This window comes from Tiliqua scincoides, chromosome 3 (genome assembly GCF_035046505.1).
Source record: "Tiliqua scincoides isolate rTilSci1 chromosome 3, rTilSci1.hap2, whole genome shotgun sequence".
In the NCBI taxonomy this organism is placed as follows: domain Eukaryota; kingdom Metazoa; phylum Chordata; class Lepidosauria; order Squamata; family Scincidae; genus Tiliqua; species Tiliqua scincoides.
Genome location: NC_089823.1, coordinates 62111251 through 62352199, shown reverse-complemented (window position 1 = coordinate 62352199; position 240949 = coordinate 62111251). Strand labels below are relative to the sequence as shown.

Sequence of the window (240949 nt, the reverse complement as noted above, 5' to 3'; positions counted from 1 at the left end):
TTAATGCTATTGATTTTAAGTGATAAAACTAAACCAAGCTTAGAGATCAAAGCATAGACAGGGTTTGACTTGTTCTTTTTACCCAAACATTACTTAAAAGAGCAGGTGACATGGGATCAAATATCCCATCCTTCAAGAGACAAGTTTAACTGAACCTACTTCTTAGTTTTGCCCTCATTTTCACCTCCTTATCAGTGGCATCTTGGCACCAAGGTGTGGATGTCAGAGTGTTGCTGCAAAATACCAGTATAGGTGCAGCTTCTGTTTTTGTGGGTGCTTTTACAAGATAGAGTTGTGCGTTTTGTTAAAAGTTCCACAGCATTTTTTGACCCTTTGCCACAGTTGAGAGCCAGTGTGGTATAGTGGATGCAGTTAGTCTCTGCTTAGTCATGAAGTTCACCTGATTTTCTGTTTTGCAAGCAGTACTGTTTGCAATGGATCAGAAATTCAACCCATATTTTTGAAAATTCTGTAATGGTATGGAATTTTGGAATATAGGCTTCCAGTGGGAAAACATGTAGAACAATCATTCCGAGCCACATTCAAATTCATAAGAACAGCCCCGCTGGATCAGGCTATAGGCCCATCTAGTCCAACTTCCTGTATCTCACAGCGGCCCACCAAATGCTCCAGGGAGCACAACAGATAACAAGAGACCTTATCCTGGTGCCTTCCCTTGCATCTGACATTCTGACATAGCCCATTTCTAAAATCAGGAGGTTGCACATACACATCATGGCTTGTAACCCATAATGGATTTTTCCTCCAGAAACTTGTCCAATCCCCTTTTAAAGGTGTCCAGGCCAGATGCCATTACCACATCCTGTGGCAAGGAGTTCCACAGGCCAACCACACGCTGAGTAAATAAATATTTTCTTTTGTCCTAACTCTCCCAACACTCAATTTTAGTGGATGTCCTCTGGTTCTGGTGTTATGTGAGAGTGTAAAGAGCATCTCTCTATCCACTCTGTCTATCCCCTGCATAATTTTGTATGTCTCAATCATGATCCCCCTCAGGCTTCTCTTTTCTAGGCTGAAGAGGCCCAAATGCCTCTTCATTTCCTCATAAGGAAAGGAAATTTCCTCATAAGGAAGGTGCCCCAGCCCAGTAATCATCTTAGTCACTCTTTTTTGCACCTTTTCCATTTAAATTTTTTTTAAATAAAAAAATTCCAGGTTTTCTTTGTTGTTTTTCACAGTACTAATATGATATATAGTACATTAATTTCCAAAATGCTTTAACATCTTACAGTACTTGGCCTAACAACCGCTCCTATTATTCCCAAATGGTAGAACGGAACGTGAGAAATTATGTCTGCCCAAAGCCACATAGCAATTTTATTGCAAAAATAAGACCACATTCTCTTTCAAAAGCAATGATGCTACCAATTCTCCTGCTGAGCAACCATGTGCTGAAAACCTGTATTAGGGCCCAATCCTATCCAATTCTGGTACAGCAGGGCCACTAGGCTTATGCTGTATCCAGTCCTGGATTTGTGAGGTGGAAGGTCTTCTTGGGGTAAAGGAACGTTTGTTCCTTACCCCATGTTGAGCCCCAGTTTGCTCAATGGGACTACTCAGGTCTGCGCCAGTGAAATCAGTGGCACAGAACCATGCAGCCCCATGTAGGGCTTTCAGGCCCAGGACAGGAGTTAGGATGTGGCAGAGGCCTGCTCTAACCATCCCCGCCCCCTCTCGGGCCTGAACCACTCTACCCTCCCCAAAATGCCTCCTCCCTGCCTCTGTTATGCCCTTCCACTGCCCAGCACACCACTTACGTGCCCCAGTGGCCATTGGGCAGGATGTAGTGCCGGAAGGATGGCACAGGCCTTAAAACCTATGCCACTTACTCCCAGGGTTTTGAAAAGTATTTTACAGTGCTTTTACAATACCCAGCGACCAACAACCTTATAATTGTGTTGCCCATTACGTTAAGCAGTCCTATGTTGCTGAAACAGCTGATGTGTGGCAGGAACAGCAAAATTTTATTATATTGCAGTTGTTTTGCAACTTTCTTTCACTTTGGTAATAGAAAGATCAACAAAAGCTTTTTAAAGTGCAAAATACAGGTGTGCGCCACTTAATGATGGGGATCCCTGTTGTTATGCAATTAGGTCATTAAGTGAACATTCAGTCCAATTTGTTATGTAAACAGACACTCCCTGCCAGAGTCTAGCTGGCTGCACAGGCTACTAGACATAGATTGCCTCTTTGCGTTAAGAGCCTCACTGTTGTGTAAACAGACACTGCTCCAGGCTATGGGAGATGCGATTGCCTCATTAATAGCATCTTTATTGTGCTTTGACCACCATCATATATGCAGTCCATCGTTAAGCAAATGGACTTAAGCAGCACACACCTGTACTCAATTGGTTAGCAGAGGATAGCTGAAAGACAATTACAAAAAAGAAAACTTATCACGTATGGTTGTTTTATTTCAAGTTCAAGTTTATTAGGTTGATCAGCACATAAGCCATACACCTATTTATCTAAAATCTTAAAACCAGAGTTTAAAACCACATAGAAACAGAATTTGGCTATACAGGTTGAGCCTCATTATTTGCATGGGTTCTGTTCCATGGACTCACATGGATGGCAAAAAATGCATGATAGTAAATCATTTTAAAAAACAAAGTTTCGTTGCTCCAGTGATTTAAAAACAGCCTTGCTGACCTTTGTGATGTAAGATAAGAGTCCTTAAGAAGACAATCCATCAATCTGTCATCCTCCAAGCGCTTCACTCAGTGTCTCCCTTCACCAGTGCAAATGTGATCAGGGGGAAGGGAGGGGTCTGCTGGAGAGAGGATTGATGGATTGTCACCCAGCTGCCCTCTCTCTCTCATTAATGAGGCTACTGTTAAAGGACTGTTCAGTTTTTTAAACTGATTTTAAAGGGGTGCATTTTTCCCCTTCTCCAGGGATCAGCACATTCCTTCTCATTTGCAGGGGCCATTCGTGTTGAGTCAAATCCGTGTATAAAAAATCAGTGTATAAATAGGCTGGACCTGTATCCACAACACACTCTTTGCAAAGACTACTTAACAGTAATTTCAATCTTAAAGAGTCCAAAAACATAGAAAATTTATGGATCCATTTCTTTAAGAATTGATCTCTCCCTGCTGTATATTTTGGGCATCTGTTCTAATTCAGTTTTACTATTGGCATTCCCAGTATTGCATAGCTTCATTACACTACAGTGACGTTACACAATAAAGTGGCAGCATTTGACCCAGACAGTGAAGTTTTGCTGACCTGTAGCAGTAGATAGGAAGATATCTTACAATTATGGAAACACAGCCTTACATTTCTACATGTAATCTAAATGTAATAGACCATAGCAAAAAATGTTAAATAGTGCTAGTCTTCTGTATGTGAAATGAGACTGCCTAGTACAGTGATTTTCAACCTTTTTTGTCTCAGGGCACACTGACAATGTACTAAAATTGTCAAGGCACGGCATCAGTTTTTTGACAATTGACAAGGCACACCGGGCTGTTGGTGGGGAGCTCACAACCCCACTGGCCCTATTAACAAATGACCCTCCCCCAAACTCTCACAGCACACCTGCAGACCATTTGCTGCACACCAGTGTGCCACGGCACAGTGGCTGAAAATGGCTGGCCTAGTATAACAAGGACTCTGAGCAGTTATAACCTGCAAAGATGGTTATTGGCTTGAAATATATTTCCGAATTGCAAAACCACTTGAGGTTTTGGATGTCATGGATCAAATATTAATAGACCATGAGCTTGTGTGCTTTCAGCAGTTATACTGGGATAAGCAAGATTTATCTCAGAATAGTTTGTATGCCTCCATACTATGCTTCAGTTTCTACCAATTCCCCCTGCCCCCCGCCCCCGCCTGTAGTGGACTATGCCCATTCATTCCTTAAAGCAAATGTTCAACAACTGTTGGCCTTTTGGCCAAATCTGGTCCTTGAGGAGTACCACTTGGCCTTCTGGTTGCCTATCAAATCACTTTCTTTCTCTTGCTTGATCACTGCACCATACCAATAGCACTAGCCAGAAATTATGATCTTGTACAAAGAACTTCCTGTTTGTGCACCTAGCTTAGTCTCACCCTTGTTGATGATGTGCTGATAAAGCTCTGCCTCCTCAAGATCAGTATTTTTTGCAGAGATGAATGCAGAATGCAAGGAGAAATCCTCCATGTGATTACTACCTTGGAATGTTCCAGAGTGCCAATTATGAGGAAGATCTCTCCCTGTCCTCAGCATTTGTTGCTGCATGCAAATACTAATCACAAGGCAGGTGGGGGGGGCAGGACTTTCTCAGCCACATCACTAATAGGAGTGGGGCTTAGCTGGGTACACTATGAAGAAGTTTTCATGTGTAAAGAAAAGTGTGAGGGCATAACTTCTGAACAAGCCTTCTCTCTCTTGCCTTTCCAATGCCCCATTACTACACAGTGTGGGCAGAAGGAGAGAAAACAAGACTATGATTTATACGCTGTAGGGCAACAACAAGAAAGCACACAATGTAGACACTAGACAGCAGCCCAACATATTCTCCTTCTCCTTGCTAGAAACTAGTGTTAACTTCAGGTGAAGATGAAGGGGGAATATACAGGTACAATATGAAGAGAAACAGGATCAACAAAATGGATTGCTTTCATCTTATTGGGGTGAGTTGAGTTCATATTTGCATGTTCATCACTTTATGACTGCAACACTATTGAGGAATTGATGGTATGGCAAAACAGTTATCACTGCTCAAACCCCACAAAGTGAAAAGATACTAAATTTTGAGATACTTGTGATGTGCAATATATGCCTGGAAGCAAAGAAACATTCACTCTACAAATTGTCATGTATTTGCTGAAAAGCTCAGTGAGGGAAAATGCTGCAGCACAACTGACAAACGCATAGCAAGAAGAGGCTATTTTTCAAAACACGTGAAAATTACTTTCTCTTGCTATGTTTAGATATGACTTCAACGTCTAAGCCAGCCGTTTTCAACCACTGTGCTGTGGCACGCTAGTGTGCCATGAATGGTCTGCAGGTGTGCAGCAGGAGCTTGGGGGAGGGTCATTTATTAGTGGGGCCATTGGGGGATGTATGACCCCCACCAACAGCATGGTGTACCTGGTTAATTGTCCAAAACCTGATGGTGTGCCTTGACTATTTTAGTCCACTGGCATTGCTAGGGGGTACGGGCCGCACCAGGTGACACGCTGGGGGGGTGACACATGCTGGAGGAAGATGCGCTAACTTTGGGGCATTAGGAGCTACTGCATCATGCCAGACACCGTTGGATGCAGAATGGCTGGAAGAGTGCAGCACAAAACACAGAATTGCAATTGCTCCTTTCATTCAAAAGTTATGGCCAAAAAACCGGAAGGAAAAAAATGCATGGAGCCCTATGGAAAGTGAAAGTGAGCCGTATCATGCGTTTACTCGTGATTAGGCATATTTGCCATAGTCTATCGGAAAGGGCAGGCTGAGAGGAAGCCAATGACACCTGACTGGTCCCAATCCAATGAATGCAGCCCCCCCAAAACACCTGAGAATCTCCCCCCTCCCAGCTGCGAGTCTGAGCCTGAAACAAAGCCATGTGGCCATGTGGCAGACTTGCCTTAGTCGAGGCAGACTGAGGGGCTCCAAGGGCATCAGAATGGTCCTCATCCAATGAATGCAGCCCCCAAAAACAGGAGAAGAAGGTTCCTCCCTCCCAGCTGCCTCCCTCCCAGTCTATGGAGCCCTATGGAAAGCAAAGCAGCCTCACAGTCACATTTACTTGCGAGTAGGCAGACCTGCCTTGGCTGGTGGTCAGGCCAGGTAAAGGGGAATGTGAGGACACCGAAGGGTCCTAATCCGATGGAGCTGGAGTGCAACAGAAGGTGGCCTCCCCCCCCCAAAAAAAGGACCAAAAAGAGGCTTGAATGGTAAGAGGAAAGTTTTCTATTTTGCACTTTCAAAGCCAGGAGGGTCTTTGTATTGATATGCCTGAAATAGAAGAACTTTAAACTGGGCACTGGAAATCTCACTGATTGTTTTTGGGGGTTGTTATTGCAGGCAGACTACAGAGTAAGCTCCATTGACCACTATGGGGCTTACTTCAGAGTAGACATGCATAGGATTGAGCTCACAGGCTGCAATCCTACCCACACTTTCCAGAAAGCCCCATTGACCACTATGGGACTTACTTCAGAGTAGACATGCAAAGGATTGGGCTCACAGGCTGCAAGCCTACCCACACTTTCCTGAGAGTAAGCCCCATTGACCACAATAGGACTTACTTCAGAGTAGATTCACTTGGTGGAACAGGACTGGCTCCCCCTTATTTAATTATTTTATTTAAATTGAATTATTTATAATTATTTATTTTAATTTGCTTGATGATGTCACTTCTGGCCATGACATCACTTCCAATGGGTCCTGGACAGATTGTCATTCTAAAAAGTTTGAGAACTGCTGCCATAAGGTGTTAGTAACTTGACATGGGTGTGTGTGTGAGAGAGACTCTACAAGTTTTCAAAATCACTAAAATCAGAATTTGGAGGAATAAGACCATCATGTTATATATCAATCAATGGATAATTTCATGCCGAATGCAATGAAACAAACCACATTGAAATATCTGTGTTATAACAAAAGGTACAGCCAAAAAACCGGTGGGGGCGGGGTGATGGTACATCACCACACCCACCTGGAGCATTGCCCTGCCCACTACATGGGGTGACACACAGGCCTCCTGCACCAGGTGACGCGAATCCAAGTGATGCCACTGTTAGTATCTTGTCAGTGTGCCATGAGACAAATAAGGTTGAATATCACTGCTCTAAGCAATTCTCTTAAAGAGAGTACTTCTATCCAGTTGAGAAAAACTCAGTGTACATCTAGAAAGCAAATGTAATGTTACCATCCTGTGAAGTGGTTCACATGATGATCAGTTATGTAAGCACAATCAGTCTGAACCTACTTCAACCATAGATATATAAATATACTTCAAATGAGAAGCAAAAGGTTCACATTGCTTCACAAATGTGAAGCAAAAACCCACAAGCTCTGCCAAGAAATGGGGATTCACTTCTATTTGTGTAAACAGGGGTGTCCAAACTTTTTGGCAAGAGGGCCACATCATCTCTCTGACACTGTGTCAGGGGTTAGGGTTAGGGGGCAAAAAGAATTAATTTACATTTCAAATTTGAATAAATTTACATACACGAATATATTAGAGATGGAACTTATGAATGAATGAAGGTCATGCAATAGGCCTGTAAAAGGCCTTGCACAAATTAAGGCCAGCCTTTCCTTTGCTGCCTTTGCTGCATCAGAGATGTGAAACAGTAAGCAATGGAGGGAGCCCTCATCCCACAGCTCACGCAAGAGGTCGAACAGTTGGCCGTCACTGAGAACAGTTGCATCAGGCCAGCATGGGCTCCAGCATGTCTTCAGAGGGCCAGAGGTTCATTGGAGACTGGGGGCTCCCTGAGGGCCAGATTGGGGCCCCAGGGCTAGGGTTTGGGCACCCCTGGTGTAAACAATAGAGTTGTCACTGATGAAAAGAATTTCCAGTTCCACAGAAAAATGGTGACCTATGAATTTCCCCAAGTAGTCAGCACTAGAATACCAAGTAGTCAGCCGAAATACTCTGGAATATATGTGCACACAAGGGTTGTTATCTCAACAAGAAGCTGAAGGCATAGGCTATGGAATCTTAGGGTGCAATACAGACTTTCCTGAGGGTAAACCCATTGAACTCAATGACACTTACTTTTGAGTAAACATGTGTAGACTTGTCCTGTTAATTGCATAATCAACATTTCAATTAATACCAATTTTCATCTTTGATTAAATGATAAAGTAGCAATCAACACACAGGGGGTGGTCTCTCACATTGAGACATTAGTTTAACTTATCTTCATTATAAAGTTTCATTTCTTTCTTCTTCTTCTTCTTCTTCATCATCTGCAGAATCAGAGTTGTCATTGTAGAAATTAATTGTGGCTTGTACTGGAAAGCTGGCCAAAATCTTTTCCCCAGTGCTGTGCAGGTATTCATGACATTTGGACTTAGGCAAATAAAGCCTAGTTGAAGGCATGCGGGAGGAGGAAAGAAAAGTCTTTTTCAAATAATGTGTATAGTTATTTTATCTTAAACACCTATGCATATGGGCATATAATACCTTTAAAATTCTTTGTATTTTAAATATATCTCCTTTTTTTTTTACTTAATCTTAACTATTAGCTGTAACTGCTTTGGTGAACTCAAGAATCTCAAAACCATGTCATTCAGCATATAAGCATGATTCCTTTGTATAATGAGTATAGTGACAAAATAAGTGGGGGGAAGGAGCAGTAAGCACAACTACAATATCTATAAGCCTGTACAAAAGTTATGTCCAGGGGGGTGTTATTTGTGAGTAGGTGTGCAAGGCACTGTGGGGACTATGTCATCTCAGTTTCAGTTAGGAGAAACCAGGGTTTTCTATAGCAGCTTAATGTCAGAAGCTGGTTTATAATGAGTCAAACCATTGGTTCCTCTAGCTCAGTATTGTCAACACTGACCAGCAATGGCAGCAGTTCTTCAGTCAGGAATTTTTCTCTGCCCTACCTGGAGTTGCCATGGACTGAACCTACAACTTTCTGCCTGCAGAATGAGCTCTCTGCCATTGATCTACAGCTGTACCTGTGCAATCTTATGCACCTTACCTGTGAGTAAGAACTACTGAACTCAGGGAGACTTACAGCCCAATCCTAGGCCTGTCTACTCAGAAGTAAGTCCCATCAGAGTCAATAGGGCTTACTCCCAGGTAAGTGGGGAATAGAATTGGGCTGTTACTTCTAAGTAAACATGCATAGAACTGGGACAGTAAATTCTGTAATTTTGAAGTGGGGGCAGTTTGAGACAAACACATCCTTATGTTAAACTCAAGCAGCACAGGCCAATTTTGCAATTACACGTATGAACTGATCATAAGCTGCAGACATTCTCCACTTATCTTTCAGAAATATTATGTTATCTGTTTATTTCCCAAACACTAATTTGTTTCATCTTGCATGCTAGGGTCACATCTGCCAAAACAATTTGGGCTTTTTAAATATAACTTCCTAATTTTTAGTCATGTACCTTAAGATCCTTTTATCTGTAAATGTCAGACACATCAAGAACAAAATGTGAAGTTTAGGTTTGATTGTCTTTTGTGAGATTCATCTTACCTCACTGGATGTTGAAACCCTGAATTTTCTGTGGACAGAGAACTTCTGTGACCATCAGCTGATCTATTCTGGGGGAAAAAAGATTTTTTTGCAATTACTTGAAATTTGAGTATTATAAAAATTCAATTAATGGTATAGCTCTTTTAGATCATTTTACCAAAATACAATTTAAATGCAGTACATTAAAAATAGTATATAGTATCTACAGTGAAATCATAGGCTTTCTACTGGTACCACAAATAATATGTTTACTTCAACATTCTAATTCTTGTTCAAACAGAAACTTGAGCTCAAGGTATAAGGACAACTGTTGTGTAAAACCTGCTCTCTTTATATGGCTGTGTGAAAGTGGTCATAGAAGTCAGTTAGTGAAGTTGAACAAATGTGAAGATGAGGACAGAGACATGTAGCAAGATCAAAGCATGTTTACTCAAAAGTAAGCCTCTCTGAATCAGTGTGCTTAGTATTGCAGTCTAATAGTATGGCTGTTAAAATACCATTACATCATCTGAGGTTGCTGCAGACTCCCTGAATTAAACCAGCTTCTACAAGAAGCAAGAGGGTGAGGCCATCCTGACTGTTCAAGAGCCAACCATTCTATCTGAGCATGTTAAAGAGTAGTAATATTAATTTACTTTAACTAAGTAAGGGCTTAACCCTATCCAACTTCCCAGCTCTGAGGTAGCCACAATGAGCCCTGATGTAAGGGAACAAATGTCCAAGGGTACTGTGAGTAACATCAGACACAACCTCAAGTACTACTGGTGGTACCTGTGGCACTGGTTGAGAAACACTGCAATATAGTACCTGTTTTCACAAGTGTGTATCTTACCTGTTCTTGATAGCTCTTTTGTATAACATCTCTTGGAGTTAAAATCCAAGGTCTCCAGATATTAGGGCTGCTGAAAGATTAATGAAAAGAAAGACAAAATCCCACTGCATATTTTAAAAGCAGGTAGAATGACTGTGATTCACATCACAAGCTTAGCAGGTTTATTCAGAAGTAAGTTCCTTTCAGCTCATTGGGACTTGTCCCAAATACAGTGTGTGTCTTAGATTGCAACATTAAACACATATTAAAAAAAAAAATTAAAATAATCAATCATGGGATGATATAAATTACAATAACAAAACCAAACTGATGATACCAAAGGAAGATGAGTGATGAGGACTCAGCTACTCTCACGGTATTCTAGCTATTAGTACAACCTGCATTTACTGCTCAGCTTAAAGATAGTCAGTTTTGCTTCAGAAAGCAATACTAGTTTACACCAAGAGTGCCCAAACCCTGGCCCGGGGCCATTTGTGGTCCTCTGGGACCCCCAGTCCAGCCTGTGAGGAGCCCCCAATGAGCCTCTGGCCCTCTGGAGACTTGCTGGAACCCACACAAGCCCAACACAACTACTCTCAGCGTGGGGGCCAACTGTTTGACCTATCATGCGAGCTGTGGGCCAAGGGCTCCCTCCGCTGCTTGCTGTCTCGTGTCTGTGAAGCAGCAGCGACAGCAAAGGCTGGCCTTGCTTTGCCCAAGGACTTTTATAGGCCTTGAGCTATCACGAGACCTTCATTCATTCATATAAGTTCCATCTCTAATATATTCATTTATGAAAATTTATTCAAATTTTAAATGTAAATTAATTCTTTTTTTCCTGGTCCCCAACACAGTGTCAGAGAGATGATGTGGTCCTCCTCCCAAAAAGTTTCGAAACCCCTGGTTTACCCAATCAAAATTAAAAAAAAATAATTTGAATTTTCCTATCTCAACATAGTCATTGGAAGGTTGATTTCAGTGACACTGAAACAATTGGTGTGAATTATAAGAAACTCTTGCTTCATCTTTTCCTGTGAATCAATTAAATATTGAGTATGCTCATTTATTTATTTATTTAGCGTTTATTTAATGGAGGAACACTTTCTCTCTCTCAAGGTGGCTGATAATCTCCATGTAACCCTACCCTCAGCCCATGAGTGCACACTGTCATTCGGAATCCAAAGCACAAGTATTTATTTTGTTACAGTGACTCAGGTTGGGAAACTTGTCAATGTTGTTTATGCAGCATGCAGTGGATTGCATTTTAAGACTACACTGCATGAAGCACAGTTCTGCTATCAAAAGCTTCTACTGCAAGTGAAAGAAACATCTAATGACAGAGCATCTAATGAATCTCACATCTATGAGATTTTAGGATGCAAGCCATTATTGACAAGAAAATAATTAAAAGTTAGTTTTATGTAACCTTTTACTTAAAATGCTTCATTTACGTTATTTCATTTATTCTTACAACAACTGTATAAGATAGATCACTGTTATACCTACATTGGAGATGCAGGATTGAGGCTGCGACAATAGTGGCTCCCCTAAGGCCATATAGCAAACTTGTGGCTGAGGTCAGATTGCATCTGGGTACTACACAGCTTGAGTTCTTATCTATGCTATCCCAAATCCTATGCCCACATTATTAGGAAAAGTAAGACATTTTCAACACAATCTTACACATGTTTATGCATGTTTACCCAAAGTAAATCCCACTAAATTCAGTGGTCTTAATCCCAAACAAGTTCGCTCCGACTGCAGCCTAAATATGCATTCTAGCCAATGTAGATTTTCCTGTCATTTTACAAATCTGGGAAATTCAATACAAATATGGGGGGAAATCTGGGATTTGAGTGTCACTTGTGAGAAAATATCCTGATTAACACAGTTGTGGAGACAGGTGGTTTCTTATTTCCTTCTTACAGATTGCGTCCTCATCACTATGCTAGTCATATGTTTGTTCTTAGGTATACCTCCTAGACAATTCAGTCTGACATTTTTTGTGCTCTTACCTCTCTGCTTGTTCCCTTGGAAGAGCCTGGATCCCCCTGGAGCACTGGCCAATTGGAGTCATGGGAACTTGGCCAATCTTCTTGGTTGCTGGAATATTCATAATGCTTCTGTGCCTGCTCACTGCCTTGCTTTGCTTATCTGCCTGTCCAGCTACCTCTAAAAGCATTTCAGGTCCTCCTTCCGACTTGCAGAGAATACTCACCCAAGCAAACAAGAAAAGAGATGGTCCTGATCACTGATTTGTCTCCTTGAAGTGCTTAAACTATTTGTTTTTTATGTTGTCTGAACCACTGGGAAGAGTATAACAACTGCAGCAATTGAGGAGAAATGGGGTGAGTTTGGATTATTAGAAATAGTGTATATTTTGTGTAAACTATGGATTTTTTTTCAGAGGGTACTATATAGATTTCTTCATTTGCTTGTGAAAGAGAGAGTCTAACTTTTAAAATAAATTGCATACTTACATTGTTACTGCAATAATTATTGCATGTCAAATTTATTTACTGTTTACATATTTTTCTTATGATGAGCAATCATACCACCTGAAGGTCAAACTGGCTTCTTGTTGCTGAAGGATTGCACTCCACACATACCTTTTTTTTGCTCATAGGGACCCATGCCAGAGCAAGCCCTTCCTCCTGTTGGCATTTATTTAACACTCTTTCATCTGAATACTCATTACTATTTTCCCTGCTGAAGAGATGGTTGCAGTTGTCAGTAAGTAAAACTGATGTGAAAACAAATTAAAATATAAGAACAGATCTGTGATTGTACTTTCATCCAAATACCACATGCTTATTTCAGAATCACATCCATTTAAGCTAACTAATAGCCCAATCCTAAACTTTGCTAGCGGGGTCACTAGCTGCTGCAAATGTGCCATAAAACAGTGCCAGCAGGAAGGCCTGTGCTATCCTGCCAGCGCTGAATCTAGGCTGACAGCCACCAGAGCAGATAACACAGGCCAACACACATTTTGCTTCCTTAAACGTTACACCAATTCCTGGGCATATTTGGGGTGCCGATTCAAAAAAATGTCAATTTTTGCCCTATCACATCTAGTTTTAGAGACACCGCATAGCCTCTTTAGTGAATGGTTCAAGCAGCTTCCTCATGAGAAAGCCATGGTGTAGACGTCCTCATGAGGAAGCTGCTTGAACCATTCACTAATGAGGCTATACTATATCTCCAAAACTAGATGTGATAGAGCAAAACGGATGGGAAAAACTTTTCTGACCCTCAATTTTGTAGGCCTGTGTAAGTGCTGTACTGGGTAGGGGAGGGATGGGCAGAATGAAGGCATTTTGGGGTGGGTGGAGATGGCGATTCAGGCCCGGTTGGGGTCGGCAAAGGTGGCCTGCGCCATATCCTAACCCCTTCCCAAGCCTGAGAGGCCTACATGAAGCCCTACAATTTTGCTGACATAGATCTGAGTAGCCCCATTGGACAGGCCAGGGCTTGACACAGGATAAGGGAGCAAACATTCCCTTATACCAAAGAGACCTCTGGCCTGTCCAATTTCAGTGCTGGATACTGTGTGGGCTGTGTGGCCCCACTGCAGCAGTGCTGAATAGGATTGGACTGCCTTCTATAATGAGCATCTTGAGATTTTTAAAATTAATTCTTATAGCATAGTGTGAAATGCTTTATGAGTATTTTCCCCGTGCCCAACCCATGCATTGGTTGCCTCAGGCAGCAGATTGGTGGAGGCACCCATGTATGTCCGCCAGCTTGCCTCCATTGCTAAAGAAATAAAGGAACAGAGAGAAAGAGGAAATGTGGAGGGTAGGAAAGTGCTGCACTAGAGCACTGGGGAGTGGGAGGAGCAAAGGCCAGCACATCATCATGAAAGGGGGACAGCATTAGGCATGCTGCCTCAGGCACCAAGAGGTCTTGGGCTGGCCCTGTTGTTCCCTATACTAATGTGGGCAGCTCTGCATTATAGCGCAAGAATCCTCTTGTAGGAGTTGCATGGACATTGTATGTATCCAGCATTAACTTCCCAGTGATGCAACATGATCAAATTTTACCCGCTGTCATTTTCGGCTTGCCTTTGGTGTAACAGTAATGGATGGATGGTTGAGCAGCATTACACACCACAGCACCACAATATTCTTTACAGCTGCCACTTTATTCTTTGGGGGACATTAAAATCCAAACTGATAGTTATTTTCCACTGCCTTATCAGAATTAATGCCTTTTGTTCCGGAGCAGGTTTTCCAGAGTTCCAGGGACACCTCAGAAATCATCCTCCTGTGTTGAAATAAAAAGAACTCATACTCTATTGCACCATGTTTTTATTTCAATAAAAATCTTCTTTTTAAAGCAATTGCTGTAAAAGATCTACACATAGTATTTGAAGTGGAACTGGAATCTGTAGGAAACTTTAAAAAAAAAAAGTGCCAAAAAGTGAAGAAACCCAGAAAGAATTTTCTGGTGACCGTTATATTTTGTAAGAAAACATTGAGAAAACCCAGTCTCAGCCTTTGTAGGAGAAAAGACAATTGTGCTGGCTATTATGATACTGCTACTTAGATTTTAGTGCTTTGATATGGTTGACTTTGTTTTTGCTATAACTTGTATTTTTATTATGTTAATGTTTTATTTAGTAACTGTCACCCTGCACATGCCGGATCTCGTCTGATCTCGGAAGCTAAGCAGGGTCAGGCCTGGTTAGTACTTGGATGGGAGACCGCCTGGGAATACCAGTTGCTGTAGGCTTATACCATAGTCTTTTGAGACTGAAGGTTGCCAACCAGCAAGTGGCAAGGGATATTGACAGAAGCCAACAGGAGCCGAGGGGCATTCGGTTTGGGACACCTCATCCCTATGGGACGAGGATGGGGAGGTTAGAGAACAACAAGACAAAGGCAGAGTAGGAGAAGAAATTGGGAATGGTAGCATGATGGGATGTGATAGACGGTTTGGCACAATGAGAGGATACAGGGATAAAGGAGCTAATAAGCAACACATCCTGGGGCATTCCATGTACAAATGCTTTTATGCAAATGCCCGAAGTCTCCAAGCAAAGATGGGAGAACTGGAATGTCTGGTGACTAGGGAAAACATTGACATAGTGGGCATAACAGAAACCAGGTGGAATGCGGAAAATCAGTGGGATACCGCAGTCCCGAGCTACAAACTCTACAGGAGGGACAGGGAGGGGTGTGTTGGAAGTGGGGTGGCCATTTATGTTAAGGAAGGGATAGAATCCAGCAAAGTAGAGATTGAAGGTGGGTCCGACTCCACCATAGGGGGGACATGATTGAGACATACAAAATTATGCAGGGGAAGGTTAAAGTGGATAGAGAGATGCTCTTTGCATTCTCGCATAACACCAGAACCAGGGGACATCCACTAAAATTGAGTGTTGGGAGAGTTAGGACAGACAAAAGTAAATATTTCTTTACTCAGTGTGTGGTTGGTCTGTGGAACTCCTTGCCACAGGATGTGGTGACAGTATCTGGCCTGGACACCTTTAAAGGGATTGGACAAGTTTTTGGAGGAAAAATCCATTACGGGTTACAAGCCATGACGTGCATGTGCAACCTCCTGATTTTAAAAATGGGCTATGCCAGATGCAAGGGAGGGCACCAGGATGCAGGTCTCTTGTTATCTGTTGTGCTCCCTGGGGCATTTGGTGGGCCTCTGTGAGATACAGGAAGCTGGACTAGATGGGCCTATGGCCTGATCCAGTGGGGCTGTTCTTATGACATATGCCTTCAAACGTTGACATAACTATGCCAGTGTGCAACAGTCCTGCCATTGTACCTCCAGGTCTTCCAATGTGTGCACAATGGACCCTGGCTCAACACTGTGCTGATTAGCCACTGATGCTGGCAAAATTACGGCCAATGCAAACCTCAAAGTGGAGTGGAGACATGAGAGGGACTTAGGGGGGACATAGGCAAGATGAGAAGTTGGCATAATTCATATCCTAAACCCCTTCCAGATGATGGACACACTCCAAATGCCAGCAAAACACTACCCTAGCAATTTTCAACCACTGAGCTGTGGGAGTTTGGAAAGGGTCATTTAATAATAGGGCCATCGGGAGATGTGAGTCCCTCTGCCAGCAGTGTGGTGTGCCTTGTCAATGATTTAAAAAACTGAGGGTTTGCCTTGACAATTTTTGCGCCTTTTCAGTGTGCTGTGAGATGAAAAAGTTTGGAAATCACTGTACTACACTGATGTTAGAACTAGCAGAAGAATTTAAAAAGCCATAGGAAACAATGGGGAAGAGAAAAACATTAAAAAATATCAAACTGCAATTTGTTGGACAACTTTGTGCTATGTGCCATATCATCACCCCCCCCCCTTTTTGGCACCCATCATTGTAGAGCTATGCAACAGTCATAACAAAGTAAATTCATCACTCTTAATTAAAGAAGCATTGGGCTGCCACCTCAGACCCTGTGAAAGGAAAAGTTTATATGAAAAGTAATATTAACTACTGAAGCAATTGTTTATAGAGGTTTAACTCTCGGGCCTGCCTCAACCATTTCCTACCCATTTAAGTAGGATTCCCCCTTGCTCTACAAGCAAGGCACAAGATTTCATTTCAAATCTCTGCTGTAACATGAGTCAGCGGCTGATGGCATGATTACTCTTTGACTCAGCACCAAAAAAATATTTCCCAGAATTAATTTTGGCAGTTTTCCTTCTGGAGCTGCACTAAGAAATGAGACCCAATAAGGGACCTGCATTAATAACATTCAGAACTATAGATGACATTGAGCACATAGGAGGGAACAGTTCAGCAGCTTTTCTCTCAGAGCAGAACAGCTGTCTTTCTCAACTGAATCAAAGGTAAGCCTCTGGACGCTCACAAGTGGGACTGAAGGCAATAACTTTCCTCTGCTCTGTGTTTGGTGTCTAGAAGTGCATTGCATCTAAAATTGGGACTTTGTTTAGTGAGGATGCAATCCTATGCACACTTTCCTGGGAGTAAGCCCTAGTTAAGACAATGAGACAAGCATAGGATTGTGCTCTGAGAAGAGAGAAAAAAAAACCTCTAAGAGCCCAATCCTAACTAACTTTCCAGCACCAAGGTAAGGGCAAAGCAGCTTTGACGTAAGGGAACAAATATTCCCTTACCTTGAGGAGGTCTTGGTGACTGCCCCCCAATGCAGGATGCAGCACATGCCCCATTGGTACAGCTATGCTAGTGCTGGAAAGTTGGTTAGGATTTGGGTTTCAGTCTCTTAAGGGATGGGTATTTTTTTAATGAGTGATTCTTCATGTGTACTAAAATCATGTTCTTTTCCAGTGGTTTGAGAAGTTTTCTTGTACATATAGGTATATACTCTGTTAAACTTTTATAACATAAAACATGCAATCCTATGCATCATGTCTACTCAGAAGCAAGTCTAATTGAGTTAAAGGGACTTGGGGTGATGCCTGGTGGTACTAGCAGGACCAGTACCGCTAGGCACCAAGACCAGGAAAGCAAACAGTGGTAGGAGGCTTGGCTTGGTGGGCAGAGCTCCAAAGCATGCTTTTCCACACTCGGAAAAAGCCTTTCTGACCACCCTGGGCCTCTTACTAGAGTGTGCAATATAAGATTTTGCAGCTTGATTTATTAAGAGATTGAAACACAACTGCACTTGCTGCACTTGCTCCCAGTGTGGAAGGGATTGTCACTCCCGAATTGGCCTTTTCAGCCACACTAGACGCTGTTCCAGAACCACCATTCAGAGCGCGATACTATAGTCTTTTGAGACTGAAGGATGCCAACATAATGAAACACAACATTGGTTTCTAGCTAGGGAGAGGATAAGAAGATCTTAATACTGCAAGGGTTTAGTTTCTAAAATATGGTTGTTGACTATCTCTAAATACAATTGTGGGTTCCTGGTTTTCTTTCTTTCTTACTTCAAATACTGTATTTACTTTATGAAATCTCTGTTCTGGCCACTCCACTCTGTCCTTTTCACTGTCCTGAGACTAGTGGCCACCTAATTCTGTAGAGCAACATTTCTCAAACTGTGGGTTGGGACCCAATTTCTGGTGGGTCCCAGAAATAAGTGTAAAAGAGTAAAAAGCATAGTGATGGAGCATAATGATGGAGTAAAAGCATAGTGATGGAAAGATCAGATCACCAACAGCCTCAACCCCTGAGGCTGTTCAAAAATCAGATAGCTGCTAACTGCCCTGCAAAGAGCCAAGCTCCTGCAGTTTGCAAGCTTCTGTAAACCTAGGGAGAAAAATGTTGGAGAAAATGTCTTTTCTATGGTGTTTTTTTTCCCCCCACGTCGTCAATGATAGGTAGTGGGGATAGTTGAGGACTAGGTCACAGAGCAAAGCCTAGGTTTGAGGCTATTCATTAGGGTTGCCTCCTTATGAGAAATGGATGAAGGGTTTTTTTGTTTTTTGGTTTTTTTTGCCAATAAATAAATAAATACTATTATTTTTAGATCACCTTTTTTACATCTTGCAAAGCTAGGTGGGTTCCATTTTAAAAAGTGGGTCCTGGTGCTATAAGGTTTGAGAACCACAGCTGTAGAGAACCAGCTAAACTAAAATTTAGAACTAGCTTTAAGCCAACATTGCATATATGCAACAGGGATTAAATGTATACACCTGTAGGCTGGGCAGAAACAGGTTAAATGCAAAGTATTTTGGAACCAGATTTGATGCAATCACCATGAAATTGGGTAAGATTATTTTTTAAAATTTAAATATATTAAATGCACTGATTTAATTTTTAAAATTAAAATTTAATTAAAATTAATTAAAAATTAAATTTTGATTTTTAAAATAAATTTTAAAAGAAAATTTTAAAAAGGCATTTAAAGAAAATCTCCCTTTTTCCGACTAACAGCCCAACCCTATGCATGTCTACTCAGAATTAAGTCCCATGAAAGTCAATGGAAGTGGACAGTCCCTGTAAGTAAGGACAGAACTGGGCTGTTGCACTGCAATCCTGTGCCCTGCTCAGAAGTCAGCCGCACTGCCAGCAGGGCCCGCTCCTGAGTCAGCGTGCACAGCTTTGCGCCTACAAAGGTGCAGACGCGGCAGTAGCAAGGTCTCGCTGCCAGCTACCAACCAGGCAACTTCCGGTCCCCTTGCGCACGCGCTTGTTTTTTGAGACAAGACCCAGAGGAGAGGGCGGGAGTGACAAGGCGCGTGAGCCTTTCAGAAGTGCGGTTCGCTCAGCCAATCGGCGTCCGCGTGGGTTGGGTGGGCAACCAATGGGGAAGCGGCAGAGGCGGGAGCTGGCTGTGTCTGCCGCCGGCTCCCCTCAGCTGCTGTTAGTGCCGGGGCGGCGTTGGGGGCTCGCGGTCGTTGGAGCCTCCCGTCCCTGGCGGCTTCGCCCGCGCGCCATGCTGATCACGCTCTGCTACCTGTACTTCTGGGCGCGCTGGGGAGCCTGTTCGGCGGGCCTGATCCGCCGCACGGTGCGGAGGCTGCACCAAAGCCGCTGCTCCTTCACCTTCTCCTGCTGCCCGGGCCCCCGCTGCCCTCGCCAGGCGCCGCACCGCCAGCCCGCGCTTCGCAGGCAGGGCACTCCCCGCCCCTCCGAGGAGAGAGTCTGCCTCAGGGTGGGGGACAAGGTGTTCTTCACTGACGACACCCAGGTGTGCTGCTGTGGACGGGCCAGGCTTGAGCGGGAGAGGCTGGGCCCGTGTGGCGTTCACACTTGCAGGAGACACGCGTGTGCTTGTGGAAAGGGGGGAGGCTTCTGCTTCACACGAGCCTGGAGTAGGAGGGTCGGTGCTACTTAGCCTCTAATGGAGGAAGCCCCATTAAGTCACTGTTGCCCAATGTTGCATGTGCACAACAGGGATGCACCTGTGGGCTGGGCAGAAATGGGTATTAATCTCTCCCTGCTCACCTCAGACACCCTGGTTTTTCCACCGCATAAGGTTGTAGTGCTGTTAAAGGGTCACCCGCCACTCCGGGGGCACTAACTGTAGCACAGTGCTTCTCACCAGTGGTACGGGTACCACCAGTGGTACTTGGGATGGTGCCTGGTGGTACTCCCAGGACCGCCACTGCTAGGCACTGAGACCAGGAACTCGACACAAACAGTGGCAGGAGGCTTGGCTCGGTGGCAGAGCTCCAAAGCATGCTTTTCCATGCTCAAAAAATCCTTCCCTACCACCCTGGGTGTTAGTGGTGTTTGTCGCATTGCATTTGGCCTCCTAACCTGGAGGTGACTGCCAGTGATGTCATTGCCAGTTACTTCCGGTGGTACTCTGAAGAGGTGGACCATGTGAAGTGGTACAGCGGAAAACAAATGTTGAGAACTACTGCTCTAGCACAGGGATGCCCACACCCCAGCCCTGGGGTAGCTTGCAACCCTTGAGGATTCCCAATCCGGCCCTCAGGGAGCCCCTAGTCTCCAGTGAGCCTCTGGCCTTCTAGAGACTTGCTGGAGCCTGTGCTGGCCTGATGCAACTGCTTTCAGATCTCAGCCAACTGTTCAGCCTCTCATGTGAGCTGTGGGATGAGGGCTTCCTCCACTGCTTGCTGTTTCATGTCTGTGATGCAGCAGCAGCAGCAAAGGAAAGGCCAGCCTTGCTTTGTGCAAGGCCTTTTATAGGCCTTAAGCTATTGCAAGACCTTCATTCATTCACATAAGTTCCATCTCTAATATATTAATTTATGTAAATTTATTCAAATTTAAGTGTAAGTTTAACACCCAGCCCCCAACACAGTTTCAGAGAGATGATGTGACCCTCCTGCCAAAAAGTTTGGACACCCCTGCTCTAGCATATTATAGCTTAAATGAAAGCCATATAAAACAAAAGTCTACAACCATAAAAAAGCAGTCAAGCTGACAGTATATTCCTAAGTAACAGACCAATCCTATGCATTTCTACTCAGAAGTAAGTCCCATTTGTGTCAATGGGGCTTACTCCCAGGAAAGTGTGGATAGAATTGTGCTGTAAGCCCCCAGTCTTATTCAATGAGGCTAATTCTCAAGCAAGTATATTATAGTATTGCAGCTGTTAGGGTTTGCCTATGGATGGAATCCTGGCATTTTCATGGTGTTCCAAAAGTCCCATTACCCACCTCCCCATGGCAAATAATCCTCTGCTATGGAAATGACAGTGTGCATGCAGACACTCTGGAATAAATCTTGCTAACAGCCATGTTGAATTAGATTTTTGTCCTCTCTGTTCATATGAGATTGATACAGTAGTAACTTGCATGCATTTGAACAAGCTATATGGGGGTAATGGGACTTTGGGATCACTCTGTACAGTACACCTGTTTTCATTTGACAGCAGATTTGAACCCTTGGTGTGAGTCTTCATTCATTTAGATAATTAGCTTGTGGAGCTGGTGTGAAGTAACTAAGGCTGTGAGTGTAGACATACTGTTCTTGATTCAAATCTCATCTTGGACAAGAGTTCCCAGGTGGTTTTAGGTAAGCTGCTATTGCCTCACTTCTGATATGGGATAAAAATACTAACTTGCACCTAAAGGTTGCTGTAAGAATTACTAAGATGGCCTGGAAGCATTTTGAAAGCTTGAGAAAAGTATTATGAAAGTGGTAAATATTTTTCATTTCAGAGACATAAAATGTGTCTGGGATACAGAATGTTGGAGTTCAAATCAGTGCAGTAAGGCTGTAGTTCTATGAAAACTTAGTCCTAGGTCAGTGGTTCTTAAACTGATGGGTCGTGACCCACCATTTTGTATAAAGGTTCCCCTGTCCCTTTACGGGGGGTGGGGATTGTGTTGCTGCCCTCTCCCCTTTACTTAGGAAGTTTTAAGATTTACTTAGGGAGTAAATCTCCCTAAAAGTCTGAGAGCCATTGTCCTAGGTAATGCTCATTTAACTCAGTGGTACTTGCTTCTGGGTAAACATGCAAATTATGAACCACAAAACCTACCCTTAAATATATTTATTACTCATGAAGTTCCATATAACTCACATGAGTTACAGTTCTTTAGTGTGACTCCCACATACAATTGGTTACACCAACACAACCACAGCAGCATCTCCTAGTTCAGGGGTGCCCAAACCCCGGCCTGCAGACATTTGCGGCCCAAAGGGACCCCCAATCTGACCCAAAGGAAGCCCCCAGTCTTCAAGAACCTTTGGCCCACCAGAGACTTGCTGGAGCCCATGCTGGTCCATGACTACCCGACGTGAACTGCCTCCATGTGTTTTGTGCTTTTCCCTGGGCGTTATTTTACCCCCCCCCTCCCAATTTCTGACTTGGTCTGTATGTTTGCTGAAAGCACATCCGTGATTGTCCCAAGTGCATCAATTTATGCCTTGATGTGCATTTATGTAAATTTCTTCAAATTTTACATGTAAATTCTTTTTTTCCTGACCTCTGACACAGTGTCAGAGAGATGATTTGGAGCTTCTGCCAAAAAGTTTGGACACCCCTGTCCTAGTTGACGCTATTAGCTGTAGTCATATTATCATTGATAAATCGTCTAAGTCTGTAAGCAAAGGTTGAAATTCCTTTGCTTTGGCTATGTATGATTTGACTCCTATCCCTGCCATATCTCTTACTTCTTTAGACAGTTGTATAAACTTACATGATACTGTTGTTCTTCAACTAAGAAAGTTTGCAGTCTTGGTTTATGTATAGTTGTGCTGGAATGATATAAAGCTTGGTGTTAATGCCAGCGGTGGTGACTTGTATAGTTCAACAATCATTGTGCCCAAGGATAGTGTGAGAGGTCAGGCATTGTCTGAGGGCTCACACTAAACAGAGGCTCCCCTGGTCACTGATCCCTTAACCTTCAATACTAGAAGCCATGACAATGCTCAGTGTCTGAAAGGGGGAGATGGGGGCACCATGAAGAGCCCAATGCAGCACTTTGCCCCGAGCGGCCTCTCACTGACCTGATGCTGGCACTGATTGGACATCATCCTAAACATTTGCAAACAGGCCCCAATCCTATCCAATTTTCCCATGATGGTGCAGCTGTGCCAATGGGGTGTGCGCTGCATCTTGTAATTGGGGGCAGTCACAGAGGCCTCCTCAAGGTATTGGGATGTTTGTACCCTTACTTCAGGGCTGCATTGCGGCTGCACTGGTGCTAGAAAGTTGGGTAGGATTGGGCCCACAGTAGCTGATAGGATGCACTACTATCCATTTGCAAGTTAGTAAAAGTCTACATCAGTACAGTCGGCAGTGGTGTGTTTTAGAAATGTTAGGAGTAGTGGGCCCACTGTACCACAGAACTCATACCTGCAATTTCATCCAACAGTGGATCAAAATGTACTCCTCCCCTCCCCCCCAAAATTCCACATACCCTGCAATAGCAGAATCATTTTTGGAATTGATCTCTCCGAAGCACTTTTGTCCTGTTCACCTCATGCCTGCCATTTCTAGCACTTTTACACAATTTATGTAATTTTTGTAATTTTACACCATTGTTCAAGTGGACTTTAGCATGCCGTTTAGTATCCATGTAGAGTTCCGAAATCAAACTGCCATGGATATGGTGGCCCTACTGTACTAAAAAAATAAATATTAGTATAAAAAAAATCTGTTGACCTGATGTCTTGGTGCAGTAATTTGCAATCCTACATAGATATAAAATGAACAAAATTTTGGTGCCTCTTAAAAGAGGATATAACTTTGAAGAGTTAAGTACTGTAATATGTTTTGGTTGCTATTTTAAGGCTGCAGTTGTTCACTTACCAGGGAGAAAATCCCATTCATTGGAATTTACTACTGAGTAAATTCATAGGTTTGTGCCGAAAGTGCATTTAGGAAGGCAAAATATATTATTTAATTGGACTTCTATAAGTATAAGTCTTTTAAAGGTATAGTAGTTGTTGGCATCCTTCAGTCTCGGAAGACTATGGTGTCACGCTCTGAATGGTGGTTCTGGAACAGAGTGTCCTCTCCAGTGCGCGAAGCCTGGGTAAAGTAGGTATGGAGGATAGGCTGTTACCCATGCAGCAAATCCCCCCTCTCCACATCACTGAAATCGTCCAATGGAAAGGCAGAGGCCAATACGGGTGGTTCCAGCGGCGTCGCAGGAGTTGCCAGAACATGACTGTGTTCAGCCATGAACTTTGTTTTTTAATCTGTGAAACTGGCTATGGTTTTGTTAATTCTAGTTTGTTTGAAATATTACATTACTTTTTTGATGTGTGTAAACTTTGTTCCATTCTTCCTCTACGAAGCTCAAGGCAGTATTCGTGGTTCTTCTCATACCCATTTTATCAGCAAATGGAGAGCTGATATGGTCTTTAAATCAAAGGCTGGCGCAAGATTGTCAGAAGTGTTTAAGAGAAGTGGTTGTAAAGGGAGTGGAAGGAATAGGGAAAAGGGCAAATGATTCATCTCTGCTAAATTGGTTGACAAATTTTATCCTCTAGTACAGGGGTGCCCAAACCCTGGCCTGGGGGCCACTTGCGGCCCTCAGGGGCTTCCAATCTGGCCCTTGGGGAGCCCCCAGTCTCCAATGAGCCTCTGGCCCTCTGGAGACTTGCTGGAGCCCATGCTGGCCCAAGGCAACTGCGCTCAGCATGAGGATGTTTGACCTCTTACCTGAGCTGTGGGATGAGGGCTTCCTCCACTACTTGCTGTTTCATGTATGTGATGCAGCAGTGGCAGTGAAGGAAAGGCTAGCCTTGCTTTGTGCAAGGCCTTTTATAGGCCTTCAGCTACTGCAAGACCTTCATTCATATATATATGTTCCATCTCTAATAAATTCATTTATGTAAATTTATTCAAATTTCCAATGTAAATTAATTCTTTTTTTCCCTGCCCCTGACACAGTGTCAGACAGATGATGTGGCCCTCCTGCCAAAATGTTTGGACACCCCTGCTCTAGTAGGAGGAGGACTACTTTGAATTGGACATGTTTTGAAATGTATAAAGCAGCTTCCCAGTGACCATTATTTGTTTTTGTTAGATTTTTAGACAATCTAACTTGCAGAGGAGTACAGGTGATAAAGGTTTTACTGCCACATAGTGGTTTTCAGTGTCTCATAGGCACCATGGATACTAACTTCAGCCTGCTGTATGAAAAGTGTTTGACATTCCTGCCATAGGGTGTAATGTGACACCTCTCTCTCTCTCTCTCTCTCTCTCTCTCTCTCTGGTATTGTGTGTTAGGATTCTTTTAAGCAGGATCTGGATAAAGGAAGTTTATGTCAAATATAAGGCTTAATAGTGTGATGAAGTTTTCTTTATCTATTATGTTTTTCTAAAGTTAAATCAGAACAAATTTTCAGGGACAAAGGGAAAATAAATTACCCAGCATTTGTTGAAACAAATTTCTTTTTTCTTTTTAGCCCCTTGATGATTTAAAAAAATGGACATTGCTTATTGTGTCACCATTTAGTTATTCCAACAAAATATTTGAAGCAGAACATATTGCATTTGTGACTGAGAGTACTTCAGTTCAATCAGATAGTTCACAGGCTGTTGCTTGTTCAACAGAAAAGGTAGGTTCTTTTTTTTAGGTGCTTTTGGTAAGAAACCCTTGAAATCTATGACAGTAATATAGTTTTAAAGCAACAACTTTGTTGTAAAAAACAACCAATAAATCTATCTTGTATCCAACTATGCAGGACATATTTCCTGATTTGCTGTTGAAATATGTGTTTTGTGGGAGCTATCCAAAAGGTTTGTACTTGCCTTGTACAGTTCTGAATTCTTTGAGTGGCGTTTACATAGGACAGTTTTCCAGTGTACCATGTCAAATCACAGACACTTTATTGCAGACAGATTCTTAGAACCCAATCCTATGCTGGGGCAGCACCAGTAATAACTGTCATGTGAGTGCCGTAAGGCACTTAGCCGCTGGTGGGGAGCACACAGCACCAGTGGAGAGGCCAGCACCCACAGGATGCTAGGCCTTTGCACCCACAGGATACTGAAGAGGAGTGCCAGTCAGTGAGTGCCCCGCTGGGCAGTGGGAAGGCTTTTCAGGGCAGAAGGAGGAGTGAAACTGGGCACAGGGAAGGCCAAAGGGTGGATTGGGCACAGGAGGGGGTGAGGCTGCTGCTGAATCCTATCCCTCTCCCGAGCTGCGGAGCCCGACACAGGTCTCCTGGGTTCTGTGCCAGCTAAGTAGCGGATGCAGATCAGAGTAGAGCCATCGGGACCACCAGAGTTCTACACGGGGTAAGGGAACCAATGTTCCTGACAGCAAAGAGTCCTTAGGCTACTGCTCTGGCCCTGCAGGATGCAGCTGTGGCCAGGGCAGCATAGGACTGGGCTGTTAGTGCCTTCATTTCTCAGATTTAAATTGAATTTGTTAGCCTTTCTGTTTAGCCTTTCATTGGTAGAATCTGTTAACTTTTGTCTTATTGTTGTGGATTTCTTCTGATCTTTGTATGGAGATTCCTAGCTCTGGAGAATGCATTTCTTAATCACCTGGAATTTATAAACTGGGATTGTAAATTCTTCATGATAGGACTGTGAATTTGATTTTGCAGTGTCTTCAATGTTCTGATACTTTAAAAAAAATGGAAAATATACTGTGTATTTTTCCCCAGGTTGTGAAGTGGTCAGATTATTGTTCACCTTTGGCCTTTAAACCTGGAGAACCTTACATATTATTTGCAGAAGCCAGCATAGATAACTTCAGTAGCCTTGGGATAGCATTTATGGAAGATAGACTCCAAATGGATAATGGAATGGTGCCTCACAAAATTGTGTGTAAGTATCTTGAAGAAACTGTGCCATTGTTATAAGTGCTTAACACTTATTCTCCATTGTCTCTAGAAATCAGTATGCCTGCAGTTATGTCTTGGAGTAAAGATTTTGAACTTGAAAAATGCAAATCTGGTAGTTTTTATAGTAGCAATAAGAGAGTCGTTGCCCTCAGTCTGACCTCTTAGACACTTTTGTGAATGTGTTCAGTATAATAGTTTATTTGATTTATTTATTGTGAGTGTGTTCGGTATAATGTCTTATTTATGATTGATTTATTTAAAGAATTTATACCTTGCTTGTCCCTTGGCAAATCAAATGCCCAAGATGGTTTAAAAAATGTTCACAAAATACAACACAACAACTGGATTTAAAGAACACAAGTATTATTTGATAGTGTAGTTGATGTATTTTAATCACTAACAGTCTCATCCCAAAACTTGTATGGTCAGCACATACCTATTTAGGAGGGATGCTGATTCACGGCAATATTTGTACAGCCTGCTGTTGTGTTGTAAGACGTTGCATTGCAAACAGACAGGTAGTAAACTGCAGATATGTTAGCACAATTATTTAGGGTTAGAATATCATGTCAAGCTTATGCTAAAGTCAGAATTATTCAGCATTGCTATTTCTGTCTCTTGTTTTATGTATTTTGCAATTTTAAAATGGGTCAGCTGTGGACCTGCAGAAGTCAGCATTAGAGGCGTTAGAACAACTGACAGTGAGTACTAAAAAGGAGGATTATGTGAAGAAGATACAGCCTCTTGAACTGACTCAAGATTCTACTGTTGAGACTGCTGCTAAACCAGAAGCTGCTGTTTGTGCAGGAAGTGGTGAGCAAGAAGAGCAGACAATGGAGTGCATACTGCAGAAAACCAATGAACATCATAAACAAGTTGAGCATCTGCCTGAAAATGAAATAGGTACTGGTGACCATCATCACCTGCATCTCTCTAGCTGCCACGAATGCTTGCAACTTGAGAGTAGTACAATTGAATCGGTTAAGTTTGCCTCTGCAGAAAACATTCCAGATCTTCCTGATGATTATAGTGGCAGTTTGGAAGATGATAATGATGCATATCTGGCAAGAGACCTGAAAAGAATAAACCTTACTGGAATGCCTCCCAATATCTTAATTTATGTTGGTTCAGATGGTGACAAAGTCAAATTTGAAGAAATAAAATCAGTTGTCATTGAATGTGTTGATATTAATGCTTATGCTATTTACCAACTGTTGGAGGATCAAGTTCTAAGTGTTCCCTGGATTGATAATTCATTGCTGTTGGTTATTGCTACACCAGAGCCCATTTCAGATGCTGTTTCCAAAAAATTTCAGGTTTTTATGTCAAAAGGTGGAAAGATTTTAGGACTTTCTTCCTCTTTTATTTTTGGTGGTATACGTATAAAAAGTAAAAATGAACTGGCGGATACAGTACAGACCTTTGTGTTTTCTAAAACTAAGAACAATGAGATGAAACTAAATGTTCTAGCTAGTGGAAAAATGTTTGAGAATGAGATTACAGAAGAACTCAGTCCTGTGAAGCCACTTGGTTACTTGGACAACGCAGACAAAGATATGGTGATTGTCCACCTGCCATATGGAAATACTGGAGGTGAAGCCATTCTTTGTCAGGTATGGTGTGTGAAATGTCTGTTTTTCCTGTGTATTTTAAGGAAATAATTGCAAGAAAATGACAAGATTTGTAGGCAAATTTATTATGATTATTGCTAACGTACAGCAAACACACGGAAAGGAGAGAGGACTGCGCCCTCCTGGCAGCAACCCTGAAACCTATACGTCCACCAAATCTACCCCAACCCTCTGCATGTTTGGTGCAACATCAGAAAAGGGAGTTTATATGTACCAAGCTGTACACGGGCAGCTGCCTCTCTGATATTATGCTTAATGTGCAGAGGCTTGGGGCAGAGTTGGAGTGGGTGCTGATGTTAGGGATGTGACCAGTGGGCTCGGTCTTTCTTCCCTTTCATTGTGTAAGTATACGTGCTCGGTACTGGAGGACTCCTAAAGAGCCCTTTAGAATGCAAATTTGGATGGCAACTTGCACTACCTGTGTCTTAAATTTTTGTTCTAGAAGATAGCTAAGGCGTTGTTGTCCATGGCTTGAATCCAAAGTATCCCTTGTATGAACAGAAGATGTTTTTGCTTGCATACTGTTTGTGTGCATGCTGATATTTATTCTGTGGTTGCAACTCCCTGTGTTCCATCTCACATAGTTCTCATGCTCCTTGCCTTCAGTAGTAACTTTTAATGGAATGGAAAAGGCTATAGTGGGAAGGCGGGCAGGAAAAGCCCCATTATTACACATATAGTTCTGCAAGTTGGTGGAATTTACTGTAATAAAAGTCCATACTCCAGTCCTTTTTCTTGGTGTAAAAGGCAATGTAATGCAATTCCAGTATTCAGATTACTGTTGCAATCCTATATATGCTTACCTGGGATTTAGAATTTTTTTTGAAACAGACTTTCAATCTGTATGAGATGCTGTCTAGGGCAGCTTTGTGGGGGCGGGGCAATGGCAGCTATGTGATTGCCATGATTGCACTGCTGGTTGGGCACAGAGTGTTTCTTACCCACTTCTGCCCAGTCCACAGGTGTACACATTTGATCCCTGTTGTATATATGCAATGTTGGGCAGAAATGGCTTAAACTTACTGCAGCTTACATGGCCTCCAGGGGTGGGGGAGTTCTGCAAATCTCTTTTCAGGGCTATCAGTGTCTCCAAAAAGGTAAAAATAGTGATTGTGACCTACTTTTGGTTTGTAATTGCAAAACTAGAAGTGAATCACGATCACTGTTTTTACTTTTTCCAAAGGGAGCCCTGCAGAGGGGTCCACGAAGCTCCTCGCACCCCTGGTCTGTGGTATGTTTAAAAACAACAACATTCTGTCCCCATCTGTGTTGTGGTGTGATAGTGGCAATCACATTGCGGTCATTCCTGCCCTGCCCCTTAAGGGAGCAGGGACGGCTTCCTAGGCTGGTGGGTTGCAACCCACTAATTTGAAAACTATTTGTTTAGAGTATTTTCATACAAGATTGACAGTGATTTCAGGTAGTAAGTATTCCTGGTTACTGGATTATTGTTGCTGCCATCTCTGTTGTGTTACTGTGGACTCATTATTAAAGAACTTGGTGATTGAACATTAACCTCTAGTGGTAGGAATACTTAACTCTTTGAATGTAACACAGTAATTGATTAAAGAATTAGATAACAATATAATTAAGATTATATTAACCTCAGATTTATAAAATATCTTAATGAATTTTAAGAGTTCTTTCCATCTGCTATATTTTTATAGACACATTTGGAAGCGAATGTCAAAAATTTGTCTAGTCAAAGGCAGAATGACTTCAGATCACTCAAAATAAGTAATGCCAAAAGATATGAAGTTTTTATTGAAATCCTGACACTACTTGGCTTGAGATGTGGATTGAGTAAAGTTCCTCCATTAACTCCTATTTACCTGCTATCTGCTGATAAGGTAAGCCTGTGTTTAATTTGAGAGTGGCTTTACAAAATGCCATAATTCTTACACCAGTGTGGCCATTAAAAAAAAAGTGTGGTTATTGGACAATGATGTATTGGAGAATATGTTCGTAACTGGCCTTAATTAGTCTGGCATAGTGTTGCTCTTGATGCATTGATTTGTATATTCACCAAAATGTATGGCTAGTTGGCATTTCAGTTAGGAGTGTGTATAGGGGGCCTGTTGCAAAGTGAGTGTCCATTGCTGCACCCCCTCCCACTCAGTTGTCATCATTCCCCCATACATTCAAAGCATGGTAGCATTGAAGTGATGAAAGTTGGGCAATGGTTTATGCTTTTACAGTACTTCACTTAACATTCTATTTTAAGATTTGTGTTTAATAACAATTTTTGACAGCAGAACTAAATTAAATATTTACTGTAATTTTTCATTTATATTAAAACACACACATTGTAGTACTTTACTGTAAGGATGTCTCATAAAGAAATGGGAAAACGACTGTGAAACAAGAAAGAAGTTAAATAAGTAGTAGTAGTAGTTTATTTAAAGGTCTCAGACCAGCATAGAAGTAACAATACAAATTTATAAACATAGCGTAACATAATGGTCAAGAGAAAGAACACATAAGAAGAATATAGTGCTGAACTTGCAGCGCAGATTAAGAATTGGAAATGGATGTGTAAACCAGCAGTTCTCAAACTGTGGGTCAGGTACACACCAGTGGGCTGTAATCCAGTTTTTGGTGGTTCATGAAACTGGCAGAGCAGGTTAGGCTATGTACATCAAGGGTGAAACAAGCTGCTACTGGGGGGGGGGGAGAGCACTGCTTCCAAATCACTATTATAGCTGCACCCCTTGGCATTTATAAATCAGACTTCAGCCTCTAAAGTTTGAAAACCACTACTGTAAACAAACAACTATGCAGTGGAAGATCTGATAGTCTGGTCTGTGAAAGTACAGTCTGTTTGCTATGTGGATCTCTGAATTTTTATATAGCATACATGCATAATTTTTATATAGCATGCATGCATACCTATCTTAGATACTCACCTACAGGACAAGAAATTTCTGCCAATAAACCAAGCTTAGATAATCACCTTGCCTTATGTCCTAGGGCAGAGCTTTTCAACTCTAGAGAAGTTGTTTTTCAAGCAGCAGTGCTTTTCAAGGGGAGAAGCTATGCAGAGATAATTAGAGGGCCATTAATCTAAAAGGCAACCCCTGGAAAGGTCCAGCCAAAGTTAACCTTTTCACTGCTCCTGAAACTTCCAGTGAATTGTAGCCAGCCTTCTTTAAGTTTATAAAACCTGCTGCAGCCATTTGCAAATGCTTGCATTTTGCAGAGGTCTGTTTTTTTTAAACACCAGGCTACAGTTCAGTGCACCATTACTTAAGAATAACATCCATGGAAAGCAATGGGTCTGCTTCTGAGTTGATAGGGTAGCAACTATGTGCAGCTGCACTTACAGTAATTCCTTGTTGCTTGTCTCTCTGGTGGGAATTGAATTGCACATTCCCAGTTATGTGTTATAAATTGTATGTTACATGCTGAGCCTCTGTCTTCACACATCGGACACCTTAAAGAAAGGATTTGATTAATGGTTCTCCTGCATTGGTTCCCAAACTTTGTCACTGGCATACCTCTTGGCAGCCCATTTCCATAAATTGTATCCCTCATATTAGCTAAATGTTTGTAATTAAAAGCCTCTATCTCCTCCATGTGAAAACCCATACTTCATGTATTCATCGCATACTTACTACCCTTGCTGGCCCTGCAAGGCATTCTGGAGCACTGCTTGCCTTTTACTTCCATTATTCAATTCTTTTTCAAGCATCCCTAAAGGTCCTGTTGAGTGCCCCTGGGAGTACATGTACCTCAGGTTGGGAACCACTGTTCTACTGATGTTTACAGTGCATTTACTCTGATAGTGTTTACAAAGAGGTTGTAAAGATCAGAATTAAAAAAGTTAAAGAATAAAAATGTATCTTATGATCTTTTTACTGTATTTTTAATAAATTGCTAAATTTTTAATAAATTAGAGACTGTATAGTTCTTAGGTAACAATTACTAGTAGTTTATTTTTCAGGATCTGGCTTCAGGTAAAATCAAACAAAACTATAGTCAGACACCCCACTAAGTTTCACCCCCAACTTATCCAAGGGTAATAGAAAATTCCATGACTTGGCTCAAAAACCTGCCCTTGACTTATCTCTGAGTCTGCAGTGATTTTGAAGGAGCCTTTCAAATTGCTTTAACTTCTCTTGCAAACAAGCAGAAATTAAAACTTTAGCCTGAAAGATAGGTTTAGATCCTAATTTTGAGAGCAGAGCTGTGCTCATAGAATCAAGTTTCCCTCTCGCTTTTCATCCCCTTTCACCTCTGAAAGTCTGCTCCTGAGGACTGGGGGATCCTTTGCAACCAACTGTAATGGGGGGAGCTGCACCTGTATGTGTTGGGGGGGGGAAATAAGCAAAATTATGTTTTCTATTCAGGCACGAGTACATAAGAACAGCCCCACTGGATCAGGCCATAGGCCCATCTAGTCCAGCTTCCTGTATGTCACAGCAGCCCACCAAATGCCCCAGGGAGCACACCAGATAACAATGAGACCTGCATCCTGGTGCCCTTCCTTGCATCTGGCATTCTGATACATAGCCTATTTCTAAAATCAGGAGGTTACTCATACACATCATGGCTTGTAACCCGTAATGGAGTTTTCCTCCAGAAACTTGTCCAATCCCCTTTTAAAGGCATCCAGGCCAGATGATGTCACCACATCATGTGGCAAGGAGTTTCACAGACCAACCACACGCTGAGTAAAGAAATATTTTCTTTTGTCTGTCCTAACCCTCCCAACACTCAATTTTAGTGAATGTCCCTTGGTTCTGGTGTTATGTGAGAGTGCAAAGAGTATCTCTCTATCCACTTTATCCTTTCCATGCATAACTTTGTATGTCTCAATCATGTCCCCCCTCAGGCTTCTCTTTTCTAGGCTGAAGAGGCCCAAATGCCTAGCCTTTCCTCATTAGGAAGGTGCCCCAGCCCAATAATCATCTTAGTTGCTCTCTTTTGCACCTTTTCCTTCTCTTTTTGCACCTTTTAAGAGTACCTTAGGACAGTGTTATTCAAACTGTGAGATGCGGCTCTTTAGGGAGGTGCCAGGAACTCAAAGGGGAGGCGCAGGATGTCCTCTCACAGTGATACAGTCACACCCCTGGTCAGAATAGGAGCCCATCTTTTGCCTGTCATCTGTGCTTTTTTTTTTAAAGCAGAAGAAACAGGAGTTGAAAGCAGAAGAAACGCCCTGCCCTCTGCTGCCTTCTGTGTTTGATGCATGTTGTCTCCAAAGCTCTTCAACCCCCATCTGGCAAGTACCAGGCATGCTCAGCTTGCAGTCCTTAACCCTCAATGATCCTTGTCTGGTTGGTTCCTAGTTCCCAGCCTGGGATCACTTCTCATCAAAGTGAAATCTCTCTTTTCAACCCTCTCCCTCTTCCACTCCCCCCTTTCAATCTCCAAACCTTCCCGCTTTCCTCCCCTTCCCCAAATAAAACGCTTCCTATTTGACCAGTCATCAGGACTCTTAAAGCTGCTTCCATGCAGTTGGCAAAGGGGGAGGGGAGAGACAAGCACACACTTTATTTGGCCACGAGCAGAAAAAGGGTACTGTTTTTAAAGTGATGTATTATTCTTGTTGTTTGACTGAAGAGGAAAGGCTGTATTTTTAAAGTGATGAATCTTGCTGTTTGAAGGGAATACTTATCAACCATTAATGAAGTGATTGCCAGCCCAGTCCTATCCACACTTTCCTGGGAGTTAGCCCCATTGACTCTAATGGGACTTACTTCTGAGTAGACATGCATAGGCTTGAGCTGTGCATCTCCTAGTATAGGAGACAAATCAGCTTCCTAACCAAACCCTTATCAGTTCTGATATATTTTCATGGTCTATTTTTGTTTTCCCCAGCAGCTGCTGGAAAAATTTAATTTCATTGAATTAATAAAGGGTTCAATCCTATCCAAGCAGAATGGGAGAAATGACTAGTTGGATTGGGGTCCACAGGGGTGTGTGTGTGTGTAATGTTGGTCAGACTGGTTGTTCACAAAGTTCATTCGATAAAACAATTCTATTGGTATGCTTACAAAGTTTAAAAAAATGAGTCCTCCTGGACTAGACAAAATCTACCTGCTCTAGCATCCCGTCTCCAACAGTGATCAGCAGCTGATCATTTACGATAAAGCATGTATATTGCTGTGTATTAATAATATATTTTTAAGATCTGCATTTAGTTAATGATATGATTAATATAATATTAATATAGTTAATATATATTTAATATTTAATATTATATTATATTATTATATTATTATTATATTAAATATAATGTATTTAATATAGTTAATATTTCTGGCCACTTCCTGTTTAATGATGTCACTTCCAGCCCTCAGGAACATGATGGGGAGTCATGGCCAACAGCCACGGGGGTCAAGGGAGCCACTGGCCAGAAAAGTTTGAGTACCACTGCCTTAGGACCTAAACTATAGTTTCTTTGGAGTTCTGTGCAGTGTAAAATAAAATTTAAGCCTTTAATTATATGTATCTCACATAATTTTATTCTGGAGCAAGTTGTTATTATCAAAGACCATACTATGCACAAATGTGTATTTAGGTTCAAATGAGAAATGAGTCAAAGCATATTGTACTCGTAGCTATCGACAAAGGGATTTGTGTCAAATTTCCAACATAATGTGACTTAATGTGACATAATGCTGATAGACATACTGGAATTCTTTTTGATGCCCCTACTGGGTTATCTCATGGGTTAGGCCTGATAATTGACTTCAGTGGGACTTACTGCCAGGTAACCTTGGCTAGAATTGTGGCCATATTTCTCTTCATTGTAAAGAAGGAGCTTGGAAAGCCCAGTTGGTTTGGTTTCTGATCATGAAACCAGCTGTGGTTTCTGACCATTCATTTTAGTTAGTCGGAGGCTTGGGGAGCCCTGTGGAGATGTTCACGGGGCTCCCTACACCCCCTCCCCAAGAGGCCAGCACTGCTGCCAGGTAAGGAGGAAACCCTCACCCCATGTCCTTGGGATTGCATTACTGCCATAGTCCTGCCCCTGCAAGCAGGTGGTTCCTAACTGCCCGGGAGGAGTTTAGGAACCACTGGCATAGGGAATAGCATTGGATGAGAAAAGGTTTATGTCAAATGCAGACTTATGAGAGCCTAGGTTCCCTCTCTGTGTGTTTAAATATTTGTTTCTATTTTTATTTTATTTAAAATATTTCTGCATTACTTTTCATGAAAGAAATCATAGAATAGTGGTTCATACTCTTTTAGCACCGGGACCCACTTTTTAGAATGAGAATCTGTCAGGACCCACCAAAAGTGATGTCATGACCGGAAGTGACATCATTAAGCAGGAAAATTTTTAACTGTCCTATATTGCAATCCTACCCTCAGTTACCCAGGAGTAAGTCCCATTAATTATCATTGTTCAAAGCATCTTCATAGTAGCCTGTTAAATGTACAAGTCTGTGACATTTCCTCAAATGCAGTCACTTACTAGCGTAGTATCAAGTCTAATATATTAAAAATAAGACATTGAAATGAATGGGGACCCACCTGAAATTGGCTCGTTCTGACCCGCAGTTTGAGAAACAGTCATAGAAGCTTACAGAATTAAAAGAATATTAAACATCAGTAAAAGTATACAATAAGAATTAACTAAAAATACCATTTTACTTTAATGGCTTTGTAAATACTGTAAGCCTATAGTATGGCCTAAAATTTTTGTCAAGTAATCAAGCTCTAATTATCACTTTGCCTTATTTCAGGGTCAATCAGAGGGCAGAGCCTTTCAACTAAAAAAATTTCATTTCTCCATTTCTCATCTCAGGCAGGCACCTCAGGCTTAGGCAGAAACCTATTAGTTTCTATAGTAACTTTCTTGGGAAATTCCAACCAAAGTTAACCTTTTATTCTCCAGAGAATTTTGCAAATGTTGCTGCAGCCTGGTTCCCTTTTGCAAAGGCTTTGCATTTGGCAGAGGTCTGTTTTTTGAAAAACCAAGATGTCACCCTCTTTTCCATTTGAAACAAAGTCCCAGGCTACAGTGCACCATTACTTAATAATAGCACCCATGGAAAGAAGTGGGTGTACTTCTGAGTAAAAAGGATTGCAACTATATGCAGCTGATTTCTCTGCTAGAAAGTCAGTTATCAGCAAAGGCTGGCTTCCTGGGGGGGGGGGGACTTACAACATGCAGTAAACCAGGAAGGCCTTTCAAATCTGCATAGGGTACTTAGTGATTGAGTTAAACAATACAAAGAATAGATACACTTAAACAATGATTAGCTATGCCAGACTCCTTGACCCTAGGGAGGAGAATGTCACCATGAGCTTGTGACTTTACCTGAATTTGGTCTGTGTGAGAAGTTTAAATGTGTTTGCATAAACAGTGTTTGCATAAACAGTGATTGGATTAGGAGACACTTTTGCATACAGTTCTTAAAACAATAGGAGACACTTAGACGATGATTTACTTGTTCCTGGAGATGATGACTTGTTCCTGGAGAGATGGATGTTGTAACCATGAGCTTGTGGCTTGACCAGAGTTTTTTTGGAAAATTGGCCTGTGTGAGAGGTTTTTGGCCTGCATGATATTTTAGTCCATAATAACATAACCAGATATAAAATCACAACTAAAAAGGCAAAAGGGAATTTTCACGTAACAGTAGGTTATTTTTCAGGATCTGGCCTGGGGTAAAATCAGACAAAACTATACTCAGACACCCCCCTAAGTTTAACCCCCCTCAATTATCCAAGGTTCATAGAAAATTCCATGATTTTTGGCTCAAAACCTGCCCTCGACTTATCCGTAGGATCAACTTATAGACAAGTATCTGTGGTGGTTTATTTATAGGGTAGTATTCAGTTAACAAATTACCTTTCCTACCCCCTCCTACTGAAGCCCCCAAACTCTCTGAAAAGCTGCTATTTAGAGTAAGGGAACTCAGCAGTGACATGGGATGTGGGGCTGCAGTGGTTGGAGGGAAATAAAAGGAAACGTCAATGGGGCTGTTCTTATGTTCTTAACTATGAGGTTAAGTAAAGTGGTATATGATCATGTAGTTGAATGAAAATAAATTGGGGTGCTATTAATTGTAAATAAGTTATTTGCTTAGAGATGTGCAGATCCAAAGAGGCACACAATCCTGTGTCTTCAATGAGGTTTTGGCCCTATCTCTCGAACAACAGTTGTCCATGCATACAGCAAATGATTTTTTGAAACTGAGGCATGTTTCAAAAATAGATTATGATATGGATGAAAAGTGATGTTCACTACTTAAAGAAGAGAAGCATGTGCAGTATTTTGGGCTAACCTGAAGTAAGTTTTGCTTTACAAACTATCCTTGCTTGTGTGTGGTTTTTATAGACAGAAGAACATTTTAAGCATTATGGTCTCCATAAGCTGCTGTAAAATACAGAGCTTAAATCCCTTTATTGTGTGAAGATCTTATGGTGTGTGTGTGTGCTGTTTGAATTGTTCCTGATTGAATTGTTACTGTTTATCCCATAATCTGTGAGATGCTGGACAGTTTATATGCACATCTGAATTAGCTTTCCTTTAGTGGCAGCCTCTAGAGATCTAGAGCACTGAGCATTTCATATTGCTTTAAAAACAAATCTACTGGTAATATTGTTTCTAAAAAAATAGGGTGTCTAAACGTGGTAAAAAAATTTTTTTACCACAAGGAGGCACTTCTGAGCTGTTGTAGAGCTTATCTTCTGTGAGTTTCTCTAATCATAGTGATTCCTGCCAGTGAAATAGAGATTCCTGTTATAATTATAATGTCAAAAGAAAGTGAATTACTTGATCATTCAGCTTTTTCATACTTCAAATAACCTTAAGCAGCTTAAAAAATTTCAAATTCTAATTACATTAGGCATTTTTGAGTAAATGCAAAAACGCTTACATTTGTAAATGCATATACCTGATAGTCTTTCTTCATTTTTTTCTTTGTTTCTTCTTATAGAGTTTTAAGTTTTGTTGTTTCTCTCTCTGCCCCTCAGATGATAGCAGGGTTAAGGAATAAGATTTAGAGAAAATTGAGAGGCAGTAATTTTTCAGAACAAAGATGCTGAGACACTTTACTTTTAAAAGTCAGAGTTACTACTGTGAGGTGAATGTCTTTTGTAAATATGTAAGCTGCAATTATTCTCTCTTTTAAAAGTTGTATTCTGTGTGGTTGTGGCCATGCAGTGGTCAATTAATTAGGATTCATAGAAGCTAATAAAATAATGCAGTTGAGGGTGTGTGCACATGCACGTTTGTGTATGTGCATTTAGTAGCATGGAGAGCTAATGGTGTGTGTGAGAGTGAGTGATGGTAATGTTTCTGCACCCATATATTAAAGGGGTTGTAACTTGTTAACCATGTATTAGTGTAGTCAAGTAGAACCCAGTGCAATCATAGAGATTTTGCTATCTTTTAAAATGAGGTAGGTTCCCAATGGTTCCACTAACAAGTAGAAACCCACCCAAAAATGTTCATGGTATGTTCAGAAATGTGTAGGTACTTAGCTTCTGCTATTTAAATCTAAGCAGCAAACTTTGATTTTAAATAATCACTTTTCAGCTTCTGTTTCTATTGCTTACTCACTGAATGCAAACTTTCATGCTCAGTTCTTTTGTAAATCATTTAAAACAAGTTGTGCTTGTCAAACATTTGTTTTATTTTTCTAAATTCCTTTCTATGCTTTTATTTATGCAGTTACTTTCACTAAATTTATTTTGTTAACTTCCTAAATTGCTAGCTGCTCCATATTGTCAAGGTAGACACTACTATTAACAGGGATTTTTTTTCCTTGCTGGATTTATGTTTAAGTCATCAGATTTATAGGTGACAGTCACTGTTTTCATTTCTTCATAATGAAGACATTCTCTTCTTATAGTAAGATTCCATGTTCCAGTGTAGAGGAAACTGGATGCCACCCCATGTATTAAATTCTTTTTTATTTTCCTACAATTTATTTTGTTAATTGTGATTCTCTTATTTTAAAGAGACTCTTACTTATCTATCATCTTTGAATTGCCAGTATTTTATTTTCTTAGATATACATTTTCATCTGTTTAAAAATGTTTGCTTCTGCTTTAGTATGTATGTTAGTATGATTTTTTCCATTATTTTCTGTGTTCTACTGTCTCTCTTCTGTTACTCAGCTGTTTTTTTTTCTTCAGTCTCAGAAACTGGTTTCTGGTTCTGCTAATCAATTAGTTTTCTTGCATAATGTCTACATCAACTGTGAAGGATTAGCTATAATTTTGAAAAGGTATCTGTCAAAACGGTCATGTTCCTAATATTTTAATTTTCCCCAAAAATTCCTCCACTTTTCTTTCTGTGCATATTGTCTTATTTCCCGTTGTAGTATAGTATGTACCATCAACTTCATTTACCCTTCCTTCTAGGGTAAGGACATATTTCAGAACATATTTCATGTTCTGAAATATGAATATACCCACTGCTGATATTTTGATAGTTGTCAATTATTCAATACCTCCCCACTTTTAAGATGGTGTCCGATGACAACTCTATACACATTCTGATCAGTTTTTCCTCATCCTCCAAGAACCAACATGCAAGCATATTTGGGGAGGGGGGAGAGAGAGAGACAGACAAAGACAGAGTCAAGACAAACTTTGGCTGGCATTTGGTCTTTTGTTCCAGGGAGACTGAGGGATGATGAAGCCTGTATTTTCTGAATGTCCCAGAGAGGGACACTTTAACAGCAGAAAGGGAGGTAAGGTAGGCTTTAGGTAGACATTTCTTGGGTAAACTAGCCTTTTGGAACTAGCAATGCTTGTGGTGCTCACCTGTCAGAAAAGACAGTACACTGTATTACAGTACACTGCTATTACAAAAGTAGCAAGTTTACTTTACAGAATACCAACTTGTGGAGCAGCCTTGAATTATGTGATGGTGTTATGCTTCTCCTCATAAAACAACCTGTTCCGGCATACTGATTGATGGACAGAAGAGCAGATTGTGGATCATAAAAGTCAGATCCAGCCAGATCTTCAACTTTATTTGGTTTGCAACAGAGCTTCCAGTTCCTTGTCTGCAGTAATGTGTGTAACTCCATTATTATACTATCAGTTTGTTACTGGTCTCTATTCAAAATGTAGATTTTTACTGCAAGGCTCTAAATGGTCTGGGACTGGGATCTTTAAACTCCACCCATGAATTTCTACTTGACCATTTAAGTTAACTTATGAGGCTTTTCTCTATATCTTGACACCATCTCTGATATGTTGGATGGTCATGTGGGATTAGGAACATACTATGTTCAAATAAAGAGAGGCCCATCTGTCTTGATTGTTTATTGCCTCCCAACATGCTATTAAGACCTGTCTTTTTTGTAAACTATTGGCAGGGGCATGTTAGGATGATGAATTGAACTTCTTGACTGATTTTATTTGTGGCTTGAGGTTGATACATTTTGTATTTGTATTTTGAATTGTTGTAATATTGTAGTGCCTTTTATCTGCTAAGGAAATTACTCCTAAGGGAGACCTTTTAGACACAAAAGTAGGATATAATTATTTTTATAAATATATTCTCTTTTACTCTGAAGGGCTTTAGATTAAGATTTTTTGGCTCTATTGGCACTGTAAAATTGGAAATGTGAAAGAACTACACTGTTCTTTTTGCTTGACATTCACATGTTGAAAAACTGCAAACATAATTCAAAGTGGGTCACAAGTGCACAGGATTCCTGCACTTGTTTCTAGTCTACATGTCACCTGCTTCCTTATAAAACCGATGTGGCTCTCCTTGTGTTATCTCCTCTTGATATTTTTTTGCTGTTTTGAAATTCATTTTGACTGTTCATAATGGTTTTATTATTGACTTATTGTGGTGTTTTTTGTTGTAAATCACATTGGGTCCTATGAGATAGGAATATATAAACTTTTAAAAATAACTAATAAAATGTTGTGGAAAGTTCATATGCACAGACCTCAAAATTGTAGACTGCAAAGGTTGAGTGGGACAGGCCATTTCTGTATCAGTCCTGCACTCATTTTTCTGGAATTAAGTTCTGCTGATTTCTCCTTTACTTTAAAAAATAACTGTGTTCACAAGCTTGGCTAAAGTGAAATTATTTTTATATTTTCCATCTTTTAGTACTATGAATGATTTTTATATTTTTAGAATAGGATTTGGAGACTCACAGCCCAGTCCTTTCCAACTTTCTAGCCATGGTGCAACTGCAGTGCAGTCCCAGGGTAAGGGAATAAATGTTCTCAAACCTTAAGGAGGCCTCTGTGACTACATCCCCAACCCAGGAAGCAGTGCATACCCTATAGGCACAGCAGCACTATAGGGTATGCACTATAGGGTATCCACTATAGGCACTGGAATATTGGATAGGATTGGGCCCCCAGTGTCTGAAGTCTGGTAACAATATGACTTCCTTTTCTTTTTTAACATGATGCCTGAACCATCTGAACAGAATAATTAAAGGGAGTGATTTTTCTGGATGCAGTTTCAACTTGGAAAACGACATAGCAGATAGCCTTTTAGGTCCTCCAGTTATAAGGGATTGGTATGAAGCAGGTGGGTTGACTTCTTTTTAAGCATGTAGACTTCATTCTTATAAAGAATGCTCTGGAGAGCCTGTTTGACAGTAGTTTGCCTAAACTATGACATCAGCAGTAAACATTTGGCAAAAATCTGTCAAATCTACGTAGATTGAAACTAGCACAGCTCTCTCAGAACTTTGTGGGAAAAATAGCAGCTTGCTCAACTAGTAATGGATTGAGAGAAGAGCCATATTAAGGTTTAAATATGCTATCCTGATCCTTCTCATTTTCCCATTAAACCTCACTCATGCCTAATTGTAACGTCATTGCTTAGTGCAAATTTGGTAGGGTTTGTTGGTTGGGTGGTGTGCCGTCTCACCTGCTCATTCTTAATAGGGGTAGTTAACACTTTCAAACCAACTGCTTTTTTCTTCCTTTAATCTCTCCTTTGTATGGAATTGTGAAGAAAGCTCACTGTGAAACTGTGAACCTGGCTTAATACGGTAGCAGCTGGGAACCATTTCTGTAATCATAGTTGCTGCCATGCCTATGGCTGTGGGCTATTTCCATGTATACCCCAGTTAACATTGAGTTTGGGCAAAAAATAGTAATTATAAATAGGTGATCCTGAACTTGATTGTAAAAAAAAAAGTGCTAAATGCCTTTTATTATATATCTGGTGTGGATGACCAGCAAATGGAATTATAAGGTGGTCATTTTTGCTTGAATTTTTTTATTAGAGTATGGCAGTACTTCCAAAATCTTTTGGCACTGAGACCCACTTTTTGAAAGAACAATCATTTGGGACCTACCTAGCTTTACTAGATGAAAAAAAGAGATCTAGAAATAAAAAATATATAAAGGTGAAGTTATTTTAATTGCACAGGTGTTGTTGCAAGGTTGCTAGAGACCCTGTATTTTTCAATAAATCTATTGTTGGCACCCCTCCTGAAGACAGAAACATATGAGCGCCATTTACAGTGCTTCCCCATGCACTTTCATTCCAAATTACAGGCATCCTACTCTGTTCAATGGTGTGTACTTCCTAGTAACTGTATTTAGGACTGCATGTGGAAAGGGAAGAGGGGTGGGCACAGGAAAGCCAGAGGAAGCAGCACTGAAGAACTGATGGGAAAGAATGTACCCATTTTCCCAGACTGTGTGACTGGTGCTTGCAGAGGGCAATTTGTTCTTTTCACCCACAGACCCCATTTCAGTTCAAAAGAAGCTGCTCTGGAGCTTGGGCACCTGTTAGTGCAGTAAAACCCTACCAAGGAAGCACCTAGACCTAGTGCTGCCTCCCTCCACTTGTGTGTGTGTGTGTGTGTGTGTGTGTGTCAAAAGGGAAGGGGAATAAGCATGGGAAAGCCAGAGGAAGCAGTGTTGAAGCAGTGACAGGGAAGAATATACCCATTTTCCCAGGCTGCGAAAGTCTGAGAATCACTGGGGTATGGTAATCTAACAAGTGGTAACCTGGTAAAGAAATATAGTGGCCCAGTTCAAATGATACTGCCCCTTATCTTTTCCATAAAGGAAAAGGAGAAGCAAAAGTGTAGCTCTCTACCCCATATAGTGGGTGCCCACTATGATGTATCTGAAAGGCCATAATATGTATGTATGTCCATATCACAGACCAAATTCCCAGTTTTTTTTTGGGGGGGGGGGATCTGTTCAAAAAGAGTTTTCACTTGGAATTTGCAAGCATGCACACGAGTTGGTGTTTCTAGACACAGGAATGTGGTGGGAAGGTGCTATCTTATTCCCCCACTGTGTGGGAATGTAGAGAAGAGTATTCTTCAAATGGGGCTCGTGAGGCTGATGCTGTTTATTACCCAAAGTATAAAGTGTAATGTGGAAATTATAAGCATATTTCCTTTCTGTCCTTCCTTAAGTTTGTAAAAGCTTTATTTGTGCCCTGTGGTAAGTTTTGGGTGGCAGTTAGTATATGTGTTCAGAATTACCAGTTGAAGAAAGATACATTTAAAGCCTCAAGGGAAGAGTCTGGTTTATGGATAAATTAGACTGTAGGCACATAAGGTTCGAATTAAGTGTGAAGTTGAGAGCTACTTTAAATGTCATATGGCATGAAAAATGTGGACTAGGTATTGTGATATTGAAATACTTGGTTCATTTTTTTGTTCAAAAAGTATAACCTTTATTGTTTGGTGATGATTGTTATTGTTTAGCAGTCAACCATTGCTAGTCATATGTGTCAAATTTGTCACCAAGAACAAAACATCCTACTCTTGACTATAAACAGCCAAGCACAAATGAGGCACCTTAAAGGCAACATAGTTCTAACTTCCACATTTGTCTTTTGGTTACAATACTTGGTATAGTAGTGATTATCTCCAGTGTTTGGAGGTAGGTATTTTTCCATTTGTATTTTATGAAGGGTAGCAGTGGTTTAGCAGTCTCTCCATTGTTTACCTAATTCTTGCTTTTTAAATTTTATCTTATTTAGGGCAATATTTCTTAAATCGTATAGCAAGGATCAGTCCACTGGTTTGTATAGACTCATGCTGCCACATTGTCTTGCTTTCCAGTTGTAGTGACAGGAAACCTGGAAGATTTTCAGATGCAAACTTGGTCATTGCTCTTATCCTCTGAAGACACGTTCCAAGCAAACCATATACACAAGTGGGAGATAACCAGTTATATAGCAGGGTTGGGGTTTTTTTAGCTTTTGTTGTAGCTGCGTATACTGTTGAATTACTGCGTATACTGCTGCGCATACTGCTAATAATAATGCTAATAATAATGCTAATAATAATAATTATTGGTAAGTTGTTTTTTATTAAAATCAAAATTTAAGCAGAGAAGTGGGTTGCTTCTTTGGCATATTGGTGGAAACTTCAAAAAAATTAGGTTTGTTCCCTTTTTTTCTTATACGTCGTAGTTTTATTTTGTGTTTTATTTTTAATAATCCTGAATTTGTGCACTAGCACCTGTTCACCCATCTATACCTCAATAAGTCAGATGGTATGTGGTGGGGGAAAATAGAATGACATTCTGATTTGGGATCATGGAGATGATTATGTTTATCTTTAGCACTAATTTTGCTATAATATTGAACTGCCAGTTTTATCTCAAAATTTTCTAAAAGAAAGCATGTTTAATTGCTTGATGTGCTTTACAGAATCATATATGCAAGGTGTTACCTAAATGATGCCTGGTTTGCAAATTCATGAAATTATGCAATTCATGATTTATTTGAAAGCCTAAAAGGGTGTAACTGTAAGGAAGCACTACATATAAATTCTGGTATTCCTTAATATTAATGGATGATACCAAGCTTTAAAAACAGTTCTATTGCATCATTTTTTACTTTGCACATTTGCTGTATGGAAAATATTTGTTGGCATGTTACTACTTAAATGGTATCATGGGCATTTCTTTAAGCAAAATGCTAAAAATGTATTACCACACCGAAATAATCCAAAAACTCTTGCTGGCCATGATGTCATTAAAATTACTGCAGGAAAGGATTCAGTATGGTCAATGACAGATAGCTTTTTTAGTGCTGTGAAATGCTGTCATATTTTGCTGAAGTAGCTGTGGCAAACTTAATCCTGTATGGCAGCAAGTCTGCAGCCTTTGTGAGAGAGACTGAGAAAGACATCACTGACAGAACAACCAAAATGTTTTAATCTTACATAATATCTTAAGAGTTTGTTTAGAGCATAATGCACAGGTTATGTGCTGTATTATGATAGCTGCCTGATAAATATTATGTATTTATGAAATGTTGAAAGGAAATTAGCAATTGCTTTGTATCAAAGTATTGCTCATTCAAATACTGTATAAGAAATCTTTTAAAAAATCCAGGCATTTCTGACAAGAACTTGATTCTCTTCTTATATATGAGGCTGTTTTCTTATGCATGAACGGTATTAATTTTTTATAATGTATGTTTTCAGCTTAGGATGATGTTTAGCCTTTGACCTAAGTACTTTGTTACAATAAACAGTTTGTTGATGAGAGCAGCTGCTAGGAAGATTGCTTCCAGATTGTTCTCACAGAACTGAGTGAGAAAAAGTAAACCAGAGTGCACCTTACAAAGGCCAGGCATTGCAGAACCATCTTTGTTATGCTTCTATTATAATATTTTAACATCTGCATTTGTTTGTGTGTTGAAGTATTCAGTAGCGCAAAATAGAACGGGGTAGTCCTTAATGTTCAAAACCGGGTAGTCCTTAATGTTCCAAACTAACCCCTTAAAAAAACTCTTTATATTTGCAAACAATCTGAAGCAGACCTTATTTGCAAAGGCAGTATAGCTATCCGATGAACTCTGGTTGAGATTTGCTAAATTATGAAATTGTACTAATTAGTACATTAGTGTGCAATTGAAGTCCACGTGCCTGTCTTAGGATCCCCAAGGCCTGGAGTATTCAGTTGACCCCTGTGATCATGTCTGATCCTCAGTGATTTCTAGCGACAGTCCACAGTACTAATGTATGTGTGACTTTTTGAGGCTCGAAGTATGGCTAGTTCACTCTGTAAAAAATTGTCGTATTTTTGTAACTTTTATATTGTGAATCCTTATAAAAGTTATAATGTAACTTTTATATTGTGAATCTTTGGAAGTAAACTTCTTGCACGGTTTGAATTTCAAAACAAATTAGTGCTGGTGTTTGACTTTTTCTAGTCCATCATAATCTTGACTGTTAATCTCGTTTAAAGGTTCATAATAATGTATTATGAAAATACATTATTCAGGCTAGATTCCCAAATATATTTAGGTTTACTATCTCCTTCAGAGGGAAAAATCCCACTATGCTAGTTGATTTGCATATTCAACTTTGTATTTGTGGAGACTTCAAATGGCCATTGCTTATAATTCAGTATGAACTAAAATACACTACCTGAGAGGCAACTTTCCCACATTTAGAGTTGCACAATTTAAAAACACTATTCGGTGCCAGCTCAGAGAATCTTCTTTTTTAGGAAGCTAAGTCTGTAAATTCTAAGGCTATTCATTAATTTACCTGGGCATAAGCACAACTGAACTAAGTTAGTTGAACTCAAGTTAAATGTTATTTTGAGTAAACATAAATAGGATTGTACTGCATAATTCTCTTTGTCTTTTTAACATCAATATTCTTGAGTGGTAGCTGGGATTATACCTATACGTCACTCCTTTAGTCTGTAAAACATTTTCACCAGTGTCAGTTTCAAATATTGCCAGAGTTAGGTACTGGTAGTATTGCCATTTTTTGTTTTCTTTTAGCCAGCTTCAGATTCTTATTGCTACAATATAAAAATTTGTTTCTCTTGGATTGGAAAAATGTCATGGAAAGTCTCCAAAGGTCATTTGACAGTTTTGCTTTTATATGTCTGGGTATAATATAGTGAGTAAAGTATGTATGTAGTATTTTTTTCGTGGTATTCAGCTCAGACTCAGAATGTAATACTTTTTTTAAATCAAAGGCATTATTGATAACTTTTTACTTGTTTATATAAACTAGAAAGATGGTGATTCCTGAACCAAACCTTAAATGTGAAAATAAGCCACAAAAATAACAGTTCAGCTGTATGAAGGTGTGATTTCTATAAAATCAACCATGTTAGAAATAGGGTATTCATAGTCCTCACTAATGTGACTACATAGTCCACACTACTACTACTCTGTCTTTGTATAGTTTTCGGCTGGCATTTAAGAAATTTTAATAAAACAAATGATCTTCCAGAATTTACATTAAGCTCAAGCAATATGTCAGCTAAATTTTATAGATTCTTTCCGATGTCCTGTAAACTTAAAGCTACTGGTTATTGCCAGGATCTCTTATTGGTTATAGAAGCCAGCCATAATCCACTCTATAAAAATCAAAATTGTATGGGCTTTATACCTTTTCCCTAGATGAGAATTTTGCAAATTTTGGAAAACTAACTTCCCTTTAGGAAACAACAATGAAATCTCATAGTTTGTCTTCAATTCTAGAGCCTGTCTATCTTGATGTATATAAAAATTGAAATAGTACCCACACTTAAAAAAACAAAAACTTTCAATAGTTTTCATATGGCAAAAATTGAGCAGAGAATGCATATGCACATGTGTGTACTTGCATGTGCATTCTTATCTCTTTTCCCACTTTCCATTTCTCCACTCCAAATGGTCTTCAACAGCTTCTCCTTTCCTATACAAGGTTTCTATTCCATGTTTTCAAGTGTTGTTAGTTTTGATATAGATGTTAAAACTGGTATCAGTATCGGCTTACAAGGCCTAACCAAAGGTCATTGTTATTTGCCTAAGGACTAAAACAATCGTGAAACTGTCATGCATCCAGCCATTCTAACAAATATTAATGGATGGCATTTAAACTCCGTACCAATTAAAAAGTAGCAACTAAAGCAGCCCTTAAATTGTGTATAAAATGTGTATCCAACTTCAGCCCGGAAACCAGGGTACTTCAGATTTTGCCACGAGTCTTGCATGTCAAATACCTATGGCTTAGTTGTTGGCAAAGAAGCAGGGATGGGAAGAGGGAGGAAACAAGACTGCTTCATTATACTATGTAGTGTAAGATTATTGTGATGTGATAATGTGCTTACTTTTTCTGTAGTGAAACAGTAATGGGAAAATTTTTATACTATCAATTTCATGTAGTAAATACCCTGTGATGCTAGTTGGCATTTACCATTATCATCGAAAATGTTCGTCTTGTAGTTTTTACTCAACCTGTTGAATGCCTGCTACAGTCCTGTAGTGATAGGTTGATGAGAAACATTCACAGTTGAAATGAAGATGAAATAACAGTATCTATTACCTCAGCAATTTACATGAAAGTTGAGCTGTTGTCTCTAGCACTCTCTTTTAATTCAACATGTGCATGTTGCAAGAGAAGAGGGAATTACACACAAAAGCCCATATTATTTATTGCAGACTTAATCAAGATGTGTTCACAAATTGGGCTTGAATATCCATGGCTGCTTATAGAAGCTTGTTTCACAGTTGGGAAAAACCTAGCGTTACAATCTATTTTAAAAGAAGAATTTAATTTATGAACATGAAATACTTGCATAACATTTAAAATTATAAAACAGACCTATAATGTGGCATACAGAAGACCCGGTCGCCGTCACCACTCCGTTGGGGAACCCAAGTCCTTCTGATCACACAGCCTGTGGATGCATGAGAACTATGATAATACAGTTATGATAACTATAGACTCTACTTCTCTTTCATTTAAAAAAGACAAAGGATGGATGTTTGGAACAGTAAAATTAGCAAGGGGGAGTTGAGAAGAAGGCAGTTACTGGAAAATAGAGATCCTGGGTGGTGCTACATATCTTTAGGACATTGGTTTTCAAACTCTCCGGGAGTTTGAAAACCACTGTAAGCCCTTGCAGGGGTGGGGGGGGGAGGAAATGGGGGCTGGGGGAAGGCTGGGGCATGATCCCCAGGATCATGCTGCTCAGGGGTCTGCACGGGCTTGGCTACACTGACCTGAGCGTCCTGCAGCCTCCTAGGGGTGTGGGGAGCCCTGCACAAAGCCAGAAGTGGAGCGTGATCGCTCTGCTTTCACTTTTGAAGCTGCAGGGAGCCCTACAGAAGGTCTCTCCTGGAAGGCTGCAGGAGGCTCAGGTCAGTGTGGCCAAGCCCCTGCAACCCCCTGAGCAGCATGATCCTGGGGATTACGTTGCTTCCTCCTTCCTGCCTCCTGACTGCCCCTGTCCCTTAAGGGGGCAGAAGCCAGGGTCCACAGGCTGGGGCGTTGTGATGCCCCAGTCTAAAAGCCCTGCTTGAGGGCATTGGGCTAGATTCAGGGTTGTCTCCAGTGGTGTACCTATGGGGGTCAACGGTTGCACATCTTTCTGGGCAGCACAGTTGGGGGGTAGCCAGCTGTGCTATCCTGCGGGCTGCGGGCTGCCTCCACTCTCTACCTCCGCTTCCAGAGGCGTTCTGAGATGGCAGAGGCATTCTGTGGTCTTGTCCAAAGGTCTTCTGACAGCCAGAGAGGCCACACATGGCCTCTCTGGATAAGACCAGAGGGTGCCTCCAGTCACATTTGGAGGTCTGGCGGGGACCTGTACTGGAAGTAATTGCAGTGACATCATCATATCACTGCAGTTACTTCTGGTGGAGGGGGGCGGCAGCACAGGGCCCAGGACTGCCACTGGTTGCCTCTGAAAAATGCTTTTGGGAGACTGTCAAAGATTTGATGCACTTTGTGAGCTGTGTTGTACTCTTATTATAATGTACACACATACACCCCTGTATTGTATATAGTACCGGTTGAGTCTCGGTATTCACAAGATATTCTCACTTGAGTTCAGAACTGGATGGCAAAAATCTCATTAAAGCAAATCTATTTAAAAAATAATGGCCCTTGCTAAGAGATTTCAAATCAGCCTTGCTGACCTTTGTAATGCATCAAGCAGACAATCACTCTCTCTCCAGGTGCTTAGAAAGGCTTCACTCAGAGGCAGCAATCCCTCCCTCCTCTTCCGGGGGGGGGGGGGAATGGAGGAGGTGATAATCACTGCCATTTAGCATTCTTTCACATGCTCAGGGGAAAGGGAGGGGTCGCTTGCCTTGGAGTGAAGCTGTTCTAAGTGCTTGGAGAGAATGATTGATGGATTGTCAGCGGCTGTCCTCTCTCGCATTAATAAGGCTATTGTTAAATGACTTTTTTCCTTTAATTTAAAGGGCGCTCCTCATCGCTTTGAGCTAAAACTGTGGATGAAAAATCTGTGGATAATTAGGTTATACCTGTATACAGCTTGAGCCTCATTATTCTCGAGGGTTCCGTTCCAAGCACTCACGTGTATGGCAAAAAAATGAACTACAGCAAATCAAGTTAAAAAACAAAGTTCTTTGCTCTGGTGATTTAAAAACACCAGGCCTTGCTGACCTTTGTGATGTAAGAGAAGAGTCATTAAGAAGACAATCCATCAATCAGTCTTCCTCCAAGGGCTTCACTCAGCCCCTCCCTTTAACAATGCAAAGCGATCACCTTTCTTTCACCTTTCTGCTCAGGGGGAAGGGAGGGGTCACCTGGAGAGAGGAGGATTGATGGATTGTCAACCAGCTGCCCTCTCTCTCTTTCATTAAGGAGGCTATTGTTAAAGGACTGTTCAGTTTTTTAAACTGATTTTAAAGGGACGCATTTTTCCCCTTCTCCAGGGATCAGCACATTCCTTCGCATTTGCAGTGGCCATTCGTGTTGAGTCAAATCTGTGTATAAAAAATCCGTGTATAACAAGGCTGGACCTGCACTACATATACTATAGTTTATACATGGAGGCCCCTATACCTGCGAATCCAGGGTCCATTACTGTGCCCATTACTGTGCCTTTGTTTTATGTAGAAAGCTTGCAGCATGAGTGCTTCTTATTTAACAGTCTTCCTTAACTACAGAGCTGAACATGCAAGCTCTCTGCCTGCATGTTAGAGGGCAACTAACACGAACCAGGAACTTCTGCTTTCTGTTAGTCTGTCTGTAGTGTGCAGACTAGTTACCTCCATGTTTGGGTCTTCTCTTAAGGAAGATTATTAAATAAGAGACACTCACTCTGCAAGCGCTTCTACATAAACAAAAGTATAGTAATTGGTACACAGGGGATGCTATATATACATAGCATATAGTATATGGCTAGTACATCAAATGGCAGGGCATAAACTGTTTCACATTTGCTTCAAAATTGGATGAGATGATAAATTTGTTTGGGCAAATGCCCTTGAAACATCATTTAGAAATGTCCCTGGATATGTTATTCAGGCTGGGAAAGATCAGGGTTTCATACATTGTCCAATTAATTTGTTTTGTATTCAACAGGAAGTCAACCATTATTTTCTGGAGTGGCTTGGAGGAAATGTGAATGAGGAAGGATTCATTGCATCCAGCAAAGTGTCTCTTAAGTTTGTATCCTCTTGCGATACAGGGATTGAAGTAACACCTTCCCACATGCCAGTGGTCACTGAAACAGAAGCTTTCTTATCTGAAAATTTCAGCCTTGAGAGATATAAGCAAAATCTGCACACACAGAACCTTGGAAAAGTAGTTCTTTTTGCTGAAGTTACATCAACCACAATGAGTCTTCTTGATGGGTAAGAGATCATTCTGATGATGACAGTTTTGCTGTGTTGAAATTACTTGGCATAAAGAAAATGAAGTTCAGATATTCTGGTGGACTTCTCATTCTTATGAAAAATAAGCCTAAAATAGGAGAGAATGGACCATTCAAGTTAATTGGTGAAATCTATTAAGAAAAGTTTTAGCAAGCTTTTAAACATATCAACTGTTACTCATAAAAGGACATATTTTAAAAATAAGTTACAATAATAGTATATATGGTCCTCAAACTTTTAGCACTGGAACCCACTTCTTAGAATGAGAATCTGTCAGGACCCACCGGAAGTGATGTCATGACCAGAAATGACATCATCAAGCAGGAAAATTTTTTAGCCGTCCTAGGCTGCAATCCTACAATGCGTACCCAGGAGGAAGCCCCATTGACTGTCATTGTTAAAAGCATATACAGAGTAACCTGTTAAAAGTACAGATCTGTAACATTTTCTCAAATGCAGTCACATACAAGGGTAGCATCAAATCTAATACATTTTAATACATTAAAAATAAAATATTGAAATGAATGGAACTTGCCTGAAATTGGTTCACAACCCACCTAGTGGGTCCCGACCCATATTATTTCCTCCCAAAGTTCCTTGTTCTTCAGCTGTGTGAATGCTTTTCCCTAGCTCCAACCATAGCAGCACAGATAGTTTTCCTCATGCAGAGCATGGTACTAGCATCTCCCCTCTGTTCTTGGAGGAGAATTAGCCAGCACTGTCTGTGTCACTGCTGGTGCATATCACAGATTCATAGCTGTTCTTTGGTGAGGGGAAGTGAGAATTGAATGTTCAAATGTGATATTACTGTAACTGTGATGGATATTTATAGCTTTCAAAGTAACGTTCTCCACATGATGATACTACCCTCAAGTTTGTAAAATATTTTGAAAACATTTTTTGTTGGGCAGATTAATATGTTTTCACATGGCAGCTTTAGTATGCTTCATATTTGTACTGCGTCTGAAATGGTTTGTCCTTAGATATAGTTATAGTTGATTTTGCATCAAACTATTATTCATTTGTGGTTGGTTTTGCAACAGGGTAATGAGCAAAAACTGATTTAGCACTTTTGTAGCTTTTTTTTTTTATTTCAGAAGGAATCCTCAGTGAAATGTAGATGATTTAGTTTTTTAGTTTAAGCGATTGCCTACTAATTTTTTTTTAAATTTAAAGTGAATTAAGCTGAACAAACTCTGCATGATACATTTGTAAATATTTAGGGCTATTCATGGGCTAGATGGAAAACTATTCTTCAATTACTAAACTACTACTTCTGATTGAAAGAAAAAGTAGAATTGCTCTGAAGTAAGGTATCATACATATGTATCACAAAAAGGCATGTGCCTTTTGGTGTCTTATGAGCTAGATAGCTTAAAAACTTAGGGCTCAATCCTAACCAACTTTCCAGCACTGGCATAGCTGAGCTGGTGGGGCATGTGCTGCATCCTGCAGTTGGGGGACAGTCATGGAGGCCTACTCAAGGTAGGGCAATGTTTGTTCCCTTACCTTGGAGTTGCATTGTACTTATGTCAGTGCTGGAAATTTGGTTAGGATTGTGGCCTTAGTTGCTCACTCATTGACAAATGACATTATAAAATCCTTCTAGCAAGTCCAGAGAATCTGATGAATGAGATAAGCAAACATAGAGTATCCTTGAGTTGTATTTCCTTTCCATCATAGAATGAAATTGAAATATTTTTTGTAACAAAGAAACTTGACCTGATGCTGGCTTTGAATTTTAATAGAGTATGTGTAGATGCTACCTACATGAATAGGGTTTACGTGTATATCTCTATGTTTGTTAGAGTGCATGTGAGTAACATGTAGTTATCCCCTGCTAACTGGGCAGAGAGGCACCTTTTAAAATTGAGTCCTCTTATATTAAGCAGGGAGAGAGCAGTTGTCCCTCTTCACTCCATCATGGTGTCTTTTCCAGTGGCTGTTGTTGGTGTCTCTTTCTGTATTTTTATTACATTGGGGGCCCTTTATTTAGTTATGTAAACAGTTTTGTGCACTACTTTTTGATGGGCAGCCATATATAAATATGCTTAATAATAGGAAAAACTTCTGTTTCATACATCACAATAATCTTCAAACATTGAATATTATAGTACACTTATGGTCTGTGATGTTACATTGCTAAAGCCAGACAATTGCCTACATCATTGGTTCCTGAACAGTACACTGTGGCACCTCTGGGTGCCACAGCAAACTCACAATGACATATTTGTCCTGAACTTTCAGCTGTATCTCTAAGATATTTGGCCCTACAGCAATGGAACTAGAGGGGTGTGTGAAAGAATTACTCCAATACTAAGGGTGCTGTGAACAGAGTAAGTTCCCTGGTATAGGAAGTACATTCCTTACATCTGGGGAATGCCCTTATGCCAGCCTAGGTAGTGCCAACAGTTTAACTGCTTCTCCTCAGTACGAGGGCTGACCATTAATTCCAGTTCCAACCCTCCCTAACTGAAGGAAGGCACGCAGGCTGCCGTGCTTTAGCTGTAGCTTCTTTTTTGTTGTTTAAAGTACTTTCTGGTTGATCCTTCCAATGTTGGGTTAGCAGAAAGCTTGGGTGAAAGAGGGAAATGTTTTTCAGCCAGACTGCCTGTGTTTTGGGTGAAATCGAGGCAGAGAAAAGTTGGTGCGCATTTGAAGCGTCTGCTTTGCAAGCAGCAGCAGAAGTCAGTGAGGCTAGTTGAACCTTGCCATTGCTGGCTTCGCTTTTAAGGAGAGGTGTGCTGCACCTTGGAGGCTGAGATTGTTTGCGCCCATTGTGGCAGCAGCGACGGGCCTCGGGAGTTGCAGGCCTCTTTCCTCAAAGCTGTTTCGGCACCCCCATTGCTGTGTTAGAACATAAGAACAGCCCCACTGGATCAGGCCATAGGCCCATCTAGTCCAGCTTCCTGTATCTCACAGCGGCCCAACCAAATGCCCCAGGGAGCATATCTGATAACAAGAGACCTGCATCCTGGTGCCCTCCCTTGCATCTGACATGGCCCATTTCTAAAATGAGGAGGTTTCCCATACACATCATGGCTTGTAACCCATAATGGATTTTTCCTCCAGAAACTTGACCAATCCCATGCACAAGAGTAGTACCTGACTCAAAGCTCTTTTGGCAAATTCCTGTTTTTGGGAACTTCTGGTCTACATCGTCACACTATGTCTGGTGTTTCCATCATTTGTGCTTTCAACTTTTACAAATTAGAATAGTTACAGGAGTCTGGTGGTCAAAATCAGGACTAATGTGTGTGGAGATGAGGTATTTAACTTTTATGCCATGGTCCCAATGAAAATTTTTCCCCTGAAGCAGTTGCTAGCCTTTGGAGGGAAGCGTCCTTTGCTAACTATAGCAGTTTTCCTCCCAGGACTGAGAGCTTCAAGGGGGGATTTTCAAGAATAGGCCCTCAGTTTGGCTGTACTTGTCGTAAGAGGCGACTAAACAGCCACCGGGTAGATGGAACATTAGTCTGGGAAGGCAGCTCATCTGAGAGAAGGAAAACTCTGACCCCAAACTTCCACTGCCTTGTGGCTACATCCAGTTATGGAAAAGGCTTCAGGAGTCAACCTCGATGCAAAATCCAGAGCCGGAGTCCCTGAGGCAGTTCATGGCTGAACACAGCCACGTTCTGGCAACTCCTGTGATGCCGCTGGAACCAACCGTATTGGCTTCTGCCTTTCCATTGGACCATTTCAGCGATGTGAAGATGGGGAATTTGCTGCACGGGTAACAGTCTATCCTCCATATCTACTTTACCCAGGCTTTGCGCACTGGAGAGGACACTCTGTTCCAGAACCACTATTCAGTGCATGATACCATAGTCTTCCGAGACTGAAGGATGCCAACAAGGATAGTGCAGGTGTAAAGGATTAAATACCTCCTTCCTGGCTACCACAGTCGTAATACATGTTTCCTTCTTTGTACATACCTAATCCAGTCTTGAAACAGCCCTTATAGTGAAAATAGATGAATACAACTATTACATTAATTTCAGTGGGGGAAAAAATTATTCCAAAGCCATTCCAAGTTCATCCCAAAATCACCCATAATATTTAATGGCATGAGGGAAAAGCTGAATGAAACAGAAATTAGAATAAATAACATTTAGTAGCAGCATTATACATCATCAATAAAGTATTAGTGATGAAAATGTTTTAGAAGCTCTTGCATCACATAATGGGGTTTAGCACCTTCAGTTGCAAACGTTGATCAACTCTTCTACATTTCATCTGTTTCCATTTTTCCCTTAATTTTTTTCCATCTTCTATTCTTTAGGACTCATATTCACAGTAGTTTGGAAAAACATAGCAGAAAAACAGATCCACTGTAAAAGGGAACATGCAATGCACATGCCTTCAAAGCTTGGGGATGTGCTACTTACTCATCAAGTATTGCTCTTACCTGGAGTGTACCACTTACCTAGCCATGCTCTGTCCTCTGAGGGTCTTGAAGAGCTCTTTTCTTAAAGCCCACAAGAGCATACCCAGTAAAGGGGGCACTTCTGGACCTCTGTCCTGTCAGGAAGAGAAATCCAAAATTCGATCAGATCTCCTGGAAGTCGTTTTTGGGCAAGTGAGGCAAATTCATCCCCTTCTCTGACTCCAAAGCTCAAAGCAGAGGGAGGCGTACCCATTGGATAAAATGGCAGGAAGACCTTGTCTCCAGGAGAGACTTGATCCTTTTATTCCCCCAGCATTCCCAAAGGTTGTATCAAAAATTTTGGTATGGATAAAGAGGGATGGTCTTAATATGTGCAGCATGAATATGTGAAAATCTGTGTAGTGTAACTGTTTTTAAAGAGGGTACAGGGATTGGGCCCTCACTAGTGTTCTCTCTAAGGTGTGTGGTGGTGTGGCCACACATCTCCTAACTGATCTTTGTGCAGCATAGAGCTAGGTAACTTGGAAGTTCAGCAATGATGTGATGACGTCATTGTTTAAACATCCAGAGGCAGTGTCACAAAAAGTTGTGCTGCTGCACGGCTGCTGAAGGGGTCCACACACTGACATGGACCCCTGAGAGGGTACGGTCACCACTACACAGATATTTCAAATTTTTTAAAATAAGACAAACATAAATGGTATGTTTTAGCATCATGTGTGGTTGACCTTTAGTTTCCCAAAGGGAGAGTTTAGGTGTAATAAGTAAGCCTTTGATCAGTACTGCCTGTGCAATGAAGATGAGAAGCCAGCAGTGCAAGAAGGGAGCAGCAAGGCTGATCATTATTCCTCTTTCTTACCCCTATTTCTTTCAGCATACAATCATATCACCTGACAATTCTTCTCCTTCTCAAGTCAATCTGGTGATCCAGGACCACACATAGGGTTAATTGTGCTCTTGGCAACTGCACAAGAGGGCCTGTGTTGCTGAATATATCTAGGAAAAGAGTGTACTTTTCAGGTGCCTTGACAACATCATGAGTGAAAAGAAGGGATTGGCAGAATCCCTGCTTCTTCTTTTTATTGCTCACCCCTTGTTCTACCAATTTCCCATATTTTACCCACAGAGCCTCCGTGCTTAGCTCTTAGTATCCTGAAGTGATGAGTTAGGTGTAAATATAGCATTTTTGTTACATTTAGCCTTTGTGATCTAAGTCTATAGTAATCTGCGTAGTTACACTGTTTTGATAGTCTTTTCATTTTGTATATTGTATAATGTTGTCCTTTTGCTAATAATTGAATTTCTTTTTATTGTGTTCTCTTAATGTGTTAGCTACATAGAGCACCTCCCTTGTCAAAGGTGGAATACAAATATTTTAAACATACACTCATAGGGAGTAACCCCATTAAACACAGGATCCGGTTACACAATAAGTACCTTACGCACTGCTGCCTTTTATTGATGTAGGTAGGTTAAGTGATAAGTACCTACTGACATATTTTAGGTGCACCGGAGGACTTTGAGATGGCTAGTGATGTGTTAAGCTTCTTTAGTTAGCAGACCACTGCGGCTGCCTCCCCCAATTCCATATCACAGTTTGGTTTGAAATGTGTTCTAAGTTTCTAAAACAGCTTGCTATGTGTCGTGGGGATTATTCTTGAGAGATGGAATCACAGGGACCCCTTAGATGCATAGAGCTAGATTGTGTGGATCTGACCTAAAGCTGTAGTAGAACAGCAAAATCCTTTATATGAAATTCTGAGTATAAATTCAGTCAGAGCTGAAAATGTAATCCCAAGCACTTTTGTTTTGAACAAACCTTGATGATTTAATTGAAGCATATATTCATGTAATAGAATTTTCTTATTGTAGAATTTTGAAATAAAGACCTGGAAGTTTGTAATAATATGAAAAATGCAGTGTGAATTAGTAAATGAAATTTCACTTCAGATTGCAGGTGTCACAACATTCTTATTTAATTTCTTTCCAAATCTTTTTACAAGCTGAATACTGATGTTCTATTTCAGACCCCCAAATCTACATATTCCCCTCAAAACTGAGACATAGGAGAAAGTGGGCTGGAACTAATTTAATGGCTGAGTGACCTCACAGTAGAGAAACAGCCGGAGTCTAATAGGGGTCTTTGTCTACATTTCCACCCTTGCTGGTAACTTGCCAGTCAAAAGTCAAGCAGGAGAAACAGGTGGGAACTATTAGACCTGTCATAAAGTTTGAAAAATTGATTCTGGAATCTAAATGAATAGATTGAACTTGACAGTGTTGTCCTAAAGATTCTAAGAAAAATTCTATAGTTTAATTTGGAGTCCCTTGATTATTCATTAGCTCTCCAGATGGTCTGTATTGATGTACTACATATTATTATACAAGTTGTATTTTTGTTGGCCTATATTTGCATGTACAACTAACAAGCAAAGTGTGAACACCTCTATTAGTGCCTTTAAATTAGGGGATATTAGTAAAATTGTTAAGTAAAGATTTGCTTAAATATTAAATAATCTGGAATTATCAATAATGCTTTATGACTTTCCGTAAGACATTTTTTATTCCATCGAGGCTATCGTTCTCTAGTAATTCTGTCAAAATTGTCATTGTCATGGTTTCAGAAATTGGAGTTACATTTATCTCATTATATAGAGTGCCAGTCAGATACAGTATTAGTGGCGAATACAGGTTAATAATGTTAGATTATTTCTATAAATTTGTATGTGCCTGTTCCTTAAAAGATGTAGCTGGAATATTGCAAATTTAATGTAGATTAGGAATGATTGAAGTGTTGCTCAGAAATATATTCAGTGTTAAAGTGGATTGATTAAAGAGACTATTTTAGATCATGGTTAATATAAACAGCTGAGCTAATTTCAACCATTTATTTAAATCAAGTTTCCCATTCTGTAATTCATACGTTTTAAGAATAAATGTGTTCGAATACTTCAAATATATTGCTTTACAAAATTAAATATAACCTTTAATATTGTTTATGAGCACATTCCAAAGCATCTGGTCATGCAGCCCTCATTCTTTTTCCACTAAGGAAATGTGGAGTGGATCCAAAGAACTTCCTAGGTTCATGTGAGACATGTGCGAACCCAGTAAGATTTTTGGATTTTTTGCTTTGATGCCAAGAACCAATTTCATATAATAAACTGTTATACTTCCCTCCGTTTCAAAAACAGACCACTATGTAGAATGGGAGTTTGAGTAATAGAAAGGCTAACGTCATCTTAGACTCACAAAACTAGTTCCGTAGTTCTTTGTATCATAGCCTACGCTTGAAGATAAGGATTGTGGCTTTACAGCACAATCCTATTTGTTTAAAAATCATTCTCACTAAGTTCAGTGAGACTTGTTACCAAGGAAGTGAGTATAAGATTGCAGTTTTAGATAGCAATCCTGTGCACATTTACCAAGGAATAAGTTCTGTTGAAATCAGTGAGGTTTCCTTCTGAATAAACAAGGATAGGACTGCACTTATATCCGTTGGTTCTCTCCATATTTAGAGAAAGCACTAAGAAAATAACTTACACGTAGACTAAAACTAGGATCCAAAAAATCTTGAAACTAGCTTAATGAGCATGGAGAGTGTTTTCTGAAGTAGCAGTCCCCCATGCCCCCTGGCAATCTGCTTCTGAGGGAACTACATAAGCAGTTTCTGAAAGAGAGATTCAAAGAAATAAGGTAACACATTCTGTTGGCTTCATGCAAGCCTCTTGCATGTGCCTAAGCAGCATTTTGGATCTTGAACTGTAATGTATCCATAATTTTCTTAAAACAAAGGCTGACAGAATAGTTTCTTGATGCTATGGAAAGATGACTGAGTCATAAATATTCATAATTTGCCACAATAAGAGGCAGCACGTGGTGTCATATTTATTGTGCTTGACCTCAGATTATATATTTTTCTCTCACAGTTTGGTCTTTTAAATTTAAAACGGTGATAGTCATCTGAGGATCCAACTTTAATTGAGACTTTGGAGGCATTTTTAAAGCTTCTCCTGAAACATTGAAGTTCAATCAATAGTATTAGAGAAATGGGGTGTACCTCTTAACATCCTAGGAATTAGTATCACTTTTTAAGTCTATGAATTGTTTGTCTATGCATATTTGTGTAATATGCCAATAAAGGTTCTGAAACTATTAAAGAAATGCTGAATTTAAAAAGGTTGCTTTTAACTCAGTGGCCTGGTTCACATTCCCAATTTACCAAAAAGTGGTTTGTTGGTTTAGGAACCAGTGACAAAACTTGAATGCTCTCTCCTCCCATTCTGTGAGTGCCATGACTGCTGACCTGGGAAACTGTAGTTTGAGCACTATCTAGTGACATAAGAATATAAAAAGAAAACTGCCGAATGGGATCCAAGTCCCATCCATTCCAACAGCCTGTTCTCCATGATGACTGGCCAGGTGCCTCTGGGAAAGCAGAGTTCAAGCAAAAGTTGAAGGCAATATCCATCACTACTTCCCTCCATCTGGTATTCTGCCCTTGCATATTACCCCTGAAGATAGCATGCAGTCATTATGACTAGTAGTTATGGAAAGACTTGTCCTCCATGAATAATTCCCTTTTAAAACCATCTAAACTAGAGGCAGTTACCACTCTTTTGGTTGTGTACAGATTAATTATGTGCTGTGGAAAGATGTATTTCCTCTGCCTGAAATTGCCTGCCAATCAGTTTTATTCTAGTGTTATGAGAAAGGGAGCTGGTGTATCATGCCAAACTGTGGTTTAAAAAACTGTGGTTATTTCAGTGACAGGATTATGAACAGATATTTAATGTGTAGCTTTTTCAGTCTGTTGTCTTGGTATTATGGAATATGCTTTCCTAATATTAACAGGAAAAAAGTACCTTTGCAGTGCAATCCTATAAATGTTTACTCAGAAGTAAATGTTCAGTAGGGTTTGCTCTTAGGTAAATGTGTAGGATTTGAAACCTTAATAACAGGAGATGATTCACATTTCATTGGCAAAAATGTCTTACATTAGTCAAAACTGATAAAACTATGGTTTCATATGTACACCTACAAATGCAGGTGGTCCTCTTCATCCGGGAGGGCTTGTGATCTGCAGATTTGACTCAGTGTGGATCGCAAGCTTGTATTAGAGGACCTTGGAGGTCTTCTGAGGTGAATGGTATGGTATTTGTAACCATAATATTATGTAATATATAACATGCATAGCCATAATATATAACCAGGTGTATTTGTAACCATAATATTATTTATCATAATCATTTTTATATTACATTATATTACTCATACTTTGTGCCATTTATATATTTTTATTGTTAAGTATTTATGGTAAAAGTATTTTTAGGTTAACAAGATTATCACGTAACAGTACATGCATCTGAGAGAGAGAGAGTATACTCATGAGTTGTTCATAGCCTCACGTGTCCAGGGCCAGAGAAGGGGACAGCAGTGAGCAGGAAATATCTCAATTGTATTTCTGCTTTAAATGAGCCTACCTGTTACCTTGTTTATATTACATGTCATATACTCTCAAACTAAGCTCCGGAATAGGGTTGTAAGGGTATGTGATATTGTGTGTGTGTGGGGGGGGGGGGGCATTTGAAGAAGACTGTTCTAGATGGTGGCAAATTATTAAAAATAGTTTAGGCCTTTTTAGTTTGTCAATGAATTATATTGGAAATGATGTGGAAAGGTGATTCACATTTGCTCTGAGGAAGTTAAAGTGGTTAATGCTTTAAAAACCCAAGAGGAAGTTAAAATGGTGAGTGAATGAATGAAAACGCTTATTACGGGATGACCAAGCTTGATAAGAGTCTCATACGTTTAAAGGGAGCAGCAATATCTAAGAAGTATTTAAATTCTTAAATAATTACTCACCATGAACATTAACTGTGTTTTTTTAATCGTGTGGACTTTCAGTTTATGCTTGGTAAGCAATTATAAAACTTGAAAAATTCTTATTTACCTTTTATATTAAATGGAATGCAGAAAGGAACTCAACCAACATAGTTCCGAAAGCCGCATATTATATGTCAAAGAGCTGTATGTGGTTTGCTAGGTGTGTAATAAGAGCACCTCTGCTGTATTACAATGACTCTTAAATATGATGTAGACCTGGTGGATATTCCTTCTTGAATAAGCTAACTCAGGGCTTGGCGTGCCAGCTCACTGCCAGTGCAAACTGTCACAAACATGCCATAAGGCACATTTGCAGGCCCTAATGCAGGGCGAGCACCGATGGTAGCTCAGTATTGGCTGGTGCCAGGCTTCTGCCAGGCGGGCACACAACCTCTGCTGCTCGGCGGTCACATGGATGCTGAGCAGCAGAGAGGTAAGCTGGGGCATGGGCAGAGATGGGGAGGCGTTCCAGGGAGGGGGAAGGCGTGCGGGAAGGAGGCATTATGGGGAGGCAGGAAGCGGGGAGAGGGCAGGGGGAGGTGTGGTAGGGGGAGGGAGCGGGGAGGGAGGGAGGCATTGCTCCACCAGATCCAAAGCCTCCGTGTTGGGCACTTGATTCATCGCTGGCCTTTTTGTTGGCAGTGAATCGAGTAGCCCTATTGTGGGGCTACTGTTTTTACCCGGGGGAAGGGGAAGAAAGCCCCCTTCTCCCAAGGTGCCGCCTGCAGCTTTTTGAAGCACACAGGATGTGGCAGCAGCCATTTTTGGCGCCACCACAGCCCCGCACCCCAGGCAGCTCAGGATTGGGCTGTCAGCCAGGAAACAGTGTGCCAGTCAGCCTTCACCTTGTTGGATTTTGTAGTGCAGGAGTATCTTGATCTTTGTGTTTGTTTTCATAGGGACTTCTCCCCCCAGGTTTATTTGACTAAAGTCTCTGCCTTTTTATTGAATGTTTTTCCTTTCAGAGAGTGCTACTGATAGCTTCCTTAGACAGTTCTCTCTACTCAAAGAGATCACAGCAAGTTATTTTGACGATTTGTGCTCTGTGCAGAGACGTGACTTCTGCAGAATTTGTTATACGTATATTCATTTGAAAACTGTTAGGGCTGTTTCTGTTTTGTTACCTTTTTATGAGCCTTGTACATAATTTGTACATGGCACAGTTGGAAGAATGACTAAAAGGTATGACTGTGAAAGACTAAAAGGATTTTAATATGTTTACTTATCTCTTTACTGTAGGCTAGTTAAATTGATTGTTGAATAAAATATGAAACTATTTTGTCTCCTAGATTAAAAACCCTTTTCAATAATTGAGTGATAATTTGTAAGTGGCAAAGTGTTAAAGCAGATAAGTGCTTCCCCACTGTGGCAAAAGTGCTGTGCCAGAATGTAATGTGCTGAGGTGTTTATTTTAACACTGGGAAACATATTATTGCAAGCATTCCTGGTTTATACATAGTATCTGTTATGCCAGATGTGCCATGTACAAATTAGACACGGCTCATAAAAGGTAACAATCCTAGGTTTCTTTAAGGCATAATAAAAAGTTATTCTATTTTGTCGCTCACAATTTTCTCTACCTTCTATATGAGGGATTCACACCAATGGATGAGGTCTGCTAAATGCATCTAGGGCATTGGTGCAAAATTTCTAACAATATTTAAGTCTTAATTTCATCACAGAATGACAATTGTTTTTGGAAGTTAATATAATAATCAGTAGATAATGTTAACTAAGCTTTGTGGAGTAGTGTGTTATGTAGGGATATTTGAAAACTTCTGTTTTCTCACAGATGTGTTCAGGTAACATTAAGCTGACAAATACAGTATCAAGGGGGCAAATGGTGTTGTTGTTGTTGTTTATATTCTGCTTTTCAACAAAAAGGTTCACAAAGTGGTTTACAGAGAAAATCAAATAATGAAATGGCTCCCTGTCCAAAAGGGATCACAATCTAGAAGATGCAGAACATCACCAGCCACCCATTAGAAAATTCCTTGTGCTGGAGTGAAAAGGGACAGTTACTCCCCCCTGCTAAATTTAAGAGGGTCACCACTCAGAAAAGGTACCTCTTTGCCCAATTAGCAGGGGATAGTGAACAGTGAAAGCTGGCTAAGATCTTAACAGTTAGCAGGAGGTTGGTTTGGGATCCTTAAGTCTGCTGCATGGCAGAAGATTAGAAGATAATATTTAAAACTGACAGGGCAACAGTCTGCCTCTGGTTTGTGTGAGTTGACAGATCTGTTTAACTTATTTTGCTAATTGTATTCTGTTAGTGTGCAAAACAAGATTGCAGATTAGTTTCACGAAGGGAGGTGACATTTCTGTTCAGTGACTTCCAGTGAGTTGTAGAGTACTTGAGTATATTATATGCTTTTTTATTTTCAGTATGGTCAATTTTCTGTATGGATTTATTTACATATTACCCACAAGTAATTATTTAGAAGGTAAATGAGGCAGAGCAATAAAAGTTCCTGCTAACTTTCTGAGAATCAATTGCTAAAAACGTACAATTATTTTCCTAGTATGTACGTTCAGTTTTATATATTCTAATAAATCTTAGGTGCTCTTTTGGTTTTCATGTTCCAAAATTCAGTAAACACATAACCATCTAATACGCAGACGCATATCCATCTTGTTATATGAAGTGTTGAGATATGATCCCAGGATGTGGTCTCTTCTCCCTCCCCCTGGTGATTATTGTATGAATGTTGCATGCTGATACTGTTCAATAGTGTGCTATATTACCTAAATGTGCTGAGTTTAAGTGTTTAAGCACATGGTCTGACAGTTAAGAAGCATTGGTGTGGATATGTCTAGTCACAGTTAACATCTTGAGTGTTAAGATAATGTAAAAGCAGGTTCAGGTCTAATTTGGCAATTTTTAATATTAAATATGTCCATTTTAGAAGTGTAACTGGCTTTGATAATATCAAGCAATCTTTCAACTATATTATGACTCCTTGTTTCGTATTAAGAATATAGTCCAAAAGCTCCCCTACTTAAGGACAGGTTAGGTTCCAGGGTTGATCTGTAAGTTATTTTGTTTTAAGTCTAACATTACTATTATTGGTTGCAAACTTGTGAAATATGAGAAAAATGTATTTACATATACTCTATGTGATCTTACCTTGAAAAGCAGGTTAATAGAGCTTGCTGGGGTTGACTGGACTAAAATGGGGAATGTTCAGGAATCTTGGGAATGGGTCCCAACACCATCTGTGGACACATGACCAAGCATTCTTGGATCTTGAAATTTTTAAAGTTGGATGTTCTTAAGTGGGAAAGCTTCTGTAGTAATACAGTGGAAATGACTAATTGCTTTATTATCCTGAACAAATTGAAGTCTTTGCTGTCCTCCTTTTCCAGCTTCTTAGTATCACTCTAGTCTCATTGGTGGTGGTGATGGAGTATAATTGTTGAACCCTGACTCTTACCAACCACCATCTGTCATCCAAATAATTGCCTGCTTGTTCTGCATGTTTCTTCCTGACATGGAAGTTTGTTTCATCACTGTCCCAGCTTCATCCACCTGTTGAATTACTTTTCACATAACTTCCTCATGCTGGCCTCTCTCTATTTCTGCTTCTTTCTGACCTTTACAAACACATACAGAGATCTCTAGCTGTGAGTTTGCAAATGACATAGTTCTGAAAGAGATTACTCTTTTTTTGTAGCTGCTTGTTGTTTCATTTATGGGTAGGTAAGAGGCACTTTTTCAAGTGGGTGCTCCTCTTTTTAGCAGGGGAAGAGTAACTGGCCCACCTCACTCCAGCAGTGTCTTTTCTAGTGGCTGTCTGCTGGTGTTCTTTTTGCATCTTTTTGGATTGTGAGCCCTTTTGGGACAGGGAGCCATTAGTTATTTGATTTTTCTCTGTAAACTGCTTTGTGAACTTTTAGTTGAAAAGCGGTATATAAATACTGTTAATAATAATAATAATAGGTCCTCATTCTGGATCCTATACCTCCATGTGGTCATTTTTTCTCATTGTAAAACCTAGTCTAGTTGCTCAGTCAGCAAGTTAGCCCCTCCCCTAGAAAGTGCAAAAGCACCAACACCCTAGTTTTGTTTCCTTTTCTAGGGTTCCCACTGTGGAAGTTCCATAAGCACTATAATTACTGGAATTGTAGGGTGGCCATCTAGGTAGTTGGTACATTTCTTTGCTGACCATTACAAGGACACCACAGCCTCAACCGATGCAGTCTTTAGCGAGCACGTATTGTATTGGGTAGTGGTACCCTGAGTGGTGCCACTTTGCCTGAATTCTGGGGCGACCCTGGGCCAAAGGAGGGAGTTGCAGGCCCTGGCACAACCTGGAAATGGCTCCCGGGAGTGCCAGAGACTGTCCCGAGGTTGGTTCCCTAGCATCTGCAGATCTGCGGATAGTCCAATCCATGCATTCCAATATGTGGATGCCAAAGGACCACTGTACTGTTGTTCTTCCATAGAGGAACTCCATTGCCTCTGGCTCCTTCTCCAGTTTGGGGGATTTTTTTCCAGTTCTCCACTGGGGATGTGGGAAACCCTCACCTAAGGAAGAGCCTTGTTCTACAACAGGCAACTACAGTTCTTCTCTTGGTAGAAGGAGTGGCATTTGTGAAGTACAGGAGAAACTTCTGTATTTGATTATCCCTGATTATCCCCAGGGTTTCATTCCCCAAACTCAGCCCACCCATTTTCTTCATGCTCGCCCCCTGGCTGTCCTTGTTTCACATCCTGGCACCAGGAGAAGCTGAAGCACTGCTTGTGAGGGTGGCTGGGAGGCAGGCGAGCATGAAGAAAAAGGGCAGACTGGGCAGTAGAGCAAGCACATCCCAACTCCAGGTCCAGTTTCCTCCCCGCTCTGGCTTGCCTCTGCCTCACTCTCTTCTCTCTGTGGGTGCATTCCATCCCCGAGTGGTGCTGTTACGTCCACAAGGAGGAAGCTGAAGTCAAACACTTCCGGGCTGTCCTTGCTTCCATAGATCACAGGAAGGTACCTGGTGAAACCGAGGGGGAAGGTGCCTGGAGTTTGTGCCACCAGGAAATGGCTTCCTGGAGCACCATAGACTGCCCTGCAGCGCTCCAGCTTGCTGTGAAACATAAAGGAACCTTTTTTATGTTTCCCCCATTTACTTAAACTGTTTTTAAAGGAATTTCTTTTAGGGATTTAACACAGATGGCCATGGCCATCTGTCTCAAGTCAAATCTGTGGATAAAAAGGTACCACTTGTATCAGGAATGCTGTCCTTCTTTTCCCCAGAACAGGAATTCATAGGAAAGAAATTCAGTGTTTCCTTCCTCCAGTGAGGTCCTTTCCCAAGCTAGCTGTACTTCCCTCAAGAAGAATGGAAAGTCATAGCTAAAAACAGAATTTCTGTTATTCTCCATCCTAAGCCTTTTGGAAGGAAAAACTTTAGAAATACAAGTGTCTCTTCCCATATCTGTGGGGGAATATCTGTGCTTACATAGTGGACATAGTGGAAATGGAAAAGGTGCAAAAGAGAGCAACTAAAATGATTACTGGGCTGGGGCACCTTCCTTATGAGGAAAGGCTATGGCATTTGGGCCTCTTTAGACTAGAAAAGGGGTGCATGAGGGGGGAGACATACAAAATTATGCAGGGGATGGACAGTGGATAAAGTGATGCTCTTTACCCTCTCACACAACATCAGAACCAGGGAACATCCACTAAAATACAGTGTTGGGAGAGTTAGGATAGACAAAAGAAAATATTTCTTTACTCAGCTTGCAGTTGGTCTGTGGAACTCCTTGCCACAGCATGTGGTGATGGCATCTGGCTTAGATACCTTTTAAAGGGGATTGGACAAGTTTCTGGAGGAAAAATCCATTACAGTTTACAAGCCGTAATGGGTATGTGCAACCTCCTGATTTTAGAAATGGGCTATGTCAGAATGCCAGATGCAAGGGAGGGCACCAGGATGCAGATCTCTTGTTATCTGGTGTGCTCCTTGGGGCATTAGGTGGGCCATTGTGAGATACAGGAAGCTGGACTAGATGGGCTTATGGTCTGATCCAACGGGGCTGTTCTTATTATGTTAGGATGCGCTAATGTGTTGCAAGTGTTTCTGTTATTTTCAGCCCTCCAACCCACTTCCTGTTAGTGCTTCCTGTTAACATTTGCAGACAGCACAGAGATAGCCAGACACAGGAGACAGTGACAGGAGGGCTGCAATCAGACACAAGTCATTTGCGCAGTGGGAGGGAGCTGTGAACCACAGATAAGTGAAATCACAGATATGGACCTGCAGCTATGGGGGGGGGGCACTTGTATTTGAGTGGTGGTATTTGATTTCTGTGGCCCAGTATTCACATAATACATTAAAAAAAAAACTGGTTTTAGGATTTGGAAATAGCTTGTGTTCTCTTCTTCCTTCTTGTATGCAGATTCTCTTCATTTTTTTTCCTAGATTCAATGTGTGACCATCGCCAGACTGGGTTAAAGTGTCCCCTAGGATAATCATTAAGAGTTGGTTCTCAAATTGAGTTTAGGAGTGTAAGTGGGAGTCAGGGAAGGAAACTCCAAAGAAAAGGCAGGCTGACCAGAGTAGCCCATAGTGCTCAGCATGCCACACCCCTTCCTGCTTCAGTAGATATGATAATCTATTGAAGTACTGGGAACATGGGCCAGACAGACTAAAGGTCAAAATAAAACTATTAAAAGTGTAAACAAAAAGGATTAAACAAAATGGGAAAAGAAAGGTGAATCAAGAAAATCTATGCAGGAAAGCAAAATGATGCCGTAACCAATTAATGCCCCGAAGATGGAGCTGAGATGCTGTTGGATGTCACATGTCCTGCCTTAAGACATAAGTGGTACTGGGAAAATTGCAAATGGGAATAATAGGAAGGGGGAAAAAACCCTTACCACATTCTTAGCTAGATATTTCCTAGCTTAATCCATTTCTACCCAGACCACAGGTATACACATTTAATCCCTGTTGCATATATGCAACTTTGGGCAGAAATGGCTTAAGCTTCCTTCATGGCAAGGAATCCCCAGTCCTTTTTACTTGCAGTTGAGCAAGTGGGCTCTCCTCTCTGAGCTTCTAAGGAATGGCAACTGGTAGAGAATGAACCCCCATTCCTGTAGGCTTGAAAATTTTATAACTTGGCTTTACCTGAAGGAGTGGGAACTACTTGGTTGTTCTGTCCCACACTTCAGATCAAGCTACTATTCAGTTACTAAGTTCATTCCTATCTCAGCTAGGGGATGGTAACCTCAGACAGGAAGATGAGCTGAATGTACAGCTGGCACGTTGCCAGAGGCATTTGTCAAAGGCTGCCTCTAAAGCAGCGGTGTCCAAACATTTGGGCAGGAGGGCCACATCATCTCTCTGACACTGTGTCAGGGCCGGAGGAAAAAAAGAATTAAGTTACATTTAAAATTTGAATAATTTTACATACATGAATATATTAGAGATGGAATTTATGTGAATGAATGAAGGTTTTGCAGTAGCTCAAGGCCTATAAAAGGCCTTGCACAAAGCAAAGCCGGCCTTTCCTTCACTGACACTGCTGCATCACAGACATGAAATATCAAGTAGTGGAGGGAGCCCTCATCCCACAGCTCAGGTGAGAGGTCGAACAATCATTCTCACGTTGAGAGCAGTTGCTTCAGGCTAGCATGGGCTCCAGCAAGTCTCCGGCGGGCCAGAGGCTCATTGGAGACTGGGGGCTCCCTGCAGGCCGGATTGGGAGCCCCTGAAGGCCGCAAGTGGCCCCCGGGCTGGGGTTTGAGCACCCCTGCTCTACCAGGTGAATGGCACAGAAGCTGCTAGAGCAGCCATTTTCAACCTTTTTCAACTCATGGCACATTGACAAGGCACACTACCAGTTTTTTACTTACATTAAATTACTACATTGCAATTAATCTTGAATTAATAAAATTAATGCAATTAAATCATTACAAGACAACAAAATTCACAAGAAGCTTGAAGGGGGAAGTATATGTGGTTTCTGAAATGGAGGATGTTCAAATTCTTATCAAAAGTGCCAGAAAGTGTTGGCAAAGAGAGGGCAAATTGATCACAATCTGAGAAATGTGGGCTGAGGGGCAGTGAAGAGACATGATTGAAACAAGTGCAGGATTAAACGGGATGGTGGAGAGAGAGAGAGAATGTGAGGCAAGTGATTCTGTATCTTTGGAAGGTTCAGACAAGTGAGGGGAGGGACGGTAAGAGAGTTGCTAATTGTGAGATTTGGAGTGGGGAAATATGCCTGGGGAAGGGGGTGGGGGAGAAGAGATAAGTGTCAATTACCTGCTTGTGTATTTGAGAAAAAAGAGTGTGACCTAAAGCCCAATCCTATGCATACCTACTTAGAAGTAAACCCCATTATAGTCAGTGGGGCTTATTCCCAGGAAAGTGTGAATGGGATTGCAGCCCCAGAGCCCTATCCTATGCATACTTACTCTGAAGTAAGCCCCATTACAGTCAATGGGCTTATTCCCAGGTAAGTGTGGATAGGATTGTGGCCCAGGGCCCTTCCTCTAAAAGCCCCAGAGTACAGGGAGGGTAGTTTTGGGGAGTTGCAGGCAAACTGGCAAGGAAAAGGGACTTTCAGGGATCCTTTTCAGCCAGCCAGTTCTTAGGTTGGGGGCCTCAGTAGACTTGCTAGCTATGTACCTACTTGCCCGATACTGGCTCCCTTTTCTCACTCTCTCCTCCTGGCTCCTCCAGGCTTCTCTGTTTGCCCAATCAGCATGAAGGCTGGCAACAACCGCCTTTGTGGCCAATCCTATGCTTGTCTACTCAGAAGTAAGCCCCATAATAGCCAATGGGGCTTACTCCCAGGAAAGTGAGGGTAAGGTCAGAGGCGTAGCTAGGTCATTTGACACCCAAGGCCCATAAATTTTTGTCACCCCATATGACATAATTAATTAATTATTAATTATATTAATTAATTAATTCACATTTTTATACCACCCTTCCTTTAAGCAGCTCAGGGTGGTGTACCTGCTTCCACCCCTTATTTTGTCTGTGAAAGGTAGGTGAGACAGAGATGGTAATAGTCATGACATGGAATGAATAATAATAATGGACAGAAAAATAAATGCAGTGAATATTTCCCCACAAGCAATGGATGAAATTCTGCATCAAATGGTATGTAACATGATGGTATTGTTCCTAAAAGCCACAATTTCCAGAATTTTGGTCACTAGGGTGTCAAACCCCCCCCCCCCAATGTCTCATTGGCCTGTTTTGAGTTAAGGCAGTGGTTCTCAAGCTTTTAACACTGGGACCCACTTTTTAGCATGACAATCTGTTCAGTACCCACTGGAAGTGATGTCATGACTGGAAGTGACATCATCAAGCAAAATAAAATAACTATAAATAATTAAATTAAAGAAAAACAGATAAATAAGGGGAAGCCAGCCCTGTTTCACCAAGTGAATTTTCTCTGTAGCCTGCCTGCAATAATACCTCCTCCCCACAAATAAATCAGTGAGATTTTCAGCCCTCCCCAGTGCCCACCTTACCAGCTCAAGCCTCTGGTTTATTCTTTGGGGGGAGGGCTGCCTTCTGGAGCATTTGTTGAGCTCCACTTTCATCAGATGGGGACCATGCAGCTAGCCTTGCATTCCCCTTTGCCTGACTTGACCAGGAGCCAAGGTACCTTTGCTTACTCACGAGTAAACACAACCATGTGGCTTACTTTTGCTTTCCATAGGGCTCAATACACTCGTCTGCTTGGAGGGAGGGCGTTCTTGGTTGTTTTTGGGGGGCTGCTTTCATTGGATAGGAACCATTTTGGTGTCATTGGATTCCTCTTGGCCTGCCCTTTCCGACAAACTATGGCAAGTTCGCCTACTCATGAGGAAACGCGTGATATGGCTCGTATTCATTTTCCATAGGGTTCCATGCATTTTTTGTTTCCAGTTTTTTGGCCGTAACTTTTGATGGAAAGGAGATATTTCAATCCGGTCTTTTGCATTGCATTCCGCTCAAAATTCCACATCCAATGGTATATGTATAGCATGATGGGGTTAATCGTAATCTCTGCGATGTTAGCGATGTTGGGGCATTTGTGGTGACACCCCCCACCAGGTGGTACCGGGGGCGGATCGCCCCCCACCTCCCACTAGCTGCATCACTGGATAAGGTTGCAGCCTGAGTCGTGCTCAGTAGCAGGAGCAAGCTCCAAGCTTGACTCTTCAGCTGCTGTGTGGAATGCAAAGCAGCCGCGACCAGCCTCTTCGCTGGCTGCTCCGTTACTTGTGCTGCCTGCCGCTTGAGGCTCAAAGCAGCCGCTTCTCCTGCACGCGGGCGCCCAGCTGCTGCCTGCCTCTTCTGATCCCGCAGCACACCTGAGGCAGCCTCATGGCACACCAGTGTGCCACAGCACAGTGCTTGAAAACCGCTGTGCTAGCTGAAAACTGTCTAGAATACAGAAAAATAGGCAAAAATTAGGGGGAAAACACAAGGGATTAATCATAGTGGGTTCTGGTACCTTTTATTAGTTTGTAAATCACTCCAAGAGCTTATGGGCAAAATGTTAACTTAGGTCAGTAATGGTTGCATGTTATAGTGAACTATAACACAATAGGGGGTTGGGGGGAACAGATATTTTTTTTTCCACCAGAGGCAAGATTTAAAAGAGAGAAGCTCACAATCCTGTGGGCAGTCCCAAAGTCATTGTTTGTTTACATCTGCATTAGGCTTAATTCTCTGATAAATCTACCTTAGTTGGTTTTAATAGCTGCTTTATTTTGCTTTTTCCTTGAAAAAACTTCCAAGGAATGATGTTGAACCAAATCAATTTTTTAGCCAAAGAGCTCTTTCCAAAACAAACTCTGTAGCTATGTTTTTCTTCAAATTAAGGAAACTATTGGCATGTATAATAGCAATGTTTGCCAGTGCTTCTTTACTGAAGCATTTTGTTCAGTTTGCAGTGAACACATGAACACTTAATAGCCTGTAGCTGTAAGTTTTATTACCTTGTCTTCCAAAGGAAATCCTTTCATATAAGAAAATCTGATTCTCCCTCTGCAAAACTGCTGTTCAAATCTGTGCATATCCTATGCGGCCATCTTTTTGATAATTCTGCAGATTTCATGTATGAATTTAGAATTTTTACAGTCTTAAAATAATTGTAAATTACTGAGTATCTAGTGAATTCAGTCACAGATTGTTGGCTATTTGTGGCAGTTCAGTAAATGATTTCTATATTAACACTCATTAGTTTATCTGAATTTCGATAATTCTCAGGTGATCATGAATATTGTATGTGCTGAATCTCTTTTAAATACCACTGATATTTACAGTGTTAGGATCTGCAGTCCCATTTTTGCTGCTTCAATGAACCTCTAGTGGCCAGGAGTTTGGTGTTACTTTTTGATCATGCAAAGCTGTGCTCTTCTGCTGGAACTAACTTGCCTCTCAGCTGTGCATAAAGGATTGCCGCAGCATCACATAGACCAGGATATAGCATACTTGAACACTTGATTTCAGTGTTAGTCCTATCCCCCTCATCTGTTCTGCTTTCTAATTTCAAACCTGCCCATCTCTTGTAAACCAGAAGTGGATCACAATCACTGTTTTTAGTGTTTCTGAGGCTTGGGGAGCCCTGCAGAAGGATCCTGCATGCTCCTTGCACCCTCTGGAGGTCTGGTACTGCTACAGGCAAATTTAAAAAAAACAAAACACCTTTTGTCTCCAGCAGCACTGCAGTCATGGCTGTTGCTACCTTCGCCACCACCCTGCCCCCTAAGGGCTTACCTAGCTGGGGCATCACATTGCTCCAGTTTGGGAACCTCTGCCCTAACCTAAAGTGTGTTGTAGCAATGGTGTTAAGTCTTGTCACTCTTTTTTGGTTGGTTGGTTGAATTTAGAAATGGGGGGAAAAAGGAGGCATGGGTGTATTAGAGAGGGAATGAGGGAAACAGGTGAAGGAACAGGAAAGAGGAAAAAGACATATACTGTGAGCATAGGAAAGCTGCTCCCATGTTGTATGGTGCAGTCATAGCTTGATCTTGGGTCTGTTTCTCTCTCACACACATTCTCTCTCTTTTCTGCAAACTTCAGGGGATATGATTTCTTGTAAAAACATATGTTTAGTAGAAAAATTGGGTGTACTAGCTGAGGTTTAACTGTTGCCAGTCAGAATTTGTCAACATTTCTGCAAAAGCAACACAGTTTACTTCAGTATGGAAGCCAAATTCCAGTTTAGGTGCTTGCATTCTAAATAGCAAATATTTTCTTGGTGGTTTTATATTTATATTATTATAATATAAACTTATGAGTTTGTAAAACATAAGAACATAAGAACATAAGAACAGCCCCACTGGATCAGACCATAGGCCCATCTAGTCCAGCTTCCTGTATCCCACAGCGGCCCACCAAATGCCCCAGGGAGCACACCAGATAACAAGAGACCTCGTCCTGGTGCTCTCCCCTACATCTGGCATTCTGACTTAACCCATTCCTAAAATCAGGAGGTTGCGCATACACATCATGGCTTGTACCCCATAATGGATTTTTCCTCCAGAAACTCGTCCAATCCCCTTTTAAAGGCGTCTAGGCTAGACGCCAGCACCACATCCTGTGGCAAGGAGTTCCACAGACTGACCACGCGCTGAGTAAAGAAATATTTTCTTTTGTCTGTCCTAACCCGCCCAACACTCAATTTTAGTGGATGTCCCCTGGTTCTGGTATTATGTGAGAGTGTAAAGAGCATCTCCCTATCCACTCTGTCCATCCCCTGCATAATTTTGTATGTCTCAATCATGTCCCCCCTCAAGCGTCTCTTTTCTAGGCTGAAGAGGCCCAAACGCCGTAGCCTTTCCTCATAAGGAAGGTGCCCCAGCCCCGTAATCAGCTTAGTCGCTCTCTTTTGCACCTTTTCCATTTCCACTATGTCTTTTTTGAGATGCGGCGACCAGAACTGGACACAATACTCCAGGTGTGGCCTTACCATCGATTTGTACAACGGCATTATAATATTAGCCGTTTTGTTCTCAATACCCTTCCTAATGATCCCAAGCATAGAATTGGCCTTCTTCACTGCTGCCGCACATTGGGTCGACACTTTCATCGACCTGTCCACCACCACCCCAAGATCTCTCTCCTGATCTGTCACAGACAGCTCAGAACCCATCAGCCTATATCTAAAGTTTTGATTTTTTGCCCCAATGTGCATGACTTTACACTTACTGACATTGAAGCGCATCTGCCATTTTGCTGCCCATTCTGCCAGTCTGGAGAGATCCTTCTGGAGCTCCTCACAATCACTTCTGGTCTTTACCACTCGGAAAAGTTTGGTGTCGTCTGCAAACTTAGCCACTTCACTGCTCAACCCTGTCTCCAGGTCATTTATGAAGAGGTTGAAAAGCACCGGTCCCAGGACAGATCCTTGGGGCACACCGCTTTTCACCTCTCTCCATTGTGAAAATTGCCCATTGACACCCACTCTCTGCTTCCTGGCCTCCAACCAGTTCTCAATCCACGAGAGGACCTGTCCTCTAATTCCCTGACTGTGGAGTTTTTTCAGTAGCCTTTGGTGAGGGACCGTGTCAAATGCCTTCTGAAAGTCCAGATATATAATGTCCACGGGTTCTCCCGCATCCACATGCCTGTTGACCTTTTCAAAGAATTCTATAAGGTTCGTGAGGCAAGACTTACCCTTACAGAAGCCATGCTGACTCTCCCTCAGCAAGGGATTTCCACTCAAGATCTAGCCCAGGGGTGTCAAACGCGTTTCGTACCAAGGGCCGAACAGCATTCATGGTGCATGCTGAGGGCCGGAAGTGATGTCATTAGGCAGGAAATGATGTCATTAAACAGGTCATAACCAAAAATAAGGACTTTTTCTCACTGAGGAACTCATTAACTGCAAACGACAGAAGAGAAAATACACAAATCTTGATCATATTTCAAGATATGGGAGAGCCCAATTTTCATGTGGGCTGTCCTTACAGCAATAACACCGCAGCACTGCTCAGCAACTGAGAGCCTGAGGGCCGGATAAAAAGCTTCCTTGGGCCGCATCTGGCCCCAGGGTCTTATGTTTGACACCCCTGATCTAGCCTTATGAAGTGATCTTGTCTAATGCATTGTATAGCCACTTGCAAAGATGAGCCATTAATAAACTAAATGTTATTAATTGGCAGATAGTTTACCAGCAGACCATCTGGTTTATTTTCACTCCTACCCAGTGCTAAATTTATTCCAATACTTAGTTTGGTTTTTCTATATATTTTCAATTTGTTAGAACACTTTGTGACTTCTTTAAAATGCATTTTATTGTGAAGACTATTCTCTGTTTGGCAATATCCTATGCAACTGTGAGCTTGAGGAAAAAATAAGACAAATGCAAGATATCTCTTGTGATAAAAATGCTTTTCTTCTCCAAATCTCTCTGCCAAGTGGTTTTTCCTAAGGAAAAGCATCAGTCAGGTTTATAAAAATGCTTTAGAGAGATAATAGTTTTAGGATTTGCTTGATATCTTCATAAAATAGAAATTTTCAAAGGTGAAACTGAACAAAAGAACTGGTTTCTTTTATGAAATGGCTTGTGTTTTGTTGCAGTTTAATGTTATAGTTCAGTATTTAATGCTTGTTGTGTAGTTCTTCTAGTTAGAGCAACCTAAAATCCTGCACTAGTGGAATAATCACCATTTTACTTGTATCTTATTAAGTTTAAGAGAAAAGACAGGGAGACCAGCTGCACAGGCCTCTAGTATCTTTCATAGTGTTGTAGTAGATTGTAGCTTTTCTCATGATTGCTTGTAGATCTGGACTTGTAGCCTTGTCCTCTTTTGCTTCTAGTGCCTCTAAAGATAAAAGGTCTCACAGGGATGAAGGCTACTGCTTTAGCTGAAGTAAACACTTGAAATTATAAAATGTATGTGTAATGTAAAAGTAAAGTTTAAAATAAGGTGTCTTAACGTCTTTTTTTTTTTTTTTACTGCTCTGCTGTGTTTGGGGGGGGAAGCAGTGTGTATTTAGCTATACAAATTGTACTACTTGGAGGAAATTGGTTTGGAAAAAAATGACATTGTGAATAACCTTGCTGATAAGTTATAGGCAGGATGTATAAAGTGCTAAGTTTTCAGGGTAAGTGACACGGGGCCAAGCTGAACAAAGACAACTTCTAATTGATGGGAATGTCTTCTGATGTTTACATTCAGATTTAACTGTTTGATCAAGGAGGCCTTCTCTTCTTCATTCAGATACTAGTAAATATAGTTTCAAGGATACAAATTACAAGGACTTACAATTATCTTTTAAGATGGTTGAGTATTGTTAATGCTTGTTTCACATGTTAAGAAGTGTATTGGATTTAAGGCCTTTTTTTTATACCACTCACAGTTCATGACTGTATAGTATTAGGTAACATTCAGTTCATTTTCAAATCTGCATTTATTATCTGTTCTTCTAAAAAAGCATCATCATCATAAGATAGAGATTCTCAAACTGGGGTGTCACGATGCCCCAGCTTGAAAAGCTCTGACCCTGCCCGCTTTAGGGGCAGGATGACCCTGCCAGCAGGGCAGCAGGGCTGTCACTTCCACAATTGTGCCAGCGCTGGGGACACTGGGGCTCTTTTTAGACTCACTAAGGCCTGAAGATGCCTCTGGAGCATGGGGGAAGCCTACAGGCCCCTCTGCAAGCCTCTCTGCACCTTAGAATTGCTGGAAAATGCTAATGCAACCCATTTCTGGTTTTCGTCATGAAACCCGAAGAGCATCTGCAGGCCTTGGTGAGTCTAAAAATAGCTCTGATGTCCCCAGAGCCAGCATGATTTTAGGAGTGCTGGTGCCACCCCTTTCCCTCCCTGGCAAGGATTTACAGCGGCCCAAACTCTCCCAGTGAGTTTGGAAACCACTGCCTTAGGCTAATAGAATTTGCTTTGGGAGCTGTTTCTGGCGCTTCCAGTGCACTGGATAAGTGGACATAATCCTTCACATAGTAAAACTAGCCACTTTGGAAGAGATTCATCATAGATCTGTGAGAATACCTGGTACTTAAAGGATGTTTCTTATGTTGTCATTAGTATCTGTGTCTAGTCTTCAGGTTGAATTCTTGGAAAGATTTGTAGCATATGTGAAAAGCAAAATATGTAGCCTTAATAATTCTGAATAAATGAAGTTTGCATCAGGTGTCAAGGGAATTATTCTTGACACCCTGATTATTATTATTATCATTTTATTTATTTTAAAGATTTATATCCTGCTGTTTATACTGAAATCTAGCAAGGCTGATGATTATAAAATTAAAATAATAGCAATAAAGCCATAAAACAATTTGCCCAAAACAGCAATAAAATAGAGCTTAAACAAATTCAGTTAAAACCCTTGTGGAACTGAAAAGGTATCAACAGCTCTTTTAGAAGCAGTCAAAAAGGAGGTTTGATGAACAGTTCTAAGATAATGTGATCCAAAACCATTCAGGGCCCTAAAGGTTCATATCAGTTCTTTAAACTGAGCCCTTAAACTGGAAGCCAATTCTGCTGATACAGAATTGGAGTTAGACATCATGCCACTGTGTCTCCATGATCATTTGAACAGCAACATCCTGCACCGGCTGCTACTTCTAAACTGTCTTTAAGCCATTTCTGCAGCAATGTTGCATATATGCAACAGGGACCAAATGTGTACACCAGTGGGCTGGGCAGAAATAGGTTAAAGACAGATTGGTGTAGAGTGCATTATAGTAGCTTGACTTGTCTGTTACCATTCAGTGATTGAGTGCTCATCTGCCCTTTCCAGATAGGACCACATTTTGACACACCAGTCAAAGCTGGTAGAAGGTGATCTATCAGCTGATATCGCTTGTATGTGAAGGGTAATTCTGGGTCTGAGAGCACTCCCAGACTGTGGACTTGTTTGCTGGAGTGTAATTATGCCTAGAACAGGTTGCACATCTCCTGGATCAATAAATCCTCCTGGATCAATCCAATCCAAAGCACTTATGTCATATCTGAATTAAACAGCAGCTTGTTTGCATTCAGATTAGAACTGCCTCTAGTCACCAGTTTAGGGGTTCTATCAACTCCTTGAGATAACTTGGCAGAAATCAGATATTAGAGCCAGGTATCATGTTTGTGAAAATGAGTGTGTTTGTTTTATTGTGTCTCACGAGGATGAAAATTATCCCCTTACTTTAGGGAGACCTCCAGTCTGCTCCCAACTAGGGCTGGATACAGTGGAGGCAATACGACCTCGTTGCATCAGCGCTTGTTAGGATTGGGCTGCACATGGCATAAGGGCTTTATTTCATATTGCATGTGAAGACATGCAATGAAAACCTGACTGCTGCTTTTCCTTAGGAGAAACCACTTGGCAGAGAGATTTGGAGGAGAAAAGCAATGACATGGGAAAGGGAGTTTCCCTGTCTGCTGTTTCACAACTCTAAATTGTCACTCACAATTGTGAATGTGGCAGTGGCGTTCCTGGGAGTCCCGCACCTGGGGCAACCCCCAGAATTCTGCCCCCCACACCCCGTTTCGCCCCCCTTCTCCGCCCCCGTCACCGCAATTACTTCCATGCAGCTGCCTCCTCCATTCCCCCTTTGAAAACAAGGGGGAACGGAGGAGGCAGCCGAGGCCCCCACAAAGCCTTCCGCACCGTGGGGGTCTCCATGGCAGCGGTCTGGGGCTGCTCCCAGTGGCCCCAGACCACTGCAGTGGAGACCTGCTTGGAAGGCTCCGTCGGGACCAGGAAGCAGAGCGCATCCCCTCCGATGTTGGAGGGGGCACGTGCCGCTTCTGCTCCGCCCCTGAGGGATGCCCTCAGAGGCTGAGCAGGGGCACCCAGGAGCGCTCCTGGGAGGCAGCCAGACGCTGCCTCCCAGGCAGTGTCTCAGCACCGACTGGATTGCCCCCCTCTCCCCTCCTCCTTTATAGGAGGGGTCAAGAGGGCACCCTAGAGCGTAAGTGCCTCTCTAGGGCACCTGTCTCCTATCCTCTTATAAAGGGGGAAGGGAGGGGCAGCTCAGTCAGCACCCAGGCGCTGATGGAGAGGCAGCAAGCTGTCTCTCTGCAGCGCTCCTGGGTGCTCCTCCTGGTGGGGGCGGGGTGAGGCTCCGAGGCACCCCTGGAGGGTTGGCGCCTGGGGCATTTGCCCTGCTTGCCCCCCCTAGGTATGCCAGTGGAATGTGGTGGTTCAAGGATAACTGACTGTCAACTGACCTGAGCTCTTTGAAGGGAAGGAAGAATTTTTTAAAAATTCAAACAGGTCAGGTCTGTAAAATGAAAACCTGAGTGTTTCTTGTGACAGCATATCTGTTGTTTAAATGTTATTAAAGCCCTATTTTAGGAATGCTAGAAATTATGCAAAATTTGTATTTTGCTCCTAGAGTTCCTGATTTGGTTGTTTAAAGCAAAATCAAGCATTTTCAAGCATAATCAACTTGCCTGTAACATGTCTTGCCACTTTTTGCCACATTCTAGTGAACTTAGTGGTGTGTTGTAAGTATGGAGGAAACAGAGGAAGGAACATGGCTTATTTGGTGAAGCATAGGGCATGTGATCAGTGTTTGTTATTGTATAAAATCACAATCAAAATTGACAAAGTTGCTATTAAATACTATTTCCTGTGCTAAAAGAGAATCAGAATAAGCTGAAAAGAAACCTGCAGCAGTAGATTTGCACATAGACCTTAATTGGCCCAATTGACCTTCTGTGCTGTATTTACAATTGCCTTCAAATTGTAAGCAGATGTTGGGAAAACCTTCATTAATAGGTTCCTAACATCTGTTTCACCCACAATATTGCCCACCAAAGCAGTTATAATTACAAAGGTACTTCATGCATCCTCTTTCGGATATTCATGCTTTTCAGAATTTTAAAATAGAATCTTACTGGCCTTTAACAAGATATTGTGTATCATTTCCATCATATCAGCACAGCAGTGTTAGCTGATCTTTTTAAAATGAATTTTTATGTGAAAAATCTTCAGAAACTTACTGTACTGTACCATTACTACCCTTGACACATGACAGAACTAAGAGGGCAAAGTAAATATCTCCGTCCAAAATGATCAGGTATTTTTCCAGTGCTGTTACACATATTAGTCTACCATCTTAAAAGGTGTTTTAAAGAAGCCAATATACTTGTTTCACTATTTTTTTAAATGTGCCACCTTGCATTTGTATGCATCTTCAGTTTAAGAAGTATTTTCAGAAAGCTATGACAGCTTCAGAAGACTGAACGTTGAACTTTATCCATTTTCCAGTATTCTGTGCTTCTAATTTACAGTCAGTTCTCTTTAAATCTAAATTCATTATCTGCTAAATCACTTATATGCAAGGGGCAGAATTGCCATCTGCCTCTCCTTATCTGTGACTCTGTTCTCATTATTTGCACATACTGTGCTGGTGCACTTGGTGGCTCGACTCAGCTATGAGCGGGCAGTTGGAGAGAAGTTGTGGGAGAAGAGACAATTGCTTCCTCATGAGCAGACGGCAGCACTGGCACCATGCAGGAGGGAGAGGAGGAGACCCATATACAGTCAATGGAGGAGGGGGTTGCAGTAATTGTGTCCAGCCAATTGTACTCATTTTTTTTTAGAAAGTTGTCTGGATTAGGTTAATTTTCTGCATCAAACATGCATTGGTATTGGCCCGTGGAGAATCGTTGGACACATCTGAGTTTGCTTCCAGGCTTTCCCTACCATCTTGGGCACCATCTTGAACCTTCACAACCCTGCCAGTGAGGTAGGGCAGAGATTGCAGAGGCCGAGAGGTCTCTGGAAGACTACCTGAGAGCTGACCTGTGACTGGGGCAAGCCCAGAGAAGGAACCATGAAACATGTGGAGGAGGAGGAGTATGGGTGAAGCAGCCCCCCACTACTGAACTCTGATGGCTTGTTGTTGAACCAGCATCCTTCAGTGAGTCAGGGGATAGCCAGCACAGAGACATTGCAGTCACCTCAACCTTCAACACTTTGGGGGATAGCCAGCACAGCACACTCATATGTGCATAAAGTTGACATACAGGGGTGGTGTGGAATCATGCCCCACTCTTGTGGATAGAGCTGCTTCATGTTCCTGGTTTGTTTGGTAAATTTTTGTGCTGCTTTTCTCATATGTGCCCCAAAAGAGCTCACAATAAAATCAGATCTAAAATATAATAAAAACAATTTGTACTCATTAATACAACAGAAACAATTGGAAAAGCACTGTTCACAGTGAGCCCTCCATATTGTTCAATCCCAAATTCTCAGCAGAACACTTTTTAAGTAGTGAAATGTCAGGATGGAAGACGTAATCTGAGCCTTTTGGGGAAAGGAGTTCCAGAATCTATATACAACTGCTGAAGAGTCCATGTTCTGAATGTGTACATGCTGAGCCTCAGAAGGTGTCAGTGTGCAGGCAGATAGTAGATGCATGTAGATTCTGTTCAGCAATGGGGCAGGTACATCAGAGAACTAAGCTGGACAACCAAGATGCCACTTTCTCATTGTGCATCAACTGTATGCATTTTGAAAGGTTGTATAATATATAAACTGTTCTGGAACATTTTTTAAAAACTGTATATAGACTTTCCTTTTCTGCTTGACCTTCTCTTCTTAATTAGCTGCTTTGGGATTTTGTGTTTGTATTTTAATTTTTTATCCTACTATTATTTATGGTTTTTATGATTATTGCGCTTTATTTAATTCTTATTTATCTATTACTGGTTTTTTGTCCTCTATTTTTCTATTTTTTTCTCTTGTATACTGCCTTGAGCTCTCAGTTAATTCAGGGGAAAAGACAGGATATAAATAAATTTATGTGTGGATTGAGGACTGTATAAATGACTTAAAACAGTGGTTCCCAATCTGTGGGTCCTGATCCATCAGTGGGTAACCACCTAATTTTTGGTGGGTTGTGGACGCCTACCCAAGCCAATGGAAATGTGGGCTTTAAACCCCCTGCACAAGCCTCTACACCTTTCTCTGCTGCATGTGACTCTCATAGCAGCAACAGTTGTGCCCAAGTGAGGGAGCATGCACATACCCAGGAAGTTTGAAAGAGGAGGGAGGAGTTGGAGATTAGATGGAGATTAGGAGTTGGATCATTAGATGGTGCAGAACATGGAGGGAAGGGAACGAGAGGTGCCTGGCAAGCTTTCTCATTAATTCAATCCAAAGTGGAGTGGGGTGGCTGGGTGACTGGGAAAGAGGTAACTTGTGCTATCTCTCACTTTCTTGGTAGCTTCCTTGGGACACACTTTCCCTCCCCCCCCTCAGCTGCCAAATCTAATTGCTAGGAGAAGCAAGAACTGGGGATTGACTAGGAGGCCTCTCTGGAGACACATTAAGGACAGCTAAGAGACTTGTGGCTTGGGCTGTGACGAGGAAAGGCCAGGGCTATTTTCCGACTTTACTGCACGGGGCAAGCCCTGCAACATGTCCCAGAAGGGAATGAGACAGACGGATGGACAGAGCCCCTGCACTTCTTTAAGCTACAAAAAGAGGCGATGATCTCCTGAAGTTACCTTATATATTTCTCTCCCACATTTACACATACACAATCCAGGCTCCCCAAATTACCAATAAGTTCCTTCTGGATTTGCTTGATTCTTTAATTCAGCATTTTTGCTTGCTTGATTTATTTAATACTGAAATCGCTCTGGGATTCTCTGCCTGTCCTGATGCATTCTGGGGTGAAGCTTGGGGGGAGTAAAGAACCTCCATGAAACCCAGAAGTGGGTCTAAGTCCTAAAAATAGCTCTAGTGCAGCAGTTGCCAAACTCTCAGGAAGAGTTCGGAACGATGTAAGTGCCTCCAGAGGAGAGGGCAGAAGAGTAGTTGCCATGAACATGCCACTGCCTGGGATAAAAGGAATTTTAAACTTACCTGGGGGTTGCTATGCCTCTGTAGAGGGCCCAGGGAGTTTGTGACCCCCTTTGCAGGCCTTCCTGTGCCTCCAAACTGTTGTAAACCGTGAAAAAAGCCACTTCCGGTTTTCATAGCAAAAACTGGAAGTTCCCATCTGACACTTCCAGAGGCCTTTCTGAGGCCCATAGTGGCTGCATGTGGCCTCCTTGGTCCACAGAAAGCCCTCCAACCACAACCAGAATGAGCTTCTGGTTGCATCTGGGTGATCCTCTGTGGGTACTTGCCCCTCAGGTTCGGAACCCGCAGTGGGTCAAACCTGCAAATAACGAACCTCCAGATAAAAGGGACCCACTGTATTTTAATGTTTAAATTATATATGTATTTTGTAAGGCTAACAATACATAATGAATTTTTGTTAATATCTCCCTTTTAACTAACCAATCACTTGAATTTAAATATACCTGCGTATTACTAAACCTCCACTATAAGTACTTTTTTGAGACACTGAAGGAAGATAGTACTTCTGTAGATTTCATTTCATACTAGAGCGAGATTGCTTCTGAGTACCAAGTCACAGCCCTATAATTTTACTTAACCAATTTAAATTGGCCTTTTAACCCATTTTTGCCTGGCCCACAAGTTGTACACGCTTGGTCCCTGTTTGGCAGAAATTAAATTATCTAGCAGTTAATTAAAAGAGAGAGAGAGAGGCTGTTCCATGCATAGGAAACAACATAGTAAAAGAGTAGATGAAGGAAAAAGGAGATGGAACACTTTAAATAAGAAAAGCTTTAAATAAGGCATTCTTCACATATTGCCTGGCTGTTGCAACTAATAGTGCTGTCAGAGGAAGTAACCATGGTTCCCAATTCCAGATGTTATCACAGCACTAGGGAATCTTGGCCATGCAGAAACAGCATTGACAATGTTGTAGCATATATGAACCAACCCATAGGATCCTGCAGAGGCTTCACATTGCATTCTCTGAGAAGAAAATGTACCTAAACTATTGTGTATGGAGTTAACTTTTAAATAAATGAATCACTTGTGTTAATTTTAGAATAGTTGAATGTCAAAATGTATTTTTCTTTTAAAAAAATTGCTGTATAGGCATCTTAGGGCCCAATCCTATCCAGTTTTCCAGTGCTGATGCTGCTGTGCCAGTGGGGCATGCACTGCTTCCTGTGATGGGGAGGCATTCACAGAGGCCTCCTCAAGGTATGGGACATTTGTTCCCTTACCTCAGGGCTGCATTGAGGTTGCACTGGTTCTGGAAAGTTGGATAGGATTGGGCCCTTACTTGTGTTGGGAAAAAGCCTAAGAATTTTGTGGGTTCACAGTGAGCTGTGTGGAAACAGTAGTAGTCATTATAGCATTTCAAAATGTCCATGATAGCAGATGACTTGCAGATTTCGCTAAAATTGTACTTCAGTAAGGAAAACAGCTCCATCAATGTGTAAAACTGCTGATTTGACCTCTGTTGATCTTTCTAATATTTAGTTACTCTCATGTGTTGCACTGTTGCTGGAAAGAAAAAGCCCTTTTAAAAGCTGTTAGATTCTTGTTAGAGATGTTGAGAGCTTTTTAAAATGCATACTGTGCCAGTTAGTTAAAGTCTGACTTGCTTTTCTGTTTAGAGACATTTTATCATTCTGTCCCTTTAATCCTCACTGAAAGAAATTTATTTTAGAAAACTTTCAGTGTTGTGCTATAAAATGTTTAGAAGTGGACAAGGCATCATAATAGCGTGTGATAAGCTTGCAACCTGAAAGTGTAAATCCACATGTTATTCCAGATGGTGACTGACCTCTTTTACTTTAACAGTGTCTCTGGAGCAAGGACTTCACATTCTGTACTAAAAATCCCAAATAATGCAATCACAAAATCCAAGCTGTTAACTAGAATGAATCTGGCAAATTAGTGGTGAATCTGCAAGCATCTCCTTAATTATTGTTTTATGTACATAACCTGCATAGTACTGGAATTTGGGGGTTTCTCATGCAGAATTTTGAGCATAGGACTCAGAAAAGCATGGTGCACACATTACACAAAGTGAAGTGGTAAGCTGAAGTGATAGAACCCTGGATTGTTCTGCTACAGACTTCAGGTTGGGAGTGATGTTTTTTTAGGCTTCCTCTGTGCAAAAAACATTCTGCATTTTGCTTGTTTGTGAACAAGCAAATCAGGAAGACTTATATGCTAAACCTTTCCTCTAATTGCTTGTTTACTACATGAAAATTTTTTTGTTTGTATGGGTGAGAACTACATAAGACTCCATCTGCAGTCTGAAGTATAACAGTCTGGAGTTCTGTCAGTTCAGTTATCACCTTGTCTGCATGGGTGACTGGGTCTTGGTGTTTGTGGTTTGGCTTTTTTATTTATTGGAACTCATAATTTGAATTGATGAGGAACTTGAAAAGCCAACAACATTGGCTGCACACAGTACTCATTTTTATACCAGCCAAGATGCAGGGATATAGAACTCCTTACGGGTCAAGACAGATGAAATGCTAACAGTGTCCTTTCTGCTTCCACCCAGAGGTGGGAGGTGAGCTTAACCTTTTTTCTGCCAACTCTTTTTCTACCTCTAATCAGTCCCAGTTATTCCTCCCCCAGTTTTTTGGCATGTTACCCACTTCCTAAAGTAGGCTGATGTTAGCGTTTTGAAATGTCTTGTCAACTCATCTTCTGATTTCTTGGAGAAATATAAAATTCCAATGGAGTATTAAGCTTGTAAATTATTGCCTAGTTTGGGAAAGGGCTTGAAATGTAGTTTTGTATGTACGTGTAGGTATACTTTTTTCTTTTTTGTCACATAAGCTAAATTGAAATGTGCCTGTTGTATACTGTAAGATTACGGAGTTCTAGTAAGCTCTTAGTAATTTCATGGATTCATAATACAGATTCAGAGAAAAATATCTAGACTCTAGCTTCTTTCATGTTGATCTAATGCTTCAGTGTTGATAAATCTTGATCTAATGCTTCAAAGTTAACTAATAGTGGGTTATTCTTATTTTTGTAAAATTATGCTTATGCTGTACTATAGTAAACAGGATTTACTCAATCAAATTTACAGATTAGCTCCTTATTGATCACAACTATTTTATGCTGAAGATCAATAGTAATGTACTTTAAATCTTTAATTGCTAATCCTTTTAAAAAAAGTAACATTGATTGGTATAATCCTTGCTAATATGGAATTTAATTCTCCTGTATTTTCTAATCTTGCTGAAGTGTTGTACTTTCTGATCTTTCTTAAATGTGTTTGTAGTAGCTAAGTTAATTTTAAAACAAAATAGTATTCTGTGGCAAAGAAATGTATCATATAAATTCAAGCCAAATACTGGTTTTCTTACATCTGACATACGTATGAATGAAATTGCAGAAATTAGATAGTGCTGTTCAGTTTAATATTTCACATGTAAGTAATTAGAGAATTATCACAGCCTGTAATCTCATGATATTCTCCTTCAGATTCTCTCAAAAGGTGTTGGATAGGACGATACCTGTGTTGCATTCCTCTTTCAGCATGGAGGGGGCTTCACTAAGGCAGCAGTAGAGAAGTCCCCTGCTGCGGTGAACACTAATTTCAGGATTGGGAGTTCCTCTCTGCATATATCAGCTGGGCTAAAACGGGGCTTAAAGGGAATGTGCAAGGAAGAAGTAAGGTGAGCAAAGTGGATCGCTGCTGCCCTTGTGGGTTTTTTTGCCACAGGCAACAGTGACCCACTTCCCTGCCCACTTATCTTGTATCAGCTTTGTGCAGTACCTTTAAGTTTAAATGAACCATGTGAGGAAAAGAGCGACATGAGTAGGTAGGGTAGCAGATTGTCTGGGGAGGTGGATCAGTGTGCCCTCAGTGTGCCCTCAGGGGATTTGGAGGGCAATGGTGGCAGATCAAGGGTGAAAGCCACCTCCAAACTGCCTGTCCCAGCACCACTTGGTGCTGATGCAAACAATATTGTTCACTTCATGGCTGGGCCGCTATATTTACTGGGCCCATTGCTTACGGGACCAGTGGTACCATTGAATCGATGAACTATTGTGTTTCAAGTGAAAGTGGCAAAGTACAAACTGCAAAAGCTGGGGAGGGGCCTTACTGCAGAGGGCTACTACAACATTCTAGCAAAACTCAATTTTGTGACCTTAATATTAACAAAAAAGGACACAGCTAAGTTTTACAGTAAAGTTGTGTTTAACTACACAGTATCATAAAACTAGTTTTGTCCTGTTTGTTAAAATATTTGCTTTACAAAAATGTATGTTACATTTATGCCTAGACCACAGTTCTACACAAATGTTAACATTATGACAGGTTTCATAAACAATAAAAGTGTCTGATCAGCACATATGACTCATTTCATGTCTGTAATATATGACCATCTTTTTACATAAGGCAGTTCGATAACACTTAACTCTGTAGGTTATGATGACCCCTTTCTTAGTCACTCTGAATGTTATTCTCTAATTGGCTTACTTTGGCAACCTGATAGTAATTGATATTCTGGTATGGAAAATTAAGTGCAAACTTTGCTACAATTCAGGAGGGAAAGATGGCCATAATCATGTACATGCTTATGTGAGTGCTGTTCTGAACACATTGGTGCTTTTCAAGTTTGTTATCGTCTTCTAAATCCTAAACCAGTGATGTCAAACCTATGAGATGTGTCAAAGGTGACTCACCACAACATTTTGGGTGACACACCAGTGTTCACCAACATTTGACAACAATTGAGTTTGTTTTACTCATATTTCATTTTTGTAATTATTAGATTCTTCTTTATATAATATTTTGCACCACACACATTTGGTCTGGTTTTTTTTTAAAATAAATATGTAAAGAATTGTTTCTCTTTTGTTTGGGGGGGGTGACACGCTAGCAGAGTAATGTTAGGCATTTTCTGAATTTTGATTTACCAATACTATTCTAAACTATAGTTTCTAGTATCAAATTTATATTTTCCTCATGTGTTGTTGTTCTGTTTTTGCGTTAGGAAAATTGTTCACCATACACCTATAAGATAGAAATGTAACAATATTCCTTTGACATTTTAAATGAATACTCTTTTTCCTTGGTATAGGTAGATTATCTCCTATCGTCTCTCTCTCCACGTGTTGTCAACTTCCATGTTATAAAACAAATTCCCACTAAAGCAGTGTATGTGTCCTCAACTTTATTAAGCCATCTTGTGCGATTTTTACAGTCATGCAGCAGTTGGTAAACGACATTTTGCATATTTTAAAACTTCTAGGTTGTTATTCAGTCATATTTTCTTTGGTTTTCTTCTTGGTCTTTTCCCAGTACTTTTAGCATTATATGCTTGCTTGTCTATACCAGAGTTGTTCGTATGCTGTGTATAACCAAACCAGCACAAACTAGGTTTTAAAACCTGTACTTAAGGTAGCTTCTCATCTGCTTGGATCCATACATCTGTATTTCTCCATTGTTGCCACCACCTAACTTGCATTATTTTATGTAGACAGCAGGTGGCAAAACTGTTTTCTGTTGATCATGTTCCTTTAGAGTCCAGGTTTTGTAGCCATATAGCAAAGCAGAAATAATTGTGGTCTTAAAAACTTTCATTTTTGTACTTCTTGAAAGGTACCTATTATACCACATTGATTTTATTAGTTTTGCATATGTAGCTGTTGCTAGACCAGTTCTTCTAATTATTTCCAGGCTGCATGATGTATCAGATGTAACTATACTTCCTAAGTAGATTATCTAAAAATCCCCTATCCCAACAGCCAAAATCTAGACTATTCTGAAATCCAGACATTTTTGGGGTCTGACGAAATCCTGAAATCCAGACCCAGGGGTCTGATGAAGCAGCCCTGCTAGACCCCTTAGAGCGCTTGGTCTTGCTCGTCTTGCCCTTAGTGCTCCTGTGCTTATGTCGCTTGCGGTGGGGGGGGGGCTCCCTTTCAGGGCTACTGGAATCTGAGGTGGAAGAGGAGGGTGGGGGGGTCCTTTTATGCTTTCTCTTCCCCTCTGTGGTGCTGGAGCCTCTGGCCTCTCCCAAGATCTGGAGAACTATGTCCTCAATTTGGCTTTGAGAATGGACAGATAGTCCTTCCTGGCCTGACCTAGCCTGGCCCATTCTGGTATGAGGCTGGGCCATGGCCCCCTAGGGTGGCCGAGGCACTGAATTGGACTACTGGAAGTTCCCCCTTTGCACCTTGGGGCTGCTGGCCGTGCCACTGCTGGCTCCTATCCTCCATGGGGACCTTGAGTTGCAAGGCTGAAAGATTAGGGGTGAATGGGTTAGCTCAGCCTGTCCTTGAGTGACCCACCTCCCATTCCCCAGTTCCTTTCTCCAGGGTGTTTGCCTGCCTGGCAGGTCTGGTCGCAGGGGGGCTGTGCCTGGGGGAAGGGGCTAGGAGGGACCTATCCCAATGCCCCTTCTTTGATCTTGCCCCCCCCCACACTGGAGGGCAGTGAATGCACATGCCCGCCTGTGGAGGGGGGGAAAGGAGTGCTGTACCCGGGGTCCCCTCTCCCTGCGTTTGACCCATTTTGTGGGGGGAAGGTCGTGCCTGCCTACAGGTGCGCATCGGGCCAATGGCTCCCTCACCCTCCGCGCCCGCCCACTGCTGAGGGAAGGGGTGGTGGCGCTTGTCTGGGGCTTAACCGATCTGCTGCGGGTGCTGGTCGGCTGCGGGGGGCGTACCAAGTGCAGGGGGGGCCGCCACCTGCTTCCTCTTCACAGCTGCCTCCACTCCGCTGCTGCCATGGGGGGGGAGCGGGGGGCTGCTAGACAGAGCTTCCAGCAGGGCGCAGCATTACTGGAGCCCACATTTCACTCCTCCTCCCACTGTCCCTGGATGGCATGGCATGTTTTCCCATGCACGGGAGAGGGAGAGCCAAGATGGCACCTCCCACTTGGTCGGGGCTAGGCTCTGGCCCCGACACGTGGTCGTCCCGGCGCGGGTCCACCTGCTAGCAAGCTGGGGGAGACCCGCCTGCTTGGGTGGGGTTTCTTACAGCAGGGGGCAAGCCACCCACACTGAAGCCTGCTGCTGCTCCTTTCCCCCACTCTCGCAGGCTAGATGGGCTCTGGCTGTCGACCAGAGCCTGAGAGTGGAAGGGGTGCGGGGCGCAAGATTACCCCCCCCAGAAGCGATCAAAGGAAAACGGTGAAAGTCGTGCAGGAGCACGACTAAGGTCCGTCCTAGCTCCTGGAAGGCAGGACCGAAACTGGAGATCCCCAGTTTGGGAGATCGGGATGCCCCCCGATGTGGGAGGAGTATATCAATCAAGGTCCCGGTCCTGACTCCCAGGAGGAGGGGCATCCCAGCAGTAGGAATGCCATCCTTCCTTTCCCAGAACTGGAATTCTCAGGTAAGAAATTCCTACTTTTTTATCCATGACTTTATTTTTAAGTGCAGAAAACCACAAACTGCAGAGCTGATCAGGCAGCACACTGCAGATTCCAGAAGGAGCTTTCTCAAAGTGTGAACAAAATGTGAATTCATTGTGAATATAAGGAGCACCTGTGTAGAGTTTTCTGTGTGAACATTAGACGATCTTGTGCTCAATCTCTTGTGCAGAACAGGAGATAGGCAGTAAGTTCTATTCTTTGGTTTGTGGTGTATATCTGTATGGATATATTTGAGAAATGTCAGAGGCCAGTAGACACCCATAAGGGTAACTGTGAAAAGAGCAAGAGGAAGCATTTCTCATTATATTTATGCAGTTATTTCGAAATCCAGACATCTTCCCGTCCCAAGTGGTCTGGATAAGGGATACTCAACCTGAAAAAGTATTTATCTGCTGACATATAAATCTTATATTGCTGGTTATTGATACTTGATCAGATAATTATAAGGCCCTATGACTTCTCTAAGATGTCATAAAACTGCGATCATGCATCACTGAACTAGCTTCTGCCTAATGATGGATCATGTATACCAGGGTTGGGCAAACTTTCTACTTTAGGGATCCTGGACCCTTATCAATTGTGTAGGAGAGACAATTTCAGCAGGTCAGCTGGTCGTCTGTGGCTACAGGCTACACTTGCTGAAATTCCCTCTTCTGTACAATTGCTAAAGGTTCAGGATCCCTAAAGTTGAAAGTTTGCCTACTCCTGGCATATACAATGGTGGTCAAAGCAATAACAAAGAGGCTGTTAATGAGGCAATCAGGCCCTTTCTAGCCTTTAGCAGATTACACAACAACGAAGAGGCTCTTAATGCAAAGAAGAGGCAATAAGTCTCCAGTAGCCTGCACAAGGAGTGTCTGTTTACACAACAAAGACACTAGAGTGAGCTGAATGTTCACTTAACAACCTAATTGCATAACAACAGGGATAGGAGAAGGTATCCCCCTGTCATCAAGTGACACACACTTGTACATACTTGGGTTACTTCTGTTAACTTGTCAAAGATGCACCTTTTAAAAATGTTGTCTTCTGATATTTAGCAGGGGGATAGCAACTGTCTTCACCTCAGCAGGGCGTATTTTCTGGTGGTTGTTACTAATACCTCTTCTGTGCCTCTTTTTAAACAGACAACCCTTTAGGGGCATGGAACCATTTATGGATTTATGTTGCTATTGTAAACCACATTGTGAACTACTTTTTGTTGAAAAGCAGTATATAAATAATAGCAGCAGCACCACCACCACTTTTGTATTATCACTTGGATCCATGTAATTCATATGTCCCCTGGAGATCTGATGGAAGTTCTACCACCTTTTGGAGCTTTCTCATTTTTTCAGTGGGTTTACCAATTTATCTTCCACAGACATGAATTGGGCCTCTGATTATACAGTAGATTCTTGTGCCCGTGTCAGTTCACATGTATCTGAATAACTTGGATCATCTCAAAGCTGTCAAGATGTGTGACTTGTCATTTTTTGTAATATAATTTGCATTGTGTCAGAGTTTATGTTCATGTTATATTTTGCATTGTTCTACACTTATATGAGACAGAATATATATTCTAATATTCTTGTTTACTGTATGCTTGTATGAAAAACAATATGCAATGTCTTTATTGTAGCAAGGTGTCTACGTTTTGGTAGTGCTACACTGTTGGGGGGTGTTAGTTTTCTTTGCAATCACTAATCATCTGGCTGAGTCTCTTTTCTGCATCATGGCCTGAACATGGGGTGAAATCAGTAGCCTGTCTCTTATTTTTGAAACTTTTGGTAAGCTTTAGTAAGCTAAATGTAGTCTGCTTTTATTCCTGTCCTAATTGCTTTTCCTTATGAATCCCAATAAAACCACCACGCCCCATTTATGGAGGTGCGATCAGTGCTTCATTGGAGGAGGATGTGGTACCCGTTTGTTCATAATTGGCAATTCAGTCTCTGAGAAACACTTCCTTGAACCCAGTATATAGTATTGAATAACTACTGGGCAGTCTCTCAATATTTATTCCATACAGTTTTGAATTGTATTATAATTGTATTATAATGAATTGTATGTGAACTGTAAAGTGAATTGTATTATACAATACAATTGTATAATACAATTCAATATATTGAATACAATATAATGTATTTGAATAATATGGCATCTAGGCAAGATGGAATGGAAACTCAGTTCTTGGATAAAGTGGATTAGCTGATCTTTTTCAATCTAACTTCCAGTGTGGCTTTGGGACTGAAATGGCCTTGATCACTCTGGTGGATGTTGCATGCCAAGAATCAAACAAGGGGAATACATCCCTCTTGATTCATCTGGATGCACAGTGGCTTTTGATACCATCAACCATGGTATTTGTCTGTTTTGCCTGGCTACAATTGGTTTAGGAGGCACTGTTTTGCAGTGATTTCGTCCTTTCTGAAGAGCATGTTCCAGAAAGGGGGGGGGGAAGATACTTGATTAACACTATGGGATTTTGCTTGCCGTGTCATGAATACTCTTTAACATCTACATGAAACCACTAGGGCAGTTACCTAGGGTTTTGGTGTAGGGTGTCACCAATATGTAGATGACATCCAGTTATAGATCTCTCTACCAGCTCCTGTTGGGAAGATCCTAAACTGGTATCTGAAGTTAGTAAAGGGCTCAATGAATGTAAACAAGCTGAAATTAAATTTAGGCAATTTAAAGGTCCTCCTGGTTAGGAAATCTGTTGGGGTAGCATTGATATGTCAATCTGTTCCTGACAGGTTGCACTCTCCTTGAAGGTGTGCAGCTTAAGAGCACTTCTGGACCTGGCCTTGCTCCTACATGTACAGGTGTCTGCTGTGGCTGGGAGTGCTTTTGTCTAGCTTCAACTAGTATTGCAAAGCCCGTTTCTGTCTTAATTTAACCTAGCCATAGTTACCCCCACATGCCCTAGTTGCCTCATGTATAGATTACTTCAATGTTTTCTTAATGGGATTGCCTTCGAAAACCCTCCAGAAACTACAACTGGCACAGAGCATGGCTGTACTGTAATGGGTATCCGTCTGTATGCTCATGTAACTCAGTGGTTCTCAGACTCCCTGGAAATTTGAGCCCACTGTAAGTTCTTGCAGGGAGGATAATGGAGCGAAGCAATTGCCTGGATCACATTGCTTTTGAGGGGTGCAGTGGCTTTCCTGTACTTATCAGAGGCAGCAGCAGGCTTCCAGAGATGCAAGGAGTCCCATGTGAGCCTCCGCAGGGCTCCCCAAAGTGTGCAAACTGTTAAAATAACTATTGTGACCCACTTCCGGTTTTGTGACAAAAAACCTGAAGTGGATTGCGATCATTATTTTGAGTGTCTGCATGATTTGGGGGGCCTTGCAGAGGCTTGCATGGGACTCTCCGCACCCCCGGGAGCCTGCTACAGCCTCTGGTGAGTGCAGGAAAGCTCCTGTACCCCTTGAAAGCATCATGATCCCGGTGATTGCTTTGCTCCATTCCCCCCTCCCTGCCCCTTAAAGGGAGAGGGGCCAGGACCCTCATGCTGGGGTATCACGATGTCCTAGTTTGAGAACCACTGATGTAATTTATTTGTTGATGTAACTGCACTAGCTACCAGTTTGTCTCCCTGTGCACAATTCACAGTGCTGGTTATTACTTATTCCTTTAAGCTCTATATATCTTATCTTATATATAACCTTTCAGGGAGTCCCTCTTGGGGGTACCACTTTCTTCTCAAGTGCAGTTGGTGGCTTGCGTTCTTGGTGGTTGCCCTGTCTTGTAGTCCCCTGACTGCTGTTCTTTTACTGCCAGCTGCCTTTTGGGGGGGGGGATTAGATTGGATGTCACTACAATGAACAGTGATTGACTCTGACACTTCCCTTACTCTGATTCTGTTTTAATCTTAATTGGTTATTTTTTTTGCTGCTGATTTATAATTGTTTTTATTGATTCAACTGCTCTTCATGTTTTGTGTTGTAGGCTATCCTGAGTCTGCAGGGGAAGAAAGTAAAAATATATTAATATTAAGAGCTTAATATTTAGTTTAAAGCAGTGGTTCTCAAACTTTTAGCACTAGGATCCACTTTATAGAATGAAATCTGTCAGGACTCACCAGAATTGATGTCATTAACTGGAAGTGATGTCATGGCTGGAAGTGACTTAATCAAGCAGGAAAATTTTCAACACACCCATGTGACACAATCAAGACAAATTAATTAAATAAGTAAATTAAATTTACAATAAGTATGTTTAAAAATTTATTTCAAATAAAGAACCACCCTCCTAATCCTCCCAGGCAGTTGCTGATCTGTTTAAAAAAAATTCTGCAAACATCCCAAAGCCTGCAGTCCTATCCATACTTACCCAGGAGTAAGCACCATTGTCTATCATTCTTAAAAGCATATATACATAGGTTGTTGGCAACCTTCAGTCTCGAGATACTATGGTATCGTGCTCTGAAAGGTGGCTTTGGAACATCGTCTAGTGTGGCTGAAAAGGCCGATTCGGGAGTGACAATCCCTTCCACAACGGGAGCAAGTGCAGTCTGTCCCTGGTCTGTCTCCCTGGCTATGGGCCTTCCTTCTTTGCCTCTTAGCCTCAGACTGTTGGCCAAGTGTCTCTTCAAACTGGGAAAGGCCATGCTGCACAGCCTGCCTCCAAGCGGGACGCTCAGAGGCCAGGGTTTCCCACTTGTTGAGGTCCACTCCTAAGGCCTTCAGATCCCTCTTGCAGATGTCCTTGTATCGCAGCTGTGGTCTACCTGTAGGGCGCTTTCCTTGCACGAGTTCTCCATAGAGGAGATCCTTTGGGATTCGGCCATCATCCATTCTCACGACATGACCGAGCCAACGCAGGTGTCTCTGTTTCAGCAGTGCATACATGCTAGGGATTCCATATATACATAGTATGTATGTATGTATGTATGTATGTATACATACATACATACATACATTCCATATATATGTATGTATTCCATATATGTATGTATTCCATATATATACGTATATACATATGTATTCCAATATATACATATATATTCCATATATACATAGTAGCCTGTTAAATGTACAGATATGTAACATTTCTCCAAATGCAGCCACATACCATGGTAGCATCTAGTCTAATATATTAAAAATAAAATGCACATTGAAATGAATGAGGACCCACCTGAAATTGATTGCAGCCCACCTAGTGGGTCGCAACCCACAGTTTGAGAAACAGTGATTAAAGAATTAAGGTATGGTGCTACAGACCCACAGCTTTGATCATACAACAATGATAACACTACTATTTAAATCTGCTTTTCCTCCCTTTTTTAGATAAATGAATACACAAAGACAGTTCTAGAACTCAGTCCTCAGCTCCCAGGGTGCACGGCTGCAGCAGCACCAAAAATGGCTGCCACCGCATCTTGCACACCCAAGGCAGCCACAGGCGGCACCTCAGGAGAAGGGGACTTTCGTCCCCTTCCCCTGGGTAAAGTGAGTAGCCTTGCAATGCGACTACTTGATTTACCGCTGAGCAAAAGGTCAGCGGTGAGGTAAGAGCCTTAGTGTCAGGTGCTGAGCCTGATCTGAAGCCTCAAGATCTGGTGGAGTGTTGCTCCATCGGTCCTGCCTCCCCTGTCTTCTCCCCACCTCTGTCACACCTCCTCTCTGCCCTCTATCCACCCTTCGCCCGCCTCCCCCCTCCCCGGAACATCTCCTCCCTGCCTTTCCCCACCCCTGCTTTCCTCTCTGCTGCTCCACAGTCTGTGCAACCACTAAGCAGCGGAGGCCAAGTGCCCGCCCAGTGCTGGGCTAGCACGGGCACTCACCCAGTGTTAGGGCTTGCCAACGTGCCTTATGGCACTTTTGAGACAGTGAGCGTCTGCGGTAAGCCAGTGTGCAGAGCTCAGGATTGGGCTCTCATTTACTTATGGAATAATGTTTGATGTGGGAGTGTCTGTAGTTAAAAAGTAAAGGCCTTTTGTATACCCTGTTCCTCTGTTTCCTTTTCAGCACTCTTTTCCATATTCTTACTTCTTCATTGACAACCATTATCTGAGTTATGAGCCTGAAATAGTTTATAGTAAGGAAAATATCACATCCAAAAATGACCTCATTTTGTGCATGTGTATGTGGTTTATTTTCAGGCCTGAACTTGCAGAATATTGTAAATTGAGAATGTGCACATTGGGAAAAGTTAGTATTTTATTAAATTCTTTGTGTTAGCTAAGAATAAGTCCTATGAAAACTGAATATTTTTGAAAATTCTGTAGGGAATTATAAACATACCAAAGAAAATTACAGTGGCAAGTACATGCCCATTTTTCCTTGTTTCCTTGTTTTCTTCATTTTGTGAAAACTTTTTTTCATTGTTTTCAAGCTAGTTTTTTTAGTGTATTTAAATGAGGTGTCAGTATTTTCCTTCCCAATATATGTTTAAAAATGGTCCTTTTAAAACCTTGCACTTCTAATGAACCATCTTATTGTCGACATTCAGAATCCAATAGTGTGCCTTTTGGTGACGTTGTTTAGAATTTTAATGCATTTTAGTTCTCATTCGGCACGGCCTATGTGCTCCTCACGGGAGGGTCTTTAGAAATGGGATTAACTTCTAGAGGAATGCATTAGCCATGCCACAGAAGTAGGCAAAGCTCTAACTAGCCTGATAGATTGCTCTGTGCTTCAAATCCTCCTAACTTACCCCCTCCCTTTTTTATTGACAGCTTCTCATTGAGCACCTAGAAGCATTAGTGTATTTAGGAGTTAGATGTTTTGTATGATCCCAGGCTGATCTCATATTCGCTTTCTGAAATTAATTCAATGCTGCTTTACATGTTAATCCGCAAAGGATTGATTTTGGGAAGGTCAGAGTAGAGCAGTCTCAGAAAATGGAAGAAAAGCTCTACTTAAAACAGCTCATTTCAGTTCCCAGAATTAAGTATAGATGCCTTTTCTTTGTGTCACTTAGCCAGCTGTAGGCAGCTTGGTCCTCTTGCAGAATATATCAAACAGTATTGTTTGATGCAAGCTGCAGAAAGTTGAACCAATTAAGTTTAGCTTCATTAACCAATTGCAGTTTGTAAATTGCACAACTATACTTGAAAGGCTGACAGATAATGGACTGTTCAGTCTTCTTTGGACCATAAACCTTAATAACTAAATGATGCTTAAATGACAACATGAATAGAGATTTTCAAAAATTAAAACAACTTGTCCCTAGATTTTTCTCTTGTGTGTTTTCAGTTTCACTTTTTGCATTTGAGTGGCATAGTTTCTAAAACATTCAGAAGTTCACAGTATGTAACAAGTTGATACTGATTCATCAGAGATAAAGAATGTGGTCAGTATACACCTAAACCAGTGGTACTCAAACTTTTTCAGCCAGTGGCTCCCTTGACTCCCGTGGTTGTTGGCCATGACTCCCCATCTTGTTCTTGAGGGCTGGAAGTGACATCATTAAACAGGAAGTGGCCAGAAATATTAACTATATTTATATTATATCAATTATATCATTAATTAAATGCAGATCTTAAAAATATATTATTAATACACAGCAATATACATGCTTTATAAATGATCAGCTGCTGATCACTGTTGGAGACAGGATGCTAGAGTAGGTAGATTTTGTCTAGTCCAGGAGGACTCATTTTTTAAAACTTTGTAAGCATACCAATAGATTTGTTTTATCAAATGAACTTTATGAACAACCAGTCTGACCAACATTACACACACATACCCCTGTGGACCCCAATCCAACTAGTCATTTCTCCCATTCTGCTTGGATAGGATTGAACCCTTTATTAATTCAATGAAATTAAATTTTTCTAGCAGCTGCCGGGGAAAACAAAAATAGACCATGAAAATATATCAGAGCTGATAAGGGTTTGGTTAGGAAGCTGATTTGTCTCCTATACTAGGAGATGCACAGCTCAAGCCTATGCATGTCTACTCAGAAGTAAGTCCCATTAGAGTCAATGGTGCTTACTCCCAGGAAAGTGTGGATAGGACTGGGCTGGCAATCACTTCATTAATGGTTGATAAGTATTCCCTTCAAATAGCAAGATTCATCACTTTAAAAATACAGCCTTTCCTCTTCAGTCAAACAACAAGATTAATAAATCACTTTAAAAACAGTACCCTTTTTCTGCTCCTGGCCAAATAAAGTGTGTGCTTGTCTCTCTCCTCCCCCTTTGCCAACTGCATGGAAACAACTTTAAGGGGAGGGGGAGGAAAGTGGGAAGGTTTGGGGATTGAAAGGGGAGAGTGGAAGAGGGAGGGGTTGAAAAGAGAGATTTCACTTTGATGAGAAGTGATCCCAGGCTGGGAACTGGGGATCAACCAGACAAGGATCAAGGAGGTTTCTTTATGATGGTCAGCAAGGGCAAGGACTGCAAAATGAGCATGCTTGGTATTTGCCAGATGGGGGCTGGAGTGGAAGAGCTTTGGAAACAACATGCAGTGAACACAGAAGGTGGCAGCCTTGGAGAGGAGAGAGAAGAGGGTGGGGTGGCTGCAGCCACTCTCGAAGCTGAGAGTTGCAGCTGAGCAACTCCTGTTTCTTCTGCTTTAAAAAAAAAGCGAAGAAGACAAGCTCCTATTCTGCCCAGGGGTGTGACTGTAAGAGGACATCCCATGCCTCCCCTTTGAGTTCCTCTCACCTCCCTAAGGAGCCACGCCTCACAGTTTGAATAACACTGACCTAATCTGTTAACAAAGAGCAGGTATTAGAACTGCATTGCTACAGTTACATTTGTATAGTCTACCAAAAGAAAGCAAAAGAAACCTCCTCGCCTCAAGCCCGTTTCTTGCCCTGCAAGCAGCCTGTTCCTCCTAGGTCTCTCCCAGGTAAGTCAGGGTGACCCTGATAGTTGGTTTTTGAAATGCTACAATGTTACAATCATTAATCTTATCTGAGTAATTTATGTATGTCAGGTTTTCATGGAGGCCTGTGCTAAACATCCATTGTGAATATGACTCCGGATCCAAAAGTGCCTTGCATAAGCAAAAAGCACACTACCTGTGCAAGGCAAGCTCCATGATTTTTGCTGATTTCCTCTACCAACTTTAGCTTCCCATGGGACTTCCCAGTGCTGTATCCCATGCTGTTCTGAAAGGTCCTCTAATCTTAGCTTATGGGGGGGGGGCCACAGGAGACTGCAAGAGGTAAGAAGCGTCAGTGAAAATTGAGGAGCTCACCTTGTGTAAATGGTGGGTGGGCTTTATACTTGCACAACAGCTCCTTTGGATCAAAGTCTATGTGTAATAACAAGCTATAAATTCACATGTCAAATCTGCATGCTGAAACCTGATCCTGCACTAACAGAAACAAGTATTAGTTTCCACCTATATGGAAAAGTGTGCTGGCTGTGAATTTTTCAGAAGTGTTTTGCTAATTGCTGTTGGAAATAGAATGCTAGACTTGATGGGCCTTTGGTCTGCTCTGACAGAACTCTTGCATTCTTTCTATAAATCAGTTAAGATTTAGGATCTGTACTAATAGTAAGAATGTTGCAGAATGTTACTTTTCACTCATAAACTGCATCATTCATTTTCCTCCTGAGGATTTAAATATTTTTACTTATAGATGCTGGAGCAAATATAATCAAGTAAGAGAGAGGATTCCGTTGTGAGCTTTGAAAATACAGGTTTTGTCTCATTATTCAAGAGGGTTCCATTCCCAGAACTCATTTTTTGCTTGGCAAAAAATGCACTAAAGCAGATCAATTTAAAAAACAAAGTCCCTTTGCTAGGTGATTTAAAAACAACCTTGCTGACCTTTTGAAATGCACACAGATTCTATCAGTCTCTTTCCAGATGCTTAGGCTTCACTAGGAGGCAGCAGTCCCTCCCTTCTCCAGGAGCCACAGTGAGGGGGAAAGAATGGAGGTGATAATCACTGCCATTTAGCCTTTGTTCAAGGGAGGGGTTTGCCTTGTGCCTGGAGAGAATGATTGATGGATTGTCAGCCGGCTGCCCTCTGTCACATTAATGGGGCTATTGTTAAAGAACTGTTCTCCTTTAATTTAAAAGGTGCTTCTCATCACATTGAAATAGAAAAATCTGTGGATAATTAGGTTATACCTGTAATCACTTGCACGACTATCTCTCTACAACAGTAAAAAGCAGTTTTTTAAACTGTGATTTTAAAGAGATGCACTTTTCCCCTTCTCAAGGGATCAGCACATTCCTTCTCATTTGCAGTGGCCATTCTTGTTGAGTCAAATCCATGCATAAAAAATCCATGTATAACAATGTTGGACCTGTAGAAACACATTTTGTCCCTATCTTGCTCTACAATAATTTGAGTATGAAATTGCAGATCTTCGTTCTCATTTAGTTTTAAATTAAGAAATAACTGACAGCCCAATCCTATGCAAGTCTACTCAGAAGTAAGCCCCATCTGAGTCAATGGGGCTTATTCCCAGAAAAGTGTGGATAGGATTGGGCTGTGAGTAAGCTATGTTACATGAGGAGATATACTGGAGCAAAGAAAGTTGGATCCCTCCCATACAGTATCTCCCTGGTCTCTGGAACAAGGCTGCTGCTGTTGGCAGCAAGAGTTCCTCCCTCTCCCTGGTTCTGACATGCTCCAAAACAGTGATCTCTGTGATAAAGAAGGGGTCTTTATGTGGAAGCATGCCCAGTTGGCAGGATAGGATACAAGTTCAGAATGAAAGCTTCCTGACAGGATGCAAGTACTGTAATGAAGCCTGAGATTTCCCCTTTCTGGAACTTCTTCACCTTTCTGGTTTCTCCAGTGCTTCAGCAACTAAGTTCCAGACTAAATTGCTTGTGCCTAAATTAAACTTTTCCTGACTTTAGAGTACATCTTAGAGACTTTGTTTCCTAGACTATCTACTTTGGCAGAAATAGATAAGATAATACAGTTGCTTCTAGCTTGGTTTAACTTTGTGAAGGAGCACATGTTAATTGTTCAAAGTACAATACAAACAAATGGAATGACCCGCTGTACAATTATGAAGTCTGGTATACTTTATTAACCATAAAGTAATGTGCCATATATTGTTCTTTTTTGTATCCTTGAGCAGCTTTTTTAACATCTGACTTCTTAGTGAGTTTATCGTGTTTCTCTCCTTTCAAACTTGTATATGGCTAATAACCTTTTAAAGGCTTACTTCTTGTCTCCTGACCTAAGCTGTGAAGCATGTCATCCAGTAGCTTAGTGAAACTGTTTTCCATGAAAATGAAATGGTGAAGTTGCGGAACATATTTTTCCAAAGTCTCTTTCAAAATTGTGACTTTGCAAATCAAAACTCCTCTTTCTAAAGTTTACTCCAATATTGTAGTTGCATTTACAATGAACCTTTAAGAAGCAGTGGTTTACTCACATTGTAAAGTACCGTATAATTCGCTCCATAAGACGCACTTTTCCCCCCCAAAAAAGTGGGGGGGGGGAAAGTGTGCGTCTTATGGAGCGAATACTGCAAAGCTGCAGGCGTTCTCAGGGCAGCAGAGCCTCCTTGGCAGGTGCTTCTGCCCCTGACCAGGGTCCTGCCTGTGCTCAATGGTAATGCAAATGCAAATGCAATGGTAATGCAAATGCAAATTGAAATGCAAATGCGGGCGCTCAGTGGTAATGCAAATGTTCAGTGCTTAGTGACAATGCACTTGCAGAAAAATACTACAGTACCTCATTCTACCAGTGCAAGGATGATAAAGCAGAAAAGGCTAGCATATAAAATTCCTTTTAAACTAGAGGTAGTAAAATATGCTAAGGAGCATGGAAACAGAGCAGCGGAGAGACATATTTTATTACACTATTTGGTTCAGAATATTTTTTTCCCTGTTTTCCTCCTCTAAAAACTAGGTGTGTCTTATGGTCAGGTGTGTCTTATAGAGCGAAAAATACGGTACCTTAGTGCAGTGGTATGCGCATCACATATATGTGAGGAGTATTTATATTTATTGAGTGTGTAGCAACCTAAGTGTTAAGATGGTTAAGCTGCCAGGGAAGGAGAGATGTGAGGACGAGTAAAGTAATTATTTACCTTGCTGGTACACAACTTTGCAGGAAGCCCATTCAAAGTAGCCTCACTGGCTTAATAAAAAACAGATTCCCTTTTCCCTACTGAAGCTCCCATAACCCCTGCTAATTTGGGTAAGAGGCACTTTTTCAAATGGGTGCTCCTTTTTTTAGCAGGGGGAGAGTAACTGGCCCACCTCACCCCAGCAGTGTCTGTTCTAGTGGCTGTCTGCTGGTATTCATTTGCATCTTTTTAGATTGTGAGCCCTTTTGGGACAGGAGCCATTTAGTTATTTGATTTTTTTCTGTAAACCGCTTTGTGAACTTTTAGTTGAAAAGCGGTATATAAATACTGTTAATAATAATAATAATAAAGCTGTTGCTGAGGATTGGGGGACCTTCAACAACCATGCAAAATATGGCTTTGGGGAAGGAGGAAAATCCAGAAAGCATGAGCTGGCCAATACCTCCACAAGTGGTTTCTTTGCATTCACGGGATGTTTTCCTAGCATCCTCCCATGCTGCATCCCATACCATTGATGAATGTTCCCTAATCTTCACCAGCCCTTTTAGTGCATCTTGGAGAACTTCAATGGGGGGAGAAGACAGGAAATGATGCCTTGTACCTTGACTCTGTTTGAGCCAGCAGTACTTTGGATGCAGTCTACTATCTTGTAATACAATCATGTTTCAAAAGCTTTTCTTGGTAACCTTTTGTGCAGTTTGGTGTCATATTGTACTGATGTAGGGTTTGGTCATTTTAAGTGTGTTCCTCCAAAATGATAATTAACTATCTGTGTTTTAGAATTACAAATTCTGCTAGAAGGAAATTGTTACAGAACTCATACAGGTCTGCATGTCAGTTGCACATTGGTGGTGTGATTGGCTACGTATTAGCTATCTGATGCATAACAGGCTTAGAAAACTGGTTAGCAGCTTGGTATGTATGAACAACAGTGCAGTTACATTGTTGAGGTGTACTTTGGAGTCTATCGTTGATACGTACTGAGTCTTTCAAACCCATACAGTTTCTGCATTTAGAGGTAAAAACATGTGCCTGTGATCTCTATTCCTATACACAGGTAGTCTATACACATGGTAGAATGAGATAACAGAAACTGCAGTAGTAGAGTTAGATGTAACCAGACTGTAAGTGGGGGTTGCCATGTATAAAGCTCCGCACAAGCAAAGAGCTAGCATAGTAGTTTAGCACAGTCTATTCCTTGTGCTAATTTTATATTTTCAGTGAGCTATACTTCTTTGGAATAGGGGACTATTCAAAAGTGCAGCGTCACACCTGTAATCTAAATTGATGCGATTCAGGGTCCAATTCTGTACTTACCTAGTGCTGGCCCTGGGTGCATAAACATGCCATAAAGCAAGTTTACAGACCTGGAGAGTAGGGAACGCTGGCATTGGGCCTGTGCCAGTCAGGTGCTGGACCCAGCGCCAGCAGGAGGAGGTTGCTTTGCCACCAGGGGTAACTGAGACTATCAGGTGTCGGTGCAGCCCCTGGGGTTTGGAGGGAGGGCTGAACAGGGCTGGGCCAGGGGGAGAAATGTACAGGAGGGGCTGGGACTGGCAAAGCCCTGCTCTCACCTCAGCAGGCAAAATAGCGATGCAAGGAGACCCATTGGAAAAGCCCATGGCCAGGGCTTTCCTCGGAGGGAGCAGACAAAAGTCCCCTTCCCCTAAGAAGACTCCTGGTGGCTTCCTGGTGTCTGCTGGATACAGCAGTAGCTGCTTTGGTGCCGCTGCTGCAGCGGGTGCTGGGAAACATAGGATTGGGTGGTTGTTCTCCCACCTCTGAACTCTAGCACCTCATTCCCACCTTATTCTGTTTCATATATTAGTCTTAAGACTAAGTAAGTGAGGACATGAGACAGGGTGGTAGAAAAATAGGAATTAGTAGGAGTGTTTTGTTTCACTACCACCTCTGGAGTATATCTATCAGCTAGCTTAACTCTCAGAAATTATGATTTAATATTTCTTAATATTTAATATAATTTTTGAAATGATGAATTTAATATATGTCAATCATTTTTATGGCTTGCTCAGAATATATTTGTATGATGTTACTCTCAATCTCTGTTGGCATTAAAGAATAGTTTTAGCCATTCTGATTAAAATAAAGCTAAATTCACCTTTCTCAAAAGTATTTTTCCTTATAATTTTGTTCTACATGCGTACTTAGTGTTAGAAGCAAAATAATATTTTAGGCTAACTAATAATACCAAATATTTGATACAGAAATTCTCAGGGCTGCCTCCTGTTATTTTGGTTCTATTTGTACAGTCCCCAGCTGCATTATCTAACCCCAATGAAGAAAATTAAGTCAATGTAAAAGTATACTCTGTTTTTTTACAGAGAGGTCACGAATAGCCTTTCTTCCCTTGGTAGACACCAGTGTTCTTATTACACTTCATTTTATATAGTTGAAGGACTCTGGAGAACCAGCTGGGCTCCCTGTCTGTACTCATCAAATGTTAATTTCTGAAGGAGGTACTGCTGTCATGAACAAGTGCTGAAGGTACTCTGGTGGTCCTGCCAAACAACAAGAGCTCTTAATTAGCGCCAATGTTCAATCAGGCTGCTTAACCTGCCACAGTGCTGAGGAGGTCATGTTCCTTCCTGCAGTATTGCCAACAAAAAATACCAAAGAACAGAGCCCAAATGTTTCTTTTACTGTTGAGTCTTCATGAGATTATGGCCCTCCTTTTTTAGGATGATGCACAGAGAAGGATGTTTGTGTGCCTTTTAAAAAAATGTTCTCACCACTGTAAATCTTCCAGACAGTTTTTGGAGTGTGCGGGTACCTTTATTTGCTCAATTTAAATAGGGTAGTTTAATTCTATCTGAGGCGGTTTCTGATTTCATTTTTTATTGATGAGTCCGGCACAGTTCTTCATTTGAGATATACAGCATTCAAACAAGCTGCAGCTTACTCCAAAAAAGACAAGAGAGGTTTCTGATCAGTAACTGCTGATCTGGGAATTGGAGTACAGTTTGTTTTGGTTGAAGGTAGAACTTCACTCAAAGACACAGATTTGCACTTTGGGGCATGCTCCTGGACTTGGCTTTGAGTCTGGATGCTCAGGTGGCAGCCATAGCCAGGAATGTAGTGTTCAAACTTAAGTTGATATGCCAACTGTACTTTTTCCTAGAGAAATCAGAGCTGTCTATGGAGATGCGTGCCTTAGTTACTTCCTGTTTGAATTGTTGCAGCAGACTACATAGGGCTGCGTTGAGAAGTGTTCAGAAATTGCAGCTGCTCAGACTAGTGACCATAGCCAGTTATCAAGAGCATGTGACTCATTGGCTGAAACCTTCCATCTGTTTTCAGTTCATTTCTGGGCCTAATTCAGAGTGTTGGTTTTCATCTTTAAAATCCTGAAAAGCATGGGACATAGTAGCTGAAGAATAATCTTTTCCTATACAAACTTGCCTAAATATTAAGATATGCTAAAGAAGCTTCCTGTGCAATCTGTTGGGTGTTAGGTCGGAATTCAGAAGTGGGCCATTTCTGTGTCCATCCCAAGCTGTGGAACCCCCTCTTGAGAGAGGTAGGCTGGTGGCCTTTTGCTGCCAAGTAAAGATCTTCGTATTATGTCAGGCTTTTGTTAAACTGGTGCTGTAATTTTGTTTTTTACCTGTTGCCATTATTTAGTTATGTTTTTGTTACAACTCTGCATTTTTGTTCCTTCTGATTGGCTTTAATTGTAATTTTTGTATGTTGTTGATGACCTTCGCTATATTTTTTAAACATGGAAGGCGGGTACAAAGCTTCTTGTTCTGCAAGAATTATGTTTGTTCAGTAAAATTATGAATAGAAAAGATATTACTTTTTCAGCATGATTATAATTACATGTTTTACAATCTATGTATGTATTTTAATAGCATCTGATGAAATAACTGTTTTTATAGAGGGCGATGGAAGATAAATTTTGCAGAGCAGCTAGGAAGATAATTTTACACATAGTTCATAGACGTGAAACACCCGAATCATTTGGAGAGGCACAGGATGCTTCTCTCCACATTTCTAAAAACAATTGTTCTTCAACAGATGTTTGCCAAGTTTCATTTTGGAGATGTTTCACCTTCAGCCAACCTATTTTAAAAAAAAGATATTTTACCAATTGTTTACAAGAATGGTATTGCCCTTGGATGCTGATTGGGAGAGTTTCAGAGCCCATTTTATGTTCAATCCAATAACCTTTATTGGCATGTATTGATAGGCACATTGTCCCCCTGTAAGTGGACCCTTAAGGGAAAAGATACAATGATCAATAAAATCCTTAAAGAGCATTGCCAGTAAAAAATTGAATAACATGGAGCAGGACCTCTGATGCTGAACAGAGTGGATGGGCTGATTCATTATATGTGTTTTCCTGTCACTCTGGGTCTTTCTGTAAAAGCAACCTTATGCCTCCATGTTAGTGGGAACAAAGTCTTAATTCCTTTCAGTGATTTTTGTGATAAGCCAAATTGCTACACTGAAGGCCTCATATGTAAACTAATACAAAATTCTATCTTGACAGTGCTTTTAAAAACAAATAGTGTGAAAGATTAAAGCATGTAAGAAGTATTGCACTTCGGCAAGTTAATCTGAAATAGTGGTGTATCCACATAACCAAACCATAGTTTGTGATTGACCACAAATCTGAATCAAAACCTTGATTTCCAGTGAGTTTGTATATTAAGCATTGTTATACTCTCAGCCTTCTGGAAGCAGACAGATGATATGCAAGGAAATCTGCCAGCTGAGTAGAAGTTTCATGGAATTTGTCAAAAATGACTTGATAGCAAAACAAAACGGGGGAGAAGAGTTAAGGCCTCAAAAAGGTACAAGAAAGTGTAAGATTTGAGGAACTCCCAGATTATGTTTCAGTGTATGTTGTTTTCCGAGTGTATAAAGCCTGTTAATGCTTGTAAGAAATTCCAGTATTTACATGACTGAAAACCTTTCTTGGTTTGCATCACAAAAACATGATACCTCCATGACTTCTAACACTTCTGGTCTTTCATGTAACCTTTTTTACCCTAATCAGTGCTGTGCTATTTTGTAACTGAATTATATATTTTTTTACAAAATATTTTATAATTGTTTAATTTTATTTTACTGCTCACAGTAAAATCTTTTAGTAATTTAACTTGCAAATCTGCAGATGAATTGAAGATTGCAAACCTCAAATGATGGCAATTTTAATAAGAGCACATTTTAAAAAGAATTTGAATAAAAAGTCAAAAGGATAACTGAAAAAGAGAACAATTAGCCCAAAATACTATTTTCCGAGTTGGGTAAGGATTGTGCCTGTTTCAGAATTGTGCAGTAGCAATATCTGCTAGTATATATCAGGTTTGACATTTACCAAAGAATGTAGTCAGATTTAATGTTCTCTTTCTAAACTTATGTAATAAGGATGTTACCAATCAAAAGAATTACCTTTATAAAGTGCAATATTTGTATTTTTAGCAGGTTTTGTAGGGGTTTTCAGTCTAATAAGTCAAGAAATCCTGTGCATAAACAGCTCCATAGTTTGTAAGATGGATGGCTGTTAAGGCTGTTCTGTTGACACAACCCTGTGTGTTGTGAAAAAGGATACCTTGCCCTTTTCAGAGTAAGAAATATATTGGACTGCTTTCTCGTCTTATTGTGTAAGTGGAAGGATGGCATGCTAGTCCTTTTGCACGTATATGCTTATCTGGTCAACTGCATTGTTCTGATGGTTTTGCACAGGTCTGAAAGAATTTAATGTATCTGTCAAATACATTAACAATAAGAATTTTGGAAAAGATTGCTGTCTCTTAACAAAATTAAATGCTGGGTATTTACAGTTGTTGTCTTCATTTGTTTCTAGTTGCTATTTTGTGTAATAGCTTAATTTGATGTACACTCATTTTAAGGAAAAAGGAGCATAACCTGTCTGAGGACCATCAGTATAACCATTTATTGGACTATTTTAACCGGATGTACTCTGCTTCTAGACCAGGGGTGTCAAACATAAGGCCTAGGGGCCAGATGCGTCCCGCGGAAGCTTTTTATCTGACCCTCAGGCTCTCAGCTGCTGAGCAGTGCTAAGGAGTTACTGCTGAAAGGGCAGCCAACATGAAAATGAGGCTCTCCCATATCTTGAAATATGGTCAAGATTTGCGCATTTTCTCTTCTGTCATTTGCAGCTAATGAGTTCCTAGGTGAGAAAAAGAGCTTATTTTTGGTTATGATCTGTTCAATGATGTCACTCCCTGCCTAATGACATCACTTCTGGCCCTCAGCAGGGACGATGAATGCTATTCAGCCCTCTGTATGAAATGAGTTTGACACTCCTGTTCTAGACTGTATATTCAGTGTTTTGGGGTCTATCTGGCATTACCTAAAGTTTCTTCCAAAATGCAATCATTTCTCACTAGAGGATTGCATGTGAACATTTTATATTAGAAGCAGAATCTGCATGCTTTTCTTCATTTTTCACATGTACTCCTCATGAGGAGGAAAAAAATTAATCAGAACCTTGCTTTTTAAATTCAAACTGGGGCAGATATGTGAATAGAAAAGCTAATTCACTTACTCCCTGAGTTAATTGTCTGTTGGCAACCAGCATTACAGTTAGTGTGTTGGTCAGTAGCTGGAGCTGTCATGTTTTTATAACCATAGTTACACTGATTGAGAGAGCAATTGGGAGATGCAGTTTCAAGCAAGAGATACAAACATTTTACTTGGATGTGTCACCAGCTGTTTCTTTCTTCCTATTTTCAAAAACTTTCCAGTTGAGTTTCAGGGAGACAGAAGGCAATTAACCCTGTGTAAATGTGGCAAAAATATAATGAGATTAATCCATTAGAACAGGGCTTTTCAATGTGGGCCCTGGCCTCTGGGTGGGGGCAGTCTGGAGGATCGCGCCGCTTAGGGGGCTGCAGCCTCCCCAGGGTGTGGGAAGCCTGGTGCAACCTTTGGCAGGGCTCTCCGCAGCAGTGAAAGTGAAAGCGGAGCAATCACGCTCCACTTCCGCTTTAGCAGATCTAACAGTGCTTGTATGCTAGGCAGCCCAATGGAACACACAGCCAGCTTTTTCCTTCCTTGTCAGCCTATTCAGTACTTATAAATGATGTGGTGTAATTAATTTGATCTTGGACTTGGGAAGCTTATGAACTCTGTAGAAGGCATTGGCCAAGTAACTTTCCTCAGGCCCAGTTCCTCTCTGTAAAATATAATGCCCAGCCTCACTGTAATGAAGAGGAATGAGGTAATTGTAAAGCACCTTTGCACATTAAGTAGTACTACAAAAGTGTTAGCCTGTTAAGTTCTAGTAAAGACAGTTTACCTTGGGGAGGGGCTCTAATTCAGTGGAAGATTGCATGCTTTGCAGATAGAAGGTCCCAGGTTCAAGCATAGGTTACAAGCATAGGCCATGATCAGGTTCAAGCATAGGTTACAAGCATAGGCCATGATCAGTATATGCAGCCTTCTGCAATGCATTCTAGACTGAGCCTAGTACAGGGGTTGGCAACCTTAAACACTCAAAGAGCCATTTGGACCTGTTTTCCAGAGGAAAAAAAACCTCAGGAGCCACAAAACCCTTTTGACCTCTAAAATGAATACTGCATATATAGTTTTTTTAACCTTTATGCTCTTATAGGTCCCATTTTTATAATGTAGCCTCCTCTTGTAGCTTTTAGTTAGTTTTGTCATACATTCTTGTCCTGTGTTTTCAGAAGCCTGGTCCTCTATGGTGTTTTGCCTGATTCCAAGGCCATTCTCTGCCTGGAGAATTATGCCCACTTTAAGCAAATTAGCTCCCCTTCTTTCCCCCCACAAATGACCCTGGTTCTGCCCTGCAGTCCTGCTGGACCCCACCTCCAGGGTAGCTCGCCTGTTCAACCTGCAGAGGTCCTCTCTCCTGCCAGCAGCCTCCCACCACTACAGCAGCCTCTTAGTCCTCAGCAGGTCTTAGGCACAGCAGCCACACTTCAAACTCCAGTGTCTCCAGCAGCCCATTAGTCACAAAGTCAGTCAGAGTATCCAGGGCAGAGTCCAAAGTCAATAAGCCAAGTCACAGTCCAAGGTCAGATTCCAAAGTCAGTCAGTCAAATCAGTCAGAGTATCAAAGTCAATAAGCCAAGTCAGTCAGTCTCCTCGCCTACCTCCAGCCTGCACTCCTTCTACCACCCACACCCCCCCTTCCTGCCTCAGGTGCTCCTTATATCCCTGAGGGCCCTATTGCCTTCAAGTGGCTGCAGCTGTGCAGCACACTCTGCTGGATGCCCAGGCCTTACCCTTAAAGGGGCCACTTCTGACACCACATCTACCTGCTCACCAGATCTTCCAGGATTCCAATACATATGTCGGTTATGACATCTGCTTATCTTACATGGATACTAAAGAACTCCCCCCACCTTCCAGAGGCACCCTGCTGGAAGGAAAAAAGGACACAGACTCCAGAGGTGGGGAAGAGAAGAAGCCAGAGCTGGGGGGCAGCCACAGGCCAGCTTCTGCCCTGCCTGCCTGCCTGCCCTCCCTCACTCAGGCTGCAACCCTCTCCACATTATCCTGGGAGTAAGCCCCATTGGTTGGAGCTTACCAACCACACTATCCTGGGAGTAAGCAGACAAGTTGGTTGGAGCTCTCAGGTTGCAGTCCTCTCCACAGTTTCCTGGGAGGAAGCCTCACTGACTGCTTGTGAGTAGACCTGCATAGGAGGGGGCTGAGGCTGCAGCCCTCCACACCTTCCTGGGAGGAAGCCCCACTGACTACAGCGGGGCTTACTTGTGAGAAGATCTGCACAGGAGGAGGCTGAGGCTACAGCCCTCCACACCTTCCTGGGAGATAGATAGATAGATACTTTATTTACGGTCACAAACAACAAAACAAAATACACAGAATTAAAACCAACACCCTGTTATACATATGTAAAATCATAATCCTTCCTGGGAGTAGCCCAGGGACTACATCGGGGCTTACTCTCGAACAGACCTGTGCGGGCTCCCACTCAGCCACCCTTGCGCTTGGCCTTGAGAAGGCTCCAAGGCTGCCATCCCAGGCACCCTTTCCTGGGAGTAAGCTTCATCTGCTCTAATGGGGCTTACAACTGAGTAGACATGCATAGGAGCAGGCTCCAAGACTGCCATCCCAGGCACCCTTTCCTGGGAGTAAGCTTCATCCGCTGTAATGGGGCTTACTACTGAGTAGACACACAGGATGTCTCCTCTGCTGTGGAGGAAAAGCCTCTCCTTGCACTGAGTGGGGACCTGCAAGGGCTCGCAATGGCTGAGGAAGAGGGCGTTCTGCTGGAGAGTTGGGGAAAGGAAAAACAGGGAGCTTAAGCCTGCAGAGCGGGCAAAATTGAAAAGGGAAACCAATGCGGGGCAGGTGGGAGTGAAGGGAGAGGAGGGCAGTGAGTTCAGGGGGGCGGAGGGAAGCAGCCTACCTTCCCAACACAGGTGCCTCCTGTCAGCCCCTTTGCCACTTTCACCGGGAGGAGCCGCAGCAGACAGCTGAAAGAGCCACATGTGGCTCTAGAGCCACAGGTTGCCAACCCCTGGCCTAGTAGGACCCAGGAACCTCCACGCAACCCAGGCTTGAGTCTTTCAAGCCTAAAAATAGTGCTGGAGGCTGGGAAACGGCACAGTTTGACTGTGTGAAGGTAGAAAAAGCCATTTTGGTGCTTTTTAAAATGGCCCCAGTATCCATGAGTATCCACACTGAGTTAAATCCACGAATGCTGGACCTGCAAATACCAAGGTCACATTGTAGTATCATTTGGGCATTGAAACAGTATAGTGTCCAAAATATTGAATATGTATTTTCTTCTGCTGTTCTTGTAAATGTGTTAAATTTTCCAAAATTAAACCGCCTAGAAATGAAACAGTAGTATGACTTAAAAAAGTGTGTGTGTGTAAAAAAGAAATAGCCTACATAAAAGCAAGATTGAATGTCAACATTTTCAGCCATTTTTTGTTCAGTGAGGTTCTAAAATAATTTGAAAAAGTGATATATTGGTAATATATTAAGTTTTAGACCTAGAACATTAGTTTGAATCCAGTTCAAATTTGTTCTAATAAGATTTGTTAGTGGGTGAACATTTTCTTGGTGGCCTCTGTGAAAAGAATTGATTGTCTGATCTTGTTCATAGTAGGCAGATGTTTTCATCATAGAAAGATCCACTGTTTGTTGCTGGTCTCAGCAAGGAAATTAACAATTCAGAAAGGACAAAATAATTTAGCTTAGGTTTAACTGTGATATCGCCAATTGTCAACAGTTGAACATCTATCAGAATGTTTTTTAGAATACTGTCTGTAATGTAGTAAATTTTCATTTGGCTTATATAGTATGTGGAGTTTTTATCCACATTGAAAGATCTTTTACTTGATTTTGTTTAGTTGACTTATTAAACTCTCAGAGTCTGTTTACCTATCAGCTAGGTCAGAAATGAACACAGGGCATTTACAGATATTGTAAGTGAAACATCTTTATGTGGTTTCTTTCAGAATTTATCAGCTTTTATGTTTTAGTCAGGAAAATGCTTTTCGTTACATTTATGAAATTTAGAGCCTCTGTATTGTGTATCAGTTGTTAACCATAATTTATGTGCTGGCATTTTGTTGATGTTTCTTTGTTTCAGTTTGGAAGTGTTATGGGAAATGTGGCACACAAGTCTAAATATGTGAATAAATAGTACGGACTCCTTGTATGCATATTACTGTGTGCCAGTTGCAAGTGTGTCACTGAGAGCTGCATTTGCTGAGACCTAGTGCATCCCTGATTGCACCCTGTCAGTGAGGACCATGGCACTCTTGTTGGGGAGTAACAAATTATGTCCTCACCAGGACATAATTAACAAATTATGTAACAAATTATGTCCTCAAGTAAAACTCTTTTTTTCTTACATGGAATTAAATGAACGAATGCATTTGGAGGTGGCATGGGGCTAAATTTGCTTTCTGTCAGTGAGAATCATGACTACTTCTGTCTGAATAACCTGCCTCTTCATTTGTATAGCCTTTCTCTGCGTTCTGTTTCTTGGTTAATTCTGAGCAAAGGAATGCTATGAACTGGTTTGTGTGTGTGGGGGTGTGGTACAGGTGTGCCCTGGTATCCATGGGGGTTCTGTTCCAGAACCCCCAGTTGTTATATGAAACTTCTGATGCCAGGGCCACCCTGCATCCACTTGCAGCATCTGCAGGTCTCAGAATGACTGTTTAAAGGGAAGAAAAAGAAAAAGTCACTTCTAGTTTTTCTTCAAAACTAGAAGTGACTTTTTAATGACTTATAAGGCAGAGGGAGGCCCGGGGAAGGGATACATGTGGATAGAAGGGCCCCATGTAGATAATGGCCACGTATGTAAACAGAAACAAACGTAAGGCAAAATATGAATGAAGAATGGGCATTCATCCAATATGAACAAACTACACGTAGATAACACATAACTCCAAGATACACCATTCCTGCCCCAACTTTTCTCTTAGCCTCCGCATTCTCAATTCAGATGGAGATTGCATGGAGATGTAGTATGGCCATGGTATTTAACTTCTGAGCTGTGTTAAAATGTTTTTTCTTAACTCTTGTTTTTTTAAGAGCCAAGCAGTACTTAGTTTCAGATTAGCCCTCGTAGATAAATAGGTATGTTAAGAAAACCACATAAACCTTAAGATTTCAAAGTATGTGAAAAAGATTCTTGTACAGACGGTAGCAGCAAATTTCTAGCCCAAATGTGTATTAGAATGCATTAGCAGCAGCAATAATTTTTTTTAAGAAAGTATCCTTTTTATTACACTGCAAACATGCATCTTTTTGGAAATATCCACTAATAGGCTCAACAATAAATATAGTTGTAACTCTCTCCATCCACACAAAAACTATCCACCTGTCCATGTTGGATTAAAGTCAGTCAGTAGAGAACTCCCACATACCTTCATTCTGTTAGGTGTGTGACTGTCTCTTACTTTCTGGCTTACATTGCTGATTGATGCTGCAAATCCTTTCTGATTCAACTACAGGTATGACCTAATTATCCATGGATCTTATCTCAACTCGAGCTTTATCTCGATGTTTTACCTGTTTTATCTCAACGCAATGAGAAGAGCCCTTGAAATTAAAGGGGAAATGCCATTTAACAATAGCCTCCTTAATTTGAGAGAGGGCAACCAGCTGATAATCCATCAATCATTCTCTCTCCAGGCACTTAGAAAAGCTTCACTCCAAGGCAAGTGACCCCTCCCTCCCCCCCCCCAGCATGTGAAAGAATGATAATCACATTGCATTCTTTCCCAGCGCTTCACTTTGGGTGAAGGGAGAGGTTGCTAGCTCGGAGTGAAGCCTTTCTAAGAGTCTGGAGAGGGACTGATTGATGGATTGTCTACCTAATGCCTGTGTCTTACATCACAAAGGTCAGCAAGGCTGTTTTTAAATCTCCTAGCAAAGGGACATTGTTTTTTAAATGGTTGGCAACCTTCAGTCTCGAAAGACTATGGTATAAGCCTACAGCACCTGGTATTCCCAGGCGGTCTCCCATCCAAGTACTAACCAGGCCTGACCCTGCTTAGCTTCCAAGATCAGGCATGTGCATGGTAACATGGGTTTGCTTTAATGCAATTTTTGCCATTCACTTGAGATCTGGGAACCCTCACGAATAATTAGACTCAACATGTATATAAAGAACAATTCTCATATCCTTTTGTTCTTTGCATTTATGATTTGACTTGCTCTGTTTAACCATTTGACTTGCTCTCTCTAATGTGTTCTAACCATTATTATGAGATAAATAGATTTGACTTTCACACAACTGACTTAAAACTTTTCCATTTTTAATGAATGTCCTGAACTATATAGCTTTGTTTGGATGTTTATTTCCCTATCTCATGGAGGCAGGTGCATGCGGGTCTTCAGAGGACCATAAATGCTAGCCCACCCTCCAGTGATGCATGTGCAGTAGTCTCATCTCTTGCCTTGTTCATGATCAGCAGCAGTAGATGCTGATCATGGGCAGAGAGTTTCTCCAAGGTAGGCACACTGGAACATTTTAGGATGGCAGTCTCAGGGAAGATCCCTCCATATGTTAAGCATTTGTTGCTGCAGACAAACACTAATCACAAGGAAGGTGAGGATAAGGTGAGTGCACCATTGGCATTGTTAACCACTGTGCCGGCCAGAGGCTCACCTCTGTGGATGCCATGCCCCACCTGAAGGTGCTGGCCCCCACAACCGCTGCCTCCCCTCCAGGTATTCTGAGGGCTGGGGAAGCCTTCTAAGTCCTTCTGGAATCCAAAAACCGCAAGTGACAACTTATGGCCCTCAGAATGCCTCTGGGAGAGGCTGTCAGTGGGCGGCCCTCGAATTGGTATGCCGATATCATTGGCGGCCAACTGAGTGCCATGGAGGACTCAGCAGGGGGGAGTGGATGGTGATGTGGTGGCACCCTCCAAATATGGCACCCAGAGTATTTGTCCCCCTTGCCCTCCTCACATACACCACTGAAGGTGCACATGCATCATGGGGGGGTGGAGCTAGTATGGCATTCCTGTAAAACATCTCATATGGTGTTCCCCACAGGGAGATGAACACATCAGCAGGCTTATGTATAGAAAGCTGTCACTTTTTATTTATTGTGGAAGTACCTTTGAGCGTTTGAAATCCCTGGGTGATTGGGTAAAATCCAACCATCACTTTATGTGTAGTCATAGTAAATGCATCTTGTTTTCATCAGGTGTAGATGTTCTAGACTGTCTTCAGATAGTCTCCTGTTTCCTAATGTCTGGTTTTCAGTAATCATTTAAAACACACTTATTTTCTGATGTTTAGGACATCTTGGGCCATTAGTCTACTAAATGTTACCTTTCTACCTGTTGTGGAAGTACTCTAAACAATTTGGTACTCCTATGAAAGAATCTGAGAGACTGAAAGAATTCATTGAGACTGAAACAGCAGCTACAAGTATGGTCCATACAATTCCTTTCCTGCTTTCCCAGTGCTCTCACGCATGCATTTGTAAGTAGTCAGAAAGATAATTTTTTTTTCATTCTAATGCCATATTTGAGATCTACCGCAGTATAGAAAACGTGGTAGTTCTGAATTGAACTTTTAAAATTTTCTCACCACTGGGAATAGTCACTATGGCTTGTTTGGTGATGTAGCTTTGACCATATGTGGAGCTCTGAGAAATTTTGAAAGGAGCCTGACAATAGAGTAAGGCAAGGCTTGTTCTTCACAAATACACCTGAGGCGCAATCCTAACCCCTTATGTCAGTGTTTTCCAGCACTGACATAAGGGCAATGTAGCTATGAGGTAAGGGAACAAACATTCCCTTATTTTGAGGAGGCCTTTGTGAGTGACACCCAACTGCAGGATGCAGCACATGTCCCATTGGCTGGAAAGCTCTGACATAATGGGTTAGGAGTATGCCCTTGGAGAATTAAACTGCTCCAGGGACTCCAGTTTAGCTTGTCCTATTTTCTAGCCCAGTTATTATAACAGCTAAGAGTCCAATCCTGGGCTCAGTGCCGTGGCTTCATGCCACCGTACACTGTTGCAATCATGCCATAAGGCACGTTTGCAAACCTCACTGCCAGACTACAGCCCATGCTAGCCCAGTGTCAGCTAGTGCTGGGCGTGTGCCCAGCCTCCACAGCTCAGTGGTCTCATGGACCACTGAGCCGTGGCACAGTAAGTGGGGTGGGGAGGAGGTGTTCTGGGTAGGGGGGAGGCTGGCGGGGGCGGAGGGAGGGTGGGGGAGGCAGGGGTGGGCGGGAGGCATGCCGAGATGGGGGCGGGTGGGAGGTGTGCCAGGGGAGGGAGGGAGGCGGGTTCGTGGAGCTGTGCTCCACTGGATCCAAGGCACGTGGAGGGCTCGTTTCCCTACATGAGCAGCTTTACTTGTCGGCGTAAAGTGAGTAGTCCCATTGCGGGGCTGCTTCCCTTATCCGGAAGAAGGTGACAAAAGTCCCCTTCTCTGGAGGTGCCTCCTGCGGTAGACCAGGGCGTGCAGGATCTGATGGCAGCCATTCTCGGTGCTGCCAAGGCTGGGTGCCCTGGGCTGCTCAGGATTGGGCTGTAAGTCAGCCCAACTGAATAATAATGTTTATTATTAAGATTATTTATATACTGCTTTTCAATGAAAAGTAGTTCACAAAGTGGTTTAGTTAAATAAATGGTTCCTTGTCTCCAAAGTGCTCACAATCTTAAAAAAAAGATGCAAAAGAGACACCAGCAACAACCAATGAAAAAGACACCATACTTGGAGGCAACTGCTCTCTCTTACTATTATAAGAGAATGCCACTTTAAAAGGTTCCATTTTGCCCACTTAGTAGGGGAAATTACAGAAATATTTTTTAAAGATTCAGTTTTAAAAATATATTTGTGACTTGTGTAAGTGCTTTCAGTTCTATGACATACATTGTAAACAGAAGCATGTACTCTCTTAAGCAATCACACGAGGCAAATAATGTTCAACTACTCAAAATAAAGATGGTACGGGTTACTTCTGCTCCAACAACTTTTTCAACATCTGGAATGTAATGTTGCTTTTTGTAATACCTCTGCAATACCATAACACAGCAGGGTACATTAATGAGAGTTTCAGTCTGAAAACCACAACATCAATGAAATTTATAGATGTCAGGTCATTAACATTAGTCAAACATAGTTTCTGTGGTTTTAGTTCCAATTTAAAATAGGTATAATAAAAGTCATTTGCTGGCTATGAGGACTAAGCGTCTTTGGGTCTGATGAAATTTCAGTTAACTCTTCTGTACTGAACTAATACAGTTTTCAGAGCATTTTTTTGACTAATGCTTTATGGTCTAGTGAAACACCATTTTAAAAGTTCTACCTGGTTTAACTGTTTTCCCTGAACTATAAAAATGTAATAGAAATCTTAATGCTTCAGCCTTTTAATGTGAAAAGATAATTTGAAATTAAACTGAAGCCCCATTTTGTGTGTCAGAAAGGTTTCGGTCTCCTATTTGGTTTTGTTCACCAGTACAGTTTTCTGACTTACAGCCCAATCCTATGCATGTCTACTCAGAATTAAGTCCCATTAGAGTCAACGGGGCTTACTCCCAGGAAAGTGTGGATAGGATTGGGCTTCGAATCAGTTGTAAATCACTGCTTGTGCCCATAGAAAAAAAAATTTCTGAAAGCAAACATGATATTATCTTTGAAGATAAAATAAGTGGGAGGGATTGTGTGAACATATGGTTAATGAGGATTCCTCAAAATTGACAAAAGCTCTGGTCTGGATGAGTTAAAACAAACTAATACTTAATCCAGAGAGGACAAGAGGTGGTGTGGATTGGGAAGGTTATTGATCTGAGTGGAGGTATGCAACTGGCTCTAGATGAGATGGCACTCCCTTGACATCTGACGGTTTGAGGGTACCCCTGGATCCATCATTATGCTTTGGATGGTCATGTGCTAGAATTTCCAGGAGTATCTTTTGCCAACTTCAATGGAGTTGCTGGTTACAGTCCTGTATAGAGAAAGTGGACCAAGATTGTTGTTGTTGGCATCCTTCAGTCTCGGAAGACTATGTTATCGTGCTCTGAATAGTGGTTCTGGAACAGAGTGTCCTCTGTAGTGCGCGAAGCCTGGGTAAAGTAGATATGGAAGATAGACTGTTACCCATGCAGCAAATCCCCCCTCCACGTCGCTGAAATGGTCCAATGGAAAGGCAGAAGCCAATACGGTTGGTTCCAGCGGCGTCACAGGAGTTGCCAGAATGTGACTGTGTTCAGCCATGAACTGCCTCAGGGACTCTGGCTCTGGATTTTGCCTCGAGGTTGACTCTTGAAGCCTTTTCCATAACTGGATGTAGCCACAAGGCAGTGGAGGTTTGGGATCAGAGTTTTCCTTCTCTCAGATAAGCTGCCTTCCCAGGCTAACGAGTCCCATCTACCCGGTGGCTGTTTAGTCACCTCTTACAAGATTACACTGTTGTAATGCACTCCATATGGGCTTGGGTTTAAAGACTGTTCAGAAATTTCAGTTGATTCAGAGTGCAGCTGCCAGGATGTTAGTAGGGTTATGCATTCCACACATTCACCAGACTTGAACCAGTTGCAGTGATTTCCAGTTTTTTCTGAGCTCAGTTTCAAGTGCTGGTTATAACCTTCAGAACCCTACACCAGTGTTTCTCAAACTGTGGGTCACTAAGTGGGTCGTGAGCCTATTTCAGGTGGGTCCCCATTCATTTCAGTATTTTATTTTTAGTGTATTAGACTTGATGCTACCATGGTATGTGACTACATTTGGGGAAATGTCACAGATCTGTACTTTTAACAGGATACTATGAAGGTGCTTTTAACAATTATAATAAATGGGACTTTCTCCTGGGTAGGTGTGGGTAAGATTGCAGCCTAGGATTGTTAAAAATGTTCCTGCTTGATGTCACTTCCAGTCATGACATAACTTCCGGTGGGTTCTGACAGATTCTCATTCTAAGAGAATGGGACCCATTCTCGTAAAAAGTGGGTCCCAGTGCCAAAGGAGTGAGAACCACTGCCCTACACAATCCAGGATCTGAGTACTTTAAGAACCAGCTGTTTTTAATTTCTTTCCCCGTCCCCCTTTTATTTCTTTTTACATTTGTTTATTTGCTCAGCAATTTTATTACTGTTTTATTATTCTTCAATAAAGAAAACACTTTTGAAAAGAGCAGCACCTGTGTACCTATGAATCTACCTAAGAAAGATCACCAGCTCAAACCCTACCATTGTCTCAAGTTTGACTGCTGAGTACCAAAGACTGGACCTTCTTGGTCATAGCACCATAGTTGTGGAATTCCTTTCTGGGGAGATTTGCCAGGCCCCAACCCTCCCAGCTTCTCAGTGAGCTCTGAAAACATTCCTTTTCTGCAGAGCTTTTAAGAATTGATTCGAGTGCCTCTGTTTTGAAGGAAGAAGATTTTTGGCTGTACTATTCCTTGCTTTTATCTTTTGTTCTTATTTTATCATTTTGGTTTTATCGTTTGGTACTTTATTGCTACATATACCACTATGAGGGAATATGTGTCCAAATATAGGTTATAAATACATAAGATAGATAAATAGAATAAAAAGATGTTAAGGCAGTGGTTCCCAAACTGTGAGCCGTAGCTTTCCAGAGAGCCATGGAAACCAGTTAGGGAAGCCACAGAATCCTCGTGAAAAACTCGCCTCCCTATACAGTTGTTGCCCTAATGGGGAGCCACAGCCAATAGCCCAGTGGGTTAAGGGAGCCGCCGGTTGAAAACATTTGGGAACCACTGTTCCCATTATCATTATATGCATGAAATGATAGCCATATCTCCACTCTTAATTAATGTGATTGGTTCATAACCTTAATTTAACCTATGTTGACTCACTGCACTTTGTTCATTGCTTTTTATTCTGCCTGAGGCTCAAAACTTTACCTTCTTTTTTCCTATTATGATTAATTCAGGAGAGATTCTACCTTTTCTCTTTTCTGTACCCACTTAGCCACAGTTCTTTGAATGTAAAACTGTTTACAATTGCTTCTTTCTGTTCCCAAAAAACCTCACACTTTATTTTTTTTGAAACCTGGGGAAATAAGTTATAAAATTCACAAGCACTTTATTATGGTCTTAGAACTCTGTGGTAATGCCCCTAGAGCTATCTCAGATAGCATAAATAAATCTGCCTGTCTCCAGTAGTCTCAGTCTAGGTATTAGCAACTTTTCTACGTTGTATCCCTCCTTACAGAATTTCTTCTTGGCCTTTAGTAGCACAGCAGCTCAGTCTTGTCATTAGTGTACTCTAGTAACTCCAGCCAAACCACTTAGCAGCTCCATGCATATGTTTCCTTAATCATATCTTTGTTTTAGAGTCCTGTGTTTGGTGTCATAACTAACTTTCTCTCCTCTCCCAATTTTTCTTCCTCAGAATTGTAACATATGACTTGCCTGATATGTAGAGCCTAGGCAGAGGGAATGCCAATTGCTTCAGCTATATTTATAATCTGTCCATAGCACCATTTCCAGATTTTAAATTAGGTTTCTTTTTTGCAACATGAATGTGGCATTGAAACTAAAGCAATGCTTGACTCTTAACCTGCAGAGTTTCTAGAAGACAATATTAAACTTAAATGGATACAAAGAACTTCTCTCAGAATCTTTCTTCCAGCTCCCAACACAAGCAAATATACTTTAACAGCAACGGTTGATGGTCAGTGGTCTCAATAAGCAATTCATGTTGGCCAAGAGAAACAATTATCAAGCTGTTTTTAATGTATAATGGAAGTGGGACTGGCAAAGAGATCTTCTAACCATTGCTTAGAAAAATGACTCTTGCTGATATTTGCACTAATGTGAGAAAACATCACATTACCACTCCTGTGGTTCAAGTATTTGTAGATACTAAGGGAGCTTTTTGGCCTTCAGTAAAACTTGTTCTTTTTGCAGTTATCTGAACACTGAGCTATTATGGAGAGATATTAAAAAGCATTTGGCTCACTTTCCGTCTTCTTTATATCTCCTTTGTCTTAGCCAGAAAATATAACTTTTCAGATTGTGACAAGCATGGATTAGGCAGCACCTTTGGTAACCATTAGAATTAACCATTAAGTCCCAGTGAGCAACAGAGGGTGCAGCTCTGCTTACTTTCAGGGTCATTTGTTTAATTCCAGGGTTTTGAGGTTATTGGCTCTTCCATAATTCAGAGAAAGTAACTTTGTGTACCAGTTATTCCTCTACAATTTGTTACATCCATCTTTTCTAACTTCTGTAGGAAAACTGTGTTTCTAGATTTTCAACTCTAATAATTTAAGCCCTGTCAAACAGGTCTACCACATATGATTTTTTTCCCTACTAAATACATTTCGTCTTTCTTAAACCTAAAAATAAAATGAAAAAGCACAATTGAAATATTACCAGCACAGTTTAAAGAATATTCTCACAGCAAGTTTTTTGAGTGTGTTAGTTTCTACTTCTAGAAGGGAAGCTGAATTCTTTTAAGTGAAAAAATTTTAAAAGCCTAAAATAAGCCAGTGTTCTCTAGAGTTCTCAGAAGGTGTAGATTTATTTACTGTAGTTAAATCATAATTAGTTCTCAAGGGATAGTGTCTCTTTTAAGCTCCTTTATTGCCACCATACTGGTTTTCTAAATAATCAGAAACCGCTGGTGCTGCTGTATTCTAGAATACAACCACAAACTTGCTGTAAGTAGAAACAAATGTTTGGAATTGCCAGTTGTCACTTACAAGAGGATAGTGACACGTTTTAAAAATAAGCTCCAAAAAGAAATGTAGGAAATGTAACTCTGTTTATTAAATATATCATAGTGATCTCTTATCTATCATTATAAGTTTGATACTTCAAGTAGACATTTTTAAACAAGTTTTTGTGTTCTGAATTTTATTCTTTTATTCTTATGACATGGAGCTGAAAAAATGTTCATAATGTATAAACTTCTACAGTGTTTTTATGAAAGCCGCACACTGTTCTAACAGGCATTCTTTTTGTAAAATTTGCAGGTTGATATTCAAAGTGCCACAGGAAATAGGTCTCATAGCGATTGCAGTTCAACAAACTCAAGGGAAGGGTAAGTTGGTGAAATTCCAGTCTTAGTGGAGAGAATGTATTTGATTAAATGTACGAGTTGTACATTTGATTATGTATGCAGGACACGTTTATGCCTTGTAGGTAACCCTATACTCTAATAAATACAATTTTCAGTTGATAAATGAACTATAGCTCTGCTGGGAATCCATTCCAGGTTATTGGTGAGGACTTTTTCCTAACTATTTTCCCATGCAATTGGGTTTGGTACAAGTTTTTCTTCCAGGTAGCATTTTTGTTGTAGAGATACCACATTTTCCAGCACTTGGGCAGAAATGTGCTTCATTTTTCAGTTTCTATAGATAGGAAGATTTGTCTTAGTTATCACTTCAATTATGCTAAAGAGCCAGGACAGTATGAATTGTTCCTTGTTTGATTTTTACATTAACAGCATTATTAATGAATTGCAGATTGGACATTATTTTCCAGTGGTTATTAAAATGTCATTCGAAACAATTCCTTGTTTATGATTTGAGGTGTTTAATTGATTTTTGGCTCCTTCTACAACAAATAATTCCTTAGCTATACAAGTTTTCTCAAATAATTTAATTCAGTGGTTCCCAAACATTTTAGCACCGGGACCCACTTTTAAAACAACATTCTATTGGGACTCACATAGCTTTACAAGACAAAAATTTTTTTCACTTTACCAGCCACTGAAGCCTGTTTTTATCCTTTTTTACTTGCGGGGAGGTGGATTTTCTGGAACATTTACCGAGCTCCGTGTTCATCAGATCAGGACCATTCTGGCTGCTTTGCATTCCCCTTCATCTGGCCTTTGATAAGAGCTGAGGCAAGCTTGCCTGCTCATGAGTAAATGCATGCTTATGGCTCTATTTCACTTTCCATAAGACTCAATACATTTTCCTTGTTAGGTTGGAGAAGGTGGGATTTCTTTCTCAAGAATTTGTTGGGGCCTGCATTCATCATATCAGGACCATTCTGGTGGTGTTTGTGTTCCCCTCAGCTTGCCCTTCAAAGTGGACCAGGGCACATTTGCCTACTCATGAGAAAACACTCACATGCTACTCCATTTTGGATTCCGTAGGGCTCAATACATTTACCTTGTCAATTTTGCAACCAGGGTGACCAGATACAATGAGGATACCATTTGCTGTGGTTAAGAAGAGGGAGTTTTGGCAGCTCAGCATGGTGGGGTTTAAAAAGCTGCACCTGCCAAAATTCCCTCTTCTATACAATGATTAAAAGTATAGGCTCCCTGTCATTCATTGTATCTGGTCACCCTGGTTTGTGAGCCACCAAAATCAGGTTGTGACCCACAGTTTGGGAACCACTGATATAATAAGTAATATTTCTTATCTGACAAAGCATAATTTATTGATAGCCAAGTTTTAGTGTTGCTTTCCCTTTCTTAAGGTCGTGGCAGGAATAGCTGGCTGAGTCCTGTGGGAGCTGCTTTATCAACTGTGCATATCACCATTCCTTCATCTTCCCAGCTGGGACAAAGAATTCCATTTATTCAGCATCTGGTTTCCCTGGCAGTTGTGGAATCAGTTAGATCATTACCTGGATACCAGGTATTGCATTTTCATATTTCCACTCCATCATTTTTCATTTCTTTTGACCTCAAATGATTGGAATATATAATTGGCATCCCCTGCACTATAGGAATATTATTTATCTTACTCGCAGTTGTATTTTTATTTCCTCAAGTGTAAGATTGGTGTTTCCAAGATGAGCAACATGCGTTACTGAGTAGATTGAAGCTGTCAATCTATTTTGATTTAATATGCATTGTGACAGAGATTGTGTAATCAAGATAGATGTGGTTTTTGGTCTGATGCTTGAATTGACTTTATTTTGGTTATAGAAATAATGAGGAAAACTGAGAAGAAAAAAATAATAAAACTGACAATTGCCTCTAGGTTTTTGTTGGAGCAATTTCAGTGGCCACTTAATCCTTTTCAAACATTTTTCCAGTCTTTGTTGAATGCTGAAAATCTTTGCCCATAGGTCTGATGCAAGAGCCTAACCATACCCTCTCAGGAGGGAATCAAGTGTCCTGTCATCAGTGCTCGAATTACAAGCCAATCTTCTTTAGCACCTCATCCATTTCCTCTGGATGTAACCAATTCCTAATATTGAGTAACTGTAAAACATTGATATTTTACAGGACTAGTTAACAGAAACATGTGTTTCCTATATTATACAAAATCAATGGCTTGCACACATTTACACATGAATTTCATTAGGGTGGTACCCAGTAGCCTTTTGTATAGTTTAAGGGTTGTCTTCTGTTAACACTTCCCAACTTCAGGACTTCATAACTTGACTATAAAAATGTTTCATGGAATTTAAAGTAAAATGTAGTTTTCTGTGGTTTGAAGCATTAACTATTTAATGTAGGAATACCCGAAAAGAGAAGAAATATGTTATGGCAAAGTTTAAATGAGCTCTTATACAAATCTAAGCCTGCTGACATTTATTAGACAACATAAGTGCAAATGGATAGTGGAACATCCATTTAGAAACATATTGTGTTTGGTTCATTTATTTGCAAATGTATATACAGTCTTTCCAAGGTAACAGAACTTGGTGCCCACTGTAGTTTATAACAAATACATAAACATACATAATAAAATCACATGTTAAAACTTGGGGGGGGGATTTGATGGGGGATAGTGGGTCTGCTAGATCTCTTACTATTGGACCCCTCCTGTTATCTCCCCAATAAAATCTCCCCACCCATCACCAAAAGCCATTTGGAAGTTTAAAAAAAAAAAGTTTAAGTCCATAGGAAAGTGTCCAGAGAGAGGACTAATTCACCTGGAACGGAATTCTATATTTAGGGGACCACCACTGAGAAGTCTCCTATCTCACCACTGCCCCCCTTGCTTTAATCAAGGGGGGCAAGAAGCATCCTCTGAGTATCTTAGGGGATGAGCCGGTCTATATGGGGGAAGGTGGACCTATAGATACTTTGGCTCCGAGCTGTTTAAAGTTTAAAATTAGCACCTTGAATTGGGCAACAAAATGAACCAGCAGCCAAAGTCCACATCCCTGGATGAAATAAGCACAGAAGTTTCCACTGAAACTTTATATAACAAGAAAGAGCTTCAGAACTTCTACTGTTATTACTAAATAACTGTAAGCTATGTTGTGGTGGGTCTGAACAATTTCAAGTGTAAAATGTTTAGCAAACTTATCACAATGAACTGTTGAGGGCTCTCCTACATATTTTTATTGGCCCAACCATACTAGGTCTGAACCACTCAAAACAGTTCTGATTGACAACATTGTAAAGTTACAATGCTGATGAAGTAAGATTTCTCCAGCACCACAAAGTTGTCTTTAAAATGAGTTGTAGCCAATTTCTTGATGCATTTTTTAATTAGTGCAGAGTCACCTTGTAAAATAGAACCCTCCTTAACCTTTATATTTGTCCAGAGCAGGGGTGCTCAAAGTTTTTGGCAGGAGGGCCACATCATCTCTCTGACACTGTGTTGGGGGCCAGAAAAAAAGAATTAATTTACATTTCAAATTTGAATAAATTTACATAAATGAATATATTAGAGATGGAAAATGAATGAATGAATTCAATCCAGTTTATGATTCCATTCACACTAATAAGGGGGGATCTTCAAGCCAGTTAATGATCTCATTCATACACACAAATGGGGGGGGGGTCTTCCACACTTTCACACACATTCACCCGCCTGCTCGCCTGCCCCCTTGCCCTCCCTCCTTCCCTCCCTTGTTTGCTTGGGCGGTATGTGCTCCTGCCTGGCCTCCCATTCGCCTGCTTGGCTGCCTCCCTGCCCGCCCACCTAACCACCCTTCCTTGCTAGCTAGGGTGGCATGTGCTGCTGCTCCTGCCTGCCTTTCTGGTCAGCCTTCCCTCCCTCCCTTGGAGGCATGTGCTGCAGGCTGGGCTCCGCTCCCCTCCCTCACCCAGGATCTCTCTCTGTGTTTCTCTCTCTCCCTCCTCTGGCTCAGGTTGCAGGAGGGGAGGGGAACCAAGCCCAGCAAAGCAGAGCCCAGCCCATGGGCAAGGCAGGGAGAGACCAGCCGGTAAGCGTGCAGGGTCTTTTATAGTTGGAAGTAACGCGAGACCTGCAAGTCTCATGTTACCTTCCCACTATAAAAGGCCCTGCGCACACGCTGGTCTTTCCTTCGCTGCCACTGAGCTTAGTGGTAGCGAGGAAAAGCAAGGTGCAGAGCTCGTGCGGCAGGCCAGTGTGGGCTGGGGTGAGGGCTGAGTGCACATTAGAGATGGGGGACCCCCTGGGGGCCAGATGGGGACCCGCAGTGGGCCACAAGTTGCCTGCGGGCAGGGGTTTGGGCACCCCTGGTCCAGAGTATTGTGATCAGAGACTTTAGCACTTGTTATAGAGTGGTTTCACAACATCAAAAAAGTGAAGGAGTTTCCTAATATAAGTGTGCACCCCTTAGCAACATTCCAGCCAATGCCGGATCGCATATGTGATGACCACCGCTGGTCACGTGGTCATTGCGGGGTGCATGTCCCAGGTCTGAAGCAGCACTCACCTGCTCACCACCTCTGAACCTCGAAGTGCCCCAGTCGCACGAGATACGTGATTTCCAGTTTCCGCCATGAAACAGGAAGTCACATCTCTTGCGTGATTCTGTCAGTCTGAGCTTTGCAGAGGCAGCAAGCAGGCACGCTGCCTCTGGGAAGCTCAGACGAGCCTCTGGAGGTGAGGGGAGCAGAGCATCCCTCCCCTGCGGAAGCTTCACTTTGCGTCAAACCTTGCTTGACAACGGGGACGAACGGACAACAGCCCCTATCCCTGTTGTTATGCGGCACATGACTGTATTTATTCTTAACAGAACCTCCTATAGTATTGGCAGATGTATGAGACAAAAATTTTTTTTCATTTATGAGATGAGGAAATGTCCTACGTCATTGATCAAAGCACCCCTTTTTGTTGGAATGGTGCTTTATAATCAATGCAATGTGTTTCTGTCTTTCTCTCATGGATTTATAATCTAATGTCTTGTACATTTAACTTTTTTTTGCATTTCTGCTTTCAGATGTTGAAGCTTTTAGCTCTTGCAGTGGTAGAAGGGGGGAAAAAGCTTTTTCAGACATGTTTGCTAGATATTTAGAAATTTAAGATGAAACTGCATTACATGCAAATGTTTGTACTGGTCGCCTGATAGCTACTGTTTTGCTTTATTGAGTGAAAAGCCACTTCGGAATGGGCCTGTTGGAAGCAGAGTAGCAGATGGTGCTTCATCCCTTTTCTGCCTGTTGTTTTCTCCACTACAAATGGCCTTCTAGCCATGAATTCCCCAGCAGGGATTTAAATGTATTGAGGTGTTTGTTTCCGGTGAGTAAGATAGGTTTACATCCTAAATGTTACTGAACACAATGGGCTTACCTCTAAGTAAGTTAAATAACACAGTTTTCAAATACCTCTGTAAATGTATGTTTGCCCTCGAAAACATGCATTTAGACATTGGGGTTGGGGATGCATTCCGGAATGATTTGTAGTGGAAAGATGACAACCAGAAAAAGACTTAAGACCTCCTCTTTTGTTGCTGTATCCCTGCTCTCAACCATCCCACTCCAAAGCAGTATTTCATGCAACCTCCCATTGCCTTCTGTCAGACTAACCTTATGTACATTTGCATATAGTGCATATTTTGACCCTTATTTGGTCTGGTGTTCAGGAACTGGGGATCTAGTGCTCTTCACAGTTTTCTGTCTCCTGTTTCAAGCTGTCTTTATCAGTATTCTGAAACCTATTCCAAAGAATGTCTGATCTCTGCTATTTTCAAGTCCCAATTTATGATGTACCTTCGCCCCTCTTGATTTGTAAAACAAAACACTGAGGAATAGTGACACTGTTGTTATTAATGTTTATTAATATGTGTTGTGGGGAGAGGTGATGTGAAGCACTTAGTGATGGCAGGGCTCAGTAGTAAGTCTAAAAGTGTAGACTTTTAGAATGCAAAAATACAGGGTTACCAACCTGTATTCTTGTCTCCCTAGGATATTGACCTTCGGGTGAAATGGCCAAATGATATTTACTACAGTGACCTTATGAAACTTGGTGGAGTTTTAGTAAATTCCACACTGATGGGGGATACATTCCACATACTTATTGGTAAGACTATTTTAAAAAATATTTTTGTTAATTTAAAGCTACTTCTAACATTTTTGGCAGTGTAAATATATTATGAAATAAGCATATGGTCATGTTCCACCAATCTCCTTGGAACACAGTTCTCTTCTTCTGCCTGTCTTCCCATTCCAGGATTTAGAACAGAATTGAATTATTTCTTAATCAAGTTGCATGTCACGTTAAGCAGATGTTTAGCCTTCTATTTGTTTTTTCTCCCCTCAATACAGCTTAAGGGAACCTGATCTAGGTTGGGATTGTGGTGTAAGGAAAGGGGGCTTTAACTTTTTGCCTCACTTGGTCCCAGTTCATATTGGAGAAGTCCATTACTGCTGCTGTTTGCTTTGTGGCACAGAGCCACAAAGGGCTTGATCCAAATTGCAGCTGTGGCAGAGCAAAGGGTTGCCCCTCCATCCCAATCCATTTTTCTCCTACAAGGCTGCTGTTAAAAAACATGCATGCAGAGGCTAATTGTGTACTTAACATAATGTGTAGTTTAACCCTGAGATCAGTGGGAGAAGAAGTACCTGGTACAATGTTCCCAACAGGTGCCAGTGGATATAGCATCCCTTAATCTCTAGAAATCATCAGCAAAAGGCTGCTTCCCCAACTTCAAGAAGTCAAACTTCCTCTGTTAATCTCTTTTGCTTGCAGTCCAAAAAATCTTATTTTAAGATAGCAGCATATTGATAATGGTTCAGAATAACATCTGGGTAGCATTTTCTGTGGGCCAAAGTGCTTTCACACCACTACCGTGTTAAGCAAAACCAGAAAGTATTTTGAAATTCAGGATGTGTGCGCATGCACATGCTAGGACATTCTGATCGTGAACTTTGGAGAGGGTGTTTTCTGGAATTAGAATTTTTTTTTTTTTTAAGATTTTTGCCATTCATGCAGTCAAATGGAAAGACTTGGAAATTCACAATTTTCAACCTGCAGTAGCCTTTCTTGATGATGGTCTTCGTCAGCAGCAATCACAAGATAATGCTTAGGTCTCCCTCTGTCCAGAAAAGTAATGTGGAAAAATAGCACTCTCTTTTCTTGTCTAACAACTGTGACTGGAGATCAGATTAACCCCTTCATATAGCCTGGTACATTTTTGGACTCATTTATAGTAAATTATTTTTTAGCCGGTATTTTATTTACACGGTTGAGAACACTATACTTTACATAAATGCCTTGTACTCCCACGATCATATGTTAATCTATGGCAGAGATTTTCAATCTTTTTCAGCTCACAACACACTGACAAGGCGCTAAAATTGTCAAGGCACGCCACCAGTTTTTTAATTACTTTATTACATTACAATTCATAAGTACAATTAATTAATGCAATTAAATCATTGCACAACATTTAAGGAAATTCACCACAAGCTGAAGTCAAACTTCTCTGAACTTGAATAGATCTTTCTCATAAAGTTACCTTGAGAAACTCTAGAGTTGGAGAAGGAAGTGTACGTGGTTTCTGGAAAGGAAGAAAACTTATTTGGAAATAAGGTGGTCAAATTTTTATCAGACATGTCAGAACATGTTGCCAAAGAGGTCAGACGGAATACATGGTGTACTGGAGAAATGTGGAGTGAGAGGGAATGTGGAGGTAGCATGAGCAAAACAAGATTTAGGATCCAACTGGGGGGGGGGGGAGAGAATGTGAGGCAAAGGATTCCAGACCTTTGAAAAGTGGGGACAAGCTAGGAATGGAAGAGTTAACTGTGATTACAGTATAAAATTTTAGGATGGGAAAAGAAATGAGTTTTCTGTGTGTGTGGGAGATAGTGAGGTGGGGAAGAAGAGGAGAGAGATGTGCCAATTACCTGCTCATGTGTACGAGACAAAAAGTGCCCTGTCAGTGGAGGCAATTCAGGGAGGGTCCCTTTTGGGGCGTTGCAGACAAATGGTGGCAAGGAAATGAGACTCTCAAGGACCCTTTTCAACCAGCCAGTCCTTCAGTAGATGGCTCCTGGTAGATTCCTGCTGCTTGCTTACTTCTTACCTGGCTGGCTGGCTAGCTCACACGTTTGCTTGCTCTCACTCACAGAGCAGTTCCCACCCAGAGCTCCTCTGAGCTTCTCTGGCTGCCCAGTCAGTATGTTGCTGATGAGTGGCACTCTGCAAAAGGCTGGAGACAGGCACAGGCTGGGAGGGTCTTTCTGTTGTAGTGGCAACTGCTGTCACTGTCCTGGCCAGACTTGCCAGCCCCATCTGCAGCCATCACAGTACCTGTGCTGTCAGATTCCTAAGGGCAGAACTCAGGAGAGGACATCGCAGGGTCGATGGACCTCCACTGGTGGCAGCTCCCGGAGGTAGGCACTGCAGGGTGAGCCGCAGACAGAGTGCTAAGGGATGACAACAGGCCAGGAAAGCAGGACGGGGGGAGGCACGGTCTAGGGAGAACTCTCCTTTAGTGGCTGGGTAACCAGAAGATGAGAGGGACTCCCTTATGAGCCCAGGCGAATGTAAACCCCAGAGGGCCAGTGCTGATCAGGAGAGATTGGGGTGGTGGTGGACAAGTCAATGGAAGTGTTGACCCAATGTGCGATGGCAGTGAAGAAGGCCAGTTTTATGCCTGGGATCATTAGAAAAGGTATTGAGAACAAAACAGCTGATATTATAAAGCCGTTGTACAAATCTGTGGTAAGGCCACACCTGGAGTATTGTGTCCAGTTCTGGTCGCCGCATCTCAAAAAGGATATAGTGGAAATGGAAAAGGTGCAAAAGAGGGCAACTAAGATGATTGCTGGGCTGGGGCACCTTATGAGGAAAGGCTATGGCGTTTGGGCCTCTTCAGCCTAGAAAAGAGACGCCTGAGGGGGACATGATTAAGACATACAAAATTATGCATGGGAAGGATAAAGTGGATAGAGAGATGCTCTTTACACTCTCACATAACACCAGAACCAGGGGACATCCACTAAAATTGAGTGTTGGGAGAGTTAGGACAGACAAAAGAAAACATTTCTTTACTCAGCGTGTGGTTGGTCTGTGGAAATCCTTGCCACAGGATGTGGTGACGTCATCTGGCCTGGATGTCTTTAAAAGGGGATTGGACAAGTTTCTGGAGGAAAAATCCATTACGAGTTACAAGCCATGATGTGTATGTGCAACCTCCTGATTTTAGAAATGGGCTATGTCAGATGCAAGGGAGGGCACCAGGATGCAGGTCTCTTGTTATCTGGTGTGCTCCCTGGGGCATTTGGTGGGGCCGCTGTAAGATACAGGAAGCTGGACTAGATGGGCCTATGGCCTGATCCAGTGGGGCTGTTCTTATGTGGCTCTCGATAAAGCAGGGTAGTGGCTAATGGGACAGAAGCCTAGTCCAGTCACTGTGAACCAGCACAGGGAGCCAGGGACGGGAGGAGGAACCTAGGTGCTGTAACCCCTTCCTCCTTCTCAGTCTGAGGTCTGTTTGAGGGGGTTGGCCTTCTGGCCCGCACAGGAGCATGCACGTGCACAGCAACAGGAGCAGTTGCAGCTGCTTCTTCTAAGCACGCTGCTGTGCGAGGCTTAAAGCAACCACTTCTCCCCAGCAGCTGGTGTCTGTCTTCTCTGGCCCCATGGCACACTTGAGGCCAACTCACAGCACACTAGTTGAAAACCGCTGATCTGTGGGCTTTAAGAGGAAGTGTTCTTAATGTTAATTGACATGTATTTGACTCACCACTCCATCATCCTTTTTAAATGCCAAAGGCATGTAATGTCTTTAAGTCAATGCATGAATATTATCAAGTAATTCTGTATTCAAAAGAATTAATTGCCTAGCCAGGCAAGGCAACAGGTCCTGGTGACATTGCCGCTGAGCTCTGGAAATTACACTGCTGGAACCCAATTGGCTTACACATTTCTTCAACCGGATCATTGCCGAGCAGAAGACACCTACCAACTAGCAACATAGCATGACTGTCCCAATCTGGAAGAAGAAAGGCAGCCGTGCTGACTGTGCCAGCTACTGGCCGGTTCATCTCCTCTCTCACACAAAGAAAACCTTTGAGAGGGTTGTCTACTGCCACATCCGTGGCATTGTCCAACTCACGACAAACCAAGCAGCCTTCGTCAGTGGCTGTGGCACGACAGACACAGTGCACGCCGCCTGTCTTCTGCTCGAGAAACACCAAGGGAAGCAAAAGCCACTGCACGTCACCTTCATTGACCCTGAAAAGGCGTTCTATTGTGTGCCACTCAACGTCATCTGGTACACGCTGTGTAGCCAAGAAGTGCCAGAAGAACTTGTTTGATGGGTGAAGCTCTTGTACAAGGATCCGAAGAGTCATGTGCAGGCAGTTACTGGAACATCAGAAGACTTCTGCATTACCATCGGCATCTACCAAGGCTCAGCGCTGTCTCCTGTGGCGTTCATCATGGTGATGGTCGTCATCACCCGTGATCTTCCAAAGCCAGCCCATGGACAATTCTCTGATGCAGCTGACATTCTTCTCGCATCTGACAGTCAGGCGGACCTCAAGCAGCAAGTAGAAGCTTGGAGTGACCATCTCACACTGTATGGCCTCCACCTCAATGTCAAGAAGATGGAATACATGACATGGACCCAATGAGCTCAGCACAATCTGCATAAATGGCACCCACCTGCCTCGTGCTGAGATATTCCAATACCTCAGCTCGACGATCATGGCTGACGGCAGCCTGAGTCATGAGACCACTACGCGAGTAAATGCAGCCTGGACAAGTGTCCTTTGCGACAAGAAGATCAGCGACCGTCTTAAGTCGAAGTTCTACTGAACAGTCATCGGGCCAGTCGCACTCAACAGAGCTGTATGCTGGCCGGTGACAAGAGAAGCCAAACGTTGCCTTGGCATCATGGAGACAAAGATTCTGCTTTGGATCAGTGGTATCACTCGTTTTGACCACATCTGCAACGACAACATCTGGCAACTGTACAGTGTCACTCCAATCACTGAAAAATTGAGAGAAGCCCAGCTTCAGTGGTATAGATACTTTATGTGAGCCGATGTGTTACGTGAAAATCCCCTTTTTCCTTAGTTGTGACTTTATATCTGGTTATGTTACTAAAACATCATGAAGACCAAACTTCTCACACAGGCCACACTTCCAAAACTCTGGTCAAGCCACAAGCTCATGGATTACACAACCTCCACTTCCCTGTAGTCACTGTATTCATTGTATTATTTTAAGAACTGTATGCAAAAGTGTCTCCTAATCCAATCACTGTTTATGCAAACACATTAAAGGAAGAAGTCTGGCATAGTAAATCATTGTTTAAGTGTCTCCTATTCATTGTATTGTTTTAACTCAATCAGTGTTTAAGTACTCTATGCAAATTTGAACTGCCTTCCTGGGTTATTGTATTTACTGTATTGTGTAAATTCCCCCAGCTAGGAAGACAGTCATTTGACCCTATTGAATTTTGCTGATAATCCTTTCAATGTTTTACATATTCCAAGTACCCCACAGTGTGGTAGTAAGCAAGTACATCCAGGTCAGCTCTATCGTGCAAAAACCCTTTTTAAGAGAGGGCTACCCCACATGCTCTCTCTCTGCTCCCCCTCCAAGGACCAACATGCTGTGTTGTGTCAGAGGGTCCTCCACACAGGACTCTCCCCCCCCCCCATCCAACTGCTCTACAAGACCGGTAACTATCTCGCGTCTGGAACTCTTTCACTTCTTTCAACCCCCCCTTTTTCTCCCCTTCTCTCCCCATATTTAGTCAGCACCTAGGTTTGGCAGATCAGGGACCCCTAAAATCCTTCCCTACAACCTTTCCTTTTTCTAATTTCCTCAGATGCACCAAATACTTTTTACATGCAACCACCATGAAAGCTAGGTACACTAGATTCAAGTACTAGGACCAAGGAACATATACCTATCATTTTTCCATGTGCATTATGTTTACCTTTGTGCTTTTGTAATAAAGCTATAATCTTTTATTAAAAGTTATCTTTCTCCCAGTCTCCTCTTTAAGCAAAGGGAATTTCTCTGCACTAATTCCCCCTAAACAAAACAGCCCTTTTGGTAACATTTTCTAGAATGTGCTGAGCTGGATGGTAGCTTTGCTTACCACCACCCAGCAGGATGCTCTGAGTAAGCAAAACAATGAAAGGATCAGGAAGTCAGTTATCAGCAATGGCTGGCTTCCTAGGTGGGGGAAACTTACACGATACAATGAATACAGTAACCCAGGAAGGCAGTTCAAATTTGCATAGAGTACTTAAACAGTGATTGAGTTAGGAGAGACTTTTGCAAACAGTGATTGGGTTAAAACAATACAATGAATAGGAAACACTTAAACAATGATTTACTATGCCAGACTTCTTCCTATATGTGAATTTTGTAACCATGAGCTTGTGACTTGGCCAGAGTTTTTTTGGAAAAGTGTGCTGGGAGAAGTGTGGCCTGCATACTGTTTTAGTAACATAACCAGATATAAAATCACAACTAAGGAAAAAAGGGGATTTTCACATAACAGATGGCACATCTGCCAGCACACAAGGGCCTTCAGTTGAAGGTCAATGGCAAACGACCGAAGCAGCACTAACTTAATATGCTGCATGGTAACATGAAAATCACCCACCTACACATGGACCAAGCCCGCAACCATGAGAAATGGCGACTAGTGGACCCCGCCACCAAATGGGACAAATGCTGAAGAAGAAGAATAATTCTATATTCCAAAGTCATGATAAGCATAAATTATTAGAATAATAGTATCAGAAACTGGCTACCGAAGCAGGGAGTTTAACCTCAAGTACACTTGACAAGTCTGGGTCTGCCATCAGCTGCTTATGCAGCGGAAAACCTCCATTGCCAGGAGAGGGAGGAAAATAGATAGTGCAAGATTTGTGTGTACATTTCTCAGAGCATGTTCAGTATGCCTGATCAGGAAAGCCCTAAGAGCTCTTTTTAAACACCATGGCTTTCTGCCAGTAATATTTGCTGAAGAGCTAGGTGAGAAATGAGGCTCTGAGTCTAGCAAGTGGAATCTGAAAATTGTCTTGACAGTGGAGTCTTCTGGACTTTTCTCAAAGAATCCCATTTCTACTCCTGAGTTAGGAGAAAGATTTTTAAATCTGTGGCAAATAGCAGATTTTCTTAGCCACATCTTACAGTCTCAAATTTAAAAAAAAAATTCAGTTACCTATATGCAGAGCCTTGTCTGAATTCCAGTGAGGAGGAAACATTTATTTATTTATTTTAAAAAAATTTATTCCACTTTTCTAAACATCCAAAGCGATTTACAAGGACACATAAATACATAAGACTGTCAAAATAAATCAACAATCATTAAAACCATAAAACAATTTAAGCAACAACAATAAAAGATTAGATAGGAAATAAATAATACATAGCAACATAAAAGTTTTAAAAAGTTAAAGTTAAGGGGTCCCTAATGAGTACCCCCCTCCCGAACGGCCAGACGAAACAGAAAGGTCTTCAAAGCCCGCCGGAAACCATGTACTGAAGAAGCTGCTTTCAGATCTTCTGGCAGCTGGTTCCAGAGGCGTGATGCCATAACCGAGAAGGCCCTACACCTTGCCACCACCCCCCAGGCTTCTCCCAGGCAGCAGTATCCTGAGAAGGGCCCTCTCTGATTACTGCAGGGGATGCGCAGGAATGTATGGGGGGAGGTGGTCCCTGAGGTGTCCTGTGCTGTATCGGGCTTTAAAAGTCATCACCAACACCTTGAATTGGGCTCAGAAAGGAATGGGTAGCCAGTGTAGCCGCCAGAGCAGCGGCATAGCAGATTCCACATGCTGAGCCCCAGCCACTAACTAAGCTGCCTCATTCTGCACTAACTGCAACTTCTGAACCATTTTCACGGGTAGCCCCACGTAGAATGCATTACAGTAGTCTAACCAAGATGTCACTAGGGCATAGACCACCACTGCCAGATCCAACTGGCACAGGTACAGCTGAAGCCAGCACACCAGCCGAAGTTGGGCAAAAGCCCTCCTGGTCACCGATGCCACCTGAGCACCTAGGGACAGCTGTGGGTCCAGAAGAACTCCCAGGCTGTGAACCTGTTCCTTCAGAGGGAGTGCTACCCCATCCAGAGCAAGTTGTGGGTCTAATACCTGCATAGCCACCTTCTGGATTTAATTTCAGTTTATTAGTCCTCATCCAAGCCCCAACCTCTTCCAGAAAGTACCCCAGAACTTCAACAGTCTCCTTGGAACATAGTGGAAAAGAGAGATAGAGCTGGGTGTCATCTGCATATTGGTGACACTCAACTCCAAGTCCCCAGTTTAGCGGCTTCATGTAGGTATTAAACAACATGGAAGTCAAGATAAAACCATGAGGCACCCCACAAGTCATTGGCCAGGGAGCCAAGTAGGTGTCCCTCCAGTCTCACCATCTGGATCTGATCTGTCAAGGAGCGGAACCACTGCAAGACAGTGTCTCCAATTCCCTACCTGGTCAGCTAGTCCAGAAGGTTACCATGGTCTGTTGTCTAAGGCTGCTGAGAGGACCAACAGGGATGCACTCCCCTTGTCCAGTCCCTGGAGCAGGTCATCAACCAAGGCGACCAAAGCTGTCTGCGTCCTGTAGCCCAGCCTGAAACCAGACTGAAAGGGGGTCCAGGTAATTAGTTTCTTCCAGAATTCCCTGCAGCTGAGACACCACCAAATACATTCATTGTATTTATGAAATACCTTACTCATTTCAGTATAAGGAGCAGATCCACACATGTACACCAAACAATATTCATGCATATTTGCTTTCTCCATTAAAATGGACAGCCCCTGCAGGTGAGGAGCAGTATGTACACACCGGAGATTTCACTCTCACTAAGACAAGTGCCTTACCTGTATATCAGTAGTAATATTTGTTCTCACCAAGTAACAATTGTGACGGATTATTCCACTTCTCAGGGCCTTTCACTGCACAAGAATGCTTTGTTTTCAAATGAATCTTCTTCAGAAGATGCATGGACAGTTATGGACTGCCTTCGAACAGTTTGAACTGGTTTTTATTAAAGGGGGGGAAGTGGCAATCTCTCTTCTAAATGAGATTGAGGCCAACTCGTCTTTAGCAGTGAATTTGAGTTTGTATGAGATGGGCCCATCTTTCATCATTATTGAAAACAAACCTGAATTTTCACCACTGTCTCGATGAATGGGTTTGTCTTGTGATAAAAAAACAAGTGCCATTTATAGAGAAATGGAATGTTTCCCGTTCCACTTTTCTGATTAGTTTTTCTTCCTCAGGCTGTGGATTTAACGTGAATAACAGCAACCCCACTATATGCATCAATGACCTCATTATAGAGCATAATAAGACAAAGAATACCAACTTAAAGCCCTTAAGTGCCGACTGCCTGATTGCAAGAAGTGTGACTGTGCTGGAAACACTGATCAACACCTTTCAAGAGAAAGGGCCTAATGGAGTTCTTCCTTTGTACTATAAGTATTGGGTGCATAGGTACGTAAAATCCTTTTTTAAATATCATCATAAGTACCACTGGCGAACTCAGATGCTTGAATTCCTATCGGTTTGTGTGTGATGGGACCTCCCACATTCAAGAGAATGGTTTCTGCATACTCAGGAGACTGCCTAGGTTTGCGGAACAAAATAAGTTTATAAATTATAAAAAAAGCAAAAGGGAAAAATTCCAAGCAGCCTAGTGTGAGTTGATCATGATCAGTGGCCTCTGAGAGAAAGGAATGCTGGGATATTGGTTGAACCAACAGCAGAGCACAGGGCAAGAGGGAGGATTTGGCCAGTTGAGCCAATTGGAAAGATACAGCATTCAGTTGCAGAGTAATTCTAAGCCAGTAGTCACCAGACTTTTCCGTAGGAGAAACATATATATGTTACGCATTTTTGTGGACCAAAAAAACAGTTTTATATAGGGTGGAGGCAAGCAACGCACGGCACGCTGTCTCCAATCCATTGCAAAACCCAGTTTATGATTTGTTTATGCATGTGCGAAAATGTTGCTATTTCTTCACCACAATTTGTTTTATTGACAAGAGTGATGTTAACATACAATACTTACGGTATGAAGGTCTTAAAGCATATGGTCCATGTGGCTAAAATGAGGATTAGCCAGGCTGACACCACTCGGGCCATATAGAAAGGAGTGTGGCAGACAGAACTGTATGTGTTAACTGTCTGACTGCATGGTTGGGAAAAAATATTTTAAGTTGCTGGGGGCCTGTTAAAATCTTGTGGCAGGCTGGATGTGGCTCCTGGGCCGTAGTTTGGAGGCCCCTGTTCTAAGCTATTCTTAATTGCTTCAATTAGAAAGAATTTCATCTGAATGTGTCTTTCAAGTTGGATGTGACTTTGGTTTCTCTAATAGTGACTTACAATGCTTTTATTAATTTATATTTAACATGGTAAGTGTATAATCAATGTTGGAGTACTATCTCTCCTGTAAACCCATTTGCTTGAGTTACCTGAGAACGTATCTAATAGCCCAATACTGAGCTGCCTGGGGCGCCCAGCATCGGCAGCACCAAGAAAGGCTGCTGCCGGATCCTGCATGCCCTGGACTACCGCAGGAGGCGCCTCAGGAGAAGGGGACTTTTGTCCCCTTCCACTGGGTAAGGTAACCAGCCCCGCAATGGGGCTATTCACTTTACCCCTTTACACGAGGTAAAGGCACTCATGTAGGGCACAGAGCCCTCCCCAACCACCTTGGATCCTGTGGAGCAGAGCTCTGCAGACCTGCCTCCCTCCCTCCAGCCCGCCCCCTCCCCACATCACACCTCCACCCCGCCCTCACCCCGCCCCCACTGGCTTCCCCCTTCCCCAAACGCCTCCTCCCCACCCCCACTTACCGTGCTGTGTCTTGGCGGTCTGGGAGACTGCCAAGCCGCAGAAGCTGGGCAACCGCCCCACGCTAGCCCAGCACTGGCCGGCACTGAGCTAGCACAGGAGGGAGCCTGGCGGTGAGGCTAGCAAACATGCTTTACGGCATGTTTGCGACAGTGCTCGGCGGCACGGAGTCGTGCCGCCGAGCACAGGATTGGGCTCTAAAACATCTAATTGAACTGATGTGTGATCTCCTTAGGGCAGTGACCAATCTTTTGTTTTTATTATTTTGGTAAACACTGTATCACTAGTGCTTTATGGTTGTTTAATGTTAATGTTGACGTAGATTTGCTTGATTACAGGACTATACAAAATGAATCTAATAGTGGAAACACTGAAATCTCAAATGTTGATACAGGGGGCACATAGCTAGTATAATGTGACTTAATATTTGCTGGCTTTATTGTGAGCATTTCTTGCTTTCTGTTTGCAGTGGTAAGCAAGTCCAACTTGGAAGTGATGAGGGTCCAGTAGCGTGGATCGTTGGCGTAGATGATTATGGATTCCTTCAAGTTCATGAAGAAGGCAAAGGTGTTGTGTCTGTGCACCCAGATGGCAATTCTTTTGATATGTTGAGAAATCTTATAATTCCAAAGCAGCAGTAGCTTTTGGATATGGTAAAACAACTGCTGTCTGAGAAGAAGAGCTTGGAGGTTGGCTGGAGGCAGGGTAGCAAACCAGACTTATCAGACTTATCTTTCTGTCTGAAGAATGGAAATACTGTGTACAAGCAAAGCACTGAATTTTTCACCATTAATTATGCTGGCATCTCAGCCGAATGACCTCGCAATTTGATGGCTTTTCTTGCTTTTTGCATTTTCTTCCAGTCTTCATATAGATGTGAGAGGAACTTGTATGGTCAGCATATGAAAAGCTCTAGCTTCTAATTTTTGGCATGGAGCACTGAACTGGATTTTGTTACAGGAGATGTGTTTTGCTGTTCCTGCAGATTCTTAATGCTTCCATTTATAGTGCATTTAAAACTAATACTCATATTGCTTTCTTTTATTATATATATGTATGGAAGGAAAAAGTATTTTGCAAACAAATATTTAGGATATTGAAATTATAGTTTTTAATTGTTTAATGGCTCAGTCTGATGAAGTTTTATTGTGGATAAATAGCTATATGGAAAACAAAGTTTAATTATACTTTTTGAAAATCTAGTTTTTTTCCTACTAGACCATTTTTATTAGGATTCATTCCTCCGCCTCTTTTTCCTCATCAAATAGCCAATCAAATATTATTGTTTTAGAAAGGCCTCTACACGTCCTATATTAGATTAGAGCCAAACTTGCTATCCAGATTTTTCCCAACTGGTAATTTATTTGTTGTTTTTTCTAACATAATGTGGTTATTGGGCCTTGATTCTGTGACTGCAGCCTTCTGCCTGGAAGTAGGTCTCACTTTCACAGTGCCATTTTTCCACTTTCTTTTGCTGGAGAGTTACATGAATAGCATTGCCCTACAAATAGGATATGTCTATACAGGAATCTGAGCACTTTCCTTAATAGCTGGCATAACCTGTTTCCATATCTGCTGTGTCTCACCCTTTTCATTGGAACTAATGCTCTTTTACACTGTGTTCAGTTTCATTTAGGGATCTTCTTGCTTTTCAAGTTGTACTAGCTCACCTGTCTGAAGTTGGATCCTCTGATCACCACTGACACTTGCATACTAAATGGACATGTGAGGTGTTCAGCCCCTTGCTTTGCATTCCTGAACTCCTCAATTCCTAAACGTGTGTATGTAAGGCCTTTATAGCTGAGATCTACAAAATTAAAATTGTTGTCCAGTCACCTTAGGCAGCAGTCTGAAATCAATCATCAGCCCAGGACAACCTGTTCCATTGAGCTCTGCCATTGGTTCTAATAGATTCTACTTCATCATTCAACTAAGAAAGTATCCCCAATGCATGCTTCTCTTATACAGAAGTAGGCTTTTGCAGGTTAAAGTTGACTTTATAAAGAATCAGAAAAGATAATTAGCTCAGATCCCAAATCCAAGAAGGTTAACGGAAGCAAAGTTTACGTATGGTGGATTACGTATGGTGGATCCTGATGTCCTGGAGACTGGGTGGTTTGTCTATAAACTATTGAAAGCTGGGGTTTTGGCCCCATTCCATAGTGTTCTTTACACGGTGGCATCCATAACTGTGTGCATAACGCTATATTTCTTGCCAGACAAAGTGAAACAATTCACTTATTTTAGACTCAAGGGGCATACCATATATACTCACCTGTACGTCGAAAAATTTATGCCTAAAAATTGAACCTGAAACCCTGGGTCAACTTTTACCCAGGTCAATACAGTAAATAAAGCAGAAGCCTCTGGGAGCTTTTGGGAAGCTTGGCAGTTATCTGATGAAGTGGGGGTGGAACTGGGCTGAGAGGCAGAACAAATGGGTGGAAGAAAAAGGGAATTTTTTTACTAGTAATTAAGGTATTCAGAGGCAGCCATTTTAGATTCTTCTCCAGACAGGAAGAGAAGTGAAGGCGCCTATGGGAATTGTAGTCTGTATGAGGGTTGCTGCTATGGAAGTGCAGCACTTACTCCTCACAAAGCCTTCATAAACACCTTCAACGCCCTTCCAGTTTGAAGAAGGTAAAATGCCTCTTTTTTTTCTTTGTGCTGCCTCAGAGCAGTTCCTGGCAAGTCATTTTCATAGAATTTCACACACTCATCAGTTTAGGGGTCTGGTTTTTAAAATACCAGAATGTCATCCTCATTTCCATCTGAAACAAAGTCCTAGGCTACCATTCTGTGCACCATTACTTAAGAATAACATCCATGGAAAGGAGTGGGTCTACTTCTGAGTAAATAGGGTTGCAACTATGTGCAGATGCACTTGCTCATGCTCAGTCCTTGTTACTTGTCTCTCCACTGTGAATTGAATTGCACACTCTCAGTTATGTGTTTTATGTTGTATGTTACATGTTGAGCCTCTGGCTTAGCACATAAGGCACCTTAAAGAAGGATTTGATTCATAGTTCTACTAGTATGTTGTTTACAGGCACTTACTCTGATAGTGTTTACTAAAAGGTTGTGAAGACCACAATTTAAAAAGAATAAAAATGTATCTTATGATCTTTTACTATATTTTTAATAAATTAGGGACTGTAAAGTTCTTGGGTAACAATTACTGGTAAGTTATTATTCGGGATCTGGCCTCGGGTAAAATCAAACAAAATTATAGTCAGGCACCCCTCTAAATTTAACCCCCCTCTCCCAATTTACCTGATGGTCATAAAAAATCCCATGATTTGGGGCTCAAAACCTTGCCCTCAACATATCTGTGAGATTGACTTATAGGCGAGTATCTGCAGTGATTGCCAGACTATTCAAACATTCTTGTTTAATTGTTGATTTCAGTTAAGTTTTGATCAGTTTCAGCTTGGAGCAACTCCTTTCCCTTGATGCTGCAGTCACTGGGATTGTCAAGAAAATTTGAAAATTTCCAAACTTCTCAAGCAGCTCAGTAGCAACAAGGACATTTCCATTATGTGGTGTTACTATGTGTTCCTCAGATCCATGAAATGGAAAGCTTCTTTCTGACAGGAACTGTACAGTGGCTACCAGTCGTTCAAAAACATGCCAGCATTTTGCTTCTTGTATCATCTGTTTTCTTGCACTTCAATAATTTTTTTCAGCAGACAATTTTTACTGCAGTTCAGAAATGGGTCTGCTCTGTGCAGTAGCCCCTTATCCTGCTGGAGTTCCTGGGGCCTTCAAAAATTCAACCAGTGAAGTGTGAGAGAGTCAGAGGAAAAAACAACATGGGAATCTGGCTGTGGACCATGTGTGGTAAGCTTTGAAGTACCCTCTAGGTTGGGGGACAGAGCCCAATTGGGTGCAATTGACCTTTGTTGAAAAGCACTGGTCCCAAGACCAGTCCTTGGAGCACACCACTTCTCACCTCTCTCCATTGTGAAAATTGCCCATTTATACCTACTCTCTGTTTCCTGGTCTTCAGCCAGTTCCTAATGCATAAGAGGACCTGCTCTCTTATCCCTGACTGTGAAGTTTTCTCAGCAGCCTTCAGTGAGGGACTGTGTCAAACATCTTCTGAAAATCCAGATATATAATGTCCATGGGTTCACCTGCATCCACATGCCTGTTTTCCTTTTCAAAGAATTCTAAATGATTCATGAGGCAAGACCCTTAAAGAAGCCATGATGATTCTCCCTCAGGAAAGCGTATTCTTCTAAATTTTTAAAAATGTTATCTTTGATCAGGATTTCCACCATCTTACCTGTTTTCTTACTCCAGTGGTTCTTAATGTATGATTTATGCATGAATGCAGAATTATTAATAGAGATGGGTGGGAGAGAAGGTCAGTATGTTGCATGTTCCAGACTTGCTTGCCTCAAGGAGCAGAGCAACCATTTCAGTAGCTTGTCCCTAAAAGCCTACTCCCCCTGAAAGTCTTCATTATTATATGTCTAGGATAATTCCAAAATAGATGCCTGTGCTTTCTGACTTTTCATCCCCCTCAGGATGTGGTCTTGTTATTGCAGGATATACATAAGGAAGTGCCTTGCTACTTATCTTCTAATTGCTAGAAGGACGTCTTGTTAATAAAGAATCTGCAAGGCTTTTGCAAAGGGAAGCCTTGCCTTGCTAAGCTTTTAAGACTGAGTGTGTCATTATCCCTCAACAAATGGAAAATGTATCAGTCATCAGATGAGGACATGTTCTCTTAAGGATCAGTAATTAGTTAAAAAATAGAAAGCAGATGATAAAATAAATGCAGTTTTGGTAAGGGAGGATATATTTGCATCCTTGTAAGTGGTAGTCAAGCTTGTGGAAACCTCAAAATAACGCAGAATGATAAAATTCCAAGTATGCTTTTAAAAGCACTGGATAGAAATCCTCAGAATGAGTGACTTGGGAGAGGGGTTATAGCTCAGTTGTCAAGCACATTTTCTATGCGGAAGGTCCCAGATTCAATCCCTGGTCTCTTGGGAGAAAACAGAAAATTCCTAGAGATCTGCTGCCAGTCGGTGTCAACACTACTGGGCTATTTGGACCACTGGATTGACTCGGTATAAGACAGGTCCCTATGCGCTTCTGACTGAGCAATAGTGTGCAAAGTGATGCACATCTGAGATTTAAAAAGACTAGCTACTTATATCGTGACAGTCTCAATTAGGGCTTTTTCCTGACCCAGTTTGTCCCAGTTGTTTCATTAATCAAGTAAGAGATTAAATCTGCATAAAACTGCATATGAACAACTACATTTTGAATGAATCAGCATTTTTCCCATTGAACCATAGAATTGCAGACTTGGAAGAGTCCTTCAGTCATCTAGTCCAACCCCTTGCTTGAAGCAGGAAAGTATCTCTAAACCATCTCTAATAGGTGTCTGTCAGGCCTCTGCTTGAAGATCTCCAGCAAGGGAGAACCCACCACTCCCCCTGGTAATCAGTTCCACTGCCAAACCATTCTTGTTTCTTGGTATCCAACAGAATCCCCAGCCTTGCAGGTTAAACCCATTCGTTCTGCTCCCTGGGGCAGCTGAGAACATATTTTGTCTTACTCCATGAGACAGTCCTTCAGATATTTGAAGAGCACTATTAAGTCCCTATCAGCCTTCTGTTCTTTAGGCTAAACATACAAAATTCCTTCAACCTTTCCTCTTAGGATGTTTTTCCTGATTGTCCGTTGCCTTTCTTTGAACTTGCTCCAGTTTAGTTGCATCCTTCTTAAAGTGTGATGCCCAGAATTGGACACAGTATCCTAGATGAGGTCTGACCAGTGTGGAGTAAAGTGGAACCATTGCAGACAGAATGTAGAGGAACTGTTGGTTTGGGGGTTGATGGCATAATCAACCTGTTCTGGGTAGGTTTGCATTCCTTTGCAGCTTGGGAGCACTCCTGGACTCATGGAGGCTACTGGATATCCAGTTGTTTACACTGACTAGGCATGCTTTTAACCAGGTTTGACTGGTTGCCTTTCCTACAATTGCCTTTCCTAGACAAACCAGACCTACCTTGGCCATTCATCATTTTATTACATATTGTAGATTAAATTACTGTTATACATTGTGTACAGCTGCCTGTGGAAACAATCCAGATACTGCAGTTGGTTCAAAATGCAACTACAAGAAACTGAAGGCCTTATTTTGGAACCCGAAAATTACATCACCTTCATTGGTTACCACTTTGTTTCTGGACTCAACTCACAGTGCTGGTTTTGATCTTTAAAGCCTTATATAGCACAAGAAAACCTGTAGAAATGCCTTCTTCCATATGAATCTGCCTGAGTATTAAAGTTCACATCAGTCTCTGCTGTTTTTCATTACCATCAGATGCTTGGTGGACATGAGAGATAGAGCCTTTTCAATAGTGGCACCTAGATCTTGAGATTCCCTCCCAAGGGAGATCCACTAAACCCCATTATTGCCCCCATCCTTCCCAGACAAAAGATCTACTTGCTTCAGCAGTTTTGTTGCATTATAGAACTAGGTCTGATTCTGCAATATTTTTTTAAAATGATGTTGCTTTTTACAAATGTTTTTGAATTATTTCATACATTATGTATTTTATTCTAGTAATGCATAATATTCTAGTATTGTGTTAAACTGTGTTACTATTTTGTAAAGAAAAATGAGGTAGAAATGTATAGAACTAAACAAAAAAAATGAATTTTCTTACCTGAATAGTTAGAGAGCCTAACTTGAAAAGCGCAAAGTAAAAAAGGGTTTCATTTATTTTAAGCTCTGTGCTGGAAATTTTTGCACTGGAAAATTTCCTTCATTTAATTTCCTGTTTGTAAATGAAAACTAATGAAGTGTCGACATATTTTAAAAAGTAGATTCGGTGGGAATATCACTTTTGTCTTTAATGGCCTGTTCTTGTGCATTCAGGACAAAATATTGTCTTGAACAAAGGGGAAAGAAACATCAGCATTAATTTACAAACTGTCATACACCTGATTTTTTTTTCTTTCAAATGTGCCAAAGGAAAATTCCTCTTTAAACAGAGCTGAATAAGGACTTTCTGACTAGCAGCTGTTGAGGTTGAGAATGCCTGTAGGCCTTCCTACAGGACATTCAATTAAAGGTGTATGTGGGGAGTACAGCTGGTAATTGCATTGTTTTCTGCATCAACCTTGGCAGTACTCATAATTTCTACATGAAAACCATTTTATGACAATCTTTGTGAGAGACTAATATAGAAAAATGTGTCTGGACAGAGACTGGGGGAGCTAGTCAGGCATCCTGAAATTCAGAAGTAGCCCACTGAAAAGTGTAATGCTATTAAAATTTCCAGGTTAGTAAAACACTTTTTCCACTGTGTGGCTGATGTTGCCTTTCAGTCTGTTTGCTTGATGAAGTGGTTTCAAAAATATTTCATTATAGAGCCCGTATTTTTTTGCAATATGCATTTTTCTTCTGGCCGGAGTTATAAAACTCCTCATTACATGTTAAGAAAATACCTGTAGGGATTATTTATTGACAGCATACTTCTTAAGCAACTCTGGTGTATTCATATGTGAATATGAAAAGAATGAGGAGCAGAATTGTATCCAGGCAAAACTGATGACCTTTCCAGAGTTATAGTTTCCACTGGGTACTCAGAATTAAGAATAAGCTTGAATTTAACAGCTAACATAAAATTTTGAAGGACATGTCCTACAAGGCAATATATCCCACCTAAAAATATTTTGTTTACATCTTTCAACTGTGGATTATACTTTCCTTTTCGAGGATTATATAAATATGGTATAAAATACACCAAAAAAGTTTGTATAATTGCAGAGATGTATTGCACAGACCAGACAAAACTGAAGTCTGCCATGCCAACATTTTCAAGACAGAACTGACCTGGATGCTTTATGAAACTTTTATTTGGCAATAAGCTCTTTTGATGTCAGTGGTATTTAGTTCCGTATTTGTATGTACTGTACTCATAGACCAAGTTAAGGGGAAGGAAATATGTATACTATGTAACAATTATACCATTTAGTTAAAGCTGTATTTTGCTTATACAATATCAACAGAATTACTTTCAAAAACATTGGATCAGTCCTATTGTGACTGTTTTTCTAAAACTGCTATGCAGGGCAGGAACATGTTTCATTGTCCGAATTATAGGGTAAATTAACAAGTATATAAACTTAAATACAAAAACATTAAACTTAATTGTGGCATTTTATTAATATACATTATTTGTACTTGTAAAACCAAGCAAATAATAGAAATCAATTTATTCCTTAAGCTACATTATTTTATTTAACATTTTTGTCGTACATAATAAATAAGCAAAAGAAGCTTTACAATTTAAGGGAGTAAATATATAATCTTATACAAGGATAGAATGTGTGCTTGTGTTTCTTTTCCACATACTTTTTGTCAAAGCTCTGATTTCTGCATCATATAAAAAAGCAAAGTCTAATATTCTAAAACAGGGAAATACTCAATTTTCTCTCTTGAAATGAGTTGGGGGGAATTATTTTGAATAAGTAATAGTTTTGCAGTAAGTATCCCACTCATGAACAACAGGGACTTTAATTTTATCAGTTAGGTGTAAATTAACTGGTTTAATGATAAAGTGATGTGCTTTTTAACTAAATTGAGGGGAACCTACAAAATAGTAGCAGAGCAGTTCATTACTGCATTAACTGTATCATGTTGTAACATTTCATGAAAGAAAATGGATAATGACGAACTATACTTTTAGTTTTATTTTTCACACATAAGGGTTTCTTATTTAGTTACACTGTGCATAGAACCCTGCAAAGTTCACTTCACTGGTAAACATACTTATTCATAATCAAGCCATTAGAACAAAGTGAGAAGAAATTAAGGTTTTCCACTGTAAGCTTCTTTCTCAGGTTTCATTCTGTTCCTCTTAAATCATTCAATACTTTTTAACACTTTCTTTTAAAGTTTTAGTAACTTATACATTGTGAATATTTGTAGAGTCTATGCTAATTGTCTGAATTCTCACTTCTGCATGGAATTCTTCGTTCAAGTTCCAAGTGGTAACATGACACATTATTATGATGGGACTATGTAATGAAGTAATTTCTAAATGGAAATATTTAAGTTCAAATGTCATGTGCTGAAAAACATACAAGAGGATGATAGGATATTCTTCTGCAGATGCATTTAAAACAGTTCACCTTTAACAATTTAGGCAAAAAACTGGACCACACTGGGAAATTATTTAAAGGAATTAAAGTGTATATTTTCCTACTGTTTCCTTGTCTATAGAAACAAAGTGAGAGGCTCTATAGAAACAGAGAGGCTTAATGTATATCTCACTTTAAAGAAGATATGTACAATACTATGGTAAACAATTGTGTATCATTTCTTTTAATGAACCAGCTAAGTGCCAGATTTTCATAATGAAACAACTTTCATTTAACAAAACTTGGCATAAATGCACTTTTCCAGAACCTCACTTCAACGCACACGTGAATGGGCTTGAATAGGATTTGAAACCCGAAAAAGAAAAGATCTTAAATCTGTTTCTAATAATGCAATGATGTGGTAGAATTCACTTATAGCTCCTTTATATCAAGATCTTCACATGCTAAGAGAACTGTTGATGTTTTTGACAATTTTAATTTCCGGAAAGGCATCAAAATACACAGAATATTACTTGCAAGTGCTGGAGAATATTTTGTTCTATTAGGGGAAACATTCTTTCAATATTAAGTGCAATACTCTACATAAATTTTGCTATAACATGAGGTCTCTGGTAACATGTTTAAATTGCTTGTGTAACATGCCCGTAACACTTAATGCAGTGATGGGGTAGAATTTACTTATTGTAGCTCCTTTAGATCAAGATCTTCACACGCTAACTTTTATATCAGCAAAGAACAATACAGCTTTTGGTGCCTGTCACAGAAACTATTACATTACTCCCAATCATCAGGCTGTGATACTCAATAGCTAGCATAATTCTTTGAGAACTAGGCTTTGCTTTAAGGAGAGTTGCTTCAATTTGTTTGCTTCAACTGAGTGTCACCAAATTTGCAAGCAGTTTATAGACTGTGACCTTATGGTTTTAAACCCCATTTCTAAAAGATATTTTTGACTCAATGATTTTTCAAGAATTCAGACAATCTAATTCTCAAAGTATTCTTGCTGACTTGGAGCACTAAGTAATAATCTCTGAACAATCCAATTCCCAACCCAGTAATATTCAGGTTTAAGTTAAACTGATGTAGTTCAGTTGAAATCAAGTGAACTTAGGGCAGTTTCACATGTGCTATTTCATAAATCATGCTTGTACAGTTAAGGCAGAAGGGTCAAGCTGCAATCTACCATTATAATGCCTGAATTTTTTCATATGTGCTGTGCTTCCCTGGATCTTGTAAATGCCTTTATGGGTTAACACACCAGAAAGAATCAGTCAACCATAGGTCTGCTTTTTGTAGTTATGATACCCAATGATGTGTTACTAGTATTCAGTACATATAACTTTCAGCCACATGTTTGCTTTGCATGGTAGAGAGTTCTGCATAGACCAGAACAGCCCCAGATCTGCATGTGCAAAGCTATTGTTAATCAAACTATTCAAACTGTTCAATGTTAGGCCTCTTTAACTCGGGGAAACACTGATCAAGCTTCTCATAACTAAAACCAAAGAATGGTAGCCAGTTCATCTGGAAGCACTCAAACTTGATCTTTCGAAATAAGAACAAGCAAAAGAGGAAAGGAACAAGGCCACAGAAAAGAAAACTTAAACAAAATGGATGCAAAACAGAGAAATGACCCAGTGTCTCTCCCTCACCCTTAATATGGCCTTCTACCCCTTTTCTTGCCTTAATGATTGGTAATGAAAGGTACCTTGCCTCTGCTAGCAACTGTGCCCCTTCCCCCTTAGAGAAGCTTGCTGTATGCTTTGGGAACTACCGTATAGGCTGCAACTGAAGGCACAGTTTAACTGTTTGGGTTATGAGCCACACTGTTTTGGCATGAGTCTAAAATGTGCATGTTAAACTTTGTTAACCTTTTAATAGGACAGGATTAAAAACAACTGATAACATTTAAACTTAAGCTTTGTTTTCTTGTAATAGCAAATATTCATATAAAATTACAAAAAGATGAATTTTATTGCTATAGCTAAATGAAGAAAAATAGGTTAAGAACATGTATTTTATTCCATTTCAAACTATTTGACTTTGCAAAAGGTGCAATCAAGTTGTGTTTTCTATATTGCACAAGATACATTAGATAAAATTTCTTGGGAAAATAACTGGTTCCGGCTGTACTCAAAACACTGGTATAAAGGCCATTTGCTTCCTGCAGGACAAAACTACCTCCATGCCACTAATAAATTTCATCTTCTCAGAAGTATTTCAGAAACTTTTAATAGCCTTCATCAAAGTTAAGAAAAGGAACTAGTCAACGCAGATTCTAATATACACCTGACTCCAATATTGATGATCTTTAAGGCCAATATATGATGATACATATACAGTACTTTTTCATATAAGGGAGTGTTTCTTCATGTTATCAATAGAAGGAATTTTGTGAAATAAGGTTGATCAGTTATATGGAATTGACAACTGCCATAATCCAGTTGTTCCTTGTGTTCAAGAGCACATCATCATACATAGGCCTATCTGCTCAAGTGTTTTCAATTCAATTATAGCAGGAGCAGCTCCGCAGGTAGCTTTCTTGTACAAGGGCTGCATTTGTGTGTCAGGAATGCTCACAGAGATCTGGATAGCAGCAGCAGTGGCTATATGTTCAATGCAAGTTTTGGTTGCCTTTGATACAGCATTACAGAAAGGCAAAAATCAACGTTCTATGTGCTGTACTTAGAATGCAAAACAAAAAGTGTCTGCTGATTCTCTAATCAGTGCTTTCACTGAATGGATTTTTTTTCTATATCAACTATGAGTGCTACAGTTTGCTGAGTTAAAAATGAAAATGTTTTAAATAGCCAATCTTTGCCAACAGTGAGGAGACTTTAAATCTCAATGCTATAGCAAAATTAAAAGGGGAAAACTCTTTTTCTGTTATTTTCAAAGAGCTGCTTTAAAAAAGATTCTTACTAAAATATTTTTCTGGCAGTGTGAAAAATCAGTTCTTTGGTAGTTATTTCCTGGTTCAATGGACTGCTAGAGTTTCATTGTTTTGAAGATGCATAGTAATCAAAACAGGTTGCCAATTTTTGACAGCCATGGTAAAATTATTGTGAAAGCATATGAATAGGAATTAAAGGTTTAATTTAATGGAGCTGAATCCTAAATTAATGCTTCCAGGCTAACATATTTGAAGACAGTTTAACAGTGACTATATCAAATAATTGGGGTAATTGCTGTATCCTACCAGACTATCCATTTGCCAGCTGATCTATGACATTTGAATATTTCTTTAAGTACAGAATTTCTTAAACAAAATCATCCTTTGTTTCTGTATAATAACACTCTTATAATTTAAGTTATACACTGTAAAAACAGCAAAAATATTACCTGTTACATGGCTTCTTATTGGCAAAATCAACAGCAAAGATTAACCTGTAGAAACAAAGCACTCAGACTAGATGTATTTTTTTTCTGACTTTACAGGTACTGATGCACATGGCTTGCCCAGAATGCATGCAAGTTTGTGTCTCATTGATCTTAAACACCATTCTCACTAAATGTGACCATGTATCCTCATGCTTTTTTTGGAAGTGTTTCAATATGCTTTATTTTTTATTTAAAAAAGAAAAATAGCTTTTTGTTATTGTCACCTTCCATTGGCTATTATTACTGAAGTTCCAATATAATGGGGAAGTGCAGGCTCCTTGTGGGTCTCAGGGGAAGAGGTTGATGAGGGGCTTTGGTTCTTGTAAAAATTACTTCCTTCTTCAGAACTGTGTCCATAATTTTCTGCTATGTGTCCTGTGGCAGTACATGAAGAGGTTTGAAATGTGCCATGTTTGGCTAAAACACGGTGGTAGTTCAGAAGTACAAATGGCACTTGCCCTGTATGTCTCCCATCCACAGTGTGATCATTTTCAGAGTCATAATTAAGCTTTACTGTCATTCTGTCATCTGTTTCCAGCTCTCCTAAATTTGCAGCATGATGAGTCAAATGCTCATATTTTGGTTCTTTCACACAAATTCTCCTTGTTTGCTCATATACTGCTGGAACTGGGAGAAGGTGGCTTAATTGTCCAATAGATTTTGTTTGGAAACATTCTGATTTTGACAAAAAGGAGTTAGCTAAGGAATTTGAAAAGGGCTTTTCACTAATATTAATTTTTTCTTGGAAGTCTCTGTTGAAAACTAGCTTATTTTCTTCCTTAATGAGATGATGGTGTGCTGGGTAAATTCTGCTTTCCATTTTGCTGTGTTTTATAATGCTGGAATCATAGATCTCTTCTTTGTATCTACTGTTAGGTGCTAGGTTTGCACAGCCCACAAAGCTGTCTGATGTACCTTCTTGGCTGTATCTTCTGCTTGGTAGTGGCACTTGGGAAGAAAAAACAATAAATCTGATGTACAAAGAAAACAACTCAAGGTACAAGTTGAAACAGAGCTTGTCATTTTTATGCCTGAATAGGATTACAGTAAAGTCTGCTTAGAGCTGGGTACATTTGATTAAGAGTTTTGTGCAATAAATGCAGCTGCAGACATGAAGCATTTGTGTAAATTAGAGAGCAGCTGCACTCCACTGGCAATAGTGAGGAGGAAATAGTCATATCGTCATCTCCATAACAGATTGGAAGATGTCGTTTAAGCAGGTTCTCAAAATCTAAAAGAATTACATTATAGCTATTTATAATACATTTATATTTATTACATTTATAGCTGTTTATTCTCCGTCAATTGGACCTGAACTTCACTGGAACTCTTTACAACATATTTCGATGACTTTGTTTTTTATCACTATATCCACATCTTTATAAATTATGTTAAAAAACCTAATTACATTAGATGAAACATGAAGAGGGAGGCTTTATGCTTGATTTATCAGACTTTTGCTTCTGCTGTATCTCCACTGATATGGCCCCTTGAATCTTTGCCTAACTTCTACAGTATATACTGTGGTACTGTCACTGAAATGTTTCATGCCAAAAGTGTTGTGTGAATTCACCTTAAGGGCCAACTACACTTTTTGTAGAATGTGCATGTTTGAACTGTCTTTTGTTAACAGCAGCGCTTGTGTGTGAGAGAGACAACCCAAAACTACAGTGATAAAGGCTTTAGCATTGCCCTTGTCATGGTTTGGCTCCCAAACAGCCCCCACCTGTACACTATTTAGAGCAGTGGCTCTCACACATATAGCACCAGGACTCACTTTTTAGAATGAGAATCTGTCAGGGCCCACCAGAAGCGATGTCATGACCGGAAGTCATATCGTCAAGCAGGAAAATTTTTAACTATCCTAGGCTGCAATTCTACCCACACTTACCCAGGAGTAAGTCCCATTGACTATCATGGTTAAAAACATACATAGTGGATTGCTAAAAATACAGGTCTGTAACATTTCCCCAAAGTCAAATATATTAAAAATAAAATATTGAAATGAATGGCTCATTTCACCTGAAATTGGCTCACAACCCACCTAGTGGGTCCTGACCCACAGTTTGAGAAACACTGAGAGTCCAATCCTGGGCTCTGTGCCGCAGCTCCATGCCGCTGCAGACTGTCGCAAATGTGCCATAAGGGCCGCTGGGCTCCCCACATGCTAACCCAGCGCTGGCTGGTGATGGGCTAGCAGGAGCGGTCACCCAGCCCCCATGGCTCAGCAATCTCGCGGACCGCTGAGCCATAGCACGGTAAGCAGGGACAGGGGCAGGGAGGAGGTGTTCCGGGGAGGGGGCAGGCCGGCGGGGGCACCCTACACGAGCGCCTTTACCACCAACCTTTTGGTCGGCGGTGAGTAACCTCATTGTGGGGCTGCTTACCTTACCTGGGAGAAGGGGATGAAAATCCCCTTCTCCCAAGGTAGCCTGGGGCGCGGGGGATCCGGCGGCAGTCATTCTCGGTGCCACCCAGGCTGGGCGCCCCAGGCATCTCAGGATTGGGCTGTGATTTAGAGGATATAAAAAAGCTTCAAGAAACAAAACCAAATTGAATTCAATCGACACTATTGAATTCTCTTTGCAAAAAAATAAAAGTAATGAAGAATTTTAAAATGTTTTTGTAAACAGCTATAAAAATGCATTTTGTAATGAAATATTTGCCAATTGTACCTATAACACACTTTTACTAACTGAAAAAGATCTGAAATGTAAACCTTTTTCCTGAGTACAACATACCTTCAGATTTGTTCATATAATACACACCTTCATAGCCCTGTAGGAGATTATGACGAACGTTGCTTGGTGACTGATCAGAAGGACTTTTAGATGGTGACTGGCTGCTTGGTACAAGAGAATTGGCATAATGCCACTGGCACTCTCCACTTGTCTGCAATGTACTTAAGAAAATGCGAGCTACTTCGCAGGGTGTTCCTTGAGACTGCCCAAATTTAGAAGGCAGCATTTGTTTTTTGGTATTGAATACATGAGGGTCTACAGGGAAGTGTCCATAATGGTAAGAGAAAGGTAAGCTGTACGATGGGGTATATAAAAGTTCGCTGTTTTCTGAATGGAAGGCTTGTTCTTGGATGGTGGTAGAATTTGCTGTGGAGCTGGATCTCCAGCTTCCAACCTGGCCACATTCCAGTTTGTCTGTCTGGAAGGAGCCATATTGCTGAAAAAGCAAATAAAAAAGAAAGAAAAGTGTTTAATAGCTGACTCTGAAATCTGTCAGTATAACAGACTAACAGAGTGCACTGCAAGCCAAGTACCACCTTGAACTGCAGACGCACCAGTTCATATAAACCAAGAGGAGTTGGCAGTGCTTAATTTCTAATAGAGGCACTGGAAATCAAACCTCTGGGACCTGGCCATCTGTCCCAGAAGCCATGTTCTGTAATCCTAAATAGGCAGGGAAGGCTGTGGCTCTGCAAGGAGCAGGCACCCTACTCACGCTCAGAAATCCATTTTTTTAAAATTACTTAAACTACTCCATTAAGATCAGGCACTGAAAACATATCCTGGTCCTGAGCCCTGGCTGAAATTAAGACACAAGAGATTGAATGGGTGCAGGAAAATCCCAAGACTACATGGTAGTGGTTTCTCAATTATTCACTGTTTTTCATTATTTTATTTACATCAAATATTTATAAGCTCTTTCAAATAAAATTTTTCCATTGTGGCTTACGATTAAAACAAACATTTTTCTATTGAGTTAGTATTAAATAAACACCCAGCAAGACCAGAATGTGCTGAGTTCAACAGAGCTAATATAACTCACAATGCCTCTTCTACAAAAAGATAGGTGTCAAACACCTAATCTACAATACGATCTTTTTAACTAGAAAAGATTGATGCAGGAAAGAGAAATGATGTAGTCCAGGGGTTCTCAAATTCTTTACCTTGGCAACCCACTGTATCCATGGTAGATCCAGGACCCACCAAGGCCAGGAAGTTGCAGAGTAAAATGGTGTGCAACCTGCTTCATCGGCTGTGTTGAGCCATCGTTCTGAAACTGTGTCGCAACCCGATTTTGGGGCCTGGAAGCAGCAGGACACAGCCAGTGAAATGAGTTATGTGCCATTTTACCCTGCAGCTTTCTGGTTGTGGCAGGCCCATGACTTACAGGCCCAAAATTAGATTGTAACCCACAGTTTGAGAAATGTTGATGTAGTCAATTTGTGTAGTTCTTTCATTCTAGTGATGGATTCATTTTCAATGACATTTGTGTCAGGAGATATAACTACTTATCAGGAACTAAAGTGGAAGTTAAGGAATGTATGAGTGGAGTAGGTTCTTTAAAGATACGCAACAACAGCTGCTGAATAAAGGTTATGTTGCATATGTTCCTGCTACAAAGTAGGTGTGCTATGGGGTTTTTATAGGGCAAGCTCTGCTTTCTCCAGCTCTATTCCTGTGCTGACATGCATGTCTGACTCCAGAATGGAAACTGATTCACTTCTCCTCCAAGCTTTTGGTGCATTATATGCTTTAGATCTGTGTTTCCTCTCCAAGTGCCAGCACGTGTACCCACTCACACATTTGTTGCATGGTTAAATTTGTCTTTCACTTTTTTCCCCCTAACACTTTAAAATCTTCCCAGAAAGGTGGAAGAAGTGACTGTATGACTCATATAAGGGCCACCTAAACGGTGCTGTATATAATTCTGGTCCAAGAAAAGTTTAAATTTCTTCAAGAAATTTCTTCTTCAGCCCACATGAGTGGGCTGGTCAGTGATCTGCAGTAATCAGCCTCCAGATCACACCACCACAGGTTCACCCTGAGCCCAATCAGAGGGAGAAGGTACTATGATAGAAATGCCATGAGTGTGCTTCCACAGCATGCTCATTAATTAAATTATGTACAACAGGATACAGACCACTGGTCAACAAAAACTGAATGGGGAGAGAGAGAACACAACAGTTTAATTTTGTAAACAAGTTCAAGTTATCATATCTTTTCCTGCTATTTTTGTTCCAGTGTTCTCTCTCAGTACCTTTCATCCCATAAGTATTCCTCTTTCTGCTAACTTTCTAAACTGCTATCCTTGAGATTTTATGCCGAGTGGCACCTATAACTCCTACAATGCTGTCATGTTCTCTTTATCTTATAGAACAGGATGCCCAAACCCTGACCCAGGGGCCATTTGCAGCACTCAGGACCCTGAATCTGGCCCACAGGGAGCTCCCAGTCTCTAACAAGCTTCTGGCCCCTCAGAGACTTGCTAGACCCCATGCTGGCCGATGCGACTGCCTGACACAATCCACAGGCCGTGTTTTCTCTCCGCTGCTTGCTACTTCACACCTGTGAAGCAGCAAGCAGTGGAGAGAAAACATGGCCTGTTTCACATCTGTGAAGCAGCAGTGGCAGCAAAGGAAAGGTCAGCCTCACTTTACACTAGGCCTTGACTATCATGAGACCTTCAGGTCTTTGCAACTGCTGCTTTGGGCTCTCGGGGCCGCCGACATGCTCACCACCCTTAACCCTATGGAGAAGAGAATAACGGTGAGTCTCGAAGCCCAATCCTGATTGTCTCCTGACTGGCATTATTTTAACCACCCCCATGTACATCATTACATTTGAACAATTTATGTCTCTATGTGTTTTACTTCTGGGTAAGAAGTGTGTGGTCAGGAGTTATGTTACCCCTCCCTTTTCTGACTTGGTCTGTATGTTAGGTAAAAACACATCCCTGATTATCCTATGTGCATCGTTGCCTCAGTAAATGCATTCATTCATATAAGTTCCGTCTCCAATGTATTCATTTATGTAAATTCATTCAAATCTAAAATTTAAATTAATTTTTTCCCCAGCCCCTGACATAGTGTAGGAGAGATGTGGCCCTTCTGCCAAAAAGTTTGGGCACCCCTGGAATTTATTGGCTGTAACACTTGTCATGAATTACCTGAGCAGTGAGTGGCCTGTACAGTGTTACCCAAAGTATTGGCATGCCCAGGCTGTTATGCCATTTTTCATTTGCAATTGTATCATAGCATATTATTAGGATACACAAAGCATGTTGTGTTACATCAACATGAATGTATTGTCTGATAGGACACAGGGAAATCTTTTCAGCCCTATCCTGTTTCCTTTTTGCCCATTTCTGTAATATGTAAATCAATTTTCACGCAGCTGCTAGGACACTTGTCACAAGGGCAGGGATGACTGGTGCACTAGTCTGACATCTGCTGTTACTAGTGCAGTTCTCTGGCATCTTCAGTGCAGTGTTACAACTTAGGACTCTACATTGCTACAGCAGTCCTTGATCCTCTCTTACAAACCAAAACAATAGCTTCTGCCCAGAGGCTGAAAGAGAAATGGATCATTCGATATTCTGGATTGCAAAGAAATTCTAGTAACTATCCATGTGATATACCACATGGGTTGTCATATACCACATGGGTTGTCACACTGTTTCAGCACAAGATGTAATGGAGAAAAAAAGGTTACCTGCTGTGGATAAGGAGTTGTTCTGAGTTTTGTCTTCATTTTATTACTTCTGGGTTTTGTTGCTTTTCTTGTTTCTTGTGAGGTAGACACTGAACTTCTGCATGAAAACTGTGACTTAGAAATAGTGACCTGGTCCAATGATAACTGAAGTTCCTTATATTCTATATCTCTGAAATAAAAAATAAACAATATGGAAAGGGTTTTCAAGCCCATGTCTCCTCACTGTGTGTCTCATCCATGTAAATGTAGCACTTAGAAATACAGGTGCAGCCTATTTAACCATGGATTTTTAATCTTTGGATTTGTCTCAACTCAAATTGGGTGGGGATACTGAAAGTCACACACACCTTTGCCTCCTTTGCCCTGCACTGCCATTTCCAGGCAGCCCAAAACACTGCAAAAAGGCTCCGCCTCGCCCAGGCAGGGAAATAGCCCTGGAGCCCTGGAAGAGGTCCCCCTTGCAAGGAACAGTAACATTCCTGGAGCCACTGAGCCAGCAAAGAGGCTGAAGAGGGGAAGGGGGGGTGGAAAACCTCTGTAGCCAGAACACATGCAGCAAACTGGAGCTCTCTCTCGCTCTCTCTCTCTCTCTCTCACACACACACACACACACACACACAGGGGCAGGAGTGATAGCAACAGAGGGGATTGGTTTAAAAAACCCAGGGAGTGTTTGCCAAATTCCCCCCCATGGTGCAGGCAATCACCGACACAAGCAACCCCCCCCCACTGAGATGGTGCAGGCTATCATGGACACAAGCAAGCCTTCCCAGTAAGCAAAGCATGTGATTTAGCCTACAATCCTCTCCACACTTTCCTAGGAGTAAGCCCCATTGACTGCAATGGGGCTTACTTCTGAGTAGAACCACATAGGGCTGGACTCTTAAAAGCTCAGCAGGACAGCTGGCAACAGGGAGGGCTGAGTACAGAGAGGATTGATAACAGCTGCTTTAGTTTCCTTCCATCCGGAAGTGTCAGGCTGCAATGTATTTGCGTAACTCTAAGGAATTTAGTACAACACATTTTTGTTAATCACACCAAGTCACAGAACAGAACTAATGTGGGTAAATAGGCTCCACAGGTGCCTATTCCACAGAATATATATATATTCTTCAGACCCTGTATATTAAAACTGAGTCCTTTAAGTCTACACAGAAAGAAAAGGCACACTTTGAAAAATTGTTAGACGGGTGGTTCTCTATTTCAAAATAGATTAAAAAAAGATTTTTAAACTTAAACTTAATTTACTTAGGGCACAAGCCTAACCAACTTTCCAGCACTGACCTAGCCGCAATGCAGCCCCAGGGTAAGGTAACAAACATGCCCTTACCTTGAGGAGGCCTCTTTGACTGCCTCCCCACTGCAAGATGCAGTGCACACCACACTGGCACAACTATGTCATTGCTCAAAAGTTGGTTAGGATTGCGCCCTTACTTAGCTAATTGATTTATTTGATTTTATCATATGGGGTGTTAAAAATTTTCCTGCTTGATGATGTCACTTCCAGCCATGGCATCACTTCAAGGTGGGTCCTTACAGATCATTCTAAAAAGTGGGTCCTGGTGCTTAAAGGTTTGAGAAGCACTGCTCTATTTACATTTAATAGGTATTAAAGAGATTGTTCAATACACATATTGCAGTTCTGAACCACTACACATATTGCATGGCAGAATTCTGTTGTAGTTCAACACTTGAATTCTTGGTATGTAAAAGCCTTTTCTGTGATGGTATTAATACAATGGAATGCCCTATTGAAGGAAGTCCAGTTGGCCCCATCACTGCTTGCCTTTCAATGAATCGTGAAGACATTCCTTTTCTAATCTTTTTCCAGGTGTTGCTTTTTAAATTGTTTATCAGATTATTGATGCTTTTATTCTAATTTTTACTTTTTCTGCTGTCTTAGTTTAGTTTTGCCTGATGTTATCATTTTTAAAATGTTTATCATGTTATTAGTTCGCCTTGTATTCCACTTGTAGAAAGGATAAAAATGTTTTAAGTAAATAAATTCAACTTAGGTGGACTAGAACAGGCACATCAATTTTTTTTGCTTGAAAAAAATTTAGGTGGCAATCTAATTGAAACAAATATTATAAAGAACAAGAAATACATAGTTTTGTTATTAAATATTAAGGAACCAATATTTAAGGAACACAAGGAAAAACAAGAAGGAAGAAATAAGATATAGTTGTGCACTTAAGACATTAGTGTGCGACGTCAATGTGGCATATAGTAGTAGGAAATATGAACTTACGTTAGGACATAATTGACACTCACTATGCAGTGAGGTCGTGATGAGCGGCTATTGTGGACAATGGTGGCATAGCTCTGGACCCAAACCCAGCCACCGTTCTTTGACAGTAATCGATAGTACTTGGTTGTGACTTGTCCTTTCACGAGCACTATAAAACATGAGAAGGATTTATTTTCATTTCACTTTGCACCAATTTTTTCAATGACACTTTTATAATCTGCCTTTCCTCCCAGGAGCTCAAGGTGATGTATAGGTTTCTGAGGTGATCTTCCTGGGACAGTGATTCAGACTGTGCCCATTTCAAGGTAGATTATCATGTCCCCTCAGATCATATCCACTATTACTACTACACCACCACCTGTGGTTTATTTGTTTTAAAAAAAAAAGTTAGCACAATTTGATACCTATAACAAGTAAGAAATACATGGTGCAAAAGACTTAACATAATTCTGTATTTAAGAAGCATCCATTGTGGTTGCACGTTCTCTGCATCCAGATGTTAACATAAAATCCAACCAATAAAAAAACCTAAAACAGTGGTTCTCAAACTAGGGTGTAGCGACACCCCAGCCTGAGGACCCTGACCTCTGCCATCTTAAGGGGCGGTGGGGGGAATATAGCGAAGCAACAGACAGGATTGTGCCACTTTTGAGGGGCGCAGGGGATTTCCTGTACTCACCAGAGGCTGTAGCAGGCTCCAGAGGTGCAGGGACCCCCCCCCCCCCCGAGAGCCTTTGCAGGGCTTCCCAAAGCGCGCAAACTATCAAAAATAATCATGACCTACTTCTGGCTTTTGGTCGTGAAATGGAGGTGGGTTGCGATTGTTATTTTTGACAGTTTGTGTGCTTCGGGAAACCCAGTAGAGGCTTGCGCAGGGTTCCCCACACCCCTTGGAGCCTGCTGCAGCCTCTGGTGAGTGCAGGAAGCTCCCGTGCCCCTCAAAAGTGAGGTGATCCAGGAGATAATTTTGCTCCCCTCCCCTGCAAGAACTTACAGCGGGACTCAGACTCCTGGAGAGTTTGAGAACCACTGCCCTAAAACATAGTATATTTTTAAAAATTGGTATTTGTGCCTTCATTTGCAAAATCCTTTGTAATTTGGAAAATTATCAAGTTTCTTCAGTGTCTTATATTGTGCAGACCAGTGGTTCCCATCCAGGGGTCCAGACCCAAATGAGGGTCACAAGGATGTTCCTGAGAGTCCTAAGAAGCAGCTTTCCCTGTAAGCTGCGTGGCCGTGCAGCTGAAATCAAAGCCCTGTGCAGCTTCCCTCTCGGCACTCCAGAGCTTGGCAATGACATCCCTGAATTCCAGCCTCTTTTATACCCTGTTCTTAACAATTTGTCTTGATCATATGTCTAAAGGAATTGTGTGACTGTACTGTCTGTATTATGATCCTGTTTATTTATGATGGAACTACAGCCACAAGAGCATAACAAACCTGGCAGGTGCTCTTTGCAGGAAAAGAGTTAAATGCACACTGCTTTTTCTCCTATAATCATTCCACCCTTAGTAATCTCTCAGGAAACCATACCGTTCTGAAAAGGGCAATGCTCTTATTTTTTATCAAGTTGGTAGGGTCACTTTGCTTCTGATCTTGCATTAAAAACACCCAGTAAAGGGGGTTCGACTGAAAAGCTTCAGAAGTGTCTTTCTAGAACAGCACTGTTTTACTACCAAAGCAATCTGTGCAGACCAGGACCTCTTGGAATCCACTACAATCAACTGGTCAGATTTTTCTCAGTACCGTTACCTAGAAAAAATTTAGATTAAACCGTTTCCGGACACTTGTGTCTCTGTTTTGGTCCCTTACCAGATTCATCATGAAAAGTAAGAAGTGCTCTGGGAGGATTAATGTGGCTGGCTACTGTACAGAGCAAAGAAGCTATCAGTATACTGCCCCTTAAAGTCTTGAGAAATTGACCTTTACACCCTGCACTTTCAGCACTCTTAGTTTAGACTAGCACGGACACCCAAACTCCAGCCCACTGACCAGATCTGGCACACCATAAAAATTATTCACAGTGCAGTGGTCGTGAAGCCTTACCGTTCTGCCACGCAGCCAGCAATTTTTGCACCCAACACTGCCAAGCCTTGCACCCGGAAGCTGCTTCCCCAAGAAATCAAAGCACAGAGCCTTCTGGAGCAATTTCCCAAGGAAACAGCTCCCTGGCACAAGGCTGGGCAACATTAAGGCACAAAAGCTGCTAGCTGTGTGGTGGAATTATAAGGCTTCGCCACTGCTGTGCTCTGCCCAGAATAATTTTTCTGGCACACCTCAGGGCCACAGATTTAGAGCAACCTAAGGAATGCCCAATCCCTTTGCAGCCTGGTACAAAATGCATACTTTAACACTGTTCCAGAAATGGAAGTCAGAGATAAAGTGGGGGTGGTCAGAGCATACGTATTATCAACTGTATGCAGGACTCATAACTTTGAAGATCTATCGTTTCTAAGTAGGCAATATGCTATCCTTCTTTGGGGTTGGGGTCTCTGTGCAGTCACATCATGGAGACTAGCTAGTTTCCCCTACACCTGGAGATGGGTGCGGGTCTACCACAAGAAGACATTCTGCAGAATAGTGCACCCGAACAAGACATCAGCTCTGGCTCTCATGATCACGACATGATATTTAATGACGGAGGTGTTGACCACATTGCTGCTTTGAAAATGTTAAGGAGCAGGACACCTTGCTGGCTAGCAGCAAAGGAGAAAATCACTTTGATGGAGTGGCCCTTCAAGGAGGCTGGTGGCTCCTTCTTAGCCAACTAGAAAGCCAAAGAGAGTGTTGTTGTCACCCAGTGAGCCAGACACAGAGTGGAAACATTTTGCCCCTGCAGGATCCCTGCAATATCCCATAAAAAACCTATTGACTGCCCAGAATGAAGAGGTTCTGGTTATATAGAATGAAAGAGCTCTCTTAGCATCCAGCCTATCCGTAGGCACTTTTGTACACTGAAAAGGAATATTGAGACCATCTGAGGCAAAAAGGCGATGTCCAGTTTCAACATCCTCTGTGTGGGCTGAACCTGATGAACAGAGGACTAGAGCAGGGGTCTCCAAATCCCAGCCTGGGGGCCAGATGCAACCCACAGCAAGCCTCTTTCTGGCCTGCGGCCAACCTCTTGTCCCCTGAAAGCCTCTGGCCCACTCAACTGAACGTGACCAGAACTGTGCTCTGATTGTGTCTGGAGGGTGTTCTGAGGGCCAGAGGTTGAATGAATGAGCCCATTCATTCATTTATTCAGTCATCTAAGTTCTCTCTCTTATTTATTTAAATTTTATATTTAAATTTTTTTTCTGGCCCTCCACACTACACCAGATATTTGATGCGGCCCTCTGGCCAAAAAGTTTGGAGACTAGAGCATGGAACCTGGACTAGAGCATAGATCACACGGTTCACTGGTAGATGACATGTGGCTAGGAGCACTTGAACCTGATGCACAGATTGGAATGGTGATCTTGGAATTCTATAAGGAGAAATATCATGGTCTGACATTATCATCATTATCATTAATATACTGCTTTTCAACAAAAAGTTCCAACCGTTTTACATAGCAAAATAGATGGTTTCCTGTCCCTAAAGTACAAAAAGTCTCAAAAAGGATGTAGAAGAGACACCAGCAACTTCTGCTTCCTGTTTAGCATTAGCTTAAATACTGGATGAAACTAGTTCTATCAGCAGCTTGCTGTGTAGTGCTATAAGCTTAAATGCTTATAGTGACCTGTTTAAGCAAGAAAACTTTGACCCAGTGATATTAATGGGTATGGGGGGAGAGCAATCCACAGATAACTAAATCTGCGGGTATGGGAGCCCACTTGTATTTCTCACAGAATACTGAGACATCTGTTTTAAACTTAGTACTTTGGATTCCGATGCTAATACCTGATGCCCTGAATATTAATACATTCTGTTAATAATTGTGATAATACATGCCCTGAGAGAGAGTCCAAACTTTCCTCTACTATCCACTGGACTAACTTCAGAAGATTTCTTTCTAGCGCTTGTTCATGTTAGTGCCTGAGGGATTTTAGCAAAACCTTCAAATTGCAAATACCCTCAAATAGCAAAACAGGCAAATTGCAGGACTCCTGAATTGTCAGGCTATGAGAATATATGATTAAACACAGGTTAATTGATTATTGCCTAATTGATAATGTATGTGAAATACAAATTATTGTAGTTTATAAACTTTTAATCCGTTCCCTGGTTATTCTGAGATTTTTGGCAAAATACTGTGAAATCCTTGGGATATCTTCCATTAGTATTCCATCAACAGCTATAACAGACTGCTTTATTTGACTGTAAAGCTATATTCTTCTAAACACTGGTTTACCTATTCCCTCAAGTGGAAGACTATGGATGCAACACACAATTTCTTTACTTGCAAAATTCCTTTGTTTAACAGCTTCACTCACAGTTACAAAATGCCTCCATGGAAGACACGTGTAAAAATGAACATGAAACCCAGATGTAGACTGCAATAAACAACTATTTCACAGGTGAATTTTTCACAATGCATAAATAGGCACACATGCACAGAAAGGCTGTGACCAATCAGTTTCCAGGTGTATAAAAACCTATGACAGCTCATCACACATTACAATTAATTTATTTGGTTTCCATTACTTACAGAGGTGGTGAGCATATCGTAAATGAAATATATCACAGCCATGTACATGGTGGTAGAGAGTCTTCTCTATCAGGTCTTGTGGCTCATAACCAGTTAATTCAGTCACTCTAAAAGGAAGAATAGGGCTAATAAGCACCATCCCCATAAATGTTTCATTATAGTAAACAAATGTGATTATTTTCCTTCCAGAAATCAAGCTGGAAGGATATTCAGGATTATGGAAACACTCTGAATTATGTTTTCTTAACTTGGTCAATACAGGTAATATTGGGTCTTCATGCAGGAGAATCACATAAAAATAAAATATTTAGACTTCAAGACAATATTTTACTTGCATTTATTGAACACTACATAGTACCTGTCAATTCTCTACATCATTGGTTCTCAAACTCACTGGGAGTCCGAGAACTGATTCCAAGTGTTTGCAGGAGGGGGGATGTGCCCTGGCAATGCGCAGCAATCGCGACACCGCAGGCACTCAGAGTCTTGTCACCCTACCTGAGGGGGGTCTGCCAGCCTTGGAAAGGGTCCTGAGAGGCCCACAGCCCCCTCTGTGAGTCTTCCCCAAGCTTCGTTTTGCTCTGCTCTGCTGGTTAGAGCAACTTCCAGTTTACTTCTGGTTTAGTGGTAGTTGCTCAGACCGGCAAAGTGGAGTGAAATGAAGCTTGGGGGAGACCTGCAGAGGAGGCTGCAGACTTCCTTGACTCTCTCCAAGGCTGGTGGACCCCCTCAGGTAGGGTAGTTGCGATCACTATGTTGCTGCTAGGCCCTTAAGGGGAAATGACCCATTTTTTGTTCCAATGGTGGGTCGCGACCCACCACTTTAAGCACCACTGCTCCACATTATGATTCAGTAAGAGCATTCTGCCTTTCTAGCAGAAACCAACTTTTGGACATCGAAAGGATGGAACATGCACTGAATGCCCATTCATTTGGTGAGATAACAGTATGCTGTAGGCTGTCTATCCACTGGTTATGGAACTGAGAATGAACATTTACTTACTTCCAGAATGGACTAATACCAGGTTTTTAAAAACCTATTTAATAAAATTCTGTGCTGCTCTTCATCAGAAACATTAAAATAAAAGTACATAAGCAGTAATTTTTAAAAAGCAGTAAAACCACACTAAAAAATACAGCTGCAAATAAAACAGCAAGAAAAACAGCAGCATCCAAAAGTGACTAAAACCAATTTCAAGGACAAAAGCCGTAAGGAAACATTACAGACAGCATTAATTAGAAGGAAGGAAGCTGAGTAAGGGAATTCCAGAAGTAGAACTCGGAAAATCTCTTTCCATGGTAGCCTACCCACCTCCGTTATGAAGGCAGGGGCAGCCTGGGGTAGAGTTTTCATGAAGCTGGTACAAAAGCTGCAGAAGGATGTGGTTATCTATCCATAAGTAGAAGGATTCCAGAATGATTCTTAACACAGATGAAAGCAGCAGCTGAGGCACAAAGTGAGACTTTGGGGGTAATGACAGAACCCAAAATGCTACATGCCATAAGTGGATACTCTGCCACACTAGAGACAGCTGCTGGCTGGTATCATAGTTCTGTGGCCAGTCCAGCAATGATAGTTTTTCCTTTCTTAAATAATGACAAGACACTGGTCTACATCAGTAGTTCCCAAACTAGGGGTCGCAACCCAAACAAAGGTAACATGGATGTTTCTGAGGGTCACGGAAATGTCTTTATTAATATGTACTGAGGATCAACAGACTGAGAGAAAAACAAGTCCCAGTCAAAACAATTTGGGAGACACTGGTCTGGATGCACAATTCCCATTTCTTTACTTGAGTGGGGGAGGAGCAAGAGAGATACATTCCATGTGTACTTAAATGGCATGCACTTAATACTGTGGCAGTCCATTTTTCACTCAAAGCTGCTAGTGTCTTGCATGCTTCCTTCCTTCTCTGCACACAGTGAGCGAATGAAGGAAATAGTAAACAAAGATCCTTTTCTTCTCTGCTGACAAATTTACTCTTTTCAGAATTTATTACTGTGATCAGTATACAGAGCCTATAACCAGTTTATAAAGTCAAGACAGCGTAAAAAGTTATTGGTCTGTTTCAGAAGAGGGAATTAGAACAGAAGTGTATTGAAATTGAAGACAGACATGGACATTACAGAATAAGGACAGTGAAAACTGTAGCACAAAGATCTCAGCTGGGGACAGAATGTTAAAGTAAAATTACTGCTGAGGATAAAGGGATAAGTTCTGGTTTCTGTAGCCTGCTATAGTGTGATAACTTTCACTACTATCTGAACACGACTCCCAGCTTCCATTGCAATATTACCAGGTCACAAGAAAAGATGTGCTTGTGGATGCATATCTGCAAAAGACATGTGATCACATAGCTAACAGGCCTTTCAGGATTCTCTGTAGGTTTTACTTACCTGGAATCTAAGAATATTAGTTTCAAATCCAGGCTTGCTCTGAACATAAACATATTACTATGAAGTTTGATCTCAGTGATTGCACTGGGAGGTAATGATTGGCCTACAGCAACCAGTCCCACAATTTGGTAACAGGAATCATATAAAGACATATCCAACATGTACTGCCGTATCTTCAAGTAGCCACTGCAATGAATCACCTAGAATATGTGGGGAAAAAGGAAATATGTAAAAAGAGACTTCAGGGCCTCTTGATAATAATAGCAAAAACCCATGCAGTTTTTTTCTTGATTCTCCTGATAAATAGTCTAAGAAAATTAACCAAGTGTCCAATTAATTTGCCAGCAATGGTGGAAGTATATGGAGGTATGCTGGGTTTGTCTGTCAGTGGAACATCCCAACTAATTTTACATTAAATTTCAAAAATCTTGTGTCCATATAATTATTCAGTATATTTAAGTAACACAGCAGTGGTTCTCAAACTTTTAGTATTGGGACCCACTTTTTAGAATGACAATTTATCCAGGACCCACCAGAAGTGATGTCATTAACTAGGAAGTGACGTCATGGCCATAAGTGACATCATCAAGCAGGAAGTGTTTTCCTGAGAATGTAGCAAGCATGAAACTCCCCATGGCAAGCACTGAATTTGTGCTATTTTCCATATATAGGCAGGCTATAAGTAATTAAAATGAAGAATTATAAATAATTTAAAATAAAACAAATAAATAAGGGGAGATGAGATGAGGAAGCCAGCCCTATTCCACCGAGTGAATTCTCTCTGTAGCCTGCCTGCAAAAACCTCAAACTCCCCCCCCCCCAAAAAAAAACCACCATAAGATTTTCAGTCCTTCCCAATGCCTAGTTCAATTTAAGTTCTTATAGTTATGCCAGTTCAGTGCGATTTGGGACAAAATCAATTTTAAATTGAACATATTTTTTGTCTGGTCTGGATTGAGATTCAAAGTTTCCCTCCTAGTAACATTAACAACCCACAATGATGAAGAGAGGGAATGAGACTCCACCAGCAGACGGAGACGAAACTGGAAAACACTACAACTCTTTCCAATAAAGCAGTAGTTCCCAAATCTTTTAGCACCAGAACTTGCCTTTTTTTTTTTTTAATTACACACCATCAGGACCCATCTAGCTTTACCCAAAAAATACTCTTACCAGCTCAAGCCTCTTTTTACTGTAGTAAATACTGTATACTGTAGTATGGTGGGAGGCTGCCTTCTAGAGCACTTGTTGAGCTCTATGTGGATAGAATCAGGACCACTCTGGTAGCTTTGCACTCCCCTTCACCTGATCTTCCAGACGTGCCAAGGCATGTTTGCTTACTCACTGTAGTAGTGAGTAGTTGCAAACATGTGGCTTACTTTTGCTCTCCATAGAGCTTAATACATTTATCAGGTTGGAGGGAGGGACTTTCTTCTCTGGTGTTTTAGGGGGACTGTTTATCAGATTGGGACAATTCTGGTGGCACTGGATTCCTCTCCACCTGTCCTTTGCTTTGGCCCAATATATAGTCATCTACTCATGAGTAAATGCATGGTATTGCTCAGTTTCACTTTCCATAGGTTTCAATGCATTTTGCTTGTTTGAGAATCCCTGGTATACAGTATAATTATTTTGGAATAATTAAGAAGTAATTAAGGTATACAGGCATAATAAATTATTTTGTATTGGAAATTAATATATAGGTTGAGTCTCATTATTTGCGAGGGTTCTGTTCCCAGAACTCACGTGGATGGCAAAAATTGCACAATAGCAAAACAAATCTGTACAACACGAAGAAAAGCATTTTAAAGGGGTGCATTTTCCCCTTTTCCTGGGATCAGTACATTCCTTCTCATTTGCAGTGGCCATTCGTGTTGAGTCAAATCTGTGTATAAAAAATCAGTGTATAACAAGGTTGGACCTGTATATCCTGCTCTATCCCATGGGTCCAGGGTGTACGGGTGTGCCCCATACCCATGGGGGTCCATTCCAGGGACTCCCCCACGGTGTATACAGAAACTGCAGATATGAGGAACCCTGTCTCTGCACGGCCCCCACACCCCCCATGTGCACACCCATTAACGTTATTTAAATGCTTACCCCAGCAAAAATGTTCTTCCTTTACAGGGTCATTATAAAGCTTACAGTGATGCACAGGCTGCATCCTGTCAGCCTGAAACCACGAGATTGAGGTTAACAGGAAGCAGAAGTTATCTGCTTAATCTAGTCTTTTTCAAACGTTTAGGCTGCCAGAACCTGTGTGTTGCCATAAGTTTGAATGCTGATAGTAATGCTGTTCCAGTTCAGACATGCACTTCAATATTAGGTTTGTCAGAACTGGGGTAATACCTAGTAGAACGGGGGCATGTAGCTGCCATTAATTAGAGAAGAAATGTTCCACAGTCCCCATGCTTTCTGCACACTATACACAGTTGTTTCTTTCCCTGACCTGTACTCAGCACCATTTTTTAAGGGCTTATTCCTGAAGTGATCCCAGCTAAACACCAGTAGTAGCAAGCCATCATGTGGTACGTGAAGCCATCATGAAGCAAAATCAGAGTGAGCTTCAAGACCACAATCCTATTTTGCAGTACCCACTACAACTATTACTAAAGGGGGGTGGTTCTTGAAGAACAGAGGGGATTTTTTTGTTTTTTGAACAACTCCATTTCATTTTGGCTCAAGTCTACCATAAATAAGATACAGCCAGCTATATTATTGCAGAACATGTTTCTCTTAAAGTGAATTTGCAACATTCAGATCTCTGTTAGATGGCAATAATGAGCATTTTACCTTGTAACCACTACAGGTTAATCCTGCATTCCGCTTGGCCAAGACACACTTCATTCGCAGGAAAAAAGATCTCTCTATTTCATATTCTGAAAATGAAATACACACATTTAAGACTTTTCACAATATTCTTTTTGCCACTTGAACATTGCTTCCTAATATCAGTTGTGAAAATAAAATTTGTTTCTAAAGAAGACAGCATAAATGTGAAAGTGACAATTCAAGTCACAAAATCATAAACGCTATAACTCAGTTCTTTCAGTATATGCATGAACTTTCCCAGTTCCCACAGTAACCCACTCTCATATGTGCACCATTAGTCTTTGTGAGGACCAAAGTATTGATACTTAAAAGGTTCCTTGTTACTGCTACTTTTTGCAGTAAGGCACAGGAAGCTGCTTTAGACTGGGTCACACAATTGGTCCATCTAGCTTAGTATTGTTAACACTGACTTGCAGTGACTTTCCAGGGTTTCAGACAAGGATTGTTCCCTGAGCTATCTATACCAGGCATGTCAAACATAAGGCCTGCAGCATTAATGAGACCCCTGGAAGCCATTTATCTGCCCCCCGTTATAACCGGGCTTTCCCAGCAGGATAACCGGGCTCTCATATTTTAAAATTATGAACAAGATTTGCACATTGAGGAGCTGAGGAGGTTTTATGTGAGAAAAGGGGCTTATTTCTGGCCATCATCTGTGTGTAATGATGTCACTTCCTACTTAATGATGACACTTCTGGCCCTCTGCAGGCACCATGAATGCTGTTCAGCCCACTATGTGAAATGTGTTTGACACACCTGATCTATACCATGGATTGAACCCAAGACATTCTACCTGAAAAGAATCATCTCTGCCACTGAGTTACCATCAGAACAACTACACCAGATTGCATCCTTCCAGTAACACAGTCATCCCAAGACATTCCAAGGTTTGCTGACACAACTTAAGGCATACATAAAAAGGTCAATTCGCTCAAAAATGCAAATAAAATCTGTTGCTTCATACATTTAGATACAGTAGTTCAGTTGGTTGTGTTATAGGAATGGCACAAGCCCCCCCTCTCCAACATGCATCCAGCTTCTAGTATAGAAAGACTGCCTAGCTGCACAGCAGCCCCCTCCCTCCTTTTGTTAAAAAGAAGATCACACAATTAGGTGCATAGACAAGGTCCCTTTGATGCTGGAAGCTATGTGCAAGTTGAATAGGAGAGGCTAGTGCTGTTTCTTCATTAGTGCAGCATGGTTACATCTGAATATTTATCCACATGCAAAACAGTGCTGTCCCTAGCCCCTTACACTATCAGTTCTCAAGGAAAGAAATGACAAAGAACTAAGCCCACAGTTATAGGGTAAAATAACTCCTAGTTAAAATATTTTATATTTGGCAACTGTTCTTTTATAAAAATACACTACAATAATTCCATGCACTTTCAAGGCAATACCAAATAGTGCAAGTTTCCTACAAAATCCTAATGTAGCCATATGCAAAAACTAAACTGGAGATAGTCTAGATCAGGGGTGTCAAATATAAGGCCCGGGGGCCATATGTGGCCCCCAGAAGCTTTTTCTCCAGCTCTCAGCTGCTGAAGTGTTACAGCTGAAATGGCAGTCCACATGAAAATTGGGCTTTCCCAAATCTTGAAATATGATCAAGATTTGCTTACTTTCTCTTCTGTCATTTGTAGTTAATGAGTTTCTATATGAGAACAGGGTCTGATTTCTGGCCATTACCTGCTTAATGATGTCACTTTTTGCTTAATGACATCACTTCCGGCCCTCAGCTAGAGCACTGAATGCTAACTTCGGCCCTCTGTATGAAACGAGTTTGACACCCCTGGTCTAGATTGAAAAGTTATCACTTCCCCTAGCAAATGCCTACTTCTGACTACAATATGTGCTATAATCAATGTGTACCTGTCTCTTTGTTTTCTCCTCCGGGGGGGGGAACTATCTGGCAGCGGCAGCCATAAAAAGAGATGAAACTGAGGAAGGGAGGTTTCAGGACTCTAGTAGAAAGGGAGCTATAGCAGATTAATAATCAGTAGAAGAACCCTTCCCAGTGGTAAAGGGAGATCTCAGCCACTCAAGCTAGCTACTGTCAATAAGGCACACAAACATAGAAGCAGAGGTTTGGTTAAAGTTTCAGAAAAAAAACAAAACTTTTCTTATAGATCACAGCAGATTACATGTATCTTCTCATTAGGATGAGAAGCTTTACTGAATTTAGGGAACAGGGAACCCTAAAAGCTGTTCCCTTTGTGCGTGAGTGTGGTGGAGGGGCCAGCAAGCTGAGAGCTACGTAGAGTCTGTCCATTGAGAGTCTTGAGAGCATGTGGGCTAAGGGCAGGAAGGAGTTAAAGGACACACCTTCTGCAAGAACCACAAAGAGGGACAGGTTGATAGTCTCAGGTGACCTCCTGCAGGTAATATTACACCAATCTTCCTTTTTTTTATAATGCTTTATTTATTTATTACAGATATAGGTAAGGAAAATTGGATAGACTTAGGGCTAGGACTACATAGGTTACACACGAGGGTGGTGGCCATCGATTACAACAAACATTAATCCACACAAAATTAATAATCAATACAAAAATTATCATATTCTTTAACCCAACTGGTTAGTACTTTAACATTCCATATTTTTCCTCTAACCTTATCTATCCCATCATAAAAAAAAAAACACTTCAGACTTTTACTTATACACTCTTCTTACCACTAAACTAATCTCTAAAATAAAATCTTTCTTATCTAATTCTTAATTTCTAATATAACATCTAAAAAAGAAGTCTCCGATTACAATGGTATTACCTCATTCAATATCTCTTATAACATGTTATACATCATTTTCCATAACTATCCAATCAAGAAAGGCTTCAAATTTTTACTTATAGACTCTTCTTACCACTAAACGAACCTCTAAAATACAATCTCTTATCTGATTCTTAATTTCTAATATCACATCTAAAAACAAATATCTCCAATTACAATAATATTATACATCGCTTATCCACCACATATTTATTAACCCAAAATACAGGTTTAATATTTTCTCCAAAATAAATTGACATCTATAATTTATTTTATTTATCTTTTTTATAAAATAACCCTTTTATTTATCTTAATACCACTATAATTTACACCATACTTATATTCCAAAATTACAATTCCATCTAATTTATAATATTACACCAATCTTCCAACAGACTTTATCCCTACTATGATTTGAATACCATTATACCCCCTGCACTTTTTTAAAAATCATGAAAGGCAACGGAAGTTCCCCACCCCCTCAAAAATAGCGTACACAAGAACCACAGATTGGATTGGAACAGTGGTGGAGTCAAAGTCCTAAAGCCCTCCCACCCCCTGTCACAATTTTGTGGCTCCCTTGTAAATATTTATGGGCAACAAGTAAGACAAAGGACCACATTAAGAATTCATCATAGTATGTTGTTTGGCCTTTAAGGAGGCCTCTCATGTATGAGCAAATTGATTAATAGTACAATCCTATGCATGTCTACTCTAAGTCAGTTTTATTGCATTAAATGGGATTTACTCCCAGGTAAGTGTGTAAAGTAAGTCTCTCAGTAATAAAGTATGCAAAACATTTTTATGCCATTTTCACCAAATTAAGATGTATGTAGCCACACATCTTCACTCTACTAGTATGAAAACAATTTTTCATAACAAATTGTCTATGGACACGAATGACATGTAAGTAAAAAGCAGTATAGTGCATATGCAAACTCTCTCAAGGTTGGTCTTATTACATCTGGGTTTGAGGACATAAGGCAGAGGATGTCTCCTTGAGATAAGGGAACATTTGTCCCCTTGTCCTGAGGAAAGTCCAAGCAGACGCTATGGGGCTACCTGGCCTATACCAGAAAATAGCTGGTGCAGACCTGAGCAGCCTTGTATCAGTGGAAAGACCCAGCAGCAGGAAAGGATCTAGCAAGAGCCTCTGCTGCCGTCCCTGCCTTTTCCTGGGCTTGATCCACCCAGTGGTGTACCTGGGGGTCCCGGCGCCTGGACAACCCCCCCACACCCCTTGCCCCCACACCCCTTTTTCACCCCCCCACCTGTGACCAGGAAGTAATTGCGGTGACGTCATTGTCACCGCTATGACTTCCGTGCGGCTCCCTCCTCCGTTCCGCCTTTGGAAAAAGGGGGAACGAAGGAGACAGCCGAGGCCCCAACAGAGCCTTTCGCTCTGCTTGTAAGCGGTGCAGAGTTCTCCATTGGTGTGGTTTGTGGCTGCTGGAAACCCGCCTGTCTCGGGTGGTGCTTCCAGCAACCCCAGACCGCTCCAAAGTAGACCTCCGCACCACTTACAAGCAACGTGGAAGCCTCCATCAGGACCCCGGAAGCCTAGAGCATCAGCACTGATGCTCTAGGCCGCCCTCTTGCTTCCATTCCACAATAGTTCCAGAAGAACTATAGTTCCACTTTACAAAATCTCCTGCCTTCTCACTTCCAGAGGCCTCTCTGGAGGAGGCGAGGGCAGGGGCACCCGAGCTAGAGCATCAGCGCTGACGCTCTAGGCCACCCTCTCGCTTCCAAAGACCACTCTGGAGGAGGCAAGAGGGCAGGGGCATCTGGGCTAGAGCGTCAGTGCTGATGCTTTAGGCCACCCTCTCGCTTCCAGAGGCCTCTCCGGAGGTGGCGAGCGCAGGGGCACCTGGGCTACAGCGTCAGTGTGAAAGGAGTCACGCCGACACTCTAGGGCTTCCCTGCCCTCTCCTCCTATAAAGGAGGAGGTCGGGGGGGGCGGCCCTGTCTGGTGCTGAGTTGCTGCCGGAGAGGTAGCATCTTGCTGGCTCTCCAAGAGTGCTCCTGGGCGCCCCTCCTCCATTGGGAGGAGGCTCTTTTTTTAAAGGGAGAGAAGCCGGCGGAGCTGCTGGCTTCTCTCCCTTTAAGGAAAAAGGCGGGTAGGCGGCAGGGGGAGGCTTGAGGAAGCGCCCCTGGAGGTCAGTGCCTGGGGCATTTGCCCCGTTTGTCCCCCACCAGGTACGCCAGTGGATCCACCCAGCCCCTCTGTCGCCACCTTCCCCCACCCCATTAAAGCTCCTCCCCACCCTCCCTTGCACCACTTGGCATAAAACATACAATCACAGGCACCTGGTGCCTTTTCTACTACTATGCTTGCCATCCCTTGGCCATTGTAAAGTGCTTTCTGGCACTTTTGAAATGGCTGTCACCATGACAGCACATGTGAGACTGGCACTGTGGACTGTTAGCCAGCAATGCTATGTGCACTTACTTTTGAATAACCTTTGTTGAACAAAATACGACTTATCGCAGATACTAGCCTATAAGTCGATCCCACAGATAAGTCGAGGGTAGGCTTTGATAAAAAATCATGGGATTTTATATGGCCCTCGGATAAGTCAGGGCTTAAACTTAGGGGGGTGTCTGAGTCTTGACTAATTTTGTCTGATTTTACCCGAGTCAGATCCTGAAAAATAACCTACCAGTAATTGTTACCTAAGAACTGTAGTCACTAATTTATTAAAAACATAGTATTAAAAACACAATATACATACATAGTATGTATACATCTATACATACATGTATACATACGTACACTATTTTAATACTGTTTTTGCTATACGATGTACACATAGTATGTATACATCATATAGAAAAAAAGTATTTAAAATAGTCTCTAATTTATTAAAAACTATTATCTATTTCATTGATTATTAAGATACATTTTTATTCACTAATTTTTAAAATTGTATTCTTAACAACCATTTGTAAACACTATCAGAGTAAGGCCACAATCCCATCCACACTTTCCTGGGAGTAAGCCCCATTGACTTTAATGGGACTTACTTCTGAGTAGACAAGCCTAGGATTGGGCTCTAAGTACACTGGAAACAGCATCCCAGTAGAACCATTAATGAAATCCTCCTTTAAAGTGCCTGGTGCCTTAAGCCAAAGGCTCTATGTAGAACACACAACTGGGAGTGTGCAATGCAGTTCGCAGCAGAGAGACAAGCAACAAGGAGTGACTGAGCAGGTGCAGCTGCACATAGTTGGACCTGATATACTTGGAAGTAGACCCTCTGTGGAGGAATGGCAGCAGCGCCTCCGGGCCTCATGTGGAGTTCCTGGCAGCTATCCCCCTGCAGCCTGCACCCAGCCACTCCCCTCATCATTCCTGGTGCCAGAGGAGCCAGGGCATGTGGGGCAGTCACCCAGGCAGACTGAGGGGGCCATTTGCACCTGGGTGCGGGGGGGGGGAGACGACTTAGTAGGAGGATGGGCAGCTGTGCCTCCCCCCAGGCTGCACCTGGCCCGTTGCGCCTGGAGCCTCGGGAGGAGCCCTGGAGGGGGCAGGGCATGCAGGGGCAGCCTACCAGCGACAACTGCACTCCCTGCCACAGTCCCGCTGCCTGTGGGGGAAGGGAGCGGAGCGGGCGCGTCCTGGCTACTGCTGCTGCTCGCCAGACCAGCGGAGAGCAGGGAGCACTCAGGGAATGACCTGCGCTGCCCCGCGGCTGCGGCCAGCAGGGAGGGAGGGAGGCGCTGGGGAGCACCTGGCTGGGAGCAGCACAGGACGATCCCCGCGCGCTCCCTGCCCTCCGTTGGTCTGGTGGTGGCGGCGGCAGCCAGGACGCCCCTGCTCTGCTCCCTGCCCCTGTGGGGTGGGGTGTGCACGTGGAGGGCTCTGAGAGGGTGTGGGGGAGCACTGGCAGGCAGGCTGACCCCCATGCCCTGCCTACTCCCAGGTTCCAGGCGCGACAGGCAGGGAGCAGGCTGGGGGGAGGCGCAGCTGCCCATCTTCCTACCAAGCCCCCCATGCAAATGGCTCCCTTGCCCCCTCCGTACGCTGGGTGAGTGCGGAGATAAGATGAGGGGGCAGTTTTCCTGTGAGTTTGGGGCATAAATTTATCGCCGTATAGGCGAGTATCTACGGTACTTTTGAGTAAACAAGCGTAGATTGGGCTATTAACTAAATATATGTAGCTGAAATGAAAGGCACTACTCATCCCCATCTGTGTGCAACTACCACCAGAGGAAACAGCATAAACTCATTAGAATTTTTTCCATTTCCCCTCTTGCTATAAGTGCACCAACAATTATCTCAAATTAGAAGTTGGCACAATTTCAGTTTGACTATCCCCCCCAATCCAATGCAATGGCCGAGTAATGATAGGTGTTTACATGACCGGAACCAACAGCAATCTCTCCATACATAGCAGGATGTATGCCCCAAGTTTTTTGTGTATCTTTGGGCACAATCCTAACCAGGTCTACTCAGAAGTAAGTCCTATTTTATTCAATGGGGCTTACTCTCAGGAGTAAGAATACCCTGGGGGCTGGGGATATGAATAGGCCCTCAGTTTGGCTGTACTTGTCGTAAGAGCCACCGGGTAGATGGGACTCATCAGCCTGGGAAGGCAGCACATCTGAGAGAAGGAAAACTCTGATCCCAAACCTCCACTGCCTTGTGGCTACATCCAGTTATAGAAGAGCCTTCAGGAATCAACCTTGAGGCAAAATCCGGAGCCAGAGTCCCTGAGGCAGTTCATGGCTGAACACAGTCATGTTCTGGCAACTCCTGCGATGCCACTGGAAACAACTGTATTGGCCTCTACCTTTCCATTGGACCATTTCAACGACATGGAGAAGGGGGATTTGCTGCATGGGTAACAGTCTAGCCTCCATATCTACTTTACCCAGGCTTCATGCACTGGAGAGGACCATTCAGAGTGCGATACCATAGTCTTCCAAGACTGAAGGATGCCAACAACAACTCTCAGGAAAGTGTGGTTAGGATTGCGGCCTTTCTCTAATAATACTTCAAAGTAACTCCAGCTTCTTTAGTTGAAGACCAAATAGCCCAGCTATCAAGAAAGAACTTAATAAACCCACCTAAAGTCAGTCATTTATTTATATATCCAGTATGAAGCAGTATGCACAATGATCAAATACAGTAACAAATTAAATACATGTTCAACGATACGCTGTCTCTTTTAATTAAAAAAACTCTTAAATTTGTTTTTGCTTCAATCATGTGTATCTTAATTATCCTCCTTCCTTAGAAAAAGGAAAGACTATGACTGTAAACAAATTTTAAAAATAAAATGCCCTGAATATATTTAAATGACTTGCTCTGTTTTACTCTTGTAAACAAAATGTGTCAAGGTACCCCCCCCCCAAAAAAAGACATCCATTTTTGTTTTTTCACTCACATTGCCATGACTATTAAACAAGGTTTTTTTTAGCCACTTCTGTGAAACTGTTTTTGGCTTTCATGAAACCCACAATCATGCTTGGGGTGATGGAATGAAATCAGTCTTTCTTGCTGCCTTCAGTCTATCATGTGTTTTAAAACAGATCACAAAACCTCTGGACGTTTTGTTCTGTAGAGCAAAGTCATTTAAGCACTGCATTTAAACAAAACTGTTTAAGCACTGTGGCCTGTAACTCAAACTTTAGTCACTGGGAATAGACCCTGCTTTTGCAGGGTTATTAACACACTATGCTTAACTCTACATTTTCTCAACTTTTTCACTTACACATAGTCATATCTCATGGCAGTACCTTGTAAGAGATGATGAAGAGGCTGGTGAGCTGTTAGAACTGCTGTCATTTCATCATGGTCTGATGGGTGTATATACTCATAGATGCTATTGCCAGTGAGTTCCACCTGTCAAGAAGACATTTAATACTTTCAGAACTATAGCAGCTTCCCATCCCCTTTTAGTGGTATTTATCGTAGACCTCTATATGCTACATTCATACACACACCACACTGTATACATGACTGTTCTGGGCCAAAAGCAGACAATGCACATAATCTACAACGCATTTAGAACTACCATTTACAAAAATGGTTCAAATAGCACAATACATGGTTTGGATATGCCTATCTAATTAATTAATGCAATCTTTAAGATTAAGAACTAACTATCCTATAGCCATTTCTAATTTTCCATTACAGGTCCAGCCTATTTATACATGGATTTTTTATACACGGATTTGACTCAACACAAATGGCCCCTGCAAATGAGAAGGAATGCGCTGATCCCTGGAGAAAGGGAAAATGCACCCCTTTAAAATCAGTTTAAAAAACTGAACAGTCCTTTAACAATAGCCTCCTTAATGAGAGGGGGGGGCAGCTGGCTGACAATCCTTCAGTCCTTCTCTCTTGTCTTCTTAATGACTCTTATCTTGCATCACAAAGGTCAGCAAGGTTGTTTTAAAATCACTGGTGCAAAGTAACTGTTTTTTAAAATGTTTTGCTATAGTGCATTTTTTGCCATCCACATGAATGCTTGGAACGGAACCCATGCGAATAATTAGTCTCAACCTGTACTTGCGTAGTTACTGCAGAGCAGGAAAAATGAGAGATCACTCACAGAATATTTAAATCCTACAATATTTCATGAAGAAAAATAGTTCTGAATCAACAGAAGATGCATATAGCCCTTTAAAAAATAGCTGAAATCTCACCAATCAACTGTCTCATTGCGATGTGGTATCACAGGGAAAAACTATATACAGTCCCCAATCCCTCCACCCCAGCCACTCTGATTTTCATGGTTGTTTTTTTTAAAGGGCTATCCATATACATATATGTATTTGTGATTCCTAAGTTAATCTAACGCTATTATTGCATTTGATTCCCCATCCAGCTAGGAATACTGTGCACAGGCATGCTGCAAAAGCTGGTTTGGATGACAGACTTTTCAGTGTGAATTCACACATTATGTATATAGATTTTGTTAATAGACTGAGCATATTAAACTGCTGGCATCAGTCCTCACAGTAATGACTCCCAACAGATAACTGTTTCTTATCACCTCCGCTAAATGCAATATTCAATAATTATTGAGTTAAGACAAAACAGTCCATAATGATACATAAGATTTGCTACTAGTACAGTAATATGAATGTGTGAATTTGTGCTAAGTAAGCTCTTTAAATACAGTCTGACCTCAGCATCCAAGGGGAGGGTCTGTTCCCAGAAACCCCGCGGATGCTGAAATCTGCAGATAAGGGGATCCACGGGTGGGCGCATACAGGACCTCTAGCTGTGTCTGGAGGTGCTCTGAGGTCTGCAGAGGTCACGTCTAGCAGGCCTCAGAAAGCCTCCTGGACCTGACTGGCGAAAACCTCTGGTCATGACCGGGAGCTCAGGTCTGTCCCTCCCCTGGGGGTTCAGAACCCAAGGAGAGTTAAATCTGCAGGTTCCAGATCCACAGACAAGGAGGACAGACCTGTAAAACCATTACTGAACCTTTGTGATTACTACCCATTTTATCTACATCCAAAATGCAATATTTTGTCTCCGAGAGACCATCATGAAAGAAGAATCCAAGCTCTTCATTAGGGTTGGAGTCTACTCTATTTCACCTACTTTTGTGGTGATCATAACTGATTGGAAGTCTCCGATTTTAAAATACATATATGAAAATTATTCTAATTCGTTCTACATTAATCAGTGGTGTACCTGGAGGGGTGCATGGAGGGCAATGCCCCGGGCGCTGTGCTTGGGGGACCAGCACTGTGACCCTCTTGCTCCCCCCCAGATATGCCCAGAACAACGCCAACAGTGGCTACAAGAGCAAAGTCACTGTTGGCATGGTTCAATGCCGCTCTGAGGTCTGTCCCTCCCCTCCCCTTTCTTTAAACGAGGAGGAGGAGGGCGGCACTCAGATCAGCGAAGAACCATGCTGAGAGTGGCTGCACTCCTGCAACACTCTCATGCGGTTCCCAGTAGCATCTGAGGGCCACCCCCTCTTCTCTCCTTTAAAGAAAGGGGAGGGGAACAACCCTCAGAGCAGCGGGAAGCAGCACACGCCTCCTCTGATTTCAAAGGAGACACATGCACCTTCTGGCTACATCTGAGCTTTTTGACCCTCTTGGAAGTGGCGCCCAGGACAGAGGCATGTGCTGCTTTCAGGAGGCAGGCGGTGCACGCCTCCTGGGCACCACTTCCAGCGGCGCCAAAACACTCCGATGGAGCCTTTCACACTGCTTAGAAGCTGTGTGAAAGGCTCCATCAGAGCCTGGGCTGCCTCCTTCCTTCCCCTTTTTCTTGAAGAGGGAACTGAGGAGGCAGTCATGTGGAAGTAATTGCAGTGACGATTATGTCACTGCAATTACTTCTGGGTCAGGGGCAGAGGCAGCGAAGACAGAGGTGGCCCTGCGCAGGGAAAAGCCCAGAACCATCTCTGACATTAATTACCCTGTATCACCTTTCTTTTCATAATCTGTATCTTGTCTCTATTCATCTGAACTTCTGCATACCTGTGTAAAAATTTACATAGTGGAATGTAACATGCTGGAATCAAATTTAAAGAATACAGTACAAACCCCGAGTTTCATTATAAGAGATGTGAACTATATATCCCTTTTTGCTAACATTTGACACTTGTAAGATTATATCAGTCAAAGAGGTCCAAATACATGCAATAATTTGCATAAAGAAAGAATCAATACTTAAAGCTTGTATTTACAATCAATGCCAAGTCAGCCAATTGTTTAGTGCAGCCTGGGCTCCAAAGAAGAGAAAGGGATGAGCTGATGTAATGTAACCTATTGCTCTAAGTCAGAGAAATGGATTTTCTAAGATATCCGGAATGTACTTTAAAAAAAAATAACAAAACGCTTTTGTAAAAATTCCAAGTTCTCTGATTCACAAATAGATATTTTCCAATAATTTTCCAATGTTTTATTTCATTATTCATACATGTCTACAAGTGAATTATTTCAAGTTCTCTTTCCAGCTTTATTGCCTCCCCCCACGCAATCTAAGCCTCCTCTTGCCTATGCCTGTTTAACAGTACAACCAGATGTTTACGCATTCTTTTGAAGGGACAGTTTCCAACAAACATCCCATATAATTACCAGCATTCATCTACTTTGGATGTGCGAGTATAAACTGGAAATTATATCCATTAATTTCAGTGGAGGTTACTTCCAAGTGCGTAGGACTAAGATGCTACATCTTTCTCTAGTTCAGTGGTTCTAGCACTGGGACCCGTTTTTTAGAAAGAGAATCTGTTAGAACCCACCAAAAGTGATGTCATGACCGGAAGTGACATCATTAAGTAGGAAAATTTGTAATAATCCTAGGCTGGAATCCTACCCACACTTACCCAGGAGTAAGTTCCATTGACTATCATTAAGAACGTAAGAACGGCCACGCTGGATCAAGCCATAGGCCCATCTAGTCCAGCTTCCTGTATCTCACAATGGCTAACCAAATGCCCCAGGGAGCACAATAATTTAACAATAATCATTGTTTAAATCATATACATAGTAGCCTGTTAAAAGTACAGATTTCCCCAAATGCAGATATATACCAGCCTAATATATTAAAAATAAAATATTGAAATTTGTGGGGATCCATCTGAAATTGGTTCGTGACCCACCTAGTGGTTCCTGACAGACAGTTTGAGAAACTCTGCTCCAGTGGATTGTATTTAAGAATTCCAGAACGTTGATTTTAATGGTGACATAACCAGACCGCAAACTTAGGGTGCAATCCTATCTTGCGCTGGAACAGGCAAGCCAAGAGGCTTGCACTGTATCCAGTGTAAAATAAGTGCCCAAAGTGGCGCAGCCAGAGATATGGGGTAAGCCACTACAGCCCCTATGGGTCTCCTCCTCCTCTCCAAGGACAGCAGAGCAGCTTGAAGCCACTCTGCGCTGCTTGGAGAATGGGGTTGGGATCCTGCATAACTGCTGGGTCCCAGCCCCGCCCCGTTCCCTGCCCACCCACCCACCCCTGAGGCCGCCCACCACCCGCCGTCCCCCGCCCCAAAACGCCTCCCTCCTGCCTCCTCTCCACCCACCCAAGAGTCTAGCATCAGCCGAGCTTGGCCGACGCAAGGCTCGGTGCCTCCATTGGCAGGAAGGCTTTGGTCAGTGTCCACAGGCCAGCGCGCCTCCATGCACCAGCCTAGCCGACTCACGAGGAGGTGCAAACATTCCTTATGGCACATTTGCAACCCTCCTGGGCTGGTGGAAGTGACTTGCGCTGGCCCAAGGGTGCCTCAGGATTGCACCTTTAGAGTGCTTTCTCCAAGTTCAGTCCCTTTAAAAAGACTACTCTCCAATAGCTTGAGCCCTGCAGTCTCAATATACATATGACTTTCGTCCCCTTCCCTCGGGTAAACTGGTAGGCGCAATTGCAGGGAGGCCTGTTCTGGCTCAGTACAAGATTAGGATTGTGCTGTATGTTAACTAAAAATTAGTACTGTATGTACTGTTCATCTTTTTTAAACTAATAAGGGTGCAATACAAACCTGCCCTGGAGCAAGCAGGCCAGTAGGCCTACACTGCATCCAAGGCAGGATTGGGGCTGCAAGCGGCTCAGCCCAGGGCAAGGGGAATCACTTCCCCTTACCCCAGGTAAAGTCACAGCAGCCCCAATGGTACTACTCGGATCTGCGCCACCTCAAGCAGTAGCGCAAATCTGAGCAGTCCGGGACTGCACTGCCCCGGGCTGCCCAAGAATGAGTTTAGGATCCAGCATAACAAGCTCGGCCGACGCAACCTACCTGCCTCCTGTGGTCCACATCGGTGTGGGGAGGCTGGCGCATGTCTGTGTGCCAGCCTAACCCCACTTAGGTTGTCGCAAAAGTGCTTTATGGCCCAAGGCGCGGTTTGGACTGGGCCCTTAAGTTACGTAAATATTTAAGGAACAGTATAAGGGGCTCTTCAGTTTTAAATCAATTTTTAATGGCTATAACAACCAAATAGTATGAACTTTTTATTTAAGAAATATCTAAACACCAATGGAAATGTTTAGATTAATAACTTAAATTGGTCTTTTTGCCTTGTTATATAACTGTCAGTTTAAAACTGTCTTACTTTAAATCAGTTGACTCTGACTAGGGACCCTCGATGGTGGGCAAAGGGTAGTCCCTAGTTGATTATTTTGTCAATCTCATTCATAATCATCAGGAAGTATGGAAAGCCCTTCATCGCTGGCTTGCCTAATCATAATAGAAGTAGACTGAAATATCTATGCCCCTGAAACCATCAAGGTGATGCAATTTCCAATAGGATCTCTGCTGCAGCTCCTATTAAGAAATGTCACTTGAATGATGCCTGGCCAGTGAGTAGGATTATCTAAAACTGAAAACATACTGAAATGTAATAAATTGTTAAAGAGAAGCAAAATGGATTTACCAAATATTCTTCTTTTAAGAAAAGGCTTTGTTTAAAAAAAAGAAAAGAAAAAAGAAAAAAAAGCAAGGGCATCCAATTCAATATTCAACATAATTTGGTGGTACAACAGAGTCAACTTTTTTTGTGAATTTTTGGTATCCCCTTCACAGTAAACTAATTAAAAATGGATTGCATATAAAGAACATAAAGGTTTGCAGCACTTCAAAAACTACCTTTATTGTTGCAGTCCACATTCAAATAAGTAATATCAATGAGACTAGCACATTTTTTTAAAAAATCCCAGACAGAATTGGGCATTTACAATTTGGAATGCATAGCTTCTTAAATCCCAAATCCTGTACTCTATAAATGAGTCTGTGGGTTGGATTTCACAGTTCTCTGTATTGTTAACCAATTTAACTAAGGACCAAATTTAAGTACATGTTTGAACTCACATGCTTTCCATAAGCTTGTATTTTGCTTATCTTATTGAATTAAGGCTGAAATGAATTAAGGGGTTGGAAGTCTATCCAACAAATGGAAAGTGCCAAAAGCTGAAATGTAATTGCAGCCCCAAAGAGAAGAGCTCTTGCTCAGGGCACCAGCTAGCATAAAACAGGAGCCTTGAAGTTGTTCAAGCTTCACAGCAGAGGTGGGAAGGGAAAGGACACACATTTATGCTCTCCTCCAGGATGCAGGCTGCTAGGTGCTTCAAGCAGGCAAATTAACCCTTTGCACTTGCTTTCCATCTTCCTGTGTATTTTTAGATACCCCAAACATTTTATACTCTCAACATTCCTTAAGGTTCTGGAACCTCACAAGACCGCTGAGGTGAGTGCATTAAAATTATATTTTTCTTTTAACACACATACTTATTATTATTATTATTATTATTATTATTAACAGTATTTATATACCGCTTTTCAACTAAAAGTTCACAAAGCGGTTTACAGAGAAAAATCAAATAACTAAATGGCTCTGCATTATAACATTCTGCATACACAAGGAGTTCCCCCAAGTATGTAAAGACTAATGCTTATTGGAGGGGGGACGGGACACATTTAGTTTCCCATCTGATATGCACTCAATCACCTGCATTTGCTATTAGTATATAGGATCTAAAATTTTGAAGGTCATATCTGAGTACATTTTATGAACTGGAGGATCCAGTCCTTCCTCTGGCTAACAAACAGCTATGTGAATATGTACTAATGTGCAAAATTTAGTCTTATCCTTTTGGTATTCATAATCTTGTTTTGAGAGACACAAGTGGTACATATGCACCCTAATGAGCACAAACACTGCTCTTAGTTTCCATCTGTACATCTCTTTCTGCAGAGGGAAAAGGAATTACTGACATCTAGACCTGGTACAACACTGCTCTCCAATTCTACCTCTTTTGGAGGGGGGGGCAGAGAGGCACCACTTCTTTTCTGTGTAGCTTTTTCCACTTATTGTTCACAAAGGAGAAAGGAATTATATCCAGGGTTCAGCTGAGGGGGAGGAGAGCTCCACAACATCTCCTGCAGCAGGTGCAGTGATATTATCAGTAGGAACACTCAAGTGCTGCCTTTGAACCTTTTTCAAAAGATCCTGAGCAGAGAAGAATCAGGCTCTGTAGGAGGCAAACTGAGAAAACTGCTTAGGGACATAATGACTAGGCCATCCTTGTTCCCAAGAGCTACCTAAGGGCAGTGGTGGACCTCCCCAGCCCTGCGTTCCAGGGCAAAGGTTTGTGATGGCGCCCCCTGCGGGATGTCGCGCCCCCCCCCCCACTTACCTGGAGCTCACTGAGCCTCACACGACTCCAGGACATGTTGGGGAAGCCTCTCTGAGGTCCCCCAATGCTTTAAACTGTGCTTCCAGAAAACTGGAAGCACCGTTTCTGACCCCATTGGGAGCCTCAGAGAGGCTTCCGCAGAGTCCTAAAGGTGTACAAGACATCACGCCCAGGGAATTTGCCCCACAGAATTAATGGGAGGTCTGCCACTGCCTAAGGGAAAGATAGGAATGGTGAAAGCTTAACCGACATTAGAGACAGAAAGAGGATCTGGGAAGGGTTGGGATTAAGGTACAGGCCACACATAAGCTTCTTCATAAGGCACTTCAGTTCTCATTATCTACTATGGTTACGTTCCTGGAAACCCAAGTGGATAGCGAATTTGCAGATAACAAACCATTGATCCTATGGGATCAATGGGGTTAGGTACAAGGGGTACAGTGGTGTAACTGAGGGGGGACTAGGGGGACGAATGCTCCAGGCACCAGGCTGAGAGGGCAGCACTGTGCTGCCATACACCCCCCCCCCCATGATATCCCTCCTTGCACCATTCTGGTACTCATGACCTTTTGCACAGAGGCATTCTGAGGACCAGGGAAACAGCACTCTGCCTCTCCAACCCTCAGAAGGCACTGTAAAGGCCTCGGAGGGCCGAAAAACATCACTTCCAGTTTCACAAACCAGAAGTGACGTTTTTAATCCCTTAGAAGGCCTTGTAAGGGTTGGAGAGGATTCCCCAGCCTTCAGAATGCCATCTAAATGCATAAAAACATCACTTCAGGTTTCTTCTGTGAAACCAGGAGAGATGCTTTTTGGCCCTCCGACGCCTTTACAAGGCCTTTGGAGGGTTGGGAAGGGTGTGCGGGGCCTCCAAAAGGGAGGCAAGGGGTGGAAGTCCTCCAGTGGAGGTATGACAGCTAGACTGGTGGGGAGGGTGGCAGCTTGCAACCATGGCCCCGGTTGGTACCAGGGCCAGGATCACTACTGAAAGGGTACCATAAGGAAGGGAAGGGCTATGTTCCTTGCCATCAGATGAATTCAGCAGAGATCTTCAGGAAGCCAGCAGAGTGCAGCAGGAAATGCCAAAAGATCTATGAATGCTGCAGAGACCTTCCACAGGCTGCAGGGACCTTCACCTGGAGTATTATGTCCAGTTCTGGTCGCCACATCTCAAAAAGGACATAGTGGAAATGGAAAAGGTGCAAAAGAGAGCGACTAAGATGATTACTGGGCTGGGGCACCTTCCTTATGAGGAAAGGCATTTGGGCCTCTGCAGCCTAGAAAAGAGGTGCCTGAGGGGGGACATGATTGAGACATACAAAATTATGCAGAGGAAGGATAAAGTGGATAGAGAGATGCTCTTTGCACTCTCACATAACACCAGAACCAGTGGACATCCACTAAAATTGAGTGTTGGGAGGGTTAGGACAGACAAAAGAAAATATTTCTTTACTCAGCGTGTGGTTGGTCTGTGGAAATCCTTGCCGCAGGATGTGGTGACAGCATCTGGCCTGGATGCCTTTAAAAGGGGATTGGACAAATTTCTGGAGGAAAAATCTATTACGGGTTACTAGCCATGATGTGTATGTGCAACCGCCTGATTTTAGAAATGGGCTATGTCAGAATGCCAGTGCAAGGGAGGGCACCAGGATGCAGGTCTCTTGTTATCTGGTGTGCTCCCTGGGGCATTTGGTGGGCCACTGTGAGATACAGGAAGCTGAACCAGATGGGCCTATGGCCTGATCCAGTGGGGCTGTTCTTATGTTCTTCAGAATGGCTACTGTAATCAGCCCAGACCCCCTTAAAATGACCAGCAGAAGCTTCTGCTGGCCATTTTAAAGGGGTCTGCACTGGTCACAGGCACAATTCGGAAGGTCCCTGCATAGCAAACAATGAGAACAGAGGTGCAAATAACAAGGTAGCAATTCTGCCCCTCATGGATAAGCAAATTCGAAGATAGATAATTTGCATATAAACAGAACTGACTGTATGCAGAATCTTCTGTCTGTGTGTACCAGACTTTAGAAGAAGGAAGGTGGTTCCTTTCCCCTGGATGTCAAAACATGCATTGAGAATGCTTCTGCCACACAAACTTCCTTGCCATGCCTTCCTTTCTTACTTCCTTACAAGTAAATGTGCACATGCTTGGGTTGTAAGTTGCTAAAGAATAACTTTTTTTAAACTATCGATGTTGTGGTAATTGTAAGTTATGAACAAAGTCTCATATTCCAAATTCCTTTTTCACAAATGGAAGGCATTTCTGACTGAGCAAAGGGAAGCTTGATTTTTGCTGATCTTCCTTATGTCTCCATCCTTCAAGCCATACAATGCTCTTCCTGAAACTCTTGCTCAGAGTGGAATTTCAGTGGAAGTAGAGGACATAAGAACATAAGAACATAAGAACAGCCCCACTGGATCAGGCCATAGGCCCATCTAGTCCAGCTTCCTGTATCTCACAGCGGCCCACCAAATGCCCCAGGGAGCACACCAGATAACAAGAGACCTCATCCTGGTGCTCTCCCCTACATCTGGCATTCTGACTTAACCCATTGACCATTGAGCTGAGGAGATGGTGAGAAAGTCTGCTTCCATGAACTTCCTTCCATTCATACTCCTTAGCATACAACTCTATATTTCAAACAGGGTATGAGAGATAGATCAAATCCCAGTGCTATTTGCAGTCTGACTTTTATACACCAAACATATATTCTTGAAAGTATAACCCATTGTTTTCCACTGAACTTACATCCAAGAAATTGCACTTAGGATCACAGCTAATGTTACCTTTAAAAGAAAGAAATGTAGTAGTGCCTTAAAACTCAAAACACTAACTCTTGAGCAGAACAGTAGTAAACCCAGTTTTATGACTTCTACTATAAACATATAAAACGCTTTACTGAAAAGGCCACGAGGCTGGCAAAACTCAGGAAAAATTACCCTGAATTCCATGTGAACACTCATAAATCTGCTCGTTTTTATTTTTTCTTAAAGCACATCTACTATAAAACTAGGGCTTCCTCTATTTTCTCAGCAGCCGACACAACTGCATACAATTGGAAGCACAAACTGGAAATCTCCAGGTTTTTACAGAAACATATACCATTACCACTACTGCTCTGGCTAGTTGCAAAAGCACTCAGCCAAGAATGGACAGTATAGTACTTGCTAAAGCTGCATGGGAGGTGGAATATGCTAAATCAAGCTTCTAGGTATGCCTGGGATTTGCTGAGGCTCAGCTGCAATAGTCTGCACTGGTGCCAGAGCGTGACAGAGTTAGCTAAGGACTTGTCTGGATAATGTGCTTTCCAGCACTGACATAAGGGCAATGCAGCTCCAAGGTAAGGGAACAAACATTCCCTTACTTTGAGGAGGCCTCTGTGAGTGACATCCAACTGCAGGATGCAGCATGTCACATTTCCAGTGCTGGAAAGCACTGACATAAGGGGTTAGGATTGCGCTCTAAATGTGACAATTTTATTTCTACATGGCATCCTGTTTAGAGGTAATTATGAGAAGAAAAAAGTAGTTTCCTTTCAGTGAAAAACAGTTCAAAACATTTAGCAACAACAACAAAAGTCTTAACAACTCTTTGTTGTTAAAATTGCTGAAAGGGGAAACTTTTATGTCACTGCAAAGTACTAAAGTTCATACATGGGCAAGATAATATCACCATATGCCTCCAACATCAGCATTCAACAGAGGGACAGAAACATGTTCCTACCTGGGATAAACCTAGATGAACAGAAGCTGTTTCTGAGATATACATTATTTTCCCATCAGATGCTACCACAAAAACAAACCCATCCAGAGTCTGTAAAAGAGAAAGAAATAGAGTAAAATCTTACCATTTACAATTTACAGTCAAGTTCCTTGTGAGAAGTTTTTAATTTCCCCCTACAGAAGAACATATATTAAAAAGATATTACCCATATTGGCCTGGTGAAGACTATTATACACACACCATAAAAACTTTAACTCATTCTTCTCTTACAGATGCTTGTTTTACAGCAGCAGCACTTAACATTCTCATGTTGCTGTTGGGTATTTTACTACTTAGCACAAATCCTGAATTATGTGGTTCTTGGGGGGAAAACCAATCCTGTGAGGCTGTGTTTTATGGATTAATTGGCAGAAATAGGTTATCACTCTTTGCCTTTTTAATGATACCTTAAGTGATGTTTTAAATTTTTTTGACTTTTTTGTTATTAAGATTTTGTGAACAGAAAATTATCTGACAAGTAGTTTTAAAAAACAAAGAAAATTTTTAAAATTAGCATTTCATAAAATAAAGTTTATAAAACCATGTTCATAAATTTATAGCAAATAAATTCCTTGTAAGTTAAAACTACCATCCATAATTGTTTCCAGGTAATACTGCAATATGCTTCTTTGCCTTATTACATAATGCTTGTTTGGTGCCTAATAATACACATTCTCACCAAGAACATAAAACTGACACTCAGCAAAAATTAAATTACCTGGTATTTAAAAATACCAAACCTGGGTACATTAAGTAGAAGTAAGTTCCATTTCTATCAATGAAATCTACTTTCAAGAGTGATTTTATAAATTAGAAAAGAGTGGGCCACTGGTTTGGGAATGAGGCCAAAGTTCAATGATTGACCTGCTTCCTTAGATGCTCTAACATCAATTAAAGGGTCTCAAGTAGTAGAGCTGGGAAGGACCTCTGAGTGAGACCTTAAAAGCCACTGCTCATTAGAAGATACAAGAGGCTATATGGACTAATGGTACAAGTCCTGCCTTGTGACAAAGAGGTGCTTTTTAAAGTGGTGCTCCTCTTATATAGCAAGGGACAAACCAACTGTCCCTCTTCAGCCCAACACAGCATCTTTTCCAGCAGCAGCTGTTGGTGTTTCTTCTGCATCTTTTTGGACTGAGAATTTTTGGGGGGCAAAGAACCATTTATTTATTTAATGTTACAAACTTTTTCCATTGAAAATCAGTACATTATATAAGTACTGTATTCCTAATATTGTTATGTATAATGCAGCTTCATATGGACATTTTAGTAGAAGCCACCTCTATGTAAATGTTTTTAGAATTGCAGCTCTGACCAAATATAAATGCCATATATTCTCCCCTTGAAGGGTAGAATGAAGGAAGGAGAGCATCAGCTGAAAACAAAACTAATTTCTGAATTCCTTGATAAAACAATTGCCTTTTATATTTAATTCATATTTTAAGATGCTGGAATAGCAAAAAAAAAAAAAAAAAAAAGGTAATAAAAGACTGCATGGAGAGGCAAGTTCAACATAACCCCAATAAAAAATATTCCAAATCATTCTCTGGCCTACTCAACTTTTACAGCATGTAATTGGAACCAGATTACTCTTTGGTTTCATTTTTTCTTTCTTTCTTTCTTCAGAACATAAACAAAACTTCATAACAGTATTAACATGGGAAAGAAACCATTGTTTTTTTTAAATAAAACATTATTTTAAACATTCCTCATAAACTAGCAATTTGTCCCCCAGTTATAGTTAGACTGCATCAGCACTTCCATTAGAAAACATTGCTTTTAGTGACTCTTTAGCTACTTTTTTCTGTTCCTCAGAGGTGAAGGCTTACAGTACTCATTTTCAGGGGATTAGCCTGGTTTTGCTGCAAGTTTAAACACATTTGGAGCATTCATTAATCAGAAATAATCGACAACATCACATGATACTACATCACACTTTTATGTTGTACAAAATATGAAAGAACTGATAAATTAAAGTAAAAAGTTACTCTCCAGATCAAATATATTTTATGGAGTTTATGAACTGTAGTTAGCAATCTCGAGGACAGGGAAGGCAGGGAATAAATGTGCTATTATTTTTTCCAGTCATCAAGCCTTTCAATGCATGCTAACATATATTCTGCAAAACAGATGCATTGGGTTAAGGTCATGACCTGGAATAATGGGAATATTCTGGAAAAATTACCGTACTATCAAATCTTGCTTAAGCACACATTTGATTTTATACAAATGTGGCCTTTCAGGATACAGATTTGAAATATTCTTCTTAATTGTTTTTTTCATAAAACTGACTTTCCACACAAGAATCTTGTGAAAAGATGGAAAAAAAGTATACTAAGGACATAGATGAATTTCTGGTCTCATTAAAATTACCTTCCAAATAGAATTATGACAGTATAAAAGCCAACATCAAATCATTATACAGTATGTTTTATCCTATATTACTATCAAAATAGTAACAAAAGCTGTTAACAAATTGAAACAATCCTTATTACACACTTTCTGTTGTTTTATGTTACCTCTGTTGTTTTATGTCAATAATGCATGTTTTAGCTTTTCCTCAAAAACTTCTATCAGCTTGGGAAGAAACAGCTAAATCTGGTTAGATCTGGTTTAGCTGTGGAACTAGAGGAAAAAATAAACTTCTAAATTCTACACAGCTATTTAAAGTGCACGATTTACTAATTGCAACCCAATGTCAATTGTGTGAGGAGGCAGGAAAATAAAGCTTTAGAAATTCTGAGAAGCAGTTTCACATCCTCAAGGTTTTATTTCTCTTCAGGATCTTATTTTACCTTTGTGAACTTTTAAGGCAGACTGCTACTACCTTCCACAACAGTATACAATCAAATTATTACAATTTACTGCATCTTTAACATTGGGAGGAGAGGTAGTCATTGGGGTAGGACTTAGGGAAGTACTAAATTCCTATACAAAAGTGTTTTGTGGAGATGACTGCACACTTCCTTCGAAACTCTGCTGTGCCAGACTCTCACAAAAGGGAGCGCCAGAATTCCAAAGCAGATCAACCAGATTTTGAACAACTGCATTATCAGGTGCTAACGTCAGTGGAAGATCTAATCCAGATGTTTGCCTCCCACCACAGGAGCCATGCATTCTTTTAAAGGTTTTCCCTACTGAGCAATTCAGATAATTGAAATCTCCTATTTAAAATGCACACGGAATATGCCTTTGTCATATACAAGGTACTGTTAACCAGGGCACTTGTACTCCCAACAAATGGGCATCGCCTGCCAGTGGTGTGTGGGTACTGCTGCTACTGGGCTTTTTATTTTTGCCTATTTGTGCCACGTAATTTATGGTCATGCTGTATACACAAGATCATTGCACTCATGATCTCTCTGTTTCAATTCATTCATAGCCACTCTTGATTCCATCGTCCCTAATCATAAATGCGGATTAGAATCTCCAATTTGCCCATAAAATGATCTGAATGGGAGAGGGAGAGGCAGAAAAGCATGTGCCCCCTTTAACCATCTTGACTTAACTACCATAGGTTTGGAAAAGGAGTAATTAAGCCTCCCTTAAGTTATTTTATCTGTACCCTCAGAAAAATAAAACTGACAACATGCAGTGACCCTTTTGGAAAGAAAACTCAACTCCCTCCTCAGTGTGAGGGGGAAAGACATGATATATTATCCCAGTCCTGGATGCAAGCTCAGTGTGTCTTAAAAACCAAGACCAGCTTCTCCTGAAACAGAACAAGGAAAGCAGCACTTGAAACAGCAAGAATTGCAGAGACCCTACCTGAAGCAAATGCGAGCCCAGTTCCTTTGCGACATTATCCAAGGAGCCTAATCTGCTCGGCTGTCCCCAGGCGTCTCCCAGACCTGGAAAAGGAACCAAGAAGCCTCTGTTAATGCACTGGCTGATGGGGGCAGAAGGCTTCCCACACCCCTTGACCTCTTTTTGCACAGAGACCGAGGCCACAATCCTTTCCACACTGAACTAAAATGGGGCTTACTTCTGAGTAGACATGCATAGGATTGGGCTGTTGTGGCCACGATCCTAGCCACACTTACCTGGATGCAAGTCCCACTGACTATAATGGGGCTTACTTCTGAGTAGACATACATAGGCTTGGGCTCTGAGCCACCTCAGATTTGCATAGTGGTGGTGGTGAGCAGGGGCCTGCCTCATGGAGCAAATCAGCTCCATGACATGGAGGTTAGGCAGACTGAAGAAAGACCAGGCACAATGATGAGGAGAGGGAGAGCAAGCCAGCCTGGGACACCCCAGTTCCTTGAGGTTCTGTTGCCCCTTTAAGGGAAAATCCCACACAGAGTCCCATAATCCTCCCTGAAATTGGCCAAGGAGTCCTCCTTCAGCAGGTCTTCAGATGAGGGTTTTTCCTCCAGCATTTCAAGGCTTTCCAGTGTGCATACCCCTTGCAAGAGCAGGCCCAGAGCCAGCCTTTGTCTGAGGGCTTTCCAGTGGAGTGGAGGCAAAGCCAAGCACGTCCTCGGCCTGGAAAGTGTAGACATTTAGCCCCTTCCCTCCAACAGCTGCTGCTTCTTTAGTCCAGCCTTGGGGACCACAAAGCCTTGTTCATACTCAGGCTACAATCCTAGCCATGCTTTTCTAGGAGTAAGCCCCACTGACTATAATGGGACTTACTTCTGAGTAGACATGCATAGGATTGGGCTCTGAGGCCTTTCTTTCTACATAATGCTCAAGTTTGTAGACTATGGACCCAATCCTATGCATGTCTACTCAGAAGTAAGTCCCATTATAGTCAATGGACATTACTTCCAGGTCAGTGTGAATAGGATTCCAGCCTAAAAACCCTGAAAACAGGCTTTTTATGAGGGTGCAAAAAGCTTTGCAAATGAGCATTTTAGGGCTTAATCCTATCTAGCTTTCCAGGACTGATGCAATTGTGCCAACAGGGTATATGCATGCTGCATTCTGTGGGAGGACGGACAGTTGCAGAGACTTCCTCAAGGTAAGGAAACATTTGTTCCTTTACCTCTGGGTTGCATCGCACTGCAAATTTAGATAGGATTGGGCCCTACAGCTCATATCCTAACCAACTTTCCAGTTCTGACATAGCTCTGCCAATGGGGCATGTGCTGCAGTTGGATGGCAGTCATGAAGGCCTCTTCAAGGTAAAGGAATGTTTGTTTCCTTACCTCGGAGCTGCATTGCCCTTACCTTGGTGCTGGAAAGTTGGTTAAGATTGTGCCCTAAAATGTTTATTTGTAAAGCTTGTTGTACTGTTATAAAGAGTCCATTTTCAGAGTTTTCCTGCCTTTTCTTCTCAGAGGGAAGTGCTTCTAACAATGCAATCCTATGCATGTCTACTCAGAACTAAGTCCCATTGAGTTCAATGGGACTTGCTCCTAAATAAGTGTGTATACTAGGATCTCAGCCTTAGTCACACATCAAATCCTCCATTCCCCCCCCCCCCCACACACAGGAAATGCCTTCACCCATTCATTGCATCAGGAGGAGTTTGAGAACTGGAGCAGTGGGAGGGGAGTCACGCTGGACCCCACATTTCTTTCCACTCAGATCTCTCCCCTCCATCTAACTCCAATCCTGCAAAAATATCACAGTCTTAATAAAGACAAACAATAGTTCTACAATCCTGAAAGCCGGTGCTATGATGAGACAGTGAACCCACTGTCATATATAGTTCTCAACTGAGAATAGTTCTCAACCCACTAAGACTTCACATAGTCGCAAACTACCCAAACAGTATTGTGGCGGTGGTAGTGGCTATAGACTTCAAATTGGCAACTAGCTGGTGCCTTCTGTGTAGACAACAAATCCCTCCTCTTTCGAGAGCAACTCTGTAGAAAAAACACCACAGGCCACACAAGGTCCCCTAGGATGTTTGAAAAAAAGTATTTAAATTGTGATTCCCAAGCCTTAACTGCTGTGTTCTGTATAAAGGAATGCCCAAAGTCCCTTCCATTGAAGAGCCATCATAAAGGCCTGTCACATGCAGGACACAATGGATAGCTTCTTAGTACTTCACAGATCACACCAGGCTGAAGTTGCTTCCTTTTGATGGGAGATAGAAACCAACCTCAGACTCCCAAAATTCCTTAGACATATCTGTCTTTTTGACAATTTCATTTGGGAAACCTCTCTCTCTCTCTTAAATTTCTAGTAATAATGAAAGCTGCAGCCCTTTTACAAAAACCACCAAAGTCAACAAAAGTGTCTGTAATTAAATAGAATAATTCTTTGTGGAGTGCGTCTGTCTCTCTTCCTTCTTTCCAGAAAGTGCATGGAAAAAAGACTTCCATCCCAAAATAAAGGCATCAGGTGTTACATCTCCCTCACTAGAAACCAACCCCAAGGGCATTGCTCTGGATAAAAATGAGGCATTTTAGGGCTCAAGCCTGTCTAAATATAACACTATGGGACAAATCCTATCCAACTTTTGAGCACTGATGTGCTCGACCTATGCCAAAAGGGTGTGCACTGCATTCTTGGGGGGGGGGGGGGCTTATGGAGCCTTGCTCAAGGTAAGGAAATGTTTGTTCACTTGCCTCTGGACTGCATTGTAGTTGCATTGGCACTGGAAAGTTGGATAGAACTGGGCCCTATCTCACCTAGCAGTACTAGGCTGGAAAAAGGAAACTGTGATAATATAGTCCTGAAAGAAAAGTTCTCTGAGCATGCTCATATGATCTTGCCATTCAAGAACAGAAAACATACTTTATTCTCACATGCTTAAAGACATAACACATATAGATTTATTTATAATTTCATGATCTTGAAAGCAAGTATTGGGAATGAGCCCCAGTTCAGATTATGCCTGGGTGTATTATTTACGTAGCTTGAACTTCAATTCCAATATCCTTCTTCCTTTTTTCATACATCCCCCATTTCACTGGACTCTAATAAAAGTAATTTTGTTGTACAGAAAGAGAGATTTGAATAAGAGTTTGGCATAAATCTATCTGGACCCAAGTGATATGTGATCTCCTCATTAGTGTCAGATGAGGCATCAGAGTCACGTGGTTGTTTCATATGCTCTCCTGGGTCAACTTCTTCTGCTCAGCTAACTGCTGCTGTGACTGAAGTGGCTACACTACAGCATACCTGCCAAAAGTACAGCAATCTGGCTATCTGGATATAACAGCCCAATCCTAACCACGCTTTCCTGAGAGTAAGCCCCAATGACTCTAATAGGACTTACTTCTGAGTAGACACGCATAGGATTGGGCTGCCAATCATTTAAATAAATAACCACTTATTCAGAATAAGGTCCCATTGAGTTCAGTGGAGCATACTCCTTGGTAAATGGGTATCAGATTGGAGCCTTAGAATTACATATTGTTACAAAAATTGAAACATCACCAGCTTGGGAACAAAATAAAAAATGGTGGTTAGACTGAATAAACCTGTGCATTATGTTAAGATATGGAAAAAAAAGATATGGAAAAGTCAGTACATGACTTGCACTACAATTTATTTGTATTTTTGTTCTCAAGTAAATATATATACAGCCTTTCCTTTTTATAACAAAGGGCTCGAGGTTGCTAATATAAACTACAGTACAAATCCATAAAATATAAGACTATAATATCAAATTATTATTATATCTTATGCATATTTACTTAGAAGTAACTCCCATTGCGTTTAATGGGGCTTACTCCCAGGAAACCACTCCCAGAGTGGTTAGGATTTCAGTCCTAACAAAAGCCCTTTATGGTTTAGGACTGAGGTACCTACAATACAGCCTTATTTCACATCAGCCAGCCTGTTCCATAAGATCATCAGTGAGAGCTCCACTGTGCTGTCCTTAGCTAAGGCCAGTGTAGCAGCCAGCAGGGGTTGGGCCTTTTCAGTGGCATTTTTTACGTGGATATGTTTTAATATATGTTTATAAACCCCCTTGGGTATCCTAATTGTGGCAGGAAAGGTGGGCTATAACTATTTTAAATTACATAAATTTAAACAACTGAGAAATAACTTTAAAGGTTTCCTGGAGATGATTAAACCTTTGAAAGATTTCATCATAGATGCTGCTGCTAAACTAAATTACATATTCAGAACAGCAAATGAAACTTAAAATCTTGGTCAGACAAATCAGGGAAAAATAACAACCTTTAGCAAAACTGCAAGAGAAATCAAGTTCAAATGAGAAGATCTCAAGAATCAAAATAAATGTCTGAAATTCAGGATATATTGAAGAGAGTCAAGGAGTGACAAAATTCTTAATAGACAACATTCTTGGTAGAATTTTGGTTTTTTTGTGTTAATACCTTTTCCTGTTGAAATCATCAACTTTGGGCAAGTTCCTAAAGCCCTGAGACAGAACTACCAAGTTCTGCAACTCCAAGGGATATAATTATGAATTTTTCTGGTTTTACACAAAAAAGAGCATGGCTACTCACACTAAGAGTGTAAGAATCTTTATACCAGACTTCTATAAGCTAAATAGCTGGCAGAGCTAGTAGCCCCATAGGGCAGACTGAGGCATTACTCAGGGTAATGGGAAAACCCTTATCCTGAGGAGATTTCTAACCACCTTCTAACTTGCACTGAACACAGTGCAGGCCATGCAACCTGGCTACACCAGCTCTAGTTAGGATTGGACTGCCAGAGACATAGAACAAATTACGCATACAAAAATACACATACAAAAATACAAGTACTGTATGTCCTGTAATCCTGAAAAGGATATTAGTCCACATACAGATTTACAATGCAAAAAATTGTATACATGGGGCCTCAATATCCACAGAGCCTGTATCCTCGGATTCATTTATCCTTGAATTGGGTTCAGGGCCCTCCAGCGTTCATGCACCCACGCATGTCCCTTCTGGACATGCCCCACGTGCCCCACCTCTGGAGGGGAGTCTGAGCTTAGCAGAGGTTGAGGATGTCCATCCCCAGCCTCTGCCAAGCTCAGACTGAGCTGTACAACTCAAAACACATGACCTCCGGTTTCACAGAGAAACTGGAAGTGACTTTGTAATGCCTTATAAGCAATTTAAAATGTGACTTCTGGTTTCTCCACAAGTGTTTTGAGCTGTAGAGCTCTGTCTGAGCCCAGCAGAGACTGGGGACAGTTGTCCCCAGCCTCTGCTGAGTTCACTCTCTCTTCCAGAGGCAAGGGAAGCAGAGTTCCCCTCAGCTTTGGAGGATGGGGGGGGGGTGGCCCTCGGAACACAAGTTTCAGGGAACGCCTGTCCCCACGGTTTCAGGTATCCACAGGGGGTTCTGGAATGGAACCCCCATGTTTAGGGAGATATCCCTGTACTGTACTACTGGATATATCCATTTAAACTTTAAATTCACTCCACATCAACTCATCAACAAGAAAGAATCATTCTGACTCACTTGAAATTGGAATTTTCTGCAAAATTTGCAAATTTCAGCAGAAGTGAAGGTAACAGAGATCTATTGCAAAATGCTCATTCCAGGATGAGCCAAATAAAAGGGGGGAAAAAAAACAGAGGTCAAAAAATCGAGAGCAACCACAGCAACCATCTAAATTTCTCCAAACAGCAAAAGCAATTGTTGCGTCAAAATTCTAAAGGATTACTGAAGTAAAAGTCAACTACCTATTTAAAGTCATAGTTTGTTAGAAATATTGTTATAATTACATTATTATTGCTATAATTACAATTATCTTTTTCAAAGATAAAAACAAAATCTTGAGAGGCTGGTAAGGTATAAAGCTAGGCGGGTCCTGATAGTGTTATTTGAAAAAGGGGGGCCCTGAGCTAAAATGTTTGGGAAGCACTGCACTACTAGAGAGTTAGGGCCCAATCCTATCCAATTTTCCAGCTTTGGTGTAGCCACAATGCAGCCCTGTGGTAAGGTATGAGAACATGTGTTCCCTTAAGAAGGCCCCAGTGACTGCCTCCACCACCACCACCACAGGATGCAGTACATACCCTACTGGCACAACTGCACCAGCACTGGAAAATTGGATAGGATTGGGCCCTTAGTTGTTGGGATTTTTCTTTAAGTTTTGCATATTACTGGTATTTGGTAGCATATTGGTAGGCGTATTTTGGTTCATGGTGTCAAGACAAAAACCAACTACAGAAAACATAATACAGGAAGAGAAATAAGCTTGTTCAAAATTCATGAAGTATAACCAAATATCTTGTAAACTAGGTAAAGGCAATTTGGGGCTAAAGTTGCAGCCTGCTATTTGGGGAAGTGTTTGCTTGAATGGAGGCATGATTGGGGAACAACCTGCTGGCAGCTGCTCATCACAGACTTCCCTTCAAAGCAGAAACCAAGCAGGAGACAAAGAGACACCCCAGCAAGAGAAAACAAGATAGGAGATTTGTGTCCTGTCTGCAGGTCTAGGCTCAAACTGAGGGAGGACGGAGAATTTGTGTTCCAGGTATAGTTAGCAGATTACTTACTCAAAGTCATCTGGAATGCTCCAGTAAGCAAGTTGACCCTCACCATCAGAGGCAGAGGCTAGAGCAGAACCAGAATACCAAAGAGAACCAACGTTCAGGGGACAAGTTCACCCAAAGACCCAAAACAACATATCTGGAAGAGGAATAGAGGAATTTTTAAAAATCAGGCCCCACATGAAGGGAAGGATGAGGCTCACCAACTGTTCTCTTTCCCTGGGGTTACTGCTGCAGTTGCCAACATCAGTTGACCGGAAGGTATACATGAAATGAGTGAATGGATTATGCATGAGAGTCTAGTTTAGCCACAGTCTCATGATTCTTCTTTCCTGAGCTCTGTATTCAATAAAGCTTGTTGCTGTTGGAATTGCTGCCCGAGAGCTTTCCCATTCAGGACCAAAGAGCCCAAACTTGCAGAGGAACTGGGAGCTGCTGGAGCCTGAGGAACCCCGTTGGTCCCCTTTCCTTGAAAGTGGATGCATTTGGGTCAATGCCGGTTTTGTCCTCTAACACTGTATTGCTGCATCTGATTGCCCCGCAGTTACAGTTCTACAGCTTACTAGCAGACAGTCATATTCACCCATTTGAAGTTTAAATCAAACATTTCTTCACAGACAAATTTCTTCAAGAGAAAAGACTAAAAAGAAATAGAGAGCTATTTTTAAATGAATGCTTTTGAATTTAAATAAATGCTGTCACATGAGGTATCTGCATCTCTGAACTAAACTTTTTTTTAAATGTAAAATTAACAGCCCAATCCTATTCTCCTCCCCCCCACCCTACTATTGCGGTGGTGCCAAAATGGCTACCACTGTATCCTGCAACAGGGCAGTTGCAGAGGTCTCTTCTGGGTAATCCTCAGCAGGGTGGAGGGGTCTACTCGGATCTGCACTAGAAAATTTGCTGCTGCAGGTTCATATGGGCCTGTACTGATGGATCAAGTCCAGGAAGTGGGCTCGGATTTGGTGGCTGCCACTGAACCCCAATCCCAGACCCCATCCTGTTGCCTCCCCATCTCCCCCTGCCGAAGTTGCTACCTCATTCCACCCTCCCTCCACCTCATCCCACCTCCCCAGCCAACTTACCTGCCTCGGCGGGCCCAGGGGAACCACAGGTACATGTGGGAAGACTCCAGCTTTCCTGCTGGTGTTCTGATAATGCACACTTCTGTGCACAAGTCCCTTTTATGACTGCTGTAAGGCAGTAAGCATTGGTGGAACACTCATTCCGCCAGTGGGGCAACCAGTACAATTGGGTTATAAGGTATTAGTTGATATTCAAACGCCAGAAAAAGCACCAAAGAAAACAAGTTTTAACCACAGTTATTAAAAGTTAGTTGGAAAAATAAAGAATTGCAACCTCTAGATGTCGATAAAATATTTTCTGCAGTGACATATTTAAATGAAAAAACAAGAGTTTGGAAATAAATGTTCAAGGTTTATGACAGCTTGGCAAAGAAAACCCAAAGGAACAAAGTACTAGAGCATAAAAAAAATATGGCAAACGTATGAAACTAAGTAAATTGAAAATGAGTTAGCAAAACTCTACACCAAACTGTACACATCTGGAAAAAGCAGTTAAAAAAAATAGAATAGTATTTTGATAAATTAGAGCAGTACTCCTCTAATAGTCCTGGGAATAAGTCCTTTTAAATACTGTGGGACTTACTTCTGAGTAAACATGCATAGATATGCTGCAGGAATACAGCTAATGAAAGAAACATTAAGGTTCAAACCAAAGCATTACTGAGGAAAAAGAGAAACAGGAAATACCTCAGCTAAATCAACCTCCTGGGTGTGGTGGATTTACAGGAGATTTTTATAAAACATATGTAGATCTTTGCACTGTACACGAGTGCCATAGTTAATATCTCTTTTTAAAGACAATACTACAGCCATTTTCAATCACTGTGCCATGGCACACTGGTGTGCTGCGCGGATGGTCTGCATGTGTGCCTCAGGAGTTTGGGGAGGGTCATTTTTTAGTATGGCCATTGGGGGATTGGAACCCCCAACCAGCAGCATGGTGTGCCTTGGCAATTGTCAAAATACTAATGGTGTGCCTTGGCAATTCTAGAAGCTTGTCAGTGTGCCATGAAATGAAAAACGTTGAAAATCACTGCCATACTGTATGGAGGACTACCAAAAATGCGTTACAAGTAAAGACTGGTGGTAATTCCAGAACTGGGGGTGGCGGGGTGGGGGACATGACTTGGAACATGCAGAGTCCTACAGGTCTCTTGCCATTCTGAACAAAAATGCAAAAGATTTTTACAGGAGTTCAACCACAAAGATTTAGAGCAGTGTTTCTCAAACTGTGAATTGGCCGAACTGTGGGAACTGACTATCAGGCGCATTCTAAATGCTGTTCATTATAGTAATCTAACTAAGTCACCATTTGCCAAGTCATCAAGTCTAAGTTACCTACCAATAAAAAGTTAATATATGTGATAATTTGAAGATGGCAAAGATATCTAGAGGAACAGACTGTGGAATTTCCTTACTAGCAGAGGACTACCATTTTCTCCAGATGCACTTCAGACTGTACAGGAAATTCAAAATCCATTTTATCAACAACTATACAGGTTTGGAAACACCTGTAAAGAAACATTATCCTACAATGTCCCCTCTTATTCTACTATTGAATTAGCCATTAGCAATTCATTCAAACAAATACAAACAATTCAAAAACTGAGAAGCCAAAGGCATTTATAGGTTAAGAAACTTGGAACCCCATCCCAAGCCATGCCAATGCGGGGGGAGTCATGATGGCCTCCTCAAGTTCAGGGGACGTTTGTTCCCTTACCTTGGGGCTGGCAAACTGCATCAGCTCTGGAAAGTTGAACAGGATTGGGCCCTTGAAGCTAATGGACTACCACTGTTCGGAATACGAATTAGAGGGGGGAAAATGGCAATTAACTCAGTGCAATGGTTTCAAATATACTGTATCACCTACTGCACTCTACAACAAATGGTGAAAGAGTAAGTAAGAAAGTTACAAATATGTTTGAAAATTTGATATGGAAAACACCAAACTCATCTAAAGATTTTAACATTAGCAACCTACAAAATACTATTAGAAGAATAACTGAGTATCAAAGGTACAGTATATTTGGTGCAAGAAAAAAAAAAGTCTGGACAGAAAAATATCTAAGGCCACAAGAAATATACTATGGAGTAAAAAACCTATACAAGCCTGTCTTGGCAACTTTGAAAACCTACTGCATACAGATGGCTTGTGGCACCTTTAAAATTGCACATGACCACAGAAATAAATCCAAAGTACTGGTGAGTATGAAATCATGTTTTAAGCAAATCTGAACACACATGGTGGGATTCTGGAAAGGTGAATACTTTTTGGAGAAAAGTATTTGAAGAAATACTTTGAAGAAATACCCCTGCTAATTGGGTAAGAGGCACTTTTTCAAGTGGGTGCTCCTTTTTTTAGCAGGGGGAGAGTAACCGGCCCACCTCACCCCAGCACTGTCTGTTCTAGTGGCTGTCTGCTGGTATTCCTTTGCATATTTTTAGATTGTGAGCCCTTTTGGGACAGGGAGCCATTTGGTTATTTGATTTTTCTCTGTAAACCGCTTTGTGAACTTTTAGTTGAAAAGCGGTATATAAATACTGTTAATAACAATGTTAATAATATCTATAATTGCAAACTCAGACCCTGTTGTCACATGGAAGCTCTCCCAGAAAGTAGAACTAGCTCTAATGGCCTTTAGCAGCAGGAGGGGAGATTTTGGAGATTATCGGAAACATTTCTTAACTATAAGAGTGGTTTGATGATGGAACAGATTTTGAAGAGAAGAGGTAGTGTTCCCCCCTGCTGGAGATCTTCAAGCAGAGGCTTGACAGACACCTTTTGAAGATGTTCTAGAGAAGATTGTCATGCTTCAATCAGGCAGTTGGACTAGAAGGTCTTGAAGATCCCTTCCAACTTGATGATTCTATTTATTATCACTGATGCCTCAAACAATAATATATTACATAAGGATTTGATAATGTTTGTGGAAATTCTTAAATGATATACCGTTAGATGTCTTGTATAAAGATTTATGGCATAGGGCACCAATGGAAATACTTCCTGAGCAGTTATGTGCAGCAAAGTTTAACAGAGAGTCAGACGAAACTACCTTCCGTTCAATATGGTATCATTTTATAGCTGCTCTAAATAGTAGTTTGATATTACCACCAACATTTAGGGCAAGCTCAAGACTTTCTGGCATTTGAGGTAGTATGCCAAATGCCACCCCTCTTTTATCAGTGATAATTTTGAAGATGCTCTAGCTCAGTGTTTCTCAACCAGTGGTATGGGTACCACCAGTGGTACTTGAGGTGGTATCTAGTGGTACCTGCGAGACCCCTGAACATCTGATGCTCAGCAGCGAAACCAGGAACATGACACAACAGTGGTAGGAGGCTCAACTGGGCAGGCAGAGCTCCAAAGCATGCTTTTCCATGCTCATAAAAGCCCTCCCGTCCACACTCTTTGTTGCATTGTGTCTGGCCTCCCAACCCAGAAGTAACTGGAGATGATGCAATTGCCAGTTACTTCCAGTGGTACGTCAAATAGGTGGACCATGTAAAGTGGAGGACAAATGTTGGGAAACACTGCCCTAGCTAGCTACCTCTCTCCTCCACTCTTCCTCCTCTGGTCCACCCCCTCATCTATTTTCCAATCCAGGGAATGAAAGGGGAGCAGAGGAGGTAATTGGGACTCCCTGAGTCAGCTTCATGGATAGACTGGTCCTGCCAATACATCATCAGTCTTTCTGGAAAGATCTTCTATGCCAATGTACTTTGATCAATGTGACCATGATTCATGTGACCATGAATCTAAAGCCTATCAGTTTCTCTTTGTATTAAAATGTGCTTTGGGGGACTAACAAATTTAATAGGATACTATAGAACACTGCGCAATTTTAAAGAAAAGCCCTTGTGAAGTCATGCGATCACAGAACCCACTTTATAATGAACGTCCAGTTCACTTAAAATAAAAAGAATGCATTTTTCCTCTACCCACTGTTGGAGAACTGTGGCCTGTTGCTTTAGGGAATGACAAAACCTTTCCTGATTTCTCTTTAATGCTAGCAAAAATAAAGCAGAAAACAATGCTTCCTTACTGGCAGTGACCAGAGCAGTGAATCCTTATTCACAAGCAAAGGACTGAATCCTTATTCACAAGCAAAGTAAATTGAGTCATTGAAGCTGCTAACCCTATGCCCATTTTCCTGGGAGTAAACTTTACACAGTGAGGTTTACTTCTGAGTAGACATGCCTAGGATTGTGCTGGTTGTCTCTGCGCTTACATGCTTTGCCATTGTTAAACATGGTTTAACCCTGAATTGTACTCACCAAGGGATGGTGGTGGTGAATTTAGAAGTTTTTTTAACCCTTTAATTGTCTGGCTGGGTGATGTGGAGATTCTCACTCCCCTTTGGGTCTGCAGACCCAAAGACTGGTCATAGTCTCTGATTCCTTAAGGCTTACTGCAAGAGTGTGACCTCAAACATGGCTGGCCTGGCCATGCTGTGGAGGAGTGTGGGAAATGCAAAATCAAGATGGTGGTTAAAAAAAAGAATGGCGAAAGGGTGCATGCATGTCATGGGTTGGTAACGAGTTCCCATGCAGTAATCAAGACCAGAAAAGAATTGCCTGGCCTGGGGCTCTGGAGTCAGCAGAAAGGAAACCCTCTCAGGGGCAGCCTGGGTTCCTTTCACCTGCTTGGGCTCCCGCACCCCAGCGCTGGCATGAGGCTGCTTTTCTGTGGCTGCTGATGGATCCCCCATAGGAAAGTGCTTGCTTTCAAAACATCACCTTCTCTGCCCCCCTAGTGGCCCAGGCTGTCACCTGGAACTTTGTCATGGTTTTAATACATGCATTCCACGATAGTTAATTATTTATTTATTATTAATTAATTAATCTGTATTTATTATTAATATTATTAATGTGGAAACATTTGGATAGCAAATGTCACACCGATCTTTAAAAAGGGAAAGGGGGGGAACCCAGGAAACGATAGGCCGGTCAGCCTAACATCTATACCAGGTAAGATGGTAGAATGCCTCATCAAAGATAGAATCTCAAAACACATAGACGAACAAGCCTTGCTGAGGGAGAATCAGCATGGCTTCTGTAAGGGTAAGTCTTGCCTCACGAACCTTTTAGAATTATTTGAAAAGGTCAACAGGCATGTGGATGCGGGAGAACCTGTGGACATTATATATCTGGACTTTCAGAAGGCATCATCAAAGGCTACTGAGAAAACTCCACAGTCAATCCTCTCCTGGATTGAGACCTGGTTGAAGACCAGGAAAGAGAGAATGGGTGTCAATGGGCAATTTTCACAATGGAGAGAGGTGAAAAGCAATGTGCCCCAAGGATCTGTCCTGGGACTGGTGCTTTTCAACCTCTTCATAAATGACCTGGAGACGGGTGAGTAGTAAGGTGGCTAAGATGGCAGATGACACAAGACACCAAACTTTTCTGAGTGGTGAAGACCAGAAGTGATTGTGAGGAGCTCCAGAAGGATCTCTCCAAACTGGCAGAATGGACAGCAAAATGGCAGGTGCATTTCAATGTAAGTAAGTGTAAAGTCATGCACATTAGGGCAAAAAATCAAAACTTCACATGGGTTCTGAGCTGTCTGTGACAGATCAGGAGAGATTTTGGGGTGGTGGTGGACATGTCGATGTAAGTGTCGACCCAATGTGCGGTGACAGTAAAGAAGGCCAATTCTATGCTTGGGATCATTAGGAAAGGTATTGAAAACAAAACCGCTAATATTATAATGCTGTTGTACAAATTGATGGTGAGGCCACACCAGGAGTATTGCATCCAGTTCTGGTCGCCGCATCTCAAAAAGGATATAGTGGAAATGGAAAAGGTGCAAAAGAGAGCGACTAAGATTATTACTGGGCTGGGGCACCTTTGGGCCTCTTCAGCCTAGAAAAGAGGTGCCTGAGGGGGGACATGATTAAGACATACAAAATTATGCATGGGAAGCTTAAAGTGGATAGAGAGATGCTCTTTGCACTCTCACATAACACCAGAACCAGGGGACATCCACTAAAATTGAGTGTTGGGAGGGTTAGGACAGACAAAAGAAAATATTTCTTTTCTCAGCGGTGGTTGGTCTTTGGAACCCCTTGCTGCAGAATGTGGTGACAGCATCTGGCCTGGATGCCTTTAAAAGGGGATTGGACATGTTTCTGGAGGAAAAATCCATTATGGGTTACAACGCATGATGTATATGTGCAACCTCCTGATTTTAGAAATGGGTTATGTCAGAATGCCAATGCCAAGGAGGGCACCAGGATGCAGGTCTCTTGTTATCTGGTGTGCTCCCTGGGGCATTTGGTGGGCCGCTGTGAGATACAGGAAACTGGACCAGATGGGCCTATGGCCTGATCCAGCGGGGCTGTTCTTAGGTTCTTATGAAACGGATTTCAGTCTTCAGGTTGCGATGACAAATACATTTTCCAGGACTTTAATAGGGAGACTTTGGGGTTCACTGGATTGTAAAGATGGACTGTAAGTGGTAGCTTATATTTTATCATCCATGCAAGAGCCCTGCGAGGTAGGCCACTGTTGAGGAGTATCATGGGCCTGGGAGTCTCTTGCTGCGCCTTGCTTCTGTCAGTCTTCGATTGGGGGGTGGCAGAGGCTGCAGAGGGTTCCTTTCTTAGGTCGGTCATGCCATGGGGGGGGGGGGAGAGAACCAGCCCTGCCCTGCTCAGGGAAGGTTCCTTGGTGGTCCCGCGAAGCCCTCCCTCCGACCTTTCTCAGGAGGATTTGGCTTGGCTACTGCAGGCGCGGGGGGGGGGGAGGGCAGGCAGGCAGGCACTGGCCTTCCCCGCCGCACCTGCTCCCGGCCAGCCTGCTCGAGACGTGGCCAGCCTCGCTGCTGCTGGGCGGCCGGGAATCGGAGCTGGAAACTGATACACTTGACCGCCAGTGGTCTCTGAATCACGGTCTGGGCGCAGTCCGTGCGGAAATGCAAGCTGCTCTTTCAAGGGGGGGGGGGAATGGCCCCACTGCAATCCTCCTGATCAGGTCTACTCTAGAAGTCAGTCCACCCCGATGACTGAGGCTTGCTTTCGAGCAAGCACTTTGGAGCAGCGCTGAGTTGCGAGGACGTGTGGCAGGCAGCAACCTCCGAAGAAACGACTGGAATCCAGTTCCTCGCGGCACCGCTACTGAGAAAAATCCCAGCCAAATAAAGATGAAGCCGGAGCAAGGCGATCTGAACAGGTTCGCGGACCACAGGCTTCCTAGACTGCAAACCCCGACAGGAGTTGTGGAGCTGGCGTGGAGCACTGGCCCTTCAGAACAGAGGAGCCAGCCAGCGCTCCAGCGGTTTTCCACACCTGCACAGCAACACACAGCAGAGCATCACCCACCCCCACACACACAGAGCACAGCACACACACACCCCCACACACACGGGGAGAGTTGTATCTATCCTCAGTGCCTGCTAATTAAACCAGCCGATGCAGAGCCACGAGCAGTTTGTGTCCCTTCCACTTCGCTGGCAATAAGGCCCTGCTTGTAATGGGAATAAAGGGGGTGGGAAGAGACGGGGGGGGGGAAGGAAGGATGAAGCCTTCCCCTTTTATCAACACATCTCAACCAGTTTCTCCTCCAGACGTATAGACGCGAAGACCCTCCCTGCCTTCCTAGCTGCAAATCAGAGATACCGGGCCTAGGGCCCAATCCTTTCCCGCACCAATGCAGCCGCAGTGCAGCTCTGATGTAAGGGAACAAAGATGCCCCTAGCTTGAGGAGGTCTTTCTGATGCCCTGCAGGTCCCATTGGCGCGGCAGCCTCAGGACTGGAAAGTTGGATAGGGTTGGGCTCACAGTGAGTAGCGATGACAGTGACATCCCCCGTCGATTTGATCGAGCCCCAGACCTTCCAAATCGGAGAGAGCGGAGAAGCCCATCCAGCTTGATGCTCTTCGGACGGGCACGACGCTGCCTTTCAGAAAAGGGGCGCTGAGGGCTGGCATTGGGCTCCCAGATGACGCCTGATGGGGGCCCCCTTTTATTTATTTTGTAATAAATTGGTTTTCGTGCTGTATAGTTTGCTTTGTAAAGGCCCGGGGCCCTAGTGGCGTAGCTCGAGGGGGTGCAAAACACGAAGTTTTGCAGGGAGCAATGAGGCTCCCTGCAAAACTTAGTGCTTTGCTCCCCCTCGAGCTACGCCACTGTCCTGGGGGAACCCCCCCTCGCCTGTTTCAGAATGCAGTCTCATACACACTTTCCTGGAAGTAAGCCTCATTGAACACAGTGGGACTTTCTTCTGAGTAAGCGCGCATAGGCTTGCGCTGTCAGTGCCTGTGGTCGCCTGGTGTGCATTCCGTGTGTTGTGGCATCTCTATCATGCCATTCTCTTGTTCGGGTATAAATTCTTAGCACGCCCAGAGAATACCTTTTGCCTGGCTAACTGGCATAACCCTGGCTCTGAAGAAGCGAGCGAGACGCTCCCATGCCTTGGAAGAGGCTCCAAAGCCATCGTCCTGTGGGGTGGAAACAATCAAAATCAGCATCCTGGGGCAAGTCCTTCCTCCACCTCGACAGTCCAGCCGGGCACCAGCAGTTGGGGGAGTCTGGGGCAGCCTCGATGGAATCCAAAGGACAAGATCTACAACCGGTCCTTGACAGATCACCTTCCAACCAAAGCAGACGGTCTGCTGACCACCCGAAACACAAAGCATTTTGTTGTTGGAGCCCAGGGGTGGGATAAGCACCAGAAGGAACTAGGGCCCAGTGTTTCTCAAACTGAGGGTCGGGACCCACTAGGTGGGTCGCGAGCCCATTTCAGGTGGGTGCCCATTCATTTCAATTTTTTATTTTCAATATATTAACTTGGTACTGCCATGGTATGTGACTGCAGTTGGGGAAATGTTACAGCTCTGTACTTTTAAGAGGCTGTCTATGATTTTAACAACGATAGTCAATGGGACCTAAGCCTGGGTAAGTGTGGGTAGGATTGCAGCCTAGGATTGTTAAAACTCTTCCTGCTTGTTGATGTCACTTCCGGTCATGTCATCCCTCCAGTGGGTCCTGACAGATTCTCATTCTGAAAAGTGGGTCCCGGTGCTAAAAGTTGGAGAACCACTGAACTAGGCTGTCTCCTTCATTTCCTTGGCCATTCATTGTAGCCTCGACAAGAGGTGAGGCTTCATTTATGAAACGGCAATCCAGCAGCCACGTTCTTTAAAACCCCACCAGTCCATAGTCAGGCTTCTAGAGGTGAGTGAGTGACTTTTTTTTTTTTCTCCAGTGTGGGCAATTATATATCTAGGGTGGTTATATATACTGGTATGCAAATAATAAATATGGAGAAACTTATTACCCTCGCACCCATAAATGCGAGGGTGGGCAAACTGCTGACTCAGGGTGGTCAATGCCTATGGCTCTGACCAGCCAAACTTGCAGGTCCAGAGCCGGACCGCAAAATCATGACTGAATGAAGCCCCTACTTTCTCTACTGCGCAAAATCCGACGTAGATCTCCTTATTATCTGAAGTTTCGTGGAATTTGGTGAGACGTACTCCCTATGTACGTACGTATGATCGCAGTCTTAATCGAGAAAGAGCTGCCACTGTATGTATGAATGAATGGTCATTTCATGAGACGCGGAACAGCACTAAACACTCCGCTTTCGAAGCGCCTTCCTTCCAACTGGTTTCCAGTATGTGAAAGTTCCGCTGACATGCCCCAAGGGCCACTCTTTCTGCTCGCCTCCTTCCCCATTTTCCAAGAAACTGACCAAGTATTGGGGGGGGGGGTTCTTTTTGTTGCTTTCAGTGGTATAAAACACTCTGTTTCTCCCTTTTCCACTCCTCATTGGTACATTATTGGTCTTCTATGTGCTTCGAAGGACGTACGTACTACATATAGACAACCCCTATGTGCAACTTAACTGCTGTTAAGCCGCCTTGAATCCTCCGGATCGGGCGGACTAACCCTCGAAATCATTCAAACATAGAAATAATACAGTCATCAAGTGTGTGGTTTCAGGATTCCCATGTCATGATTTCTTAAATACATTCGAGAAAGTGAGCATCGCTGGAATGGATGGAGCCTGTGCCTAAGTCTGCGATTTTCAACCTTTTTCGTCTCCTGGCACACTGATAAGGCACGAAAATTGTCCACCATCAGGTTTTTGGCAATTGACAAGGCACACCATGTTGCCAGTGGGGGCTCACATCCTTCATTGACCCGACTAATAAATAGCCTTCTCCAAATTCCTGTGGCACACCTGTAGACCACTCGTGGCACACCAGTGTGCCACGGCACAGTTGTTGAAAATGGCTGCCCTAAGTAGTGCAGAGGAGACCTACACTACTGCAATCCTATGCACACTTACATAGATAGGATCAGGCTGCAATCCTATCCATACTTACATGGGAGTAAGCCCCATTGACTACGATGGGATTTACTTCTGAGTAGATGTGGCTAGGATTGGGTTCTCAGTGGGTTTAATTTCACCCAGGACAAGCACTGGGATTATCGGGAACTTTGGAGTTTAAAGCACTGGATATCAGAAGGTTCCCCCCCCCCCCCGGCCCCACGAAGAGCAATGTACAAGCACCTCTTCTCTTGTCGTTGCTAAGGCAGGGAGGATTTTCTAATCCCCAGAATCTCCCAGCTGCTTGCCTCCCTCACCGATAACAGTATATTTAGGCAGGGTGGAGAGCTGGCTCAGCCTCTCCTATCAACACTGAACGAAGAAGGGCTGATTGGATCATAACTGCGTTTCATCAGAGACCCCCAACCACTTGGCCAGGGTGGGCGCCCCGAAGGAATGTTGGTCTTCCCAACCACCAAGTCCGCTCTCATGGTTCTTACTCGGATTCCATGGGAGGCATTGAAAGTTGTCATTCCACCAGCATAAATAAGCCCAGTGTGGGCGTCAGAAGGCACGGAGATCATGCATGGGTCTACACTAAAGCCAGATAATTTTCCAGTCCATGCGCAACCACCTAGTTCTAGAGAAGTGCTTCCTAAACTTTTAAGCATTGGGACCCACTTTCTAAAATGACACTCTGTCAGGACCCACCTAGCTTTAAGAGCGTAAAAAAAAGTGTTTCAGTTTACCAGCAGCTCCAGCCTCTGTTTTTATTCCTTTTACTATAGTAGAGGGGAAACCGCCTTCTGGAATGTCTGTTGAGCTCCATGGTCACCGGATCGTGGCCATTCTGTAGCCTTAGAAACTGCTGCAGTTCTAGAGGCTGCTTTTTTAACCCTTGATGAACATAGCCTAAACCTTGACAGTTTTACTACCCACCCAAAAATGGATCCCGCCGACCCACTGGTGGGTCCCGATCCACAGTTTGGAAACCACTGTTCTAGAGCCTACTTTTCATGATCTTTGGACAGACTGCAGATGCCCAGACAGATAGGCCCTGCACATTGGAAACAAGCATGGCAGGGAGAAGAGAGGGCGAGAATCCTAATTCCTTTCAGTTGGTTGTGTATGAAGCACTGAGTTCCTGGGCTGCAGTCTGAAGTGATACTTGCCCACACACAGGTTGACCACCGCAGGTCTGTCACCTCAGAATTAGGCACCAAAGAGCCACTTAGATGCCCCAGAGTTCTTGGCTGCGATGGATAAAGGAACTAATTGGATTAACCCATTTTTTGCCTGGTCCACCGGACATTTGGTCCCTGTTGCGTATATGCAACGTTGGGCTGAAACGGCTTAAATGAACTCCGATAAACTTAAGGACAGTGCTCTCATCTAGTCAGCCTCACCCTTAGAGGATGCAAGGCACTTCCTGGAAAATCCGCGGCCAAACACCAGGGATTTTCTCCTACGAAAATTAAATTCCTCCAGTCCATGCGAAAGCTTGTCGTCTATTTCCCCGATCCTAATGAAGGCTTGGACCTTACTTTGAACTTAGTCACGACGAAGTCATCCCGTTTATTTCAATGGTATTTATATAGTGAAGACGAACTTTCTTAACTACAACCCCTCGTGATTTTTACTGCCTAAAACCAGTATACAATCGTTAGAGCACAGCCTTCTTGACCAAAGCCAGCCAGGATGGTGGAGCAAACGGTGTTGGGAGACAGGCAAAGAATACCTAGGATGCTAAAGACAGGGAGATGGATCTGGGCCGGGAAGAATGTGGCCACCACCTACACCACATCATGCGTGTAGTCCAGGTGGCTTTACCTGAAATAACTGCCTCTCCTACTTATATTTCCATTAGCTGCCACCTGGAAGGGTAAGAAATTCCACCCTTTTGCCTGGTGATTTGCCCCGTAAAGCCTGCCCCATTTCTGCCCAACGTTGCGTATACGCAACAAGGACCAAATGTGTACACCTATGGGCTGGGCAGAAATGGGTTTTAATAATGGGACAGCAGATTACGAAGTTGACCATCAAGGCTTCTAAAAACTGCACCTGGCTGGCATGCGTCATTTTTGAAGAGGAATTCCCTCCGGTGAGTTTTCCTCTTTCGAGGGGTGCTGTGAAGATTCTTATAGAAAGCCCCTTCTCTTCTCGCGTCCTGACCTTGAAAGTAGCTTCAGGTTCAAATGAAACTCAGATTCAAACTCACAGCAAAATCTCTGGCGATGGCTGACATTTCTGTGAGTAAATCTTTGGTCACAATTTGTGAACTTTTTTGTTGAAAAGCGGTTTATTATTATTATTATTATTAATAGGGCTGATTATTATTAATAATATTAATCATTTGTCTGAGGCACTTTCACACTCTCAGCCCCATGCTAAACACGTTTGTTTGCAAAGAAATCCAATCCAATCACTGGAAATTTACTTCTGCAGAGCTATGCAACCTTGTGGGAGCTTAGGTCTACGCAGACGTAAATCCAATGGGTCTGAGGGCCCTATCCTATCCAGCTTTCCAGTGCTGGTGTAGCCACAACACAACCCTGAAGTCAGGGAACAAACATTCCCTTATCTTGGAGAGGACTTCAGGACTCTCCCCCACTCCTGCTACAGGATATAGCACACACACCCCATTGGTAAGGCTGCATCACTGCTGCAAAGTTGAATAGGATTTGGGCCCTTTCTCCCTGTAGTAAATAAATTTGCTGCATTTAGCTGGTCTAGAAATGACAAATAAATGCAGTGAATTGTGTGATCAGTGTGCACAGTGAATCCGAAAGAACAATTTTAAAACGACAGGCCCCGATTCTTGATTTGCACGCAGAGGAAGAGGCTAATGCCAGAGACCGGCAGCCAGATTAGGCAGACTTCCAGTACACCCAATAATCTTGAACACCAGAACACGCTGAAAAACTTAATCTTTTCGCTTGCACAACAAAGGATCGCTCCCAACAAAGCTTACTCCCAGGAAAGTGTGGCTAGGATTGGGCTCTGAGGGCCCAATCCGATTCAACTTTCCAACACTGGGGCAGTCACAATGCAGCCCCAAGGTAAGGGAACAAGTGTTTCCATACCTTGAGGAGTCCTCCAAGACTGCCTCCCCAACACAGGAAACTGTGCATACCCAATAGGCACAGCAGCACCGGTACTGGAAAATTAGATAGGATTGTGCACTGAGACTGCAATCCTAGCCCCACTTTCCTGGGAGTAAGCTCCATTGACTACAGTCATGGGACTCTGGGACTTACTTCTGAGTAGAGACAGGGCTCTCAGTATCCTACACATATTGAGTTGGAGTCAGAAGTACGGTTTTCAATTATGACCCAACGATTCCTGTTTAGGAGTGCGGGGTATCTGATAAGTAGAGTTCATCACCCCCGATTCCCAGCCCTCTGGCCCCACGGAACTGTGCGGATCCTCCCTCCCGCCTTGGGACCCTGTCCTAGGACCAACTGAACTAACTTCCCAAGCTCTCTGTCTGGGCAGAAACGGTGTTTCTCGTGGTCTGTTAGGGAGAGGACCCCTAAAGCGGAGACCAACCCAAGCAGGCTCGTCTCGCAGACGGTAAGCGAGCCATAGAAATCCTGTAGGGGCGCATCTCAAGGAAGCCACCCGAATGCCTTCGTCCTTAGACGATCGCAGGAGGTTGAGCTGCAGGACTGGAGTTGGAAACCTCAAAGCTGGTCAGAAGGTAACGCTGAATGTTTCGCAAGGCTTTCACAATTCAGGCGACAAGGCTGTGTGTGTGTGTGTGTGTGAAGTCACTCATTAAGCAGCCCGCCTCCCACTTTGGTTTAATCATTCCAGAGCAGGTCGTTTTAAAAGTCCATTTTCTACGGTACGCGGAGTCACACTTTAACCGCGGGTGACACAATCTGCCGCTGAACCCCGGGATGTTTTCTTTCCTCTCCTTGGCTATTTACTCCGTGTTGGAAAAAATAAATTAATGGCCAAGGAGAAGAAAGGGGGCGGAGGGGGAGGGGGAAAAAATCCCTGGCTATATTTTTGTTCTGCAGCAATAAAATCTTGGGCCAAAAATCCCATCCCAAGAGCGGCTGGTGCTCCAGGGCGAGGTGGCTGCCTCCTGCCTGGACTTTAATTGGTGCATCCTGAAGGTCACCACAAAAACCATCTGGGAGGGAAAGGGGAGAAAGGCGGCCAGAGAGAGCAGGATCAAGAGCCACACACTCGATCCCCCCAGGATTAGATCTTTGCGCCTCCAGCAGACCCTCCTGTGACTTTCACCTCCTGGGGGCCAGCAGGGGATTCTCAGTCAGGGCTCGGCTGGGTCAAGGGGGGGATCCTCACCCCACATCTGCTAAAAATCGTCTGGGGTCTGATCTCCAAATCGAGACCAGGATTGAGGCGGCGAGGCTAAGCCCACAAGCGGCCGGCTGGTGAACGCCTTGACTGGCGGGACTGGTCGGACTCCCTGGGGGCGCTGCTGCCGGTAGCAACTTGCCTCCCACCCGATCCCACCCGATGGAGGATCGGGCTTCGGGGAAGAGGCTGGAGGGCTGCTCCTTCTAGAGGACCCCACGATGCTTCACAGCCCAATCCTATGCGTGTCTACTCAGAAGTAAATCCCTTGAAGGTCAGCGGGTCTTACTCCCAGGAAAGCGTGGATAGGATTGGGCTCTCCGTTTCTCCACCGACTCCCCCCCTTCTTTTCCAAGCCATGCAGGGGAAACTTCTCCAAAGTCCAAGCCCAACAGAAAAAGGCTCAACCTAGTGGATTCACTAAATCTCGTAGATTTAGCTTAGAAACCTAGCTAAAGCTTAGGAAAAACTTAGAAACTGGAAGACCAGACAATCCCTCCAGCCTCTGGGGAGAGGAAAATTATTTTCAACGTGTGCTTGTCCTTGAGATATATTCTAGAGGCGAATATAACATTAACGCTTGCAGTTCCGCTTTGTTTCAACCCTGAGAAATTCACCAAGAGGGAGAACTAATGTGGTTTGGATTTAGACCTGCAGGACCAGGTTACCCGTAGCAAATTCCCCTGGATCACAAGGTGGGATGGAGGATCTGGGTAGCGGTCTTGACTTTAAGACGTTCCAGCTGTTTCAGGCAGCAATCCTAGCCATACTTCCCTGGGAGTAAGTCTCATGGAACACAATGGGACTTGCTTCTGAGTAGACACGCGCAGGATTGGGCTCTTCGGCCACAATCCTATCCACACCTACCTGGGAGCAAGCCCTATTGACTATAATGGGACTTCCTTCTGAGTAGTCATGCAGGGGATTGGACTGCTGGTCCGTTGTTGTGTTTCCAATCCCTGCCCCCCTTCGAGAAAGAAAAGCCTTAAAAGAGAAGGGGGGACGGGCGGAGGGGAAGCTGAGAATACACGAGGAAGCACCTCCCAGGCTTTTCCAGAATTACTGGACTTAAGAACGCCAGAGCCGACCGAAACTGCATACTTTTCCCCCTACGATTGTAAAATCTCAACCCACCAACCCCCCACCCTCTCTCTGAAAGAGTAGCCCTGTGCAGCAAACAGCTCTGGGTTTGCAACTTGTCTCTGGGCGGACGAGGAAAAACTCTCAGAGGTACTTGGTAGCGAAGCCTGCAAAATCGATTCTTGCGTTCAGACGTACACGAGTTTCCCACCCCGCCACAGCGAAACCCTGACCTCTGAAGGGAAGACGCGAGTCAGAAGAACTCCCGGCATAAGGAACCTGGCCACCCCAGGGACGGTGCAATTGATGGACTTTATTACAGGGATTGATAGTTCCAGAAGGGGACGTTTCAGCCACGTGTGGAAGGCGATTTAGTCAACAACTGGTGGACAGGTCGATGAAAGGGTCGACCCAATGAGCGGTGGCAGTAAAGAAGGCCAATTCTATGCTTGGGATCATTAGAAAAGGTATTGAGAACAAAACAGCCGATATTATAAAGCCATTGTACAAATCGATGGTAAGGCCACACCTGGAGTTTTGTGTCCAGTTCTGGTCACCGCATCTCAAAAAGGACATAGTGAAAATGGAAAAGGTGCAAAAGAGAGCGACTAAGATGATTACGGGGCTGGGGCACCTTCCTTATGAGGAAAGGCTACGGCATTTGGGCCTCTTCAACCTAGAAAAGAGACGCCTGAGGGGGGACATGATTGAGACATACAAAATTATGCAGGGGATGGACAGAGTGGATAGGGAGATGCTCTTTACACTCTCACATAATACCAGAACCAGGGGACATCCACTAAAGTTGAGTGTTGGGAGGGTTAGGACAGACAAAAGAAAATATTTCTTTACTCAGCATGTGGTTGGTCTGTGGAACTCCTTGCAGCAGGATGTGGTGACAGCATCTGGCCTGGATGCCTTTAAAAGGGGATTGGACAAGTTTGTGGAGGAAAAATCCATTATGGGTTACAAGCCATGATGTGTATGTGCAACCTCCTGATTTTAGAAATGGGTTATGTCAATGCAAGGGCGGGCACCAGGATGCAGGTCTCTTGTTATCTGGTGTGCTCCCTGGGGCATTTGGTGGGCCACTGCGAGATACGGGAAGTTGGACTAGATGGGCCTATGGCCTGATCCAGCAGGGCTGTTCTTACGTTCTAACAAGCAGGCTCTGAGAGGCTCCTCGAGAGCTCCACGTCCTGATCCTAAACACTGGCAAACTGCAGACAAGCCAGAGTCCCTCTCAACTTCGATTTGCCCCAACACCAGTTATCCGAACTGCCCTCTGCATAGAAACCGCATTCCTATAGGAGACCTTTTCGCCTTAAGGAAGCCCAAAGTGAGGGACTGGGCTGGGGGAAGAAACTGCAGCCTACCTAAGAGGCCCCGAGTCAGGACTCAGGCCTGCCCTTCTCCCTTCAGTCATTCGTTCACACGGGGACAGACGCCCTTCCCAGCATTTAGAATCACAGGAATCACGGGAGATCGTCGAGTTACACAGTACTCCATAATACGGTATTACGGCCGTCGTTACTACGATCATTTTATTCAATAACTCGCAAAGGTTATTAAATTACGTAAACTGTAAATTACGTCGACTCGGAAGTATGTCCCCAAGAGCTGACTGGGATCTACGTGCTGCCCTAGTAGGTGCTAATATGTTAGTGTGTACCTAACAGGTACGAATGTGTTAGTGTGTAGTTAGTAGGTACTAATATGTTAGTGTGTGCGTATTCCTTTTACTTGTAAGATCGGAAGCATTTTTCTTTCTTCTGTACCTGAATAAGAGCACTTCCCAGTCCCTCCACATTTTCCAAGATTTTCTCGACAAGGCAGGCACACTCACTCACTCACCCACCCCTTCAACTAAAACTTTCTGGTGCTTAATTTGGAGAATTTGATCAACTCCTTAAAGACTTACAGCCAACGCAGCTAAACTTGCAGAATAAGATTGCGGCTTGAAACCGCTTTAAGCCATTACGGCCCAGTCCCCAGGTGTACACATTTGATCCCTGTTGCGTATATGCAACGTTGGGCAGCAACGGCTTAAAACCCACTGCTTTGATTTATCCGGGTCGTGCGTGGAGCTACGAGTGGAAACCAGACGCTTTTAACCTCCTGATTCTTTCTCCCCCCATCTGTGTCCGGACAGGCCATTCAAATTAGGAAGAGAGGAGATTTAGCCTTAGGAAGAGCCCAAGCCTATGCATTTCTACTCGGAAGTAAGCCCCATTCAAGTCAATGGGATTTACTCCCAGGAAAGGGTGGAAAGGATTGCAGTCTACCGAGAGAATAGTAATCAGCCTTTCATTTCATTTCTCTCCTTCGATGAGTGGTCACCCCGTTATCCCCGAACTGGCCCCACGATCGCCCCTCCAGTTCCTATTTCCTGTGGGTTAAAATAAACAACTCCAACGTTCAGGTGTGCGGGAAGGTTGAGTATTGTTTAACTATTAAGTACCAGCGTTTGCTGGGCTTTTTACACCAGGGAGAAGAAACTCTCGGATTACACGTACATGAAGGCTCCAAATCCATGCATAGGTACCACTTAACTTAGTGGGACTTACTTCTGAGTAAACGTGGCTACAACTGGACTGGGTTAGCAGAGCAGTAGCAGCAAAACAACAGATGCGCTTCTGTGGGCCCGAATTTCTTATACCCTGCAATGACTTGCTCTACCCACAGTCAAGGTGCTCAAAGTGTGACGTGAGGATGGATTTCATGCATTCTTTACAGTGCATAAACTCTTTACAGAGTTTCAACCTGAAGCCAGGCACCTAAACTGCGTTAGGGATTGCCAAGGTTTTAATGCACCAGAGGTGGCACGTATTTCAGAGGCTTTCCAGCCCAAGCTGGTCTACTCAAAAGCAAGTCCCATTATATTCAATGGGGCTTGCTCCCAGGAAAGAGTTATCGGATTGTAACCTTAGAACCCAGTCCTATGCGTGTCTACTCCGAAATAAGCCCCATTTTATTCAATGGGGCTTACTCTCGGGAAAGTGGGGGTGGGATTGTAACCTTAATTCGCAGTTCAGGGCTGTGATTCATAAGCACACTCTATTAAAAGATAAATTCCACTGAAAACAGTGGGTGTAACTATTTTCTAGTAGGCGCCTGTAGGATTGTGGAAGCCTCTGGCAAAATTTCCGTGGGACAGCTGGAACCGACTACTAGAAGAAGGATAAACAAGGTAGCAGCTAGAAGATGAATACTGTAGGCTGAGCTTGTGCAGCAGCTTTGCCCCATTTTCAAACGCCTCCGAAGATCTCACGGGTTATCCTTAAGCAGACTCTGCTGTAAGGATGCCCTAATTTGACCTAAAGCAAGAAAGGCTCACGTAACTTCTGAAGGGGTGGGTGGGAATTCCCTGGACTTGAATGAGACTTGAAATGGTCAGTTCAGCCAAAGCGACCGTAGACATGGAGCATTTGGAGATTAGAATTTACAACCTAAAGACCATCTTTCAGGAGCTGGGAGAGGGTTGAGCAGTCAAACTATAGCCCATGCTTGTTCAAACAGAAGAGCGCTCTCCCTGCTCTTTCACACACCAGACCTAGAATGAAAGCACTTGGAAGAGACCATTCAATCCAGCCTCCAGTAGACACCCCCCCCCCCCAGTTCAGGCCAGACTTACCTACAAGCAGAAGTGAACGAAGTAAAGATTTACTTAATGGGTAAATCTCTAGTAAGTCAACCTTTTTAGGCTCGGGATAGTAATATACCTGATAATATTCTAGAGATGTAAGCGCCTCAGGGCATGAAGGTTTGTTGTTGCTCCTTTAAGCACCGCACGCAATAATAATTTAACATTGCAAGCCCTATAGCTGTTTACTCGGAATTCAGCCGCATTGTGCTCACCGGGGTTTACTCTCAAGTAAGCGCGTATACGATTGCAGATTAAATCCCATTTCGCAGGTAAACAAAACCGAGGAGGATCTTACTAGTAGGAGAGCCCTGTGGCTAGCAAAAGGCCTGTTGGGAGCAATGGATCATTGGAAATGAGGGTACCAGGTGACTCAAGCGAGTAAGCCAAGTCACACGCTACAGTCAAGGCAAATTCCACCGCCAGGGTCACTTTGGTAGTCTGATGCGGAGGGAGAGAGGAACGTGAGTGGAGGGAGGGGGCTAGACATTTCTGTCTGTCACCCAAGTGATCCAAGTTCAGTTTGCCTTGGGGGGGGGGGTGGCTCTTCGTTCTTGCAAGCTGGTGGGCTTTTAAAAAAGTTTTGGGCTGTGCTACAGTAGGAGGAATCGGGGGAAGGATCTCCAAGGAGAATGAAAATGATTGCAAACAGCGTGTGCGCGGGCACTGAAATTGCTCTGAGTGACTGTTTGCGGCGCGGGGTGGAACTAATCAGGAGCCCAAGCCTATACAGATCTACTCAGAAGTAAGTCCCATCGTAGTCAATAGGTCAATGGGATTTACTCTCAGGAAAGCGTGGATAGGATTGTAGACTTCATCCCCTGCTGTCAGCTCAGCTCGAATCTCGGCTGGAGCGGGGCTACTACTTATTTACAACGGTGTTGAGAGAGCAAAGCGTCATGGAGGCAGATCGGGTCAGTTTCAGCCAGGGTGTACTGTAGGGGGTCCAGGTTTACCCGCGGCTCTGGGAGCAAACAGAGGGCGGCGGTTGAGATTAGTAAACAAAATAGTGGAGAAACTGCGGGGGGGGGGGGGAAGAGAAAGTCTACTTACCTTCAATTCTATTCCTGAATACGATCTAGTTCCACTGAAATCAGCGAGAGTCCCTAGGCTTGAACGGAATCCCGTCGCTTCCAGTTAATTCGAAGTTCAGCTTGGACTGTAAATCTCTGGATATGCAGACTGGCTATAATTGGCACTCGGCTAGGTTTACTTCGAAGTTAGCTCCAGCTAATTTCAGTGGGATACATCTTTGATGGCAGTAAGCAGAGAGGTGTTTGTTGCCGGTGAGTAAGACAGGCTTGCACTCCAAGAGCCCCATCCTATGCCTGTCTACTCAGAAGTAAGTTCCATTATAGTCAATGGAACTTACTCCCAGGAAAGCATGGGTAGGATGACCGCTTAAGTCTTACTGAACACAATAGGTTTACTTCTGAGTTAGGTACATAAGAACATAATACATAACGTGGTAAATGACACCATTTTCAAACACCTCTAACAGTAGGCTTAGAATTATAGCCTTGCACAAGTATCCTAAATAAACTTATGTAAGATAACGTTGAATTGAGGTCCCTTGGATCTATGTTCAGATAAATGCGTTTAGGACCCGTGTGTCTGCTTTGCACAAGGCGGCTTGAAAGCGTCTGCTATATATACTCCTGTCATGTATGCGCAGAAAGAACTTCGAAGGACTTGCATTGGAAGAATGGGCCTTTCTCTGAGACCAAAACTGGAATTTGACTACCGCCTTTCCTCCTGGATCTTCAGCCCATTTACTTAAGAGTGAGTTAATGCCATTGATTTAGCTGGCTTTTTCCAGGTCGGCGTGATTAAGGCTGCAATCCTAGCCACACTTTCCTGGGAGTAAGCACCATTGACTATAATGGGACTTACTTCTGAGTATGCAGGCATAGGATTGAGCTCTGAGTGCAAGGAAATGAGATGATTTCTTAGCACCTCGTGGATCCATAATCGCCTGTTAAAACCCATTTCTGCTCAACGGGTGTATACATTTGGTCCCTGTTGCGTATATGCAACGTTGAGCTGAAATGGGCCCTTGCACCTACCGAAGCCGACTTTTTGTTGAGGGGGGACACAATTTTTGCTTTTTTTAACCCCAGCTATCCCCTGCAGGTTTCCTTGATTTAGGAACAATAGCAGACGTTTCGGTTTGGAGGTCTGTATCTTTTCTAGTAACTCACAGTACTTGCTTGCCGTCTCTGGCTACATTTACTGCATATATCAAGGCCCAGCGAAATAGAGGAATCATTTTCTCCAGCCTTCCTTTCCCACTCTGCGTCGCTAGTAGTAGGTGGTAGTAGTCTGGCAAACAAGCTTTGGCGTTAAGAACACAGGCTATCCTTTCTTCTATAACTTTAGAAAACCCCCTCGCCTTTGTTCTGAAATATTGTTGATTTCTATTGACCTCTAGCCACGCTTCTGCCTGCCTTCCACTTTAGAACAGAACAGGAAACGCAGTGAGGTCGGTTTGTGTTTGTGTTTATTCTATGGCTACTGACGGATCAACCATAGCAAAGTTCTTTAGAAAAGTCACCTTCTCTACCCCCACAGTAGACCTATCACACGGATCATTATAATGGTTTTAATACGAGCGTGCCACGACGGGTCATCATTATTAACATGGAAACTTATCTCAGTCTTCAGGATACAATGGCAAATATGCCCTATAGTTTCAAGGACTTTAATAGGGCTACTTTAGGGTTAAATGAATTGTAGACAGCAGTAGCTTGTATTTTATTCATCCACACAGGAACCTGTAAGGAAGGTTCTTGTAAGTTCCTGTAAAGGGACCTGTAAGGTAGGCCACTGTTGAGAAGTAACAGGGCTATTAAATAAAGTGCCAATGAAATTACTCTCAGGACTTCTTTAAAGGACAACCTTGGGCTGCAAGCAACCCACAATCCTTATTTTAACTCCTGATCAATCCTGTTAGAATAAAGGAACCTGCCACTGAAATGCTTGAAATGGATTTCAGGTTCTGGAGGAAGAAGGGAAACTTGGGCCTCCCTCAGGCCACTCTCTCTTACATATTTATGGGGCTTAGGCAAAGTCAGAGATTTTAACTGGTGGTACAAACAAGTGATGTTTTTCCAGACGCTACACAAGTTTGAGTCCTGTTTTGTAGGAGTGTGTCCATGAGGGGTGTGGGACAAAGGGGAATTGGACAGGACCCTCTCTCAAGTGCAGCCCTGATTGCCTCCAGGGGTCTTCATTTTCAAACAGGTTTGAGCTCAGACTCCTGAGAGCACAGGCCTATGCATGTCTACTCAGAAGTAAGTCCCATTTGAGCCAATGGAGCTTTCTTCCAGCAAAGCGTGGATAGGATCGTAGCCTCAGTCCCAGCAATGCTTGGCATTGCAGAAGTCCAAGCGGAGCCTAGTAGCCCCCCTCTCCTCCTAAGGGGGGCTCTTTCTATCCCGTGGTGGCTACTCAGGGGGAGAAAGAAGGACTCACCTTCCGGGAAGACGGCTCTCATCTTCAGGTAGCTGGTAGTCAGGCGGATGATGGAGGCCTTGTCCAGCTGGGAGGTGATGGCTGAGGGCAGGGGCAGCAGCTTGGCCAGCTCGTAGAACTCCCCGTTCTCCTTCTCCCTGCGCGTCTTGGCGGCGTTCTTGGACTTCTCCTTCATCGCGGCGGCGGAGACTGCGAGGTAGCCGGGAGGCTGTCACTGGCATAGTCCCGCCCGAGCCTGCTGGGGGGCCGCCGCCGTGAGCATGGACTTTGACTCGGGTGGGCTGCCTTCCGGGGGCGGGAGGAGTCGCCCGCCGGGTTAACTCTTGGACCGAGGCGGGGTGGGGGAGGAGGAGGCACCGCCACCGCCCTCCCAACAAGCCCTGCGGAGGAGTGCAGGGCTCGATCCCCGGCCTGAGAGCCCAATCCTCTGCTTGTCTACTTGGGAGAAAATCTCATTATAGTCAATGGGGCTTACTTCCAGGAAAGCGTGGCTAGGAGTGCAGCCTGAGACGCCTGTCCTCCCCCCAAGGCGAGCCCGCTTTCCTTCCGGCTCCTGCAAACAGTCTCTTCGCCAAGGTCACGGGGGAGGCTGCCGCGGGCGGGTCGTCCCCCTAATGCGGATCCAGAGGAGCCGATCCGAAAACCCCACCCAGAGCCGGAGAGCGGCGGGCGCTCAGTCAGTCGTATGCCGCGGGCCGGTGTTCCCTCCAGGTGGGGAGAGGACTCGAGGAGCGTCCTCACTGGCTTGACTTGGCCCCTCCTGCCGGGCTGCTCCGTCCTGCGTGTCCTACGAGCCCCTCCGACGACAGGAGCGGCTCTGCTGGGTCCGGCCTCGATGCTCAGCAGCGGAGACGCGTTAAAGGGGGTCCATTTGCCCGGGGCGCAACCGGGCTGGGCTATTCTCAGCAGGCGGAAGAGTCTCCCCCAGGGGGGCGACGGTGCTTCTCTTGCTCCGGAGCCGGCCAAGCTCAGTGCGCCTCCCCGGGGCGCAGCAGCCAGGCAGCCCGGAGGCCGGGAGCGCCAGCCGCCCCCAGCAAGGACGGGAGCGCCGGAGCCGCCTTCAGAGCCCTCGTGTCATCCTCCCGTTCGCAGGGCTGGAACAGCGGCTCTGAAGTGGCCTCTCCAGTCCATTCCCGGGGAAAGGCTGCGGGCGGGCGGGAGGGGAGGGGAGAGGCGCCCGGTGACGTGTCTGCCAAGGGCAGCGCCACCCAAACAGCCACACACAGAAAAGGCCCAATTAACACTCGGGCTGCCTGGAGGAAGGGGGTGGGGGCGAAGGGGTGTGTGTGTGTGTGTGTGTGTGTGTGTGTGTGTGTGTGTGTGTGTGTGTGTGAGAGAGAGAGAGAGAGAGAGAGAGAAGCTAGAGGGGGTGGCAAAGCACTAAGTTACCTTACCAAAACGTAGTGCTTTGCACCCACCCCCAGCTACGCCACTGTGAGAGAGAGAGAGAGAGAGAGAGAGAGAGAACAGCAGTGGCATAGCTAGAGGGGGTGCAAAGCACTACGTTTTGCAAAGAACTTTACCAAAACTGAGTGCTTTGCACCCCTCTCTAGCTGCGCCATAGAGAGAGAGAGAGAGAGAGAGAGAGAGAGAGAGAGAGAGAGAGAGAGCTCATTTTTAGATCGATCCTTCCCATTTTCCCCATTATAAGCAACCTTAATGATGGACAGGGACAAATTGTCAGTTTCACAGACAGCCCCACTCGGTTCATAAGCCACTTAAGCCTGGGGCCACCTGGCACGCCATGTTCGGCACAGGCTACTTTGCGAGTTGATCCCATTGATTTCAAGACCCCACTGACTCGGAAGCCAGCGGTGCTGACATCCACGGGGTGTTTCAGAGGGACAGACAGAGCACGAGGGCCACAAGCCCTTGACACTCCTTGGATTACTCTCCAGGCAAATGCCATTGGTGGAGGTGTTTGAAATCGGTGTGGTTTCTTTTACTCCGAAGCAAGCCCATTGTGTTCTGGAGGCTGTAACCCTCTCTTACTCACCGGAAACAATCACCTCTAGCCGTTGCTTAGTGGAACTGCTGAGCTCCAAGTGAGTAATTTGGGAATAGGAGGGTCAATTCCTCCAGGATGTGCACCTTTAGCCTCCTGAACTGAAAGGAAGGAAGGATTTGCAAGGAAGTCCACCTGATTTCAGCTGCAGAGGGTAATTTTGAAGAAGGGGAACTTTTTCGGAGCCTACAGATTTTAGTGGGGCTACTTTCTAAAGACATACATTAAGGACTGGGCAGTCAAACGCATTCACTAAATGGGGAGCAGGCAGTCTGATCCAGAAGTTCAAGTTGCTATCCTAAAACCACTCTCCAGGGAGTAAGTCCCCTTTGAACCTGGTTTAAATGATCTGACCACGATCTAAACGAGCCAGGTCCTTTTAGTTTCCAGATAAACCGCTGCTTGTCTACAGAGAAAGACCAAGCTGCTTCTTTTCCTGTTGAAATGAATGGAAAGCTTCAGTGATTCCTGATCAACCAACCACATTTCTCCAACTCAACAGTTTCAGAGGGCTGAGGATGTGGTTGGAACAGAAAATCGGTTTGTTTTCAAATATGTGAACTTAACCAAATACTGACGCGTCCATCCTATTCTTCAAGCCACATCTAGACCATCACGACGTCCTACTCTTTCCAGTATCAGGAGTATTAAGGGAAGTCAGGCTGCTATCCTATACACACTCTCCTGGGAGTAAGACCCACTGAATACAATAGAATTTACTTTTAAGTAAACGTGCATAGGACTGGGCTGTAATAAGGGGTTTAGGGCCCAATCCTATCCAACTTTCCAGCACTGGTGCAGGCGCAATGCAACCCCAAGAACAAATGCCCCCATTCTTTGAGGAGGCCTCTGGGACTGCCTCCCCACCACAGGATGCAGCGCAGGCCCCATTGGCACAGCTGCATCGGCACTGGAAAATTGAATAGGTTCTGGCCCCAAAGAGCACAAGCCTTTGCTTGACTTCTCAGAGGTTAATCCCATGGCGTTCAATGGGGCTTACTCTCAGGAAAGGGTGCATAGGATTTCGGCCTTATTCCCCAAAAGGAAATGTGCGTGGGATTCCTATATGCACTTACTTGTTGGAAGAAAGCCCCATTGAACGCCATGGGATTTACTTCCGAGTAAACTGGCCTGTGTTCGAGCTTGTTGGTGAATGGACTCGGCTTACCCCAACTCCCTTCTGCATCCATAACCACCAAGCACCCGTTCGAAAGCAAATGTCCTGAAACCCGCTGCTGCTTACTCCCGAGTAAGCCGGCTTAGGCTCGTGTTGTAGCATACTCTCTTCTTAACCCGAGGCGTGTCAGGGCACTGTAAGGGCGAGCCAAAATTACTTGCCATCGATTGATGAATGATTTCTATCCCGTCCCTTCTCCACGTAGCTCATGGCTGGCTGAGGGCCCATTTTAACTCCCCCCCCCCGTTGACTGCAGTCTAGGACTGAAGAGTCAAAGCGCTGACGCGGATGGCGATGATGAGCGATCAGACCCCTTTCAGGGCAAGGCAGAGATCGAGGTCCTCTGGGTGAACTCAGGAGCGTGGCACCCTCCGGTTGGGGCTGCGGCAGTGGCGTTACTAGGGTTCGCGTCATCCGGTACGGGGATGCCAGCGCGTCACCCCCCATGCTGTGGGCGGGGCAACACCCTAGGTGGTGGGCGTGGTGATGTACCATCGCTCCGCCCCCACTGGTTTTTGGGCTGTAACTTTTGATAGAACAAAGATAGAACACATTCTGTATGAAATTACGCATTGATTGATTTATAACATGCTGGTAATATTCCTCCAAACTGTGATTTTGGTCACTAGTGGTGCCATCCCCCACAGGGTGTCAACTTACTAACACCTTATTGCAGCAGTTCTCAAACTTTTAGCACTGGGACCACTTTTTAGAATGACAATCTGCCCAAGACCCACCAGAAGTGATGTCATGGTGGAAGTGACATCATCAGGCAAATTAAAATAAATAAATATAAATAATTAAAGTAAAACAATTAAACAAGCAGAAGCCAGACCTGTTCCACCAAGTGAACTTCCTCTGTAGTCTGCCTGCAATAGCATCCCTCTCCAAAATCAGTAAGGTTTTCAGCCCTACCCGGTGCCCAGTTCAATTTAAGAACTTCTGTTTAAACCAGATCACTGTCAGGATCCACCTGGCTTTGCAAGTCTCAAAAAAGTTCACCTTATCAGCTGAAGCCTCTGTTTTGATCCTTTTGGGGGGGGGGGGAGGCTGCCTACTGGAGCACTTGTTTAGCTGCAGGTGCATAGGATCAGGACCATTCTGATAGCTTTGCACTCTCCTTCACTTGATCTTCCACACCAGCCAAGGCACATTTGCTTACTCGAGAGTAAACGCGACCATGAGGCTTCGTTTCGCTTTCCATAGGGCTCAGTACATTCATCTGCTTGGAGGGAAGGACTTCCTTCTCAGGTGTTTTTGGGGCTGCATTCATTGGATCAGGACCATTCTGGTGTCGTTGGATTTCTCTCAGCCTGCCCTTTCTGACAAACTAAGGTAATTTTGCCTACTCGCGAGTAAACGCGTGATAAGGCTCACTTTCCATAGTGCTCCATGCATTTTTTTGTTCTCCAGTTTTTTGGCCCTAACTTTTGATGGAAAGGAGATATTTCACTCTGGTTTGTTGCATTCCGCTCGAAATTCCGCATCCAACTGTATATAATATGATGGGGTTACTCCTAACCACCGCGATTTTAGCGTGTCACCCCCCCCCGTGCGCGTCACCCCCCTAGTGACGCCACTGGGCTGCGGTCATCAAGTGGCTGGGGGGGGGGGAAGCAAAGCCCCAGGTGCCCTGAAGTCCCGCAGATCGAGACCCACGAACCTCTCCCCCACCCCCTTAAGCTGAGCTGCAGGGGGGGGGGGCTGGACTGCAAAAAGCCCCCACCCCCAACCGAGCTTCGGAGGCGATTTTATGGGTTGGGAGGCCTCGGGGTTGGCTGTTCCAAGCTCTCCCAGGGGGAGGCTGAATCGGGGGCTGCTGGGGTGGCACTCAACCCAAATGGGTTCCTGGAGCAGCCGTGAGGAGAATCTCCGGCTCACGCCCCGTCTTCCCAGCTCCAGCCATCCAGGGGCTTCGAACCGGGGTGTCTCCAGCGCGGGGGCTGCTCCCAGCCTGTCCAGAGGGCCGCACTCTGTCAAGGCCCGAGTAGCCTCAAGCCATGGCTGGAAAGTTCACTGAAAGGAAGGCCGCTGCGGGCCAGCTCTGCTGGGCAGGTTGACTGCGAAGGCAGTCCCTTCTCCAGCGCAGTGCGGCTCACTCCCAAGGAAGTCCACACTTTCCTGGGAGTAAGCCCCATTGACAATAATGGGTTTTACTTCCGAGCCTAGGATTGGGTTCTTAGGCTGCAATCTTATCCACCCACCCGACAGTGAGCCCCATTGACTATAATGGGGTTTACTTCTGAGTAGGCATGCCTAGGATTGGGCTCTAGTTTGGCTGCTTTCCACGGAACGACCGCCCTGGCTCCGGAATCTGCCCCGCCAGGACGCTGCTGCAGCTTCTCCTCGCCCAGCCTCCTTCGCCCCTGGTGGGTTCCTGCCCAGCCTTGGCCAGGAAGATCATCCCGAGGTGTTCTTGGAAGCCTGCAAAGCCGCCGGAATACGGAGCACGACCCCCTCCCCCACTGGAAGGAGAGCCCTCCCAGAGGCTGCGGCGGCCTTTGCCTGCCACGAAGTGCAGCGGGAATGCGCCCTGTGCCCCTTGGTCTGACCCGGGGGGGGGGGGTCTCCAATCCAAGGGAGCTGCCGTGAAAGCCTAAAACTTGGAGGCAGGTGAAGAAGGGGCTCTTCTCTCCCCCGCGTCGAGGAAACCCTTGGAGGTGCTCCCGTACAGCAACAGCTGTGAGGGGAAGCCCTGGGATGGAAGTCTCCGTGGGAAACGATTGGGGGGGGGGGGAGATCGGGAAAAGGCCGCGCCACTCGGGGAGGCCGCTTGGAAAAGGTGGACGGGGATTCTCACGACCCTTTTCCACGACCAGGAGGGCTTCAGGGCTGCTGGAGGAGCGTCATTCTGCCCGCTCGTTTTATTCCGGGGCTTCTCCAGGACCCCGTCTCGGTATTCTTCCAACAAGAGGCCAATTCAGACATTTACAAGACATACGCTGGTTTATGGGGACAGTCTGAGGCAGCCACACCTTACACGCTTCTCTGAGATTCTCCCTAAAGTTAGACGGACTTAGGCTACAATCCTGTACACACTTACTTGGGAGCAAGCCCGTTGACTATAATGGGACTTACTTCTGAGTAGACATGTATAGGATTGGGCTCCAAGGCTACAATCCTGTCCATGCTTACCTAGGAGTAAGCCCCATGGCTACAATGGGACTTCTGAGCAGATATGGGTAGGATTGGTCTCTCACTTCGGAATAAAAGTGAATAGGATCCGGCTGTTAGGAACGGGGTCGGTGGTGCACTGAAGCACAGAGTCATTCTCCCCTCCCCACACATCATGCGCTCTGCCTCAGTGACATTCCAGTGGGACTGAAGTAAAATCCCATTCCCATGCATTGTGGGCCTCCGGGGTTGTCAACAAACGGAACAACAAGAGTGCCAAGCTGGGAAGAGAAGGAACAGTGGGAGAGTCCTTAAGGCACAAGCCTTTGCATGCCTACTCAGAAGTAAGTCCTATTGTATTCAGTGGGACTTACTCTCAGGAAAACGTGGATAGGATTGCAGCCTTAAGGCGCTTCACTGGAACTGATTCCCACTGAGCTCAATGGGACCCTCCTTCCACGTTAAGAGTTTTATCCTCTCCAGCTTTCCAGCACAGATGCAGCTGCAATGCAGCCCCAACAAAGTCGGGAAGCAAGATCCCTTACTTTGAGGTGGCCTGCATGATTCCCCTCCCCCCAATGCGGAGCATGCCCTGTTGGCAAGGCTGCACCATAGCTGGAAATTTAGACAGGGTTAGGCCCTAAGACATTTAGGATCGGAGCTGAAACTTCTTGGGGTTCTTCTCTCGATCAGTCCCAATATCCACAATACCATGGAAGACTCACAGCACAATTCCACGCATGTCTACTTGGAAGTAAGTCCCATTATAGTCAACGGGGCTTATTCTCAGGTGAGCGTAAACCTTGACGCTCCACACATACCTTTTTCAGAAATTCAGAGAGAGAAGGGGCAGGCAGATTCCCAAACCAGCTAGCTGAGTGAACTGCGTGGGTTTGGACTTGGTGTCTCACGTGTAACTGCATTTCAATGGGAGAAGCGGATAAGACCCCTCGGACTGCACGGATGCTTGGCAAAAGTCCTCAGGCCGCCTTCAAAAAGGGGGCTTCTGCTTTCGTATCCGGCACTGAAAGCGCTAGGCGTTTCCGCGAGTGTCGTCGTGCGGAACACGGGCAGAACGTCAATCCGGTTTGGATTCTTTCGTACGACGAGCCCGCATGGAAGGGCACACTGACGCTTTGGGCCCCCACAGCTAAGCAAAGGCTGGTGCATCGAGAAGCCTCGCAAGGGACGCGTCCCACGGTGGCTGTTCAATACACACCTCTGCGTAATGGGAGTGAATTAAAGAAAACTGACTTACCAGATGGGGAACTGAGGCACGCAGATGTCTCCCGGTTCAACATCTGGCTCAACATCTGGCCTAAAACCTTAGCACGTCTCTTATGCCCCACCTGGAGCCCTGAAGGTCTTGGGCCCCCCTGATTCCTTGGGAATCAGGAAAGACCAGAGATGAGCAGACAAACCAAACATTCCCCTGGAACTGCATCTCCAGCTAACCACTTGGAGCCACTTTTGGCGCTAGGATCGCTGAGAAGAACGGACTGAAGACACCAAAGCGGAGTCTCTGCAAGCTAGAAAACCGTTCCCTTGTCCTGCAGCGATGGTCTGCTACAAACCACGGTCCGCTAAGCGCCGGCTGCCTGGCTAGCCAAACCGGAGCGCTCCTCGTGAAACCGAAGTCACGCCGACAGGGCCGTCTGGGGAACTGGGACGGGACGGTCGTGGTAAATAGGTGGCACATGGCAGTAGTGTAGCTAATGAACATGTAGCCTGGTGCAGAGCTCAAAATGTTGCCCCGGAAGTGATGTCACAACCGGAAGTGACATCACGCCCAGGCTCTTTAAAAAGTGCAAATTGGGGGGAAACCTGCCTGCTCCCCCCAGTACCACCCACTTGATCTGCCACCTCCCCCAAGCTAGCGGCATAGCTAAGGCATCTATCTGCTATGTCGGATCAAAGAAGATTTTGTAGCTTCCCCTCCATGATGAAATCAAATTTAATTACATAAATAAAAAGTGTGCCCCTTATTGGTTAGAGACACTGTGCTGGGGTGAAGATGAATGGTTGTTCTCTCCCTGCTAAATATAAGAGCAGCACCACTTGAAAAAGTGCCTCTTTACCAGTTAGCCAGAGAAGCTGTACTATAATACATGGAAATGAAAGGTGACTCATATTAACACCTTATTGGTTCCATGCTGTATCATAACAACAACTCATCGGCTCTCAGAGAAATATGTCTCATAGGCCGGTTTTGAGTTAAGAAAATCTTTTTGTGCCTTAAGGCAGTTGTGTATTTGTTTTCTGGTTAATTGCCCATAACTTTTGATGGAATAAAGATTTTCCAATGCGGTTTGTTTCATTGCATTCCGCATTAAATTACCTTTCCAATGATATATAACATGATGGTATTATTCATGCATACCAAGATTTGCACAATTTTGGCCACTAGTATCAAGCTCAACTTGTTGCCCCCCTAAAGTGTGTTGCCCGGTGCGACTACTACCCCCTGCACCCCCTTAGCTACGCCACTGGTGGGTGGGATGGTAGCCGTTGTCGGACGAATTTCGGGGTTATGCTGGAAACAGAAGACAAAAAGTTCCTTTCCTGAATACAGAATTGACCTGTTTTTGTTGGAGTTTGCTCCGTCTGCTGTCCACTGGTGGCAGGATACTGTCCTGAAAGGGTTAAGCCATGACCCAGTGACCCGACTCTTTACCTGTCCCCTTTTGGTGACCTATGTGGGGTGTGTGGCCCAGACCCTATAACCTTCCCTTCTGTTCAGAGCAAGCCCTCTCTTGCTCTCTTGCCTCTCTTCCACACTGACCTAAGGTGGCACCCAGCAGGGCTCTGCTGGTGATGCCATCTTGACCACATGGCACGCAGGGCGAGGCAGCTTTAGGGCCTTGCTTTCTTAAGTTTAGTGAACCTCTGATCATAATCAGATGCTGTAAACATGCTTCTATGGAACCATGAGTAAATGACTTTCTTTTGCAGCTTCAACCAGCCATTGTCATTTGTCTTTCTTGATTAGCAGTCAGCCAGGTGTGGGAGCTTCCCTGGGTTGCTACCCAGCAAGAGGGGGGGTCTGCTGCTGAAGCTACTCTGCTTCCCCCTCCCCAAAGATGAAACCACTTTTTGAGATTCTTCCAACAGTTTTGGACAGTCCACCACGCAGGTGGTATTTTTGACCTGCATGTTAGGATTTATTACAGCTTCTTCTACTCAGGGTGACCAGGACATGTCCTCTTTTTCAGCCTTGTTCAGTCCTGGAAAAGAACTTAAATGTCCTCCTTCTCCCTGTAAGCGGGTCCCTGCAGGCAGTGCATACCCTCTTGAAATTAATAAATTATATGTATATAGTTTTAAATTTAATAAGTAATGGAGGCTGCAATCCTATCCACACTTTCCTGGGAGTTTCCCATTAACTATAATGGAACTTACTTCTGACTAGACAAGCATAGGATCAGGCTCATAGTGTTTCAATTAACCTCATGAAATCCATATGTGAGTGTGTTCAGCTTTTATTTTTCTTGGATGTCCTACTTTTTGGGGTACCTTGTCCTCTTTTGAGGTTATGACATCTGGTCACCCTGCTTCCACTACACTATTTTTCAGGGTACAAGTTAGTAGTGCACACGATTATCTGATTCCCCTCCTTACACCCGTGTACACTGAGGTCATGGAAACGCTGTCCCTGAGATCGCTTGTATTTTAAATGAAGAACCAAGCCAACCCCAACTCGCAAGTTCTCTCGGCTCCCTGGCGCTACAGTCCGAGTCTCCCGAATTATAGACCACCGGGGGACCCCACTTCTGGTTTCATTCACCGCTAACAGGTTCCCCAAAACGACAGTCCGTTTGTCTGCAAATAGCCCCAGGGTTAATCTACTGGATCGTGACCGGTTCGGAAAGCCGAAGTCTTAAAAAAAGCACAACAAACAACGCAGCATTAAGTGGGATGTGGGGGGGGGCTTGAACTCTGAATGGGGCTATACGTGCGTAATTGAAACTCACACATGGTGTGAATGGGTAAGGGCAGCCTTCCTATACTGTACAAAACACTGACTGGGGTTTTAAAGCGAGGCACGATTCGGGTATCCGCTGCGCTCCTGCACTCCTAGGACAAGATCTGGTGGATTTCACGGACTTTCCTCCTCAGGAGCGAATCCGGACCGTGGTTGCTGCAGCGATACGCCTGCTGATGGGTGAATAAGCCCCACCGAACTCAATCGGAGTTTTCCTTGGCAAACATGCCCAGCCAGGCCAGGGGAACCTTTTGTAGACCGACTTGGGCGCTGTTTGGTGGAAAGGCGGAGGGAAGGGGGGGACACCAAGAATGCACTCGAGAAGGATGCCCACATCTCTTTCGCCCCTGTGCAAGTTTACTCAGAAGCAGTGCACCGCATGCAGAGAATCTTACCACCAAGTAAGGGTATGCAGTCATTTTGCCCGCTCCCTTCCCCTGCTTGTTGTCAGTAAAAATTCATCAAGCAGGTAATACTTAATTCCACAAACAAACAAACAAACAAACAAACAACATGCCTGCTTCATCCTGTGGGAAAAGTACTGCTCACCTCCTCCGCCTTGCCACAGTCAGAAACCCACCTTCTGATCGTCTGACAGCCCAAGCCTCTGCATGTCTACTCAGAAGTAAGTCCCATTATAGTCAATGGGGTAAGTGTGGATAGGATTGCAGCCTAAGTAAGTGTGGATAGGATTGCAGCCTAAGTAAGTGTGGATAGGATTGCAGCCTGAGTTTCTCCGAACTGCGGCTCAGCTGGTAGCCCCCTCCCCCCCAAGGACTGACGGTGGCCTGACTGGGTCCCTCTTCCACGGACTTCCCAGCAGCCGCACAAGCTTCTTCTCGATCCGGCGGCCTCAATCCGAACCAGGAGGGCTGATCTTTTGAACACACGCGGCTGACTCAGGTCACCCCCAAGCGGATCCCGGGGTCATTTTCTGCCGCGGTCCTACTTCCTGAGATGGGGGATTAAAGCCCATTCCGAAGGACGCCCTGTCCAAGCCCGCAGCTGAAACCTGGAAGCATCTTTGATGGCTGGATGGGGAAAAAAATGAAAGTAATTTTTTACGCACTCTTTTTGACTCGAGAAGAGGAAAAACAGAAACTTACACAGGCAGACACCTCTACGTATGTTCGTTGATTTCTGCCGGACTCACAGCCCAACCCCATGCATGTCTACTCAGAAGTCAGTTCCATTATAGTCCATGGGGTTTACTCCCAGGTAAGTGTGAATAGGATTGCAGTCTCAGAGCCCAATCCTATGCATGTCTATACTCAGAAGTAAGTCCCGTTGTGTTCAATGGGGCTTACTCTCAGGTAAGTGTGGACTTTTGTCCCCCCTACTCAACTCCGAGGACACAACAGATAATCTCTCTGTCCAGTAAGCCCCACTTGATCATTATTCAAGGAAAGGGGTTGGGAAGAGAGAAACACGGATCCTCCGAGAACGTGGGACTGATGGAAGCAAACACGAGTTGAGATTCTCTCCTTAATTTTTTTAAAAAATTCCAGGCACTTGTCAAGAGAATGTTGCACAGGCTTTCCGAAGACTCGGCACAGATCGAGGCTCGACCACCTTCTCACTCCCGCACGAAAAATCACCCCAGGGTTTTTGAAAGCCAAGGGTCGAGTAATGGGCCCCATCCTGCGGAAACTCAGTGGAAATGAAGGGAGCTGCGAGTTCAGGAGAAGAGCAGCCGCAGCCCAAACCTCGCGAGTCCGGATCCTAAAGACAAGTCAATCCCACCGAGTTGCTGCTCCCTCGAAAGAAGTTTAGTGTTGCAGCCCTAGGATCGCAGCTTCTTCAGATACAGCCCGCCCAACCTGAAGGCATGTCTACTCAGGAGTAAGACCCATTATAATCAACGGGGCTTACTCCCAGGCAAGCGTGGATAGGATTGCCTGATTGCAATCCTGGGAGTAAGCCCCATTGAACACAATGTGTCTTATTTTTGAGTAGACGCGCAGAGGATTGTGTTGTGAAGCAAGGCTGCAAGCCTATTCACACTTTCCTGCGACTAAACCCCATTGACTATAATGGGACTGACTTCTGAGTAGACATGCATAGGACTGGGATCCCAGTTCCTTGAAAACGGCGCTAAGCGTTTCAGGGAGGTGCAATACAAGCCTAGGCATGTCTGCTTGGAAGTAAGCCCCACTGTCTTCAGTGGGCTTACTCTCAAGTAAATACAGGAAGGACACTTTTCAAGTCGCCGTTTGTATTGCAGTCGCTGAGTTTTACTTCGAGTAGTGACTCTGTTGAGTCGGAAGTCGGCCTCATTCATTCCAATGGCATTCACTTCCAGGTGAGGGCTGGATCCTTTCTCGAGAGGAAGCCCCATTGAACATAGAGAGACTGACTTCCGAGCAAACCTACACAGAATCGGGCGAGCGGGCTTCAGCCCGCAGTGAATCTCCCACCACGACCAGCGACGTTTACATCGGAGTAAACGTGAAAGGGATCGAACCACCCAAAATCCGGGGAGACAGACTTCTGTCTTACAAGCAGGGAAGCAGTAGCCCTCGAACGTTTTCTCTGGAGCAGCGCGATGGAAGTCGGTAGGGCTACTTCAAAAGGAGTGTTGAGGCTTGCTCCGTTCACTACCTTTGGACGGGAAGAAACAGAAGTCCATCGGGAGCTTCCCTTGACTCCTCTGGAGTAACTAATCGGTATCATTGGACGCCCGAAGGCGAATGTGGGGCGTGTGATTTGAGATTACAACCAGTGGCGTAGCTAGAGGGGGGTGCAAAGCACTAAGTTTTGCAGGGAGCCTCACCGCAGCGTGCAGGGTAGGGGGCTTATCCCCCTCCCCTTCGGAACATTTGCCTCCATTTTGACCCCCCGCCCGGAATGGCTCCGAAGGAGAGGGGGAGAGGCCCCCTGCACGCTGCGGTGAGGCTCCCTGCACAACATAGCGCTTTGCACCCTCTCTAGCTACGCCACTGCTTCCAAGCACTTCGCCTCCAGCACAGAGAGGGCTGCACGTTTAGGAGCCGTCCGTCGCCCCCCCCCCCTTTTTCGGGAAAGCCGATTCCTCCCCCGAAACATTAGCAAGAGGCGGCGAGGGCAGCCTGAGCCCAGATGCGGCGAGCTCTCCTGACCCGGGTCAGCTCCGATGTGACCTTCACATTAACACGTTAATCGAGGGGAAGCCAAGCCAAGGAGAGACGCGAAGGGCTGAGGAGTGGGAGGCAGGGAGTCTGTTTACTTTCCTGCGACTTCTCGTCCTCCTCGCTTGGGAACCCAGATCTCGGTGCAACAGAAACAATGTTTGCACAAAGCCTGCACAAACAAGCAGCCGCCTTTACAAGGCTTAAGGACCGGCTCTCACGTTCCCCCCCCGCCCCACCTCCCCCTCCCTTCCAGGGCCCCTTTCGCCACACCCCAGTTTCAGACGAGGCACACAGCATGAGCCTAGGCAGGTTTACTCGCTGCTAAATCCTATTTTTCTCGATGCACTTACTCCCAGGTAAGTGCGTGTATCTACCTGGTAAGTGTGCAGGCAAGTCCTATTTTGCTTCCAGGTAACTTCCAGCCCGGGAGCCCAATCCTATGCACGTCTGCTCGAAAGTAAGTCCCATTATAGTCAATGGGGTTTACTCCCAGGTAAGTATGGCTAGGACTGGGCCCTTACTTCCTTAACGATGCTTCAAGCAGCAGCTTTTGGAAACCTGATCCAAGAGTTGACACTGCGCATACCTTCTAAAACATTCATTTTTAAAAAATATAAAATTAAAATTATTGCTATAATATTAATATAAAATTAAATCCCAACAAAGACGATCAACAAATCCCAGGGATCAGGTACAGTACAGTGATCGGGCAAGAGTTTTTGTATTTGGACAGCTACGGTTCTTTTAACAAAATGGACAGGATCCGAACCGGCCCAAGATCTCCGCTCTTGCTTTTATGTGTATTTTGGATACCGCCCTTCCTCCAAGGAGTCCAGGGCAGTGGGCGGGGCTTTCTAAAGGAGCGACTAGGGAAAAAAAGGAACTTTTTTTAGCTTCACTTTCCCAAGATCTAAAAGGAATTTAAGTTCACCCAAGCCCTGTTTCCATACACTTACTTGGGAATGGGCCATTGCCAGCGCAGCTCCCAGCGGGACTTATTTCCAAGCGCAAAAGAGACTTCGGATGGGGCTGCTATAAGGACTCAGCTTGGCCAACAGTCTTTAAGCTAATTAGCTCCCCTTCTTTCCCCAACAATGACCCTAGATCTGCCCTGCAGCACTGCTGGACCCCACCTCCAGGGTAGCCAGCCTGTTCAACCTGCAGAGGTCCTCCTTCCTCCCCTCTCCTGCCAGCAGCTCCTACCACCACTATAGCAGCACCTTGGTCCTCAGCAGGCCTTGGGCATGGCAGCTAAACACCAATCTCAGTATCTTCAGCAGCCACAGTCCATTGACCATTAATCCAGTCTCCTTTCCTCCTTCTACTACCCCCACCCAATTCTCCCTTCATCAGGTGCTTTTATGCCTGAGGGCCCTATTGCCTTCAAGTGGCTGCAGCTGTGCAGCACACTCCCTGCTGAATGCCCAGGCCTTACCCATAAAGGGGCCACTGCTGATACCACATCCTATCTCCTCTTTCACATTTCCATTACAAGTAGTAAACTGCTCTGGAATTTGAAGACCCTGCTGAAAACCTTGCACATGTGACCTTACACATGATTACTCTGAAGTAAACCCCACTCTTTTCAAGTAAGAGCAAGGGCTAGTAAAAGTTAGTAAAAGTCATCTCATTTTACTGGTGTCCACTGAAATCTATGGCACTTTTAAGTTCTTCTGTCCTGAATCCTACACATTGAATACAGTAGTTTCAATGGGCTTAGAAAAACCTAAGAATCAGACTGCACATTTGGCTGGATTGTGTCCTGTGTGCACTGGAGTGTAGCCTCTGAGTTTCTTTCATCCCTCCTCCCATCCTAACTATACAGGCTGGCTACGAAATAAGCTGTAATATCTTTAGTGCAATTTATTTCCAAGTAATTGTGCACACAGGAGCCAAGTGGAAGGCAATTTGCTTCCAAGAACATGTGTTTAGACAGAGGTTCCCAATACATATTATTTGAGGATGTTTCTCATCCCCCCTTTACCCCATCATGAATATAAATTTTACACACACACACACACACACACACACAAATAAGTTTATACAGGATC

The 240949-nt window shown here is 42.7% G+C and overlaps 2 protein-coding genes and 1 pseudogene across 3 annotated transcripts; 2 read left to right on the top strand and 1 right to left on the bottom strand.

The window, feature by feature from the left end:
• Positions 1–19332: 19332 nt before the first annotated feature.
• On the top strand, positions 19333–149820 carry HLCS (holocarboxylase synthetase). Its single transcript, XM_066620855.1, has 11 exons — positions 19333–19587; positions 25239–25391; positions 26448–26610; positions 27282–28240; positions 29926–30108; positions 51487–51758; positions 123587–123654; positions 125049–125209; positions 129652–129766; positions 138961–139174; positions 141006–149820. The coding sequence occupies exons 1-11, from the start codon at positions 19333–19335 to the stop codon at positions 141175–141177; spliced, it is 2715 nt and encodes a 904-aa protein (XP_066476952.1). The 3' UTR covers positions 141178–149820.
• On the top strand, positions 132055–134740 carry LOC136643813 (uncharacterized; annotated as a pseudogene).
• Positions 149821–153272: 3452 nt separating the features above from the next.
• On the bottom strand, positions 153273–225685 carry SIM2 (SIM bHLH transcription factor 2). Of its 2 annotated transcripts, none has more exons than XM_066620817.1 (11): positions 225511–225685; positions 195023–195105; positions 191216–191305; positions 180132–180237; positions 171579–171664; positions 168786–168985; positions 166389–166495; positions 161756–161903; positions 159505–159673; positions 155817–156229; positions 153273–153987 (listed from the first exon to the last, which is right to left on the bottom strand). In XM_066620817.1, the coding sequence occupies exons 1-11, from the start codon at positions 225683–225685 to the stop codon at positions 153273–153275; spliced, it is 2292 nt and encodes a 763-aa protein (XP_066476914.1). The 2 variants fall into 2 exon arrangements, with proteins under 2 accessions (XP_066476914.1, XP_066476913.1); XM_066620816.1 differs by having other exon boundaries at positions 153273–154000; positions 155821–156229.
• Between the last annotated feature and the right edge of the window lie 15264 nt (positions 225686–240949).

Excerpts from the sequence above, each read along its gene's own strand:
- HLCS (XM_066620855.1), top strand. The coding sequence starts at position 19,333 with ATGCTGATCACGCTCTGCTACCTGTACTTCTGGGCGCGCTGGGGAGCC. Across the intron at positions 30,109-51,486 it reads ACCTGCTATCTGCTGATAAG|GAAGTCAACCATTATTTTCT; the intron begins GTAAGCCTGTGT and ends TGTATTCAACAG. Across the intron at positions 51,759-123,586 it reads ACAATGAGTCTTCTTGATGG|GTTGATATTCAAAGTGCCAC; the intron begins GTAAGAGATCAT and ends TAAAATTTGCAG.
- SIM2 (XM_066620816.1), bottom strand. The coding sequence starts at position 225,685 with ATGAAGGAGAAGTCCAAGAACGCCGCCAAGACGCGCAGGGAGAAGGAG. Across the intron at positions 166,496-168,785 it reads CTAATATTCTTAGATTCCAG|AGTGACTGAATTAACTGGTT; the intron begins GTAAGTAAAACC and ends TCTTCCTTTTAG. Across the intron at positions 159,674-161,755 it reads AGTGTCAATTATGTCCTAAC|AGATATAGAATATAAGGAAC; the intron begins GTAAGTTCATAT and ends TTTTTATTTCAG.